Below are 251,826 nucleotides of genomic sequence, written 5' to 3' on the forward strand. Positions count from 1 at the left end.
AGTCTTTGTATTTTTTCCAGACCATAAATATTGCTTTTCTGACAATATGGTTTTTAAACATTCCATGTGTTTTCCCCTTGTCATACCACAAATACGCATGCCAACCTAACGAATTATTAAAGCCTTCCAGATCTAGGACATCAGTGTTTTCCAATAAAATCCAATCTTTCATCCAGCAGAAGGCCGCAGCTTCATAGTATAACCTTAAGTCCGGCAGGGCAAACCCCCCTCTCTCCTTTGCATCAGTTAGTATTTTAAACTTTATTTATTTACGTGGGGTTACCTTTGAAGGTGACCTGGAAACTACAACTAATCCAGAATGAAGCAGCCAGACTGGTGACTGGGAGTGGCCTCCAAGACCATATAACATTGGCTCCCAGTATGTTTCCAAGCACAAGTGCTGACCTTTAAAGCCCTCAATGGCCTCGGCCCAGTATACCTGAAAGAGCGTCTCCACCCCCATTGTTTAGCCCAGACGCTGAGGTCCAGCTCTGAGAAGAAGAAGAAGAAGAGTTTGGATTTGATATCCCGCTTTATCACTACCCGAAGGAGTCTCAAAGCGGCTAACATTCTCCTTTCCCTTCCTCCCCCACAACAAACACTCTGTGAGGTGAGTGGGGCTGAGAGACTTCAGAGAAGTGTGACTAGCCCAAGGTCACCCAACAGCTGCATGTGGACGAGTAGAGACACGAACCCGGTTCCCCAGATTACGAGACTACCACTCTTAACCACTACACCGCACTGGCTCTCCACGTGGCCTTCAGGTGGTTCCCTCACTGTGAGAAGTGAGGTTACAGGGAACCAGGCAGAGGGTCTTCTCGGTAGTGGCACCCGCCCTGTGGAACACCCTCCCTTCAGATGTCAAGGAAACAAACAACTGTCTGACTTGTAGAAAACATCTGAAGGCAGCCCAGTTTATGGAAGTTTTAAATGTTTGATGTTTTATTGTGTTTTTAATATTCTGTTGGGGGCTGCCCAGAGTGGCTGGGGAAACCCAGCCAGATGTGTGGGGTATAAATATATTATTGTTGTTTTGTTTTGTTTTGTTTTGTTTTGTTTTTTTGTCTGTTTTGTTTTGCCAAACCAAGGGTTGTTTCCCTATGCCATTTTTCTTGTTTTTCATTTATAGGATTAAGAACAAAAATATACTGTTAGATTCGCAGGCGTGGATCTTCTGGGGTTAATTTCAACTCTTTTTGAAAAGCCCCTTAACCTCAATGGGGCTGAAGAATCCTATGACATGGCAGCTTTGGATTAACCACACGTTTCTGGATCCAAACTTGATTGGTTGTCTCTAAAGGTGCGCTAGATAGAGTTGTGTTTCAATTTTCCAGGAAGTGAATTAAAGATGTTGGTGAGCTAAATACTTTTTCTAGAATGGATGGAAATTTGTGAGCGGTAATGAGAGGATTCTTCATTCAGCAAAACACAATTAAAAATAAGTAGAGAGAGAAAGGAAAGAAGGAAATTTTAAAACAAATAATGGAGAATGAACAAAAACTAATCAAGAAACCCAATAATTTAAAGATAAAACAAAATATTAAAGTTCTGCAAACGCAATTTGCTATAATAATAAATAAAGAGGTGGAATGGAACATCAAAAAGTTAAGACAAAAGAATTTTGAGTTTGCTAACAAGTCGGGCAAATGGCTTGCGTGGCAAATTAAGAAAAGAAAGGAACAAAATACAATTAATAAAATTGTTGTGGATGGAGAAGAAATAGAAAATCCGAAAGGTATAAGGAAAGGATTCTTGGACTTTTACAGTCATTTGTATAAAAACAGAGAAAAGAATAATATGAAGAAAATAGAAAGGTATTTAAAAGATAAAAAGGTGCAGAAGATCTCGACAGAAAAGAAAGACAGACTGAACGCCCCAATTGAGAATGAGGAAATAATAGAGGTCATAAAAGAATTAAAAAGAGGGAAAGCTCCAGGACCAGATGGCTTTACATCCTGTTATTATAAAGAACTGAGACATATCCTGACGGTACCACTGAAAGAAGGTTAAAAATTAACCTTCTTAAAAATTATAGGCCGATTTCATTGTTGAACACAGATTACAATTTTTTTTTCTGGAATATTAGCAAAAAGATTGTTAAAGCTTTGGCAAGAACTTATCCATGAAGATCAAGCTGGTTTTCTCCCAGGCAGACAGATGAAAGACAATGTTAGAAATATAATCAATATTTTGGAATATCTGACTGCCAGGAATGAGAAACAAGCTATAATAATGTTTGTAGATGCAGAAAAGGCCTTTGATAATATATCATGGGAATTTATGTTAAAAAAATTAGAGTATATGGAGGTTGGAAAAGATTTTTATAATGGAATAAGGGTGATTTATACAGAACAGAAAGCAAAACTGATTGTTAATAATGTGATTACGGACTTCCGGGTTGGTGCGATCTGGAAATGGCGGATTCCCTCCGAGCTGCGGAGGGAATCGGCTCAACCGAGGACGGGTCTTGCCGCGCCGGCGACGCGGGGACCCTTAAAAACCGCAGGCGCTGAAGCCTGCGGACTGAAGACTCGGCGGGTGCCTTAAGCGCCCCCCGATCCACGAAGAGCCTTTTTAAAGGCTGCGGAGAGGATACGGAGGGTGGCGTGGCACTGAGAGTCGATCGCTACCTCGGTGGAGCGAAGCCGCAAGCCATGACTGGAGAGCGCTGACTTCCTTCCTTGAAATTCGGACTGAAAAGAATAACCCGTGAGTAAGACGGAATTGGACTTTAAGAATATTATCCCGTGAATTTGAGACGACCGGGGGGTGTGCTAAAAGGAAGTCCGCACCCCCCCCTTGCAGACGATCTAAAGCAACAATATAAGAGCTAAGCTGGAGAGCCTACCCTTTGAGGGGTGAGTTAAAAAAGACATTAACTTCCAAGATTTGGCAAAAAGAAATTTTGAGCTGGAGAGTGGAGTTGAATCGGAATCGGAAATGATATCTAAAGAAGTGGAAGAGACTAAACAAGAAAAAGAGAAAGTAAAGTTGGAAAGTACCAACCAGAAACTGACATCTGTGGAATACAAGCAAGGAGACTTTTGGATTATATTTACCACAAATCTGCGAAAGATGCAAAAGACGAAGGAGGAGGTCCCGGGAGTTTATGGAATACAGGAACTTAAAATAAAGAAATATGATTGGGGCCTCCACTCTGACTTTGACTCTGAAGATGCAGGCTTTGTGGAAATTTTCCAGCAGCTGTTTTCAAATGTCCTTGTGGGAAGAGAAGATGGTTTGATGGTGACAGAACTCTTTCCAGATTTGATGACCGACATAAAGGACTACCAACAAGACCGGCGGAGAGGGACTGAAAGAGACTTGAAAGCCTCGGACGTGAGGAACCCAGGGAGGGAAGAATAGAATTTTAAAAACACTCAAGACCTTTGGGTTTAGTTAATATGACCTTTAACTAAGACAAAATGAGAAATCGATGGAAGGGAATTTGAGTCCAACTTAGGAAAAATTTATTTTCTTTATAAAAGAGGTAATATTAAGATGGTTAAGAGGAGAAATACCAATTTGCTGACACAATTTTGGGAATTGGGATGCACGAGGGGGGGTGGGGGGAAGTCAGGGAACAGGGTTAGGAAAGTAGGATTTTCTGAAATTATACATGTTTTTGTCTTTTGTCTTTTTTGTGTGTGTTTTGTCTTTATAAAAGGTGAAAAACCAATAAAAATTTTATTAAAAAAATAATAATGTGATTACGGAAGAAGTGAAGATATCGAAAGGTACAAGACAGGGATGTCCTCTCTCGCCTCTGTTATTTATAATGGTCCTGGAAGTTCTTTTGAATTCAATTAGACAAAATGGACTAATAAAAGGGGTGACAGTAGGTCAGAATGAATATAAAGTTAAAGCCTTTGCCGATGATTTGGTAATAACGATAGAAGATCCATTAAAAAGTTTAAACGAGGTACTGGAGGAGATTGATCAATTTGGTAAGGTAGCCGGGTTTATACTAAATAAGAAAAAAACGAAAGTAATTGTAAAAAATATGGACCATAATGTAACAGAAACAATGCAACAAGAAATAGGGATTGAAGTGGCGAAGAAGGTGAAATACTTTGGAATATGGTTAACTTCTAAAAATATTCAAAATAATTATGTACCAGTGTGGAAAGGAATTAAAAAAGATTTGGAGGTATGGCAAAGGATGAAACTCTCTTTTTGGGGTAGAATCTCAACGATTAAAATGAGTGTACTCCCAAAGATGTTATTCTTATTTCAAATGATTCCTATAATCAAAGGGACTGTGATTTTTAAAGAGTGGCAGGGTAAAAATATATTTGGCAGGGTAAAAAGCCAAGAATACAATTTAAGTTATTAACAGATGTGAAAGAAAAAGGAGGCTTTGCCCTGCCAGACTTGAAATTATATTACGAAGCGTCCTGTCTCTGTTGGTTAAAAGCATGGATAAAATTTAAAAATAACAAACTGTTAGATTTAGAAGGATTTGATAACAGATTTGGATGGCACGCGTATTTATGGTTGGAGAAGAAGAAAAGTCATAAGGGTTTTGAGAATCATATTTTCCGGAGATCTTTAATAGAAATATGGGATAGGTATAAAAATATATTAGAACCTAAAGTTCCACACTGGTTGTCTCCATTAGAGGTTATGAGCGTAAAGGAAATCAATATGAGAGGGAACTGGATTACATATGGAGAATTAATAATTAATGAAGGAGGAAAGTGGAAAATGAAGCTATATGAACAAGTAAAAGAATTTGTGTTTGATTGGTTGTGCATTACTTTCAGGTAAATGAAATGTTCAGAAAGGATTGTAAAGAGAGTGGATATGCAGGAAAAGAATCGAAATTTCAAACAGAGATAATTAACAGTGACTATAAGACATTGTCAAAAATGTATAGAATGTTGTTAGAATGGCAAACGATGGATGAGGAATTAAGCGGTGATGATACATTGGGCCAAAGATTTTGGATATAATATATAATTGATTGGGAAAAAGTATGGAATGTAAATATAAAATTTACAGCATGTACTGCGTTAAAAGAGAACATTATGAAAATGGTATATAGATGGTACATCACACCGGTTAAACTAGCAAAAATGTATAAGACATGCAATAAGTGTTGGAAATGTAAAGAAAAAGAAGGAACCTTTTTTCATATGTGGTGGGAGTGTAAGAAAGTGATGTGTTTCTGGGAAATGATATATAATGAATTGAAGAAGATGTTGAAATACACATTTGTAAAAAAAAAAACCAGAAGCATTTCTGTTAGGAATAATAGGAAGTGAAATAAATAGAAGGGATAATAAACTCTTTCAATACGCAGTAACAGCAGCAAGAATATTAATGGTCCAAAAAATGGAAACAGGAAGAAATACCGACACTTGAAGAATGGAGAATGAAACTTATGGACTATGCTGAATTGGACAAACTAACTGGGAAGATTAGATATCAACGAGACCACAAGTTCATCGAGGAATGGGGAAAATTTACAGAATATCTGAAAAGTATATGTGATGAACAAACAAAGCTAGTGGGATTTAAAGAGGCTTTGTGAAAGGGAGAGGAATATTGTTAAACAGAAAGAGGATTGTAAAAGTAATATTAAAATGCAATACTAAGCTTAGAAAATGTGTAAAAATGGGAAAATATGGATGTTTGACAGAGAAGCTGGTGGAAGTCCAAAACTGAAATTTGTGAAAATTTATTTGATATTGGAATTGATATAATGAAAAAATTTAATAAAAATTATATATAAAAAAAGGAAATTTGTGAATATTCACTTTTTTTGAGCCTCATTTATACTATTGTTTGGAGGTGGCTTCTTCCGCCTTTAGATTAACCATATGGATGATCCCAGACAATCAGGGATCACATAGTGAATAAGCTACATAGGCAATCAGATTTGACAACATGATGATATCACTGCAGGCAACTCAGGCAGATGTTTCATGGCTTAGTCGCATGGATGATCATACTCACCCAAGGTTTACACAGTGAATGGCATCAGAATTTTATTCCCACCAGATCGATTTGGCTGCTTGGCCAATTCACTAAGGGCAAGTGAGAGAATGAGAGTGCATGTGGACCATTAAAATAAGTGAATATATTGACAAGAAATACAGAAAAATCACTAAAAATTGGGAGTTCTTCAGCACTGTTCAAAAATGTGCAAGAAAACCCCCAAACACCTATGAGCAGTTTTGGCTCAATCCTACAAGCTGTATTTACCAGGTTGTAATAGTAATGAAAATGCAGAAATTCAAATGGCTTGGGCATCTGTCTGCTCCACAATGGCAGAAACATTGGACCAGGATGTACCAAAGTAGAAGAAGAGCAGCCTCAGGGACCATTCCATACAGATAGAACAGGTGTCTTTGCAAAGTTTTTGCTCTTAGGTAATGAGAGGTTTTTTTTATATTGGTTGTTAAACATTATGCGAGAGCAAGACCACTGTAAATACCCTGAAAAATCAATGCATTGCAGCCTGGATTTTTGCATTATTAGGTTGCTTTCAAAAATGCACTCCCTCTATCATTGAAAACTGTTTAAATTGGTGCCTTGGACCCAGCAAATATTGACCAGGGTATGTGCATTCCGAAGTTTGACATCCACAGTGTAGAGCAACTGCCTTTTTTTCTGAACATAAGTAAATAGCTAACAGGCCAACTGTGCTGGGGTGTTTTTTTTTGGGGGGGGGTCCTCACTGGCCAGGAATGTCTCCATCAGGGTCCAAGATCCTTCTAATAATTATTGACTCTAAAATCAATGTGCATTCCATGTGCATAGCCTTGGTGCGAGCCAATAATACAGTATGTGCATTCCCAAAATCGTTTTAGGCAAGGTGCGAAGTCTAACGTTGGAGTTCCCCTTCTGACTATTGCAGGTGGAATGCATTGCCTAACAAGCCCACACCTATATCAGACATACCAAGGAAAATGTTTGCTTCCCTGGAACAGTTCGGCCCCCCTGAAACAGCTCCCCAAATTCCAAGCTGACATCACCTTTTGGCAGTGCTCCGTTCTAGCAATGAATCAATTTTTCTGTTCTAAAAAATAGTTGATTGCATATATCTAATTGTACATTTACTTACTTGAAACATTTACATATGCATTTCAATCTTGTTAAGATTTTCAGGGTGATGTACTTCAAAAATCAGTGGAGGCTGGTCCATTTACACAAATAAGCCACTGCTTTGATCAACCTCAGGGTGCCTTCAACCTACAACACACACACACCTGCACGGCCTGATTTCTTACAAACAGATCTGTGGGTACCATTGTCTGTCAGCTTCCTACTTCATAGTCATAGCATTCATACCCTCTAACATCCCCCAGATGAAAATAGGGACATTCCTCACTGCCTATCCAACTGACACCCCCCGCCCGACCCCATATTTTTTTGTTCTGCTCACCACCCACAGAAGGTAGGCAGTCTGAATCCCCGCAATGGGGTGAGCTCCTGTTGCTCTGTCCCAGCTCCTGTCAACCTAGCAGTTCGAAAGCACACCAGTGCAAGTAGATAAATAGGTACAGTTGCGGTGGGAAGGTAAACGGCGTTTCTGTGCGCTCTGGTTTCCGTCATGGCGTTCCGTTGTGCCAGAAGCAGTTTAGTCATGCTCACTACATGACCCAGAAAGCTGTCTGTGGACAAACGCCGGTTCCCTTGGCCTGAAGCGCTGCAACCCCATAGTCATCTTTGACTGGACTTAACCGTCCAGGGCTCCTTTACCTTACAACAACGGGACTCAGCATACACACCTTCCAGTGTCCTGAGAAAACCCCTTGACCCTGATTTTATTTTATAAACACACTCCAATAAATAAATTTTTAAAAGGGGCAAGATTAGATGTGGACACACAATGCATAAAACCCCCCATAAAGCAGCAGTTCTCAACCTGTGGGTCCCCAGATGTTGTTGGACTACAATTCCCATCATCCCTGAGCTCTGGCCTTGCTAGCTAGGGGTGATGGGAGTTGTAGTTCAACAACATCTGGGGACCCACAGGTTGAGAAAGGCTGCCATAAAAGCTCCTTGCACACGATTGGCTCCTCCTTTCTTCACGCCCAGGACTGCCCTGTCCTCTGCCTGCAATTCAGAGCCAGTGCATCATTCAGTGCTGGGCGACAGCCTCTCCCACGCCTCTCCTGGTCTCCAGCAACCCCTATGAGGTGCCCAAGGGAGGAGGCTGGCAGTGGCGGCCACCGAGAGGCAACGATATGCTCCCTTGCAGCTGCCACTGCTGCTCAGGAAAAGCATCAGCTCATCCTCCTCTCCGAGCTCGGTAGCGGCACTGGTGGGGAAAGTAGGAACATGCTTGGATCAAATCAGAAGCTGGGGTGGCTTTCATAATTCTGGGACTGTCCCTGGAAAATAGGGACACCTGCTGCTGAAGCATAGGGGAGAATGGGGACAAAACTTGGTTCTGCCTGCCAATGGCTTTGGCTCCAGCTACTGTCTGGGCTTCTTTCCTTCCACCCTTTGTTGTTGTTTAGTCGTTTAGTCGTGTCCGGCTCTTCTTGACCCCATAGACCAGAGCACGCCAGGCACTCCTGTCTTCCACTGCAGTTTGGTCAAACTCATGCTGGTAGCTTCGAGAACACTGTCCAACCATCTCGTCCTCTGTCGTCCCCTTCTCCTTGTGCCCTCCATCTTTCCCAACATCAGGGTCTTTTCCAGGGAGTCTTCTCTTCTCATGAGGTGGCCAAAGTATTGGAGCCTCAGCTTCACGATCTGTCCTTCCAGTGAGCACTCAAGGCTGATTTCCTTCAGAATTGATAGGTTTGATCTTCTTGCAGTCCATGGGACTTTCAAGAGTCTCCTCCAGCACCATAATTCAAAAGCATCCATTTTTCAGCGATCAGCCTTCTTTATGGTCCACCTCTACCAATCCCAATAGGCACCAGACACCGCTGATGAAAACATCTGACAAGGGCTTTAAAATGATAACAACACAGGAGGGGGGCGAACACACAATGTAAGATGCTAGTCGTGGGGGGTCCTCAGCTTGCAGAAACAATTTGGCACTAGCCAGGCTCTTTGGACGTCCAACCTAAATTAAAATAGAGACTTTGCAAGGCTCAAGCTGGCATGTGCCAACACGTATGTCTATTTTACTGCCAAATAGCAAGCAAAGAGAGTTGTGTTGTTGTTTTTAAAAGCACCTGCAACTCAGAAAGTCTCAGAGGCAGTGGCATAGCGTGGGTTGTCAGTGCCCGGGACCATATGGAAGGTGTGAGGGAAACGGGCTGAGTATGCATGCTCGTTCAACTGCATAATGGTGCCCGCATCACTCACCCAGGAGATAACAGCTGCAGAGATAACAAAAGAACAGTCATGCCGTTGTCTGGAGAGGTCATTTCCTGGTTTGCACAGAGAAACCGTTTTCAATGGAGCCCAGCAATGGAAGGTCGCAGCAGTTTTGAGGCAGCCCCAGGTGCTGACATTTTTAACCCCTAAAATTTTGCACCCGGGGCAACTGCCCCAGTGCCCCCTACACACACTATGCCACTGCTCAAAGGAGGCATTAATGGAGGTCTCTGATCACAATGCTGATGGAATAGTGTAGCAACTCAGTCATGGGCGGAGTTTACATTTGCCTATAGGCATATTGTCACAAAGTAATCATTAAGAACAGTCCATTGACATTTACCATTGCACTTGCTATCTAAAAGCCCCATAGTACTTTGGGCTGTCAATTCAGCTCAGAAGGATCAATAAAATATGATTGGCAATATTTATATATATGACAAGGAAGAGACATATCAGAACATTGTCTATGTACTGAAAAATATTATTGTGGGGATCAAATGTCTCTTTCAATTAAAATGTAACTCAATGATAAGAGGAGGAAGAGGACAACGATGCAAAATGAGAAATGGGAGACCAAATATATTTTCCAAGATTAGCTCTTGCAGCTGAAACAGAATCCAACCTGTTGGCTAAAATTTGGCTCTATTCCTGTTAAAATACCTCCTGCTAATCAGTTCAGCATGTTAGATGTAGCATATGTCTATGGGGCAAGCAAAAGTCCTTATGAGTGTGCTGTGTGGTATAATGTCTCGCATATTTCATGTGAAAAGCTCAGTAGTAATGCCAAAGAGGCCTGCCCTTTCAGCCTTCTTAAAGCTAAAAATCAATGCTCAAAGTTTGATTTGAACAAAATCTCAAATTCACAAATGATATTTGCTCTGAACGCTGGTGCAGTCTTTGAACTAAGCATCTGGAGATTGCGAAGATGTTTGCCATTCTGTTTCAGAACCCAGAGTTTGGCAACATGTAACTCAACGTGCACTTTGGAATGTGTGAACTTGGGGTTATGCATCTGGTTCATTTTATGGCAGGATATTTCATGAAGATGGAGACAATAAGGTGGTCAGTTATCAAGTCTGAAACCCAGTAGAAGAGCCTTGAGTTCATGGCCGACTATCACTTTCCTTGCTATCTTTTACCAGCTTTCTCTTATCTATAGGTAGAAAATCCCATGTGACCTGGCTGAATGCCAAATTTTGAACTGTTGTTTCGTTTTGTTTTTAACATATTTTTATTAAAGATTTCTTGGTACAGTCATACCTCGGGTTACAGACCCTTCAGGTTGAGCGTTTTTGGGTTACGGACGCGCCAAAACCCAGAAGTACCAGAACGGGTTATTTTCGGGTTTCGGCACTCGTGGATGCGCAAAATCACTAAATCACACTTTGTGCATGTGCAGAAGCACTGAATCGCAACCCGCGGCACTGCAGCTGCAACTGCTGGTTGCGAATGCTGCGGGTTGCAAACGTGCCTCCTGCATGGATCATGTTCACAACCTGAGCGTCCACTGTATGTGCAATATCTCTTTTTTCAAGTTATATTTTCTACAGTTCAGTTTCATTTGTTGAGACATTAGTGATACATTAGAAAGAACAGGGGGGAAAGAGGTGGAGGGAGGCATGGTGAGTGGGGCTGAGTTTGAGTGGCAATGCAAATCAACAAAGACCTGAAGAGATGGAACAATGCCAACTTCACTCTCTCAGACAAAATAAAGGTAAAGGTAAAGGGACTCCTGACCATTAGGTCCAGTCGTGACCGACTCTGGGGTTGCGGCGCTCATCTCACTTTATTGGCCGAGGGAGCCAGCGTACAGCTTCCGGGTCATGTGGCCAGCATGACTAAGCTGCTTCTGGCGAACCAGAGCAGCGCACGGAAACGCTGTTTACCTTCCCACCGGAGTGGAACCTATTTATCTACTTACACTTTGATGTGCTTTCGAACTGCTAGGTTGGCAGGAGCTGGGACAGAGCAACAGGAGCTCACCCCGTTGTGGGGATTCGAACCACCAACCTTCCGATGATCAAAATGATCACCCTCTCAAAACTAACCTACATATTCCAAACCCTCCCAATCTGGATTCCCCCAACTTTGCAAATGGCAGAAAAAAAACTACAGTGGTGCCTCGCAAGACGAAATAAATTTGTTCCGTGAGTTTTGTTGTCTTGTGACTTTTTTTGTCTAGTGAAGCACGGTGTCGGGAAAGTTTTGGAAAAGCTTCAAAAATCTCAAAAAAGGTGCTCCTCAAAGTCAAGTCGCAACTGTATTAACGGTGTTAAGAAAAAGGAAACAAACTTGCAAGACATTTCCGTCTTGCAAAGCAAGCCCATAGGGAAAATCGTCTTGCGAAGCAACTCAAAAAACCAAAAACCCTTTTGTCTAGCGAGTTTTTTGTCTTGCGAGGCATTCGTCTTGCGAGGTACCACTGTACACTCATTTATCTTCTTACGAAAAGCCAAGAAGCCCCAAATACCTGCACCTCCCTTCCTCAGAGGGGAATCCCCACACAGAAACATGTTACATCACCAACCAAGTACGCCACATAATCCCATATATATTACTAGAAGATGAGACCAAACAGTGGGTACACCTGGAGAGGGACACAACTGACAATTGTATTGTTTAAAGTTCCTCAAATCCACAATCACCCCCTTATTGAAAGAGGGAGCCAGCATGTTTAGGGTTGTCCAGGCAGTGGTGCCATCGGGGCAGGATGGGGGTGACAATTTTCTGTTGGAGATCCCTTGTTCCCCCCTCCCAGCACAAAATTACAGTTCCCAAGTTTCCCTGAAGAAAGAGAATGACAGTTAAACCAGTTCAGGTATGTCATACACTTTACAGGGGATTCAAATACAGATTTAAGTGGATGTATCTGGCGCTGTGGGTTAAACCACAGAGCCTAGGACTTGCCGATCAGAAGGTCGGTGGTTCGAATCCCCACGACGAGGTGAGCTCCCGTTGCTTGGTCCCAGCTCCTGCCAACCTAGCAGTACAAAAGCATGCCAAAAAGTGCAAGTAGATAAATAGGTACCGCTCCAGCGGAAAGGTAAACAGCGTTTCCGTGCCCTGCTCTGGTTCACCAGAAGCGGCTTAGTCATGCTGGCCACATGACCCAGAAGCTGTACACCGGCTCCCTTGGCCAATAAAGCGAGATAAGTGCCGCAACTCCAGAGTCAGCCACGACTGGACCTAATGTTCAGGGGTCCCTTTACCTTTATCTGCCTAAACAAACAACTGCGCAGATTTTCTCAGCGCTCTTTATCTCAGATTTACTGCATATTGGGGATTAATTTCTCCGAATCCCCTCACTAGAAATGAACGTTCCTGCCACCCCAAAGAAGTATAGATTTTCAAGGAGCGGGGAAATGCTATTTGTATTCCACCCAGTAATGGAGAAATACCAAGTGTTTTGGCTGTTCTTTTGGCCCGGGATTTCATATAGGGGCAGAAATAGCCTTAAATGCACGCCAGCTAAGTATGGTTTTCTATTTCTTCGCACATTAGTGTGCATTCCACAGTTCTGGATGCAAAGCTGCACAGCAGGGTATGTAAATAAATGTCTCCCTGGGGAGAATTCACTGGGGCCAGAGTTTTTCTTCTCCAAGCCCAGAATCAAGATGTCTCTCCAAGGACATGTGAACTACGTCGCCAAAAGAAATTAAAGCATACTTCTCCGACTGCCAGGGAATGAAAGCAGCAAGCAACATTATTCCTCCACTGAGCATATTTAAAAATCTAATATCCATTTGTTGTGGTTGTTTTAAACGTGCTTTAACAATGCTTATTGAGACCTCTCCTGCTATAATAGGCAACATCTCCAGGGGGCTCCGGGGCCTGGGCACCCACAAAATGTTCATTGTGGGTGCCCAGTCAGGCAACTCATGGATGCTAGGGCGGGGGCTCCTGTATTAGGAGGTTTTTAACGTTTAGTGTTATATTATGTTTTTACACGTGTTGAAAGCTGCTCAGAATAGTTTGGGCAAAGCCATTTCCGAGCTTGGGAGGAGAGGGGGTTGTGGGCTACCCCCTCCCACACGCACGGGGGCTGGCCTTTTGCCCCCGCGAGACCCAGGGAATCCCCGGGCGTGCCTTCGACCCGGCCCGCCAATCGGTGGGCTGGGGAGGTGTGGCTTTGCCTACTTAAGGCCAGGCACGCCCGGGGACGCCCTCTTTCTCCTTTTCCAGCTGAGCGGTTTTCCCATCCCACCCACCCTTTAGGCTTAGCTAGCTATGACCTTGCTATGGACTCCAGTTGGTCGCCACAAGGGGCCTGGTAGGAATTTTTCCAATTTGGCGCACTTTCAGCCTTTCGGTTTTTTCGCCTACCTCGTAGCAAACGTCACAACTTCCTCGGTATTGGCGGTTAGGCATTGGCAGGGGTTAATTGTTATGCAAATGAATGGGGGGGAAGGAAGCGCCATCACCTTCCCCCAATGGAAAGGGTAGTCCGGTAGAGGACTCCGGGGGGCGTTGCCTTGTCCGAAACCTAGGGAGGTAAGGGCCACCGGCACACCCCCAAGCGGTGACACCCATGGGATCCTAGTTGGCATACTTCAACAGGTCTCCCACGGCTTGTGGATAACCCTTCCTGGTCTCCATGCCGGGTAGTCGATAGGAGCCAATGCCTAAGGCCAATACCTTCCAATTCTGTAACCAATAAAGTTGTGGCCTTTTTATGCCCATTAACCTTAAATAATGTGTCCGGTGTCTTCATTTCACATGGGGGAGGGGACTTGCCACGCAACCCAGTCAAATGGGCAGGGTGTCAATAAGAAAATTATGTATTTATTCTTATTAGAAAGAGTATTTTTCTCTCTTGTTCTGCTAGCAGCTGAAGTGCTGAGGATTTCTGCATGTGCTCAGCCATATCAAGCTGGGATTTGCTTTTAACAGCAAGCCAGCCTGTTCCACTTCACAGAGCAGTATTTCTTTGCTGAGAAAAGCTCTGTGTTCTTTGTCATCAGTCACCTGTCTCTGGGAGCTGTCACCTCCATCTCCCAACTTAGCAACTGTCCCAAGATAACAACCCGACTTTCTCTTTTTCCCTTCCTCTTAATCACAACACTTGCTCAAGTAGAAGATTCTCTCCTCCCACCCTCCTTCCTATGTGAGGAAATTGCTCCAAACTTCGCTGGCCAGGGACGCTTGAGGGATTTAATTGTTGTAAATTCCAGGACTAATGTGCGGCTGATAACTTAGAAATCTACTTGCTTTTCACAATTCCTGGACTTTTTAGCTTTAAAAAAAAAAACTCTTATCAAAATAGGGTCTCGGCCATGTTTAGATTAAGTTTGTAAAGTTGATACAGATAACAAATGAATAGTTAAATAACAATATTAAAGATGAGAGTTACAAATTGCAATATAAATATAATATAAATAAGAATATAAGAAATATAGGAAATGATGAACACTGGTGTGGAGTACATAGGTGTAATATTTATGTTTGTATTTGTGTAGTGTATTTGTATTGTCGGTATTTGAATGGTTGTATCTGTAATGTTGTGTGTGCATTGTAAATAATAATAATAATAATAATAATAATAATAATAATAATAATAATAATATTTTTTTAAAAAATAGGTGTCAGCCTAAACAGCTCCCCCCCCCATCACCACCCTATTCACAGTTGATGAAATGCCAGGGGTGTGCATTTCCGTTCTGTTTTTGTTTGTCTTTGTGGAGAGCTTCTATCTCCACCCCATAGTGCCAGGGGTCCCAGGTTCTTCAGCCTCACTTGTCTACCCTACAAGTACCCATGTTTGCCTATTTTTAATTTCTTCGCTGCTACCAATTCCTTCAGCTTCACAGCCACCTAGTAAAGTGGTTAGGCTTGGACGTGAGATGGGATTCAGAAAAAGGCTTAATTTAAACTGGCCTGTTAAGGGGACTCTATATACAAACAAAAATCTGATACCTATATTGGGGACCTCCACTGGTGTGTCCACATTGCACCGACTTCATTGCAACTCAGCTGCAGGGGGGTGGGTCAGGGCAGCACCCCAACCCATCATGCCATCTGCTGCTGTTAGGACTCTGGAGGGCTGCTGGCAGTCAGGCTAAATGGTGAACTAGATGGACAAATTCTCTATGGCAACTTGTCATCTTCTTCTTTGGTGATCACTCATGGCTGGGTAAGATTGTCTTTCATGAACATGGTTTTAACAGTGAATCCATAAGTGACTGTGGAGGCCAATTCTGGATCCACACGTCCTTCCAGTGGGGACATAAATTTCTGGGCGGGAGTTGATCACGGTGAGGGTTTGCCAAGTGTGCCTTCCTCTTAGCACGTTTCTCCCTTTCATCCTGAGTTCAAGCATCTTCAAAAGCCCATGACACCTTTGGTAAAGGCTGTTCTCCAATTGGAGCACTTGTAGGCCAGTGTTTCACAGTTGTCAGTGTTTATACTACATTTTTTAGATTTGCCTGGAGAGCGTCTTCAAACCTCTTTTGTTGACCAACAGCATTACGCCTTCCATTTTAAAGTTCAGAATAGAGTAGCTGCTTTGGAAGACGATAATCAGGCATCCAAACAACATGACCAGTCCAACAAAGTTGATGTTGAAGAATCATAGCAGCAAATGAAGAAGAAGAAGAAGAAGAAGAAGAGTTTGGATTTGATATCCCGCCTTTCACTCCCCTTCAGGAGTCTCAAAGCGGCTCACATTCTCCTTTCCCTTCCTCCCCCACAACAAACACTCTGTGAGGTGAGTGGAGCTGAGAGACTTCAGAGAAGTGTGACTGACCCAAGGTCACCCAGCAGCTGCATGTGGAGGAGCGGAGACACGAACCCGGTTTCCCAGATTACGTGACTACCGCTCTTAACCACTACACTACACTGGCTCTCGATGCCACATGGAAAAGCCAAAACTTCACAGCAAGCCCCTTCTCTGCTCATTTTTTAAAAACATAGGTACTTCTCAACCAAATGCGCTTAGAAACCCCTTTCAGACCATCTTCTCATTGCAAAAGGCTGCAGGTGGATTGGGCAAGGAAAGGAGTGCTGGAGGCAGAACTGGCACACACAGATGCGCCCTCCCGATTCGCGCTCCATTTCAGCTCTATTCAGGTTTGAATGTTCTTCAATTCACATCACAACATTGATCCCTAACTAAGTGGGGTCCCTTGCATGGTTAATTCAGGAAGAAAAATAAAGAATATGCAACTGGTGAGTAGTTGTGTAGAAAAATAGGAATTTAATATACTTTTAGCAATGGGATCTTTTTCAGAAGAAATGTATGGATGCACTGAAAATGCCATATTTGAACCCCCCCCCCAAAGGCAAACAAGATGCATCCCTAAGATCTGCGTCCATCAAAACTTATTTACACTGATGAATTTATCTTAATGCTGCCAGCATTTTCAGCTGTACACAATAATTTTCCATATATTCAATAAATGTTTTCCAGTCTTCTCAAACGTATGTTCTTCTTGTTCTCTTATTCTATACAGTCGTACCTCGAGTTACAAATGCCTTAGGGTACAAATGCTCAGGTTACAAACTCCTCTAACCTGGAAGAGTTACCTTGAGTTGAGAACTTTGCCCCAGGATGAGAACGGAAATTGTGTGTCGGCGGCGCAGGAGCAGCAAGAGGCCCCATTTGTGAAAGCACGCCTCTAGTTAAGAACAGTTTCAGGTTCAGAACGGACCACCGGAATGAATTAAGTTCATAACTAGAGGTACCACTGTATGTTAAGCCTGCAAGTTGTGCATATTCTGTCAACTTAAGTTGCCATTCTTCTTTGGTTGAGACCTCACTCGTTTTCCATTTTGGGGCAGATCTGCCTTGAAAGAGGAACCTGTAGCATCTTGTTTTCTGTTCAGTAGCTGCTGACCACTTTCTGTATCTGTGGATATGTGATTCCTATTCCATGGTCCCGTTCAGGAACCATAATGAAGTCAGGGCTAGGCTTCACAGCTTTTATTCACTCCATTCATTGAGACTATATAGCTTCCCTAATTACTAGCTTGTAAATTGCTCCATATCTGTGTGGCTTTTCCCAGGCTTTAGATATCCTATTTAAGGCTGATTCCCTCCCTAGAAGAACCTCTACTGGGAAATGAAGGGGAACGACTGCAGCTGTGAGGTGCCTCCCCATGTCTGACCCTGGGTCAACAGTGGTCTGCTCTGGCAGCAAGAATGACCCAAGGGGTTCTGGAATCCCCCCTCCCTCCCTTGCCTTCTGTAGGGTTTTCACAGTTCCACATTTCTATACTGGCACCGTTCTATATCCACCCCCCCAGCGTATCTTGAGAACAATGCACAAATGTGATTCCAATTAGGTCAATAACAAATTCATGAAGTTTCAGCCCTCGCCATCTGTCCTGAGAGAGAGAGAGAGAGAGAGAGAGAGAGAGAGAGAGAGAGAGAGATGTTCTGTGGATGGTTGCAAGGGGGTGTCGGGGTTTTTTTGGAGGGCTGGCCATTATTATGAAGATTCTGCTTGACGAATCATCTGCATAAATAACAGAGATTAAAAGGGCTTTATTGGAATGAAGCAAAAGGCCAAATTAATAGTGGGACTGACTTAATTCCAAACGCATGACAGCCTCACATAATCAATCAATCGGCACCTGCATATTTTAACACAGTTCAACAATTTCTGCCCCCCCCCTAGCAAAAACTGGGATGTTCGGAAAGATTGAGGGCACAAGGAGAAGGGGACGACAGAGGATGAGATGGTTGGACAGTGTTCTTGAAGCTACAAACATGAGTTTGACCAAACTGTGGGAAGCAGTGGAAGACAGGAGTGCCTGGCGCGCTCTGGTCCACGTGGTCATGAAGAGTCGGACACTACTAAACAACTAAACAACAACAACAAGCAAAGACTTGGGGAAATTACAGAAATCCCACAAAGCGTGTTCTCCATCACAGAGAGCACGTGTTGCGGTTGGGGATTCCAAGACACCTTGCTGTTTCTGGGCAGATGGTTTGGCCAACTCGTAAGCAGAGGCGGGCTGTTACTGGGGAAAATTAGATGTTGCCATTTAGTGATTGACAGCCCTATTTGTTAAATACAAGGCACGCAGCAACGGGCGTCCTCTTTTCGCTGCTTACTTCGGATCACCCGCCCTCCCTTCCCTAATGTTAGGCTGTTTGCTTGACCTTGCTATTGCCTGTCATGGGGTCGTCTGCTTTGGGGCAGGGGCCTGGTAGGAATTTTGCCATTTGGCTGATTAGTGTGTGCCACTTGGTTTTCGCCTACCGTGTAGCAAATCGTCACAACTTGTAAGGTTTGCGGTTAGGCATTGGTCTGGAATTGGTTGCTGGGGGGTATGGATTCGGCTGTGCCTGCCCCCCAAAATGCTGCTACTGCTGCTGAAGGGTTTTACCGTTAAAGGAACCCAGGGGCTCCCCATGCTTTTGTCCGAAACCCCCTGGCAAGGGGCTAGGGCCACGCAAGCCCCTGGGAGCATTCTGGGGAGAGGTGAGACTTGGTTCCCAGTCCCGTCTCTCTCCCCAGGTGATTTACCCTTCCTGACTTCGCGGGGGGTGCGAATGTCAGAGCTGTCCCCGTGCGGGGGCAGTTAGTGATACCAATGCCTAAGCAACCACTCACATTGCTGTATTTGAATAAAGTTGTGGCCAAAATTATGCCCAAAAATTTAAACAAAAATTAAGTGTCAATTGTGTTTTCCTTTGGGGTGTCTTGGGGACCTCGACACGCAAAAATTCCTAAGCATGTATAAGCATCAGTAAGTCCAGCTGAGTTCAAAAGGACTTACTCCCAAATACAGGAAAGCCAGATATTGTTGGATTACAACTCCCCACAGTCTCAGCCATCATGGTTAGTAGTCAGGGATGATGGGAATTGTAGTTCAGAAACATCACGAGGGGACTACATTGGCTACCCCTGCCCTGGTGAATATGCCTCAGATTTAAGGCACAGGATATAATTTAATAGACCTATGAGATCGTGTTTGGGGAAATGAGATCCTTCTGCCCTTAACAGTGTTGAATAATACGCACAGGTCCAAAAACAAGGAATTAACACCCAAATCTCACTACAGTGGTACCTCGGGTTAAGTACTTAATTTGTTCTGGAGGTCCATTCTTAACCGGAAACTGTTCTTAACCTGAAGCACCACTTTAGCTAATGGGGCCTCCTGCTGCTGCCGCACCACCGGAGCACGATTTCTGTTCTCATCCTGAAGCAAAGTTCTTAACCTGAAGCACTATTTCTGGGTTAGCGGAGTCTGTAACCTGAAGCGTATGTAACCCGAAGTACCACTGTATACATACTACAGATTCAAATAGCCAAATAGCCAGAGCTGCGAGTAGTACTGTAAACAAATAAGCAGCCTTAAACAAGCCGTACCTTTTTGTGTTTTTCCGGTCCACAGCAGCCGTTTCACCAGAAACCATGCTGGCAGGGAATGGGAGAGACCAGATAAATAAGAGAGCACTTTTTCATTCCTTGTTTGCCTTTACAAGATTTCATAGGGTTATTTTCTGGGGGTATTTTGGGGGAGGAGGGTCAAAATCCCATGGGCAGGAATACATTAGAAATTTCCTCATAGATTGACTCATTATGTGAACGCTCATCTAACAAACAATTTCCTGAAAACACACTGTGTTCAGATAGCAAAAGTTGCCTATTTAAGTATATTATTATTATTATTATTATTATTATTATTATTATTATTACCCCGTCCATCTGGCTGGGTTTCCCCAGCCACTCTGGGCAGCTCCCAACAGAATATTAAAAACACAAAAGAACATCAAACATTAAAAACTTCCCTAAACAGGGCTGCCTTCAGATGTCTTCTAAAAGTCAGATTGTTTTTTATTTCCTTTACATCTGAAGGGAGGGTGCCACTACCTAGAAGGCCCTCTGCCTGGTTCCCTGTAACCTCACTTGTCGCAGTAAGGGAACTGCCAGAAGGCTCTCAGTGCTTGACCTCAGTGTCTGGACTGAACAATGGGGGTGGAGATGCTTGCTCTTTGTACATGCTCTTGAAGAGTAGCTATTTTGATTAGTTTGCTGGGTACACTGTGCTACAATGTCTTAGAGCAAATGTCGGCTTCCAGATGTTACTCCCATGAGCCTTAGTGAGAATGGTAAGTAGATGGGGACGCTGAGAGTTGCAGTCCAACAACATCTGGAGAGGCCACACTGGCTTCCCTTGCCTAACAGACATACTGGGTCTGTTTCAGAGACAAAAGTTTAGCCCTGAGAAGATGCACAGAGAAGATGAAGAACACTGGAGGATAGGAAAACCAAAGGCAAATAAATACACCCTGAATAATACAACTAACTTGATTTGGATTGTGAATGGAGTGTCCAGCTACTTACTCTAAAGACAGGGAAATCCTAGTTAGGTTTTCTCTATCAGGGTTTCCCAAACTTTCGTTTCCAGCTGTTTTGGACTACAATTTTTAGCATCCCTAGCTAGCAGGACCAGTGGTCAGGGATGATGGGAACTGTAGTTGAAAAACAGCTGGAGGCCCAAGATTGGGAAACACTGTTCTAAATGTTTCATATGCTGAGGGACAGCACGGGTAAGCATGCTAGCTTCATTGTCCTCCACAAGCTGGAAGGATAACTGGTAAATCTCATGGGAACTGCAGGGTTAAAAAAGGGTCCACATTACAGATGTTTTACCTCCAACTCACAGAGACCCATGGAGATAGCCAAGGGGAGACAAAACTAGTACAGCGGTATCTTGGTTTACGAACTTAGTCCGTTCTTAAACCAAAACCGTTCTTAAACCGAGGCATGCTTTCCCTAATGAGGCCTCCCACCACCAGTGCCCTTCCACCATTCGGCCTCCATTCTTAGACCAAGGTAAGGTTTGCAGACCGGGACACTACTTCCGGTTTTGCGGAGTTCATAAACTGAATAGTTCGTAAACAGGGCAGTTCTTAACAAATCTCCCTCCCTCAGATTTGTTGTTGTTGTTTAGTCATTTAGTCATGTCCGACTCTTGGTCACCCCATGGACCAGAGCACACCAGGCACTCCTGTCTTCCACTGTCTCCCGCAGTTTGGTCAAACTCATGTTGGTAGCTTCAAGAACACTGTCCAACTGTCTCGTTCTCTGTCGTCCCCGTCTCTTTGTGCCCTCAATCTTTCCCAACATCAGGGTCTTTTCCAAGGAGTCTTCTCTTCTCGTGAGGTGGCCAAAGTATTGGAGCCTCACCTTCAGGATCTGTCCTTCCAGTGAGCACTCAGGGCTGACTTCCTTAAGAATGGAGAGGTTTGATCTTCTTGCAGTCCATGGGACTCTCAAGAGTCTCCTCCAGCACCATAATTCAAAGGCATCAATTCTTCGGCGATCAGCCTTCATTATGGTCCAGCTCTCACTTCCATACATCACTACTGGGAAAACCATAGCTTTAACTATACGGACCTTTGTTGGCAAGGTAATGTCTCTGCTTTTTAAGATGCTGTCTAGAACACCTGAATAGAGCTACAGACATGCTAAAATGTGGGATAAATGGTTAGAACTTTGAACATATGTTTGCTCCATTCTAAAGCATTTATTTTCAGGTGGAGCATGTGTGCCTTGTATGTCTGGCTACACTTTACATTTGCTGTGGGAAAAGGAGCCAAACAATGTGTGCTCCTTCTGATGCTGCCTCCCCATCTGCTTCGCATTGGGCAACACTTGAGAGGCAAAAGAAAGCCTTTCCCCCTGGATTCCCTGGATTCCGCTTGAGCTGACCCATCATTTTCCAGAAGCAGCTCAACCGGGCAGCTCAACAAAGTTTTGCCTGAGAGCTACAAATGACCACATAAGGTTGTTTGAGTTGCAGTTTTGTACATGACTGATGGATTGATTTTGAAGGGTTGTATCCTGGTATTTAGAACTGGATATGGAACAACTGATTGGTTCAAAATTGGGAAAGGAGTACGGCAAGGCTGTATATTGTCTCCCTGCTTATTTAACTTATATGCAGAATTCATCATGCGAAAGGCTGGGCTGGATGAATCCCAAGCCGGAATTAAGATCACCGGAAGAAATATCAACAACCTCAGATATGCAGATGACACAACCTTCATGGCAGAAAGTGAGGAGGAATTAAAGAACCTTTTAATGAGGGTGAAAGAGGAGAGCGCAAAATATGGTCTGAAACTCAACATAAAAAAAACAAAGATCATGGCCACTGGTCCCATCACCTCCTGGCAAATAGAAGGGGAAGAAATGGAGGCAGTGATAGATTTTACTTTCTTGGGCTCCATGATCACTGCAGATGGTGAAAGCAGCCAGGAAATTAAAAGACGCCTGCTCCTTGGGAGAAAGGCAATGGCAAACCTAGACAGCATCTTAAAAAACAGAGACATCACCTTACCAACAAAGGTCCGTATAGTTAAAGCTATGGTTTTCCCAGTAGTGATGTATGGAAGTGAGAGCTGGGCCATAAAGAAGGCTGATCGCCGAAGAATTGATGCTTTTGAGTTATGGTGCTGGAGGAGACTCTTGAGAGTCCCCTGGACTGCAAGAAGATCAAACCTATCCATTCTTAAGGAAATCAGCCCTGAGTGCTCACTGGAAGGACAGATCGTGAAGCTGAGGCTCCAATACTTTGGCCACCTCATGAGAAGAGAAGACTCCCTGGAAAAGACCCTGATGCTGGGAAAGATGGAGGGCACAAGGAGAAGGAGACGACAGAGGACAAGATGGTTGGATAGTGTTTCGAAGCTACCAACATGAGTCTGACCAAACTGCGGGAGGCAGTGGAAGACAGGAGTGCCTGGTGTGCTCTGGTCCATGGGGTCACGAAGAGTCAGACACGACTAAACGACTAAACAACAACGTCCTGGCATTTCCGTCAGAAGATTCTCAAGATGATTTACAACAGATTGCAATTCTACAAAAGTGGTACCCCAAACCTCCACACATAACATCCATAATCCAGTAGCCTTAAATTCTCTGGCAGGTTGCTGAGGCCAGAGTGTTCTTCCTTTCACTTCTCCAATCCCAAAACAAAATGACGGCTAGAGCAGAATGTTCTCTCCAACAGGAAAAGAGTGGAGGGAGCAAACTCATTGTGGCGGCTGCTGCTTTTCTTTCTTTTTTTGAAAAAGAATTAAATTAGATTTTACATAACAAAATTCAATTTAAACATATTATTCACCTTCAGATTTAGGATTCTCATAATCCCTTGACTTCCCACCGCCCTTCCCTGGTTTCCGTAGTCAATCCCTTTTTCCTTCAGCTTATCCTATTTTCTCTTATTTGTTAGAAATATTATTAACAATTTTTCCATTGTATTTTGACATTACAAGCATAACTCTAATCCTGCCAAGGTTTTTATTTGTTTGCAGTGTTCTCTTAAATACATTATAATTTTTTCCCATTCCTTCTGGAATTTCTTCTCTTTCTGGTCTCTGATTTTCCCAGTCAATTTTGCCATTTTGGCTTAGTCCATCATCTTCATCAGCCACTCCTCTCTGGTTAGAACTTTGCCTTCTTTCCATCTCTGGGCCAATAGTATACTCGCTGCTGTCGTCGCGTACATGAAAAGTCTTTTCTGCTCTCTTGGAATCTCTGTACCTAAAATGCCTAATAGAAAAGTCTCTGTTTTTTCCACAAATGTTATTTTAAATATTTTCTTCAAGCAGTGGCTGCTTTTCTGGCCAGTGAATGGAACTCGGCTTTTTGAGAGAGCATTGAACCAAAAAAAGTGAGCAGTGAGTGATCAGAAATGAAGAGTCGGTGAAAGCCTGATGAAATAAATTTCTTTTCAGCAGGTATTTAAAGCCCACCACAGTTGGCAGTTCCCAAATTGCACAGGTGCTGTAGAGGATGGAGGCAAGTCAAGGGAATGATGGGGTTTGGGGTTTGGCATGTCCCCCAATGCATTTGAACAATTATATATTTTAATGATTATTTTAATTTTTTGTTTATACTTTTCAGGTTTATACAGGTCACTGGTTTTACAATCATTCTGACTTGACATTCTCCCCCCTCTTTCTGCGGTTCCTTAAATTTATTTTTAATATCTTCTGCATATCCAAATTAACCTAATACGCACATTTATTCATCTGCTTTAAACATATACTCTTATGAAACTGCAGGCTATTACAATAATCCTGCCAATGTTATTATCTTTTTACAATTTACCTGTTAATATCCAATAAACTATTTCCATTCTTTTATAAAAAGTTTGTGATCTTGGTTTCTTATTCTCCCGGTAAGTTTCACCATTTCTGCATATTCCATAAGTTTTTGTATCCATCCTTCCTTTGCTGGGTCTTCTGCTTCTTTTCATTTTGGGGCAAGTAACATTCTTGCTGCTGTAGTCACATACAATGAATAAATTTCTATACGGTTTGGGTAGTTCTGTCCCTATAATTCCCAAATAATGTTCCTATAATGCCCTGTGTTATTATCCATCATTCATATTATTATCAGCACCAGAGAGATCATAATGGCCAATATCTCTCCTTCAAGTGGACAACATCAGCACAAGGACACAATGAGAAGTCTCTCTCCGTCATTGGCCACTATCAACATGAGGTCACAAAGGCCAGTCTCTCTCTCTCTCCTTCAGAAAAGCAGCACAATTTCTATACAGTTTAGGCAGTTCTGTCCCTATAATTCCCCTTTTGGAGAGCTTCTGGGGTTTTTTTACAAACATTATTTTAAACATCATTTTTCATTTCATTATACAGTGGTACCTCGGGTTAAGAACTTAATTCTTTCCAGAGGTCCGTTCTTAACCTGAAACTGTTCTTAACCTGAGGTACCACTTTAGCTAATGGGGCCTCCCGCTGCAGCTGTGCCGCCACCATGCGATTTCTGTTCTCATCCTGAAGCAAAGTTATTAACCAAAGGTACTATTTCTGGGTTAGTGGAGTCTGTAACCTGAAGCGTCTGTAACCCAAGATACCACTGTATATCATTTCCCATCTGAACAATCATAGCCTTGGAGTTGGCATAGCAAATCTCTTCACTTTGTGGTCAGTGTCCTGGTTGCAGCAAAATGGATGCAGGAATTGCTTCACCACCCAATTCTCCCCACTGTGACTACCCTAGTAAAGGTAGGCTTTCTAAGACATTTTTTAATTCATTATTTATTTTGCATGCAAGGGTCTAATGTGGCAGAGCTCACTTTCCCCCTTCTTAAATGGCTCTTCAGAATCACTCCCCCAGCACTGTAACCCAGGGCTGAGGGAACTTTTCCACATTCTCTTCTGAGACCAAATGCCCGTGATGGGCAGGATCAGAGACAAATATGGGCATGGCAATAAAGGTGAGACCAAATGCCCGTGATGGGCAGGATCAGAGACAAATATGGGCATGGCAATAAAGGTGAAATTTACCCTAGCATAGTAGGCTACTTGTTATGCATATCCTCAAACACACCCTCTATCTCCCATCCAGACAAGTGAGAAGCATTGTTAGAGGTCAACGACACATTGGAGCTAGGCCTATTCTGGGATCAAATCAGAAGCGGGATGGCTTTCATAATTCCAGGACTTCTCCCAGGAAAATTGGGTTAGCATTTGGACCCTGCGTGTGAAACTCCCATCCCTGCTATAATTCATCATCCTTAATTTCTGACTGTTTGGCTTACATGTCGACCATCCTGGAGCCATGCAAACAAATTATCCGCTCCATCTTTAGTCAAAGTGGCCAAATTCAATTTAGCAAAGATGAAGGGGTCACTCTCAGTGGACAACAATTCATATTTTTGAGAGTTAGCCAAAGGAAATAAATAAAGTTCAACTTTAGCTATCTGAAAGGCCTCGGAGACATGCAAAACATTTGACTAATCAGAAGCTAGGAATGCTGTTTATGGAGGGTTGCAGTGACACGAAGCTACCGAGGTAATATGACAGAGTCTCTCTCTTCCTCTGTCCACAACAAAGGGTGTTGTCCTCTATTCCTCCGGTGAATTCCCCATGTCCACCTAGATTGGGGTGGGGCAGACATCCAATTGCCTGGCATTTTTATGTGACCTTACTTGATTCCCGCTTCCTGAAACAATATTTGAATTGAAATGTAGCAATGCTACAAAATTCGCTCTTCTCTGATTTTTGCAATGCCCTTCTCTCTCTCTCTCTCTCTCTCTCTCTCTCTCTCTCTCTCTCTCTTAATAATCTTTATTAATTTAAATTACACACATATACAAAGAATTTACAAAGATTTTACAATCTCATACTACAAAAAGAAATTTAAAGAAAAAAGAATTAAGAAAAAAGAAAAGAAGAAAATACAGAAAAAAGAAAAAAGAAAAAGCACATTTACGTCCATAAAAAAACTTAATCTTCCTAATTAATACTTAAATAAAAAAGCCTTCTGACAAAATGAGTCTTCCCTTCTCAACAAAACAATGTGTGCAAAAATATATATATTGGGGGGAAGTGTGCAAATAAATGCATGTTTGACAAAAAAATAGCACACACAAATGTGTTATATTGAGCAGGAGTAGGCAGCCTAAGGCCATGGGCCACAAGTGACCCACGGGAGCCGTTTAACTGGCCCCTGAGCCGCCCCCAAACTGAGCCACCTGCTCGGTGAGTCCCCACATGCTGCGCTAAACTGGTGCTGCACAGCGTGAGGACTCGCTTCCGCGGCGCTGGAGTCAAGTCTGCGCATGTGCAGATGACAACAATTGTGTCTGCGCAGATGCAGACACCAGAAATTACATCTGCGCAGAAGCAGATGCTGGAAATCACGGGCGTGCACGCTGAAGTACAAACACAATCCGACCCACGGAGCTATCTCCGCTGGAGTGAACTGGTCCAGGCAAGGTAAACCTTGCCGACCCCTGCTATTGAGAGATACTGCTTGCAAAAATGTGTATATCAGAAGAAATGCAAATGCATAATAAAATGCTGGCAAATTGTTGTATTGGCATTACTGTTATTATTAAAAAAGAAAAGCAATGCAGAAATGTGGAGAACTGAATTTAAGACTGGAAAAAAAATGAGAAATTGAGAGAAATCAGAATGGATAGTTGTCACGGCTGCCTCAGGTCCCAGCTCACAAAGGACCAACGCCAGTTTCTCTTTATATACAAAGGTCTTTATTGAAGTCCATTAGTGGTTCCACAGTAGCGGCGCGCAGCCGTACGTCTGTTAGCTTAGACCGTAGAAGTCCCTTCTGAATCAGTCCCTCCCCTACACCAGCTTTAGATGCTTGCTTTGCTCCACCTCCTCCTGTCCTTCCTTTTCCGCAGGGTCTTTCTGCCCGCTGGAGTTCCGCCCCTCCTGGATTCCTCTGACGCTGAATCTCCCGATGGCTCTCCCTCCCTCCTGCGGGCTTTGGGACCTGTCTCCTCCCCCGGGCTCTCCGTTTCCCCGCGCGCTTGCACATTTGAACTTGGCGCGCGCGCCCAGCCTCCAACCTTTCTCCTGATGGTAATGTCACTCCTCTCACTGCTCCCCTCCCTTTCCGGAAGAGTGGCTTGTTCTGACCTCTCCTCCGTTCCAGCCAACGGAGCTGCTTCTCCTGACACACTGGAACTCCCCCCCCCCTTCGCTACGCTCTGGAGGGGAAGCCGGCTTTGATCTCCAGCTGCTGCTTCGGGATTCCCTGTTGGCTCTTTCCCCCTGATGAGTCCCCCCTGGGGCTCCTCTTCCCCTGGCTACAGGCGCCCCCTCCTGGGAATCCCCTGATTCACTGGAAAAGCTCATGGAGTCCCTTGGGCCACAGTCCCCCTCCTCCTCGCTGTCCTCGGACTCTGCCCAATGGTCCTCCCTCTCCTGCCTCCCATGTGCCTCTGCCCCTGAACCCCTGACAATAGTTTATTATTATTATTATTATTATTATTATTATTATTATTATTGAATTTATATACCAACCTTTACCTGGGGGTCTCAGGGCAGTTCACAGAACAAAATCAAAATATAAAACCACAAAATATATAATCCAAATGAAAACAACAACCCTATAACCCACACCCACCCCGCAAAACCCCCACATTTTAAAAGGGCATAGGGTGTTTCATCAATCCCTACAACCAGGCAGTGGTGCCAAATCAGTTACCATTGCTGTGAGGGAGGCAAAAACTGAAGTGTACATGGGTTCCCATGAGGCAAGACACAGTGATTACAGCAAGACAAAGGACAAAGCAACTGCTTATATACATTTCTGAAGGCCTGGGCTACTCCCACTCCCTACGTGATTGGCTGTCTAAACTTCCAAGCTGCAAATCATTACTCAGATTTTAAGAGCCAATGGCAGAGGCCCAAATCCTGAAATGTTCTGTGACTGGATATCGGAACACAGGAACTCAGAATCCTTGGTCCAGACTCAAGCTCAGGCAAACACAGACAACTGAATACTAACAAAAACCTTGAGACTAGCCAATTGATTTGGAGATGAAATTCCTTCCTGGACTCAAATATGGCAACCAAAAAATTGCATAGCAAGGTCATTAGCAAAACAATAAACCACAAAAAAACAAATAAACCACAGAAATGAGGATGGGAGGGTGGGAGACCAAAAAGCCGACTGCAGTGTCAGGTGAGGAGCTGAGGCCTTCCATGCTTGACCAATTATTGTGGGTGGGTAAGCTTGAATTTCCCCATGGCCAAAGGGAGGGAACATCTCCCATTGGCCATTGGGAGGGATCAAAATGGCCTGATACTGGTAGTGAGTTTTGTGGTGCCGCAACTGCCACCCACAACTCTTCACACAATGAGTGTAACACAAAGACAGATTCTCATGGCCCATTGTACAAGCAAGCTTTGTTCCAGTTTGTCCCACTGTTTCAGCCTTTCAGGGTTCCAGTCCATGTTGTGTCTGGAGAACGAATGTCGCCCCCGTGCGTTGCGCAATCTTTAAGCGCTGATGTATACATAAAAATACTTTTTTACGTATGCGACAACAGCCGCATGGATGTTGCTAGCCCAGAGATGGAAAGAAGAGCCCCTACCAGAGAGGAATGGCAAACTAAGCTGATGGACTATGCCAGGTGTAGGCAAACTGAGGCCCGGGGGCCGGATGTGGCCCAATCGCCTTCTCAATCCGGCCCGTGGACGGTCCGGGAATCAGTGTGTTTTTACATGAGTAGAATGTGTGCTTTTATTTAAAATGCATCTCTGGGTTATTTGTGGGGCATAGAAATTTGTTCATTCCCACCCCCCAAAAGAAAAATATAGGCCAGCCCACCACATGGTCTGAGGGACGGTGGACTGGCCCACGGCTGGAAAAGGTTGCTAACCCCTGGACTATGCCGAAATGGCAAAACTGACCGGAAAGCTCAGGAGCCAAGAAGACCAAAACTTTAAGAAAGAATGGGAAAAAATTGTGATTTATTTAGGAGACCACTGTAAGCAGATGAAAACATTAGCAGGATTCTAATAACACTTGTAATGCAACAAACACTATGGACAATATGGAAATATATAAAATATAAATTATGAAATAATATGCAGTAGAAAATGTTGACAATAGGACCCAGGGAGGGGATGGTGGGAAGTCTCAAGATTCAGAGAAATCTCTATGTATGGGTATGTATTTGGTATTGTTACAACTGGAAAATTTGGAAAATCAAATAAAAACGATTTCAAAAAACAAGCAAATGCTGATGCAGCTGCTTAGCAGAGGGAAAATGACACGCAAGCAAAGCGGTACTCATAAATAACCTGCCATCTTTGAAAAATTAAACGGAAGCATCCCAGTTCACCTTTGGCCTCTGGTCTTTCGTAAAGGTGGCTGGGCAGGATGGCCAATGGAGACAAATCCACAAGCGCAAAAATCAATGTCGCTACTTAAAAATCGTTAAGAAATACATCGGGACAGAGAAGCAATGTATAATTAATTGATTAGCCCCAAGCGATAGTTCAACGGAGCCCAGCACACATGAGCAACATCAAATTTAATTGATGAAAGATGTAGCATGGAAAGACTTTTTACTGGGTTGGGTTGGACACCTAGTAACACTCTGCCTTCTTGTTGATAACCACCCTACAAACCAACTGTTAGATTTTCATTTTTTAAAAAAATGAAATAAGAAATTGCTACTTATGTGGGCCGGCAATTTCCACTCTAGACCAGGCCAATGAGCAGCCAAAGAACAGAAATAAGAAGACTCCTATGGGATGCACTATTCCACAGCAGGAGCCAAATGTGGAGAATGATTCATGGTTTTGAGCCTTGACTTCTCACTGGATTGGCTACGGAACAATTAACCATAAAATGAAATCGTGCTTTTTCTTCCAGAACACTCTGAGGCAAAAGAACATCTTCAACAGCTTGCCCTCACAGCGTACCACACAACTTGTACAACAAACAGCAACATTGGTTTAAAAGGGCAAGTGCGGCACTGAGACAGGTTTATTTTTTATATAAATTTATTTATTTGGTTTTTCAAATGAAAGATTTACAATCACATATCCAACATACATCATAAAAACAAGTCCAAAGAATCTTCTGGACTCCCCCCCCCCTCCACTTTGTGGGTCCTATTGTTAGTCATTTCCTCCTGCATCTTTCATAATAATCCAAATCTTTTATCTCTCCATTATGGTCCAAAATTCAGCATTAAACAGCCACCACAAAATAAATCACAATTCACACAGAATTTTTGTTTAGGTTTTTGGCATAATTTTGGCCACAACTTAATCTGCCATTCTTCTCTGGAAGGGACTTTATCTTCATTCCATCTCTGGGCCAATAACATCTGCACACCATGGTCTCATACATAAATAGTATTTTCTGCTTCCTTGGGATTTGGGCACCTAGAATTCCTAAAAGAAAAGCTTTGGGGGTTTTTTTAAAGAAAAAGTTATTTTAAACATTTTTTTCACTTCATTATATACCATTTCCCAAAATTTTTTACAGTTGTACCTTGGAAGCCGAATGCCTTGGCGCCCGAAAAAATCGGCTCCCGAACCATCGAAACCCAGAAGTGAATGTTCCAGTTTTCGAACGATTTTTGGAAGCCAGATGTCTAGCTCGGAAGCCTCACTTTGGTTTTTGAACGGTTCCGGGAGTCGAACAGACTCCCAGAACGCATTCTGTTAAAAAACCAAGGTACCACTGTACTACCTTACATGTCCATCACATATGATAAAAGGTGCCTTCTTTTTCCTTACATTTCCATTATATATTTGTGCCTGTTTTATACATTTTTGTATAAAAGGTAAAGGTACCCCTGACAGTTAAGTCCAGTCGCAGACGACTCTGGGGTTGCGGCGCTCATCTCGCTTTACAGGCCGAGGGAGCCAGCATTTGTCCACTTCTGCAGACAGTTTTTCCAGGTTATGTAACCAGCATGACAAAGCCGCTTCTGGCAAAGCCAGAGAAACGCACGAAAACGCTGTTTACCTTCCCACTGGAGCAGTACCTATTTATCTACTTGCACCCTGTCGCGTGGCCTCGAACCACCAACCTTCTGATCGGCAAGTCCAAGCGGCGCAGTGGTTTAAATCACAGCGCCACCCGTGTCCCTTATTTTTGCTAATTTACTGGGAGTTAAATATAAACGGTACATCATTTTCATATAGTTGCACTGAGACAGGTTTAGAACTGCAAGATGAAAGGGGTTTTTTGTTGTTTTTTGGTGGTGGTGGTGGGGAATATCAATAGAATAAATAGTTACAAGGTTTTATGCATGAAATTATGTTTGTGAAAATATGCTTCATTAAATGTTCCGAATGCTTAGCCCTTCGAAATGTCATAGTTGGGTAGCTGACAAAAGGAGGGCTTTGCTAGCAACAGGAGAGGCTCATCGTTAACTGGGAATGTGTTCTAGAACATTCTTAGGAGCACTGTGGGGAATGCAGGGGCTAGAATCTTAAACAGCAGCACTCCCACTGCAACATTTGGTTGCAGTTCCTGCTGAGCCCAGTTGCATGTCGAGGTCCCCCAAGCCACCCCCAAATAAATCACAATTCACACAGAATTTTTGTTTAGGTTTTTGGCATAATTTTGGCCACAACTTTATTAAAATACATAAATGTGAGTGGATGATAAGGAATTGGTTCCAACTATCTGTCCCCCGCCCCGGGACAGAACTGACTTCCAGATTCCAGCAAAAGCCAGTAAGGGAAAACCATATTGGGGAGAGCATGGAGCCAGGCACCAGACCCTCATCTCCCCCGCATGCTCCCGGGGACTTGCACGGCCCTAAGCCCCATTCAGGGGTATGGACGAAAGCATGGCGAGCCCCTAGATTCCTTTAACGGAATTCCCTTGCAGCAGCAGCATTGGAGGGGCAGGCACCGCCATTCCTTACCCCTCCACCAACCAATTTTTTAACCAATGCCTAACTGCAACTTACAAGTTGTGACGATTTGCTATGCAGTAGGCAAAAACCAAATGGCACCTGCCAATCAGCCAAATGGACAAAATTCCTACCAGGCCCCTGCCCCGAAAGCAGATGACCCCATGACAGGCATAGCAAGGTCAATGTAATAGCCCCAAATTAGGGAGGGTGGGTGAGTGTTCCAATGCACGCAGCAAAAGAACAGAGTCAGTGCTGCCTGGCCTGATTTTATAACCTTTGGTCTGTCCCAGTAATTGGCAACATCAAGATTTTCCCAGTAACCCAACAGCCCAATCACTGCAGATGGTCATCCAAACTATCCCGCCCAGCAACAGAGGGGTGGCATGTCAGACCCCACTGCAACACGTGCTCTCCATGGAGGAAAACACACTTTGTAATATATAGAATAATACAGTGGTGTCTCGCAAAACGAAAAGGATCCGTTCTGTGATTCTCTTCGTCTAGCAGTTTTTTCGTCTTGCGAAGGAAGCCCATTGACGGATTAGCGGATTAGCGCTATTAGCGCTATCAGCGGCTTTTAGCGGCTTATCTGCTGATCGGATCAGCTGATAAGCGGCTTAGCGGCTTAGAAAAAGGGGGGAGGGAAAAAAACCAGCAGGAACTCGCAAGACATTGTCGTCTTGCGAAGCAAGCCCATAGGAAATTTTTTTGCGAAGCACCTCCAAAACGGAAAACTCTTTCGTCTAGTGAGTTTTCCGTCTTGTGAGGCATTCGTCTTGTGGGGCACCACTGTAATGAACATCTCAGGACTCCAGCCCCCTTCCCTTACTCTTGAAAGGCTTTCCAAGAATATCCATACGGTCAAGGTTTATGCTCTGTTTCCAAAATAAGGGATCATGTGCCTTTGTTTCAACATTCTAAAACAAATGTTTAAATCTAAATGGATTCTATTTGGGCACAGCTGGAGTTTATATGGATCAGCTTACGGAATCAGGTCCTGCGTTACTTGACACACTGCTACATTTCAGTCAATATTTAGTCAAACCTGATCCCGATTTACTACGAGAAAAAAATAAATCAGCCAGGAAGTTTAAGGAGAACATACTTGTGTCTGAAAATTCAACCCATGCCTTCGCTCTCATAGGGTCAATGCAGGACTTTCCCATTATTATCATTATTAGCCTTTGAATGGTGGAGTTGTAGTGCTTATGTGGCTTCCTTGGTTTACTGGGCAGTTAAAGCTAGGGGTGAGTCATTTAATGCACAGTTGATGCATTGCCAAAAGGACGTTGGTGGAGATTTGATGCTCTCAGGGCTGGCCCAAGACATTTTGGCACTTGAGGCTACTGCCTGAGGCAGTTGCCTGACCTTGCCTTATGGGTGAGCTGGCCTTGAATGCTATCCATTTTATTACATATTGTTCTGACGTATGTTCATATAGCTGTGGCCTATCGGACCAAATAAGCTGGGGGGGGGGGGAGTTACACAACGTCAATATGAGGCGTCAGATGGATTATTGTCATTCCTGTCCTACGATCCAGTATGACAGCAGCCATGTTCTGGAACGATTAAGATCAAGCAGGCACCTTCGCTGAACTGTTTTCGACGCCTGATGAAAACCTCTTTTGCTCCGGCAAGCCTACCCAGACATGTAATTTTATTATACTTGTTTTTAAGTTCTGTTGATTTTATCTACGGTCATGAAGATTCTGTTATGTCTACTGGTTTTTTTTAAGAGTTTGCTCATTTTGTTGGTATGTTTTCGATAAACATTTTACACCGTTAACCTCGTAGGGTTTTTAATTTATTTCTTTTACTAAGGAGTCTATACGTTTTGCTAAATAAAGAAATCTTCATAATATGCATGCTCCAGAGGCTTCCGCTCGCGTCGGTCCTACTCTGTCTCTCTCGCCACACAGTGAACAAGGGCACTGCTAGGACCGGCAACAAACAGGACACAGACTCCGCTAGAAATTGGTTCTAAACTGTGTTTTCTGTGTTTGGCATCCTGTTAAAGTGCTGAGCTGTGAGAGAAGTTGTTATATACAGTGGTACCTCAGGTTAAGAACTTAATTCGTTCTGGAGGTCTGTTCTTAACCTGAAACTGTTCTTAACCTGAAGCACCACTTTAGCTAATGGGGCCTCCTGCTGCTGCTGTGCTGTTCTGCACGATTTCTGTTCTCATCCTGAAGCAAAGTTATTAACCCGAGGTAATATTTCTGGGTTAGCGGAGTCTGTAACCTGAATCGTATGTAACCTGAAGCGTATGTAACCCGAGGTACCACTGTACTCTTATGCTAGCTAGTGATGGGTAAAGGTAAATGTAAAGGACTTCTGGTCGGTTAAGTCCAGTCAAAGGTTACTATGGGGTTGCGGCGCTCATCTCGCTTTCATGCCAAGGGAGCCAGCATTTGTCCACAGACAGCTTTCCAGGTCATGGGGCTAGCATGACTAAACCGCTTCTGGTGCAACTGGACACCGTCACGGAATCCAGAGCACATGGAAATGCCATTTACCTACCCGCCACAGTGGTACCTATTTCTCTACTTGCACTGGCGTGCTTTCGAACTGCTACGTTGGCAGGAGCTGGGACAGAGCAACAGGAGCTCACCCTGTCATGGGGATTCCAACCGCCAACCTTCTGATCAGCAAGCCCAAGAGGCTCAGAGGCTCAGAGGTCTATACCGCGTCCCTATTGGTGATGGGTAGGGATGCAAGAAAGGACCAATATCTTTCTTAGAATCATAGAATCAGTTGGAAGGAACCCCGATGATCATATAGTTTATGCTCCCCACAATGCAGGAATCTCAACTCGAGCTTCCATGACAATGGCCATCCAACTTCTACTTTGTCGTATGCAGTGCTGTTTCCCTTCCACTCCAGCTCACTTTCCAACAAAGACTACAATATTCGTCTTGCTGTCTGCAGAGGCAGAATTTTAACATAAGTTGATTACGTTATCATTATGTGATTCCATACCATTCATTTCAATGCAAAGGAAACAAGATGCAGATAGGAAGGGGAGCCATCATTTATGTATCGCTGGTGGACTGGAAACAACAGGGAATAACTACAGCAGGAGTCTAAAGGTAAAGGTAAAGGGACCCCTGACCATTAGGTCCAGTCGTGACCGACTCTGGGGTTGCGGTGCTCATTTCACTTTATTGGCCGAGGGAGCCGGTGTACAGCTTCCGGGTCATGTGGCCAGCATGACTAAGCCACTTCTGGCGAACCAGAGCAGCTCATGGAAATGCCGTTCACCTTCCTGCTGGAGTGGTACCTATTTATCTACTTGCACTTTGACGTGCTTTTGAACTGCTAGGTTGGCAGGAGCAGGGACCGAGCAACGGGAGCTCACCCTGTCGCGGGGATTGGAACCGCCGATCTTATGATTGGCAAGTCCTAGGCTCTGTGGTTTAACCCACAGCGCCACCCGCGTCCCTTACAGCAGGAGTCTAGGCTCAGCTAATATTTATTTTATTTGATGCTTCACCTTTGTATCCCACCTTTCATCCAAGGAGCTCAAGATGGTTTACATGGTTCTCCCCATTTTTACTTCTTCACAACTATGCTGTGAGGTAGGTTAGCCTGAGAAGAAGGGATTGGCCCAAGATCACCCAGTGAGCTTTACAGATGAGTGGGGATTGATCTCTAGCCTCCAACAACAGGACTGTACAAGGGTTCCCCATTATAAAATTATAGAAAACGGGAGATACGTAGCCGCTCCAGCAGCATATCTCTATTTCCTCACATCCAGAAATGCAAGAAGGGCTTTTACTCTTGATAGAAGCTCAGCCTTGCCCTCACCAGTTCTGGAAAGCTCCTATAGAAGGGTCCCATACGCACAGAGACTTTGCGCCTGCCCATTAGGGGAAATAGGAAGCCTTGAACATATATTTTTTGGATGTCCTTATTATGCTGAGATTTGTAGAGACACCATTGATCCTTTGCTGAAGAGGCTCAACAATCTTTCAGACAAGTCTAAATTTAATTCTTTCCTCTTAGGCAATGATCATAAGACGACCTGTACCCAGATTTGTAGGCACAGATCATCCTCTAGAATAAAATAGCTTACTAGGGAAATGCTGAAGTTGCCCTTTGGGGCGCCTCAGGGTCAATTTTTTATGGTAGCCCAAATCTCAGTTGTACAAGTGTATGTATATATCTCAATTTTAACTCATGAGCTATTGCTGCAATCTGCTCCGATTGTATATTTTATCTTTATGCATGCTGTTTTTATTGTGTTATGTTATGTGAGCTGGTCTTTGACCGTAATAAATTATCTGTCTATCTAAATTATCTATCTCTAGCCTCCAAGGTCCTAATCCTGCACTCAAGCCCCATTGGGGTCAGCCCTTGATTTTGCTACCCAACCTCCTTCAATTTCTAGCCTTGCCACCATTCCTATCTTCGCCAAGAAATAGTATGATACAAGATGCACTTAAGGATGGGGGTGGATGGTGCTGTCTCAAAGTTCCTTGAAGCTTTGGTAATGTTTGTTTCATGCTATGCTCCTTCACTGCAGGACAAACGAAAATGGAAAGCCCCATTTTAGTTCTTGATAAATTATGTCAAATGTTTGCACTTTGGCAAGGAATGTGCAGGCACCTCTTCACATCATGCTTCGCTGTGTCGGGCTATCAGGAGCTGGCAAGCACAGCCTCTGCTCCTCAGCTACGTAGGAATGCAGGATTGTCAGATTTCAATCAAGAGCGAAAGCCAGCCAGGACCTTCAGCTAAAGTAAACCTTGAGCACTTAATATTTAATACAAAAACATCCTGTTCTCTTAGACTGATTCACCTTCAACAAAGTACAACTTTGTCTTCGGAACAAGGAGATTACAAGAAAGAGGGCTTAAACTTTAATGGACTATATAAAACAGTAAATGATTAAGTTCCAGGTGGTGAGCGCATTCTAACTGATACCATGTGGGAATCTCACCCTGGCCATTGGATTGACACTGATTGACGTCACGTGTCACGTTTGCATGCTTTCAAGCTGACAGTGCTTTCCAGAACTGGAACAAAAGAAGATGCCATCCTACGTATGCAGGGACTGGATGGGCCAAACCATGTAGAAGCCATTTCGTCAAGCAAGCCATGTATTTATTGTTGTTGTGTTGTTTTGAAAAATCAGCAGGCTACTTACTGCTGCAGTCCCACCTAGGGGTAAGTCCCACTGAACGCAGAGGGGCTTTCTTCTAAGTAGATGTTTATGGGACATAGGGGAAAGCTTCCAAGAAAACTTGCAGTGAGTCTTGGCCCAGTACATCTTGAAAATTACCTTAGCTCTGAGCTATTTAGCCATAAAATGTCCAGTGAGCCAGCTTCTGAGCAGATGTCTAGATTAGAATCACCAAACCTAAATCTACTTTTCAGCATTGAACATGGCAGTTAGGAAGCACCTTAAAATTTTGTTTGCTGCAGACATACGCTTAGAATTGTGATTTAAACAAATATGCATTTTTGAGTGTAGCTACTTTTGGCAATTTGTTGGGTGGGTGGGGACAAAGTGAAGCCCCACCCACCCTAGAGATCAGAGGGGTGGATGTTTGGAGGGGTATTGTACCTTAGCTTTCCTAACTTTACAGGTGGCTGAAGGTTTTTGGGAGTTTCCTCTGGCTTTTAATAATCATTAAAATAAAAAAGCTCCACAACACCCACAGGCTCCCTCCATTCCCGTCTGGCCACATTTTGCATCCTATCACATTGCTCTGAAAGCATTCCAGGAAGCAAAGCTGTCAGAAAGTTGCAGAGGGAGCCTCAGACTGCAGTGAGTGGTGCAGAGTTTTATTTTCAAGTTTTTTTTTTAAGCAAGAAATCATGAGACAAACCATCAGCCACCTGGTAAGATTAAGGATGGCACGTAGAACTCACAAAGTGCTGCCTACACACACACACAAACATACATGCATGAATATATACAGTGCTTTTTTCTGGGGGTACGCAGGGTTACACGTACCCCTAAACATTTTGAGAATCTTGGTACTTTTGTCTGTTTACTGCATTTATTTTCCCATTTGAACTATAAAATGGTGATTTTCTTGAGACAAAATGAGAGGACCCCTAAATATTTTTTAAGAAAAAATAAAAAGCACTGCATATATGTGAAATTCCTCCCTCTGCCCCCAAGAAAACAGACAACCGGTGCCTGCTTTTGCAGTGGGGGCGGTGGGTGTTTAGGAAACTGGGAGCACCGGCTTCACAAGGGGGCGGTGCACCCCAGGTGCCATGTCGGGGGGGATGTAAAACAACAACAAACCTCTGGTTACGTGAAACATATTCAATAAACACACAAGACGTAACCGGCTGTACGTTTGAAAAAATAATATATACTATTCATTGTATTGAATTGTAGATTTCAACAGAAGTAGCTCATAAAGTTCAACGAAAAAAGTAGAAGATCCAGTGGACTGGATTATTTGGTCAAACATACAGCCGGTTACGTCTTGTATGTCGTGGGGGGTGACAAGAAGGTACCCCGTGGGGTGCTCGCCTTGCCCCCCCCCCCGGGCATGGCAGCACGAGCAGCTATTGCACCGCTGCAGCTGCATGTGGAGGATCCTCCGTTCACAGCTGCAGCCGCAAGCAGAGTGTTGCATGCATGTGCTGTACGTAGCAATGCCACACATGCGTTGTACGTAGCGATTTGCTGCCGGCACTGCCCGAGCGCTGTAAAGATGGCAGTGGGATCCTTCCATCGCTGCTACAGCCACAAGCAGTGGATACCGCTACTGCGAGCAGAGGACCCCGCCACCGTCTGTACAGCGCTCAGGCAGTGCCGCGCTAAACTGCTACATACAAAGCATGCGCGGTGTCACCCACATACGCTGTACGTAGCAACACCATGCATGCGCCCTACGTAGCGTCGCCACACATGTGTTGTACGAAGCAGCACAACGCGTGCGCAGCCGGCGGCTTCCCCTGCCCCGGGTGTCGGTTAGCCTTCGTTTGCCCCTGACTAGGTGTGAGATTCCAGTCTGGTTTGGCCTAAAATAAAAGAATCTTAGAATTGTAGAGTTGAAAGGAACCCCGATGGTCATTTAGTCTAACCCCCTGCAATGCGGGATTTGGGGGGGGGCAACATGGGGCTCTAACCCTGAGATTAAGAGTCTCATGCTCTGCCGACTAACCTGTCTACAGAGGACTTGCACCCCTCACCATGAGTAAGGATATGGCTGCGTAGCTGTAGATACTACCGGTACTTCTGAAACCACCTCAGTGCTAGGTTTACTTAAAGTTCGTTGCACAAATACATTCATGTAGGTAACACCTTGCAGGCATTTATGTTTTCAGAGAAACCTACACTGATCTTGGGGGTGGGGCAGCCATATCAAATTCTGGCATTGGTCTGTAATAACTTTGGTGAATATACCTGAGGCTGTTTGTCTCAGTCAAAAAAAAATACGACTTGGAAATTGCTGCTTCAACCCCTTTGATGCAAACATTCCTGTTCCTGTTGCAATTACTTAATTGTTTAAAGCCTCCGTAAAGATTACATGGGGGCGCGGTGTCTTTGCAGATAATGCCAGGGGCTTGTCTTTCAAGCTCTGCTAGGAGCATGGAGATTGTAAGCGAAAGGACTGGTTACTGTTTTGTATCATTTTTCTTCATGGTGTTCCATTGCATGTGTCTGTCTCTTTGCAAGTGAAAGGTACTTTAAGGATATGCTCATGCTTCCCCCCTACAGCAAATACCCCCAACCCCAACGAATCCTGGGAATGTGTGCAGAGGAGGGAAACCAAGACTATTATGCTGGGCTAGGAGGAAACCCGAGTAACACAGTCCAGGTCAGGTCCCAAATCCAAGGGTTCCGCGAGGAGTCAGTCCAGCAGGACCAAGGCAGGACATGAGGCAGGAAGCCAGGCAAGGTCAGGCACAGGATATTGCAGGCAGGTTCTGGCAAACAGCAATGTTGCTCCTGCAACCTGAGGCGGGGTCCGGCAGCCTTTTATCTCTGTCAGGGTAACGGCCGGTCCTGATCCCCCGGGGACTCACCTCCCTGTCTTGCCCGAAGGCGAGCACTCCTCCTGCGAATACTCAGGTCTCTCCTTCTCTCAGACCTCAGTCTCTGCAGCTCAGGAGATGTCGGTGGGTTACTAGACCCAGAGGCCGCCTCAGCCTCTCCTAACCCAACTGGTAGTGGAGCAGCTGTAAGTGATTGCCCAGCTGAAGGCAACAAGGTAATCCCCACATCTGGAGCCAGGGCAGGCTCAGGCCCCTGACTCGGCCAAGCTCTTGCTTGTTGCAGGGGAACCTGTGCAGACTGGGGCTCTTCAGAATCAGGCCCCAGACTAGGTTCGGATGCCACCTGAGGCAAAGGATCCAGTGCGGACTGAGACTCCTCTGGCTCTGTGTCTGAGCCCATCCCAGGCCATCACAACTATCAAGGGTCTGGAAACCAAGCCTTATGAGGAATAGTTGAAGGAGCTGGGTATGTTTAGCCTCAAAAAGAGGAGACTGAGAAGAGATATGATAGCCATCTTCAAATATCTCAAGGGCTATTTCATGGAAGATGGAGCAAGCTTGTTTCTCCTGCTCCAGAGGGTAGGACTTGTACCAATGGCTTCAAGCTACAAGAAAGGAGATTCCAACTAAACATTGGGAAGAACTTTCTGACAGTAAGAGCTGTTCAACAGTGGAACGGTCTCCCTCAGGAGGTGGTGGACTCTCCTTCCTTGGAGGTTTTCAAGCAGAGGTTGGATGGCCTTCTGTCATGGATGATCTAGTTCAGACTCCAATTATTGTTACGTACAATTAGATGGGGCTAAGTGTGAAGCTATGTATTGCCGCCAGTTACCTAGTAGGGGCGGGACAAGGCAGTGGGAAAACTCAGGAAGTTTTTAACGTTTGGTGTTTTATTATGTTTTAATATACAGTGGTACCTCAGGTACCTTAATTCGTTCCGGAGGTCCGTACTTAACCTGAAACTGTTCTTAACCTGCAGCACCACTTTAGCTAGTGGGGCCTCCTGCTGCTGCCGCACCGCCAGAGCCCTATTTCTGTTCTCATCCTAAAGCAAAGTTCTTAACCTGAAGCACTATTTCTGGGTTAGCGGAGTCTGTAACCTGAAGCATATGTAACCTGAAGCGTATGTAACCCGAGGTACCACTGTATGCTGTTAGCTGCCCAGAGTGGCTGGGGAAAGCCTGTTGGATGGGCAGGGTATAAATAATAAAGTGATGATGATGATGATGATGATGATGATGATTTAGGTGCAGCAGCAGAGCCAATCCAATGCTCCCACCAGCCACTGCCACATGCAACATATATTGACCAGGACCATTGCTCCATATAGACCAGTGTTGTTTAAGCTTGAACGACAGATTTGCCTTCTCTCTGAGATGTTTCTCATCACCTTATATAGAAGGCTTTTTAAACTGAATATATCTTTTGACATGCTCAGCATGTGCCCAAGTGCACATGCCACAGCCTCTCCCATCATTGCATGCCTTCAGCACTGGACTCTCCCCTTTGTCCAGCCCAGTGTTCCTCAACCTTGGGCCTCCTGACTTTGTACTATAACTCCCATCATTCCTGACCATTATCTAAGTCAACCAGAGATTATGGAAATGCAAGATGAGCCACATCTGGGCACTCAAGGTTGAGCAATATTGGCCTAGGGGCACCCCCATATAGTCTTATAAATTTCACCTCAGCATATTCCAGTACTTAATATTTGTATAGGCTAAGTGAATAGGAGGAGGAGATCCCCCCCCCAAACAAGGCCTTCTGCTGTGAATGTTTACAGCCTGTAATGAAAACCAAAAGTTTCTCTTTTTACCCAAATCAGCACACATTCCTGCGACCCATAGGCAAATACAGGAGACGAAACAGGGAGTATATGATTAATCATCGCATATTTCTGGAAGTTTAACAAGCTTCCAAAAGTACCATATTAGCCAGCCAAGTTTTCCTTCTCTTTTAAAAATCAACCTTCTTTTCTGCTTCTCCTTTTCCTTTTCACGATATCGGATGACAAGATTACACTGGTTTTCCCTGCATCTCTGCCGGTTTTCAGGCTCGCTGCGAGTTCTGATCTTTTAAGGAAAGAGCCATACAGAAATATTGTCTCTGCATTAATAATCTGCCCATTATTTATGTTGCACACTTCAGGACAGGAGGAAGGCTTATTTTCTTTTAATGTTCAAATAATCCTCTCGGAGAACCCAGCACAGAGGTGATGAGAAGGAGGAGGAATAAAGACTCAGCAGACTCTGGAGCCAAGAGTTTGCTTGCTTACAGACAGATGGCAAATATAGCCAACATTGTGAAACTGCAGCTGTGTGCCTCCAAACCCTCAGATCTATGTGTGTGATCATCACAGATTTTCTAATCATCTAATGGAGCACAGTCTCCTGGAGATTTTGGGCAACTTCGCTTTGCCAAACTCTTTTTGTTTTCCTTTCGAGGAACCGCATTCGTCTTACCCAGAATACAGTTAAAGGAAAAGAGCTTTCTTTCGAAAGCTACATATGAAGCTTGTACAAAAAGACCAAGGAGGCTTTACTCTTTTTATTCTGATTATGAGATCCAATTAAAGAATGATCTCTTGATCGGAAATACTGAATGACAAACACACATGCAGCCAGTTCGCCAGCAGACCTGCAAACTGTAAGATCCTAGAATTGAAGGATTGGTTGCAGCCATTGTGTATATTCCTAATTCACCCATAAACCGTGTTTTGAGTGATGCAGACACAGGAATAGCTCATGGAAGTTATCCTGTCTTTTCCAAGAAATAGAACAAGGATCTGGTCTTACATCAGCAATAGAGAACCTGCTGTTTCAGAAGTTGCTGAGCTCCAGCTCAGTGTTCAAAACTCCCATTGTTCTAGGTGCATTTTGTGACAGCGGATTTCATTAGCGTAAGCAGTTTCTGAGCTCTGGGCGCAGTACTGTGCCTAAGATTTCAGATTAAAACTGCAGAGCGGAAGGAAAGGAGGGCCTTTTCCTTCTTCCCACTTCAGGTTACTCTCTGAAGATTGGAGAAGAGACCCTCTTAAGAATATTAGGGGGGCAGGCAGGGGAAGGACTTGACCACGTGAAACATGAACACGATATTTTAGCTGCAGTTCATTCATTTTCAGCTTTGTATTCTTGTTATGAAAAAAGCATGCCTAGACATTCCATTGTTGCACCCATAACCTAGGTTTAAGGTGCCATTTAGCTTCTAGCTATCATATCTCAGATTCTAACACTGCCCCAGCCTGTAAACCAGTGATTGCCATGGAACATCTGGGGGGGACAGGACCAGTTTACTAACCCCTGTCTTAACATGGTTCTCTTCTGCCTGCTTTTTAAAGACCTGGTGAAAGAGATCACCTTGTGTTCACATTCTCTTGGTCCAGCAGAGAAGCAACACACTGACAATCACCACATATACTGAACCTAGTGTGGAAGCCCTGTGGCAACATCCATCAGAATGGCATTGTGTGTCCATCAGATACTGGTACAAGGGAACAAAATTAGCCATGCTCCTCTCTTTCTGCTGAAATAAATATTCATTAAATCTGCATTCTTGAACTACGTGGTGGATGTCAATTAATGCTGCCCTCCTGAGCACAAAATCATCTGCAAGGAAACATGAGGACCAGAAACCTAATTCGCTTTGAAATAGAAGTTGAGGTTCTCAGGGTAGCAAATGCTGTGCAAAATACCTGTTTGGGAGCATGCCCAGGGAGCCATGGCCTCGCTGAATGGAAGTGATGGACATAACACAAAAATACAGTGGGATCCTGCAAAACAAAGTATTTCTTGTGTCAAATGCACTTGCCTGCATGGAAAACTGGGCTTGGGGAAGAAATGTAATGCTTCTTTAACATGCCGTTTTGCTTCCCAAAGTCTCTTGGCATCGCGAATTGCAGGCAAATCCTTCCTTCTTGGATCTGATGTTTATGCAAATAAGAATACCAAAACAATCTGATTCTTTTTGCTTGTCCCCCCCTCCAAGATTATGCTCATGTACAAACAAACACAGTATTGCTTACACCAAGGAAACAGAGCAATTCTGGTCTCACAAAGGACTGACCAACTTCAGCAAATTAAATGCCCAGGGCCTCTGAAGCTTCATCTGGTCTTCATTTTCCATCGACTGTAAAATGACACGCCGATGTAGGGTTTCCCCCCCCTCCCCCTTTCAATTTCATTGTAGCTTGTTTTCATCTAGTTTATATTTCAGGACGCCCTGCTTTTCCAGCCTGATTTGTCTTTAAAAATAAAAATAAATGACATGATTCTCCCTCCCGCCTTTTCCTCCACCCCTCACAGTAGCCGACCGAATGGCACCACCACAGCTCTGGAGCTCATGCGCTGCAGACTGGCAGGGACACCTCTGGTTTACAAGCCAGAAGTGCGTCCACACACCTTTTAAAGGCAGCTTCGTATTCTTCCATGCAGCTTAAGAAGACGAGTTACGCTAAGAGACTGGGTGGCTTAAGCCTATTTGCTGTACCACGAGAAGGGATCGAGTTCTATCAAGTGAGGTGGGGAGTATTCCCTTCTGCTCCACAACTGAAATTATGGTGGTTAGCACTGCCTTTGTTGTGAAGAGGGGCAAATTGGACTGTGTCAACTTGGCTGCATTCAGACAAGCACCTAGATGCAGCCTGGAGCTATGTGTATACATGCATGGGTTTGTTCCTAGGCCAGCGTTCCTCAACCTTGGGCCTCCAGACTTTGCAGTATAATTCCCATCATTCCTGACCATTATCTAAAACAACCAGAGGTTATGGAAATGCAAGTTGAGCCACATCTGGGCACTCAAGTTTGAGCAATATTGACTTAGGTCCTAGACAACCCCATATGGCTTGGTCTTATAAATTTAGCCTCAGCGTATTCCAGTACAGTGGTACCTCGGGTTACATACACTTCAGGTTACATACACTTCAGGTTATAGACTCCGCTAACCCAGAAATAGTACCTCGGGTTAAGAATTTGCTTCAGGATGAGAACAGAAATTGTGCTCTGGCAGCACAGCAGCAGGAGGAGGCCCCACTAGCTAAAGTGGTGCTTCAGGTTAAGAACAGTTTCAGGTTAAGTACAGACCTCCAGAACGAATTAAGTACTTAACCTGAGGTACCACTGTACTTAATATTTCTATAGGCTAAGTGACAATATTGACTTAGGCCCTAGGCACCCCCGTATGGGTTGGTCTTATAAATTTAGCCTCACCATATTCCAGTACTTAATATTTCTATAGGCTAAGTGAATAAGAGGAGACTGTCCTCCAAGGCCTTCTGCTGTGAATGTTTACAGCCTATAATGAAAACCACAAGTTTCTCTTTTTACCCAAATCAGCACACATGTATTCCTAGGCAGATGAGGAACAAATTAACAACCAGCCCGCCTCCTGGAAGTATTTCCACAGGGGGTCGCCCCTGAGGCGAGGAGGACGTATGGCATCTTCTTCTTTGGTGATTACTCGTAGCCAAGTACCATTGTCTTCCATAAACACAGTTTTAACAGTGAGTCCATAAGTGACTACGGAAGCCAATTGTGGATCCACACATCCTTCCACAGTGGGGACATAGGTTTCCGGGCGGGAGTTGATCACGGTGAAGGTTTGCCAAGCGTGCCTTCCTCTTAGCACATTTCTCCCTTTCGTCCTGAGTTCGAGCATCTTCAAAGCCCAGGACACCTTTGGTAAAGGCTGTTCTCCAATTGGAGCACTCGCAAGCCAGTGTTTCCCATAAGACACACCTATGACAGACCTCAAATAGGATCATCCCCACAGGAGTGCCACCTTGAGGAGTACTATGGCCCTAGGCAAAAATCCCAGACAGAGCCAATTGGTCCTCCCCAGCCCTGAATATGGGGACCAACATAGTGCATAGAACATCACAAACATAAGAGAAGCATGTTTTTAAGGCCCTCAGATTATTTTTTGGTTCTCCCTGAAGCAGCCTCATAAAGCCTACCCAACAACCCCTCACATCCAAAAGCACAATTCTCCAGTGTCTCTGACTTTGCAGAAGAGCATCTGCTCTTTGAAGGACAGTCCAGTTCAAGTTCAGCTTGAAGATAAAAGAAGGGGGAGCAGGAGGAGCCTTGAAGTTGTTCATGAACAAACATCTGGCTTGCAGACTTGGTAGTCTCAAGGACCACCTGGTCTTCCTTGCTACGGCGAGAAATATTGCATTGCTATTTAAATGAAAGCGATTGCATCTAACTTTGCATCAATACATACATACGTTGCTACTGGGGACCCCATGGTGAACAGTTGGCATGAAATCTAAGAAATCGTAATAAAAATGATAATATTAACAATGTTGTTTGTTAGCATCCGTCTCGGGAGACGAGGGAGGATTGCGTCTTTGGGGGGTGAAGCCAAACCATTGGGGAGTTGCAGTGGCTGCTGGGGCTGTAGAGGCCAATATGGGATAGACATGTTTTGTTGCAGATTGGGCAAATGAAGTTTGTCCCGGTGTGTTACTGCAGATCCACCACAGTTTTTCTTCTCTCTGCGCTCATCCCAGCAGTCATTCCTCCTCTGGTCATTGCTGGGATACATGGCCTGACTGCCTTTTTCAAAGCACTGTAGTCACAAGAGGCAGCCTCCTCCCATGGGCACCCTGCCTGCCCCACCAACTTCCTCAACCACTGGGGAAGCAACCAAAGCGGTGGAGACAGACCAGCGTCAAAGCTCTGCAGAACACCTTCCTCTCACCGAGTTTGATGACAGGAAGGTGTTCTGGAAGCCCTGGCAGAGTTGCCCCACCCTCTGACTAGGGGTGAGGCTTTGCAAGGGCTTTTCCCTGATCCGCTGCAGAGCCTCTCACACACAACCATCACAGGCAGAGGGTCAGCAGGACGTTTTGTCTCAGGCACAGAACACCTCAAGCGACCCCTGTCCACTTATTGCCCCTCAAGTCTGGAAGGATTCCTCAGAAAAGAATTCTGCATCTCTTGCCTGTCGTATTTGCCTGCTTGCCATCCACTTCCCTGCCGCTTCCAAGAACATCCTTCCAAAACATGTTCTGTATTCTGAGGGGTAAAGAACATCAGTCAGGGAAAATTAAGGGAATCGTGGAGAGCCCAGCAAAGCTTCCAAGTAATTGTCACTGTTTATTAGCAGTAACAGTTGTATTAATAGCAGTAGCAAAGTAGAAGTATTTCCAGCCTTTTCCTTCTTCTTTTTAAAAAATTTATATTTTAAGTAATTTCTATATGTTAACAAAATAATAGGAAGCTATATTCTTTCTAGTAAGATTAATGTAATGAAATGGGAGGCACTCCAAACTCATTCTGACGTCCTGCTGTATGGGACAGTAGTTCATAGAGGCTGGATGTAATCCTGAAGCAGGGCATTTTCGGCAGGCACTTGAACAGTAAACCAGGGACGCGGGTGGCGCTGTAGGTTAAACCACTGTGCCGCTTGGGCTTGCCGATCAAACGGTTGGTGGTTCAAATCCCCACGACGGGGTGAGCTCCTGTTGTTTGGTCCCTGCTCCTGCCAGCGGTTCAAAAGCACATCAGAGTGCAAGTATATAAATAGGTACCACTCCAACGGGAAGGTAAACAGTGTTTCCGTATGCTGCTCTGGTTTCGCCAGAAGCGGCTTAGTCATGCTGGTCACATGAACCGGAAAAACTGTCTGCAGAAGCGGACAAATGCTGGCTCCCTCAGCCTTTAAAGCAACCCCAGAGTCGTTTGCAACTGGACTTAATTGTCAGGGGTCCCTTTACCTTTACCTTGAACAGTAAACCAGAGGTTGAATGCTTCTATGGGTACCAACCAAAGAGTTGCAGGCCATCGAAACAAGAGAGCCATGTAAAAGTCATCATACAGCCAGCCCTGTTATTAGGCAGTATGAAGCCACCATCTTGTCCGGTAGATGCTGGGGTTTCGGGTGCTGTGGGTGGTGAGGAGTCGGGGGGGACAGACTGTTCGTGCTAAGCAGCCTTTGCACAAACCCAAGCTATCCTGCTCATCTTTGGTAAGATAAACGACACTGTCCCATTTCCAGTGTTGAAGCAAGACTCTACTGCAGGTAAAAAAAAAAGGTAAAGGACCCCTGGACGGTTAAGTGCAGTCAAAGGTGACTGTGGGGTTGCAGCACTCATCATGGTTTCAGGCCGAGGGAGCCGGCGTTTGTCCACAGACAGCTTTCCAGGTCACGTGGCCAGCATGACTAAACCACTTCTGGTGCAACAGGACACTGTGACAGAAACTTGAGCGCCTGGAAATTACCTTCCCGCCACAGCGGTACCTATTTATCTACTTGCACTGGTATGCTTTTGAACTGCTAGGTTGGCAGGAGCTGGGACAGAGCAACAGAAGCTCACCCCATCGTGGGGATTCGAACCACTGACCTTCTGATCAGCAAGCCCAAGAGGCTCAGTGGTTTAGATCACAGCACCACCCTCATCCCTACTGCAAGACCACTCAAGACCTACATATGTGGGATGCGGGGAGCATCTTGTCCTTTGCCTCAAGCCAGTAAATCTTTTGTTGTTCATGCAGCCAGAGGCCAATAATTAATATTCTTAACTCTGCTGTAGACTTGTCCATGGGGACTGATAGCACTTTTAGATTATCACAAATGGCCTTACAGCATCTTTGCCAAATCACCAGCTGCATGGCTATCTGAATGTCAGCTCATTCGCTTCAGCTGATGTCCTTGATGGATAAAAAGCTTTCTGGGTTGGGTTCAAGGGAATACAACCACCTCTCCTTACTGGGCTGGAAAAGGAGAGACACGTTGCAAAATGTCAGCAGTGCAAACGGAAAGATGCAAAGCGAGGAACCGAAATTCTCGAAGGAGGAGAGAGAAAATTATTAATCGAAAGATAAAACATGTAATTGTTAAGAAAATATATTTGGGGTCTTTCCATACAATCTCAACCAGTCCCAGCCAGAACGGCCAACAGCCAAAGAGAATGGGAATCATAATCTAAAAACATTAGCAGGGCATTTTGTTGGAGAAGGCTGTGACACTCTTTGGGGGCAGTGAGAGGGATGAAAATGTAATAAAGTTTGCTCCACCCCGATGTTGTCCAGTTCCATTTCCCCCAGCCAAAATCAACGGAAGGAGTGGAAAGTGTTTGGCTCTGTGTATTAAGTAACCACGCAGCAAGGATATAGCAAAACAGCGATTATGGGATTATACTTTGTGAGGTTTGCTGGAGATCGGTCCTGTCAGCAGCACTGACCACATGGCCACAAATCTTGCCTTCCTTTCTGTCGAAATCTATGGGATGATATTCTATGTTAGTGTGCCCTAGATAGAGCTTGGTGGTACTGGGCCAAATTTTCTTTTTTTAAAAAAGTGCAGTGACATTTTCATTGAGCAAACCCTGCCTTGGCTTCTGGCAAGTCACATCCACTTAATGTGTTCGCATTTGTCTGTGTACAGCAGAAAGAGGCATTTTGCTTTTGTTGTGTTCTTCATCACTAACATGAATCCATCAAACTGGTAAAGACGGGGGGGGGGGGAGAGAAGCAGATTCCATAACATGCTTATTTGGCAGCCTGCATTGTTTTCTTTCAAAAGGCATTAACAATACGCTTCTCTCACTTGGAGTACTTCAAGAGAAGATAATTATTCTTGTCTGCCTTGTAATATATATTAAAAAATGTTCAAATGTGGCTTTCCAGGGAATCCTGCCAAATATTTTTAAGGCACCAGCTCCAGCTTTAGTTAATTTTATATTGCCTTCTCAGTCTATTATAAAATATTCTTCCATCCAGTTTGAATTTGGTAAAAACGGGGGGGGGGGGAGGCTGAAATGTACCACTTTATATAAGGAACATTTTAAAGGGGAGGGTGCTCTTTCCTTGAAATTAAGATCTTTAACTCCTAATGTGACAGCAGTTTAAATGCATAGCAATTAAAACGTCTCCAGTAAAGTAAAATGCTTATCACTGAAACTTTATTGCACCCATGGGACGGGGGGGGGGGGGAGGAACGACCATGTATTTGAAGATGTTTTCCAGAAAAGCCGACCAAAGATGAGTGGACAGCGAACCTAATGTAAAATAATGGCATATGCCTCATCTACAGAGGAAGCAGAATAGAGTGGCAGTCTGTGTAGCTTCAGGCTGCAGGGGAGGGTCATATTTTTAAATGTTCCCATGTGTTGTTTTTTAAAAATAAAATAATAAAATAAAATAAGCACAAAAGGGAATGGGATAGAACCTTTCTCCCCAATGTGCCGAGTTTTTTGTGGGGGCAGGGAGACTTTTTTATTTTTTAAAAAAAGCACTGGGGAGTATTCCAAAGCCACCACCCCATGCACCTTGAATTAGCATACTCCATTCTTAAGAACTGAGGGCTCTAATAGGGAATAGGGAACCAGATGCCCTCCAGATACTGTCACCAGCTCCAGACAGCATGGTTAATGGTCAAGGATGATGGGAGCGATGAGCCAAGACGTTCCTGCATCCCTTTTCTAATCCCTCATTCTGTATCGGACCAGCGGCAGTTATATTCAGGCTGGGAAGTAGCTTAAAAAGGCAACAAATCCTTTGTACAGCTAGGAATAAGAATAAGAAAGGTAGAGGATCCCTGGATGGTTAAGTCCAGTCAAAGGCGACTATGGGGTTGTGGCGCTCATCTCGCATTCAGGCCGAGGGAGCCGGCGTTTGTCCACAGAACAGCTTACAGGGTCATGTGGCCAGCATGACTAAACCGCTTCTGGCGCAACGGAATACTGTGACAGAAACCAGAGCGCACAGAAATGTCATTTACCTTCCCGCCGCAGTGGTACCTATTAATCTACTTGCACTGGCATGCTTTCGAACTGCTAGGTTGGCAGAAGCTGAGACAGAGCAATGGGAGCTCAACCTGTTGTGGGGATTCGAACTGCCAACCTTCCAATCGGCAAGCCCAAGAGGCTCTGTGGTTTAGACCACAGTGACATAATAATAATAATAATAATAATAATAATAATAATAATAATAAAGCTAAGCAGAGTTTGGTATGGTTTCAAATTGGATGGGGGACTGTCTGTTGCGATTCCTGCATTGCAGGGGATTGGGCAAGATGATTCTCAGGGTCCCTTCCAATTCTATGATTCTACAATTTGTGTCTGGCCCCATTAGCTGAAGTGGTACCTCAGGTTAAGAACAGTTTCAAGTTAAGAATGGACCTCCAGAACGAATTAAGTTCTTAACCCGAGGTACCACTGTATTACTTTAATTTGAAATATTTTATTTTAAAAACAAAACAAAAGGGAAAATGATATATAATGAATGGAAAAGGTTGTTTAAAATAACATTTGTGGGGGAAACCCAGAAGCTTCTCTTTTGGGGATTATAGGGACAGAATTATAGGTTCATGAGTTGCCTTATGACTCTGGGTGACTGTCACAGGGACAAGTACAGGTGAGCATTGTTACTCCTGTCCAAATTACCTTCTCTCTTCCTCTTCAAATGCTGGGTGCTTCTTCCTATCCTTCCTCTCTTCTTCTGGAGTCTCCTCTCAGCTGTTCTACTGCTGCTTTGCCCATCAGTTGCTGCCTAGTCCATCTCTTCTCTGTACTCTGTACTCTGCCCTCAGCCTGCAATGGTTACTGCACTTTGAAGTCTCACCATTGAATTTGGGGTGCCAGGCCACACTTGCACCTACCATCTGCACACACAGCTTGCTGTGGTCTGGTTTTTTCCCTCCCATATCCTCTCCTGGCCATTGTGACCTCATGAGGATGCTGCCTCCCTGAAGGAGAGAGAGAGAATGGCCATTGTGACCTCATGTTAATAGTGGCCAATGAAGGAGAGAGACTGGTCATTGTGTCCTCATGGTGATGTTGTCCACCTGAAGGAGAGAGATTGGCCTTTATGATCTCATTCTGGTTCTGATAATAATGTGAATGATGAATAATAACACAGGACATTATAGGGACATTATTTCGGAATTATAGGGACAGAACTACCCAAATTGTATAGAAATTTATTCATGTATGTGACTACAGCAGCAAGAATGTAACTTGCCCCAAAATGGAAAGAAGCAGAAGTCCCAGCAAAGGAGGAATGGATACAAAAACTTGTGGAATATGCAGAAATGGTGAAACTTACCGGGAGAATAAGAAACCAAGATCACAAACTTTTTATAAAAGAATGGAAATGGCTTATTGGATACTAACAGGTAAATTGTAAACAGATAAGAACATTGGCAGGATTATTGTAATAACCTGTAATTTTATAAGAGTATCTATTTAAAGTAGACAAATAAATGGGCAAATTAAGTTAATTTGGATATGCAGAAGATATTAAAAATAAATTTAAGGAACTGCAGAATGAGGGGGGGGGAGCCAAGTTTTGAAATGTTAAATTGATTGTGAAATTAGTGGAATGTATAAACCTGAAAATCCTAAATAAAATTTTAAAAAGGAAAGAAAAGAGGGAAAACCCAAAGGACTAGGGGTTATATATGGACTGAGATCCTTGGTTTGATCAGCCAACCACAAGAGGCAGGAAGTAGGAGGAACCCACCCATTGCATTGTTTCCAGCGGAGACAGATTGGCCTCACTTCCTCTCGCTTGTACAAAAAAGCTAAGGAAGAAGCAAGGCAACGGTGCCTGCTGTGAAGCCGGGGTCCTGCTACCCCAAAGATCGGCTGTGCTGATGTATTTGTTGACAGTAAGGCAGTAGCCCGAACACAGTTGCAGCATGTACCCTGGTTATATGTGGCTTTAAAAGTTTGTTCTGTGTAGCAGAACAAATTTAACCAAGGTGGGGCCTGAGCACAAGATTTGGACACCAGCCTGTTAGGGGAAGCCAAAACAAACACTTCAAACAAATGTAACACTTTGCATAGCCCTTTGTGCTAATTATCTGCAGGTTCCCACATTAACCCACAATAACCAAAATACACACATGGCAAAAGGACACTGTGGTATTTTATTCCGGGCTCACTTGTACAGGTGAAAGTCATTTATATCATTTAGGAGGGAGGGAAAGTGAAGGGGTCTACTGCTCCTAATGCTATGCTCTGAATCCTAAATGTTGCATTGTTTCCTTAGCTTCCCTATGATTATTCTGTAGGGCTTTCGGCAGATCATCGCAGATTCTCCCTCTGTTTCTCAGCACACGATGCCTGCAGATATAACCTAAGCGACAGGAAGACATCTGCATTCCATTGAGCTCTGAATCTTTAGCAGGTTCTAGTAATGTATGTACAGTAACTGGTGGCGTCATGTGAAAGTTCTTCTGCACGTGTACCTAGTTGAGCATCAGTATGCTGTCAGCTGGGGACACGGGTGGCACTGTGGGTTAAACCACAAGAGCCTAGGGCTTGCCGTTCAGAAGGTTGGCGGTTCAAATCCCCGCAACGGGGTGAGCTCCTGTTGCTCGGTCCCTGCTCCATCGAACCTAGCAGTTCAAAAGCATGTCAAAGTGCAAGTAGATAAATAGGTACCACTCCAGCGGGAAAGTAAATGGCATTTCCAAGCGCTGCTCTGGTTTCACCAGAAGCAGCTTAATCAGGGGTGCTTGCCAGATGGGCGGGGTATAAATAAATTATTATTATTATTATTATTATTATTATTATTATTATTATTATTATATTATCATGCTGGCCACATGACCTGGAAGCTGTACGCTGGCTCCCTCGGCCAATAAAGCGAGATGAGTGCCGCAACCCCAGAGTTGGCCACGACTGGACCTAATGGTCAGGGGTCCCTTTACCCTTTACCTTTACTATGCTGTCAGCTGCTCCCAGCTGGTTGCCCAGGAAAGTACAGAGACATGGAAAAGTTTCTTACCGACCTTTTTTATTTTAATCTTTACAGAGAGAGGCTATAGAACCCAGCTTTTTGGATAATGGCGTTGTCCCGAGTGAATCTCCACCCCTCATCTCTCCCACTTCCTCATTCATCACTTCTATGGGTGCTGCTAGGTGCCCTCTATCTTTGAGCTCTTTGCTCTCCTACTTTTAAGGCTCGCCAGGCTCTAGGAGATGGAGAGTCTAGAATCCTTTCCAATGACAACGTGTCAGCCGGGTGTTGTCCTGGCTCGCCCATGATTTCCCAGCTTCCCCCCTCATCTGCCTCTGAGCTGCTACCTCCCTCAAACCCCTGTTGTAAATCTATACTGTCTCCCTCTTCCTCCTCCCTGCAAGGGTCAGGATGCTGTCCAGGTTTTGACTGCTGATGGACAACTTTAGGCCTTGCCCTGCTGTTCTCTTCCAACATCTGGTTATGTATCTTTCAACTGGACTTTGACTACAGTGGTGCCCCGCAAGACGAATGCCTCGCAAGACGGAAAACTCGCTAGATGAAAGAGTTTTCCGTTTTTGAGCTGCTTCGCAAAACGAATCTCCTATGGGCTTGCTTCGCAAGACGACAATGTTTTTCTAAGCCACTAAGCCGCTTATCAGCTGATCCGATCAGCAGATAAGCCACTAAAAGCCGCTAATAGCGCTAATCCGCTAATCCGTTGGGCTTGCTTCGCAAGACGAAAAAACCGCTAGACGAAGAGAATCACAGAACGGATTCTTTTCGTCTTGCGAGGCACCACTGTACTCAAATTGGAGACTCCTGTCCTCAGTTGTTGGCATCTGTCTGTCTCGGGAGACAATGGAGGAGTGCACCTCTTGGGGGTGAAATCAAAACTGTTAGAAGGTTGCCTGTCATGGCTGTAGAGACCAATACAGGAGAGACATGTTTTGCTGCAGCTAGGGCAGATGAAGGCATGTGGTTTTGCTGCCACAAGTGGCATTTCTTTTCAGTTGTAAAGTAGCTTATGAGGCCAGCCTATTCTCAATGGTACCTTGAGGTGTTTGAAATGGAACCTATGACCTTCTGAAAGCCACCACTTTCTACGCCATTAACTGCTAGGTTTTATATATGCTCCTCGTGATAAGATTTTCTTTCTGCGATTACGCCAAACTAGCATGTTCAGTGTGATTGAGAGGATCTTCATTATATTGTGAATAATCTGAGTTTTGCATTTGTTTTCAACATCAGTGCAATTTTTTTAATTTATTTTTTTGTTTATCCTTTGTTGCATATTGCCCTGGGCTCTGTGGAAGGCTGTTTTATAAATACAGTGAAATAATAATAACAATGATAATAATAATGTTAATATTAAGTATAGAGTTCAGGAAATGAGGAAGAGGTTGTGGTTTCTCTCTGTGCCCACTCCAAAAGCTCTGCTTAAATTAAATGAATATTTCATTCGCATGGGGAACCTCTTTTCCTCATTTCAATAACAAATTGTGGGTGGAGCAGGGAGGGGAGAACAAAACAGGGAAAACAAAACTCACATTTTTTTTCAATGTTTGATTTGTGCACAGAGCAGGGATTCTGATTCTGCCAGAGAAAACTGGAAGATGTAAAATGCATTTCAGGGGTTTATTGGACTAACCAGCCAAGCGCATGTGAGGAGAGACAAATAAAGAAAAACCTGGGTTGGATAACTCCAGGTTAGGGCCGAGCCAAATGTTCTCCATGTTCTATATTTGACAAAAGTACCAATTTCTTTTAAATCTGTTTCCACGTCCTTTGGTCTTTTCGCTCTTCCATCTTAACATTTTGGAAGCATAAGCTAACTGCATATGCAGCCACACTTTCACCAATTCCATCTACCCCCTACTAATACATTATAGCACTGTTTTCTCCTCCTTGTGTGATTGCAGCTAGCAGTTCAAAAGCACGTCAAGTGCAAGTAGATAAATAGGTACCACTCTGGCGGGAAGGTAAACGGCGTTTCCGTGCACTGGTTTACCAGAAGTGGCTTAGTCAAACTGGCCACATGACCTGGAAGCTGTCTGTGGACAAACGCTGGCCCCCTCAGCCAATAAAGCGAGTGCCGCAACCCCAGAGTCGTCCGCGACTGAATCTAACGGTCAGGGGTACCTTAACCTTTTTAGGGGTCTATGTTATGTTTTGTGCAGCAAAGATACTTTTTTTAAAAAATTAAAGATTTTATTGGATTACAAAAGTACGTGCATTGTCTCTTTTTTCAAGTCATAGAGTCTTTTCAGAAAACTATGGATCACTATGAGGACTCTCTTTTTACATACCCATGGAAAAGAGGATGAGTCCTGGAAAAAGAGGATATATGCCAAACTGATGTTTTCTACAGATCCCTTGCATTCAGTGTGAGACATTAAGTTATTTCCCTAATTTTGAATCGGCAGATAAGCCATGGATTCGCCTTAGGAGGACGGTGCCCTTTCAGGATTAAGAAATTCATTGTATGGAGGAGAAGAAAATACATGGTCTGAAAGAAAGGCACATGTTCCTCAAGCCTCAAAATAAGGTGCATCTGTGGGCATCTGTGGGCATGTGGGCACAGGTGAGAGAAAAGGGGGATATATTCCCACCATGCTGACAGATCCTGTTAGGAGAAGGCATTATCAGGAGAAGGAACGGAACAGCTGCAGAGCTTGTGAGGGCTCTAATTCTGCTGGACCCTGAAGGGAAGGAGCCAGAAAGCACATGAGCCAAGGCAAAAAAAAAAAAGTGGGGGAGCACTGCCAAGCTATTCAGCCCTGGGGCAATGGAAGGAGCCAAGGGAGTGAAGGCGGGAAATTATATTCTGTTCCTTGTTTATACCACAAGATGCAAGCAAGATCTACTTAGCCTGAAAAACATATTCTTATTTAATCCTGGATATTTTTGTTCTAGAAATGAGGAAGGAACAGTGTGGTGGTGCTGGCGGCGGTTGTTTTACTTCAGTCAAAAATTATCCCGTGTTTTCCTGCGTTAACATCTAGAGGCTTCTTCAGACACCTTCATGGGAAACTTTCTTCACGGGGCTGTCAAGAAGGTATCCATTTATTCCTGTACCCTCCAACATTTTCCTGATGAAAATAGGGACGTCCTATTCCATTATTATTATTATTATTATTATTATTATTATTATTATTATTACTACTACTACTACTACTACTACTACACCCATCTGACTGGGCAGTTTCCAACACATATAAAAAAATAGTAAAACTATACAGGGCTGTGTAGTCTTCTATAATTTAGAAGACTTCAGATCTCTTCTAAAGTCTACATAGTTACTTATCTCCTTGGCTTGGGGGTTGCATAACCCCACTGCCTCCACCATTTCTCCAATGAAAATAGGGACATCCTAAGGAAAAACGGGGCATTCCGGAATCAGATCAGAAACTGGGATGGCTTCTGTAAATCTGGGACTTTCCCCAGAAAATAGAGGCACTTGGAGGGTCTGGTATGACAGACTTGATGAGACTTGTTCAATGGCTTTATGATGGAAAATCATTTCATTAGCCTCTAGGTTAAGTGGAAAAGAGGAGTGGAAAACCTCAGGAGTGAATTGTGTCCCCCCAGAACACTCTTTCTGGCCCTCTGGTCTCTCCTCAAGCCCACTTCCTTTTCAGCCACACCACATCTCCACAGATAACACTGGCAACACCTTTTCCGTGAGCATTTCGGCTGGCCTGGATAGAAATGTGTGTTTGTGTGTGTTTGTAGAAACAACCTACTGTACAAAAGTAACATTTACATTAGTTTCTCTGCCCACTGTTGCCTCTGGTCTCTCTCAACACGCAGGCATGTCCATTTTGAAAAAGTTGGAAATAAATTTTAAAAAACAATAACTTGCTTTACATGATTAAATATTTTCCCATGCTGGGCTTTGTGAAGGAAAGTGGGTTATACTGGAAAAGTCCTTTTCAAGTAGTGCTTCCCTTTGCTGCGCAAACAACTTGCCCATCCACATCCCAGTGGCTCTAATAAAGCCATCACTAAGAGGGCTTGCCAATCAGAAGGTCGGCGGTTCAAATCCCCGCGATGGGGTGAGCTCCCGTTGCTCCGTCCCTGCTCCTGCCAACCTAGCAGTTCGAAAGCATGTCAAAGTGCAAGTAGATAAATAGGTACTGCTCCGGCAGGAAGGTAAACGGTGTTTCCGTGCGCTGCTCTAGTTCACCAGAAGCGGCTTATTTACGCTGGCCACATGACCTAGAAGCTGTATGCCAGCTCCCTCTGCCAGTGAAGTGAGATGAGCGCCGCAACCCCAGAGTCGTCTGCGACTGGACCTAACAGTCAGGGTCCCTTTACCTTTACCTTTACCTTTAGGAGGGGGCCACAAAACTCATCAAAACATTTAACATTTCAATGGAAGCATATATAAGCACTGCACGCATAACTCAGATCCCCTGAGTGCAGAGCAGGAAATGGATGCCAAAGAACTGTGTGACAAGAGAGACATGGGAATGCAGAGCTAAGGAAGAAGAAGTACAGTGGTACCTCAAGTTACAGACGTTTCAGATTACAGATGCTTCACGTTACAGACTCTGCTAACCCAGAAATAGTACCTTGGGTTAAGAACTTTGCTTCAGGATGAGAACAGAAATCGTGTCGCCACAGCATGGTGGCAGCAGGGGGCCCCATTAGCTAAAGTGGTACCTCAGGTTAAGAACAGTTTCAGGTTAAGAACAGACCTCCGGAACGAATTAAGTTCTTAACCTGAGGTATCACTGTAGTGGTGTGTATGCACCATATGTTTAAAGGTAAAGGGACCCCTGACCATTAGGTCCAGTTGTGGCCGACTCTGGGGTTGCGGCGCTCATCTCACTTTATTGGCCGAGAGAGCTGATGTACAGCTTCCGGATCATGTGGCCAGCATGACTAAGCCACTTCTGGCGAACCAGAGCAGCGCACGGAAACGCCGTTTACCTTCCCGCCGGAGTGGTACCTATTTATCTACTTGCACTTTGATGTGCTTTCGAACTGCTAGGTTGGCAGGAGCAGGGACTGAGCAACGGGAGCTCACCCTGTTGCAGGGATTCGAACCTCCCACCTTCTAATCGGCAAGTCCTAGGCTCTGTGGTTTAACCCACAGCGCCACCCGCGTCCCACACCATATGTTTAATGCACATTTAAAACACATAAAGCAGACCCCTCAGGTGTCCCAGTTTCATCGGGACATCACAAAGTGACAGAAGCCGCCCTGGCTTCTGTTCCCAATCCCAAAAGCCCCGATTTTGCTCACCTGCGCTGGTCATGCCAGAGTGAGGGACCAATAGATGGGCATCGGGAGATTTGGCACAGGCTGAGGCAGCCTTCCACTAAGCTGCGCCAGGCCGTGCCTCTTCTCCTGGTGCTCACAGGAGGCTAAGCTGAAACCCATTCTCATTCCAGAAGCTTTTAACGTTTGAAGTTTTACTGTTTGCCCCTTTTTTTATCCTATAATTCCTCATCTTTTCGAGGGGAAGATTTTCCGCTTCACATTTCTTACGTTGTGAAGTTGCTCGCAGAGCCCTGCGGACAGACCATAAATGATTTGTCTCCCCCGACTGTGTAAAAACCCTGTCATGAAAAACAGGGAATAAGTAAATAAAGGCATGGTTTTGTTCTTCAAAGGGAAGCAACAAGCAAAAAACGTTCCTTTGGAGTTTCCTCTTTGCTGCGCAAGGAATTAAAAGAGCACAAAATAGCATCGAAGGAGAAGTGGAGGAACCAATCTGCCAGCTACACTTCCTGCCTCCTTCCCTTTATAAGGTGCCAGCTCCTTCTGTTGAGTTGCATAATTCTAGCCTGCAATTCTTGCAGACCAAACCGTGTGTGTGTTTGAATAACAGTCTTAAGCATACAGACTTGGAAATAAGTCTCATAGAACTCAACAGGGCTACCCTCCAGCAAGCAGGACTGGCAAGGAAAAAAGGATGTCTGCCTCTTTGATCTTTTCATTGAATTAAAGCAACCTAGTAATTTATTCATTTTATTTAAATGTTTATAAACCACACTTTCATTTTTAAAAGGTGGTGTGCAACATAAAAACAATATATATCTATGAAAATCAATAAAGACTGGTTGGTTTTGGGGGTGGCGGGTCGGGATCTGGTTACAGTACAGTTTTTAAATAACCAGTGTAAAAGAGTGTAAAACCTAAAACAGTGGTGCCCAAACTTGGCCCTCCACCTATTTTGGGACTACAATTCCCATCATCCACTGGTCCTGTTAGCTAGGGATGATGGGAGTTGTAGTCCAAAAACAGCTGGAGGGCCAAGTTTGGCCACCACTGGTCTAAAAGAAAGCAAGAATGATTCCTGCTGGACATCTATTGGCAAGGAGTTCCACATGGCAGGACCTACCACACTGAAGTTTCAGACCCTGGTAAAGGTTGACCAGATCTCAGAGGTGTGGGGGACCACCCAAAAATGCTCCATCCAAAGATCTCTATGATCATAGGTGAAGCATAAGGAAATAATTCCACAATGCGCAATGTAACTACTTATGAAAATGTTCCCTGCCTGGAAGTTTAGGCTAGTTAGTTCAAATGAGCCTGTGACTAGCAAGGTATCTTCCCAAAGTCTTTCCAGGACCCAATTCTGAGGGCCCCCATCCCTCTTCCATCACACCTGAAAGTGAGGAGAATTTCATCCAGGTGTCATTTTCAAAGGAATCCACGGTGGCTCAAAGTTTGTGTCCCCATGTTGACAAGGGGGAGCTTGGATCTCCCATGCAGGGAGGCAGAGAGAGCATGGCTTCCTGAAGGCACATAGATACATGGACCTTGCAGAGGAGGAATGACCGCTGGGAGGAGCGCAGAGAGAAGAAATGTCATGGTGCACCTATTCCTCTGCCTCGGCTGCAACAAAACGTGTAATGATCTCATGCAGGCAATCAAGCCCTGGTAAGAAGTAATGACTCTCCTGCAATTTTATGATGTTTATTTACAAGAGACACACCCAGAGCCCAGCTTCTTGCCTGCCTGCATTTATGTTTGTTGGTCAGTCTGAAGTTCTGCCCCTCCCGCAGCAGGAAGGACGCCAGACTCCCACCTTTCCCCTCTTGCCCTTCCGTCGCCTTCTGATTTTATCCGAACACCTAGAACGGGGAGAAAGAAGTTGACCTCCTTCCTCCTCCCCACTCTGACTCGACACAGATTCAGACCTCTGCTTATCTGCTGGTTGCCTAGCAGCGTTCTGGCTGCCTTCCTACTCTCCCTCTGCTTGAGACTAATAGAGTCTTCTCCAGAAAGGTGGGGGAGTGTCTGGCTGCTCTCTCTCGATTCTGTCAGCCAGTTCTCATCTGCAGAGTCAGACCCTCATTCACTTAGTTCAATCTCTGAGTCTAGCTCATCCCCTGCACTCTGGGTGGCCATGTTCCTGACAACATGTCTCTTCTGTATTAGCCTCTGTGGTCACAAACCGTCCAACAGTTTGACTTCACCCCCAAAGGCACATTCTTCCGTTGTCTCTCGAGACAGACGGATGCCAAACAACAGCACGTCCCTTTTCGCTGGGATAGAGAATCCATGGCCCTCCAGATGTTTCTGGACTACAATTCCCATCACCCCTGACCTATGGAATCCAACAACATCTGGATGGCACTACATTTCCCATCTCTACCTTACGGAAAGCCCAGATTTCCTAATACTTTTTATAGTACATGAATATAGGTAAAAGGAAGAAGTGGGATTCATGTTCCAAAGCTTGCACATAGCCAAGAAAACATCTATATATTTTATCTTTGCCGCCAAAAAACCAGCTATAATGTTTGTCCATGAAATTTCCTCAGAAGCCAGCTGAGTAATAAAGGAAGAATTTGATTGCAGTAGGATGAGGCCATATAGAATTGCTGCCAGGACTCTTGGCTCCTGCTTGACTTAATTGTCCTACACATCACAACATGCCTTGGCCACGGTGCAAATTATTTCCCCCATGTCATGAAAGTCTGCCTGTCATCACTGGATCCTGTGACTGACATCAGCGGGAGCTTTTCTGGAAGCGAGGATTATGCATGGAAATGAAATTGCCCGGATTAAGGCTTCGCCACAGAACCCCTCTGATAGATGCTTGATAGAAATGACAGTTCAAAAGACTCCCTGCTGGCGTCCATGGGCAGCGGCAAGAGACTTGGCATCACAGCAGGGACCATCGCTGACGCTTGCTCTAAGCCTCCTCGGGAGTAAAATCCAGGCCCCATACTTCTAACAGCACTGGGGAACTGGGTCTGCCTACTATTTGAATTTCCCATAATACCCCAAAACAACACGGCATTGGGACATTGTGGGAAATTAAGTGGCACCTCTATCTTCTTTATACTTTTCAAGTTTATATATTTCACAAATTTTACAATCATTTTAAAATTTCAAAGCTTGACTTTCTCCCACCCCCCCTTTCTGAGGTTCCTTAAATTTATTTTTAATATCTTCTGCATATCCAAATTAACTTAATTTTCTCATTTATTCATCTTCTTTAAATATATACTCTTATGAAATGGCAGGTTATTACAATAATCCTGCCAATGTTCTTATCTGTTTGCAATTTATCTGTACATATTCCATACACTGTATGTATATAAATGCTGTCTTGATTTCTTATTCTTCTGGTAAGTTTCGCCATTTCTGCATATTCCATAAGTTTTTGTATCTATCTTCCTTCACTGGGACTTCTGCTTCTTTCCATTTTGGGGCAAGTAGCATTTTTGCTGCTGTAGTAGCATATATAAATAAATCTCTATACAATTTAGGTAGTTCTGTCCCTATAATTCGTGAAAGAGAAGCTTCTGGGTTGTTTGTTTTTTACAAACGTTATTTTATGCAACCTTTTCCATTCATTATATATCATTTCCCCTCTTGTTTTGTTTTTAAAATAAAATATTTCAAAAAAACAAAACAAACACAATACGGGATTACATTTTGCAATTTTACTCACAGCGAATTATAAGTGGCATCTCTATCAAGCCACTCAGCAGTGCTACTGTGTTTGCCCACCACCACCACCAAAAGATAGACCTAGCATGACCTGCCAATGAAAGAGGGTCCATCAGAAGGCATTGTGCCAAGCCCCCCCAAAAAAAAAAACCCTTAAGGGTGTTGTAAGATTGGCAGGTGAGGCCATGTTGCTGGTCGCCAATGCAGGATGAAGTATGTTGGGTGGGGGCCTGGGGAAGGGTCTTTTCAATGGTGGCTCCTCATATGTGCAACTCTCTCCCCATCTCCTTATAGCATAAGTTGGGTGACTACAACACACCTTTTTCTTTTCTTTTTTAAATAATTTTTACTCATTTTCCAAACAAGTTTTATACAGTCAACAAATTATTTTACACTCATGCTTCAATTTTTGACTTCCCTCAGTTTCTCTGTCAATCTTTCGAAAAATTTCTATTTATTGACGCATTTCTAAACATGATATTGCCTTTCCCCACTCCTTTTCATCTTACTCTCTTTTTTGCAGTATTTCTTACTATTTCACAGAGTCTCTTCAAAACCAACAAGCGTTGTCTGTGCATCACATATATTTTTCAGATATTCTGTAAATTTCCCCCAGTCCTCGATAAACTTTTGGTCTTTCTGGTATCGAATCTTCCCAGTCAATTTGTCCAATTCTGCATATTTGGTCAATTTCCTTCTCCATTCTTCCACTGTTGGAATTTCTTCCTGTTTCCATCTTTGGGCCAGAAGTATCCTTGCGGCAGTCACTGCATATTGAAACAGTTTACAGTCTCTCCTATTGATTTCGTTTCCTACCATTCCTAATAGAAAGGCTTCTGGTTTTTTAACGAACGTATATTTCAACATCTTTTTCAATTCATTGTATATCATTTCCCAGAAGTCTTTCACCTTTTTACACTCCCACCACATATGATAGAAAGTACCTTCTTTTTCTTTACATTTCCAACACTTATTGCATGTTTTATACATTTTGGCCAGTTTAACTGGCGTTATATACCATCTGTAAAACATTTTCATTACATTTTCTTTCAACGCAGTACATGCCATAAATTTTAGCCTTTCATTCCATAATTTCATCCAATCATCATACTATATATTGTAACCAAAGTCTCTTGCCCAGTGTATCATTACTACTTTTACCTCTTCATCTTTTGTATGCCACTCCAGCAACACTTTATACATTTTAGACAGGTTTTTATACTCATTATTCAATACCTCCACTTGGAATTTTGATTCTTTACCTTCATACCCACACATTTTACAATCCTTTTTAAACATTTCATTAATCTGAAAGTAGTGTAACCAGTCGTAAACAAATTCTTTCACCTCTTCATAAGTTTTCATTTTCCATTCCCCCCCTCTCTCTTGTTACCAATTCTCCATATGTTATCCACCTCCCCCTCATGTTAATTTTTTTCACACTCATCACTTCTAATGGTGAAATCCAATGGGGGAGTCTGGGTTCCAACAAGTTTTTATACCTCTCCCACACCTCTATCAGTGATCTTCGGAAGATGTGGTTTTCAAAACCTTTGTGAATTTTTTTCTTCTCATACCATAGGTAAGCATGCCAACCAAATCTGTTGTCAAATCCTTCTAAATCTAACAGCTCTCCATTCTCTAATTTAATCCATTCCTTTATCCAACAGAGGCATGATGCTTCATAATATAATTTCAAATCTGGCAGGGCGAAGCCACCTCTCTCTTTTGCATCTGTTAATAACTTAAACTGAATCCTTGGCTTCTTACCCTGCCAGATATATCTTGAAATTATTTTTTGCCATTCTTTAAAGATTGATGCCCCCTTAATTATCGGCAATGATTGGAAAAGGAATAACATCTTTGGTAGCACACTCATTTTTATCGTGGATATTCTCCCCCAAAAGGACAATTTCAGTCTTCCCCACACCTCCAAATCCCTTTTTATCTGATTCCACATAGGTAACAGGTGTTTGGAGGAGGGTGGACCTGCTATGACAAATGGATGTTTCTACTGCTATTGGTTCCTGCCAACCTAGCAGTTCGAAAGCATGTCAAAGTGCAAGTAGATAAATAGGTACCGCTCCAGCGGAAAGGTAAACGGTGTTTCCGTGCACTGCTCTGGTTCACCAGAAGTGGCTTAGTCATGCTGGCCACATGACCCGGAAGCTGTACGCCGGCTCCCTCAGTCAATAAAGCGAGATGAGTGCCGCAACCCCAGAGTAGGCCATGACTGGACCTAATGGTCAGGGGTCCCTTTACCTTTACTGCTATTGCTAATCACTGTCTAGTCATTTGGTATGAGTTGTTGTCTTGCTATTTTTAAGAGTTATGCCTTTGTGGGCCATATCGTATCTTTTTATCGTATCTGCTTTTGTTGTAAACCGCTCTGTGACTTATGCCCAAGGCTGTATATAAACCATCTAAATCAGGGATGTCGAACAGGTCGATCAGGATTGACTGGTCGATTCCCTGGAGTTTTTGGTAGATTGCAGTAGATCGCTGGCTCCTCCATCCATCCAGCCCCGCCCCTTCCCACATCCTCTAGATTGCTATAATGTAAGACGCATTTTTCGCTGTGAGGCTGATTGTCTCCTTAGCGATGTATGGCTTAGTGGCTTTTTTCATTTTGTAGACCTGACCCCCCCCCCCCAAATGCGGGACATTAATTCTCCCCAAGAGCTCAAAAACTTTGACCTGAACCCCCTCCAAAATGGGACATTCCTCCCTTAAAAAAACTCAACCATTTTGAAAGTCTATTGGAAGTAGTTGGACGTCCCTGATCCAAATAAACTAAACCAAGTAAGTAAATAATCCAGAGCTGGCCCTGTTCTTCAAGATTTATGCACGGCTTTGCCTCTGCATACTATCCTGGCAATTTGCATACCCTCACCAGTCAGAGCTGACCAAATGAAAAGAATTATCTTTTCCTTTCTGATTTGTTGCACAGCTTAAGAGAACAGCTCTACTTAGCTGTTTTAATCTCTTTACGCAGACAGGGTGATAAAATGGAAGAAGACCAATGACGGTGAATCATAAGAGCATAAAATGAGCTGGCCGGATTATATTGCAAATTACAAATCAATTTGTATGTAACTTGCAAGGACTTAACAATTTGAGCATAGGGTTTACTCTGCCAGCATAAAAAGTGGCATGCCAACAGTTACATGAGAACATCATGTTACGCTGCTGCACATGTATGAATGACATTCTCCCAATAGACATGAAGTTGAACATGTTTGAAAGTGAAGAGGATGACAATGATTTGCATTCCAATGAAATTGGATGACGATGATTTGCATTCCTATGGAGATCAGTCAGGATCAGGGACCAGGAAGGAATCAGACACACACACACCTAATTTGGTAATTCATAAATCACATCATGTACATGACAGCTCTCCTACAGTTTTTACTTTTATATTATGCAGTAATCAGGAAATTAAATCCAGGGAGAAGTTAGATTTCCAAAGTGGGGAAGGGAAAGGGAGAGAGACAAATCACAGCTTTTCCAAAGTGATTACTGTATTCAAATTTCAAGGACAGATATATTACCTAAAGAATATTTCTGGGAATACCAGAATGGGCCTTTTCTGTGGTGGCTCCCCATTTGTAGAATGCTCTCCCCAGTTAGGCTCACCTGGTGTCTTCCTTACAGACCTTTAGGTGCCAAATGAAAACTTTTCTCCCAGGCCTTTGGCTATGTAAACAACCTACAACCCTTTAAACTGTGGAGGTGGTGGTATTGTTTCTTCTTTTTTTACCACTTACAAGGGAATGGTGTGGGTATTTTTTGCCAGAGCTATATTGCCTTCCATTATTAACAATTATGCCTGTATTAACAATGCCAGGCATTTAGGAGCCATACACCACTGTAATATCAAGAGACTAGCTTTACAGCCACAATACATTTAATAATGCATGGTTTATAGCTGCAACATTTAAATTACATGTCGCAGTGAGGTCAGAAGAATATATATGGGTATGGCTCTTTGAACAATCACATAATTTCTTGAATTGGAGCTGAGCAGAAAATGATGGTAGCCCCAAAAAGGAAAATGAGTGAGGTCCCAACTGAAAAAGAATGGCAACTTAAGCTGATGGAATATGCGCAACTTGCAGACCTAACGTATAGAATAAGAGAAGAACATACGTTTAAAGATGATTGGAAAATGTTTATTGAATATATGGGGGGAATTGTGCACACTTGAAAACATGGGAAGCATTAAGATAAATTCAACAGTGTAAATAAGTTTTGATGGATGCAATAATGGACTACTGAATGGCTTAGTTTATGCAAAATGAACCATGGAAAGAGAAGAAGGGAAGTCATTGATATTTTAAGGATGTTTAAATGAGTATTCAAAATTATAAAACAGAAAATTTAATTTAAAAAAATGTAAAAAAGGAGAAAGAAAATGATGTTTCTATTGTCTCCCAAGGCAGGAGATTGGTGTGGAACTTTATGGCCTAGATTTTCAAAGACTGGAGGTTTCAAAGCCTGACATCCCCTTGGTGCTAATATAATCTCACTGTTTGTGACATCTCATTTGCAGACAGTGCACATTTTGAATCCACAAAGCCATCCTGCTTAGAAGGATGCCCCAACCATCATTCAGATTTAACGTCAAATGTTGTCAGTGAGGCTCAGTTTTCAAATCATAAATATGTGTCCCATGGCACTGGTTGAAGGCCTGGGGATACACCTTCTAGATTGGAGCAGCTTATACTTTTACCAGCTAAGCTAATTTCCTAACCTCTCTCCTGACCCACACATGCATCATGCATGAGGTTCATGATTTATTAAGCTGCCCTGTCAGACCTGTTTCCTTGAATTAATAAAGTATCCTGGCCCAAAAACGACTGACCTGACCCTTTAAGAAGACCTCTGAGAGGCTTTGATGTGCGCATGTGTGTATCTATGTCAACAATACACTTCCACAAAACCCACACATGTGTGTGCGTGTGTACATATGGTTTGTAGCGGGCAGCATGTGTCTTTCTGTGAGCTGTGGCGCGTCAAGGCACTACCCAACTAAACAGAATCAATAGAAATTTAGGTATCCTTCAAATGACACATTTACCCATTTATAGGCGGCTGGCTCAACATTTGCCTTAGGTAGCCAGGTAGCTAGGAGAGGAGACTTTCCCCCCTGAGGCAGAATATGACCCAGCCACCTATTAAACAAAACGTGCTACTCATTTCCTGTTCATAGGTAGCTATTATTTTAGTGGTGATTTACTGCTATGTGTCTTCCACACCATGCATGCCCTTAAGAAGATGTGATGTCTAAAGGAGGGTCTCTAAATTTCTACAGTTTCCACAACCAACAAAGACTCTGCATTCTTCAGCTAGCATAACATAGGCAGCTTGTGCCCAATGGAATAAATGAGCTGATACATTGTGATGGTGAAGAATGTGAGTGGCTAGCGGGAAAATCAGCCTGGATAGCTCAATTGGTTAGAGCATGGTGCTGATAAAGCCAAGGCTGTAGGTTCGATTCTCATATAGGACAGCTCCAGGGGGTTGAACTGGATGACATATTGAGCTGCTCTGGCCCTGTGCAGTTGTCCAGGGTGTGCAGAACATAGTGGGTGGGGATAGGAACATCGCACCGCCACCAGCACCAGTCCTGATGTGTAATCAGGATCCTGCAAAAACACAAAAAACAATGTAGGATATGAATTGCAAGGCATGAGGAACAGCTAAAGAACCCCATGTGTAAGTGGTCTCAGCTGGTTGACCTTGGTTCAATTCTGCAAGTTGCTGAACAATCACGGCGGCATCTGATCTGAAACACCAAGGAGGACCTTGGTCTGGGAGAAATCGCTAAGAATGCCAACATCACAGGAGCAGGACCCCAGGAATTTTCAGCCCCGTAGAGTGATTTCAGATACAGTGGATGCTCGGGTTGCGAACGTGATCCGTGCAGAATGCATGTTCACAACCTGCAGCGTTCACAACCCGCATCTGCGTATCTACACACATGCACATTGCAATTTGGCGCTTATGCGCATGCACAAAGTACAATTTAGCACTTCTGCGCATGCGCGACCGGCAAAACCCGGAAGTAACCTGTTCCGGTACTTCCAGGTTTTGGCGGTCCGTAACCCAAAAAAATGCAACTTGAAGCAGCTGTAACCCGAGGCATGACTGTATTATATTACAGGTGTGTGTGTGTATGCACACACACACACACACACAGAGAGAGAGAGAGAGAGAGAGAGAGAAAACATAAGCGGTTGATCCTTATGTCATAGCTTTCGCAGCCAAGTCTATAAACTCAGACTTCTGAGTCAGGTGTATGCAATGATGAGGATGTCTTTACCGGAAAGTGAGAGCTGATGTTCCTAGATAGTGATAAAGACATATGACAGGGATGATGTATAGGAATCATGACAGGAGATGGTGAAAGACACGTTACTCATCACCGTGAGGGAGTTATGCAAGGCAGGCCAAATGAGCAGCAGCGGAAAGCATGTTCAGCGAGTGTAAAATGACGCTGCCACACACGGTTCTCCAAAACTATTAAAGAATTGCCTGGAGTTTTTTTTTTTATTGATGTGCTTTTTCCGGTCACACAGAAAGTTGCCTTGTCCTGAGTCAGGCCATTGGTCCATCTACACCAGCATTGTCCACACGGACAGGTAGCATCTGTCCAGGGGTTCAGACAGAGGCCAATCCCAGCCATTCCTGGCAATACCAGAGAATGAAATTGGCGCCTTCTGCATGCAATACTGATGCTCTACCACTGAAATGCATCCCCTTTCCCCACACTAAGGAGGACACAATTTTGAGACAAATAAATAAATCTTAGCTATGTTTTGGGGTAGTTGAACAACTAGCCTAGTGCTTCGACAGTGTCAAAGCAATGATTCTTCAACATGAACTTCGTTGGACTGGTCATGTTGTGCGGATGCCTGATTTTCGTCTTCCAAAGCAACCACTCTATTCTAAACTTAAAAATGGAAAGTGTATGCTGGTGGTCAACAAAAGAGGTTTAAAGACGCTCTCCAGGCAAATCTTTAAAAATGTAGTACAGTGGTACCTAGGGTTACAGACTCCGCTAACCCAGAAATAGTACCTAGGGTTAAGAACTTTGCTTCAGGATGAGAACAGAAATCGCACAGCGGCGGTGCGGCAGCAGCGGGAGGCCCCATTAGCTAAAGTGGTACCTCAGGTTAAGAACAGTTTCAGGTTTAGAACGAACCTCCAGAACGAATTAAGTTCTTAACCAGAGGTACCACCGACAACTGGGAAACATTGGCCTGCGAGCACTCCAGCTGGAGAACAGCCTTTACCAAAGGTGTCATGGGCTTTGAAAATCCTTGAACTCAGGACAAAAGGGAGAAACGTGCTAAGAGGAAAGCACACTTGGCAAACCCTTGTCATGATCAACTCCTGCCCAGAAACCTATGCCCCAACTGTGGAAGGATGTATGGATCAAGAATTGGCCTCCACAGTCACTTACAGACTCATTGTTAGAACCGTGTTTATGGAAGACAATCTTACTCGGCTACGAGTGATTGCCAAAGAAGAATACCAGTAGCCTCATCATGACCAGCTGGGGGGGGGGTCTGAGCCCCAGTCTTGTATGCCCCACCCCTGATCTCCTGTCCCTTTCATTTCCACAGCTCTTTCCCCCATAAGCCTATGACCCCCACCCCAGGCAGCCCTCCGTCCATGAAGCTTATGAGGCCAGAACTGCTTCACTTCTGAGTCATATATCGCATCTATACACAGGTATATTTTGCTTTGCATAAATGAAAATATGCAGCTGTTTAATGCCTCTAGCCTTTGGAGGGAGATAAACATTTGGCATGGTGCATTTTTAAAGACCACAAAAAGATCCCCAACATCTTCAACAGTCATTTTTGCTGTTTTGTATTGTTTAGAGAGAGATGAATGGTAAAAGATATATCCTCCTCCCTTGCTTGCTTTTTTTAATTAAAAAGAAGAGAGAGACTATTGTATTGATCCCTCCAACACATAAACATTTTATTTAATTTAGATTATTTCCATTTCACCTTCCCGCTGTGCATTCTGCACGGTGGTTAACATAAAAATATAGGGTTGTGTTCAACTGCGTCCCTCTGCTTGGGGAAGGCTACTTAATCCAGAGAAGGCTTCTGTTCACCAAAAAGGAGAGGAGGTGATTTTTGCTGATTCTCCCTTCCTTCTAACCCCCCTGCACCCCTCTCAAAAGCTGCTAAAGAAGGTTGAGGATCCTTTGGGACAGTGTTATCGGTGTCACTGAGGGATATGATTTTGAAACCGTGTCAAAATCTTCTATCAGAGCTGGATTTATATATAGGCTAAGTAGGCTGAAGCCTAAGGCTTCTAAGTCTAGGGGGCCTCGCCAGCCTGCCCTCTCCCCAGTGCTGCAGTCTCCCCTCTCCCAAAATTGCAAACCCAATACTTCATGTGAGGGCAGGGCAACTCGGGCCTCTAAATCTAGGGGGCCTCGCCAGCCTGCCCGCTCCTCAGTGTCACAGTCTCCCCTCTCCCAAAACTGTAAACCCAAGACTTCATGCGAGGGCAGGGCAACTCAGACCCAGCAACTATAAGAATCAGGGCTGGCCAGTGGGGCCCCATTTGAAGCAGTGGGGCACAACTTGATTTTTTTTTTATTTTTTTGGTAGGGCCCCAGTTCAAAGCCAAAGTCTGCAAAATCTTATAGATATAAAATCCATCTAGATTGCCCTGGTGCAGGGGCCCCCTTAGGAGCAGCACGTGGGGCCCAATTTGGCCAAATTGCTCCAATTGCCTTAAGGTCAGCCCTGATGAGACTGTGCAGGGGTTTGACTGACAAGCCCTGCACCTTCTAGCTCCCTGGTGTCACCATTCAGAGTACAGGCTCAAGGACATGTTATGGAAATAAAGGGGGGCACTTACTGGAAATCAGTTTTGTCACCTCTCCCCCCCCAACCCCAAGACAATGAGCGCAGCCACCTTTTATTCACAGTCACATAAGCACTACACTACAGCATAGCCATAAACGTGTACGTTCAACCACTGAAATATACACCCAATATGTAGCAATGGAGATTTATGTTACTGCTTTATGAATGAACACTGCTTTTATGAATGGACTCTGTATTTTGTGAATTACCTAAGAGCCACCAATTGGGAGTTCTAGAATCTGACAGCTAACCAATTGGGTACTACCAAACTGCACCCCCTATTGTTGAAAGCAGGTAATCAGCAGGGTATGCTTCAGCTCAGCCTTTGCACTGTTGACTAAACAACCCCTGCTGTGCAGATAATGGAGAAAGCTCATAAATTGTATCCCTTCTGGCATCCTGGCCAACTCTATTATGCTGGTGAAAACCCTGGTGCACCAGAAGCACAGAATAGCAGCAAATAAAATATGCTCATATGTTAGTAACTGATAAGACTTATCAACCAGTTCTTCCAAAGTCTTCCTAATTTATAAAGCTCCAAAATACAGGCCAAAAGAGAGCAGGTCTGGGAAGAGCGAGGCATACAATGGGCACCACCAGTGAAAAGGCCCTGCTCCACGTAGCTCCTGCCCTGTCATTTGAGAGGGTGCCCACTTGCTCTCCTTCTTGACATGGAATGCTCTCTATTGGAGTCTCCAGGTCCAGTACAAAGACCATAAGAAGGGAGAGCAGGGACCTTGAAGTTCCCAACAGCTGTCAAGCAAGCAAGCACAGGTCACCTTTGTCACAATCAGGACACCTATGTCCTGGCCAGGCCTGCACCCAATCTTCTTTTTGTACAATCTTGTTTGTCCTCAGTAACCAAAATTATAATATCAACATATACAAGCAGAAAAGTTGTTTTCCTTCATTTGCAAGGAATCGTACAAAACAAAGTGGCACTAATAAAGAAGAGTTCCAGAGTGGCAATATAAGCAAACTAAAAATGCTTTTGCAGTTCATCAAAACTATCCAGCAATATCAAGTTATAGGAAAACTGGTGCTATTAACAGTAATCCTTCTAGTTGGTTAATTGGTTTGGCAATTTCCATGCCCATTATGTGTGATACTAATTATTTCCCCCAAGAGTTAAATGATAACTAATCAGAGGCAGCTACAGGAGAGCTATGAGATTCAGGTGAGGGTCAGATGACTTGTCAATCCAAGCAGGTATATAAGAGGACGACCCGGCCTGCCCAGCATTCTCCTGAAGAGGAGAAGCTGAGCACGAAAGACTTGTGTATAGTATGCAGATCTGAAAGGACCACAAAGGGTAAACCACCCAAAAGGTATGCTGAAGAGTCTCCTAAGACAGTCATAGCAGATACAGCTGTTTTTAGTAACTCAGAGAAGGTTTAGGAACCTTCAAGCTTCCAAGAGGTCCAAAGTTTAACCTCAGAGGATGCTGAGCTATGGTGAAATGTCATGAAGGCTGAACTTGATTCCTTAGAGAGGAACAAGGCATGGGAACTAGTTCCAGGCCTGCCCAGGCCGCAAAAGGTTTACAAAATTCAGTTATTGCAAAACTTTTCCAGTGTTAATTTTATGCATTTTTTAAAATCACCATGGTATTTAACAATCATATCTTATGTCCTTTAGAGGAGAAATTGTGAATTGTAGAATTTTAAATACCCGTCATCATCCTTGCCTTCACTCAATTTTGTTTATAACACTCTTCCATTTTCTTCTAGTTGTGAGGATGGAGGATGGGCCTCACAAGTAGAGTAGCCTAGGGCCTCTCTTCATCTAAACCCAGCCTTGTCTTCTATACATGAGGCCTAAGAGTTTCCTTGCTTTTATTGCAACTCTACTTCCATATAACACTGCATTCCCCCCCCCCGGCTTACATATGCTACACCCTGATAGGTCTGGACAATTTCCCTTTCTTTCCATTACTGAATTTTCACTTATGCATTCGAAGCGTGTTCCCATTTGCCTGCGCTACACTAGAGGCGGGGAAGCATTTTTCAAAGATAAGTAATTTAATTTTAAAGCAAAATTATTACTCACATCTTTAGCAAGATCATGCAGCTGCAACCTGCATAATTAGTTTGGTAGCAGTGTCTCAGCGGGGTTAAGGGCGTTGGTTTGATTACACCTCACTTGAAACACTCACACACTTTTAAATAACGAGAAAGTTGAAACGTTGGGTTATTTGAAGCTGACTTATGGCCAGAAACCAACAGCTAAATATAAAGAGGAAATCGTTCTTCATTCTGGAAAGTGATTGAACTGATGGGAAATAATCACTCTTTCTGCCTACGGAGAAATGGATGCATTTTTGAAGAAAAATAATTGTCATGCTTGGATTCCTTCTGCGGAAGCAAAACAGTTGGGCAGTCAATTCCATATGGTTTATTAAAAAAAAAAAGTCCAGATATTTAAATTACCGTATTTTTTGCACCATAACACTCACTTTTTTCCTCCTAAAAAGTAAGGGGAAATGTCTGTGCGTGTTATGGAAGGAATGCCTACGGGTGGCATGCCTACGGATTTTCCTCCTCTAAAAACTATGTGCGTGTTATGGTCGGGTGCATGCTATGGAGTGAAAAATACGGTATATTGATCACTTGCTCTGTAGCAGCCTCAAGGCCTGTCAGGTAAACAGGCCTTGAGGCTGCTACAGAGCAAGCGATCAAAACTCATTGTTTGCCTTTTGAGCAACAAACTGAATCTTAACCACATCAAGGCAGTGATTATTTAAATGGACGCATCTTTGCTGCAAATTATCAGGCTTCTCCCCACGCTACCTAAGGGTGGCAAAATGAAGAGGGGCATCTTGCCTGTTATTCTCAGGGAGGGAGGGAGATCGGGTTTTCAAACTGTTCAAATGAGAAAACTTCTCAGAGAATTCCCTTTGGAGAAATTTGGCTCAGGTAATACAAAATCAAACTATGTCGTTTGTTCATGGACTGGAATGACTCGGGGGACAAACCTATTGCTTTCTTCAGCAGTATTAGCATAATGTTAGATAGTATAAAAGGTGGATACATAGCAGCATATGATAGTCTCCACTCTGTTCGCAAGCAGAGAAGTCAGGGCGGGGGCATTTTGCTGACTGATTTTTTTCCAACAGCTTGGGGGGGGGGAGTAAATTTCCAGAGACTTTCTCGGAGAAAAAACTATCCTTGTTGAGGCATTTTGGCCCTGCTCTAGAATGTACTGAACATTTATCTCAACGTGTTCCCTAGGAAATACCAGGTGACATCAGAGAGCTACATGTTGCAGGAAATACAAGTGTATTGCTGATAGTGGCAGCTTCGTGCCAATTCCCCCACCTCACCACCTCCATAGTAACAAGGGCAACTGTCAGAGCTGCTACCAGGTCCCAGCTCACATAGGACCACGCCACACAGCGTCCACTTTAAAAGAGTCTTTATTGAGTTACAGGTTTCATTTCCGAACTGCAGCGTGCAGCTCTACACCTTCTGCTCTAGGTCGGCGAAGACCCGTCTGAGTCCCCGCCTCTTGCACACCAGCTTAATACCCTAGCCTTGCTCCACCTCCTTCGCCTCTCCCTACGTCTCTGGGTCCTTCTGCCCCCCTGGGCCTCCTCCCTTCTACTCTCCTCTGACGCTGACCCCCCTGATCCTTCTGCCTCCTTGCGGCGGGCTTTAGGGCCTGGCTCACTCTCCGGGCTGCTTACTGCTCCAGCTTCCGCTGCATTTGAACTTGGCGCGCGCGCCCAACTCTCTACTTTCCTCTTAACCGTTGCCTCGCTCTCTGAGGAGGGCGTGACCACCCCTGACTCGTGCCCTCCCTCCTGCTGACAGCCTCCGGAACCCGATGCCTGGCTACCTTCCTCCCTGCTGCTCTCAGTCTTGAGCGTGGGTCCCGACTTCCAGCTGCTGCCGCCCTCAGTTATGAGCGTGGGTCCCGACTTCCAGCTGCTGCTCTCTGAATCTCCTCTGTTCCCTTCCTCCTGGGGTGTCCCCCCGGATCCCCCCCTTGCTCTGCTCACTGGGGCTCCCTTTTGGGAGTCCTCTGACTCACTGCTTAGGCTTGGAGATCTCGGGTCGTCATCATCACTCATTCTCCCTTCGGCTTCCTCCCCCTCGCTCTCTGTTTCCACCCTTCTCTGCGTCTCTGCTTCTGAACCCCTGACATCCATCCCCCCCTCGAAGCCCCCCCTTCCCCCCTCCCCGCTGTCAGGTGTGGGTGCTGGGCGCTCCATCATCATGGGAGGGAATGCTGGATACAGGTCGCTCCCCGTGGGTGGCCGCCAACTGAAGACCTCCGAGTCTTCCCCCTCGCGGTCGTCGACGTTGACTTGTTGCTCTTCCATCTCTGTACCGCCGTGCTCGAACCCGAGGTCCTCCCCGAACACGTCCATGTCAGTCTCTGCGTCGGTCGCTCGACCTGGCATCTCCAGCCACTTCCTGCGCCATCGCTCCTCTGGTCGATCGTCCCACCAATACGAGTTGCCTGATGCCGAACCTGCCGGTGAACCTTCTGGGGAACGGGTGCTCCGTGCGGGTTCCCCTTCTGAGTCGAATCCATGGAACGTGCTGGAAGAACGTGTGGGTGTGAACAACCAGTCGTCGAAGAAGCTCGCTGGCATGGGTTTGTGTGGGAAGAGGGCATGAAACTCGTCCTTGAGCAGGGGTTCCTCCAAAGCGTAGTCTGGTACCCAGCTATTGGCGCTGGCCCGGGTGCCCTCTCTGGCTAAGAGGTATTCGACTCCCTCTTCCCCCCATCTGGAGTCCAAAATCTCCGTGACCTCGTTGATGTGGTCCTGGTGCTTCACCTCCCGCGTCTCCGTCCGTTCCCGGAGCGGACTTGGCGCCGTCCCTGGCTCCTGGAACCTGTGAGGTGCCTTGTAGGGAGTGAGCACCGACCTGTGGAACACCGGATGCATTCTGGAACCCTCCGGCAGCGCCAGTCGGAAGGCTACCGGGTTGATCTGCGCTTCGACTTGGTACGGACCGATCTGCTTGTGCCCCAACTTCTTCTTGGCAAGCGACCTGGTCGGCACTGCGTGGGCTGCCAACCAGACCCAGTCTCCCACTTGGATCACTTCGCCAACCCGCCTGTGCTTGTCAGCTTGCACCTTGTAGGCGTGCTTAGCTAGCTCCAGCTGCCGTCTGAGTTGATCGTGGACCGCCTGCAGCTCTGACGCGAACGCGTCCGCCGTCTGTGGTTCTCCTTCCCCCACTCTCTCCAGTCCCGGGAAGGTTCTGGGATTCCTCCCATTGTTGGCAAAGAACGGCGTCACTCCTGTGGACACGTGCTTCGTGTTGTTGTAAGCGAACTCGGCTAGCGGCAGGTAATCCACCCACGTCGCAGGCTGTTGATTGGCATAGCATCTCAGGTACTGCTGCATGATGGCATTGACCCTCTCTGCTTGCCCGTTGGTCTGCGGGTGTCTTGCTGATGCCAGATTGACCTTGACATTTAGAAAACCCATCAGCTTCTGCCAGAAAGACGAGATGAACTGGCGTCCGCGGTCGGACAGGATAGACCGTGGCAGGCCATGCACTTTGAACACGTGATCTATGAACAGTTTGGCGGTTTGTTCCGCCGTGGCCACCTTCGCACACGGAATGAAATGTGCCATCTTGGTGAACAAGTCCACCACCACTAGCACAGCTGTCTTGCCTCTCGAGTTGGGTAAAGCCGTCACAAAGTCCAGGGCCACCCTCTCCCACGGTTCAAACGGTGTTTGCAGCGGTTCTAACAGTCCCGCCGGTGGTCTGTGTACCGGCTTGGCCCTCTGGCAGGTGTCGCACCTCGCGACGTAGTCCGCGACCTCTCCTCTCAGCCTGGGCCACCAGAAGTCTCTCGCGACTAATTCCATCGTTTTCTCTGTGCCAAAGTGACCGGCCGTGGGTGCGTCGTGCAACTGTTGCAGTACCTTGGCGCGAAGGTCGTCTCCTGGTACATAGACAGCCCCTTTGCGTAGGAGCAAGCCGTCCCGCACCTGGAACTCGTCCGTGGTAGCCGTGCCTCTGAGCAGTTCCGCCATCTTGTCTTGCGCGAATGAGTCGTCCCGCAATGCACGTCGCACCGCATCCAGGTCTACTGTAGCTGAGGCACACGCCCACGCCGTCGGTGCGAAGATGTGCATGGCCGCCGCTGGCGTCACCTCTTCTAGGTATTGCGGTTTTCGGGACAGTGCATCCGCCATGATGTTGGTGTCGCCTGGGACGTACTCTATTCGGAAATTGAAGTCAGCAAAGAACTCCGCCCAACGTATCTGCCTCTGGTTCAGGAACTGAGCCGTGCGCCAGTGCTCCAGATTCTTGTGGTCCGTGCAGACCTGCACCGTGTGCTTGGCGCCGATTAGGAAGTGCCTCCACGCCTTGAAAGCTGCATGAATGGCCAGCAACTCCCTGTCCCAGATGGTGTAGTTCTGCTCCGACTTGCTGAGCTTTCTGGAGTAGAACGCTCCCGGCCGCCACACCCCCTGCGGGTCTCGCTGCAGCAGGACAGCTCCCACGGCTCTGTCTGACGCGTCTGTCTCTACCCTCAACGGTTTACTGGGGTCGATATGCAGCAGTTGCTTCTCCGATGCGAAGAGATGCTTGAGCGCTTGAAAGGACTGTTCCGCCTGCTCCGTCCAGATGAATTTCTTTTTTTTGGAGCTGAGCGTGTCCGTAATTGCTGCCGTCTGCATCGCGAACCCCTTGATAAACTTGCGATAGAAGTTGGCGAAGCCGACAAACCGCTGGACCTCCTTCCGGTTGCGCGGGCTTTTCCAATCCAATACCGCACGAACCTTGGTGCTGTCCATGGCTATCCCCTTGTCCGACAACTTGTATCCCAGGAAATCCACCTCCGTCGTGTCGAACTGGCACTTCTCCAGCTTGGCGTACAGTCTATGTTGTTTCCAGAATCCACAGAAAGCGGCACTTCGATAGTGACGCCGTCGGGTAGCTGGAGAGATGCTGTGAGCTGCACTACTGGTTTGGGTGGGAGGGGATCCGTGGGTTGCAAGATTGCTGGGGACTGCTTCACAGATGCGTCTGGCTGGGCCCCAGTGCCTCCGTCTCCAGCCAGACATCGTCGTTTCCCTGCTGTGGTTCTCCTTGCTGCGTTGCTGCAGTCACCATTGCTGAGGCTGCAGTGTGCTTGTGGAGCCTCCGGGGACACTCCTTCGCCAAATGGCCTGGATCCTCGCAGATGTAACACTTCCTGTTCCCTCTAGGAGGCTTCGCTTTCACTGCTGCCGGTGCTAGGGCTCTGGCTGCTGACTGAGCCCTTGCACCTCCAACCTCCATCGGTTCCCCTCCCCCTCCTGGCGGAGGTGTGGATTGCGCACGCGCTGCTTCCCTCGGAACGAAAGAGAAACTTCTCGCTGCTTCGCGCCCTCCACGTCCTTCATCTCTGCACCATGGACGTTCTTCCAGCCTCACCCCCACAGTCAGCGCCCTTTGGACCACCTCCTGCGTGCTTCGGGGCCTCTCCCCCCTTGCAATTTCATCCTTAACCGCTGAACTTAGACCCTCCCAGAAGAGGTCTCTGACAGGGGGCGAATCCCGATCCCATTCTAAAGCACTGACCAGCGCAAAAAATCGGGCGTGATACTGCCGGACGCTCGCCCTCCCTTGTTTTAGTCCATGAATCTCCCGTCTGGCAAGATCCACATCAATAGTAGACAAAAAACACGCATCCATCGCTTTGATAAAGGCATCTGCATTCTGAAGCGCCGGATCTTTATCCCTCCACAAATTGCGCAGCCAGGCTTTGGCATCCCCATGCAAATGGGACAATATGAACCCCACCTTCTCTTCCTCATCTCTAAAGTCTTTTGCCAGCAGTTGCAGTGCGCACATTACGTCTGCTCTAAAATTAGGGTACTGTTGCAAAGTCCCATCGAAGTGAGCCACAAGCCCTCCTGCTCTCCGTGCCAATCCCACGCCCTCCGGTCTGGGTCCCGGTTGCCCTTGCTTAACAAGCATTTCAAACCTGGCGTGTAGGTCTCTGTAGGCGGCTGTAGTCTCCTCCTCCCGTTTCTTGGAAGCCAATACCTCTGAGGACAACTGGGTCACTGCCTCTTGCAGCGCGGAGATCCTCTGTTCTTCCGTCATCTTGCTAACCTTTGTGAGCTCGCTTACAGACACCCCTCTTCCTCCCCTAGCGGCTTCTGCTCCCGCTGCGAGGTTTCAGGTTTCTGAAGCTTTGAAGAGACGGGTCTTACTGTCAGAGCTGCTACCAGGTCCCAGCTCACATAGGACCACGCCACACAGCGTCCACTTTAAAAGAGTCTTTATTGAGTTACAGGTTTCATTTCCGAACTGCAGCGTGCAGCTCTACACCTTCTGCTCTAGGTCGGCGAAGACCCGTCTGAGTCCCCGCCTCTTGCACACCAGCTTAATACCCTAGCCTTGCTCCACCTCCTTCGCCTCTCCCTACGTCTCTGGGTCCTTCTGCCCCCCTGGGCCTCCTCCCTTCTACTCTCCTCTGACGCTGACCCCCCTGATCCTTCTGCCTCCTTGCGGCGGGCTTTAGGGCCTGGCTCACTCTCCGGGCTGCTTACTGCTCCAGCTTCCGCTGCATTTGAACTTGGCGCGCGCGCCCAACTCTCTACTTTCCTCTTAACCGTTGCCTCGCTCTCTGAGGAGGGCGTGACCACCCCTGACTCGTGCCCTCCCTCCTGCTGACAGCCTCCGGAACCCGATGCCTGGCTACCTTCCTCCCTGCTGCTCTCAGTCTTGAGCGTGGGTCCCGACTTCCAGCTGCTGCCGCCCTCAGTTATGAGCGTGGGTCCCGACTTCCAGCTGCTGCTCTCTGAATCTCCTCTGTTCCCTTCCTCCTGGGGTGTCCCCCCGGATCCCCCCCTTGCTCTGCTCACTGGGGCTCCCTTTTGGGAGTCCTCTGACTCACTGCTTAGGCTTGGAGATCTCGGGTCGTCATCATCACTCATTCTCCCTTCGGCTTCCTCCCCCTCGCTCTCTGTTTCCACCCTTCTCTGCGTCTCTGCTTCTGAACCCCTGACAGCAACGTAATTTTTTAAAAAATAAAACAAATAAAAGATATAGCTTGTCTTTAAGAGGCGAAAAGTCTCCCAAGTTGACTGTTCAAAGCCCAGCCCATCAGCTACAGTGTTTCCGGAGAAATGTTTAGGAGGTGTTCCTCCATGACACCTTCTTAGCATTGGCATCAAGCCAGACTTCGAGGTGGGGCAGCAAAGCCCCAGAATGAACCGAGATAAACTCCATGCATGCAAATATTCATATCGTGAAACAAATATAGGACTTAATATAGAGCCTAGCAAAGAGGTGAAGTTGGGAGTGGGTTATTTTGCTTTTGCTTCAAGGAAAGGCGTCAAAAGGGACATTCTCACCTCTCTCTCTAAGCCTTCGTACCCACCAGGTGCAAGGGGAAAAATTTGTACAATCTGCTCTTCGCAGTGGACCATCCCAAACCCGCTTGAGGACCAGAATGCATCTCCCAGCAGGATTACACATTTCCCTGGATTTTGTGGTGCAGTTTTGGTGCACAAAAATGCATATTGTTTGGGTGGATGGGGTGTACAACGTATGTATTTTACAGGGGACAAAAATGAATTTGAAGGCTTTGGAGATGTGTGTTTCTGATCAGTGTGTGTTGAACAAAACTCCTTGGTTTCGGGGGCAGAGGAGGTCTTGTCTTACAAAGTGCCCATTTCAGTTTGCCTACAGTGAATTATACTCATAGTGATTTCATGCTCTTTATTGCAGCTTGCAAAACAGTTGAATTGCCCCCCAAACCTCCGGCTTTTATATACATTATTTACACAATGAGTCCCGTCTGATTGGCTGATTCTGCTTCCCTCCTGGAGCCTGATTGGTCTTTTCCTGCAAGCCAATCAGTTGTTGCATTCTAGGATCCTACTTGCCTATTGTTCTAGGATCCAAGCTTAGTACATAACACCTACCGGTGGTGACGCTTGCCCAGTCCAATAAAGTATGGCAAGCACAACAAAGTTGCTTTGTCTCTTTTGCCCAGAGCACTGATAGGCAGCAGCTGAAGTTGACCCTTCCCTTGTAGCGGGCAAGGAGCATTACCACACCCTGTGTTGAGCTTCCTGTTGTAAACGGTGACTCTGCATGGGAAAGGAAGTGCAGTTGGGCGGGGAAGGGTATGGACCACAGCTTGGCAGACTGACAGGGCATAAGCTTCAAATGCAGAAGTCTTTGAATTCAGTCTCCAGTTACAAAAGATTCTTGGGCTGGGAAAGATCTCTGCCCTGAGACTTGGGAGAGCCAAGCTAAAGAAGAATGGCAACTTAAGCTGATGTGCAGCTTGCAGATCTAACATACAGAATAAGAGAACAAGAAGAAGATATGTTTATAGAAGTTTGGAAAATGTTTATTGAATCTATGGGGTGAAATTGTGCACACTTGAAAATGTGGGCAGCATTTAGATTAATTCAACAGTGTAAATAAGTTTTGATGGATATAATAATGGAATACGGAATGGTTTAGTTTATGTAAAATATGCGGAGATTTATGCTATGCAAAATGAACCATGTAAAGAGAAGAAGAGAAGTCATTGATATTTTAAGGATGTTTAAATCAGTATTCAGAATTGTAAAACAGAAAATTTAATTTAAAAATTATGATTGAAAGAAAGAGAGAAAAAGAAAGAAAGAAAATGATGTTTCTATTGTCTCCCAAGGCAAGAGATTGGTGTGAAACTTTATGGCCTAGATTTTCAAAGACTGGAGGTTTCAAAGCCTGACATCCCCTTGGTGCCAATATAAGGGCATCACAGAAATAATCTTCTTACTCCCCTCTCTCTTTCTTTCTCTCTCTCTCTCCTGTTGTAGGCTGCATGGATCAATGGACTGGCACAGCATCAGTTATCAGGCAACGTGGTAGTTCAAGAGAAACTCATTTTAATTACAGCTGAGCAGACTGAGGGTGCCAAGGAATGCAGGTTGAACACGGGGGCATTCCTGAGCCCTCCCGGGTTAAGTTCTCGATAGCTGTCTAAACCCAAAATGTCAAGATGCTGCTTCCCCTTTATATCTCACAGAACTGCCTCCCACAGATACCCACAGATACCAGGGCCAACTCCAGAGGGTGGCAAGGATGGACAAATCTCCAAGACCAGGAGAGGGCCCAAAATGCCCATTCTCTACCTGATTCACCACCTTCGGTTTCTACGGAGTATCCAAGAAGATCAAACGCAGCCTCCGAGAATTTTTAGTTCGCATGTTCCACCTTTTCCAGGTTAGGGCAAGGGGCGTACTGGCAATGCCATGCTGCTTGATGAGTTACAGGTACAGTGGTACCTTGGTTTAAGAACAGCTTAGTTTATGAACAACTTGGATTAAGAACGCTGCAAACCCAGAAGTAGGTGTTTTGGTTTGTGAACATGTTTTGCTTCCTGTTGAGTGTTTTCCATTTGTAAACTGAGTCCCCCGCTGCTATGGGAAAGCACGCCTTCGTTTAAGAATACTTTGGTTTAAGAATGGACTTCCGGAACAGATTAAGTTCATAAACCAGGGTACCACTATACCGTGGTACCTAGGGTTACAAACACCTTAGGTTACAAACACTTCAGGTTACAGACTCCGCTAAGCCAGAAGTAGTACCTCGGGTGAAGAACTTTGCCCCAGGATGAGAACAGAAGTCGTGCTGCGGTGGCATGGTGGCAGCGGAAGACCCCATTAGCTAAAGTGGTACCTCAGGTTAAGAAAGGTTTCAGGTTGAGAACGGACCTCGGGAACCAATTAAGTTTGTAACCAGAGGTACCACTGTATTCTGTAATATGTGGTGAAATGCTGAGACTGCAGCATTGCAGGGGGTCGGACTCTCAGTGTACCTGCCAACTCTACAATTCTATGAGATAGCCAAGTTGACACACGCACACATATTTCAAAGGAAACTGTTATGACCAATATTTATTTATTTTAATAGATACGGGCCAATCAAACCTATCACATCTCCTTTTATCTCTCCTTTACTGGGATTACCATATTATTAATAACAGGACCTCTGGAAATACGCAGCTCCTTTTTGTAAAAAGAAACAGTACATTTCTCACGTTATTGTTTAATCCTCCCTCTTCACCTCCTTAATCCTAATCTGTGACATCACTACAGTGTCCACAGGTTTCTGATTTCATTGGAGGAAACGGCAAAGGAAATTCAAAAGCAGAAGTAGAAAGCTTTTATCCCGGCTACAACCATTATTCATAAGACCTCAACATTTATCAGATTATAAATGCATGCTTTTGGTTCACCAGCCAATATTGCACAATGAGCACTCACACTTCATAGAATCATAGAATCATAGAGTTGGAATAGACCACAAGGGCCATCAAGTCCAACCCCCTGCCAAGCAGGAAACACCATCAGAGCACTCCTGACATATGGTTGTCAAGCCTCTGCTTAAAGACCTCCAAAGGAGGAGACTCCACCACACTCCTTGGAAGCAAATTCCACTGTCGAACAGCTCTTACTGTCAGGAAGTTCTTCCTAATGTTTAGGTGGAATCTTCTTTCTTGTAGTTTGGAACCATTGCTCCGTGTCCGCTTCTCTGGAGCAGCAGAAAACAACCTTTCTCCCTCCTCTATGTGACATCCTTTTATATATTTGAACATGGTTATCATATCACCCCTTAACCTCCTCTTCTCCAGGCTAAACATGCCCAGCTCCCTTAGCCGTTCCTCATAAGGCATCGTTTCCAGGCCTTTGACCATTTTGGTTGCCCTCCTCTGGACACGTTCCAGTTTGTCAGTGTCCTTCTTGAACTGTGGTGCCCAGAACTGGACACAGTACTCCAGGTGAGGTCTGAACAGAGCAGAATACAGTGGCACTATTACTTCCCTTGATCTAGATGCTATACTCCTATTGATGCAGCCCAGAATTGCATTGGCTTTTTTAGCTGCCGCATCACACTGTTGGCTCATGTCAATCCACTTTATATGTGGGTGCCCTTTGCGGGATCATGCATGGGGCTACAGTTCCCAGGGAACTCTCTAGTAGATGGGGGCTGGCTTGCTTCTCAGTGTTGTTATTCAGAGGTTCACACCCAGCCTCAGTAATCAAGTTTCTTGCTGGGAGGCGTGGCCAGCCCCATTTATAAATAGGGGGTGGCGCTGACAATAGCCAGGCAGTCGGCTCTGGAGATTCACCCTCCCTACCATCCCTTTGTTTAATATTTTCTTGTTTGCAGGTTAACTTTTTCTTCCTGTTTAGCAGGCGCTGCTACGGTCTTTGGCTGGTTGCTGTTGAAGGACAGGGAAGAAATTTTCCTGCATTGGCAGGTTTTGTCTTCCCCGTAGCAATTCGTCACAACTTTTGTGGCGGTTACGGCCTTGGGTGGAATCCTTTAGTCTTTTCTTCCCTATAATGGCAGGGGAGGGTGAAGTGGTGACTCACCCCCCTGCGGTGGCAATTCCAGGGTCCCCTTTTAAAGTGGTTATATAAATGGGTGTCACTGGCCATACATACACTGGAAGGTCATCAGTGAACTACCCTGCTTGCAGGGATATGGGCTGGGCTGCCTGCTACACTTACATCTCGCAGAGGACCCCCATTTCCCATTTACCCTGAAGTGCCCCCATTCCCCCAGCTGGGGACCTGAGAGGGATACACTCCCAAGGCCAAAGCCAAGGTCTTCCTACATTTGGTAGTTTAATAAAGCTGTGGCCTAATTTTAATTCCATACCACATAGTCAGAGTCTTTATTCCTTCCTTATGATCCCTGGGGGCTGGGGCTGTCGCGCCTGGTCATGCCATGTCTTTCTGCCCGAGCTAGCTGAGGACCTGCCATCATAGATTTCCATGGATGCTGAGGCTCCTTTGAAACTCTTTCACTTCCATCTTCCTGGTCGGTCTGTTTGGTCTTGTCTATCTTCAACAGATCTCATAACTGTGGAAACCCACAGAACTGAGGCAAAGGAACAATAGCTTGTAAAATGACTGCAACTGATTGGTTACTCACTTTCCCACAGTGATCTTTATTTCTGCCAAGCGGTTCCTCATACTACCATGCCTCTTCTGCAGTATTTTTTTTAGGTTTGGGTGTAACGGTCCACAAACGGCACCTCCTTTCTCCTGATGCCCTTAACTTTGCCAAGTAATTCCCACAACCAATAACATTGAATCAGCATAGCTGTCAAGCATCCCTTATTTGGCGGGAAACTCCCTTATCCCAGCGCCATTTCCCGCTGCTGTCCCGGATTGATGATGTCCCTTAAATTTCCCAGGTTTCAAAGGAAGCAGCTCCTCTCCCTCCCTCCCTGCTGGCCAGGGAGGAGGGAGGCTCCAACTGTGTTGCTTGGCTGCGTTGCTCACCCAATAAGAAGTCTAAGAACGACTGGGGGGTGGAGCTTGCATGCCTTGTGCCGATCAAATCGGCCGTGTTGCCTGGGGACGCACCTTTGCTCAGTGCTTCCCAGCGGAGAGGTGACGGTGGTTTTCCTTGCTGCATCCCCTTTGCCGGGTTGCTGAGCTGTGGGAACCACCGTGTGAGGCTTCGTTTGGCTGCTGGCTGGGCTTTCTGCCTTTGGTTTGGAGGGGCTCAGAAGTTGAACATTCCCGTGCCCGGAAAATCACTTATTTTGGCTGCTGATCCCTTATTTTCGAGGCTGCTGGTCCCTTATTTTCAAATCTGTAAGTTGACAGCTATGTGAATCAGCTCTTCCCCACACACACACCCTCTGATAGCACAGCAGATCTTTGTTAGTGAATCTAATAGGGAGTCAGTTGCCCAGCAGCACCCCCTTTGTCTGCCATTGGTTCTGTTACTCTGATGTCACAGCGTATGATGTCATAAAGAACCATGTGCTACCTTGCTGGCTGTTAATGAGCAACAGGGGAACTTACTTTTCAAATGTTGAGGTCCACCAGCAACCTTTGCTAAACTAAACAACAAAGCTTTGTGTTGATGCCAAGCACTTTAAAACGATGCCTCGCTGTTGAGTTGAACTAAACCACGTTGGAGCCTTTCTCCCCAGTGCGCCAAGACTAGCACCAGCCAATACTGGTCTCTCTCACAATGGGATGACTTTTGCAAAACTGCAAGATTGTAGGCTTTCTTTTCTCTCCAAAATAAATAAATGAATGTAGTGCCACTGGTTAATTACTTGATGAAAACATTCCTCTCTCTCTCTCTCTCTCTCTCTCTCTCTCTCTCTCTCTCTCTCTCTTTCTCAATTAGATTTAATTAAACTGATGTAACTTTTGGACCAGAGTAGACAAATAGGATGGCTACTATATATACTACTATACACTTGAAAGAGAAGTTGCTGAATTACAACTCCTTACCAAACTAAAAACCATGGAGACACCTGGTCTGAATAGAGATATTGATGTCCCATTATATATACTAAAGCAAATTTTGGTCATCTATCCCTTTAAAAATCCCTTGCCCTTCCCTGTGGAACCAACTGACATAACAGTCATCAACAGTTATAAGGTTGAAGCGACCTTCTTCAGAGTATCTGACGATGTGTGTACTACACACGAAAGCTCATACCTTGAAAGCTTATATTTAGTTGGTCTTAAAGGTGCCACTGGAATTATTTTCAAAGATTTTTTTTCCATCTTCCATCTTGATATTTATTATGAGGGTGGCTACTAGTTCAGACCAAACGGGAGAGCTAAGAAGCTGTGGGTTTCCACATTCACCATGAAAGCATCTCAGAGGAAAGAAGCCCACATCAGTCCACTTTTAGGTCCCAGAGAGATGTAAAGAAGAACACTTAGACCGAAAAGGCTGTTCTGAACTTGACATGTGCATTTCCTCAGCTGAATGTACAGCACTGGAATACTTTGTTCTGCTCTTTGCAACGTGTGCTGCAATCAACGGCAACATTTTGGAGAAAGGAACAGAACAGGTTTTTTCAGCTGACTCACCTGAACTGCCTGCCTGAAGCCTTTCAAGACTCAACTTTTTGCTATGCCTTGAATGACTCCCAACTAGGGCAGCAGTCCTATACACATTTACCTGGAAGCAAGTCCCACTGAATTCAGCATTGATTATTGGTTCAGAATAGCTGTGTATTGCAGAACAGATTCTGCTGTCTTCCCACAAATACCGGGCAATTCTTCTCCTGATCGTAAAGACTGCTTCTTGGTGTTCAGCACATGGGTAGCAAGCAGTAAACAAATCCAAAATAAACCATTTATTTCCCTTGCATATGTGGGTCAACGAATGACTTTCCATTCTGGTGAGTCACTGAGTTCCTCCAAACCCTTAAGGTGTACTGCAAATGAAAAATGTGGTTTGCATTGGAATGCAGTAATGCATAAGGCTTGCTGGAAGACTCAACTTTCGCTCCTAAGTCCAAAAATCAAGGCTTTTTGACTGTCAGATATATATATATATATCCCTTTACAATGAAAGCATAAAACACCCCCTCCTCAAACAAGCATTTAAGCCCAGGAACACGAGTTTGCACTTCGTCTAAGGCCTACCCACCCAGTGAGCCAAAGTGTGTTCTTTCTGGGTGGCTCAGAGAATAGCACATTGCAGTGGAAACACCCATTTATTTCATTTACTGCCATTTATAATATTTTCCACTAGTTGGAGATAATGAATTCATCCATATTTGCCAAGATTATGCAGCTTATTTATTGCCAAAATTATCCAGAATCTTTTTTCCCTTTTTTCTTTTAAAGGAAAGAAGCCATTGCCCATGATTTTCCATGAGTGCCTAGTGGTTCTTTTGGAACGAAAGTTACATCCTTGCTATTAACAATGCATTACAATAGCTTTGAACTCTCCTGCTTGTAGCTGGGACAGATCCCTCAAGGACACTTGCTTCAAGACTTTTAATTGTTTGGGATAATTAAAGGCAGGCCAGAAATCTGGAACTGCCATTAGTTCTCCTCCATGTGCGAAGGCACTCTTTAATAGTCTTCTCACAAAAGCAGAGGGGTATCGGCTCATCTATAGATGATTTCCCAAATTTTAGTTACTCCTCGTTCCTTTTAGCTAAGCCGTGTGACTCACAACAGCCATTCTGCCTGACAAAGCCAAGCAGAATGTGGGACTGATCCTCAAGTTTACTGCACCAGTAAATGCTCAGAAGGAAACCCATGACTTCAATGCATCGTTTAATACCTCCAGGCTCACCAATCTGTGCTAAGTTCTCTGTGTGTGTGTTCTTTGCATATGTGGAAACAACTGAGAGTGGAAATCAAGTCCAAACAACTTCTGTAAGACACTGTGATCCTAGATTTCTTGTTCCTCTCGAGGGCACTGCTCCCAACACCCCATGTACTGAGTTGTTAGTCAGCCAGGATGTCTGGGCTGTTATGGGGTCCAAGGATTACACCCATGGTGTTGGGTGGAAGGACCCTGAGTGAGAGGCAGGGCATGGAAGACCTCCCAGGGTGAGAGACTGGGAGAGGAAAGGAAAACTCCCAGGTAAGAGCTGGGAGGGTCCAGCACTTTCAGTGGGAGACAAGGATTAAGAATTACAGAGATACCTCTGGTTACGAACTTAATTCATTCTGCAGGTCCATTCTTAACCTGAAACTGTTCTTAACCTGAGGTACCACTTTAGCTAACGGGGCCTCCCGCTGCCACCGCACAGCCACCGCATGATTTCTGTTCTCATCCTGAAGTAAAGTTCTTAACCCGAGGTACTATTTCTGGGTTAGCGGAGTTTGTAACCTGAAGCATCTGTAACCTGAAGCGTCTGTAACCTGAGATACCACTGTACCTTTTCCAGGTCCACCACATCTTTCATATGTGGTGGACCTGTAAAAGGGTAAAAGAGTATTGGAAAATAATTCATAATGAACGGGAAAAAATGTTTAGAAGTACTTTTCAAAAAAACAAAACCAGAGTCCTTTTTGTTGGGGGGTAATTCAGACTGAAATTCTCAGGTGTAAAAAAAAAAAAAAAAAAAAGATTATTTTTGTATGCCACTACTGCAGCCAGTGTTTCATTAGCCCAACAATGGAAAACGAGTGAAGTCCCAACTAAAGAAGAATGGCAACTTAAGCTGAGGGAATATGCGCAGCTTGCGGACCTAACATATAGAATAAGAGAACAAGAAGAGCATATGTTTAAAGAAGATTGAACATTGTTTATTGAATATATGAGGGAAATTGTGCACACTAGAAATCGTGGGCAGCATTAAGATAAATTCAACATGGTAAATACCCTAAGTTTTGATGGATGTAATAATGGAATACTGAATGGTTTCATTTTTGTAAAATATGCAGGGATTTATGCAAGTATTCTAAATGAGAGAGAGAGAGAGAGAGTGTGTGTGTGTGTTACCTTTGAGAGAGCACTCTGTTTTCTTTTTTCTTTCTCTGTTTTTGTTTTTATTTAGATAAGTTTCTTTTATCTCACTATTATGAAAAAGCTTCAAAAAAATCTTATGGGAGAAAAGACGAAGCCAATGGGACACCTTAGTTCAGCTGGCATTATAATCCAGTTGTAGAAGTCTTGTCAGTTTCTCCCAGTTTACTACACTAGATCCAAACATGGTAGTCAAAGGATGCCTTCCAGAGATGCCAGCATAGGCAGTGGAGAGGGATGTTGGGGGCTGCTGTCGAAGAACAGTCAGAGGGAACCATTTTGGCCTACCCTAATCGTCAGGGAGGCAGCCAATGGAAGTCTAGCATCTTGTTTCCTTCTGGGAAATTGTAGCAAGGACAGTCCCAAGCCATATTCTTCTATCGGAGTTGCTCTGTTAGCATGTGAGCACGATAGATCTTGCCTCACTGCAGGTGGCTGAAGCAAATGGCCTTTGAGGTTGCTTCCAATTCCATAATCCTATAAGTCTTTCCCTGAAAAAGAAATGTGAGCTGGAAAGATGGTAATAAAAAGTAGAGCAATAATTCTAAACGAAGACAAATAGAGAAGGCTGGCTTTGTGTTTTTTTTCACAGCTCGGCATTAAAGCAAAGTTAGAGCAGTAAATTTGCACGCAACAAATTCTTTCTTTCATTCTATTATCATTATTTGCTTTGGCACTGTTCGGGGCTGTGGAGGCAGGAGAAGGAATGGGGCATTCATACCCCAATGGGAATAACTCAGCAGCCAAACCAATACTCGACATTAAATTTTCTGATTCACAGGGCTGGTGTGGATACTGAATTAATTTGCTACTAACGGGACATTGAGTGGAGATGGAACCAAGCCACAATGAGAATGGAGACATTGCTTTGGAAGTAAATGGCTATGATTTGCAGGGGTGGGAACAGAGTCTTGGCTATTTATAGATTCACAAAGCAGATATCACTCTGCAACTCTCCTCTGTGCTTCATACAAATTATCTCCTCCGTACGGAAGCCACTTTAATAGATGGGTAACCCTATAGTACAATTCTCTGTTTTGCATTCGACTCCTTCTCCCTCCTGCTATCTAATTTTATCCATTATTTATTGATTTAAATTATTTATATCCCATGTTCAAAATCAATCCTCAAAGCCACTTACAAATATATACGCACGCACGCACTGACAACAAAACCATACGCACACACGAAATGCAGCAGATCTTTAAACAAGGTAAAGTGATCAGTACAATGAAAAAACAACAGATTCAAGGATAAAATGCCATTCGAAGGGGGGGGAATATTCCCAGCACCCATCTCAAAATGGGGAGGGAGGGAGCCTTCTTGATCGCAGAGCTGTTATTCCTGGTTTAACAGGATCGAGATCTGAATCTGCAAAGTATCGGCCTCCCTTTTCTTTATATATATATATATTTAATTAAATTTTCTGTTTTACAATTTAAAGTACTCATTTTTACATCCTTAAGCTATCAATGACTTCCCTTCTTCTCTGTCCGTGGTTTATTTTTTATATCATAAATACCTGCATATTTTACAGAAACTAAAGTATTCCATTATTGCATCCATCTAACTTATATACACTGTTGAATTTATCTTAATGCTGCCTACGTTTTCAAATATACACCATTTCCCCCCATATATTCAATATACAATGTCCAAACTTCTTTAAACGTATGTTCTTTTTGTTCTCATATTCTATATATTAAGTCCGCAAGCTGCACATTTTCCATCAGCTTAAGTTGCCATTCTTCTTTGCTTGGGACCTGGCTCATTTTCCGATTTTGGGCTAACAAAACACAGGCCGCAGTAGTGGCATACATAAATAAGTTTTTTTGACACCTGGGAATTTCAGTCTTAATTATCCCCAACAGAAAGGACTCTGGTTTTGGGGGGGGCAAGTACTTTTGAACATTTTTTTCACTTTGTTATAGATCATTTCCCAATACCTTTTTACCCTTTGCTCCTGCACCCAATCAGAAGCCACGTCGGACGTCCGGGTTCCAAAAAACATTCACAAACTGGAACACTCACTTCCAGGTTTGCAGCGTTCGGGAGCCAAAACGTTCGACTCGCAAGGCATTCACAAACCAAGGTATGACCGTACACTTTTACAAGTCCACTCCAAATGAAAGAACGTACTTTCAACCTCTTTGCATCTCCAGAACTTACCTGATTCAGCCTTGTACATCTTGGCAAGCCTACTCCCTTTTCTGAAATAACAGCAACAGTAATGGTACCGGTAAGAAAAGGAATCAAAATGGCTGCATATGTCAACACTGAACATGTCTCTCCCACCGAGGCTTCTCTGACATCCTCCCTCAATCTCTTGAAGGTCAAGTGCCTGGAGGCTGTTGGAGGTTGGTTGGCGGCTAACAGATCGAGGTTGAATCCTGACAAGACAGAAGTACTGTTTTTGGGGGACAGGAGGCGGGCAGCTGTGGAGGATTCCCTGGTCCTGAATGGGGTAACTGTGCCCCTGAAGGACCAGGTGCACAGCCTGGGAGTCATTTTGGACTCACAGCTGTCCATGGAGGCACAGGTCAAATCTGTATCCAGGGCAGCTGTTTACCAGCTCCATCTGGTACGCAGGCTGAGACCCTATCTGCCTGCAGACTGCCTCGCCAGAGTGGTGCATGCTCTGGTTATCTCCCGCTTGGATTACTGCAATGCGCTCTACGTGGGGCTACCTTTGAAGGTGACCCGGAAACTACAACTAATCCAGAACGCGGCAGCTAGACTGGTGACTGGGAGCGGCCGCAGAGACCACATAACACCGGTCTTGAAAGACCTACATTGGCTCCCAGTACGTTTCCGAGCACAATTCAAAGTGTTGGTGCTGACCTTTAAAGCCCTAAACGGCCTCGGTCCAGTATACCTGAAGGAGCGTCTCCACCCCCATCGTTCTACCCGGACACTGAGGTCCAGCACGGAGGGCCTTCTGGCAGTTCCCTCACTGCGAGAAGCCAAGTTACAGGGAACCAGGCAAAGGGCCTTCTTGGTAGTGGCGCCTTCCCTGTGGAACACCCTCCCACCAGATGTCAAAGAGAACAACAACTACCAGGCTTTTAGAAGACATCTGAAGGCAGCCCTGTTTCGGGAAGCTTTTAATGTTTGATGTATTATAGTATTTTAATATTCTTTTGGAAGCCGCCCAGAGTGGCTGGGGAAGCCCAGCCAGATGGGTGGGGTATAAATAATGAATTATTATTATTATTATTATTATTATTATTATTATTATTATTATCAAGCCATGCTCAGCTTGTGCTGCAGCATGGACTCTTATGGACTCTTATGGGGTGGCTTCTGTCTGTGCACACAGAAGTGCCTTCAGGTCCTAAAAGGGACTATTTGAACTCTGGTCACTATTGGACTCTGGTCACAGCTAAAGGTGCATAGGGAGCCCTTTCGCACATTCTGCTGAGCCTGTGTAGGGTGAGGGAAGGGCAGTGCGCAGCGGGTGGGACTTGACCCCTTCACCCCCTTTGTACATTCAGCAAACACTCATGTGTGTACAGAGCTGCTTGGGAAGATCTCAGTTTTAAAGTTTCCCCCATTGCATACTTGAGAGGTAAAGGTAAAGGTCTGTAAAGACCCCTGGAGGGTTAAGTCCACTCAAAGGTGACTATGGGGTTGCGGAGCTCACCTCGCTTTCAGGCCGAGGGAGCCGGCGTTTGTCCACAGACAGCTTTCCGGGTCACGTGGGCAGCATGACTAAACTGCTTCTGGCACATCGGAACACCGTGACGGAAACCAGAGCGTACGAAAACACCGTTTACCTTCCCGCCGCAGTGATACCTATTTATCTACTTGCACTGGCGTGCTTTCGAACTGCTAGGTTGGCAGGAGCTGGGACAGAGCTCACCCCGTCGCAGGGATTCGAACCGCCGACCTTCCGATCAGCAAGCCCAAGAGGCTCAGTGGTTTAGACCACAGTGCCACCCGCGTCCCTGCATACTTGAGAGAATTGCACACAAAGCCTCCTTAGGCATTGTTCAAGTAGTTGCCCATTTTAGCTATGAAAAAATATGTGAATAATATTCATATACTCCTTATGGGTAGTATAAAAGATAAAAAAAATAAAAATATTTCCACCATTGAAATAAATTGAAAGGAGGGATCAAAGATGAAGCATTTCAGAAAACATTTCCCTATTTGTCACGAAGAGCTTTGCAGAATAGAAAAAAACAAACACATGCACATTCATACAATGTATTTTTGTTCAGAATTTGTCCTGAGACACAAGCCAAGCCTCAGAGGTCCCATACCTACTCAACATAAACCACTGTAGCTTCGCAATGAAATCTGAAAACGCAATTTTCATCCAAGAGCAATAGGCCTAAAGAGAATACAAACAAATGAGAGCGAAAATACACAAAGTCAATTGCATGCTCAAATATAATCTTTCAAAACAAAAGATTTTTTTTGCGACGCATTCATGGAACATTTGTTCTAAATTGGCTAAGTGACGGTGATTTTTTCTAGTACGGCATTCGTGTTCAGCATCATACACTATCTTTCCTATGCTGGTTTTTTTACAAGGAAAGGGGTCCAGCGTATTGTCGCTACTCCTCTGTCTTGCTGCAGCTCTTCTCGTAGGTGGGAGTTGGATTTTACATTTTTCCCTCCTGTTGTTCTTCAAATCAAAATTGCCCTCCCAAAGCTACCTTTTCACATGTGGAGTAGAAAGATGCAGGAAACACAGAGGTCTTTTCCTCCTTCAAATGAAAAAGGAGTTTGGTGAGGAGTAATGTGGAGCTGAAAAGGTACCAGAGAGGAAAGGGTTAATTAACCACAAGCTACTCCACCCTTTTTTCACTCAGATGGAATCTGCCCAATGTCCCTTTTGGGTTGTTTTAAAAAAAAAAACCATACAGAGGAAGAACTCTAACATCTGCTGAAAAAAAATGCAAAATGAACATTAATTGTGTTTTTTAAAAGGTAGTTTATCCTCTTTTTCATTTTCAAATAACAGCCTAACTGCTACACATTGCAAAGAGGAATTCTGTACCAAAGAAACTCGGAATTTTATTCTTGGACTGGTAGATAACCACAAGACATCTCTCCCAATTTTCCAACCCCAGATACATTTTTCTTCATTTTCAAACTTAAAAGGAGGAATGCTACATTGGCATAATAATCTCACCCGACTCACCAGACCCAAGATGTGCCTCTCTAAGGAGCCACATCAAATAGATGTATGCAAACAGAACTTGGGGCTTGTTCTTCTGGACTGGCTGAGATGGACCTAGTTGGGGCCAGCGAATGTAGGGATGAGGAAATGGGCTTGCTGCTCATTTCTTGGCAGATTCCTAGATTTTAGGAGCTACAGGGAGCTGCTTTTTACCTCTTCCCCATCTTCCAACAGAGAGCACCCCCAGGGCTTCATAACTTTGAACAGCACAAAACTTCTCCTCCCAAATCTACAGTGGTACCTCGGGTTAAGAACTTAATTCGTTCTGGAGGTCCATTCTTAACCTGAAACTGTTCTTAACCTGAGGTACCACTTTAGCTAATGGGGCCTCCTGCTGCCGCCCCATGATTTCTGTTCTCATCCTGAAGCAAAGTTCTTAATCCAAGATACTATTTCTGGGTTAGCGGAGTCTGTAACCTGAAGCTTCTGTAACCTGAAGCTTCTGTAACCTGAAGCATCTGTAACCCGAGGTACCACTGAATTTCCCCAGGGGGAAAAAACACAGAATCAAGGTGCCAAAAAGTTAGGACCATTGCCATCTCTGTCTGGAAGAATTTCTGTGCTATAACAACTATCTAACGTACAAAGCTTTAGCAAGTAAATTTAGGATAGTATTCAACTAACTGTTACTCACTGAAATTAACGGCCATGCTTAAGTCAGGTCCAGTAATTTCAATAGATCTATTCTTCTATTGCAGCAGTATGACTTGACCCCTGTAGGCGCACCCCATTGTCTCTTAAGACAGATGGGTGCCAACAACCATTTTGAGAAAAAACTTAGTTAAATACCAGCCCTTAGCAAGTATATTCTGGCACTGAGATTTTGCTGCTCATTGCTTACTAGGGGCTGCCACCTCTGCTCATTCCACTTGTCAGTCCAGCCTACCAACTAACCTCCTGCTTCTCCATAGCTGGCCATCCCCTCTTCCCTTTTCACCCCATGAATCCTTGCATATCCCCTCACAGATTGCTCAAAACTCCCCTCAAAGTTTGCTCCACCCAACTTCATGTTGTTGTTTAGTTGTTTAGTCATGTCCGACTCTTCGTGACCCCATGGACCTGAGCACGCCAGGCACTCCTGTCTTCCACTGCCTCCCGCAGCTTGGTCAAACTCATGCTGGCGGCTTCGAGAACACTGTCCAACCATCTCATCCTCTGTTGTCCCCTTCTACTTGTGCCCTCCATCCTTCCCAACATCAGGGTCTTTTCCAGGGAGTCTTCTCTTCTCATGAGGTGGCCAAAGTATTGGAGCCTCAGCTTCAGGATCTGTCCTTCCAGTGAGCACTCAGGGCTGATTTCCTTAAGAATGGATAGGTTTGATCTTCTTGCAGTCCATGGGACTCTCAAGAGTCTCCTCCAGCACCATAATTCAAAAGCAACAATTCTTTGGTGATCAGCCTTCTTTATGGTCCAGCTCTCACTTCCATACATCACTACAGTGGTGCCTCGCAAGACGAAAATAATTCGTTCCGCGAGTCTTTTCGTCTTGCGATGTTTTTCGTCTTGCGAAGCATGGTCCGTCACAACTGTGCCTCTTCAAGCGGCTTTTTAAAAAAAGCACAAGACGTTTTCGTCTTGCGAAGCAAGCCCATAGGGAAATTCATCTAGCAAAGCAACGCAAAACCAAAAAATCCTTTCGTCTAGCGAGTTTTTCGTCTTGCGAGGCATTCGTCTTGCGGGGCACCACTGTACTTGCTCCAAACCACCCAACTTCCCTCACAGCTCACCTCAACCCCTTTGAAAGGAGGATGGGAAGTGTTTCAGGGAGCAGTTTGCCTATCTAATGGTGGGGGGACATGCTATGCAAAAAACCCAACAACTTTGCTCCAAGACAGGATGCCCTGTATCTTAAAAGAAAAAGGTAAGTCCCCAAAGTTGCCTGCGGAAAAATATTCCACAAACTGTTTAGGCAGTTTGGTCCTTGGCTGATCTTTTTTAGATTTAGGAATTTATTCCTGATGCACAGCCTAAAACTGTCTCCCCTGTTGTTTAAACCCACTGATCTTTCACCTCTGTTTGGTGGATAAAATGAACATTTCTTTTAAATCCAGGGCATTGCATTTAAAGGAGGAGGAGGAGGAGGAGGAGGAGGAGGAGGAGGAGGAGGAGGAAGAAGAAGAAGAAGAAGAAGAAGAAGAAGAAGAAGAAGTCTAACATTTAGAATTTCTTTTTGCAAACTTGGATGACCTGAACTGAAATAAACTTAAAACGAACAGTTTCGCAAACACCTTCTTTTCATTCGACTCCTTACCTGCTCTGTCAGGGCATTAATTTAATGCCTATCATAATTCCATGGAAGAGCATAAGCTCACTAAAGCCCACCATATCAGCCTGATCAGCATAGTAAGAAAGATCCGATGAGAATATGATTGTGACTGGCGAGCACAAGGATTTTGCAAGCACAGAAAAGCATGTTCGGTATTAATTGCTAATCTCATTCAGCCAATTTGGCACTGGGACAAAGCAACTGGCCGTAGCTAACTAGTGAGGGGACTCAGGAATTGTACCAGCTCAGAGCTGCGTTTTCAAGGGAGAAACATTGGGCTTAATCCCAGGTGCCTACTTTCTTTATAAATATATTAGCACGATAATGGGAGGCTTTTAAATGGGATTATAACTACACGGGCAGCTGCTCTGCTAGTCAAGGGTGAAGTACGGTTGACAATACAGTTTAAGGAAATGAATGGGAGGCTAAGTGGCCAACCTGTGGCTCTGCGCACGTGAAGAACCTCATTGCTTAGCCATAATTGGATCATGTTGCATATTTCAATAGAAAACCAAATATGCTTAAAGAAATCTCTTTGCCTATGCTCATCACTCACTGCGGCTGCTGTTTCTGGGGCTCATAAGAGCCTTGCAATAGACAAATCGAGAAGCACAGATCTTTTCACACGCCGCAAGCATGTCTGAAAGAGGGGTGAGAAGGGGGTGGCTTTTGCTTTCAAATGGCAGAACTAAGAGAATGTAGTCCAAGCTGAGCAGGCCTTGGGCTTTGATGCCCTCTTTTTCTTTTGCAAACTCCGCAAAGGTGCTAGGATCCTTGAGCTGCATGCATTTCAAAACTAACACATGATCTATAAGTATAGATGAAATTCTAATAAATGGCACAATATTGTCCATGTGAATAGACAAACAATATCACAGATGCATTCTGTGTCCAAGGCAGCTGTCTCCCAGCTCCATCTGGTACGCAGGCTGAGACCTACCTGCCTGCAGACTGTCTCACCAGAGTGGTGCATGCTCTAGTTATCTCCCACTTGGACTACTGCAATGCATAGTGAAGGTGAACCAGGAACTACAACTAATTCAGAATGCGGCAGCTAGACTGATGACTGGGAGCGGCCGCCAAGACCATATAACACCGGTCCTGAAAGACCTACATTGGCTCCCAGTACATTTCCGAGTACAATTCAAAGTGTTGGTGCTGATCTTTAAAGCCCTAAAAGGCCTTGGCCCAGTATACCTGAAGGAATGTCTCCACCTCCATCATTCAGGCCGGACACTGAGGTCCACCTCCGAGGACCTTTTGGTGGTTCCCTCACTGCAAGAAGTGAAGCTACAGAGAACCAGGCAGAGGGCCTTCTTGGTAGTGATGCCCACCCTGTGGAATGCCCTCCCATCAGATGTCAAGGAAATAAACAACTACCAGACTTTTAGAAGACATCAGGAGGCAGCCCTGTTTAGGGAAGTTTTTAATGTTTGATGTTTTATTGTATTTTTAATATTCTGTTGGAGCTGCCCAGAGTGACTGGGGAAACCACTTTTATTTTTATCATCATCATCTGTGGGCAATAGAACTGCTGAAAGTCAGTGAGAATGCAAATGGTGTATATAATTTATCAGAGATTCATGCCAATGCAGATGCTGGTGGACTACAACTCCCATCATCCTCAATCATTGGTTATCCTGGCTGGGGCTGATGGGAGTTGGAGTCCACTCACAACTAGAGGTACACAGTTGCCCACACTCTCTAATATTTATGCAACCCATAGATTCCAAAGGGAGGATACTGGCACTTTCAAATGAGGAATTCCTTCAGACTTCCTGTTCACTCACTCAGTGTATTTGACCCCCACACCAGGGGCAATATATTATGATTTATCACCAGTATGCACAGCTAATATGTAGAATCTCATCCATCTACCTATCACATTTGTGCCCTGTCTCCTTCAAAGGAACAGTGGGGCTCACCTGCGCTCAAGGTGTTTGCTGGCTGTTTGATAATGTGAAGTTACCTGTATTATTTGGCCCAGGTGGTGTTTACCATCACCTGCGGATTCACTTCAGTGTGGCAAGGGAAAGGTTATGAGGCTGTGGAATGAGTTGCTGACATCCTCTTAAGGCATATGAAACAGGCATCAGCCAACCAAGACTGTAAGAGGATGCCCTGTTGATTTATACATCTAATTCACCCTGCAAGAAAGAGGAGGGTTTTGAATGGTGCAATATTTCATATTTATTGAAAACTTGAAAATATTGCTAGTTTTTAGTTTGAAAACCATGGGGTGTTTTTAGTTGTTTTTAAAAAAATCAGAACTTTTTAAGGTTGTGGTGAAAGCATAAATTTAAACTAGAAAAGATACAGCAGGAGGAGAGACCACCAGGGTAGACCATAATTGCAAAGCTACCCATTAAACTGCATTTGAGCTCTGATCTGATACCCGGGAACTCGTTTCAATGATCCAGCAAAATTCTTAACTCACTGGCTCACAAAGAAAGTGTTACCAATTAAACGAAAGAAACTGTAACAGTCAGTTTTAATTACGCAAGAGATTCGCCAATCCATCCTCGGCTCTAGCTGACGATTTGACTGGAGATGTCTGGAACCAATTTACAGGCTTTTAATGTTGCGTCTAGACTTTAATAAGTGGTTAAGGACTACGCAGTTCTGTGTAAGGATCAAAGTAGCTCCAGTGCCTAGGTAGAAATGGACCAGCCACCAGCTCCTATACAAGCGGTTCACATCTATGCTACAAAGTCTCCTCTCCTCCACAATGCCTTTCGAAAAGTTCTGGCTATATGTTTTTCAATGTTCAGGGTCTGTACCCATGCATATCTTCCAGAATCTGCTGTAAAGGGCCGGCACATTCGCATGGATAGATATTCCTTTTTGCTCTGAGATGAACAGAAATGTGTCACAACCGCGTACTAGTAATGGGATCTTCTTTTGACTGTTTTTATAATTTAATATCTTGACTGCTGCACTTTTGTGCATGTTGTGTTGCAAACACTAACTGGACTTTGGAAAGAAGTTAGAAGGTTCTAGGACCCTGCCAGAGACTAGGGAGCAGAAAATACTATTTATGTATGTCACCACGGCTGCGCGGATGTTATTGTACCAGAGATGGAAAGAAGATAAAGTCCCGGCCGGAGAAGAATGGCAGATTAAGTTGATGGATTATGCCGAAATGGCTAAAATGACCGGAAGAATCAGAAATCAGCAAGACCAAAATTTTAATAAGGAATGGGGAAAATTTATAATTTATCTTAAAAACTATTGCAAACAGCTAAAATTGTTAGTAGGATTGAATAACACTTGTAGTTTGATGGTGAATTTTGGGCATAATGGAGATGTAAAAGATTTGGATTGTTATGAAAGATGCAGGAAGAAATGATTAACAATAGGATGCACAAAGGGGAGGAGGGAAGTCCAAGAGATTCTTTGGAATCTTGTTTTTATGTTGTATGTTGGATATGTGATTGTAAAATTTTAATCTGAAAGACCACACACACACACACACACACACACACAGTAAACAGTGGTACCTCGGGTTAAGAACTTAATTCGTTCTGGAGGTCTGTTCTTAACCTGAAACTGTTCTTAACCTGAAGCACCACTTTAGCTAATGGGACTGCCGCACTGCCGGAGCACAATTTCTGTTCTTATCCTGAAGCAAAGTTCTTAACCCGAGGTATTATTCCTGGGTTAGTGGAGTCTGTAACCTGAAGCGTATGTAACCTGAAGCGTATGTAACCCGAGGTACCACTGTATATTAAAAGGACCCTGCCAGAGACTCGCACCTTCTTCCCAAAGCCTGGCTTAAGCCAGCACCGCAAAGGCTCAGAGATGGGCGTCAAATGTCCTCACACAGTGCAGCATATTACCAAAACTCCAAAAAGAGAATATTGGCACTTAAAAATGAGGAATTCTTTCAGACTTCCTGTTCACTCATCCAGTTCAATCACCGAGCCCGGCTTAAGCCAGGCTTTGGGAAGTAGGCACTGCAGGCTCCTAGAGCCCTATTAACCCTCTTACTTTTGGGTAGCTGGAATATATCCTACTGAATGAAGATATGAGTCAAACCTGTTGCTCCATCCACTTTTGTCTCTGGCCCCACCAGCCACTGACATGCGGCCCCTGGAAGGAGGAAATGTGGTCCCTGGCCTGTAAAAGCTGCCCCACCTCACTTTGTTGGAAATGAAATCCACTCATACATTAAAAAAAGAGAAATCTAGAATTTTAGCATAGCCATGGCTGTGCAGAATCACGTGCCACCACCCCATGGTAGCAATAACGACATTTTCACAGTGAGTGGAAACCCAGAAGTCACATCCGCAGACAACAAGGTGAGTTGATCAGATATATTTTCCTCTTCTTCTTTTTCCTACTCCAGTCTTCCTTTTCTAGCTGTCTCTCAACATTCTGTGGTGACAGAGCGTGCTGAGTAATCAATGGGCTTATTTTGCGGGAAAGAGGGAGCCTTTCTACCTTTGATTTCTAAAACATTTTCTTTTTGTGCTTCTGTTTCTGCAAACCTCCAAGTTGCCCCGAGCACAATGATACCACTGTCTCATTGCTCATTGGTCTCGCTTTGGCTACAAAGCCATTGGCACTTTGGGAATGAGTTCAGCATTTGAGTGATGATGATGATCTATCTGCTCAAAGGTAGTTAGCCGTTCTTATCTGAACAGACTTGCAAATGGGCCTCCAATCTTCCATAGATCATTACATAGAAAACGGGCTGCTTTTCATTGACCGAGATCAAGCAAGTCCTCGGTCAGTTGACCTTGAACATAACGACTTTGGTTGGAATATTGCAGGTGAAACTGATCTGAACAAATACAGAGTGACAAGTCAGAAAGGGAGATTAGCCTTAAAAATTAGATGTCTCTTGTCCACATCAGCAAAACTGGAAGCCATTCCAGACCCATCAAGTGTTCCTATTTTCCAGGGACAGTCCCTGATTTACAGACACCATTCCAGTTTCTGATTTGATCCCAGAATGACCCGCTTATCCTTAGGACGTCCCTATTTTCATCTGAGAAATGTTGGAGGGTATGGAGTTATGCAACTCTCAAGCCAAGGCGATAAGTAACGGTACAAAACATCTGAAGACAGCCCTGTATAGGAAAGTTTTTAATGTTTAATGTTTTACTATGCTTTTATGTGGGACGCGGGTGGTGCTGTGGGTTAAACCACAGAGCCTAGGACTTGCCGATCAGAAGGTCAGCGGTTCGAATCCCCGCGACGGGGTGAGCTCCCATGGCTCGGTCCCTGCTCCTGCCAACCTAGCAGTTCGAAAGCACGTCAAACTGCAAGTAGATAATTAGGTACTGCTCCGGCGGGAAGGTAAATGGTATTTCCTTGCGCTGCTCTGGTTTGCCAGAAGCGGCTTAGTCATGCTGGCCACATGACCCGGAAGCTGTAAGCCAGCTCTCTTGGCCAATAAAGCGACATGAGCGCCGCAACCCCAGAGTCGGTCACGACTGGACCTAATGGTCAGGGGTCCCTTTACCTTTATGCTTTTATATATGTTGGAATCCACTCAGAGTGGCTGGGGCAACCCAGTCAGATGGATGGGGTATAAATGTTGTTGTTGTTAAGAGCCAGCGTGGTGTAGTGGTTAAGAGTGGTGGACTTGTAATCTGGTGAACCGGGTTCGCATCTCTGCTCCTCCACATGCAGCTGCTGGGTGACCTTGGGCCAGTCACACTTCTTTGAAGTCTCTCAGCCCCACTCACCTCACAGAGTGTTTGTTGTGGGGGAGGAAGGGAAAGGAGATTGTTAGGGGGAGAAATGTTGTTGTTGCTGCTGTGATTAAATAGGATGTCCCTATTTTCATCCAAGAAATGTTAGGGGGTATGCAATTCTGAGCAATAAAAGTGTTTTTCATATGCATTTTTATAGGGTTGTATTCAGTGCGGTGCTTTCTGCTTTCCCAATGGGACAATCTCCCCAATCCTCTCCCTGTGTATACTTTTGGGGTTTCTCCCCACCCACCGAAGCAGATTTGAAGACATGCCTTTTGATGTGGACTCTAAACACTGGCCTAGAATCCATTTTCAGCTACATCGCTGAAGTTTCCACACATTGCAGCGGCCACTCCTATCTTGCCTCATTTGCCTTTGTGTGCCCGGAAGAAATGGAAAGATGGGTTCTGAAGTGGGATGTGAATGGAAATTACCCTGTCACTAAGAATAAACTGGTCTTATTTAGGCACAGAGGAGACGGGGGAAGGCTTTAAAAAGCCACTGGATGACAATGGTTTTCTGTTCCCAAAGACCTCCTTTGACTCCTGTGCTAGGAAGTGTCCCCGGCAGGTCTCCAAATGTTCGGTTTATTCAGCAGAGCACTTTGGACGAGCCTGTTTATTTTTATGCTTCACCTTTTGTCCCATTGCTCCATATTATATATTTATACCCTAGCGAGTCTTTTTCTAGCGCTTCCACTTTGCTCTTTCTTCGTGACTCCTGTTTGCTTTTCCTCGGCATCTTTTGTCGAGCTGCAATTAGCCGCAGCCTCATAAATCACCGCACAATCCTCTTTGCTGGCCTGGACCTGCTGCGTCAGCCGTCAGTGATCTTACCTTATGATTAAGCTGAATCGGGCATTAATCTTTGTTTGAAATAAGCTTATTGATGACTACTCTCTCCAGTAGCCGTTAAGCTGTTTGCAAACAAAAAGTTGAAGGCTCTCAGTGACCCAGGAGGAGATAGTATGGCAGGTGGATTTAATCTCACGTTTGCTCAACTTTGAAGAGTAAACACGAAACTCTACCTGATCCTCTTTCGGCTTTCTAAGTGAGCTTTCAGCTGGATTTTGTGTGTGCACAATTGCTTGTTTCATTTCAGCATTGTAAACTAGCAATTATGAAGAGCTAACTGCTCGGCTTCGCCATACTTCAAGTACCAAGTTGGTGCATTAATTCTATTTCATTAGAATATTTACAGACTACCATTTTGGCCATAATTCCCTCTGGGCAGTGAGCAAAACAGTTGCCATAACAAATGAAATACTGGGTTGAATGAGGCCCATTCGGTTCAATTTCCATTCATTATGAAACAAATGCCAAGAGTAATGAATGGGTATGAAAGGGGTTTGTTTTCGTTACCCCATTCATACTCATTCAATGTTCTTTCAGTGATGAGGGGCTTCACCTTCTCTGGCAGTTGTGGAGCTCCTCTTGGCTGTCACATCCTGGCAACTACCATTTTATTTTCCCAGAAGACCCTAGGTGTTGTGTCATTCTGGGGAAATTTGGCAGGTAGGGAATGGCAGCTACCTCTCCTCCCCAAAGGAGGCTATTCTTAACTTTTTTCTTAAGATAAGAAGAGGATGCACCTATGCCTGGCACTATAAGAGGACTTTTGATGTTGCCAGAAGCAGCAGCAAATCCCCCACCCCAAAAAGCAAAGCGAGGAGGGGGCAGACAACATAAATGTAAGTATTAAAACAAATATGGTTCGTATGAAGGAATGGAGAAGCAAACGGGACTAACAAATGGACAATGAAATTGTTCTCATCTTAATAATGAAAATGAATGAAATGCAACAAAACCACACTCCTTTTAGGTGTGTCAAATTGGCTGTACCCCATGCATCTTTTCCTTCAAGGAACCCCTGCTACCATTAAAAGGGTGTTGCAGTGTAACTAGCCTACATATTCTGGCTTCGTGACTTTCCAACAGAAGGAGGCTGTCCACAGTTAGCAGGCCTTAACGCAGATCCAGCCTAAATGGGAAGCTATCTCCATCGTGCTGTGCAAACACGGATGCTTCTGTGAATGTTCCCCATCTGAAGCTGGGGAGAGCGTTTATTGCTCTGGTTGCATAGCAACAGATGCTGATAAAGAGCACCAACATCATAAATCTGGCATCAACTTGCCCCTGCTTCCCAGTGTGGAAAAGAAATATTTTTGTCAACTAAATGAGACTACTAGAATGGATGGTTTTTGACTCTGTTATCAGTCTTCAGTGGAGCCCTGGGGTTCATGTGCCGACATTATTTACTTGGGTATTATCGATAGACCAGCCAAGTCAGCAATGGATTGGGTCCTTTTGAAAATCAAGATGCAACTGGAACAGAGAGAGTTGCTTTTCACTGCTTACTGCACTGCCATTCTCATCCCTATCGGGAGATGTCAAAGGTTGAACCTGGAACTGTCTGTATGCAAAGCAGTTGTTCCACCACTGAACCACAGCCTTTCCCCACAAACCCACATGAGGTAGACAAGCCATCATGGTAGCTTTGTCCTTGCCACACTTTTGGGTCTTGCAAAATGTGAAATTATGGTGCAAGAACCCATAGAAACTGAAAGAATGGTGCCTAGAACCATTTTCTGTTGTCCACATTTAACGTGAGTGTGTGAACTCTTCAGTCATCCTGTCGAATTCTATTCTGTGCTGCAACCATTCTAGGTGGCAAGTGCATTGTTGGGTAGATGCTAGACCATGTCTTGAATCCTTTAGTAGTTTTCACAAATAAAATCAAAGGACCAATGGATGGTTAAGTCCAGTCAAAGGCGACTATGGGGTATGGTGCTCCTCTTGCTTTCAGCCTAAGGGAACTGGCGTTTGTCCACAGACAGCTTTCCGAGTCCTGTGGCCAGCATGACTAAACTACCTCTGGTGCAACGGAACACTGTGTCGGAAACCAGAGCGCACAGAAACGCTGTTTACTTTCCCGCCACAGCGGTACCTATTGATCTACTTGCACTGGCGTGCTTTCAAACTGTAAGGTTGGCAGGAGCTGGGACAGAGCAACGGGAGCTGACTTTCCTACAGAAATCAAAAACAGGGGCAGTACTATCTTTACAGTGATGTTTGCTCTTAAAGGGATAAGAGCAGCACTTATATATTGCAGGATGTCTGCTAGACACCAGAATCTGTTTACTTTTGGATTTCAGATTATTGGAGTTGTTCTACTAGTGAACTGATACTCCTCATTCCTAACATCAGATTCCCTCCAGTGTTAAACATGAGTATATGGAGTATATGGAGCGCGGCATTGTGTTTTGACGCTGGAAAAAAGGCCCTCTGTGCTCGAGTCCATTGATAAACTAATCTCCCTTTTATTTCCTCCTCTTTTTCTTTTTCTCCTATTTTTATAATGAGACCCCAAAAGAAGAAAGCAAGCAGCTGGTGCTGGAAGTGAGCAAGAGACCTCCCCCCCCCCGCTCCACCCGCCGGGGCCACTTTCCCCTCCCATCCAACTTCCCCCCTCTCCTTTTTAATAAATCATTGTAGCAACATTGTGACAGGTCCCTGTTATCCGAGGGGCTCTAGCAAACATCTTTTCTTCCAGCCTCTATTCACACGGCTGCCAGGGCCGCAGGAGCGCAGGCAGGAAACGGCCTGTAATTCAATTAGAAAAGCAAGCATGAAGTCAATATTCATTGCGGCAAGCCAGGAATCATGTGGCACAATGAAATGATAATGAGGATGTTCACAAAGGAGATAAGCCGGGCGATAAGTTTTTAAAAGAGTTGCTGCGGCATGTGACCAGTGTATAAAACTGGCAATCGCACGGAGACATATGGGTATTGGGCCTCTGGGGAGTCAGTGCCATCCTCTGCCATATGCATCTTAGGCAGACGGTGGGCTTTGGAATCCAAGGGAATCCCACCATTCAGCTATCCACCTCGTGAAAGGGGGGGAGGGGCTGGTCCTTGAAACACACGGTACACCAGGGGATACATATGCTCTTCTGGATCAATGGCCGCAAGATGTTCCGTGAACCATAAATTCACTGTGGGTAGGAGAAATTGGGAAAGCCTGAAGTTAGCACAGGGCAACAGATGTTGCATGTGGGAGCGAGTGCCTTGGAGTACGTTCACATGCCACCAAACTGGCCCCGGACGGTAGATTCCAGCGGCTCAGACTGATTGCACCATCTGTGTAGCCCACAACCCTACACCAAGATGGTAGGGAAGGTGACTGAAGCCATGTGCCCTAATAAAAGGCTTGCAGGGACATGAAGGTTGCATGGGCAATCCATCATCAATTGCATCCCATAGCCCCATGGCAAACAACTGAGGTCCAAGTTTGATCCCCAGCATCTCAAGTTAAAAGGATATTGGTGGGATAGGCCTCTGTCTGCTTGAAGGGGAGCGGGTGGCACTGTGGTCTAAACCATCAAGCCTCTTGGGCTTGCTGATCAGTAGGTCAGTGGTTCGAATCCCCACAACAGGTTGAGCTCCCATTGGTCTGTCCCAGCTTCTGCCAACCTAGCAGTTTGAAAGCACACCAGTGCAAGTAGATAAATAGGTACCGCTGCGGCGGGAAGGTAAACAGTGTTTCCATGTGCTCTGGTTCCCATCACGGTGTTCTGTTGCACCAGAAGCAGTGCTCAATTGGAGCAAACAGCAATCGGCAGAAAACCCAAATTGACGTTTTCTCCAAATAACAGGTTGGGCACAGAACTTTTAAGTGAGGACCTGTGCCTGGAAAAAGCAGAGCAATATTTCTGGTGTGCTTGGAAAAAGCATTTATTTTTGCAGGTAATATTAGGTAGGTATATGTTCTGTTTAATTTGTGTGTGTGTTTGTGTCACCAAATAGATATTGTTGGTTCTTTTGACCAAACTTTTAGAGAATCAAGATATTTTAAAGGGGTATTCAATGCAATTGCATGTTCGGGGACTTTAAAAAATACACTCCGAGCCTAAGATTCTGATTCCTCAGCTGAGTCATGTGTTGATCAGAAAAAAGGTCAAATGTCCCTATGTAACTCCTGCCAGCAGCAGCTGGAAATTATGACATTACTTCCCTTTCTTGTCACTTATTTTAGAGGCAGCGCTGTTATGTATCAAAGCTGAAGCCTCTAGCAGTCAGAATGCCCAAAAGATTATCTCAGCTCCATCTAGTCTCTCAAAAGGATTTTTGAAAAATGGCATGAATCTTCCTATTCATAGTTTCACACAGACATTATCTCAAACAGATAATTGGGGAGCCATTCGAGCGTCGATTTAAACAATAATATGTCAGGAATTATGTTTACCCCTCGGTGACACAATCGGACATTCTCTAGGTATTATGGAGTGAATGGTTTGGGAAGATTAGCCCAAATCTACTTAATGTTTGTAGCCCAAATCTAACTTCATGTTTGATTTCCATGTTAGGACAGGGAATGGGAAACTGGTGCCCCCCCCCCACATGCTATTGTTCCCTGTTCCACATTCCCTGTTCAGGGAAGTTTTCAATGTATGACATATTAGTGTATTTTTGGTCTTTGTGGAAGCCGCCCAGAGTGGCTGGGGAAACCCAGCCAGATGGGCGGGGTACAAATAATAAATTATTATAATATTATTATTATTGGACTCCAGCTCGCATCTGTCCCAGCCGGCATGGCCAATAATCAGGGATGATGGGATTTGTAGTCGGACCACATCTGGAATGCCACAAGCACAGCCAGTGGGAAGAATATTAAATATCATGGAACCTTCCTGCCGTTTAATACCAACCCATCCTGCTATGGGTGGTTTGAAAGAATTCTTGCAGGGACATGTGGAGGCTATGTTCTGTTATCATGGTGACAATGAAGCACCTCCTCTATTCACTCATATTTCATTTTCAGCCTGCCTCAAAGTGGCCCACGCACTCTGCACCTTTTGGACTCAGGTTTTTTTTTAATAATAATATTTTTTATTAGTTTTCAATTACAATAATCCAATAATAGCCTCATGATAACAATTCCTAATTACAATACAATTGCTAATACCAATCTTTCAGATGCCAAATTATATAATTTAGGTCCGCCCCCGCCCCCGCGTGCTAGAATTGATGGTTTGATTATTTACTTTATTTCTGCGTTCCAAAATATTATTAATTTCAATTACACTCCAGTCAAAATAACAATTCCTCATACAACAACTGCAATTTTACCGACTTCCATTCGTATTGACACATTAAATGATTTGTAATCTACAGGTGAAGCATCCAAACTATATCCTTGTTCTTCCTGTGTGTGGAGTCAGTATTTCTTATGCAGTCCTTTTAATGATATAACTAATAGCAAGGAAAGACTACCTTCTATCTACTAGTAATAGGCTTTCATTTTCACTTTTGATTCGGACTAGTCTAACGGTTTGCTACTTTTGAGTTAACGTATCAGAATTTGGTGAGATTTCCCCAGAATTCAAGCCCTGTTTTTGTAGTTAAAAACATAAATTAATAAATCTCCTGTTGTGTGTGTGTGTGTGTGTGTGTGTGTGTGTGTGAGAGAGAGAGAGAGAGAGAGAGAGAGAGAGAGAGAGATCAAATGGCAAAATGATAGGTGCAAAACCTTTTTTCAATAAAAAAAACAAACCAGATATTTCTGGCTTTGAGACTTTAAAGCTTTTTGCATATAGGAGAACTATATCCAAAGAAACACAAAGAGGTGGACATCGGTAATTCCATGAAAATGTCAATCTGCAGATTCATTTTCCATTTTCATATATAGTTAGCATATTCAACATTATTCTAAGGATAATTTCCCAAAGGTTTCTTATCTGACAAGTTTTTTTTTAAAAAATGATGTTTTTCACATGAGCAAAACAACCAGAAGAGTGACACGAAGATGACTCAGAATTTCTCGATTCCCATCCCCCTAAAAGTTCAGAAAATAGACAATGGATTGATCACCCTTTACAGTGATGATAGTTTTTTGCTTTTTCATTTGGTGAACTGACAAGAAATGTCATAGTAGGAACAAAATCAGATGATCTTAGGACAATAAATAAATCATGGGCTCAATTAAAAGAAAATCAGAACAGTTTCCAATCTGTTAGCTGTTGAAAAGCCCAAAATGAAACTGTCTCTTACAGCACTGGTTGCTGTTTGGCAGGTACCAAGTTGCACATTCTTACTTTTAACCTCATTCTGGTTTGATAAATGTGACTAACTTCAGAACAGAGGCAAGTGACAGGACCATCTCGGGAGAAGTGATTGTTTAAACAAGTCTCCTGGAAAAAGAACAAATTTCTCTATCTAAGAACTGTCAACGCCAAGGACGGTCATGAAATACACTGTGTCATCTTGTTCTTGGCAGTTATCTTTTCTTGAGATGTACACTATCCAGAATCTCTTCTTCTTGTGCCTAGGAATATTATTTAAGTTCTAAAATGGATAATTCTGGAGTTAGTTTTCCTCCTCAGTTTACCTACCTGCAGTTCCTTTCTTGCTCTTTGAAAACACCAAGGTCATTTATTTGGGATTCTTTGTTAAGTCCCCCCCCCCCATTTCCCTTTATAATGTTGCAAACATATTTCCTCAAACCCTTATACAGCCGTACCTTGAAAGTCAAATTACATCTGTTCTGGAAATCTGTTTGACTTCCAAAACATTTGGAAACCAAAGCACAGCTTCTGATTGGCTGCAGGAAGCTCCTGCAGCCAATCGGAAGCCACAGAAGCTCCGTCAGATATTCAGCTTCCAAAAATAGTTCTCAAACCGGAACAGGTTTCCGGTGTTCAGGAGCCAAAATGTTCGAGAACTAAGCTGTTCAAAAACCAAGGTACGACTGTATTCGGTATCTGGCTCAATAGCCGTAAATCACCCACCCTCACTTCAACTGTCTTAATTAAACTTGGAAGCATTATTTAATATTTTGGCATTAAGTGGTATGTATATAACTTAATCAATTAATCATTTAATAATAAACCAGAGTTCAGGTTCTCAGCCGGTAAAAGCAGCATAAAAATGTGGCTGAATCGACCAGCAATGCATTTGGTTACTGGTGTGTAGCAAATTCTGTTTCAGATATGTACCAGGAAAATTCCTGGCAATCCCTTTGCTGAAATGGTGGCCTTTTTTATTTACTTTTGTCATGCAAAGTATACTGGTGAGACATTCCTATCCTTCCATATACCCTGAAAATATCAGGAGTCCCTGAAAGACCCATGACTCAGCTGGCAGCCCATGTGTTTGCTGGGCAGGAAGCCAGCCCTGACTTTCACACTACAGGTGAGCTCCTGAGGATCAAATTGCAGGTACCAAAGAGGCCTAAGGCATTTCCCTTTTGGAGATAGTGGAAATGCTAAGGCTGAAGTCCTTTGCATGCTGCGGTGGGAGCAAGTTCCACTTCATTGCAAATGCAACCTGGAAGAGAACAGGCCCCATTCCATTCCATTTGTATTTGTGACAAAATGAACATTATGGACATCACATGAATAAATGTATGCTGCAGTGGGAGCAAGTCGGTACCATTTGCCAATCATTTGGGGAGGTGAGAGGTTATCTAGCATTAGAAGCATGGGTGGCGGGGATAGCAGTCACCAGTGGAGGTCACAATTTTCCCCTCAGGTGGTCACCCTCAGTGGTGTATCATGGGTTGCTGGTGCCCGGGGCTGTGTGGAGGTGTAGATGGGAGGGAGGGAAATGGACAGAGTACACATGTGCATTCAACTGCCTAACAGTGTCCACATCACCCAGGAGATCATAGCTGCAGAGATAAAAAGAGTTGTCTGGAGAGGTCATTTCCTGGGTCACAGGGAGAAGCCATTTTCTTTCTTTTTAATATGATTTTTATTAAATTTTCTGTTTTACAATTTCAGAGAGACATTTTACATCCTTAAGATATCAACGACTTCCCTTCTTCTCTTTCCATGGTTCATTTTACATATCATAAATCCCTGCATATTTTACAAAAACTATAACAATCGGTTTTCCATTATTACAACCATCAAAACTTATTTACACTGTTGAATTTATCTTAATGCTGCCAGCATTTTCACCTGTACACTATTCTTTCCCAGATATTCAATAAACATTTTCCAATCTTCTTTATGTTCTTCTTGTTCCCTTATTCTATATGTTAAGTCTGCAAGTTGTCACCTTAAGTTGCCAATCTTCCTTGGTTGGGACCTCACTCATTTTCCATTTTGGGGCTAACAAAACATGGGCTGAAGTTGTTGCATACATAAATAAACTTTCCGACATCTGGGAATTTCAGTCTGAGTTATCCCCAAAAGAAAGGACTCTGGGTTTTTTTTGGGGGGGGGGGAAGTAATTTGAAACATTTTTTCAATTCATTATAAATCATTTCCCAGTACTCTTTTACCCTTTTTACAAGTCCACCACATATGAAAGAATGTTCCCTCTACCTCTGTACACTTCCAGCATGGGGAGAAGCCATTTTCAACTGAGTCCAGTGACAAAAGTGTGTAGTTGTATTGAGGCAGCACTGGGAATTGAATGTTGTGCTGCTAACAATTTTGTGCCTGGGGCAACCATTCCTATGACCCCCCTCATGCTATGCCACTGGTCACCCCTCCCCCCGCAGAATACTTTTGAACAAAAAAGAAAATAAAACAGTGGTCATGAGGATGTAGCCACTGAAAAAAGCTTTGCGTGTCGAGGTCCCCAGGTCCACCCCAATAACTCACACATCACACAGAAGTTTTTGTTTAAGATTTTTGGCATAATTTTGGCCACAACTTTATTAAAATACAAATTTGTGAGTGGTTGCGTAGGCATTGGTTGCGACTATCTGCCCCCACCATGGGGGACAGACTGACATTCTGCACGATGCGAAAGTCAGAATGGGGGAATACACTTGGGGGTTACGCGGAGCAGGGAACCTGCCCTCACCCCAAATGCAAACAGGAGCTCATTGCTATGGCCCGAGCCCCCTTGACAGAGTGGACAAGCAATAGTTAGCCCCCAATTCCTTTAACGGAATCCCTTGCAGCAGCAGCATTAGAGGGGCAGGCACAGCCAATCCATGCCCCTCAACCAACCAAACCATAAACCAATGCCTAACCGCGAACCTTACAAGTTGTGACGATTTGCTACGCAGTAGGCAAAAACCAAATGGCCCCAGCCAATCAGCCAGATGGACAAAATTCCTACCAGGCCCCCGCTCCAAAGCAGACGACCCCATGACAGGCATAGCAAGGTCAAAGCGAACAACCCTATTCTAGGGAGGGAGGGACGGGCAATCTGATGCACGGGCGAAAAGAGGAAGCTCTAGCCTCGTGCAAGGAGTTTTACTATTTCTGGCTGTCAATCAAAAAATGGCAACATTAACTTCTTCCCAACAACAAGGGAAGCCCCAATCATATCAGTGGCCAACAATCAATTAGCCCGCCCCCCAGCTTTGGAGTGTCCTGGCAGCCCCCACCGCAACACGTGCTCTCCATGAAGGAGAACACGCTTTGTTGCTGGACAAGCAGCAGCAAAAATAGAACAAGCCAAGAAATCATCATCTACATACACTAAACTTGTTGCAGGCATTCAAAAGTGTCAAGCGTTTATTATAATCTATTGCTAGGACAGAACCCAAGACCCTTGTGTTTGTGGCAGATGAATTGATCCAGAATAAATCCAATATTTTGAGAAAAAAATCATTTCAAATGCTGAGAGACTGGGCAGGGTTGTAAGGGAAAGCAATTCCAGGAGACAAAACAACTTCAAAACATAAAAATAATTTGGTCTCTTTCTCACAACACATGACATTTGAGATGTGTGGGTTCATGGTTTTCTTGTTTGGAATAAGCAGTAACTATGACATAGCCGCAAAGATTATTCCATGAAATTAAAGGCAAAACCTGTGAGTTTTATTAAACACTTGCAGATGTCAGAATAGCAGTTTGCAGCGAAGAAAAGTTTTCAAGTGATATTGCTGGGAAAGTGGCAAATGGGTTTTTGATTTGCATCATTTCAGCAATATATCAAAAATCTGGAGCACAGGACTGATGGCATGGCATTGACTAAGCTTCTTCTTAAATTGTGTGTGACACACAGAAAGAGAGAGGGGGGAGAGAGAGAGAGAGGGAGAAACGTTTTCACAAACTGGCAAAATGGAGAGGTGAGAGGAAAAAAGAGCTCATCCCTCTTCATCCCTCTGTTGCAGTCCCTATGAAAATTGATCCCTCGACAATGAAGCTTCATACCATATTTTAGATAAAAGGTAAACGTAAGGGACCCCTTGACAGAACTCCAGTCATAGGTGAATATGGAGTGTGGAGCTCGTCTTGCTCTAGGCCAAGGGAGCCGGCGTTTGTCCGCAGACAGCTTTCTGGGTCATGTGGCAGCTTACAGCATGTGCATTTAATGTGTGTGAAGCTTTGCATGCTTGGCCAAGAACATTTTAAAAACTTTAAAGTGAGTGGGCTTCTGGGAAGGGGGGGTTGATCATGTCACCCACCATTGCAATCACGTTGGGAGACCATTTGGAGACTGTACAGTGGCCCTGGGAGAGCATTCGGAGGTGTGGGACACATGTGCTTTGATTATTTGCAAAGCCACTTCCGCCTGCAAAAGGAGGTGGTATTGTGGGCTTCACGCCCCCACCAGGTGCGCAGCAGCTGGCTCTCAGCCTCCACGCGATTGAGGGAATCCCTGGCCACGTCATCCCCTGGACAACCAATCGGCTGGCTCAGGGGGCGTGGCCGCCTGCCCTATTTAACGCAGGCACGGCCAGGGATCTCCCTCTTTTGCCGCCTCCAGCTGCTCCATTTCCCCCACCCTCCGCCCTTTAAGGTTTTCGTCTTTGAGCTTGCTATGGACCTCGGTTGGTTGCCGTTAAGGGGCCTGGTAGGAATGTTTTCCACTTGGCAAATTGGCACCAGCCACTTGGTTTTTCACCTACCTCGTAGCAAATCGTCACAACTTCCTTGGCATTCACGGTTAGGCATTGGTATTGGTAGTGTTATATAGATGGAAGAGGGGAGGAAGCACATCACCTCACCGCATATTGAAGGGTAGTCCGATAAAGGATTCCGGGGGGCGTGGCCCTGTCCAAAGCCTATGGAGGTGAGGGCCTAAGGCACGCCCCCAAGTGGTGACCCCGGAGGAGTCCCTAGTTGATGTGCATCAGCAGGACTCCCCCTACTGGTGGTTAACCCTTCCCAGACTTCAAGCAGATGGGCTGAAGCCGGATAGTCTGTTAGGACCAATGCCTAAACCAATACCGCTCATTACCTGTAACCAATAAAGTTGTGGCCTTATTTTGCCCATTAACCTTAAATAATTGTGTTATGAATCTTTATTTCCAATGGAGAGGGGTGGGAACTCGCCACACAATTTTGGCTTTCTGTGCTGTCCCCGGAACACAACCGCAGTGTAAGTTGGAAATCAACTGTACTTGAAATCATGCAGCGTGTGCTGTGCCAGATTTACGTATAAGCTAAACAAGCTATAGTTTAGGACCCCACTCTCTTGGGAGCCCCCCAAAATTTCACTATTAATATACTTCTTCTTAATTGTATTTCAGTGCAACAATTACTTTGATAAAATACATATTTTGTTATGTGCAAATGACTTTAGATACCTATTAGTTCCATCAATTACCATATAGGATATATTCAACACAAAAAAAACAGTGACAATTTGTTGTTGGCAAATGACAGCTGGACATATAAAGGGTCCCACTACCTTCAGTAGCTTAGGACCTCATCAAACCTGAATCCAGCACTAAGCGTGTGTCAGCTTTTCAGTTTAGGGTTTGAATTTTGAAACATGAATTGGTGAGGAAACAGAGTGGGTGGCATTGATTCTGTGGCTGCTGGTGTCCCAACAGCCTTTAACCATCACAGGTCCCGTGGGCTTCCCAAACACGGCCTATTTATTCCCTTTCCATTCCTCTCAGCTTTCTTTCCTCACCTCTTTTACTCGCACGGGTAAAGCAGTTCAGCAGGAGGAGACCGGCCGATGAACACACTCGCTTGCAGGCAACTGGAATGTGATTACAGCCACTGTTTGGGACCCACTGTTTTGTTTGATCCTCTGTGCATTTGTCAAAAGAGGCAGGTCAATTTGTGATACCGCTTCAGGTCTACACAATATTAGATTAAGAAGGGGGGGGGAGTGAGATAAGGTTTCTCTGGGATGCTTTTACAGCGACAGGTGCAGGCTGGCCATGTGTCCTACTTTATAGAAGACAGTCCTCCTTTTTGAAGGAGTCCTCTATTTGAAGGGCGGTCTGGTCTAAGTCCGGTTTAACAATTAAGAAGTGAAAGCTGGGGCAGAGGGACTTTGAAGGTGCCCAACCAGCAGTTAGTACAGTGGTATAATAATAATAATAATAATAAATTTTATTTATATCCCGCCCTCCCCAGCCGAAGCCGGGCTCAGGGCGGCTAACAACAATCAAAATAGTTCAACATTCTACAACATTCATTATAAAATTAATTAAATCAAATTAAAATCAAATTAATGGCAACCATCAAGCAAAATTTTGTGCAGATTGCCAGAGGAGGGGGTCAGGCTGCGCCCTGACAAAAGGCCTGGTGGAACAGCTCTGTCTTGCAGGCCCTGCGGAAAGATGTCAGGTCCTGCAGGGCCCTAGTCTCTTGTGACAGAGCGTTCCACCAGATTGGAGCCGCGGCCGAGAAGGCCCTGGCTCTAGTTGAGGCCAGCCTAACCTCTCTGAGGCCTGGGATCTTTAGGGTGTTTTTATTTGCAGACCGTAAGTTTCTCTGTGGGACATACCAGGAGAGGCGGTCCCGTAGGTACGAGGGTCCTAGGCCGTATAGGGCTTTAAAGGTTAAGACCAGCACCTTAAACCTGATCCTGTACTCCACCAGGAGCCAGTGCAGCTGGTACAGCACAGTATCTCGGGTTAAGTACTTAATTCGTTCCGGAGGTCCGTTCTTAACCTGAAACTGTTCTTAACCTGAAGCACCACTTTAGCTAATGGGGCCTCCTGCTGCCACGCTGCCAGAGCAGGAATTCTGTTCTCATCCTGAAGCAAAGTTCGTAACCCGAGGTACTATTCTGGGTTAGCAGAGTCTGTAACCTAAAGCGTATGTAACCCGAGGTACCACTGTACCTGGGAATCAAACTGAGCAGGCACACAGGCCAGCTAGTCTCACGGTGGACCACTGTGGTGACTTTTAATTACAGTAACCTTTTCTAAATTTGCATCTATACATATTAAATAAGCATATCCACATTTATTCAGATCTCTCCCCTCTTTTGTTGCCTTTCATTTTGGGGTAGGAGTGATACATTTTCTTTCTCTTTTTTTTGTAAAATGTAACTGGCCCACTTTCTGGAGTGGGTATCGGGAAACAAACAGACACTTCTCACTGGCCCTCAAAGGACGCAGAATTGCAACCCGGGGTACCATTTATTTCATAAATTGCTTTACAACACCTAGGCTGCAATCCAGCACACATGTTCCTGGGATTAAGAGCCACCAAACACAGTGAGAATTACTTATGTATCTATGTATGATTGTGCTATTTTTTAAAAAAAAAAATCTCTCTTCCCCCCTTAGCCATTTTCACTACCAATAGTTTCGGCTCCAAGTTTATCCACATGTAATAACAAGAGCATATATTTATATTATGAATCTCATGAAGGCATTATAGCGGGTGATTTCTGAACTATGCACTTGTAAGGAGACATGGGAGTATACACAACCGGGAATCTGTATCGGATTGTTTGGTCTATATTTCCCATTTAAAAGCAAAGGAATAAACACTGCCTACAGGAAAGCGAATCTTTCAACAAAACTGTCACTCATTGTTAAATAACATGGAGGAGATATTGAGCTAGTTAAGCTACAGTGCGTGGGGGTGGGGAGGGGGCCACAAATATCTTAAATTCTCCCCAAATATTTCTTTAAGACTTTGTAGTGAGCATCAACACACCACTGCGTTATCCCATCACAATATCTTTCAGAAATGCCCATCAAAACATTATAGAATGTCTGTGCAGCAAAACACATATTTCCTTTATACTTAACAAACGTTTTAAGTAGATCTCTGAAAAAATAAACCCAATGCTAACCAAATCCACTGGTGTTAGTCTACAAAAGAGATAAAAGTAATACCATAAGCACCAAACAGGAATCAGCTGGATAAATAGTTTACCTGCCTGAGATAGCAATAGCTAATGAAATAATCTCCCAGATGATTGCAAATAAAGCAGAACCACAGAGGGGGGAAGTTGATGGGGATTCAGGTTCCAAAAATGGTTAAAAGGCAGAATTCCACCATTAAGGAACAAACACCACAAACTTATTTACCAATAAAGAGGATTAAAAAAAAAATCCATCAGAACCATATATGTAACCGTATGCATCAAACTATTTTGATCAAGGGCAGAATCATATACAGGTCAAACAAACCCATTAGTCACTTCGGCATAAATCCATGCATTCATTGGAATACATAGGATGAAATGCTTCTTTGCTGGAGGGACTATTGATTTTGATGTTGCAAATACCGTAGCAGGAGAGAGAGACAATCTGTGGGTGATCGTTCTTGGGCTACTGTCAGAACTATGCAGGATGGCAGGCCTTGAACTGCAACATGATATGCACATGAATTTAGTAGGTGATGCTCCACCCCACCAATCCATGCCTCTGAATTACTTATCTCCCCTGCCATTAAAAGGGGCAACGACTTGTCAGGCTGCTGCTAAAAGCCTGATGCAGGACAGTATCAAGGAATGCTGTGTTTCTGTTTGTGGGTTATATAGTGTTCTTCCACACGGAGAAATGCTTTTTCCTGTCTCAACACAAGGTCTGCGAAAAGAAAACGGAAATCCAAAGGTGTGTTTCTGTTTGCACACAAGGCGTTGCACAATGTCTCAAGAATGCACAAGGTCTCTCTAGATACGTGCTAGCCCAAGGCCAGGGAAGTTTTTAACGTTTGACGTTTTATTACGTTTTTATGTGTGTGGGAAGCCGCTCAGAGTGGCTGGGGCAGATTTTACTATTTACTGTACGTCACACCCATCTGACTGGGCTGCTCCAGCCACTCTGAGCGTCTTCCAACATATATAAAAACATAATAAAACATTAGACTTTTTTTTTAAAAAAAAAACCCACTTCAGTATACATGGCTGCCTTCAGATGGCTTGGGGGGTCAGATAATTCCATACCTTCCAACATTTCTCTGATGAAAATAGGGATGTTCTAAGGAAAAGCAGGTCCATTCTGGGAAGAAGTCAGAAACTGGGACAGCTTCTGTAAATCTGGGACTGTCCCTAGAAAACAGGAACACTGCATGCTATGAGTCAGTCTGGTCAACATTTGAGGAAGACATATAACTGAACTTTGCTGCCCCATGGCCAACTTTTCTTTCAAATTAGGTGGTTGAATGGCTGGGATACTTTTCGAAATATCTGAGGTGTGGAGAAGCATCCCACAAAGCAATATTGTGCTGTTATAAACAGTGAAAGCAAAGAAAGGGTGTGGTCAACTACATTTTATGCATAGTAGGCACATTTAAATGTATGAATGTGACTAAGCTGGGCCCATTCATTTCAATGGGTCTGCTCTGGGTACCATTCAGCTGAATACCACCCAAGCAAAATGGGAAGCATCGATGTGCTCTTTTCGAATTTAGAGCTGAAGTGATTGAATCACAAGCAGCTTAAACAAACTGAATCTCAGGGACTGCAGTTTACAAGGGTCCATATGTCAGGTGGAAATTCATCAATCAGAGGACTTGCCACCGAGCATGTAAACCTCCCTTGTTGACAAGAATGGAGTCTGAGGTGATTTCAGGTGTCATGAAAGGTCTCTCTGTGGTGTTTGATGATCTGTGAGCTCTGTTATACCTGTGTGGTTCATTACTTGATGTTTCTCTTTTTTTGCCAATTATTTTTATTGATATTCCTTAATTTTTAACAAATTGTCACCAAATTAATACAAATTCAATACAAATTTAAAAGTTGACTTCCCACCCACTCCCTCCCTTGCTGCTCCCAATAAAATAACTTTTCCAACTATCATCTCAAAATACATGCATCCCTTCTCCCTACACATCATTGCTTGATGTTTCAACGTGTTTTGGGGTGTGTGCATTAAGACAGCGTGTAAGGGGTTTGTCGCCTGAAGAATAAACATGTAGAATAAATAGGAGCTTGAGGGATCTGGGGGACACAGTGCTCAATCCCGCTTCCTGAAGATAGGTTCTTCCCCAAAACTAGCACTTCCCCTTCTGTCAGATTAATCCTAATAAATGGGAACAAAGAAGAGTGAGCAATGCACGCAGTACGTAGGAAACTTCAGAGCAGATAGTTCCAAGCTCCTGAGATATGTAATGGTTAGAGTGTTGGGCTAGGACCCGGGAAAGCAGGGTTCAAATCCCCAATCAGTCACGAAGTTCACTGGGTGACCTTGGGCCAGTCTCCATCACTTAGTCTAACCTGCCTAACAGGGCTGTCGTGAGGATGAAATGGGGATGAGCACTTGAGATCCGTGGAAGATAAAGGTGGTATATTTAAGGCAAACTACCTGAAGGCCAAGGGACGTGGGTGGCACTGTGGGTTAAACCACAGAGCCTAGGACTTGCTGATCAGAAGGTTGGCGGTTCGAATCCCCACAATGGGGTAAGCTCCCGTTGCTCGGTCCCTGCTCCTGCCAACCTAGCAGTTCGAAAGCACATAAAAGTGCAAGAAGATAAATAGGTAACGCTCTGGCGGGAAGGTAAACGGCGTTTCCGTGCACTGCTCTGGTTCACCAGAAGCGGCTTAGTCATGCTGGCCACATGACCCAGAAGCTGTACGCCAGCTCCCTCGGCCAATAAAGCGAGATGAGCACCGCAACCCCAGAGTCAGTCACAACTGGACCTAATGGTCAGGGGTCCCTTTACCTTTACTTGAAGGCCATATCCACCACTGGGTTTTGTATCAGGACCTGATTCACCAGGCTTGGATCTCACTCTGTGTATCTACATCCATTCCCTTTCGCTGTCTCTGCCCTTGCTCCTCAGATCTCAGCCTTACAGAACTGAACACTTCATTCCTTCGCAGGGACCCTGTTCTGTGTCACTTAAACTGCCCCAATCTGGAAGGCCACCGAGGTCAAGGAAGTACTGCGAGTTAAGTTTCTTAAGTGCAATGTGTGAGACACTATCTGACACTGTTTATAGAAAGAGGTTTGCCTCTGATTGACCACAGGATAGAAGTTAAAAGCATCGGTCTGGGAGTTCAAACACGTTAACCTCTGAAGTGATGTTTGAATTAGTGCAATAAAAGGCTGAGCCGGCGACTGGAGGGGGTGTTGATATGATACCCAAAAAAGGAAGGCTGAACGAAAAAGGTTGGAAAATATTTTCGGAGGTGATGAGAGTGTCTAAAGGTGATGGTGCCAAATGCTACATTATCATGGACTCCGGGGTGGAATTTATTTATCAGTTTTGTGAATTATGAGACAAGGCTCCGGCAGTGACGGAATAACACAGCTGACAAAATACAGAGGGCACATTTTCGCAGGCTGTTGTAGGCCTCTAAAGGAGTCAGTAGCAAACATGTTTGGCAATTCCAGAGATCAGTCAGCCCTAAGAAGGGCAGTGTACATTGGATAATCTCCCAAATAATTCACTATTAGTTGCCAACACAAAGCAGAGAGGAAGACAGAGAGGTCTGATTCCAAAGGCTTGTTCACTCCTTGGCAGCCTGCTGCATCCCATAGATTAATGGATTAGCAAGGCAGGCCAATTTAAGAGTGCTGGATCTGGTCGGCAACATACTTTGAAATGTTTTCAGATGACAGCACCCAAGATGTAACACACAGGCCAGCCAAAGGTGCGAGCATGGAACTTGGAGCTCACAAGTTAACACAGTGAGACTCTGCTAGACACCAGGAATCTCCTACCATTGAAAATTCACACTGATTTTCCGTTGGGGCTGAAGTCATTTGCAGACCGATCCCTTGCATGCTGTGCGGGGGCGGGGAGTCATTTACATATTGCCAGTCATGCATCACAAAAAAGAGAGCACAGATTTGCATAAATATATATATATGTGTGAAATATGTGAAATTTGAGCAGTGGTGCAAATTTAGAAATAATCGCAATAGTTTAAATGGAAATGCAATACAGTGGTACCTCGGGTTAAGTACTTAATTCGTTCCGGAGGTCTGTTCTTAACCTGAAACTGTTCTTAACCTGAAGCACCACTTTAGCTAATGGGGCCTCCTGCTGCTGCCGCACCGCCGGAGCACAATTTCTATTCTCATCCTGAAGCAAAGTTCTTAACCCGAGGTACTATTTCTGGGTTAGCGGAGTCTGTAACCTGAAGCGTATGTAACCCGAGGTACCACTGTATAACCCACTTTAATGAGGACTGTATCCTTGTTCACTTAGCTGTCCAGCTGCTAACTGTTGATGGGCACATTCAAGACCCCTGCTTTCCATTCTTGTTTTATCGTTAAAACCAGACAGCCCTTCATATACAGGATGCCTTCAAACAGAGGACTGTCCTATGTAAAATTAGGGCACATGGTCACCCTGCTATGGATGCAGAGGCAAAAGCCACAAAGCCTTGAGGCTGACGTCATTTGCAGTCTGATCCCATGCCTGTTTACTCAGAAATAATGACATTGACTCCAATGGCACTTGCATCCTGATCTGTGTGCTACAGCTTAGCAAAGCAAGCAGAATCCTATGAACATTCCCTCCACATCTTCGGCCTGCTTCGCAAGATCTTGGACTAATCCCCATCGATAATGCTAACAACACCGGCATCCGTTAATGTACAAGGAAATTTTTTGCCTCACATGTTTCTGTTGCCACTATCAGCCTAATGTTGAAGCTTCCACTTGGGCTATAGGCTGGAGAAAGGGGAGATAGAGAGGAAACTCCATGCTTCCTGGTGTGTCTTTCTTGTGCTGATCTATTGATCTTCCTCCTGATCATAGCTGTCAACGTTTCCCTTTTTTTAAGGGAAATTCCCTTATTCCGAATAGGATTCCTCGAAAGAAAAGGGAAAAGTTGACAGCTATGCTCCTGATACTCTTAAGGTTCCTGACGTAACCGCACTTCCTTCTCCTCCTTCTCCATGCGTCCCTCACAAAAGGAAACATTTTGACATTCATGGCTTGGTCATCTTTACTTTAGCTAAGATAAAACTATGATCTTTCCTACCCAGCATGCATTTCCTTTAATAAAGATAGTGTTCTTGTTTTGCTAACCCCAGTGTGATTATATTAGTGGCAGGCCTTGGGAGCTCAAATTTCAGCCTTGTAAGATGCCAAAAACTGGCATGCACAAACACACTTCGCTTTCCATTCTACTTCATAGTTGTGACATCCTCCGAAGTGCCCCCGAGGCTCTGCGCCCAGTGAGACCAAACAGTTTGCTCTTCCCTAAACCTGACTCTGATGCTCCAGGAGGGGTTCAGTTCATATTCTGCTACGCATTTAACTCCAAATGCCATCACTTAATTCTGCGGCATTAGAATAAACAGGCAGAGATTGGTGGTGCCATTATCACCAATCAGAATAATCTAGTACGCAAAGTCTCAAAGATCTTTCTACCTGGGCCATTTTATACTGAAGGGTGGCCTGGAAATTATATTTTAAATATGATCTAATTATATTTTAAATAGGTTTAATGCCCTTTCCATGCATCTAGAGTGCTTCTCTGTAAAACGGCATCCCATTTACTCCCTCCCTCCAGTTATTTTATTGGCCTTCTCTTTATACCTTTCCATCTCGTAACCACTGGATGAAAGGCGAACCGCACACTTCATCACAACCAAGGTGGTTCTCCGTGACCCCCAAGCAACTGTTACTTGCCAGTCCATTTTCTTCCAAAATAGTTTGGTGCTGCAAGTAGCAGCCCTGCACAATCCTGGAAGTGTTCCAAAGGAGGATCCCTCATAATCTTGTCATGATTCCAGTCAAGCCGGTTCTTTCTTTCCCACCTAGCTTACCCAAAGAGCCATGAAGGAAGATCTCGCTCTCTGTTTTATGAAATCATGGGAATTCCTTAGAACATGGGTGAGCAAGGAGATAGAGAGGAATCCACTGGTGGACTTCTGGGTGATTTCCAGCACTTCAAGAAGAGATTTCTGACTCACAGTTCTTTGGCAATAGCAGCAACAACATGACTCTCCCTCCCTACAGACATACACACACGCTTGACAGCTGAAAGAAGAACCAAGACTTCAGTTTTTCAGTGGAAGGACTCTGAGCTCTATTTAATTTCTGATATGCAAAACTTTTCTTTAGGTTCTTCATTCTTTGTCTTGCACCAGGCTCCATTGGGCGGATCCTGGAGTCTTATCAATGAAACTAAAGTTAATGCCACAAGCCTGAATTGTGCCTACCTCTGACTTAGGAAGTAGGATATGGGGACTTTGCATAATGGAACAGCATCTGCAGGGTCTAGTGTAGGCACATCTGAATTTGGAAGGGCCAAAGGGCAGCGGTAGAGCATCTGCTCTCAGGTTCATACCCCAGCATCTCCAGGTACGGCAGAGAATTACCTCTGTCTGAAATCCTGGAGAGCATCTGAGTTAGGTGGACCAATGTTCTGACTTGGTTTAGGGCAGCTTCCCATTTTCCTTTGTGTGTCTTGGGGACCAACCTCAATGTGGCAAGGAGCAACATTTGAAAGAGAAAAATTAAAACTGGTCGATCTGACTGAGTTTTTCAGCAATGTTTTACCTTCCAAGGAAAAATGGCTGACCGGAGCCAATAATTTTATCTCTGCACTCGAGACAATTTATTCCTTACTTGTACTAATACCCTTTTATGGTGATTTTGCTGTTGGACTCTGAGCTCAGTTTTGTTTTGTTTTGGCAGTATATTTGCTTATCTCTCAAAGAAGAAACAAACCATTACTCTGTTTTGGATACCAGCAGGATAAGTTCACCGGAGAATCATCAATTTATATTATAAAAGGGGTACACGAATGGGAGATTTGAATGGGAGCTGGAGGCCTGGTTCCCACTGAGCCGATAGTGTAGCCCCAGGGTTTGACCACGTCAGCCTGCAAGAAGGGGCAGGCATGACTGAATGCTCCTCCATAGGAAAAAATATATAGAAGTGATGGCCTGGGAATCTGATTCAGAGGCTGAACCGGAGGAATCCCAGCCTGCACAGGAGTCCCTGCCTCCAAGGCCGGCTGAGCCGGGGCAGGGGCTTGAACCTGAAGGGCCCTCACCAGTGCCAGATCCTCAGGAGCAGACACCAGATGTATCCACTCTGGCTTTGGAGGTGATTGAGGACCCATTGCCTGCAGGTGCTCCTCTCCCAGCCCTGTCAGGGGAAGGTGAGGTTGCCTCTGGGTCCAATAACCCTCCAGCCTCTCCTGAGCTGCAGAGGCTCAGGGCAGAGAGGCGGAGGGAACTAAGTTCTCGCAGGAGGAGTGCTCGCCTTAAGGCCAGGAGAGGCGGGTCACCTGTGCGCCGGGACCACCCTAGGCCTCAGAGGAGATAAAGGTCAGTCAGCCCAGACCCAGGTTGCGGGAGCAACAACATTGGTATCCTGTTCCTGCCAGCACCCTGACCTGCTCTCCTGAGTTCCTGACCACGCCTGACTCCTTGCTTTGGACCTCACTTCGCCCCTGATGGACAGCCTCCTTACTCACGACCTAGGACCGGACTTAGACCACGCTGCACGGTAAATCCCCCCCCCCCCCAGGACCAGCACAATAGACAAACAAAAATCATTCCTGTGCAAGCATGTCAGGAAGAAAGCTAGCCTAGGGCCTTTTCCTCTGAATTACTTGCTTTCAATGTCGAGGGATGAGGATGAGGATGATTTTGAAGAGGGGAGCAGTACATCAACTGAGCCTCTTGCCACTACCAAGAAGGCCCTCTGCCTGGTTCCCTGTAACCTCACTTCTCGCAGTTCCCCTCCAACATTTCTCTGATGGTAACAGGGGTGGGAGAATTTTGGGACTGTTTAAAAACAGCAATAGTAAATACCTCAGAGGGTATGCGAGGCACAGCATTCTTCCAGACATTGATGAAATACTTGTTTGTAATAGTAGTAGTTCCCAGAGCTCAAGGATCTCTAACCATCTTGGCTCAAGGTGCAAGAATTGCAGAAAATTCACAATGTATTGCTTATCCAGGGGTCAGCAAACTTTTTCAGTCCACTGTCCCTCAGACCTTGTGGGAGGGCCGGACTATATTTTGAAAAAAATAATAATGAACAAATTCCTATGCCCCACAAATAACCCAGAGATGCATTTTAAATAAACACACACATTCTACTCATGTAAAAACACACTGATTCCTGGACTGTCCATGGGCTGGATTTAGAAGGCAATTGGGCCGGATCTGGCCCCCGGCCTTAGTTTGCCTACCCATGGCTTATACAATGCAGGATCCTTTGGGTTTAAAACGTCGTTGTTCTCTGTCTCTCTCTCTTTCTCTCTCATATATGAGGAAGGGTGGGGGAATTAAACATGTGTTTAATTCTAAATGTGTTTCTCCAAGGCAGAGGCTGGTACCGCCAGTCAAGACCTCAGACAGAGCTTGGCTGCTGGTTCTCATGCAAGCCACATTAATCCTTCTCCTAACTGCCCATCTGGGCCTGCGTAATAAAAATATCGAGGCCAGGAAAGGCAAAGGGTAAACTGAGGGGAATGTTGTATGTCAAACGGCATAAAAAAAACCTATGTATGAGTATGATAATAGGTTTATGAGTTATTTTATCAGACGACTTGCATCAAATTCAATGAATATCCCTTGGCCCAAAGTGCCAGATGCCTGTCAGTCATCCTAGTTCTTGCGCTCTTGTTGGCTAGAATCAAGCAAGAGTGTGTTTTATGCTGACTAAGCAATGGGGCAGAATGCTGCCTGCACACTGTTCCTTATCAGAGTACAGACTTAGAGGAAGTCCAGTCCTTCACCACATCCCTTCCCCTCCTGCAAAACAAAATCCTCTACATGTGACTTGTCTATCCCACCCCCCAATTCCTCCCCCTCACAAACCAACACAGCCCATCACCAGAACATTGCTGTGCATGAATGTTGCCATGCGCATAGAAAGGCACTGCTTGTCCTGATACCCAATTGCTTGTTTTTGCAAATAAAAAAAAACCTGGAAATTCAGGGAAGCAGCCTGTAATACGAGCCTGTGTGCATCAGGTTATTCTCTGACTGGGCAGTTTGACAAGAAATATACAAGGGAAAGGAAAACGGTCCATAGGTTTCGGTCCCGTAAAATGGTTGCTCACCTTAAGACTGGGGTCCAAGGTGCGGCAACAAAGAGTTTGGCACATCTACCCACAGAGACTTAGGGATGATGCTTCTTGAACAGCAGCACACCTTGCCTTGTGGCAAACCTCTTTTGGAACTGGAGGAGAGCTTCCCAAGCAAACATGACTGTGGCGATCACACAGGATCCTGGACGTCTATTGATCCCTGTGGCACCACTTTATTTCTCGCTGCCACAGACGTCTATTGATTCACTGTCTATTGATCCCTGTGGCACCACTTTATTTCTCGCTGTCACCACCCAGGCCCTACCTGGGACAATACTGAGTCCAGTCAGGGTTAAATTGGAACATAAACTTCTGTTTATTTATTGCAGTTTAACAAGCGTGTGGTTTCATAAACGGTATTGGTCAATTATAATCATGGGGTGCCTATTCAGACCTATAACTTCCGCTACCTGCTCTCACTCACTAAACCACCTCTCAGATACAGTGGTACCTCAGGTTAAGTACTTAATTCGTTCCAGAGGTCTGTACTTAACCTGAAACTGTTCTTAACCTGAAGCACCACTTTAGCTAATGGGGCCTCCTGCTGCTGCTGCCGCTGCGCCGCCGGAGCATGATTTCTGTTCTCATCCTGAAGCAAAGTTCTTAACCTGAAGCACTATTTCTGGGTTAGCGGAGTCTGTAACCTGAAGCGTATGTAACCTGAAGCATATGTAACCTGAGCTACCACTGTATTTACTTGCCTTCCTAGCTCCTAACTGTTCCTGACTCAGCTTATTTCTATACACTAACTCAACCTACCCACAGGTCTTTAATAAATAATGGGGAAAGTTTCTAATTCACTTCAAAAAAAAATATTGGAGGTTTTGAATTTTGTATACCATTTATTTTACTCTTGTCGGCTACTTTTAGATCTACAGGGTGAATAGTGGGATCTAAATTTTTCAACAAGTAAATAAAAACATTGCTGCTAGCAGTTATTTTTCAGCTGCCTGTCTCTGCAACTCCCCTGTGCGGCATATAACTATTAACCTCATATTAACAGCTGTTGGAAACCATTATCCCTTTCTTTGCAGATCTTAGCAGAAAGATAATGACTTGCTCAAAAGCAAATCCAGCCAAGCACAGAATTAAACCCAGGTGTAATGTTGCTGTTGCTGCTTCTGCTTCTACTGTGGCCACTGCTTGCATCAACGTGATCACCTCTGTTTGGGATCACCCAACACTAAGATTGCTTCAACAACAGCAGCAATGATTGATTTATACCCCACCCATCTGGCTGGGTTCCCCCAACACTCTGGACAGCTTCCAACAAAATATTAAAAATACAATAAAACATCAAACATTAAAAACTTCCCTAAACAGGGCTGCCTTCAGATGTCTTCTAAAAGTCATATCGTTTATTTCCTTGACATCTGATGGGAGGCCGTTCCAAAGGGCGGGCACCACTACCGAGAAGGCCTTCTGCCTTGTTCCCTGTAACTTCGCTTCTCGCAGTGAGGGAACCGCCAGAAGGCCCTCAGAGCTGGACCCTCAGGCTGGACGATGGGGGTGGAGACGCTCCTTCAGGTATACAGGACCGAGGCCGTTTAGGGCTTTAAAGGTCAGCACCAACACTTTGAATTGTGCTTGGAAACATACCGGGAGCCAATGTAGGTCTTTCAGGACCAGTGTTATGTGGTCTCGGCAGTCTTCCTAGCATTCCTCCTGGTTCGTTTGCACAATGTTTGTGGGGAGGTTAGACAATGCCGGCCACTTATTGGGTATTCATTCTGATTTCTTTGCGGGGAGGTGAGATGACGTTGCATCAGTGCCTTTTCCTACCCATTTACTTGTCACATAAAAGTTGGGGGGCTTGTGGGCAGGGGCTTGTTTCTCGCACAAGAGCTCGAAACCAACTTTAATTGCACAACCTGAATTTGCCCGTGCTGTATGTGATTAAATGCCACCCGAAAACAGACAGTCTGGAAGTGCCCTAATATGCAGTGAGAAGGTTGGTCCTGTTATAAGGCATTTCCTGAGCTTGTGTTTTCATAATCCTTCTCTTAAGGAACTGGGAATTGGATGGATGTGCCGGGTTCCCGTGTGAATGCCTCTCTCTCCCACTAGCTTTGTGAAGCCAAAGGAATTCTTCAAAGGCTGGAAATATTCTCAATATAATAAGATAAAAATACAGCTTATTTTTGTTGTTCTATTTTAACTCTGCAGCTGGCTTTTAAATCAAGTGGAATGTTTCTTTACTTGAGCATACTGGCCAAAATACTACCTTAACATTGAACGAGAATGACCAAAGCACTCTCAAGTCCCAAAATTGGGACTGAAGAGGGTTTGGAATGAGTCTAGTTCATCTGTTTTGCCCAGGACTCTTGAAGCTGAGTGGCCACTACATGCTCAAGCAACTTGTTCCCAAATGGAAGATTTTAGACAGGTTGGAAATCATCCAGCACAGTGGGGATAGAGAAAGAAGTTTCTATTGCCCTGCCCTGCAACAAAGGTCTCACCATAAGCCATCTTCAGGATTCATAGAAGGAACTATAAGGTAAAGGTAAATGGACCCCAACCATTAGGTCCAGCAATGGCTGACTCTGAGGTTGTGGCGCTCATCTTGCTTTATTGGCCGAGGGAGCCGGAGTACAGCTTCCGGGTCATGTGGCCAGTATGACTAAGCCGCTTCTGGTGAACCAGAGCAGCGCACAGAAACACCGTTTACCTTCCCGCCGGAGTGGTACCTATTTATCTACTTGCACTTTGACGTGCTTTCGAACTGCTAGGTTGGCAGGAGCTGGGACCAAGCAACGGGAGCTCACCCCGTTGCAGGGATTCGAACCGCCGACCTTCGGATCGGCAAGCCCTAGGCTCTGTGGTTTAACCCACAGCGCCACCCAGGTCCCTTGAAGCAACTATGCCTTCCTTTAGAATCATAGAATCATAGAATCATAGAGTTGGAAGAGACCACAAGGGTCATCGAGTCCAACCCCCTGCCAAGCAGGAAACACCATCAGAGCACTCCTGACATATGGTTGTCAAGCCTCTGCTTAAAGACCTCCAAAGTGGGGGCTCCACCACACTCCTTGGCAGCAAATTCCACTGTCGAACAGCTCTTACTGTCAGGAAGTTCTTCCTAATGTTTAGGTGGAATCTTCTTTCTTGTAGTTTGGATCCATTGCTCCGTGTCCGCTTCTCCAGAGCAGCAGAAAACAACCTTTCTCCCTCCTCTATGTGACATCCTTTTATATATTTGAACATGGCTATCATATCACCCCTTAACCTCCTCTTCTCCAGGCTAAACATGCCCAGCTCCCTTAGCCATTCCTCATAAGGCATCGTTTCCAGGCCTTTGACCATTTTGGTTGCCCTCCTCTGGACACGTTCCAGTTTGTCAGTGTCCTTCTTGAATTGTGGTGCCCAGAACTGGACACAGTACTCCAGGTGTGGTCTGACCAGAGCAGAATACAGTGGCACTATTACTTCCCTTGATCTAGATGCTATACTCCTATTGATGCAGCCCAGAATTGCATTGGCTTTTTTAGCTGCCGCGTCACACTGTTGGCTCATGTCAAGTTTGTGGTCAACCAAGACTCCTAGATCCTTTTCACATGTACTGCTCTCAAGCCAGGTGTCCCCCATCTTGTATTTGTGCCTCTCATTTTTTTTGCCCAAGTGCAATACTTTACATTTCTCCCTGTTAAAATTCATCTTGTTTATTTTTGCCCAGTTCTCTAATCTGTCAAGGTCGTTTTGAAGTGTGATCCTGTCCTCTGGGGTGTTAGCCACCCCTCCCAGTTTGGTGTCATCTGCAAATTTGATCAGGATGCCCTTGAGTCCATCATCCAAGTCGTTGATAAAGATGTTGAATAAGACCGGGCCCAAGACAGAACCCTGTGGCACCCCACTAGTCACTCTTTTCCAGGATGAAGAGGAACCATTGATGAGCACCCTTTGGGTTCGGTCAGCCAGCCAGTTACAAATCCACTGAGTGGTAGCATAGTCAAGACCGCATTTTACCAGCTTCTTTACAAGAATATCATGGGGCACCTTGTCAAATGCCTTGCTGAAATCAAGGTAGGCTACATCCACTGCGTTCCCTTCATCTACCAGGCTTGTAATTCTGTCAAAAAACGAGATCAGGTTAGTCTGACATGACTTATTTTTCAGAAATCCATGCTGACTATTGGTGATCACAGCATTCCTTTCTAGGTGCTCACAGACTGTTTGCTTAATGATCTGTTCCAGAATCTTCCCTGGTATTGATGTCAGACTGACTGGGCGGTAATTATTTGGGTCCTCTCTTTTCCCCTTTTTGAAAATAGGGACAACATTTGCCCTCCTCCAGTCTGCCGGGACTTCGCCTGTTCTCCAGGAATTCTCAAAGATGACTGCCAGTGGTTCTGAGATCAAAGAGCATATACTTTAAAGAGCATATACTTTGCCCACTGGACCAAACCTTCTGTGCCTGCTTTAATGAGCCAGAAAGGACAAGAGGAAGTGTGGCTGACCTCCCACTTCCAAGAAACCAATCTACAACTTCAGGCCACAGAAAAGGAAAATAACAATTTCAAAAAGGATCAACAGCTGTCAAAGGTTGCTCCCTAGGACCTGCTATAATCATGGTATCCAAGTCAGATCAGTTGTAGGTGACTTTATCCACAAGTGTTTAGCAAAGCTGTCACAGCAGGTCACGGACTCCTTTTCCAGCAATTTTTCCAGGCTCCTGGTGGTGATAGGCCTTTAACTTCTCAGAACAGCTCCACCGAATGACTCTGTGTGGATGTAATGATGGTGCAAAAATAAGATTTCTTGGCCACTATCATTGTCACAGATTGGACTCGCACACCAGAGCTTTCCACCATGGTTGCTCTTGTTTTCAGCTTTGACACTAGCATCACCCCATGTTATATAGTGAACCTGGGGCCTTGGGAGCAAATGTGATTACATATAATAAAATGTAAGTGCATTAGAAGGGGCAACAATAACAGCTTTTGGCCGGCATGTGAAATCAAAATAGATTTTGCTGGGGGTGGGCTTACCTTAAAAGACAAAGATGCAGTGGTACCTCGGGTTACAGATGCTTCAGGTTACAGACTCCGCTAACCCAGAAATAATACCTTGGGTTAAGAACTTTACTTCAGGATGAGAACAGAAATTGTGCGGCGGCAGCATGGCAGCAGTGGGAGGCCCCATTAGCTAAAGTGTACCTCAGGTTAAGAACAGTTTCAGGTTAAGAATGGACCTCCAGAACGAATTAAGTTCTTAACCTGAGGTACCACTGTACTGAAGGCTTTCTTTTCAAACATGAAAAAAAAGCCTTGTCATGGATTCAAGTAGTAACATGGCAGCCCAGTGGTGCTGCCTTTGAAATTTGAGATGGAATGCCGCAGGGGAATGAAACTACATCATGCTATGCCCAGGAATATTTGGGGGTTGGCAGATGGCTGCTCACATTGGCCTTCTTTGTCTAGCAGCAGCTAGACTAGTGACTGGGAATGGCCGCCAAGACCATATAACACTGGTCCTGAAAAGCCTACATTGGCTCCCAGTGCATTTCCGAGCACAATTCAAAGTGTTGGTGCTGATCTTTAAAGCCCTAAACAGCCTCGGCCCAGTATACCTGAAGGAACGTCGCTACCCCCATCATTCTGCCTGGACACTGAGGTCTAGCTCCAAGGGCCTTCTGGTGGTTTCCTCACTGCGAGAAGTGAAACTACAGGGAACCAGGCAGAAGGCCTTCTCAGTAGTGGCGCCCACCCTGTGCAATGCCCTCCCATTAGATGTCAAGGAAATAAACAACTATCTGACTTTTAGAGGACATCTAAAAGAAGGCAGCCTTGTTTAGGGAATTTTTTAATGTTTGATGCTTGATCTTAGTACTTTAGTAGTAGTAGTAGTAGTAATATTCTGCTGGGAGCCGCCCAGAGTGGCTGGGGTATAAATAAATGACAATGGTGATGATGGAGGGCAGAGAAGAGTAACAGGGAGAGTTTCATTGCCAGAATCCCATTGACACAAGAATCCCAAGGAAGAAATTAATTCAGGAAATAATTTCACTCTTTCATCTGGAATGGAGGAATTTTGCCAGCTATGACAGCTAAGCTACCGACTCCAAAGACTGTCCAAAGGCGTCATGATTGGAGGAGCAACCGGCGATGCCTGAGGCGTTGACACGGCACTGAAACAAGTGAACATTACTGAAGACGTTTGGATGAATATTCATGGCGCACCCTTTGCAGCAACCTACCCTTGCCGAAATATCACGCGCGCCTCGCTTGAACTTTTGCTCGCAGAGAAAGATCTCCAGTTTTGAATGGTTCCTTTGCGGCTCAGTCTGTTTGTTTTAGTATTGCGGACACAAACTTCTAAGCGAGCCGTGAAGAGTGGAAGGCCTCTCGTGTCAATGTATTCGACTTCAGGGCGTACGTCGCTACAGGACAAGAGGCAATTAAAAGACCCGGTGGAAAAGGGAAAGGGAACTTAATGGCCAGCTGTCCTTGTGTTTTGGAGTGTGGGCCTGTACCAACTAATAATAGATGAAGTTTGACATGTTTTTCTTGTGTTTCGACTGGACCTGCTGTGCCATTTAATTCAGCTTGTGTCGGGATACTTGCAGCAAGTGATCCCTTTGTGGCCAATTCTACATGTGACCACATGTAAATGTGTCTCTCTTTTTTAATGGCCCTGTAATCTAGGGCTTTTAAAATTCTCCATCGCTTGAAGGCATACAGTGAGCTGGAGCCACACAAGCTAGTTAGCTCAGTGTGGAGTGCTTGAATTTTCGAGCCTTGTTAAAATTCTTGCCCAGGTTTTCGCCTTCTTTTTCAGCGAATGTAATACAGCGAAGATAAGATCTTTGCACTCAATTAACCCTGCAGGGCCTGCGAGCAAGCCTCATTAAGAAAACAGTCAAACACATTTATATTTAAGTGCCTTATTTATTTGGAATTTAGATCATATTTCTGAAGAAGAGATTTGTGTTCTTCCCATTCATTCTTTTACCAATGCAAAACATGGCTATAAATATAAATGTATGGGGTTCTTCCATATTTCAATCTACTGAATTATTTGGGGTCAACATTCCCTATAGTCCTTCTTTTGCTTAAGAACAGGACACTCTGTAGTTAAATGTAAATATTGTTCTTTCAATTCAAATCAGCCCTAATAAAATCCATAAACTCCACCTCTTTGCTCTCCTCAGGCAGGTTCTCTCCTTTCTGATTTATTTTTTCAAGTGCCTTGAGAATTTTCTGTCAAATATTTGTGACACCTTTAAACATTTATGATGGTAACTAGCAGAGCTGTTGCTCCTGAGATCAATCCTGCTAGAAGATTCTACCTCCCCAGTCAATAAAGCCAGCCGGATACATTCTCACTCTTTTATACAGCTTGCCTTCTTCAGAAACAAGAAGTAAACTAAAATAAAATAAAATGGGCTAACAAATAACTAAGTGGGAAGATTCTATATCTGACTAAAACAGGGTGAGTTGAGTTTCTCAGTGGCTTGGCCACTCTCTCATTGTATGCATGTGTACACAAACTCCTAATGCCTCTGAACCTGCTAAATCAGAGATAAGTCTGAAAACAATCTGCCTGCAGCTGATATATTTTTTGAGGACTCTGCAGAGTAAATGTGTTTTAATTTTCAGCCTCAAAATGTGTTTACCTTCCTTTTAAAATAAGCTTGTTTCTGCATGCAATAAGCCACCAGCAGATACTGCTTCTAAGAAGTGCAATTTTCTTTGGATATCTTTAATTACCTGTTCTGTTACCTCTTAAATCCAGATATTTGCCTTGAATGTCAGGCTGGATCCAATGCCTTTTACCTGACGTACTTTAGGATTGGCTAGAGGGGCAGTTTTCCCCAACCATAGCTGGTGCCAACCCACCCATTTAAACATGTCTGCAGCAGGATTATTTGTTTATTCATTTTTGCTCACCGACATGAATTGTTTCACGTTTTCCTTCTTCCTACCCTTGCCTCCCTCCCTGCATTTGCACCCTCCATTTTTATTTTATTTTATTTTGCATCCAAAGCCATCGCAAGGAGGAAATCCGCACAGGACAGAAGCCTCTCTGTGAGATCAAGTCTCAACGTGATACCCAAATATTTCACTTGCAAGTCTTGGCGGCCGGACAGTATGTAGCAAAGCAGGGCCAATTTCCCTAGCCCAGGATTAGTCAACAGCATGTCTAGCGTTTCAGAAAATATTTTCCCACATTTGTCCGCCTGCAGTTTGAAAGGTGGAGCTGACAACATAAATGTGCCCTAAGGTGCAAATCCCGATCCATTTCTCTCGGGGATTTTTCAGCCCGTCCATTACATATGCAGATGCTTGCAATCAAGAGATCTCTGTGGGCCCTGGTAATTATTCCCTATACTTTGCCACTAGCAATAAAAATCCCACTTGCCACAGCTTGTTTGCAGCCCAGCTCTCATTTCCACTGCGGTGGCATTAATTAGCAAAAACTTGTGAAAATGCTCGCAATTTATGAGCTTGGAACAACAACAACACTCCACAGCATAGGAAGGGACTCCCTTGTACACAGTCCCCCGACAACCGAAGCCCCCCACAAACAAAACTCTCCAGGCTCCCAGCAATAAGCAGGAAATAATTGGAGCTGGGTGGGGGGCTATCTCGGTTTCCCATTAGGGGAGCTGCTTCAATGAAGTTCCTATGCAGATGGATGGGAAGCTTCTCAGATAATAAATCAAATTCTCCTGACGGCCAAGTGGCATCACTTGTTGGGGCCTGGAGAGGTACTGCCTGCCCCCTATTTGAAGGCAGCAAGCTTCAGCCCCCACAGATGCTGACCGAACTAGTCTTCCGTGAAAGACCAGGAGCTATTAGAGCAGCTATAAACTTTCCAGGCACTTTGGATTGCTGTCCTGCTGTGGAGAGTGCACTTTTCATCATCAATGACATCTGCCACCCACATAAAGAATAGAGACAGAGCGGGGTGGGGCTGGGTAGGGTGGGGGTTGAGAGAAGCAACTCCTGTGAATTTTCTTACATCAGAAGCTAGCTTCGGACTTTGTTTCTAACAGAGCTTTGGGGGGTTCCGTGCCGCAGGCTTCAAAAAAACTCAACACATTTCCATCCTCCTGTTCCTTTGCTGGGGTTGGGTGTCTGCTACAGATTTGTTTTTTGGCATCAAAAGCAAAACAAAACACATGTCAGCTTCCCGCTTTGCAACTTTTAGCCGATCTCTTCAGCAATGTTTCCAGCAAGCAGGAACGGCACTTATTTTATTCTAGCAAATATTTATTTTAAGCAAACAGCCCTGCCTTTGCGTACTAGTGTGTGCGTGTGTTTGGATTTTTCTCGCCGTGCCCCTGAGAAAGATCGTATTATGAGTGCGGTGTACAATTTAAAGCATGCACATCCTGGTGTGTTTTACATCAGTGTGAGCTTGCTTACTGATCCATTTGTTACTGGCCCATGCTTCGTCTTAGCATGGGAAAGGGTGTGTGGTTAAGGGCACTATGTGAATATTGCCTCAATTTGAATACAGTGGTACCTCGGGTTACATACGCTTCAGGTTACAGACGCTTCAGGTTACAGACTCCACTAACCCAGAAATAGTACCTCAGGTTAAGAACTTTGCTTCAGGATGAGAACAGAAATCGTGCTCCGGTGGCGCGGCAGCAGCAGGAGGCCCCATTAGCTAAAGTGGTGCTTCAGGTTAGACAGTTTCAGGTTAAGAACGGACCTCTGGAATGAATTAAGTTCTTAACTTGAGGTACCACTGTAGTTTACATAGTACCGTATTGGCTTGACTATAAGCCACACCTTTAAAATTCAAGGCTTATTTGCGGGTGCGGCCCACCTCCCAGTGCTACCACCCTGAAGAGTGGACAGGGGTGGCTGGCGCTCAGTGACCCCTCTCCCAAAGCCGGTGCCAGTGCTTGGCTCCAAATATAAGCCACACTTTAACTTTTCACAGTCGGAATTTGGAAAAAAAAGAGTGTAGCTTATATTCGGGCCAATGTTGTAAAACCAGTAATGTTCACTGTCATTCTTGCTGAATGTCTATGGCCAACTCAGCCTCTTAGGCTGCAATCCTGTAACCATTTACCTGGAAGGAATCCCCAGCAGGGGCATAGTGGGAGTGGCACGGGGGCCCATAGCCCCGGGTACACAATTTGAAGGGGGCATGAACCAGGCAGGGATCCCCGTCCCACTCTGCCTACCATCAGGGATCTCTGCACCCCAGAGCCTGGCCTGGCCTTACTGCCACATCCCCGGCCCCTTCACTGAATGGCTGCTTGGCCAGCGTCAGGGGGATTTGCCCACCAAGGGCCGGATCAGACAGCTGGGAGCAGCTGGCTCCTCCTGCATGGGTGGGCAGGTGGCACAGCACAGCCCTGCTTGGCTCCAGCGGTGACGGCTAAGCTGGTGCAACTGGGTCTGTGAACCCACTGTGCCCCGCTCCCACCTAGTGAGCAGGTGTGCCCCAGGTGCCGGCAAATGCCGCAACGCAGGTGATCCCCAGTGCAACACTGGATCCCGAGTAGGTTGACCCTTGGCATAGTGCCCTCAATGGCAGACCTTGGGCTTTCAAATTTCAGCAGCCCCATGCCTCTTACCTTCAGTCTAAATCATTGTCAATGTGCCCTCTCAGCTTAGTGGCCAGTGTGGGTGAACCAGTTGTACTCCCCTAAATCCACCTCTTCACACACAGACACACAATGTGGCCACACACACATATATATTCTGCCACAATCTATGTTGTTGCTGTTGTTTAGTCGTTTAGTCGTGTCCGACTCTTCGTGCCCCCCATGGACCAGAGCACGCCAGGCACTCCTGTCTTCCACTGCCTCCCGCAGTTTGGTCAAACTCGTGTTAGTAGCTTCGAGAACACTGTCCAACCATCTCGTCCTCTGTCGTCCCCTTCTCCCTGTGCCCTCAATCTTTCCCAACATCAGGGTCTTTTCAAGGGAGTCTTCTCTTCTCATGAGGTGGCCAAAGTCTTGGAGCCTCAACTTCAGGATCTGTCCTTCCAGTGAGCACTCAGGGCTGATTTCCTTAAGAATGGATGCGTTTGATCTTCTTGCAGTCCATGGGACTCTCAAGAGTCTCCTCCAGCACATTTTGGGTAAATTGAAATGGGAAGCCACCATGGCTCCTGCTCAAAAACAGTATCACCAGCCTTCCACAGTAAAAGTGGCCGGGAGGATGATAATAAGCTTTTTTCAACACTGGTGATAAGATGGCATCTTCCTCCACACCTGAGGGCAGCAGCCTTGCTAAGAGGGCTTAGACCACAGCACCACCCTCTTGGGCTTGCCGATCGGAAGTTCAACAGTTCAAATCCACGTGACGGGGTGACCTCTCATTGCTCTGTCCCAGCTTCTGCCAACCTAGCAGTTCAAGAGCATGCCAGTACAAGTAGATAAATAGGTACTGCTGTGGCAGGAAGCTAAATGGTGTTTCCGTGCACTCTGGCTTCCATCACGGGGTCCTGTTGCACCAGAAGCAGTTTAGTCATGCTGGCCACATGACCCAGAAAGCTGTCTGTGGACAAACGCCGACTCCCTCAGCCTGAAAGCGAGATGAACGCTGCACCCTATAGTCACCTTTGCCTGGACCATCCAGGGGTCCTTTACCTTTAACAGGGCACACACAAGTCTGTCCTCCAACATTGTTCCACTGCTGCCTGCCCCCCTATATTTGCTGCCCGAGGCATCTGCCTGAGGCTTCATAATGGTAGGGCTGGCCCTGTCCCAGTTAGGATAGCTCTCCGAGACGATGCTAGCACCAAAAGGTTCAGTGGGCTGGGGTCAATACAGCTTGAAGTGAAGTTGGGAAGAATCAGGCCATGTTCACATGTTTCTGCCAATTAAAATTAATGAGAACCACCTTGGAGTTACAGGACAAGGTCTGTGGCTGAAACCTTTGTACACTAATAACCTTGTCAACAGTTCAGGATGAAATGCAGCTGAACTCAGTTATGCAGAGGCCCTTATTAGCTGGCTTTTCTATTTTCCTCTAAGCAAATTCTCCTTGGGAGCATTTTAACCTTCTATTATTGGTAGTGTCAAAGCAAGAGTAACCTCTTTAGAAAGAGGGGGCAGGCGGTGCAGATTGAGGATTCCTTCATATGGAGCCAGCATTGTTTCCCTGGAGCTAAGTGACTACAGTCATACTTCCTCAATGCCTTGTAGTAGTAGCTTCTCATATATATATATTTATTAAATTTTCTGTTTTACAATTTAAAGTACTCATTTTTACATCCTTAAAATATCAGTGACTTCCCTTCTTCTCTTTCCATGGTTCATTTTACATATAATGAATCCCTGCATATTTTACAGAATTTCAGTATCCATCCATCTATGTCATTTTATTCTTCTGAAACACATTAGACTGTGCTCCTGTAGGAGTTCTAGTTTCTTCACAGGTGAGATGTAGTCTAATTTTCTCCATTTTATATCTTTGCAATGTGTCAGTAACTGTTGTGGTCTTGTGGGAATCCCTTGCAGGCAACCACGGAGCCTGGAGAAAAAGAGTCCAGTTGTGTATCCACAGCAGTGACCAGAGGAGGAATGACCGCCAGGGGAAGTGCAGAGACAGAAAACACCATAGTACATCTGCAGCAGCACAACTGGACACCTTCATCTGCCACTGCTGCAACAAAACATGTCTTTCCCATGTTGTTCTGTACAGCCACAGGTGCTGCAACCTTCCAACAGTTTGACGTCACCCCTTATCATATGTGGTGGTTTTGTAGTAAGGTTAAAGCTTATTGTGAAATGATATACAGTGGTACCTCTGGTTACGTACTTAATTCGTTCCGGAGGTCCGTTCTTAACCTGAAGCACCACTTTAGCTAATGGGGCCTCCTGCTGCTGCTGTGCCGCCGCCGCACAATTTCTGCTCTCGTCCTGAAGCAAAGTTCTTAACCTGAGGTACTATTTCTGGATTAGTGGAGTCTGTAACCTGAAGCGTATGTAACCTGAAACGTATGTAACCCGAGGTACCACTGTATAATGAATTGAAAAAGGTGTTTAAAACAACCAGTGCTTTTTTTCTGGGGGTACGCAGAAATTTATACTTTTGTCCATTTACTGTATTTATTTTCTCTGATTTGAACTGTAAAATGGTGATTTTCTTCAGTCAAAATGAGAGTACCCCCAAACATTTGTTTAGAAAAAAAGCACTGAAAATAATGTTTGTTTTAAAAAAACAACACCCAGAAGCTTTCCTTTTGGGAATTATAGGGACAGAACTACCCAAGCTGTATAGAAATTTATTTGTGTATGCAACTGCAGGGGCAAGAATGTTCCTTGCCCAAAAATGGAAAGAAGAAGAAGGTCCAGCAAAAGAAGAATGGATACAAAAACTTACGGAATATGCTGACTCGTGAGTCTCTGATTTGACTTGATACATCTTTTTAATAGTGCTGTCTGACCCCTTCCCCTTCCATTGCTACAGGTGTCCCAGAAAGTTAATTTTCATTGTTTGGGGTTGAGGGTCATGAGTTGCCTTATGACTCCGGGTGACTGTCACAGGGACAAGTACAGGTGAGCATTGCTACTCCTCTCCAAATTACCTTCTCTCTTCCTCTCCAAGTGCTGGGTGCTTCCTCCTATCCTTCCTCTCTTCTTCTGTAGTCTCCTCTTGGCTGTTCTACTGCTGCTTTGACCATCAGTTGCTGCCTAGTCCATCTCTTCTCTCTACTCTGCCCTCAACCCCCGATGGCTACTGGACTTTGAAGGCTCACCATTGAATCTGGGGTACCAGGTTATACTTGCATCTACCATCTGCACACACAGCTTGCTGTGATCTGGTTTTTCCCTATCCTCTCCTGGCCATTGTGACCTCAAGAGGATGTTGCCTCCCTGAAGGAGAGAGAGAGAGAGAGAGACTGGCCATTGTGACCTCATGTTGATGGTGGCCAATGAAGGAGAGAGACTGGTCATTGTGTCCTTGTGCTGATGTTATCTACCTGAAGGAGAGAGATTGGCCGTTATTATCTCATTCTGGTGCTGATAATAATATGAATGATGAATAATAACACAGGGCATTATAGGGACATTATTTGGGAATTATGGGGACAGAACTACCCGAAATGTATAGAAATTTACTCGTGTATGCAAGTACAGTGGCAAGAATGTTACTTACCCAAAAATGGAAAGAAGCAGAAGACCCAGCAAAGGAAAAATGGATACAAAAACGTATGGAATATGCAGAAATGGCGAAATTTACCAGGAGAGTAAGAAATCAAGAGGAGAAACTTTTTTATAAAATAATAGAAATGGTTTGTTGAATATTTACAAACAAACTGTAAACAGATAAGAACATTGGCAGGATTATTGTAATAACCTGCAGTTTCATAAGAGTATATATTTAAAGTAGATGAATAAATGAGCAAATTAAGTTATGTGGATATGCAGAAAAAATTAAAAATAAATTTAAGGAACTGCAGAAAGAGGGGGGAGGAAATCAAGTTTTGAAACCTTAAAATGATTTTAAAATTATTGAAATATATAAAATTGGAAATCATAAATTAAATAAAAAATTAAAAACAACAACACAGTTTGACGTCACCCCAAAGGTGCACTCCCCCATTGTCTCCCAAGACAGAGGGATGCCAATCAGTAGTAGTAATTGTGTAAGTGACCATTGGAAGCATTACTATTTGACCTTATGGATCAGTATTTTATTAATTATTATCTAGTGCTGCAAGTTGTCTTTGTCCATGAAATTTTCTTGGCAGGGATACTGGAGTGGCTTGCTGGTTCCTGCTCCAGGTGGATCACGTTTGGTCAAAACTCTCCACTATGACCTGTCCGTCTTGGGTGGCCCTGCACGGCATAGCTCATAGCTTCTCTGAGTTATTCAAGCCCCTTCACCATGGCAAGGCAGTGATCCATGAACCTAGACAGCATCTTAAAAAGCAGAGACATCACCTTGCCAACAAAGGTCCGTATAGTTAAAGCTATGGTTTTCCCAGTAGTGATATATGGAAGTGAGAGCTGAACCATAAAGAAGGCTGATCGCCAAAGAATTGATGCTTTTGAATTATGGTGCTGGAGGAGACTCTTGAGAGTCCCATGGACTGCAAGAAGATCAAACCTCTCCGTTTTTAAGGAAATCAGCCCTGAGTGCTCACTGGAAGGACAGATCCTGAAGCTGAGGTTCCAATACTTTGGCTACCTCATGAGAAGAGAAGACTCCCTGGAAGAGACCCTGATGTTGGGAAAGATGGAGGGCACAAGGAGAAGGGGAGGACAGAGGATGAGATGGTTGGACAGTGTTCTCGAAGCTACCAGCATGAGTTTGACCAAGCTGCAGGAGGCAGTGGAAGACAGAAGTGCCCTGCGTGCTCTGGTCCATGGGGTCACGAAGAGTTGGACACGACTAAATGACTAAACAACAAAAGTGCTGCAAGTTAACAGGGTCATTTTGTATTTTAATCGTGTCCTCTAGAGTAGTGATAGCAAATCTGCAACCCTCCCAAATGCTTGCTAGACTGCAACCCCTATCAGCCCTGATTATTTTCTATACTGGCTGGAGGATCATAGATCCTTCATTGCTGCTTTATAACCTTCCCAGTTCTTTTGGGCTTTATATCATTTCCAAAGTCAGCAAGCATACTTCCTTTATCTTCACCACATCATCAGGCAGATTATTGGACAGTACTTGAACAAAATTATAATAGAACATTATTTCACAACATTATTCCAGCTTGATCCATTACTACTGTCTGGATTTGAGGTTCAACTCACAGTGCATTGCAATGCATGGTTCTCAACTTACTAATGGAAATGTCTTGTGGAACTCATTGAAATCAAAATATATTGCAGCTGCTCAATCTTCTTATTTACTAAGACAATCCCATTGTCCAAAAAAAAAGCTGTAATCTGCTCATAATTACTTGGGAGGTAAAGTAAACATGTTTTAGTCTGATTCTCTCTCAACATCCTTAGGGATATAAAAATTCCACTACATCCTTGAGAATGCTTGAACGAGCCCTGAGTTTTGTATTTAAACCTACTGGAAGTTCATGCTTAGTTCAGGTTCAGCTGTGCGAGAGAAGAGTCTGCTCACTAGCCGTTCTAAGTGATGATTAACTAAAACATATTTCTGGGTTAAACATTGATTTTTATTCATGTCTCAAATTGCCTTTTAAGTGGCATTGTTGCAACAGGAAAAGAGCACCTATCGCTAGCTTTAGCATTCCCAGAAAAGAATAGCAAGCATGCCAAACAAATTGGCCCCTATGGTTATTAGAAGCTTTTTAAATAAATTGACAGTATAAATATATTCATTCTATGGTAGGTCTTTGGCTACAAATTTGTGCAACAACAAACAACAGAGCTATTTAAAATGAAAGGTATTATACAAAGGCCTTGACAAAATTCTATTTCTTCTTTACATATCAGAGGTATTATCTTCCATGTATTCTGCCTCCCCTGTCCATAATTATGTTTTGATTATAAAATCATGAATCATGACTACCACTCACATATTTTCCTCTCTGCTCCATTCTGTTTTAAAATAATAATTTACCAAATACTTGGGATTCCTCGCCTCAGGCATGCATGAAGGGATACAGTGTGAGAGAAAGCCCAGGGCCTTCGGCTACCTCACCAAACCATGGTTCATGCCAAACCTACTCTAGAACCCAAACTATGGCTTCAGCTCCCAAAAAATTATCTATTTATTTGGTTTTCAGATTAAAGTTTTACAATCACATATCCAACATAAGGTAAAGGTAAAGGGACCCCTGACCATTGGGTCTAGTTGTGGCCGACTCTGGGGTTGCGGCGCTCATCTCGCTTTATTGGCCGAGGGAGCCAGCGTACAACTTCCGGGTCATGTGGCCAGCATGACTAAGTTACTTCTGGCGAACCAGAGCAGCACACAGAAAAGCCGTTTACCTTCGCGCCAGAGGGGTAACTATTTATCTACTTGCACTTTAACGTGCTTTCGAACTGCTAGGTTGGCAGGAGCAGGGACCGAGCAACGGGAGCTCACCCCGTCACGGGGATTTGAACCGCCAACCTTCTGATCGGCAAGTCCCAGGCTTTGTGGTTAAACCCACAGCTCCAACATACAACATAAAAATAAGATTCCAAATAGCAATAGCACAGTAGGAATTGCCCTCTCAATGCTGTTAGACCCCAGTTCCTATGAGCCCTAGACATCCTGGCCAGTGATCAGGGATTACGGGATTTGGAATCTTGCAATATTCAGTTGCATGAATAGTTGCATTTTCATTTACAGCATTCTCATTAACCATAGGGGTTTTTTTAAAAAAAAGTTATAAGCTTTTCCTCCCCAAATTCATTCTGTGTACTACCATGCTGAAATTGTCTTGCAGGCAATTTATGGCAACTGGTGTTCTGTAACTGCTATTGCAGTAAAGCACAACTTTTGACCTGTAATACAGCGAGCCAACCGTTTTAAATACAAATTGAGATAGCCAACTAACAGCAATCTCCATTTCTCATTCAAGTCGAGGTTCTCAACAGGCCACAAATGGATGGCAGATTTGCCAGTATTTCGTTTCTCTCTCCTTCCCTCTAGAAAACCTATAAAGCAACCGTGCAGATTTCAAGATTGATTTGGCTTTGCAACGACGGCCCTTGTTTTCCCCCACTGTGGGTTTGGTTCCTGGATCCCAATGCTTATGCAATAGAAAAGTCCTCGCCTACAGAAAACCTTCTCATTAGAGCCCTAATCTGCTCCTCTGCGTTCTTGTGAGATGGAATTATCCCACTTTAAGAGCATACCTCGGCCGTGAGCAGCAATAAGACCGATAAAAACAGCTTAAGTAATTGGATTGCTATATGGTATTGAGTTTCTGACAACAAATGATATCCATCTCTATTCCGCCGCCGCATCTTTGTTCCTGCAATGAATTCGTTTAGCAATGCACTTGCAGGGAGACAGTCTCTGTAGGGGAGAGAGAGAGAGAGGGAGAGGTTGGGGGACACAAAGACAGAGCCATCTGATGAGTACAGAGAAAGCCACTGTGCCCTTCCAAGAAGTTAATTACAGGGAACAAAAGCAGCAGACTATGACTTGTTGATCATTACCATAATCACATTACTACACTCATTGCTCGTTCCCAGCAGCAGTGCGCCTTTTCTTCCTTTTGTTTGACACTTCTGCATGTCATTAATTGCATCGGAGAAGCATGGGGAGTGGGCGAGATTCCTGGTGGGAGAAACCATTGCAAAATATATGTGGGAATCCATTGGGCATTTTAACTAAATCAGTCTCTCTCCCTCCTCCCCCCACCTGCCTCTGCCCACCACACACCTCCCTCTGCAAAATCGAGAAGAAAATACAGAGGAGCCCTTCGCTTTTACAGCTGGCCGTCATCGTTTTCACTCTTTCTGCCAAGAAAAGGGAGAGATTTATATGGAGAAAGGGAAACACCCATAAAATTGTCAGATCCTTTTATGGCGCAGACTTTCTAGGTTACAATAATAATATATGTAACCTTTGCTTTCATGAGAGCAATGTTCTTCTGAGGCAAGTTCTACCTTCAGCAATGGCAATCTCATGCCAGTAGATCTTTGATAGCTGAGGTGATCTCATGTCAAGAATCTGGTGCTGTCTTCTTTTATTGTTTTTACACTGCTGTACTTCAAAGAAAGGAGCTATATGCCTGCTTCCTGCACCTTTTCAGCTATGTTGATGTGGAGATGGTTGGTGCATTCTTAGTCATATATTTCTACTTACTTGGAGTGCCCGTGTTTCCTTAATCATACGTTTGCCCCACTTGTGGATTAAGCAGGAAGTGGGATGTGACTTTTATATGAAAGGGGGAGCTGAACCTCTTTGCTCATTTTTATTTATTAAAGTAATTTCTCACCCGCCCTTCCCCATGAGGTCCCAAGGCAAGTTACAACCATATAATCCTATGACATTAAAATCCAATGAAGCAATTTAAAACAAGCCAAATAATGTACATCAAACAACAGAGGGGGTCCCACAAAAAATTTGGAAACATCATAAATGTCAACAGCCAGGGTAAAGAAGTGTGTTTTCAGGAGGGGGCGGGGAGGAAGCCATGTAATGAGGATCCTTGGTGCAACTTCATGGGAAAGGAGTTCCACATTTTGGGAGCTGCCTTCTCTATACCACAACATCTGAGACACTTTTTTTCTCCATATATGGGCTACTTATAGCATTTGAGCCAAGCTGGGAGGGGGGGAGTGTCTTAACCAAGGGAATGAGAGGAGGTCAGGTAGAGGAGGGATCAATTCCCCTCACTCATACTCCCCTTGAATGAAGTAGACATGTGAACGCTATATGTGATTCATCCTTGGAAGTCTCGTATTCATGCCATAAACAGGCAGAGGGATGAATATTTGTATACGCTTCACTTACAAAATTCGCAAGCAAAACTTGAGGTGCTCCCGTATTATTTCCTCCCACCCTAACAAAATAATGGAAAGAGGATGACCAACGGGTTGATCATTTTCTGATCTGAATGATGATTAAAATGCCCAACATTTATAGGAATCAAGAGGAAGCCTTTGTCTAACTACTTTGTAAGTGGCCAGAAAAATGAAGCTGTTAAATGAACGGGGATAAAACAGTTGGATAAAAATTAGTAAGAAACACACATACATAAAGAGGCAGTAAGAATGGAGGAGAAAGTTGATTTAGTTTCCATTTAAAAGCAAACTCACTTTAGACTTAAAGAAACCAAAGGCGAACTGAAACCCAACCATTCTTGGAAATTTCCACTTCTCTGAATATTGTAGCGCAGTTCTCCAGCTAAACAACATGTAGAAAATTGCATATACTAGGGTAAGGTGTGAATAAAAATGCAAAGAGTGGTGGAAACAAGATGCCCAAAATATATTCTATTAGGGGAAATTGCTTTGCAAAAAAAAAAAGGGGGTACATTTTGCAAAATTGCAACTGAATATAAGCATATTAGGGACGCGGGTGGCGCTATGGTCTAAACCACAGAGCCTAGGGCTTGCTGATCAGAAGGTCAGCAGTTCGAATCCCCACAACGGGATGAGCTCCCATTGCTCAGTCCCTGCTTCTGCCCACCTAGCAGTTCGAAAGCACGTCAAATTGCAAGTAGATAAATAGGTACTGCTCCGGCGGAAGGTAACCGGCATTTCAGTGTGCTGCTCTGGTTCGCCAGAAGCAGCTTAGTCATGTTGGCCACATGACCCGGAAGCTGTACGCTGGCTCCCTCGGCCAATAAAGCAAGATGAGCGCCGCAACCCCAGCGTAGGCCACGACTGGACCTAACGGTCAGGGGTCCCTCTACCTTTGTAAGCATATTATGTTAGCAGAATTTTTGTACTAAAATGCTGAGAACATTTTTTAAGATTGCAAACTCATGGGGAAACATGATGAACTGAATTTAAGGTTGGGGGGGATTAAGAGAATTTGACAGATCCGCCCTTCCCTGGGAGGTGCACAGTCTCTTGTACCCTCTGGGTCCCATGGAAAGTTTACACCAGCTGTGGCCAGAAATGTGTGGCACTGTCCTGGAGAATGCCGCTGATTCAGAAGATCGATGTGGCATAGACTCTCTGTGTTACTGCCTCGCTTCCCATCCCACCACTTAAAGCTACAGCCACCAGAATTGCTTCCTGGCAGCGTCCATGTGGCTTCTGCAATGTGTAAGCCCATCCATGGTCAGAAGGTTTTAATCACTTGAGCAAGCTTTTGGGTTTGGGCAAGCCATGCTTAACATCCAGTGTTAGCCTGGGTGTCGACAAATCATTCCAAATGAATTGACACCACATGGGAAACCAACACAGGACAATTTATACAGCTCGCTTGGAGAGAAGATGCTGTTCTTGTGTACAGAGCCATTATTCAGTATTTCTGTCCCTTGTCTTTCCCCCCACTCCACTTATTTCTATTCTTCTCATTTTCAACTTTTTCTCTCACGTCCCGTTCAATTTTACAGCTCGGAGTCCACAAACAAAAAGATGGTTCTTCTGGACATACTGGAGACATTCCTGTTCTCTTCAGTATATAAAAAAGGACTCCCTTGAAGCGATTCATTCACTATCCCTGTCAGAAGATGTCTGGCTGCTGGCACAGATTAATAAGGGCACAGCAAAATATATGAAGGGCAGAAAAATGGATTGCAGGATTTAAAAGACCAAAAAACCACACACCCTTTCCTTAATGAGACACATTAGAGCTGTTCTCATGACTTTTTCTACAGATGGGGCTGCCTGTGAGAGACCCACAAAATGCCTATGCCGTTTGTACAAAGTTTTGATATTAATTTTATTGTTGTTGTCAGAATCCAGCCAAAGTCAAACACATTTAAGTTCCTTTGAGCTCAGCTGGGGGATGTTAAAATCCCATCTTAATTCTAGTTTCCTAGAGGTGAGTTCTAGGCCTCAAATAATTTACTAGCTCCTATGAGGTCACTGGTCACATAATCAAGGTTTTGTGAATGACTAAGTATTTGTCTACATATTATTATTTCTGTAGATCTATTATTATTATTATTATTATTATTATTATTTCTGTAGATCAATGGAGACAATTTCCTTCCTTCAATGGCCGCAGCACTATAAACTTGCAATGGAGAAACAACTTAAAATGGCGGAGTGGGCATTTCCGGTTGGAAATCAGTGATCAGGAGAAGGGTTGTGTAGAACCTCTTTCTGCGCACCAGTTGGTTAGCCCATACTCATGTGTAGTCCCACCTGAAGCCTACTATTTGACATTTAGAAGACATCTGAAGGCAGCCCTGTTTAGGGGAGCTTTTAATGTCTGATGTTTTATCGTGTTTTTAATATTCTGTTGGGAGCTGCCCAGAGTGGCTGGGGAGGCCTGACCAGATGGGCGGGGTATAAGTAATAAATTGTTGTTGTTGTTGCACCAAAGCCCACAAGCTACCTAAGCATGTAAGCCTGCATGACGCCCAGCCAATACACATCAGGTTTTGTTTGTTATTATGGTATGTATTTTTGTGTTTTTATGTTGTAAACCACCCTGTGATCTTCAAAGGAAGGGCAGTATAGAAATGTTCATTATCATCATCATCATCATCCCCAAGAAGAAAATAGGCAGAGAGCCATTATTTCAAAGGAATGTAATGCACATCTACCTGCCTACCTCTCAAAATTCCAGCAAAAGCATGAAACTCTGCTACGGCTTTGCAGAGATCACCTCCTGAATCTTCGGTGAGCTGACCTTCGGTGTAATATGAAGACATGCCCGCTTATAGCATCTCTCCCTTTCCTGCTGGCCTTGTTTGTTGTTGTATGCATTACTCCATCATTTAGAGTGTCCGCTTTGATGTACATTCCTCTTGGATATTCTGTTTCCTCTTTGACTAATCAAAAGAGAAACTGGTGGGGTTTGGGAGGGAAAGGAGGTTTCAAAGGTTCCTAGGGCAGAAGCATCTATTTTTAACCAGCGTAAGAATGGATTATGACAAGCAATTCTGCCTCTCGTAGAAAAGAGGAAATCGGAGGGGCCTTTTAACATTCTGATGCGTTGCCTGGTGGATTCAGTCAATTTTCCAGCTGTCGTAAATTGTGCATGAATCTTTGGTTTAAAGCGACTATTGTGTTTTCGTTGAAAAGAAAATAGTTGCTTTTAAGGCAATGTTGTTCATACCTTCGGAGCAGGCGTCCCTGACCTGGGGCACTCCAGATATTTTGAACCACACAGCCTGTCCATTGCCCATGCTGCCTGGAGATGATGGCAGTTGTAGTTTTGGGGGGCACCAGTTTGGGGAAGGAAATTAGCCCTAGGGTTACTTACAGGCAGGGTGGAAATTGCACTACATTCCGAGAAGGCATTTAAATTTCATAAGGGATTATTTCCATGTGATTCCAGCGGCAGGTTTACACGAACACTGGGAAAAAGTCCTGCTCCTCATATAAATATTTCTATCATGGTAAGACATATTTGCATTCAGCACTCCCATCTGTTCTCCAAGTGTCTAGAAGCATGAGCAGACAGAGACCATTGTTATGTCAATGAAGGAAGATGGCAGCAGGGTTGTGTGTGTGTTTTTTAAAAAAATAATTAAACGCAGAATGCCTTTGAATGAATGGTACAGCACTAATTCTAAGAGAGAGCTATTCATCTTGAAACTGTTCATTGCTATGGGGGGGGGAACCACCTGAAACTCATGAATAGGCATAATGAAAGCTTAGCCAACTCTTCCTCATTTCCTCTGTTGAAGAGGATAAAAAAAATGATAATTTAAAACCCAATATTTCAATTTAAGATTTTCATTCAGAGTTTAAGAAATGAGATGCAAAGGTTTGTTGCTCCATTCATCCGAGCATCCTCATTCTGTTTTTCAATCTTTCTCACTCTTGCGATTCTGCTCAGTGTGTTTTTCCTTCATTTCCTCTAATCATCTTTGATTCCTCATGTTTTTTCTGCATCAATCGCCGTCTATTCCACGGCGTTAAGTTCGATCTCCCCCTTATATGCACTGTCTGAGGTTTTGTTCTGCTTTCAGAATGCCTCATTAGATTATGCCGGTGTGTTCCTGAATACCCATTCCTTTGCTGTGTGAAACTCTTCGCTGAGAAGGTACAGGTGGGGTTTTTAACATCCTTATAATTAAAAATAGCAGGGGGCATAAGCAGCTCAAAGGACAATGAGAACTCATAGGCAGGGCCACCCAAATACATCTTGGGGAACATTTTAGGTGATGTTCTTTCATATGTGGTGGAATTGTAAAAGGGTAAAAAGACACATTGGGAAATGATCCATAACAAAGTGAAAAAAATATATTTAAAAGTACTTTCCCCCAAAAAAACAGAGTCCTTTCTGTTGGGGATAATTCAGACTGAAATTCCCAGGTGTCAAAAAAGGTTGTTTGTAACTTTATTATGGAGAACACAGGAAAGGGAGATGTGAGGAAGTCCAAATAGTCATGAAAAAATGAGGTATGAACGGCTGTGATTTTGTTCTTTTTATTCTATGTCTATGTCTTTGTTTACTTATGTTTCTTTTATCTGTTACTTTTTGGTGAAGGTATTGTATATGTATATGCTTGGTGATTTTTTTTCTGTTTAAAATTTGCAATAAAATATTTTATAAAAAAACAAAAAACAAAAAAGGTTATTTATGTATGCCACTACTGCGGCCCATGTTTTGTTAGCCCAAACTTAGAAAATGAGTGAGGTCCCAACTGAAGAAGAATGGCAACTTAAGTTGACAGAATATGCGCAGCTTGCAGACTTAACATATAGAAGAAGAGAACAAGAAGAACATATATTTAGAGAAGATTAGGAAATGTTTATTGAATGTATGGGAAATAACTGTGTGTATTAAAATATAATTTAAAATGTAGCCTCATTTTAATAGTAGCCCATAAATCAAAACCATAAGGGGAGGGAAACATAAGGGTCAGACTGAGTCCAAACCAAAGGGCAGGTGGAACAGCTCTGTCTTGCAGGCCCTGTGGAAAGATGTCAAGTCCCGCAGGACCCTAGTCTCTTGCGACAGAGCGTTCCACCAAGTCGGGGCCAGTACTGAAAAGGCTCTGGCCCTAGTTGAGATCAATCTAACCACCTTGCTGCTTGGGACCTCCAAAGTGGTTTTTTTGTGTGTGTGTGGACCTTAAGGTCCTCTGCGGGGCATACCAGGAGAGGCGGCCCCATAGGTATGAGGGTCCTAGGCCGCATAGGACTTTAAAGGTCAAAATCAGCACCTTAAACCTGAGCCAGTGCAGCTGGTAAAGCACTGGATGAATGTGATCCCATGGCAAGGACCCCGTAAGGAGCCTCGCCGTGGCATTCTACACCCGCTGGAGTTTCTGGGTCAGCTTCAAGGGCAGCCCTGCATAGAACAGGTTACAATAATCAAGCCTGGAGGTGACTGTCACGTGGATCACTGTGTACCACCCAGAACCGAGTTATCATCACCTCGTCCAGTGTCAACGATGCAGGTTACCTTATTGAAAAGCCCGGCAAGCACTCAGTGTCTTGCCTCTTAATCTCTGTGTGAGAGAGATTCAGAAGCGCTGGTGTTTTCAAAGTGGATTAAGCCCTTCCAAATCTAATAGGTTTCCAATGAGCTGAGCTGGTGCTGCAACAGCTGCTCTAATTTGAGAATAAAAGAATGCAGGCTTTTGTGGCGAGGGATCCGCTATTGATCAGCCACAAGGTTAGGAGACCAGGAGGGGAGGGCAGTTCTGCCTCTTTTAAAGTGGTGTGTGTGTGTGTGTGTGTGTGTGTGTGTGTGTGTTTCCAGGCTCATTATCTAGCAACAACAACAAAGGCCATTCCCATCGTACAAGCTGCTCTCTGCAGGATTGCACTTGTTGAAGGTTAATAGCATGCATGCAGTCATCCAAATTCAGAGCCCTCCGCCATTTCTTGCAAGGGGCTTCATTGTGGGCTCACAAAACAGAACAGATGGGTCTCCAGGACTTCTGCTGAAGGGATGGACTCCTTGGCCCACCATCTGAGTCCTACCTCGTCCGAAGCTTTGTGCCCATTAGCATATCAAATGCACAGATTCCTCAGCACGTGCTTCCAATAAATATCCTGGAAGGAGGTGGGAAGGAAGCGACAGATTTGAATTGCAAACAGAAGGGTCTAAACAAGGTTGATGAACTCTTGCAACCCACCCCCAACTACAACATAGGCTTAGGCACAATCAAAGAGAGCCAGATGATCTAGCTATTTACTCCTTCCACCTACCACAGGTCAACTAAATCCTGCAATTCCAAAATATGAAATAAAAACATTGGTCATAAGAGTTGCTAAGCTGGCCAGCAATGGGACAGGGTCAGGGGAGAAGTACAGTATTTTTTGCTCTATAAGACTCACTTTTTACCTCCTTAAAAGTAAGGGGAAATGTGTGCGCGTCTTATGGAGCGAATGCAGGCTGTGCAGCTATCCCAGAAGCCACAACAGCAACAGGGATCGCTGCTTTCGCTGCACAGTGATCCCTCTTGTTCTGGCTTCTGAGATTCAGAATAATTTTTTTCTTGTTTTCCTCCTCCAAAAACTAGGTTCGTCTTATAGAGCTAAAAATACAGTAATTGGATTAGTTTGTGTGCCCTTATCAGCAATTTGATTTGCAGAAATTAAGCAAGCGTAGCTTTTCCTTCTCACTGATCTTCGTGGCAGGAGCAGCTTCAGATTCGGAATGGATGTGAGGTTGCTGGGGGAAGACAGAGGAATAAGTCTATATAAGATAGATGGAACGAAAGGAAGGAAGGAAGGGCAGCGATGAAATTAGCTGCCATTCTAGGATATATGAGGGGGATTCTCCTAACGAACTCTGTCAGCAGAAGGCCTGTGCAAGGAGGGATTGTTCTGTCTGGCAAGTTGATACGCTAGCGCAGAACATTTGTAATGGTGCAACACTGAATTGCAGCCTAAATTTCACACCTAAACTGGTGGAAGAAGATATAAGCTTGGTGTAGCTGCATGTACCACCACCACAATAAGCTACAAATTTTTGCTTGACAACATCCTGCAAGCTGAACAAACGTGTAATATTCAGTGTTTTCCTTCTAGAAAAAAAAGGTTCCGGTACTCACCATAAAGTTGTTAAAGTAAGTGCCAGACTTTTAACCAGTGCTTTTCTTCTAGAAAAATAAAAAAATGGCCAGTGCTGAGTACCCCCCAGAAAAAAGCACTGGTAAACTTAGAGTTTAGCATCTTATTTGGGGCAGTGGATAAGAAATTGTATGTTTATTTGGTGAAACTTAATACAATGGTACCTCAGGTTACATACGCTTCAGGTTACATACGCTTCAGGTTACAGACTCTGCTAACCCAGAAATTGTGCTTCAGGTTAAGAACTTTGCTTCAGGATGAGAACAGAAATCTTGCTCTGGTGGGCGGCGGCAGCAGGAGGCCCCATTACCTAAAGTAGTGCTTCAGGTTAAGAACAGTTTCAGGTTAAGAACAGACCTCCAGAACGAATTAAGTACTTAACCCGAGGTACCACTGTATTTTCTAATTTCATGGTGTTCTGGTGCTGCTGTGTCTGTTGCAACAACTTCCAGATTTCTTTTCCGGCATTTTATTAAATTTAAAGTTTGGTGTATTTTAAATTTGAACGAAAACAAGAGAGGAGAATAAACACACAATCGGGATAACAAAATTTAAGCAACTTTCTTCATCCCACTTCCATCTGAAGCACGTTCCCTTTTTCACTGAAGCAACTGTGACATTCCTCACAGGCACTGCCGGATATTTCATCAATTTCGTAGTATTTCAAGTCAAAGATTTCACTTTCAAGTATTTCAAGTTTCCCCAGCCACTCTGGGCAGCTTATAAGAAAATCCCATTGTTTTCAGTGGAATTATCTTAAAGGCAAGTCTGGTTGGAGTTGCATACATTGAATGCTTTGTTCAAATGTAAATATAGCATATAGCATAATGACAGCAGCTTAAAATGTGAAAATGCATAAAGTATCTAGCTTTTAATGATACATTATCCTGCTTGTAATCTGCCACCTATGTCACAAAATAATTTTATTGCTGTCTTGCAGCAGCCAAGACAAGAGTGACCACACTCTGAGTAATTTCCATATTATTCCTAGCAAGCAAATATTCCATTTTTAGTTAACTAGACCCCTGTTTCTTATCCTCTAATAAACAGAGGGGGGAAACTATTCCACACATTTTCCAGAAATGGACTAGCAGGACATATAGTGCAGAATATTTTTGGTTACCTCCTCACCACAAATGCAATGGCTTGTGTTTCAAATCATGTTACCATATCAAATACAGCAGAAGCCATTTGTCAAAATCTTAACCAAGTTCAAAAATCTCTCCAAGCAGACCCTGGCTGGGGCCAGTGAATTGACTACCACATCCCACACACCAAGAAGGCTGTCAGAAATAGCTTCTTAACCATCCATGTTTTCATCAGCAGAATCAGGATTCAGTATGACCTTAACATATTGAAGAACTGGGCCCAAGCTAACAAAATGAGGGACCGATGTAAGCTTCTGCATTTTGACAGGAAGAACCAACTGCACAAATATAAGATGGGGGATACCTGATTTGCTAATAGTACCTGTGAAAAGGACCATGGCATCTCAGTAGTCCATAAGCTTAACGTGAGTCCACAGTGTGGACTAATAGGCTAATGCTATTCTAGGCTGCATCAACAGAAGTATAATGTCCAGGTCAAGGGAAGTAATAGTCCCACGCTACCTATTCTGTGTTGGTCAGACCACACCTGGAATACTGTGTCCAGTTCTGGGCATCACAATCTAAGAAGAATGTTGACAAGCTGGAATGTATGATAGCCACCTTCAATATCTAAAGGACCGTCACATGGAAGATGGCGCAAGCTTGTTTTCTCCTGCTCTAGAGGGTAGGACCCGAAACAATGGATTCAAATTACAGTGGTACCTCAGGTTAAGTACTTAATTCGTTCCGGAGGTCCGTTCTTAACCTGAAACTGTTCTTAACCTGAAGCACCACTTCAGCTAATGGGGCCTTTCACTGCCGCTGCGTCTCCAGAGCACGATTTCTGTTCTCATCCTGAAGCAAAGTTCTTAACCCGAGGTACTATTTCTGGGTTAGCAGAGTCTGTAACCTGAAGTGTATGTAACCTGAGGTACCACTGTACAAGAAAGGAGATCCTGACTGAACATCAGGAAGAACTTTCTGGTGATAAGAACGGTTCAGCTGTGGAACCAACTCCCTCAGAAGGTGGTGGACTCTTCTTCCTTGGAGGCTTTTAAGCAGAAGCTGGACGGCCATCTGTCATGGATGCTTCAGTTGAGATTCCTGCATTGCAGGGGTTGAACTGGATAACTCTTGGGGTCCCTTCCAACTCTACTATTCTATGATTCTATGATAGTATGTTTGTGTGGCTAATTCTTCAATCCGAGCTCAGGGGTTTGGGATTATTCTGTTATGCAGATCAAGAGTACAATACTTTTTTAGAAAAAAATATTTTATTTGCTGTGTACAGGTACATCACTGATATCCATTGTAGGTAAGTAATGCAAAGAAGCATACAGAGGTAAACAATGCAAAAAATGGAAATCCAACACCTATAAGCAGAAAATAACTAGTAACAAATATGAAAAACGATCAGATTTGAGAATTACAGAAACACTCTATTTGTTGTCATCTTTTTCTGTTAGTCACAGTCCCAAAGAAAAGTCTTGCAGCTCAAGTAATTCTTCAGCTAAGAGTCAATTTTATCGCTGAGAAGCAGGCTGCTGTTTTAGTATTTGCCGATAGAGATAAATCCCTCTCTTCAACTATATCTCACGGACAATTTTCATTTCAATTTGGCAGCTGTCAGCTTAGTACCAATAAAATAACTTCTGGAGAAACCATGTAATTGGCTCAAATGAAGCCAATTTCTGGGATCCAGCAATCAGTTTGGAGGAGTGTGACTGAAATCGCTCATATAAGCATAACCTTGGGAGCCGAACCTCTGGCATATGCATTGATTTAAGCCAGTAGCCAGCACAAATAGGCTCCCTTTTCTGCTGGAGGCATTTCAGTCCAAGTTCTTAATACAACTGAAGGTGTGATCCCCGCGAGTCTCCAAAATAGCTTTTATCATTTTGTTCCCGAAGCACTTCCTGGTCGGTTTCTCCCTGGAACCCCAAAGCTCAAAGATACAGCTTTTTTCCTTTTTTTTGGAACCCCCAAAATTTTGGACCACAAGTCCCATCTGACCAGTGGCTACTCTAGCTATGTTTTTGGTCTCAGCACAGAGCAATTGCAAATGCTGTGATTTTAATTTCCTAGATCTCCCTTATTGCAACAAATATTTCCTATATATGCACCTAGTACTTTACAGTTATGGGGACTTTTTTGTGGTTCAGGATGCAAAGGCACAGCCATGTCAGTATATGTTAATATACTATTCAAACACAATTCAAAGTGTTGGTGCTGACCTTTAAAGCCCTAAACGGCCTCAGTCCAGTATACCAGAAGGAGCATCTCCACCCCCATCGTTCTACTCGGACACTGAGGTCCAGCGCCGAGGGCCTTCTGGCGGTTCCCTCACTGCAAGAAGTGAGGTTACAGGGAACCAGGCAGAGGGCCTTCTTGGTAGTGGTGCCTGCCCTGTGGAACAACTATCTGACTTTTAGAAGACATCTGAAGGCAACCCTGTATTAGGAAATTTTTGGATGTCTAATGTTTTACCATTTTTAATGTGCTGTAAGCCACCCAGAGTGGCAGGGGAAACCCAGCCAGATGGGCAAAGTATAAATAATAAATTATTATTATATATTCATTTATGTCAGATTTTATGCGGTGATTTCCTTTGAGGAGTCAGATTCCCCATCCCCTCCATGCCCATTCTTATGCTCATGGTTTGCAACGCCTCTCTTCTTATTGGTGACAAGTGTTTCAGCTGTTTGATTCAGCACCAAAACATAGTGATCTCTACTACCTCTCTGCTGGGCACATAAAAGAATATTGTTACTACCTTGCCCACTGCTGAAAAAGACACGTTTTGTGCAATCAATAATCTTGGGAAACAGAGCTGGATTTTATTCACAACGTGTTAAAGAAATTCAGTTACGAGCTCTGTGATGCTCATAGCAAGAACCATTCAGCATATCCTTCGGAGCTTCAGTTTTTGAATATACCAAACTGTAGATGACATTTTTGACATCTTGCACTATTTGAAAAAAGAAGACGGCTCTTAAACTCTACTCCCTTGTGAAAGTTTTGCCACAGCAATAAGAAAAGGACCTGCCATCCTCATATGAGGCAGGGGGGTCCATGTGTCATGTTTTAGGCTCTACAGTTTAGAGTGAACTGTTTAAATAAATAAATAAATAAATAAATAAATAAATAAATAAATAAATAGTACCCCGCCCATTTGGCTGGGTTTCCCTAACCACTCTGGGCGGCTCACAATAGAATATTAAAAACATGATAAGACATCAAACATTAAAAACTTCCCTAAACAGGGCTGCCTTCAGATGTTTTCTAAAAGTCAGGTAGTTGTTTATTTCCTTGACATCTGATGGGATGGCGTTCCACAGGGCAGGCACCACCACTGAGAAGGCCCTCTGTCTGGTTCCCTGGAACCTCACTTCTTGCAGGGAGGGAACCGCCAGAAGGCCCTTGGCACTGGACCTGAGTGTCCGGGCAGAACAATGGGAGTGGAGACGCTCCTTCATGTATACTGGGCCGAGGCCGTTGAGGGCTTTAAAGGTCAGCACCAACACTTTGAATTGTGCTCGAAAATGTACTGACAGCCAATGTAGGTCTCTCAGGACTGGTGTTATATGGTTTCGGTGACCACTCCCAGTCACCAGTCTAGCTGCCGCATTCTGGATTAGTTGTAGTTTCCAGGTCACCTTCAAAGGCAGCACCACATAGAGCGCGTTGCAGTAGTCCAAGCATGAGATAACTAGAGCATGCATCACTCTGGCGAGACAGTCTGCAGGCAGGTAGGGTCTCAGCATGCGTACCAGATGGAGCTGCCCGGGACACAGAATTGACCTGTGCCTCCATGGGCAGTTGTGACTCCAAAATGACTCCCAGGCTGCGCACCTGGTCCTTCAGGGGCACAGCTACCCCATCAGGACCAGGCAGTCCTCCACACCTGCCTGCCCCCTATCCCCCCAAAACAGTACTTCTGTCTTGTTAGGATTCAACCTCAATCTGTTAGCCACCATCCATCCTCCAACCGCCTCCAGGCACTCACACAGGACCTTCACCACCTTCACTGGTTCTGATTTAAAAGAGAGGTAGAGCTGGGTATCATCCACATACTGATGAGTATCCAGCCTAAACCCCCTGATGATCTCTCCCGTTTGGCAGATCCCTTTCCTTCCTGCAAAAGCTTCCACAATTCATTTGGCTTTCTAATTAAGGCTCCTGATTTCCCCATTTGTTCAATATGCAGTTAAGGAGAGTGGGGACCACCAGCTAAATCCCTTCCAATTAGTTCCTCCCCACAAGTGCAAGGTGGCGGCGGCGGCGATGGAGGCAAAATTCCCATCCCGCGCAGGCGATGAAAACTTTTGCCGGAGTTCAATCACACTTGGTAATTACAGAAATTAGCTTTCAAGTTTAGATCACTCGGCTGTGCAAATGGGCTCCTCGGGTGGAATGTGCTGCTCTGAAATGCACGTCAGTCAACCATGAAGCTGGATAAGGCACTATCATTATATTTGACACCGTCACATTCATTCGAGTGAAGGGGATCGGTTTCAGCAGAAGAGCAAGATAAAAGTGGCCCCAGGGCACTTAGGGGAGGCCTCTTGAACTAAAAAGGAAGCCTTGCTCATCATGTTCCTCATGAAAGCACACCTTGACATACAGTAGCTTTAATTCCTTGTAAAGGGATTAGATGCATGGCTGACATTTACTTCTCCGCTAGGATCTGCACCACAGGCAGAAAATCCTAACTGTGCCTGTTGGATGTTTGCCTCTCATAATAAAGGCCCACTGGGCCCTGCCAGGGGCAAAAAACAACATGGCGGCTTCATCCAATTCATAGAATCATAAAGTTGGAATAGACCACAAGGGCCATCGAGTCCAACCCCCTGCCAAGCAGGAAACACCATCAGAGCACTCCTGACATATGGTTGTCAAGCTCTGCTTAAAGACCTCCATATTCAGAATTCAGAACATAATTCAGAACATAAGAGTCTTGATCCAACATCCACTTCTCTCAAAAGCCAACCAAATGCCCGTGTGGACCACACCCGCCAAGTGCCCCTATTTTCCAGGACAGTCCCATATTGGGATGACTTTTGCCTTTTTCATCTTTAGGTTTTAGGATAAGCCAGCGCACTCTCACAAGTCAGGCAAAAGAAAAACCCTCCGTTGGACTTGCAGTTCCTAATTAAGATTCCACTTTCCCACTCCCAGGTCATAGGAACATTTGGCATCTTCAGACAATGAAGAGTTGACAGAGGGAAAACCCGTACCATCCTATATTGTCAGTGTTGCTTTTACGCATAAGCTAAACAAGCTATAGCTTAGGGCCCCACTCTCTTGGGGGCCCCCAAAAAAATGTAAAGAAAAAAAATCAATGTACATTACCAAAATATAAGATAAAAAACAAATGAAATAAAACCTACATACAGCAACAGTGTTTTGTGTTGTGTAGGCTCCTATGATGTAAGTAATGGGTCCCACCTGCTAGCCTGCTCCCTAAAATACCACTGGTTTGCTCATTTCTATATACAGTGGTACCTCGGGTTACATACGCTTCAGGTTACAGACTCCGCTAACCCAGAAATAGTACTTTGGGTTAAGAACTTTGCTTCAGGATGAGAACACAAATCATGCTTCGGTGGTGCGGCGGCAGCAGGTGGCCCCATTAGCTAAAGTGGTGCTTCAGGTTAAGAACAGTTTCAGGTTAAGAACGGACCTCCGGAACGAATTAAGTACTTAACCCAAGGTACCACTGTATAGGGTGCCTACATTCTGCATGGACTGGTTGCATAGCAACATGTGCAAATGGCTTTAGATACCTACAGTTATAAGGTCCATAAATTACCATATAGCATATATTCAACACAAAAAACAGCAACAATTTGTTGTTGACAAAGGACAGCTGGACATAAAAAGGGCCCCATTACCTTCAATGGCTCATCAAACCTAAATCTCATCAAACCTAAATCTGGCCCTATATATTGTTAGCAATCACATACAGGGCTCGAACTATTGAGCCAAGGTAGGGGAAGGATTTAATGAAATCTACAAGCCCCACTTCCTGATTTTCGCCTACCCCATTTTCGCCAAAGCGTGTCTCCTCTGCCCCACAGGGCTAGTCCAAGATACTTTGCTTCCAGAAAAAGTGTCCCTTCACCGCTAAGCAAAGAGTATGGTATCCCGGGCCCTCCAACTGCCCAAGTTTTCCAGGGACAGTCCTGAATTTACAAAAGCCACCCCAGTTTCTGATTTGAACCCGGAATGTCCTGCTTTTCCATGGGATGTCCCTATTTTCATTGGAGAAATGTTGGAAGGTGTGGAGTTATGCAACCCCCCGAGCCAAGGAGATAAAATACAATCTTTAGAAGACATCTGAAGGCAGATCTGTATAGAGAAGCTTTTTAATGTTTAACATTATGCTTTTATATATGCTGGAAGCCGCCCAGAGTGGCTGAGGCAACCCAGTCAGTTGGGTGGAGGATTATTATTATCATTATTACTGTTCTTGAATAGAACATCCCTATTTTCATTGGAGAAATGTTGGAGAAATGAGGCACAAGAGCGCTCTCCCTCCTGAATACCAGAAACTGGTATTCAGGTGCATTACGGCCTTCGACCGTGGAGACAGAACATTGATAGCCTTGTTCCCCATAAAGCATGCTCTCCTTCATGGAGAGCACCTATTGTGGTGGGGTCTAACAAGACACCCCACTGTTGCTGGGCAGGTAAAGGTAGTTGGCCACCATTGCGATTGGCCTCCTCTTTGTCGTTGGGGAGAATTTGATGTTGCCATTTTACGATTGACAGCCAAGAAGTTTTATATTCCCTGCGCGCAGCGTTGAGCTTCCTCTTTTCGCTGCACGCATCGGATCACCCGTCCTCCCTCCCTATATTTAGGGTTGTTCTCATTGACCTTGCTATGCCTGTCATGGGGTCGTCTGCTTTTGGGGTGGGGGCCCGGTAGGAATTTTGTCCATTTGGCTGATTGGCTGGGGCCATTTGGTTTTTGCCTACTGCGTAGCAAATCGTCACAACTTGTAAGGTTGTGGTTAGGCATTGGTTTTATGTATTGGTTGGTGGAGGGGCATGGATTGGCTGTGCCTGCCCCTCCAATGCTGCTGCTGCAAGGGTATTCTGTTAAAGGAATCCAGGGGCTCACCATACTTTTGCCCAAACCCCTATCAAGGGGCGAGGGCCACACAAGAGCCCCTGGGAGCATTTGGGGAGAGGTGAGGGCCTGGTTCCCAGCTCCATCTTTCTCCCCAAAATGTTTTCCCTTTCTGACTTTCGCAGGCGTGCGAATGTCAGTCTGTCCCCGGGCGGAGACAGATAGTCGCAACCAATGCCTAAGCAACCACTCACATTTTTTTGTATTTTAATAAAGTTGTGGCCAAAATTATGCCAAAAACCTTAAACAAAAATTCTGTGTGAATTGTATTTTATTGGGGTGGCTTGGGGACCTCGACACGCAAATTTGTCTATTGCTGCTTACCTCCATTCTCTGGCACAACCCCAGGAACCTGAGTCAACTTGATACTAGATGAAGAAAAAGAAAAAAAACAGCCTAATGTGTATATGTGTCTGAAGTTATCATGATATTCACAGAGCCAGGTTACAGCTATAACCCAAATGACTCACAGAACCTGCAAAGGAAATTACACATTTCCCTAGCGCACAGAAGAATGCCCTGGCTTTTTTATGGCACCTGATCTTCAGAGTGCAGACTTTCTGTCTCTCTCTCTCTCATAAGTCTGAGCTTGATTCCTTTCACGTCCTGAACCTATACGATAGCTCTGATTTGGGAACAAGAAAACCTTGGGTGAACCTTTTGCATTCAAAATACTGCATGATGCCATATTGGCCGATGACCCATGCAACCTGTTCTAAAATCTAAATCCTCTTAATATGAGCATTATCTACCCAAAGAAGATGAAGACATGCAAGACCAGAAGGGGAGAGAGACTGGAAGTTGAGACATATTTTGAACATTTAAATTGGATGAACATCATAGCCTGGAATACTGGTTTTGAGGGGTTCAGGCCAATTTCCTGATTGCAAAAGCTCATATTGACCAGGTTTGTAACATTAATTTACAGCCGCGTCATAGGAATCGAGCATCATTTCCATGAGTATGCGACTGCAGCAGCAAGAATGTTACCTCCCCAAAAATGGAAAGAGGAAGAAGTCCCAGCAAAAGAGAAATGGATACAAAAACTTATGGAATATGCAGAAATGGTGAAACTTACTGGAAAAATGTGAAATCAAGATAAACTTTTTATAAAAGAATGGAAATGGTTTATTGAATATTTACAAATAAACTGTAAACAGATCAGAACATTGGCAGGATTATTGTAAGAACCTGCAGTTTAAAATATTTAAAGTAGATGAATAAATGAGTAAATTAACTTAATTAGGATATGCAGAAAATATTAAAAGTAAATTTAGGAACCACAGAAAGAGGAGGAAGGAATTCGAGTTCTATAATGTTAAAATGATTGTACAATTATTGAAATGTATAAAATGGAAAATAATAATAATAGCATCTCATTAGCCAATGTTATGAAATACGATCCACCGAGGCTCTCAAGTTCACATAAGGATAAATGAAATGTGAGGCACTTCAAATACGGGAAAGGGCTACAGGCAGGATGAGTGTAAGGGCCTTCTGAAATTAAAATGCCCATTACTTACCTGGTCTAGGGTACAATTAAAATCTAGGCATTAGCCACCTGCCCTCCAGGTGAAACTCGATGGCAACTCCTATTCTACCAGCCATCCTGTGACTGATGAGAGCTAAGTCCAGCAATATCTCCAGGGCACCTTGCTAGCTATCCCAGCTGGCTATCCCATCCTAAACTGGTTTCAGACTGCAGCCCCAAATTCACTTTCATAACCACACCGGATTTCACTTCTGGACTTGTCTTAGGAATGTGGCCTCAGATCTGTGCCCAAATGGCAACATATTGTTATCGTTTGCTAGTTGAAAACGGTCAAATTTGGTGGCAGAGGAGCCAGCTCCTAGGGGCTGAGGTCTCTTTGGACCCCCAATGAAGTATTTGAGGGGGCTGCCCCATCCCCAATTTGATGGGCATTGCCATTCAAATGGTGTGTGTGTGCACAATGTCTTGTGAACGATTATATGGGGTAGGGCTTACCTGGGATCCCCCAATATTTTATTCAAGTTGGCACCCCTGTTTGGCAAGCAGAGGAGAGAGAAAGGTGCAAAGTCCCAATTTTTCCTCTATTCACCCCATTGTCTTCCTTTGCCACCCCCAATATCGCCATCTGCCATCGCCTCAGGAGGAGCAAGGGACTACTGCTTTGACCTATATCTCCTTCCTCCCAACTAAGACAGCATCCCTATCCCGCCTGGTCCAAAAGCTGAGCTGAGGAGGCAGGGAATTGAAGCTCACCCACTGGTGATTCCTGTTACTAATGGAAGAAGCAAGTTTTTGCCCTCGACTGTACCCTGTGCAACCTTAGCCTTATAAAGCACGGTGGGCACCAGGCAGCTCCGTGTTGAGTTTGATTTCTTGGTCACGCCAGAGTGTGACGAGAAGTTGGCAAAATGGAGCCAAATGAATCCATTACCAAGATTAACACTAATGGCAATTAGAAGCAACACAAGTGATATCAGAGCTAGTGTCACGTTAGTGTGTTTGAATAGGGACCCATTGCCATTATCTCTCACTCACACCCCAGATGAGTCAGAAAGTAGAATTCCTGCAATCCCAGCAAGGTTTACTCAGAAGTTTTACTGCAGGTAAGTGTGCTTAGAAGAGCTAGTTGCACACTGACAAACACTGTTTGCTTATTTAGTCACATTCATGCTAAACTCTAAGTCCCCATTTCAATTTTTAGTTGGCAGTTTAAATGACCCCTGTAGCAGTCATAATTTAACAACCCTGCACTCAATTTTTAACGTCCCTGGAAATGTCAGATATATGGCAGTATCTCACTTGGCATCTATTCTGTACGGCTTCACTGATTTCACATTAAACCCAGGTTTTGGTGGTTGCAGGGAGAATTGTACCTCTTTTGCTTTTACATAGAACCATAGAATTGTGGAGTTGGAAGGGACCCTGAGGATCATGTAGCTGTCCCATATAGGGATCGAACCTGCAGCCTTGGCATTATCAGCATCATGCTGTAACCAACCAAGCCTTCAGTGGCTCTCTGCATTTTGGGGGGGAAGAACACCAAGTTGGGGGGGGGAGAACACCAAGCTGTCTGTGACAGGCTTGGCTTGCTATGTGCAACATCTTCAGGCTGCATCGGAAGTTATAATTACAATGTTGAGGGAATGTTCTTTCATATGTGGTGGACCTGTAAAAGGGTAAAAGAGTATTGGGAAATAATCCATAATAAATTGAAAAATAATGTTTAAAAGCACTTTTCAGGGGGGAAACCCAGACTCCTTTCTGTTGGGGATAATTCAGATGGAAATTCCCAAGTGTCAAAAAAAGGTTATTTATGTAAGCCACTACTGTGGCCCGTGTTTTGTTAGCCCAAAAATGGAAAATGAGCGAGGTCCCAACTAAAGAAGAATGACAACTTAAACCAGGCTTCCTCAAACTCAGTCCTCCAGATGTTTTGAGACTACAATTCCCATCATCCCTGACCAGTGGTCCTGCTAGCTAGGGATCATGGGGGTTGTAGGCCAAAAACATCTAGAGGGCTGAATTTGAGGAAGCCTGGCTCAAACTGATAAAATATGCACAACTTGTGGACCTAACATATAAAATAAGAGAACAAGAAGAACATACGTTTAGAGAAGACTGGAAAATGTTTGTTGAATATATGGGGGAAATTGCGTACACTTGAAAATGTTGGCAGCATTAAGATAAATTCAACAGTGTAAATAAGTTTTGATGGATGTAATAATGGAATACTGAATGGTTTAGTTTTTGTAAAATATGCGGAGATTTATGATATGCAAAATAAATCATGGAAAGAGAAGAAGGGAAGTCCTTGATATTTCAAGGATGTTTAAATGAGTATTCGAAATTGTAAAACAGAAACAATTTCATAGAAGGCAGAATTTCAAAAGCTGCCACTTCTCTTGGTTGCAGTACAATCATGGGATGTTAATCCGATGTAGGGCCGGAGAAGACCTTTAAAAGCCATCTCTTGCGGGCCCTTTTATAGAGACAATCTGGAATTTGAAGCTTCTCCATTCGGCAGGATGATGAACGAGCCTTTCCTGGACCTTCTTGCCATCAAGCAATTTAAGGTGCAAGAACTGGCAACCACAACAGAATCCACTAGTTTAAAAGGTAATAAGAACAGGAAAGAATTCATAGAAAGTCTAGCAGGTCAGATACCCTTTTACCGGGAAGTTCAACCTACTTAACCCTGCATAGTATGAACCTGCATGAAATCCAAAGCTGCCGGCAAAATGAGTGATGTTTACAATCTACCAGGCTCATGCTGCCATCAATTCCTCCAGTGCTGAAATGAACCTATTTCCAGGGGGAAATATGAAGGATGCTTACTAATGCCAGCAATGTCCCAGCAGTGCTTAGAACCAGAACAAGAAAGATGAGCAGATAAGTAGAACATTAGCAGTGATCCGAAAGCTGCCGGTTGTAATAAACCTTGGCTCATGATGGGTTACCTCTGCCCTTTGGCACACAGGCATAATCTCTGGCTGATCTTTATAGAACGGGATCTGATGGGCCCGAGGTCTTATAGACCACAAAAACCTTGCTGAGCAGCAATGAGATCCTCATTTAGTTCATCCAAGCTAAAACCAACTGAGGTCAGGAGGAACATGGTAGAAGTTCACCTGCGACAAAATGTGTGTGGACACAGAGGGTTACTTTTTTGGCCAGGTTATGCCATCCTGTTTCTACTCCTCGCTGGTTTCCCAGCGCCACTGCCTCCTGGCTCCCAGTGGTCAGTCGGCATTCTGTGCTTACACAGGGACTGTCACCTGGTGACTGACTTTGCTATGGTTTATACGCCTGGTTTAGGAAACGTGTGTAGCCGTCTCCATGTCTCAGACTACAACTCCCATAAGCCCTAACCCATGTTCCTGTAGTAATCTAACACAGAGGTTACCAGAGCATAGACAACCGAAGTTAGGCTATCCCTGTCCAGATAGGAGTTCAGCTGGGCCTTGTCATAGTGGATGGAAGGCAATCTGCACCACTGAGGCCACCTGAACCTTCAAGAGACAGCAATTGATCAAGAAGGAACCTCAAGCTAATTACCCACTCTTTAGATGAAGCATAACCCCATCAAGAGCAGGCAACCTCCCATCCACCTGATCTAGGGAACCACTCACTAACTGTGCGTCCAGGATGTCTCAAGGACTACCTGATCCCTTATATCTCAGCCAATCGCTGAGATTTTTGAGGGAATCTCTGTTGTTCAGATGCACAGCTTTCAGAAGCCACGCATTCATTGTAGTGGACCAAAAGCCTGTAGCACTGTCTCCCAGTGGAGATTAGACAAGCACTCTCCTTGTGCTGAACACCAGGTCTATGACTTTCTTCTTCCGGTAGGCATGTGAAGGTGGTGTTTGGTTTTTTGATGAATTTGTGCTGTTTCATTGTTCCGTTTTCTGTGAATTGCTTTTGCATGCACCGCTTAGAAATGTGAACGATTAACTGGCATATAAAGGTCTTAAATGAATACATAGTTATAATTATTATAAAACAAGGAGCATATTACTTTATAATGTCACACGTTACAAGAACGTCACACTTTACAGGTTTTTTTAAAAATTATAATACTGCCGCACATTGCCAGAGATCACAGGGCATTCATTTTTCTGTAAAATTTCCCCTTTTCATCGTCATCACAAACTTGTGGGTGACTGGGGCTACATCAGCACCATAGATTTATGGGGCTACATCAGCACCATAGATTTAAAGAACTCTTAAACCACTTTTAAATACCATGGCTTCCTCCTCCTCTGAGAATCCTGGGAAATGTAGTTTGTTAAAGGGGCTGAGGGCTCTTAGGAGACCCCTATCCCCCCCCCTGCAGAGCTACAATTCTCAGAATGGTTTCACAATCAATCCCTCTTTGAATGGAATTAAACAACACTTCCCATGATTCTTTTGGAGGATGCCATGACTTGTTAGAGTGGTATAATAGAGGTTTAAAGGTATGGTACGGATGTGGCCTGGAGGGGACACGGGTGGCGCTGTGGTCTAAACCACAGAGTCTAGGTCTTGCCGATCAGAAGGTCGGCATTCGAATCCCCGCAACGGGGTGAGCTCCCATTGCTCAGTCCCTGCTCCTGCCCACCTAGCAGTTCGAAAGCACATCAAAGTGCAAGTAGATTAATAGGTACCACTCTGGCGGCAAGGTATGCTGGCCACATGACCCGGAAGCTGTACGCCGGCTCCCTCGGCCAGTAAAATGAGATGAGCGCCACAACCCCAGAGTCAGTCACGACTGGACCTAACGGTCAGGGGTACCTTTACCTTTACGTATGGATGTGGTCTGGGTCTCAGGTCACGTAGCAGATAGCCAGCCTCACGGGGAATTTGAACCCATGCCTCTCTGGTCTAGTTCTCATAGAACCATAGAATTGCAGAGTTGGAAGGGTCCAAGAGCGTCATCTAGTCCAACCCCCTGCAGTGTAGGAATCTTTGGATTCGAACCCACAGCCCTGGAATAAAGAGTCTCATGTCCTACTGACCAGGCTACCCCAGCTGTGTATTCAAGCTGTGTCATTTCAGATTGCAGGTGGGTGCTGAAATGACTACATAGCCACCCGCCCCCGTCCTTCTTTTAACTCAGCAATGCCTGGGTTACCCTTTCACTGACAGCTAATTTTTTTAAAAAATATGGCTACCGAACCCCTCCCCGCACCAGTATACCACTGGTACAGCCCAGGCTAAAGGTAAAGGTAAAGGGACCCCTGACCATTAGGTCCAGTCGTGGCCGACTCTGGGGTTGCGGCACTCATCTCGCTTTACTGGCCGAGGGAGCCGGTGTGCAGCTTCCGGGTCATGTGGCCAGCATGACTAAGCCGCTTCTGGAGAACCAGAGCAGCGCACGGAAACGCCATTTACCTTCCCGCCGGAGCGGTACCTATTTATCTACTTGCACTTTGACGTGCTTTCGAACTGCTAGGTTGGCAGGAGCAGGGACTGAGCAACGGGAGCTCACCCCGTCGTGGGGATTTGAACCGCTGACCTTCTGATTGGCAAGTCCTAGGCTCTGTGGTTTAACCCACAGCGCCACATCAGCACTAACCAGGTCTGCCTTTCCACCACAGCTCCATCTGGAGAATGGGGATGATTCTATTAGCCTGCTTTACAGGGTCATAGTAAGGATTAACTGAGACATGACACAGTTTGAGCACTTAAAAGGAAGCTTAACTGCTCTTACTAATGACTGCAACTCATACGCCAAAAAAATAAAGCATGGCTGACAGGTGCGAACAGGCTTGGATTTGTTCCGATTTAAAGTGTTCTCCTTGCCCGGAATCCTTGTTCTTAAATAATCGTTTGGACGCAGCAGATGTTCTCTCGGAAGTCCCACGGAAGCCCATCCGACTCACTTCCTAATAAGTGTTATTTAGGGCTACAGATCGAAAGCTGATTGTCACCTACTTAAGCAGCCACCACGCTTGGAGCCGCCGCAGAGCAGCGCCCCCTTAGAGGTCCAGTTGCGCAGCAGCTGAACTTTGGGAAACGGGAAAACCAGGCTGCGGAGCAAGCGCAGGGAATACTGCTACTCAGAAGTAAGCCTGCCTCCAGGCGCTTGATTGTTTGCTTCGGGGTTTTTTTTATGGGTGTGTGCGTGTGTGTGTGTCAGCGCACCACGTTGGTTCAGGTGATCAGTTTCCTGGAGAAGTCTCTCCCGTTGCCAAAAAGGATTTCCTCTCCTGGTGCCTAACCCATCAAATCTTGCCAGATCTCAGGCAGCGAAGCTCTCTGCTGCTGCGCGATCGGCTTGACTGCAGAAGTAACCCTTAACGCGCACGCCCTTTTCTCCCCAGGGTGACGATCTGTCTCGAGACACTGATTTCCAGCACACGCCTCCTTTTCCCAGTGTGATCATCTTCCTCTCTCGCATTCACACACACACACACACACACACACAAACACACGCACAACCTGTCCCAGAGCAATTGCCATCCACTGCGGGTCTTACGCACCCAACCCCCACAAGTAAAAAAAAGGCGCGCAGGAGGGCAACCTTCGAATCATGGCTTTTCAGGTGTGGCTCCCCCCCCCCCCGTGTTACTATAGAATCATAGAATCTTAGAGTTAGAAGGGACCCAGGGGTCATCTAGTCTAACCCCATGCAATGCAGGAATCTTTCCAAACATAGGCTGCATACACGCCCCCAAGCACATTCGAAGCGCTCCCCGCTCCAAAAAAAATTTAAAAATTAAAAGTAAATTATGGGCACTGTCATTTGGTAAAGGGAATTCTCACTCTGAGGCAGTGGCGTAGCGTGGGTTGTCAGCACCTGGGGCAAGGCAAGTAATTTGCACCCCCTAACCCGTGGATTTGCGCCCCCTAACCCCCAGATGTTGCGCCCGGTGCGGCCGGCCCCCCCTGCACCCCCCCCCCACGCTACGCCACTGCTCTGAGGCTGTCAAACTACAGTTCCCAGAACTCCTATAAAGAGGAAAAGATGCTTTAAAGTGTACAGGATCAGGCCCAAGGGCGTTACAGCTGGGACTCTGAAAGTCACCCTCTCCTCGGCTCTTGGGGCGGCTGATGCATGTGGGGAAAGCACTCCTGATGTGCTCAGAGGCTGTTCTTTCAGTAACAGGTTCGGGAGCAAATCTTCACGACTTCGGTGTTTTGCGCGTGCGTGTTTTTACTTCATACCGTCCCGCGTATCCTTACAAATACTCAAGACCAACCTCTTTCCCCTTCCCAAACCCATACGGCTGCCCGCAATGCAGAAAATGGTGTTTGCGCGCATTATTCACTCCGGCAGGCTTTTATCTATAATGCTGCGCTCACCGATCAGAAGCGCAGGGAGCAAACAAGCCTCAAGCCACGTCGCTCCCGCACCATTTTTAAAGTAGTGCCATCCCTTGTAGAACCCACATAGGTATGTGCGATAACTATTTAGTGGCAAAAGCATCGGAAGGAAGACCTGTGCCTGGTCTGCCTCCCCAAAGAGTTGGGGTGGGGGCGGGGTAGAGCTATTCCACGTGATTTCATAGCTTTCCATATAAAATCCTCCACACTAAAAAAACCTAGCACGTCAGGGAAAAGGACTGCAGCCTAGCCGTTTCCCTGACATACTAGCTTTCTGCGTGCAGGGACTCTTACTTTAGTTCGTTGCTCAGTCAGGCGAGTCCTCACCTGGACCGCCCAGAGGCAGGCAGGTTGATCGAGAACTATGGAGTAAGTAGCTCCATTGATCGCCCTGAGACTTAACAGTGCGAGTCTGCGCGTTTGCTCTGAAGTCAAAGAGTCTCCCGTCGAATTCCACAGCCTGAGCACAGCGCCGAGGCATTCAGGCTGCGTTTGCCCCTGTGGTTTGGGACGGAAGCTCCCCGAGACGGCTCGATCATGCGGCGTTCACGCGTCGTCCAGGTTTTCTCGATACTAAAAGCTGCTGAACTTTGCAATCCTGCGCCAAAGAGCTGTTCCTCCTTGCGAACGCGTAAAGTTTCTCTTTGCAGCTCTCCCACGTGAGATCGGGGAGCGTGGGACATTTCTGAAGCCTCCCCCCCCCCCCGCTCTCCAAAGTAATCCATTTTCCCTTCCCATGCCCTGAGAAAGGGGCTCAGCTTGTGTGGCCCCCCGAGGGGGAGGAAGAGAATGAGAAGAGAGCGCGCCCGCTTCCTTACGAAGGAAGAACAACAAAGCGCCTTAAAGACTAGCAGATTTATTGCAACACGAGCGATCGTGAACTAGATCCCACGTTTGGCACAGGCATATGGAATGCTATCCGGGGCTGGCGGATCACCCAGGCACACGATTCTAGCGGCGGGTGGGCCCGGACGGGGGAGGGAAGAGACGGAACGGACGGGCAACTGAGACCCTCCAAAGTCCGGGGCGTTTCTGCGCAAAGCCAACCCCCCCCCTCCTGAAACCTCCGTGCACGCGCGTTTGGGTGGCAGCCAGCTTCTTCCGCGAAGGCTTTCCAAAACACGCCCATCTTAGGAGGGCTGCACACCTGACGGGCATCTCCGCCCTCCCCTCCCGTTTTAATTTTATTTATTTTATTTTTTTTAAAAAAACCTAATTCTTGTCTTCAGCTCCGCAAACACGATCAGCAATACCAAACGCGCTCTCCCATATTTGCAACAGCAATGATCGAAGGCTTGCTATTAGCCGTCATGGAACCAGAGCGCAAAGCAGTGGCGTAGCGTGGGGGGTGCAGGGGGGGGCGGCCGCACCGGGCGCAACATCTGGGGGTTAGGCTTAGGGGGCGCAAATCCACGGGTTAGGGGGCGCAAATTACTTGCCTTGCCCCGGGTGCTGACAACCCACTCTACGCCACTGGCGCAAAGGGACCCGCGAGGGTCATCTAGCGCAACCCCCTGCCACGCAAACCCTCCTATTGGCATCACCATCGCGGAACCTAGAGTGGGGGGAAGGGACCCCCCCCCCCCAATGCCGTGCAGTTCAACCTCCTCCACCCGCGCGGTTTCCCCATCCCGTCTGAAACCACCCCGGACCCTGCTTAGCTTTGCAAACAGACGCGCGGTTTTCTTGCCGCGCGTCAAGCATTATTAATTCTCCCGCCTCTCTCAAGGCTCCTTGCCCACCTGCTGCGCTTTGCTCCTCACCTCCTGCAACCCTCGCCGCCCCCGTCCCTCCCCCCCCCCAGCCCAGCCCTGCCTTCCCAGGGTGGCTCCACCTCTTGTCACCCTTCCAAGGAAAAAAGGCAAGCCTCTCCAGGGACCCGAGGCGGGGCTGCGGCTTGCCCTTCCACCCTCCCCCTTAATGCATATTAATAGCAACGCATGCGCTGCCTGACGTTTGCGCCCCCCCCCCTTCTCCTCCTCCTGCTGTAGCCATGGGCTAGCAAGCAGCAGCAGCAGCAGCAAGCAGTCAGTTCAGTGGGGCTTGCAGCACGGGCAATCGGATCCCTCCTCCTCTGGCTTCCTTTTTTTTTTCCTTTTGGAGGGGGCTGGTTGCGCGCGTGCAAATAGCCGTGGGCCCCCTCCTTTCTCTCCAGAGGGGTGTCGTCTATGTGAGTGTGGCGGGGGGTGGGGAGGGGGGCTCAGGCCGGGTTATTGTGCTGGCCGGGCTGGAGAGAGAGAGAGGGGTTGGCCGGCGAGCTCTGCAAAAGAGAGAAAAGCGAGCGGGCGAGGGGGGTGGGTGGGGGCGCGCGGAATAACCATCGCTAATAAGAAAGGAAGAAAGGAAGGGTGGGGGTTTTTTTAAGAGACAGAGGCCAAGGAGAATAAAAGGAGGCTGGGCTGCTTTGCATTGAAGATCGGGGCGCTATTGAAAACCTTTTGAGAAGTGGCGTCTTCCACCCGCGCGCGCTTCCACCGGGAGAGCATATATATATATCTGGGAGCCGGGCAGCGGCTGCAAAGAGCGGCAGCGAGCCGGGGAGCGTCTCTGCGCGAAGGGCACTCTGCAAGCAAGAGGCATGCTTGGCTCAAAGGGACCGCAGCTCACGGACTTCTCCTTACGGCTTCTCCTTGCCCTGTTATGCTTGCGAGTCAAGGTACGTTTTTGGGGCAAGGCTCGGGCGTTGAAGCTCGCTTTTCGCAGGTTTCGGTTTTTTGGGGTTTTTGTCTCCCAAGGAAAGCTTTCGATTGCAGAGCTCCTGCCCGCCTACCCAACCCCCCGCCCCAAGACATTCGCTTTGACCGATTTCCCCACCGCCCCCCTCCAGCTGCATTTTTTAAAAAATGCTTCTACTATACGTATTTGAATTCGGGGTGATGATTTTTAGGGGGAAGCCAGGTTTTCCCGAGGACTTTCCCTTTTTTTCTCCCTCCTATACCGTCAGCGTTCCATTTCTTTTTTCCAGAGCGTTTTGCTCTCTGAAAGCCTCGCAGCAAGCGGACTTTTCCGTGATTGTTTTCAGGAGTGCGTCTGACTTGATTAGAGTTACTCGCTTGAGCTGTGCAATGCTTTTTCTGCGTTGTTCCCTTGCTTGAAGCTAACGACCCTTTAACTCTCTTTGAGCGCTGGGAGGCAAATAGCGACACGATTTCCCTCTGGGAATTGCCCCTAACATCAGAATTTGGGGGTGGGTAGCAGATGAGGGTTCCTGTTCGCTTTTTAACCTGTTGAATCAAGGAGCAATAGAAGCCTCCCCTTTCATTTTTGCTAAACTTTTTAGTGATTTATTTTTTTAAAAAAATGTTTATTTACAAGCAACGTGCTAACGCTTCCTTCTCCTCTCTGCTTTCTTTGGGGAACTTTTTTTTTTTAAATGCAAAAACAAAACAGGTGACCCTAACATCAGGCCAGTTCGAGTTTGAGATCATATCCATGCAAAATGTCAATGGCGAATTGCAGAATGGGAATTGCTGTGACGGGACCCGAAACCCTGCCGATAAGAAATGCACCAGAGATGAATGCGATACTTATTTCAAAGTTTGCCTGAAGGAGTATCAGTCGAGGGTTTCCGCTGGGGGCCCTTGCAGCTTTGGGTCCGGAACTACCCCAGTCGTCGGTGGGAATACCTTCAGTTTGAAATACAATCAGAATAACGAAAGGAACCGGATTGTCCTCCCTTTCAGCTTTGCCTGGCCGGTGAGTGACTTGACTTTTCTGAGAGCATCTTCCTTCTTCCTCGCCTTGCTGTGCATGGGGGCTGGCTGCCTTGCGGTCGCAGGCTTAGAGCCGCATACTTCTCCGTCCGGCTAAGCTGCAACGGAGCTAGATGGAAAAACCTAAGTGAATTGGTGGGTGGGGGAAAAACCTGTGTGTTACATGTATATGCAAGTCATCCCCTGTCCCCAGTGTCCCCCCCCCAGGAGAATTTAAAAGGTCAGAAGTTCATGCAATTTATTTTATTGCTGCCCCCCAAATTAGTTCTTATGCCTAGGTGGAGGCACGAGGGTCGGGTGGGGGGCGGCAGGCCGTGCGTTGGAGACCCCCTTGGTGGAATGCTATGAGGACCCCTCTCGCCCTACCCAGTGGCATCTCTGGTGCCCGTGGGAGCTGCTATCTGTTCCCGGTTGCCAGCTTCCCTGAGAATCCTGTTAGCGTGCTTCCTTCCCCAGCCCAGACCCTGGAGAATCTCTGGGAGCTCAATCAAGAGGAGAGACATAACTCCCTCTGCCTTATGCCCACCACCATCCTTTGCTTGTTTCCCCTTCTCCTATGAGAGCTTGACGGTTTTGCCTGGCGAGGCAAGATTGCTGGAACCATCTTCCCTTGGCTTGGGTAGCAGTTCTGGACCCTCCACCTGGAAACAAGGGTGTGCACTTGGGAAGGGCGTTGGTCCTTAATCCAGTTGGCTGCAAACGACCCAGTCTTCAAATGGGTTGCACTTTCACCAAATGCATGTTTGCTTAAGTCACTATTGAGCTCTTGATAATGCTGAAGGGACCGTGCTGTTGGTCTCTGTCTGCCTGCCTGCCTGCCTGCCAGCACTGTAAAGCAGGAATCTGCCGTCTCCCTTCAGGGGCGTAGCTGGACAGCATCCTTTTAAACTCCGGGCCAGACATGTGGAATCCATTTAAGATCCCTCTTTATGGGTGCTGAGCAGGTCCTGGTTGTGTGAATGGGCAGGGAGAGCTTTTGAAAGAACAGCTTTAGGAGCCCTGCCTCCCTCCCTCCCTCTTGAAATAGAGGTCTCCTTCTTTATTGGTCTTCTGGAAGAGGTGCAACCGTTGTCTCCCAAATGAATATTCACGCACTAGATTGCATTTTTCTGATTGGCTCGTGAAGGGAGATCTCAGGAGGATTCAGTGGGAGGGACAGCCAAGTCCCTCCTCCAGTTTCTCTCTTGTGATCCCAGCAACTCGGAGCACAACACAAAATGCTAACCATGTGCTCTTGTGCTGCCTCCTATCTGTCTCTGCTGCAATTATCGGCGCTCACACACATCCTTCTGAGTCTTTCTTTCTTTCTCTTTCTTTTTTCTTTTAAAAAAAAGATCATTATGATTTAGGGTGAAACTAAGTGCACATATTTAAGAAGATTGCATTACAAAGTACAATAGCGGAGCTCACAAAAGTATTCTCTGTTCGATACTCTGAGCCTTGCTAGTTCGGTTTTGCTTGCAGGGAGATAAAACTGTTATCAAATCTGCCATCAAAGGGATAAAAAAAGCTTAGTGGAAATGTGTGGTATCTGAAGTGCTGCCAATGGCTGTCAACCTTCTCTTAAGAATTCGGCCTCCTTTCTTTCTCTTTTCTCTCTGTGTCTTTGTTGAGGAGCGGGTTCATCCAGGACCCTTTTGGGATAGACAAATCTTTTCTTGTGTGTGTGTGTGTGTCATGAAACTGATCTCTTCCCCCCTCCACCACCAGCCCATAATCCTAAAAGTGACCGGTGCTTCTGTGAAAGCAAGCAGCAGATCTGATCTGCAAACACTGAGATGCAGTCCCTGTGCACAGAGCCATCCTAGACCTGTTTACTTGGGAGTAAGTCACGCTGAGCAATGGTGCTTGTGCCCCAGTTGAAGTTGCAGCCCTACACCTGAGAGAAACCTCCATGGAGCCCTGTAGGGTTTGCTTCATAAACCATGCATGAGATTAGGCAGCCAGCGCCTCCTCCCTGTACAGTATCCCATCTCTCTCCTTCCCAAAACATTCCCCCCCCCCAACACCCGTCTGCTTTTTTTATGGCATGTCTGCATATCCGGTGAGTCAGGCATGAGTAAATCCTATGGTGATCTTGTCCTGCCAGGTAATTCCACCAGGTGTGCTTCTCAGGCTGCTACCTATTGATTCACACATAATCTCCTGCCATCTACAGCACTGGGATCCTAAATCTTGTGTGTGTGTGTGTGTGTGTGTGTGTGTGTGTGAATGGAATAATACTATAAGCAGCTGTAGGTTAGCAGAAGACTCCTTCAAGGAATCTGATTCCAAGAAAAAGCTGTGTCTTGAGTGTGGATTTCTTTCTCACCTTTGTGCACAAAAAAATCCACCTGGCTGGACCCAAGGTGCTTTTATGATGAAATTCCTAGTTTCCATTAGCTCACTTGGTTTGGAGTGACCTGCCTTCTTCCTCAAGCTTCTCATGGCATCTTTTGTTCGTTGTTTTGTGGTAGGAATGACACACCCCAGATCCGATGCAGGCATATGTTCCAGGCTATGTTATCTCCAAAGGCAACCCTGAGCTCCCTAGCTAAGCAGTCACTGCTGAGACTTGGGTTAATTCTCTATTCTGGTCTCCTTTCAACTGAGAATGAGCCAGTTGGTCCTCAGCTTTTTCTTGTTTGGTGCAAACTGAGCAGTCCCGTTGGAAGCTGTTAGGAGCTGGTGTTAATTTCAGATTTGCCTCCTAACTTAGTTGGCAATTGGCAAAATAAATAAATAAATAAAAATCTGGCTAGCTGTTAACTTTTCAAGGCTCTCCTTTTAAAATAAAATAAAATAAAAATACAGGCCCACATTTAAAAAGGGCCCCACATCTTCTCTTTGCCAGGAAGTGTTATCCACATGCTTTCTGTCAAGAAATAGTTCTAAAACATTGCTTTGTGAGTGAAAAGCCCTTTAGGTCTCTTCCTTCTACAGACCCTGTAATCCATGCTGGATAGAATCTATACTTCCTCAAGTAAAATCAAAACGTGTGTGTGTGTGTGTATAGTGTAGATTCTAACCTGCATGGTTTCTGCTCCATTTAACATACAGTTAACTACGTACATGTGTAATTAAATGAAGTAGAGACTAGGATTTAGAGTTTTGTTATTAAAACTTTCCCCCTGCCCAGCCTATGTTTTTATGTAACCCTCGTGAGTAATGGCTGTGGCGATGGAGGGCTGTAAATTTCCTTTTTTTTAAAGAGGTTGGAGGTTTGAATAGGTTGCTAGGAAACGGGGCAGCGAACCAGCATGAAGGAAAGAAAGGAGCCATCATCCACAAGGCTGCACCTGCACCAACTGCTAAAATGATACAGAAAAATGCGATCGCATATTTTTGAAAGAAGCGTGACCTGCACTTTAGCCAGTGGATATTTGCGGAGTAAGCCTTTGTGTGTGTGTTTCCCATAAGGAGGCCTGCGCCACACACCTCAGGAAACCCCTTGTTTTATTGCTGGTTCAAGCATTGGCATGCCTTTGTTTAAAGCCCTCTCCCACACAATGCCAATGGCTTAATCTATGATCTGTTTTGATACCCTGAAATGCTTTCCAGTGCGTGACTTTCTTTGTTTCACTTAAGTCAGCCTCCATTATTCATTAAATAGGACGGTGAGAATTTAGTGTTTTCTCTCTTCGTAAGACACACCCCCCCCCCCCGGTGTTCAGGCAAGCCAGGAACATTGTATAGGTCAGAGCTGGCATTTTTTCCAATGCATATTCAAAATTCGACCCCCCCCCTCCAAAAAACCCCACGTTCACATGGTGACCTTGCAGTTTGCAAATATAAGGCACCTTAATTGTTTATTTATGAGTCACGTTTATTGGCTGCCTGCTGAGGTGCTAAAATATCTTAAGTGCTTTGTTGCAAATGGTTGTTGTTGTTGTTTTTTTAATACAAGTTTTGAATCCCCTGGTTGTGTGCTTTACACCCCTGGGCTGGAAAAGTGCTAGCAACAGCAGCAGCCAGCTCTTCAACTAAACCATACTCCCGTTCCAAAGATGTTTTCTGGCTCGCTGCTAAGGCTGACTTTTATTCTAAGATCTGCTGTTGAGGAAAAGCAAAAAAACGCTTGCTGAGTTATGCCAGGCTTTTTCTTTGTAGACAGCCCTTCCCCAAAGGCCTTTTGTCTGGATCTATCAAAGGGTCTCTGACCCGAGGAGGCGAAAAACTGCTATCAGATTATCTTTGAGCCTATGAGAGGACTTCAACTTTCCGAAAGTGAAATCTGTGACAACAAACAAAGAATTAGAGGAAACTTGCATTTGGTAGAAGGACTGAGTGCATCATGGGAACAGAACGTGAAATGTGTGGTATTTTTAATGGGGGGGGGGGACTACAGCGGAGCAGATAATTGTTTGCATTAAGTGTTTGAAAAGTAACCAATTCTCCTAGCCTTGGGTTGCAGCCCATTGGGTGAGGCTGGTATTCTGAAGTGGAGTGCATATACTTCAAGCGATCGGACTGTGACAGTATTTTTACATCCATTGCCATGAGTTTGCATTGGAATATATGAGTCTTGTAAGTTGGCTCCTTTCTCAGAGCCTTCCGCAGCAAAAGCAGAGGGCTGAATTGTGCCAATCCTAAACATGCTTATTGGGAGCAAAGTTCCACTTTGTTCAGTAGGGCTTGCTCCCTTGCAAGTGTGTGTGTTTAGGATTGCGGCCTAAGTGTACCTAACTCTGCGTAGGATCCGCCTCTTAGCTTGGGAGCAGCTTCCAAGTAACTTTCTTGAATTACTGTGTTTTATTCTTGGAGAAACGAGGCCAGGCTGTGATTCTGTTAACTTTAAAAAGAGTCAATTCCAGGGGACGTTTCTGTTTGATCAGGCAGAAGTCCCATAAATCTTCTCGTTCCTGATTGCTCCAGTGGTGACTCACCGTCTTAGTAAAATAAAGCCATGCATTTTTAGACTTGCTGCATTGTTCCATGACCAGGATAACACTCGCCATGCCAGAGGTTTTTATTTCCCCAAAGAAGGTGCTTATCTGCGCTCTTGCGAGTGAATGGATCGAGGAGCCGGGACAAGTATTTGGGGATAGATCTAGGCCAAGCTGCAGTGCAGGGATCTTAACAGTGTGCCCCAGAAGGGCACGGCATTCCCTGAAATGGTTAAAGGGGCTCAAGTGAATTGGGACATTGTCCCTTCCAACTCAGCTCTTCTCCAGGTAAATGAGTCTGGAGAAGGGGGAAAAAAAAAGTCTTGTTCAGGCTTGCTGGATGCAAACCTGACTCTCTGCTTGACTGACTGCTAGGTATTCTGTCTATTAACCTTGTCACCTTGTTGTAACTGGTGCGTTTAATTATCAAAAGTGATGCTTTAAACAGGTAGAGAGGCTAAATGCTGAGAATAGCGGATAATCTCCTTGCTGCTGAGGGGTTTAAACTGCCCACTGACATCCTGGCTTGCTTGCAGCATTTTCTCTGGGTGGCGGGGGGATGGGAGCGAAGCTTCTGGAGGAGAAGGCCGTCTGGCAATGGGATAAGGGGAGGTGGTTTTTCGGGTTTTTTTTAACAGTGATCGGCTATTGAGCCCCTTTGCAGCTGGGGGCTTCTTTGCAAGAACTGATGAAAAACGAGGCACCCCAATTCCTTCTTAAAATTAAAGCCTTTCCTCCGGGAAAAAAGACCCCACCCTCTTCCTTTTTGTTCGAAACATACCAGTTTGGTCACTGGAGTAATTGTAGTCCGACCACCCAGACGGAGGCAGTGGTGGCTAATATTAACCAATGACAATAATGTGGCCATCCTGACTGCAGGCAGGATTACAGAGCATAATGGGGCCTGTCCAAAAATAATGCTGGGACAGGGCAAGCAACAGGAAGCAGCAGTAGACTCGGCGTAGCTTGGCTCCCGGACAAACCATGGACTTGCTTTGCACAATGGCTGCTTCAGCACATCAGGCGTTTGCAGGATAGTCATTATTCCAGCAAGCTTGCCAGGACACTCATCGGCTCGCATTATGAGAGGCAGCGAGCATGCGCACTCAAAAATAATGCTTAGGAAAAGTGGTGTCCTCTTTCTCCGGTTTCAGTGAGTGCTTGGTCCTAAGGGCAAGGGGTTAGCGAAGGGAAAGACTCTCTTCTGAAGTGGGGAAGGGAAAGGCACACTTAAGTTGCTCTCTTTCTTGGACGACATGAAGCACCCTAAGGATCCATTCTTTAAATACAGTGGTACCTTGGTTCTTAATCGTAATCTGTTCCAAAACCAAAGCGTTCCAAAACCAAGGTGCGCTTTCCCATAGACAGTAATGCAAAACAGATTAATCTGTTCCAGACTTTTAAAAACAACCCCTAAAACAGCAATTTAACATGAAATTTACTATCTAACAAGGCCATTGATCCATAAAATGAAAGCAATAATAAATGTAAAAAGGTAAAGGTACTCCTGACCATTAGGTCCAGTCATGGCCAACTCTGGGGTTGCGGCGCTCATCTCGCTTTATTGGCCGAGGGAGCTGGCATACAGCCTCTGGGTCATGTGGCCAGCATGACTAAGCCGCTTCTGGTGAACCAGAGTAGTGCACGGAAACGCCGTTTACCTTCCCGCCGGAGTGGTACCTATTTATCTACTTGCACTTTGACGTGCTTTCGAACTGCTAGGTTGGCAGGAGCAGGGACTGAGCAACGGGAGCTCACCCTGTTGTGGAGATTCGAACCGCCGACCTTCTGGTCGGCAAGTCCTAGGCTCTGTGGTTTAACCCACAGCACCACCCACGTCCTAATAATCAACGTACTGTACTATAAAATGAATAAGATAGTATTGTAGCTGATAAAAAAATATTATTTTTTCTTACCTGCATTGATGATAGTCATTGTTTGGATGAGGGGCTTTTATCCATTTCCGCAGTCACACAATCAATCAGTTAGTTGCTGAACTGGGTTCCACACAGTCACAAAAACAAATGAACCAAAAAAAGCCTCTAAAACAAAAGCCGTAAAATAAATAGCAAAAACAAAAGCGCAAAACTTAATCCCTTCCCGAAGTCCATTTGGCTTCCGAAATGCTCGATAACCAAGGCTCAGCTTCTGATTGGTGCAGGCGACCCAGAAACAATAGCCAACAGCCGCATCAGACGTTCGGCTTCTGAGAATCGTTCAAAAACCGGAAAACCTCCGGGTTTTCCGCGTTTGAGAACCAAGGTACTACTGTATTGCTTTCCCCTCTCCAAAGGCCTTTGTCGGTCTTGCCTGTGTTCCTTCCTTATCCCCAGTTGCTGCCTTGGCGGTGCAATTCCTCAAGTTCTGTGTACTTGCCCCTCTTGGCGGGTGTCATGTGATCTGGGAACAAACATGCATTGCAGGGGGTTGGGCTCGATGACCTTCGGGGCCCCTTCCGACTCGGCAGTTCTGTAATGCCATGGGGCAAAGTGTTCAGCAGTTTGTGTGCTTTCTCTCCTTGTTCTCCAGGCCCGAGGGACCTGGAGGATTGCCATCCACACTGTGTTTTAACCAAATGTCTTCACCTTGGCACTATGGGAAGTTGAGCGAGAACTGGTCCGAACACAGGCTGCTCTGGGTTGAGGGCAATGGGTTGAGAATCTGAAGCTGCCCTGCAGCCAGATTTCCATTGGGATCTTCTGATCCTTACAGGTGCTGAAACAGGGGGTTGTGGATGCAGGAAAGAAAGCCTTCAGAGCTTCTTTTCCCTCTGTCTTTTCCAGGTTATTATGTTCAAGTAGTCCTCCACGTGGGGCAGTAGCGCAACAGGTTTCAACTCACTGGTTCGCTTTTCTGTCCCCGAACGAGGAAACAAATACTCTTGTGATTTGGCACACGGCCCTAACTATAGGCATGAAGCAGAAGGATTGGCTAGGACCACAGTTAACCCTTGCGGCTTGTCCTTTGCTGGAGATGCGTTCAAAGTCAAAAGAGGTGCTCTGCTCTGTATTGTCCTTGTCAGGGAATGGGCTTCTGCACATGACTCTCCTACTTCCTTCCGCCCTGTGAGAACAGGTGTGCAAGCTGCACTCGAACAAAAACCTTGTAACGGTAGTCAACCTATGGGTAGCTTGTTTCCACCCAAGGAGTTTGGGCACATCCATTTTTGGCCCTTTAAGATTCCATCTGGGCTTTGGGTCTCCTTCAATGTTCTCTCTCAGAATAGAGGCCCAAACTGGATATCAATAGCATGGTTTCTAACAGCATAGGGTTTGTTTGTTTTTTTAAATTAAATATGGGGCACAGCGCCCCCACCGCATTTTAATTGGGGCTACACTGAATCAGGAGGTCTTCAGCCCTGATCCCAACATATACACAGTGAGAGCACTTCTATGAAGCTTGGGATGAGGTCGAAGTTCTCATTGGCCCAATGGGAGACTTTTTCCTTAGGGGTCAGGAATCTGTGCCCCCCACCACTCTGTCCAGGTTGTTGGACTCCATCTTCCATCGGCACAAGCCAGCATGGCCAGGGGTCTGTTGTGATGGGAGTTCTTGTACTCCAGCAACGCCCAGAAGATTCCCCATCCATGATCTCAGCCTTATAGGGGAGGATCCTCATCAAGGTTGTGGCTGGGGAAGGAAGGGTTAAAACTCCCCATGTGGTGTGGCCCTGTGGGAATGCCCCCTCCCCACAAATAATGGACATGCTGAGCTGTTAAAGTGATACCTGTCTTGGTCCAGAGGTGGGACCAGGAGGGGAAGAATTAGTCTCCATGCCTGAACTTGCTCCTTCTCCCAAGGTTGGGGGAGAGGGTGCCTGGTGCACAGAGCGGACGTGTGTTTGCATATAACACACTTGTGCTCTAAAGCAACAACAACAAAGCCTTCCTGTACTCTTTTTTGGTCAAGAAGCCCAATTTAAAGAGTGCAAAATGTTGTCTCCGCTGGAAAGCGGTTTTGGGGAGTGCGCTCCTGATTGCGGATTGCTTTAGCTGGTTATTCGGGGTCCCATCTGCACGATACCTGCAAAACAGGGTCGCGCCGTAAACGGTCACGACTTGCTCCAAAGCATCCTGGGAACTGTTGCTTCCTGAGGGGGCGGAGGTCTGTCGGGAGACCCCTATTCTCCTTGCAGAGCTGTGGTTCCCAGCACTCCCTGCAGAAGACAGATCGATCCTTAAATCCCGATAGGAATTCTCGATCCGTGAAGGGAATGGCGGTCTCCTTACAACTCTTGGCATCTGTAGCAAAACCATAGCGAACCACTTTTAGGATTCTTTGAGGGTAGTCATGCTGGTTAGTGTCTAATGGGAGCTGGAGGAGGAGGTTGAAGAGAACTAGAACTAGGAAGGCTGCAAGGTGGGATAGGTAAAGGTAAAGGGACCCCTGACTATTAGATCCAGTCGTGGCCGACTCTACGTATGGGGCACTCATCTCACTTTATTGGCCAAGGGAGTCGGCGTACAGCTTCCGGGTCATGTGGCCAGCATGACTAAGCCGCTTCTGGCGAACCAGAGCAGCGCACAGAAACACTGTTTACCTTCCCGCCAGAGCGGTACCTATTTATCTACTTGCACCTTTTGGGGGTGCTTTCGAACTGCTAGGTTGCCTGAAGCAGGGACCGAGCAACAGGAGCTCACCCCATCGCAGGGATTCGAACCGCCGACCTTCTGATTGGCAAGTCCTAGGCTCTGTGGTTTAACCCACAGCGCCACCCAGGATACGAAACCCCTTAAATACAGGGGAACCTCAGAAGCTGAATGCCTTTGAACTCTAATGTTTCAGCTCCGAACGATAGAAACCCGGAAGTGATTGTTCCAGTTTTAGAACGATTTTTGGAAGCTGAACTTCCTTTGTGGCTTCCGCGGCTCCTGATTGGCTGCAGGATGGTCCTGTAGCCAATCGGAAGCCGCACCTTGGTTTTTGAACTGTTCCGGGAGTCAAACGGACTCCTGGAATGGATTAAATTTGAAAACCAAGGTACAACTGTATAGGGATTTCCTGCTGCATTGAGAGTTGCAGCAGAATGCATTGTTCTGAGGCACTTTTAAACGCTTGGTCCCAAGTCGTGGGAGAGCTGATCTGGCTGAGAGCTAGTAAATCCAGACTTGCCGCATGTTGATGCTGCGTCACCCAGCGTGAGCCAGACTTGAACTCGGGACCTTCAGATAAAATCTGAGTCACAAAGTACAGTAAGGCATTCTGGCTCTTTGCTGAGGGGAAACAAAACAAGGGTGAGGTGCGTGGGAATGCGAACCACAGTCAGCGAGAGTTGGAGTCGAATCCTTTCTTTTCCCAGGCTTGTGGAATGCAGTTTGGGCCACAGAGATCTCTTTACCAGTTGCGGAAAGGGGGAACGCTGCAAAATGGCTTGAGAAGGGAGGTTTTGGATTTGAGCAGGTGCATTGAGCTTGTTTCCTATGGGAAGTCCTAAAACCTTGCAATTGGCTTTGAAATCTTGTGCAACTGGGTACCGGTTATTGGATATCTGTGGATCAATATAGTCTTTTGTTTTCAAATGGTACCCAACTTAATTTTGTTTCTAACATTTTGGGCAGCAACCAGGGGCACTCTTTTCTGAAAGGCCTCCACAATCACTTGGCCAGAATTTGCAAGTCCTCTTAAATTTCTGCCTCTTTAGGTTTGCCTAGGTTTGGCATGGCCAGTGATCAGGAATTATGGGAGTTGTAGTCCAAGCACATCTGTAGATTCACAGGTTTTCCCACTCCTGGCCTGGGGCCTGAAAGTTCTCACCTGTAATCTGATCACATGCTTAGCATAATCCTTTCCTTTTCCCCACACCTGGGAGTGTGTGGTTAGCTACCTACAATGCCCGTGAAAACCCAATGAGGATATCAGAGTGTGGGAGAGACTAGGATTGTGTCGTTAAAAAACCCCAACCACTTTAACAGCCATACTTTGCTCTTTTAAAGGAGATCTTATCAGTAGTTTTTTGTTTCAGTTTTGTGGTGGACTCCATTAGTTCTGCTCTGCTGTGGCCAGCTTTTACATCTGAGATGGGTAACCTGTGTTTCTCCAGATTCTTCTAAACTACAAGTTCCATCATGTCAACTCATTTGCCATCCTGGCTGGGGCTGCTGGGCATTGGAGTTCAATGACAAATGGAGGGCCACAGACCAGCTGTCTCATTCCTATACTGCCCCTGTATTGCTGTGTCCAGCATGAATTATTATTATTATTATTATTATTATTATTATTATTATTATTTCTACCCCGCCCATCTGGCTGTGATGCCACTCTGCGTGGCTTCCAGCACACAACAACAATTAAATAACTAATTGTAACAATCAGATCCTATATAAAAAGTCACAATAACTTTAGAATAAACAACTTAAATCAAATAAAGCAATATTCAAATATCCATTGGAATCCAATAGCAAACAGCAACAGAAGTGCAGCTTCTTCTGTGATTTTCCCCAATGCCTTTTTCTGCACATCTTGTCCTGGCAAACACATTTTGCATCACATTTTGAATTGGCAACACGGGGCCAGGTCTGCTGGTGATATGGGGCTCCGGTGATGTGGTCTGGTGCTGGTGGTGGTTTGGCAGGGTTGTGGCAGAAGCAGGCAGTGTTGCAAAGGGAGTGCGGTGCTCCCTGCATCATGATCCGTTACCATAGCAAAGAAGGGCGGCTTTGCATCTTGATCCAGGCAAACCTGCCCTGCCATGAAAGGGATGCAGAGAGGATTGGTGAAACAGGTCCCTGGGGGCCCTCAACAGATTTTGTCACTCGTTCCTTAACCAGTATGTGTGCGGAGGCAGCAGTTCTTAGGTCTGATTAGGTTGCTCCATCTCTGCTACTGGTGTGAGCTCATATGCAACACACACACCCTCCCAGCGTTGGAAATTCGCCAGGCGCATTTTGCACCTGGCTCTTGCGACCAAGTGAAGATGCTCAGCTGTCAGGATGGTACCTGATGTCTCCACCATCTCAAGGTCTTTGCCTGAGGATCCTAGGATCTGGCCTGTTTTCACGCACAAGCTACGCTTCCTGTAAAGTTCTGTCCATTGTATTTTATCTGCGCAGTTGGAATGAATTTCGGGAAACAGAATGTCATATTCGAAAAATGTGACTTTTGAGCCGTCTGGCCCAAAATGGCAACTAGGCTTTCTGTTTTGGCGACTGTAACTCTGGTTTAGGGACGCGGGTGGCGCTGTGGGTTAAACCACAGAGCCTAGGGCTTGCCGATCAGAAGGTCGGCGGTTCGAATCCCCACGACGGGGTGAGCTCCCGTTGCTCGGTCACTGCTCCTGCCAGCCTAGCAGTTCAAAAGCACGTCAAAGTGCAAGTAGATAAATAGCTACCGCTCCGGTGGGAAGGTAAACGGCATTTCCATGCACTGCTCTGGTTCGCCAGAAGTGGCTTAGTCATGCTGGCCACATGACCCGGAAGCTGTACGCTGGCTCCCTTGGCCAGTAAAGCGAGATGAGCGCTGCAACTCCAGAGTCGGCCACAACTGGACCTAATGGTCAGGGGTCCCTTTACCCTTTACCTTTACCTAACTCTGGTTTAAGGAGCCTTTTGGCACCCAGATTACATATCTGGGATCTGCTGCCCTGTGGATCCTGCAGCCTGAGGTGGTCGCCTGGCTCAGACTGGGTTGCTCCATCCATGCTCATGTGTATGAGCTCCACATGGAAAGCAACAAGTTGGAGAGAAGGATTCTCCAAGATCTAGTCTGCTATGTGGAAGTTATTTTTGTTGGTGGTTCTTTTGACCATTTGCAGCCTAAAGTCGTGCAGCTTAGACAGAGGTTGGCATATCTTTTGGGACTGTCATCTCAAGATATACATGGGCACCCTGTGCATGCACAGACAGTGAAAGGATAGGGGCACTTGTGGCCCTCTGGGGGTTGTTGGACTCTGGTCAGCCCCAGCCAGCATGACCAATGGGATGATGGGAGATGTTGCCCAGTAACACCAGGACGGCCACATGATGGTGAGCTGCTTTGAACCTGAAGGTTGTTGTCGGAAAGACGGGGTACATAATTAAATTTAATCAGATAGAAAAGCAAGTTCCCCACCCATGGTTTTGCAGCATGCAAAAACAAACCGGTGCAGATGTAACCATCCATTGCATGAACTCCCTGATGCCACAGGGGTTGTTGCTAGTGTTAGAAACCTGGGTATAAAAGCTAGGGGCCAAATGGCTTCTTAGCCCAAGGGCACAGTCCCCAAAATGGAATACAGTGGTACCTCGGGTTACATACTCTTCAGGTTACATACGCTTCAGGTTACAGACTCCGCTAACCCAGAAATAGTGCTTCAGGTTAAGAACATTGTTTCAGGATGAGAAGAGAAATCGTGCAGCAGTGGCGCGGCAGCAGTAGGAGGCCCCAATAGCTAAAGTGGTGCTTCAGGTTAAGAACAGTTTCAGGTTACGAATGCGAATTAAGTACTTAACCCGAGGTACCACTGTATCTAGTGGTCATTTTTTTGGGTAAGACAGCTCCAAAGTCTTATTTTTCCAAAGATCGCCTGACTGTGATTGATTGCTGGTTCAGATGACAACCTTGAGCTCGGTTAAGAGCTCTAAGAACTTAAAGAAGAAAAGCCACTTGAACCTGGAACAGTCCATATGTGTGTGTATGTGTGTGTCTGTGTGTTTGTGTGTGTGTGTGTGTGTTCCAGGATCAAGTGGGAGATATAGAGATAGAGATAGAGATAGAGATAGAGATAGAGATAGATAGGTCTATTCTGACCTCTTTTTCTGAATGGGTGACTGCTACTCAGGTTGCACAGAAAAAGCAATATGGTTCCGGAAATTCATTCCGATTGTGCAGATAAAATATAACTCGTAGAATTCTGCAGGATGGGGTGTTAGTGTGTGAAAACAGTCCAGATCCAATGATCCCCAGGTGTGCACCTCCAGGTGGTGGAAATGTCAGGTGGCACCCAGGCACCTTCACTTAGTCACAAGTGGCTGATAGCTGGATGCCAAATGCACCTTGCACCTGGCTAATTTCGAACACTGATGGTTGCTGCGTGGCCAGCGGTCAGGGGTAATATGGATTATGGTCCATCAGATTCTGGAGAGTCACCTGCTCCCCACCCCTGGTCTTCATTGTGCATCAAGTTCGATGACATGACACATGTGCATTTTTGGTGCCGGGCAAAGCCCAGAGGTCTGGTCTCCCGTACTAAAATGTTCCCATAACCTAAACTTCAAGGTAGGCTGTTTTCTTTTGTTGAGCCCTCTTAGATTCTTTCATTCGCCTCCTGCCTTCTGGTTCCCAGTTTTACTAGCTAATTGGGTGTCCCTCTGTCTCCTAGCTCAGTGTCGACTCGTTGCCTAGTAGCTTGGTTTGATGGGATAAGATTCAGGATGTGGAATTCTTGTGCCTGACTGGTGTATTTATTCAAAGATGTGCAAGGGTCAGACATGGCATGGGAAAAATTAAGCCTCTGTGCCGTATGCATGCATTCCTCGGCTATCTTAATTGCTGATCTCTAGAGTGGGGATTGATGTACACCTCTTAACCCTCTATCATCTCTGAGGTGCATGGCTTTGAAAGCAAGGAGGTTGTATTTGGGTGCTAGCAGAATTCCCCGCCCCCCCAGTTCCTAACAGGAACAGAACCCAAAACACAAATTGGGTATCTCTTTGAATTGTGGAAGGGACTGGTCTACAAGAACAGGAGAACTTGCTGTGTGAAAAATTGTTTTTTTCACTCTTTTGCTCACTGCTACAAGTTTCTGAGTGGACACACTCTTAATTTGAGCTGAAATTAATGACTATCAGACCTTTCCCGATATCGTTGAGGGTGGACACTCACTGCTAGAGAAAAAGTGATTAGTGTTGTTGTCTGGTGAAGTAGACCGTGGTTCACAAATGCCCCGAATTTGGCAGACCTTTGAGGTGTCTCGAGAGACTGTTTCAGTGCAGAAAGTGACTTTCTTGAGTGTGTGTTTGTCGGCTGGTTGTTTTATTTCAAAACTAAAAAAACCCACCCCAAAACAAATTTGCAAAGGGCCGTGTTGGAATGTGGCAACGCCAGGTATGAAGTAACAGTAGCACTTTCAGCAAAAATATTCTGCTTTTCCTCCCTCCCCATCTGCCCGGGGTGGGGCAGGCTAGTAAACAATACTAAGAATGAGCAGGAACTGTTGCTATGCCTTAAAACAGAACATCTTCCCAAACGATTATGCAAGGCTGCAGTGAAAACATCCTCTTAACTGAAGGTAGCAGGAGTGACCATAATTGGCTCTTTGTTTTTTGGTGTGGTATGCTTCCAACTTGCTCTAACATGTTTTGGCTCTGTGCATTGACTCAGGAGGAGTGTTGCTGCAATTAATCCAAGGCGGAAGGCTGCCTTGACAGATAGAACTGCCTCCAAGTTGAGCTGAATGTATATTTATGTTCTGGCTCTGGCATCTTGTGCGCTCTCTCTCTCTCTCTCTCTCTGTGTGTGTGTGTGTGTGTGTACACTTGATGGAAGAAGGGTCCTTGAGTCTGTGCTTTAAAAAAGTCTATGTTGCGCGGGGACAAAGGCCTGTACAGTACGCAGCGCTAATGAAATATGAATGCAATAATAAATAACGATAATAAAAAAAAGTTTGGCCACTCATTGCAAGATGGGGCACATGTCTCTACTTGCCCAACTTTTGCTTACTTTTCCAAGCATTTTCCCACAGTTATCAGTGAACGAAATGGAATCCTCGTCTGCTTTCAATATGAAACATATTTAGGCTGCAATCCAACACTGTCTATTTAAAAAGCAAGCTAGACTCCCCCCTCCCCCCCATTCAGAGGCTGCATGCTGAGCTAAGTCGTGAGAAATGAATTTGCTTTTGAATTCTTTTCGTTCTCGCTCTCTCTCTCTTTTTTTAAAGTCAGCGTTATGCCTTACACCTTGCAGTTGTTTACTTTTCTTTCAGGGAAGCTGTTTGTCTCTGCAAAAAACTTAATTCCCTTCTCGCCACCCTTGCAAATGGATTGATAGCCAGTGCTAACAATGTCATTAGTCAGAAGGCAAACTTTAAGCTTATGAGTCACAACTTTCTTTTCTGCTGCCTGAGTTAGAGTCTTAAGAGTAATTTCCCTTTCGCCCACGTCCCACGAAGCTAAGGTGACTGAACACTGACACCTGGTCACCGGAATATTTTGGCACGCTCCCAATGTGTAGGCTTGTGGAATTGTCCGGCTGAGAAACCAAGCTCGTTCATTGTGTGTGTGTCTAAATTTCTATCCCTCATGGTCATTGTAAAAACTTCAGATTTTCCAACCACAACAACTTCAATCTTTGCATGACTACAGGACTCTTGGTATTTCTCTCTCTCTCTCTCTCTCCTTTTCTTTCTTTTTTCTTTTTAAAAAGACCATTTAAAACACAGACGACCACTCCAGATGTGTCATTTTAATGTGCAGAAAGATGAACCAGGGGCTGCCTTGGCATCGCACACCTGCGTGTCCCACAATTCTCACCAATATTTTACAGCATGTTGTAGCTTGCCGTCTCGTAAAATTCACCACTTAAGACTTGTAGCATTTGATGGTAGGCTTCATAGAAAACATCCCTGTCCCTGAATTATCGTGGGTTGGTGTCTGTGTGTCCTTCCTCCTTGCCTGCCCCTCCCCATGCCACACTTTTAAATGAAGTTTTCTGAACTTGTGGGATGGAAGGAGGAGGGACACCTGAAGAAAGTGTGATTAACTCTTGAAGATTCCTTTCTCTTTCCCTGCTCAAGGCTAGGGATAAAATGTGCTTTGGTTTAGTTAGCATCCTTCTTGCCTGAATATGTTTGGCTTGTGTACATCCCAAGTGTGCAGGTGGCAGTTAGCCTTTTTATTTCTTCCCTCTTACTCCAAAGAGGTTTAGGGTTGGGTTGTGAAGTCCCCCACCCCTTTCCTTTTTCTTTTTAAGACTGCTTTATGCAGTTCTCTCCCTCCTCCCCCCCCCTTCCTAGATTCACCCGTCCTTTCCTTTAGTTACCTGATACTTGTGGGAGCAGCGATGGCTTTGCCACAGACAAAGCGTTCAAAGAGGTGCTGAAAAGCAGAGACTCTAGAGATTATGGTTCTGAACCTTGACAGTTACAATCCTTAGCAACCTGGCTTTGGGCATGCAGAATGGGGAAATGTTGGGATCTTGCAAAAAAAGGGGGGGTTTTAACCCCCCCTTTTTAAAAATAAATCCTCCTCCTTTGGGGGCTACTTTCCTTTCTTTACAGCATGCTTAAGAAACTACAGCAACATATCAGCTGTGCAAGGCCTCAAACGGTGGATGCGGAACTTCCTGGTTAAGAATGTGAGATGCATTAGTGATGACAAAGATAAAGAGACCTTTCACCTTAAATTGCTCGAGTCCGTCTGGATAAGGTAGCTTAGTCAGACTGGATAAGGTAGTTTAAGCAGCTGCAAGAGGATCACATTTGTCTCGGCTGTAATCTATTGCCTATTTATGTTTAGAGGAGCACATGATTGTCAGGAAAATGCGTGCAGAGTCGTTTCTCCAATGCACACTCTAATAAAAAGATGGCAGCAGCTCCAGTGAGCCCCATTACCACAATTTCTATTTCTATTTTTAAATACTAACATGGTGTCTTTTGCTCTCTTTACAGAGATCCTACACGTTGCTGGTTGAAGCCTGGGATTACAGTAACGACAGTGTTAGTAAGTATGCACATGGCCTTTTTTTGTGTGTGTCTCCACCCTTCGCCACGGAGCTGTCTAAAAGCAAGCAGCAAGGACAGCTTAAATAGAGGAAGGGGCTGGATCTTTGCAGAGATTCTGGGTCGGAAGAAGTATGCACTGATCCTTTATGGGAAGGGGCAAATGGAAGGGTATGAACCAGCCCCCTCGGATGTGGGACCCCCCCTGGTGTTTTGTAGTTCACAACATCTAGACAGTTCCAGGTTGGAGGCTGGTGTGGAGCTTGTCTGTTTCAGCCTGAATTCTGTGCAGGAGACAAGCTTAAAAAGGTAAAGGGACCCCTGACCATTAAGTCCAGTCACAGAGGACTCTGGAGTTTTGGTCTCATCTCGCTTTATTGGCTGAGGGAGCCGGCGTACAGCTTCCAGGTCATGTGGCCAGCATGACTAAGCAGCTTCTGGCGAACCAGAGCAGCGCACGGAAACGCTGTTTACCTTCCCGCCAGAGTGGTACCTATTTATCTACTTGCACTTTGACGTGCTTTCGAACTGCTAGGTTGGCAGGAGCAGGGACCGAGCAACGGGAGCTCACCCAGTCGCGGGGGTTTGAACCACCGAACTTCTGATTGGCAAACCCTAGAAGACAAACTTAAATTCCCCTAATTCCAGGGTGAGCTTCACTTGAGAATGATCTGCACACAGCGAGGGTTGCCCAGTAAAATGGCAGCTGCCTGAGCCTCTGAGCTGAAAAGACCCATCTGTTTGGAGAAGCAATCTCCATGCTATGTTAGAATCCACCAGTAGACCATGGGTCGGTTGGTGCATTTCCAGTAGCTGGTATTAGGATGATGGCGGGGAATGTCCCCCAGAAAATTGCAAGTGTTCTGTGCTTCCGAGTCGAGCTGAAATCCACAGATCTCCATGCAAGTGGAAGTTCTTTGGTGTGTTGTGGTAAAGGTGACTGAAAACAATGCTATTCAGCCTCCAGAGAGGCCAGGGTAGTCTTCCAACAACATCTCAGTTTGACATCAGCAACAATGGCACTACTTCAGTCATTTCTGTGCATGAGATTACGAGCAGTCCGCCCTGCCATTTCTCGGAAGGCTGCAAAATTGTGTGGAAATAAACAGGTTTTGCAGTGGACTCGTAGGTGCAGTCGATTCAGATTTTTTCACAAACAAGTGTGCTTTATAAAAACACTGATTCAAAGAAACCATTCTGCAGAATCCTTTTCATCTTTAAGTAAAGCTTTAAAATTTGGTTCATGTGGTTGTCTCTGCTGTCCCTTTTCCACGACTCAAGGGGCATTCAAACTAGTGCCCCCCAGATCTTGCTGGATTCGCACTCACATTCAGCCTATGTTTGTGACCCATGTGCTTCACAAACATCCTACAGCCCCTTCATGCAGTTTTGTTGTGCGAGCACCAATTTACAGATGACCTTTTGGCAGCTCCCAAAGCATACCCCAATCACGAACGTTGCGTGATTCCCATGTAGCGAAAGAAACGGACAGTGGGAATGGCACCGTGTCGAGATGGGTTTGGCTAAACTGCCATCGAAACTTGTTGCTTAATGGGCGTTTGATTAGATCCCTTTTCCCATAGAGATACTTTGGATCCCTTGTGAGTTGAATGTTTTGGCTCCTGAATGCCACAAACCAACCCAGAAGTGAGTGTTCCGGTTTGCGAACGTTCTTTGGAAACTGAACTTCTGATTGGCTGCAGGAGCTTCCTTCAACCAATTGGAAGCTGTGCCTTGGTTTCCAAATGTTTTGGAAGTCGGACGGACTTCCGAGGTACCACTGTATTGGTTGCATCTGTAGCTACCCTTGCTTTTCAGAGGTAAATGAGAGCTTGCGGTACTTTCTCCAGATGTGCGCCAGCCTCATCTCTTACTGCTGACACTGCAACTGCCTGGCGTCTTAAAAGGCTGCTTGCTAGTTGCATCCTGGCCTATGCTCAGAAGTTGACAGTTTTCTCAGTCTTGCTGTTGCCCTTCTTAAACCATAAATATTTGGCGGTATTATCTGTCGTGACTGTTTGCACCAAGTTGGGCGGAAGGTTCTACTTGGTTTTCCCCTGTCGAGGCTAAAAGTATTCCAACTTGTTCAGGCTTTGCATACAAAAATGGCTCCAGGGCTAGGATACAGGCAGGCGAAGTGACACGGCCAAAATACGTACTTCAGTTGCACAGAATAGTTTTCCTAACATATATGAAGTGCTTAGAGTAATTGTGCTTTAAGAGAATCCTGTAAATCTGGTGTTGCTACTATTCACATATCGCAGATCTGAATCATTTTATAGGGACGAAAACTCAAATGATGTGCTCATTGTAAAACTCTTCTCTCCTATCCATGCAATCTTGGTCATTCTCTTCCCCAAATCATTGTGCAAAATTATCTTCCAGGGAAAGCTGTCTTAACAGCACCTGTCCAAATGGGTCTTGTTAGAGGCAGCTTATTAAGGTATTGCCATAAAGATAAAAACAAAACAAAAGACGTTGTTATGGTACTGCAAAAAGAGTCACCCAAACACTTTGGTTCCAGAATGAAGTGCATCTTACAATGGACACTGGTGACATTGGATGATGGATTGCACACAGATATACATGCTTATGTTAACCTCAAATGGAAAACAGGAGAAATCTTTTACAGGTGTTTCTGCATTGACCCCTGTAAGGAAATGCCTGCGTTTGAAAGACGCTGTTGTTTGCCGGAGGATCCCAGTCCTTTTCATTCAGAGCCTTTACTATCTCTCCTTTGAATAGATCTCATCTTTATTTCATGAAACCGAAATTTCCAAAGCTTCACAATGAGCCCTTTATTTTGCCTTAACATTCTGGAGGCAAAAGATGTCCTCCAACCAAAATGTCAAAATGCATTTTCTGAACCAGAAATGTTTGACCCAGTTCAGATGTGGCCCTGCATATGTTTGCAATTTAAACTTGCAATAGATTGAGCATTGTATATTTTAAAGGGATCACACTAGAGATCCCTTACAATGAAGAACGCCTCCTCTCTTTTTCTGTTTTGTCTCTTATTTACTACTGGCAAACATTTACCAGAACTTGCTGGTGAATAGAGTACAATTTTCCTGCTTTTTGCTCTTTTTTAAAAAAATAATAATAATAAGATAGTTCAATTTCTAGAGCATTTTACAGATGCCTAGTGTGCTCTGATTTGCAATGAGTGCTTTGCCCCTTCCTGAAAGTGATTAACTTGGATAACTTTTTTTTTTTTTTGAATTGCAAACCTCAAACTTGGCTAGTTAAAGAATCACAGAACTGTAGGGTTGTAGGAAGGGACCACAAGAGTCATTTAGTTCAACCCCCTGCAATGTAGGAATCTTTTCCCCAACTTGAGGCTTGAACTCATGGCCCTGTGATTAACAGCCTCATGCTCTACTGACTGAGCTATTCCAGGTGAGATGGTGAACACCAGTCTCCTAAACCAAATCGATAGGAACAGCTGGAAATAGTTAAGGGTGTGTCTTGAGGATGGGGGTCCTGCTGCCCTCCCAGATATTTTGGGACAATAGTGCCCTGACCATTGGCCATGTTGCCTGGGGCTGTTCAGAACTGGAGTCTAGTAATGTCCGAAGATCTGCAGACTCTCCATCTAGTCTGTCTGTCTAATCTTGCATCCTGTTTACAGCAGCATCCGGCCAGTTACTTCCAGGAAGCCCTCACGCAGACATGGAGTCAACAGCCGTCCCCAAACAAAGATGCCCTCTTATTCAACGCCTGGCGAATCTCAAAAAGGCCAGAAAGATCTGTTCTTGCCGGGTTAGCCAACGAGAATGCATCTCTCTGTGCCATTGCTGTGGTTTTCAACTGTGCCATCCTTGTCCTCTGAGAATGTAACTGGACCACCGCTGCTTAGATGTCAGTGGCTCAGAGATGGAAAGAAGACAAGAGTCCCTATCAGAGAAGAATGGCAGATTAAGTTGCTGGACTATGCCGCATTGGCAAAAATGACCAGAAGAATCAGAAACCGGGATGACCCAATTTTTAATAAGGAATGGGGGAAATGCATAATTTCCCTTAAAAAGCATTGTAAACAATTAAAATCGTTAGTAGGATTGGAATAGCACTTGTAGTTCAATGTTGAGTTTTGGGTATAATGGAGATTTAAAAAAAATTGGATTAATAGAAGAGATACAGGAGGAAAAGGTCAATATAAGGACCCACAAAAGAGAGGAGGGAAGTTCAAGAGATTCCTTGGAATTCTCTTTTCATGTAGGTGGTTGGATAATGGATTGTAAATTTCTACAATCTGAAAAGCTAAACTATAAAGAAAAAAGAGAACGTAACCGGACGTAGGGTGGACCACCCTGTTAAAAACGGTACACAAATATGTGTGTTTATCGGTTTGGGGGCAGAAGTGAGGCAATAATAAATAGCCATTAATGGATGAGAGCTTGGGAGGGCTTTCTTCAGATGCTTTCTGGCCTTGGTCTTCAAGCAGAAACTGCTGGATGTGCTCGTAAAGTTTGGTTGAAGTCTTGCCTTTCCTGATGCTATCTTTTGGCATCATCATCATCACCGCCGCCACCTCCTCTGGCCCTTGGCAGCTGTTCTTAGCTGACCAGGGTCGTGGTCATTGATGGAAGAGCTTCCCTCAGTGTTTTACTTGTTGCTGCTATGTCTGAGAAGCCATTCTGAAGATGGGACTCATCTGAAGAACTAACTCCAAGCTCTCCTGTTCCGCCTTCTGATTCTGTAGCATAGGAACAAACGTGTTGTCAGAATTTCTCCATAAATTGAAGTCAAGGCACTGTATCCTGAAGATTCGTAGGTTTTTAGTGCAATGCATTGGTTTGTCCTCTGTAAGAGCAGAACTTTCAGGAGTCGGTACGTTTGTTCTCCATCTTGAGGTGTGTGCTTGGAAGAACAGGAATGTTGTGACGCAGTCGAGTGCCGTATTGAACTTCGGCAGCATGTTAGACGCAGGTGTGTGCAGACCCGCGTATCTGAAACCTGTTGTGAGGGTCATAAAGGGGAAATGGCAGACAGATTTCTGAAAGCCAGTTCCTGATGAGACCCAACTAAAGTGCCCATTCTGCTCAGGGCTAGGTTTCAGCATTGAAGATGTGAAGTTGCAGCGCTGCTGTAGGAATGATGATTTGCACAGGTCTTTAGAGCAGGTTAAAAAGTACCGTATTTTTCACTCTACAAGACGCACTTTTTCCCTCCTAAAAAGTAAGGGGAAATGTGTGTGCATCTTATGGAGCGAATGCAGGCTGCGCAGCTATCCTGGAAGCCAGAAGAGCAAGAGGGTTCGGCGCGCACGCATCCCTCTTGCTCTTCTGGCTTCCGGGATAGCCATGCAAAGCCTCTTGAGTGCAGTGGGAGCGCTTCTCCCTCTTCACTCAAGGCTTTGCGTTGCTTTCTTGTACCTTGTTTTCCTCCTCTAAAAACTAGTTGCGTCTTATGGTCGGGTGCGTCTTATAGAGCAAAAATACGGTACCCATTTCACAACTGAGAGAGACTACAGTGGTGCCTCGGGTTACAGACGCTTCAGGTTACAGACTCCGCTAACCCAGAAATAGTACCTCAGGTTAAGAACTTTGCTTCAGGATGAGAACAGAAATTGTGCGGCGGCAGTGCAGCGGCAGCGGGAGGCCCTATTAGCTAAAGTGGTACCTCAAGTTAAGAACAGTTTCAGGTTAAGAACAGACCTCCAGAGCGAATTAAGTTATTAACCCGAGGTACCACTGTATTCTTAAAACTTACATATGCATGCTACAAGGGGTAGGAGCTTCCAAGCTACCAGAGTCTCAGGATAGCTTTTTAAAAAAAACAAAATAAATTGACTACCCAAGAGTTTTTCGAGTGCTGGAAGGAGGCTGTGGTGGAGCATTTGCTTAGCTTGCTGAATGATCCAGGTTCAATCTGTAGCATCCACAGGGATATTTTGAAGGACCTTGAATAGCCAGTCTGGAGAAGGCTGCTCTCTGAGGCCTGAAAGAGCTGCTGCCTGCTAGGGGAGGCGATATCAGGCTACGTTGGACCAACGATTGTGACTCTGTGTATTATCTAAATTGGCTTCCTGTGTTTCACCTCCTCCACAGTTGCAGCCGGTCACATTAACTGCATTATCTTATTCGGGCTCCCTCCCCTCACCCCCACCAGTTCGCCAGTAGCTCCTCCCAAAAGCCTGACTCACCTAGTTTGTTCATTCAGATATTGGATTTATTTATATCCACCTTCCCTCCAAGGAGATCAAAGTGGCGCACATCGTTTTTCTCCCCATTTACCTTCCCTGCAACCCTGTGAAGTAAGTTTTAGGCTGATGGACTATGCCTGGTCCAAAGCCACTTAGTGAGTTTCCTGGCTGAATAGGGATTTTGAACCCTGATCTCTCAGCTCTAACCAGTGTACCACACTGCACTGAGTTGCATGAGCTTGCTCCAGTCTTCCAGTGCAGTGGAGCTGAAACTGCATCACATGGACTAAAGCCTTACTGTGGTTTCTGTGATTCTTGCACAGGCTATGCAGGGTTTGCAAAGCGAAGCCAAAAGCGTATTCCTGGGAATGTGAATCCTTCCCCCGCCCCCTTCATTCAGTTCCTAATTGCTGCAGTTCCTCCTTTTTTACCCCTTTGATTCAAATCATATGATTCCTGTGTGCGGAACAATGAGAACTGTAAGGATCGCTTTCTCTCCAAGCTGGCTGACTTGACTCTTTGCACTGTCTGCCGCCATGGGATTGCCAGTCCTTAACCTTCCATCCTTGCGGCCCGGTAATGGCAGGTTTGTACAACTCTGAACTAATTTCCTTTTGGTTTCGTGCATGCTGCCAAGCAGGGAGAGGGAGCGAGGAATATGTGGAAAATCCTACCAAAGCTGCTTACGAGAGTGTCCTTGGTGGTGGTTGTTGCTGCTGCTTCCCCCTGTGTGGTTGCTAATAACTGGCCAGTAATGCCACATCTCAGGAGTCACTTTTCTCTGTGACGCCGCATGATCCCACTTAGCTTTCCCTGGGCAGAGAAGTGTGTGAAGAAGCATCAGTGTGAACTGGTCTGTATGAGTGTGGACGTGGGTGGCGCTGTGGTCTGAACCACTGAGCCTCTTCGGCTTGCCAATCAGAAGGTCGGCAGTTCGAATCCCCATGACGGAGTGAGCTCCTGTTGCTCTGTCCCAGCTCCTGTCATCCTAGCAGTTTGAAAGCACGCCTGTGCAAGTAGATCAATAGGTACCACTGCGGCAGGAAGGTAAACGGCATTTTGGTGCACTCCGGTTTCCGTCACCGTGTCCTGTTGTGCCAGAAGCAGTTTAATCATGCTGGCCACATGACCCGGAAAGCTATCTGTGGACAAACGCCGGCTCCCTTAGCCTGAAAGCGAGATGAGTGCCGCAACCCCATAGTCGCCTTTGACTGTCCAGGGGTCCTTTACCTTTTAAACTTTGCTAATGAGTATTTTGAGTCAGGCCATTGGTTCTGCCTAGCTCAGTATTTGTCAGCACTGGCTGGCAGTAGCTCTCCGGTTCAGACAGGGGATTCTCCAGTGCTACCAGGAGATGGCAGGGATTGAATGCAAGAACATGGGGGCTCTCTGGCCAGACCCCAAAAGAGTCAGCAGTGGCCTTTGGTTGACAGCAGGAGCTGGAACACAAGGCCTGGTTCTGGCTGCAAGTGCATAGTACTTATTTCATGCTGGGTTTGCAAATAGCCTGTGACTGGCGCTAATTCGAGAGGGGGGGGGGGGGACGGACGGACCATTTACTGGTATGTCTTGCATGGTGATTTGCACCAGCATACAGATCCTTTCCCTGGAAGCTGGAGGACAAGCAAGACAAATGATTTCATATATTGTTGTTGTTGTAAACCGATGGAATTTATTTTGAAGGCTGGCATAGAAGTACCTTAAGTAAAAGAGTGTCCTATCCCCAACGATCCTTTTTTGAAAAGTGGATGTATAGTATCTATTCACCTTTTTCTCTCCCATACCTTTCAACATTTCTCTGATGAAAACAGGGACGTCCTAAGGAAAAGCGGGAGGGACGCAGGTGGCACTGTGGGTTAAACCACAGAGCCTAAGACTTGCGGATCAGAAGGTCGGCGGTTCGAATCCCCGCGACGGGGTGAGCTCCTGTTGCTCAGTCCCTGCTCCTGCCAACCTAGCAGTTTGAAAGCATGTCAAAGCACAAGTAGATAAATAGGTACCGCTCCGGCGGGAAGGTAAATGCCGCCCTAGTCCTTCTGAGTCATGGGGGAAATTTGACTTCATGAGCATTCCTCATTTTGTTTAATATTTTGGATACTGCCCTGCTGCCACCTTACTAATACCTAAGCAAAGTTGCCAGCTAGCATGGATGCTTTCCCCCTCTTATCTTTCCCTTCTCCCTCCTCCCTTAGTCTACAGAGGCAGCTCTTGGCTGTTTTATGATAGATTTTCGGTCTGCAGTCCAGCAGGTTGTAAGGTGCTGTCAGATCATTGAAGTCTCGAGGCCGGGCTAGCAAGCGAAATACCACAGATACGTACCAGGTCCCAGGCACGTGTGAAATATTAGGGTTTTTGCTGATCTGTTGCGTAGCTGTTTTAGGTTTTCTTGAAAAGTCTGGGAGGCCGTCCTAGAACCAGAGAATCTTTGAAGGGAGACTCCAGGGGAATCTTTGCTTCCTTGTCCAGAGCGATAAAAAGAATTTTGAGCCCTGGCTACTACGACTAAAAAAGAGGGGGTAATTTAACACGACTGCTTGCTTTCGCAGAGGGTGGGGGCAGAGAAAACCTGAAAACCAGGTGAACTTCTGAAAGTGGAGTGCCAATGTCACCGCTTGGCTCAGAAGGGAAAGTGTTTCCAGCTTATACCTGCCTGGCAGGAAATCTCTAGCATGAATCTTGCCCAGAGCAAATAGGGTTTTGCAACACTTCTACTGTAGTTGGCCTGAGGGTGTTTATAAGTCAGATGTGAAACGATATCTTGCAGATGGGTGAATAATCAGAACAAAGTTCAGGGCATTTGCAAGCAGAGAGTTTTGCATTCTTGTTGTTGCAGAGTACAGCCTCTCCTGCCTTTTGCCTTCCTCTGGTTGTGAAGAAGCCATTTTTCTCTTGGGCTTTGCATTGGTGCTCTGGCTTCGAGGTTTCACAGCGAGCATTTCTAGGCATCTTAGAGTAGGGCTGGGCAATACCTGGTTTTTGACATCGCGATATATCACCAGCCAAACACCGCGATACAACAATATATTGTGATGTCTGAAATAAGGATGGAGTTATGTAGAGGCATTGAGTGGCTGACCACATTTTTACCCGCGTTGAGATTTTTGTATGGCGCACGCAATATATTGCCAGGTCAAAAATTATGAAACCGATATCACGATATGTACTTCAAACTGGTTTTGGACAATATATCGCCCACCCCATATGAGACAGCCACAACCAGCCTCCGTGGATACAGTTTAGAGCTAAATAGACTTGAGAAATATGGACCACTTATAAATGCCATCTCCAACTCCGTGAAAGATACCATCAATGGTGTCTCCAAAAATTTTTACACATCACTTGGGAAGACAGGCGAACTGATGCCAGTGTACCGGAAGAAGCAAAGATCACCAGTGTAAAAGCAATGATTCTTCAACATCAGCTTTGTTGGACTGGTCATTTTCGGATGCCTGATTATCGTCTTCCAAAGCAACTACTCTATTTCGAACTCAAGAATGGAAAGCGTAATGCTGGTGGTCAACAAAAGAGGTTTGAAGACTGTCTCAAGGCAAATCTTAAAAAATGTAGTATAAACACTGACAACTGGGAAACACTGGCCTGAGAGCGCTCCAATTGGAGAACAGCCTTTACCAAAGGTGTCATGGGCTTTGAAGACTCTCGAACTCAGGACGAAAGGGAGAAATGTACTAAGAGGAAGGCACGCTTGGCAAATCCACACCGTGATCAATTCCTGCCTGGAAACCTATGTCCCTACTGTGGAAGAACATGTGGATCCAGTCACTTACGGACTCACTGTTAAAACTGTGTTCATGGAAGACAATCTTACTCGGCTACCAGTGATCGCCAAAGAAGAAGATAAGGGCAGCTTCCTATGTGCTTACGGCTTCAGTATGTGTGCGCATAATGGGAATTGGCATAGCTAGTAAAAGGGGGGGGGGAAGGAAGTATGTTTAAAAAGATGAAACGTTTAATATCCTCCACTCATTAGATTGTTATGCCTTCAGGCAGGGCCTGCATCTTACTTTGATAGCAGTGCCTAAATCTTCAAGACAGATGATAATGTGGAGTTTAAATATTAATAAGTGCTATCCCACAGTCAGATTAATCTTGTGTAAATAGTCGTAGTGGTTTTGGCGATGTTGGGTAAATGAGGCAACGCTTAGTGCTTGCCCATCTGCATAAACGCTCAGCAGCCGGCAAGAGTTTCAGTTGCTGCCGTGTGCAGAAACCACGCAAGGTGTGTGCATGTGTGTGCTTGTTGCACAGGGTTGTGGATCCCTATTTTGTGTAGAAGAAAACGTATGTACAGTTGTACCTTGGAAGTCGAATGGAATCTGTTCCGGAAGTCCGTTCGACTTCCAAAACGTTTTGAAACCAAAGTGCGGCTTCTGATTCGCTGCAGGAAGCTCCTGCAGCCAATCGGAAGCTGTGGAAGCCCCATCGGACGTTCAGGTTCCAAAGAACATTCGCAGACCAGGGCACTCGCTTCCAGGTTTGCAGCGTTCAGGAGCCAAACGTCTAAGTACCCAAGGGGTTTGAGATTCAAGGTACTGGCATCCATGGGGGGGACATGTGGGTGAATCAGCCCTGAGCTTTGAAGGAAAATCATTTCTCCAGGCTTCTCAGCTGTGCTTCACTTTGGTGGGGATATTTCTGTGTCTCCTGGCTTAACCTCGCTGATTCTTCTTCCTTTGGGGGGTGGGTCTATTTATATGAAAAGGAGCGCCGCAACGGAGACCCACCGGCTGCTCTTTCCCTTCTGATTTCTGTTTTCTTTCTCCCTTAAGACGCCGACAGCATCATCGAAAAGGCATCTCACTCTGGGATGATCAACCCGAGCCGCCAGTGGCAGATATTGAAGCAGAACGCAGGTGTGGCTCACTTCGAATACCAGATCCGGGTCACCTGCGACGAGCACTACTACGGCTTTGGCTGCAACAAGTTTTGCCGGCCGAGAGATGACTTTTTTGGGCACTACACCTGCGATCAGAATGGCAACAAAACGTGCTTGGAAGGCTGGATGGGTCTGGACTGTGACAAAGGTTTGTGATGCCCGTGTTACGTTCCCTGGGTATTGTGTTGCACTAGGAAGCACCAAAGATAATTTCCGTTCCCTTTAATTTCAGGCAAGCCAAGGGCAAACAGGTCAGCTATTTAACCGAGAGTCCCGCACCATCCAATGTAAAGTTGGAGGGTTCTTATGCCTCGTTTAACGATGCATGATAATGGGTCTTGCAACCTCAATTTAGTGCAGTGTTTCTCAAACTTGGGTCTCTGGCTTTTGTTGGACTACAGCTCCCATCATTCCTAGCTAGCAGGACCAGTGGTCAGGGATGATGGGAGTTGTAGTCCAAAAACAGCTGGAGACCCCAGGTTCAAGGAAAACTGATTTCGCGGCTCAATATAACAGAGGTTTTTGAATGGCGGAGGCTGAGATGGACTTATTCAGAGTTGTGCTTGAGGAATCAGTCTTCTACTGAGTCAGGCAATTGGTCCATGTAGCTTAGTAGTCATCTACTTGCTGCCAGTCAAAATTGGAAACAAGATGCAGGTAAGAATGGAGGCCCAGCAGTAGAACTCCCATCATCCCTGGCCATGCCGCAGGGGCTGATGGGATCTGTAGTCCCAACAGTAACCCTAGGGCCACAAATTTCCCATCCCTGGTATAAGGCAGCTTCATAAGTCCACACACATGACAGTAAATCAGATACGTTTCATAGTATGAAGAAGCAAGGTTGTTTCTTCTCTGATAGTGAAGCTTCAAGAGAAAGGTGCTTGCTCAAGAGAAAGGTTCTTTTTAGGTTACGAGCCTGCATCCTAAATAATACTCAGCTGTGGGGCTGTGCCTTTTCACTTTCAAATGCAAATCGGTTTGCAATGATGAGAAGTAGGGGTGGAGATCTGTGTAGAACATTTTGGCTCTTTTGAAAGGGAATGGACTCTCTTCCTGAGAAAACGTGGAGACTTATAATGTATATGTTGGAAAGAGAGTGTTTCGCACATCAGGGGAGGCTTTTGAAAAAGGGACTTAAATTTCTGCTCCAGGGATGATGGAGTTGCTGTCATGAGACATTACCTACCCTAGTTTCTCTTCCAGTAGACTTGATCCAAGGGACCTGTTTAAACCTTGGATTTGGTAGGATTACAGAACTAGCGGGAGATTAAAGTGTTCCCACGAGGGGCGAGAGTCCAGGGAAAGGGTCTCTTGTGCTGTTCAGGGTGGGGGAGGACCCCAAACACACCCTTCTAATCCCCCCTTCTTCTCTCCACAGCCATCTGTCGTCAGGGTTGCAGCCCCAAACACGGTTCTTGCAAATTTCCCGGAGAGTGCAGGTAAACTAAACAAATCTTCCTTTGGCTAAGCAATCGTAACTTTTCAAATTAAACAGGGGGCTGTCTAGCCAGGGAGAGGGAGGGAGGGAGGAAGAAAGAAACAAACGCTACCCCCTTCTTCCCGCTGCATTATGAAATGTTTAATTGCATGTTCTCCATTCCCGGAATCAGTGAGGTGAAATGTTTCCCTCGCTCGAAATGCCCAGCAATCTGTCCGTGTTGGGCATGGAGGCGAGAGGACAAATGCATTTGTGGATGTTTCGCAAGGAGCTGCGGCCGAAATTCTTCGCAAACTCCCCCCCCCCACCCCCTGTGTGCAAAATCTGCTGATCGAGGCATTTTCCTCTATAGTGTGTTTAATTACATTACTTGCTTTCATCCCTCCCTCCCTCTCTCTTCCCCATTCCCTCAACTTTGTCCCCCATCAATAGGCAAAAGTTGAGCATTCTTTAGAATAGGATTAATGCAGCTCTTGGTTCCTCTGGTCTTGGGAGCCAGACTTGGGAGTGATGAGAGGTTAATAGCTTGGATGGAATCTTGTCCGTAGATACCGATGAAGGCAGAGTCCTTTGCCGTAGTCTTTTGAAGTCTCTTCTGTGCTGGCCAGCAGACAAGGAGAAAGGGAGGGAGGGAGAGGCAGAGCTTGCATATAGCCAGACAGTATAAGGGATCCAGCTAGAAAGCCAAGAATCTCATTTGCATGTATTTCTAATAATCGGTTTCCCCTTTCGTATCCAGGTAGGGTTTCTGAATGATGTTGGGGTTATGTAATCCTTGTTTGTATAAGGCCACTGCTTTGTTTTTGTTTTTTAAGGCCAGCATAATTATCTGTCTCTTGCATAAACATCAACCTTCTTAGCTCATGCAGCCTGCTATGGTGTCGCAGATCCCACAGGGTAGAATTTAATTCCCAGGGGTTGGTTTCCCCACTTTGCTGGACACAGAACTGGACACAGAAATGTGGGCTGTCACCAAACCAGGCCAAGCTTCTCCAGTCCTTTGAGCCCAGTTCCAGCGTCTGCTTCCTCTCCTGCGTCCTGCGACGCTGAGATCCGCAGACCCAGAGTGGTGAATCCACCCTGTGTCTTAAATGGGGAAGGTTTAGGGGCGGTGGGTGTGGGAAGGAGGGAGTTGTCCAGCCCTAGGAGCGATGCAGATCAGTAAATAAGAATAAAAAACAAGGTGCAGTGGTACCTCGGGTTACATACGCTTCAGGTTACAGACTCTGCTAACCCAGAAATATTACCTCGGGTTAAGAACTTTGCTTTAGGAAGAGAACAGAAATCGTCCTCTGGTGGCGCAGCGGCAGCAGGAGGCCCCATTAGCTAAAGTGGTGCTTCAGGTTAAGAACAGTTTCAGGTTAAGAACAGACCTCCGGAATGAATTAAGTACTTAACCCGAGGTACCACTGTACATTCTTTCTGTGGCACCTCTGTGGGGCTTAGGAGCCCAGTTATGTCACCCCTTGCCTGCAGAGCTGGCAGCCCCTCGCCTTTTTTCGAACACCGTCCCTTGTGGAGTGTTCTCTCAGCCTCCTCTCCTTGGGAGTCTTTGGGCAGCTGCTGCTGTCACCCCTGATCTCTGAACTGCCCTGCCTTCCCCAAAGAGCGGTGCCTCCTCACACTGCCCCACAGGGGCCAGGGAAACACACACACCCCGGCCAGCCCCAGAGGCACCATTCACCTGGGATGCTTGTAGCCAGGGCTGCTGCAGCAAACAGCCATGCAGAGACGCGAGAGGGCATCAGAGGAGGGAGAGAAGAAGAAGAAGAAGAAGAAGAAGAGTTTGGATTTGATATCCCGCCTTTCACTCCCCTTCAGGAGTCTCAAAGCGGCTAACATTCTCCTTTCCCTTCCTCCCCCACAACAAACACTCTGTGAGGTGAGTGGGGCTGAGAGACTTCACAGAAGTGTGACTAGCCCAAGGTCACCCAGCAGCTGCATGTGGAGGAGCGGAGACGCGAACCCGGTTTCCCAGATTACGTGACTACCGCTCTTAACCACTACACCAAGAAGGACAGAGGCCAGTATGCCCGCGGCACCCCTGACCATCATTCACAGCACCCCAGGGTGCCACGGCACACTGGTTGAAAGCCACTGTGTTATGTGCCTTGGTTGTGCATGCTGCTGCAGGCTACAATTCTGCCCGGAAGAAATGCTCACGAGTCTTTGCAGTATTTGGGGTGGCACGTCTCCTTTTGCCAGTGTCTGAGCACTTGCCTGCATGGGTGAGGAGGCGCTTCCCCTGTGACGCTGCCGCTCCCCGTGGCTGGATGTGATGGTTTGCAACAGCTCAGGCGAGATGCAATATTCTTATGTAGCAGAGGGGGTCTTGGAGAGACATTGTTGCAGCAGTCATGTCCCGCAGCACCTGTGTCTCCATCCCTGGGGTTGTGGTTGTGCAAGTGTCACAGCATCTTCTTGGTCTTGGGTTCATTCCCCAGCTTCTCCGGGTATCGCTGGGAGAGGATTCCCTGTCTAAGGTTCTGGAGAGCTGCTGTCAGTCACGGTAGACAGTGACCCACGCCCACCCAGAATTGTCTGCATCACAGAGGGTTGGACTTACATGACCTTTCGCCCACCTACAATTCTATGAGCTAACTGGAACAATGCTCTGACTTGTGTATATGTTTGAATATGGTGTTGGTTGGTTGTCTGCAGTCCTAAGGGGACTAATGTTCTTAAGTAATAATAATAATAATTTATAATAATTTATTATTTATACCCCGCCCATCTGGCTGGGCTTCCCCAGCCACTCTGGGCGGCTTCCAACAAAACACTAAAATACAATAACCTATTAAACATTAAAAGCGTCCCTAAACAGAGCTGCCTTCAGATGTCTTCTAAAAGTTTGGTAGTTATTTTTCTCTTGGACATCTGGTGGGAGGGCGTTCCACAGGGCGGGTGCCACTACCGAGAAGGCCCTCTGCCTAGTTCCCTGTAACTTGGCTTCTTGCAGCGAGGGAACCGCCAGAAGGCCCTCGGCAATGGACCTCAGTGTGTGTATGTGTGTGTGTGTTTCATGCAAAAAGCCTTTTCCCCATAGTCCCCAGCCCGTCCCGGTAGCATTCACTCTTTTGAGTGTGCCTCACCCGAAGCCAGGTTTCTATAGCCCCATGCCCTGTCACCAAAATTACGGTCATCGCATGGGTTCAAACACTGGTGGCAATGCATACAGATTTTTGATTTCCCTCTTCCAGCTGGGGAGATCAGGCAATTTTCGTACACCGGTTTTGGGGCTGGCAGAAAGCTGGTTTGTCCATGGTTCCCTGTAGCATAGGAGACTTCCGGAGACGGCCTCCCCATCTTGTGCCACACTCGGACAGCTGTGCCCGTTTCAGCCACTCCCCTGGCATATCCCTGCTGCGCTTGTGGCACTCTGCCCAAATCCAAATGGCACCTCAGGCGACAGAGCTCAGGTTACGTGCTTTGAAATGGAGCATGTTTGGGGCACGCATGTTGTGTGCGCAACTCGAGCACGCCAAAGGAGATGAGATCCGTTTGAACCCTTACGGTGTGCCGTTCCAAAATGGGGGATTTGCTTTGCCCCTGCAAACTTGGTAAGGCACCCGGTCCCGCTTCCTTTCCAACCCTTGAGAACATACATGAATCACTCCCAGATAAGGGCGATGCAAAAATCTGACCAGCCCTGATAACAGAGGAGAGGCTTGTATGTATGTGTGTGTTGTGTGTTTTGGTCGGGCTGCAGTGTTTTGTTCGCCCCCATTTTTGTCTGGGCCGGAGACCAGCTTGCTGCCTGAGCTGGAGCCAGAGCTCCCAGAGATTTGTGCTTCTGTCATCCATCTGAAAGTGCCTTATGGGGTTTGCCCACATTCCTCGCTAGCCAGAACAACAGGCTTTGTTTCCAGAGTTCAAGCCTTCCTCTGTCTCTCACCTCCCACTCTCTGCCCAGACATGCTCTAGTGCCCTTATTTACTTAAGGTGCAATTTTCCCACACTTCCTTTGCAAAGTTCTCCAGCGATGTTGCTGTCCTTCCTGATACCCCAGCCTCAATTATATTCTTGGACTCAGAGAGAAACAAGATTATAACTCTTTTTCCCATTAAGTTTGGGGCGGGGGGTCAGGGAATGAGTCACAGTCTCTTTAATGTTGCAAATGCGATCGTTTAAAAATAAGAATTTTCAAAACTGGCTAGATCTGAAACAAGAACGCATAGAAGAGTCTGACACCCTCCCCATCCCTGCCCCAAATTTCATTTTGGAAGCCACTCGCAGCAGAAGAAGACGGTCTGATTTAAAAAAATATGAAGCCCTGTATGTGAGCCAGGCTTCTCCGCATGAGAATGCGATTGTGTTATGTTGTTAACGCAGAAAGACTTAATAAATGCTTCAGGCTAAAATTAGTACTGCTTTGTTTGTTTTTTTGCTTTCTTTCTTAAATTGGCTGGCGTTTGCTTCTTTGGAACAGATCTGTCAAGATGGGCTGTGCCTAGCATTTAAAAGCAGAATTTCAGGGGTGGGTGGGAGTTTGGAGACCCTGTAAAGCAGTGGTGTCCAAATTATTTTCAAAGAGGGCCAGATATGATGAAGTGAACATGCGTGAGGGCCGGCCAAAGTTGATAAGCTTTTTTTAGGATTTTATCCCAAAGTTGTTGAGCTGTTTTTAGGATTTGGCCCCCGGGGCTGGACTTTGAACATGGCTGCTGTAAAGAAATGATTTCTCCTCCATCTCTGAGCAGGGTGTACTGCGAAGACTACTGACTCTCTGCTTGTCCACACTTCTGTTTAATGCTTGCAGAGTTCAGGCTGAGAAAAGAATCTATAATTTTTGCATCCTTTGTGACTCTCATATCAAAAAAAAAAGGGGGGGGGTCATTCCCCTTTGCTCTGTCTTGCCCACAGAGATGACACTGCCAATTGGGCTTCCAATAGATATATTTTAATATTTCTCTTTTATTGAATATATCCAGAGGCTTTGAACTGCTTGCTCTCTCTCTCTCTCCCCTGTTCTGTAAAATTAATTAGGGGAGTGGCTTGCTGTCTGAGGTTTTTAGATGGAGAGTTAAAAGTCGCTGCAAGCAATTAGCCCTTGGAAAGATCCCTATCGCTTTTCCCATGACAAGGATTTGCTGGGCAGAGTTTTTGAAAACTGAAAGCCCAACTGGCTTGGATGGAAAGGTTTATTTTAATAAGTTAGGGCCAGCTTAGCAAGTAATTGCCGGTGATCACTTCTTCCCAGGTCCCAGTAATGAAGTGAACTTTGCAGTTAACCCACAATTTCATGCTTTCAACCTTTCTTGTCTATTCCCCCACCCCCACCCTCCCCTTCATATTCTCCGCTTCAAATAAAAATGGCAGTGTCTCAGTGTGGAATGTATTTAAACTGGAGATTTTCCTTAATGCCCTGTGTTTGCGTTCGAGGAGGGGAGCTTTTCGGATAACAGATTACATCTCTTGCTTTGTTACACCAGCCTGGCTTCTTGAGCTTAAAGTAATACGCTCAGAACATAAACACAGGCACTTGAGCCAAACTTTGGATGAAAATTGCTTTGGATCTGGGTTCGCTAGGTTGAAATTATCTGACGGAGAAAAAAATGTCAGATGAATATAGATATTCTTTAAGCACATAACTGATTTATTATGTATGCAGCTATATGTTATCAAAGTGGAAACATCAGTGGACTTTTAACTATCTTCTGACTGCTGCCAGATTAATATCTCTCTTGAAAGAACATGCTTCCTGTCCTCCTAATTCGAACATGTGATTCCCCCCCCCAAAAAAAAAACCCCAAGCAAACTGAGTTGCGGTCCAAGAGGAAATTCTCTAGTAACTTTGCTGTTCTATATTGGTTGGCTTGTTTTTCTTTCTGCTCAAGTATCCTTAAGCCCTTGTATTCATGAGAATCCTTGGGAGAATCCTCATTCTTCCTCTCTCCTCTCCTCCCCGCCCCTGTTTTATTAATTCATTTGTCAAACCCCAGGGATTGATCTATAGTGTGCCGGCACCCATTCTCCCTTCCCTCCCATTTGTGTGAGTTTCAGAACAGTATTGTCTTCCGTGGCACCACACTGGGGCTCCCAGAACAGTTATTCTTTTCTGAGAATAGGCTGTGTCTTGAGAGACCTTGGAGGGGAAACAAAAAACTTGGTTTGTTTACAAGAAACCACCAAATACTCCCCCCCCTTTTTTTTTTTTGAGCAGGGAGTGGGGGAGGCTTCTCTTTAAATCTTAAAATATAAATAAGGATTTGTACATGGGTGCTACTAGCTCAGAGATGGAAGTCCCTACCAGAGAGGAATGGCAAATTAAACTGTTGGACTATGCCGAAATAACAAAACTGACCGGAAAGCTCAGGAACCAAGAAAACCAAAAGTTTAGCAAAGGATGGGAAAAAAATATAATTTATCTTGGAGACCACTGTAAGCAGACGAAAACATTGGCAGGGTTGCAATAACGCTTGCAATGTAGCAAGTACTATGGAGACAATGGAGTTTGTTGGAAAAGATGCAGTAGAAATAGTTTAAAAATAGGAACCATGGAAGGGAGGTGACAAGTCCAGAGATTTGGAGGAATCTGTAAATGTGGGTGTGTATGGTTGTATTGTTATAATTTTATACTTGTAAAATCAAGTACAGTGGTACCTTGGGTTACATACGCTTCAGGTTACAGACTCCGCTAACCTAGAAATAGTGCTTCAGGTTAAGAACTTTGCTTCAGGATGAGAACAGAAATCGGGCTCCGGCAGCATGTTGGCAGCAGGAGGCCCCATTAGCTAAAGTGGTGCTTCAGGTTAAGAACAGTTTCAGGTTAAGAACAAACCTCCAGAACGAATTAAGTACTTAACCCGAGGTACCACTGTAATTCCCCCCAAATAAATAAATGAATAAATAAGGATTTGTAGGCCCTGTTTCTTTCTTTTCGAGCGACTAATTCCCCTCTCCCTTTCTTTCTTTGAAGGTGCCAGTACGGTTGGCAAGGTCAGTACTGTGACAAGTGCATTCCTCACCCGGGCTGTGTCCATGGAACTTGCAACGAACCGTGGCAATGCCTCTGTGAAACCAACTGGGGTGGCCAGTTCTGCAATAAAGGTACACTCGAGGCGGCTTTGAAATGCTAGTTAAACACGATGGAGGTTGGGGGAGGCAGCGAAGGGGGGGAGCTGCGGGTCAAGGATGCACCGCCGGGGGGGGGGGGACACCCTCTAATTTTGTAACGCCGGCCTATGGCTCGGTTGTGGGGCGGCGGTCGAAGCGCTTCGCAAACCCCCACCCGGAAGACAGCTCCTTTCTCATTTTTCCGGACGGTCCCTTGCAGATCTCAACTATTGCGGAACGCACCCGCCTTGCTTGAACGGGGGAACGTGCAGCAACACCGGACCGGACAAGTACCAGTGCTCCTGCCCAGAGGGTTACTCGGGACAGAACTGTGAAATCGGTAAGGATCTCTGCAGTCGGTTGGTTTGGCTCCTTTTGGGGGCTGTGAGCCCTGGGCTGTGCTGGAGAGATGGTCAGGAGAGAGCGAAAATCGGGAAGCGAGCAGTAGCAAGGACATCCTTGGGACTGAATTGTTGTATCTGGCCAAGTACGTTTTGGAGAGAGGGAGAATAGGTTGGAGTTACAGCTGGCACAGATAGTCCTGCCGCTGAGCTATGGTCCTCCCCGAGTTCAGGTCTTCGGATATGTCTTTGGTTCTGCCAACAATATCTGGCATGTACGAGTTTACTTTGCTTGAGAAAGGTTTGCATTGTGACTTGTGGGCATCCCCAAAGTGTCCTGCCTCGGGTATGTTTTATCTCTGTTTGGTGGGGGATAATACAGTCGCCCATAGGGACACGGGTGGCACTGTGGGTTAAACCACAGAGCCTAGGACTTGCCGATCAGAAGGTCGGTGGTTCGAATCCCCGCGATTGGGTGAGCTCCTGTTGCTCAGTCCCTGCTCCTGCCAACCTAGCAGTTCGAAAGCACACCAGTGCAAGTAGATAAATAGATAACGCTCCGGCGGGAAGGTAAACGGTGTTTCCGTGTGCTGCTCTGGTTCACCAGAAGTGGCTTAGTCATGCTGTACGCCGGCTCCCTCGGCCAATAAAGTGAGATGAGCGCTGCAACCCCAGAGTCGGCCACAACTGGACCTAATGTTCAAGGGTCCCTTTACCTTTACCTTTAATACAGTTGCCATGAGATGAGGCAACTCTGCCTTAAGCAAGTATGAGCTACTTGCTTGGAAAGGGAGACAGCGGCCTGCAGATGGCTCAGCCCTCAAATAGATGCTTTTCCCATCTAAACCTAGCCACTGTTGGGAGTTTTGGGCACTGTGTTCCCCACCAGCTCAGAGCCCAAGAGATGGAGGGGACAGGGAAAGTAGGACAGGTGATTTTTTAAAAACGAGGTTGTCTGTGTCACCGGCATTGGCCAAGCTGAAGAGGATTCTGTTCTTGCTGCAGCGGAACATGCCTGCCTTTCGGATCCTTGCCACAACGGAGGAAGCTGCCTCGAAACCTCGACGGGATTTGAGTGTGTCTGTGCTCCAGGCTGGGGGGCACCAACCTGCACACTCAGTAAGTGGACAAGAATTTCCCAGCTTAGCAGAAGCTTCAAACCTTGCCGAACCCAAACCGCAGTGCTGGCTTTTCTCGGTGGTTTCTAATGGTTCGATGAAATTTCTGCCTGGGCTTGTAATACGCTACAGCTTTCTGCTCTCTCCTTGAAATTTGCACGCTGGGCCTCCAGATCTTTGACAATTCCAGTTCGCTATCCCAAATGTCTTGCCCCTCGAATCTGGATGTTTGAATGGTCCTTTGTGAACGCCCGCAAATGGATATTATACGTGGATAGCCTTGTCGGGCTCGTCGGCTCTCTCTGAGGGCAAGGGCAAAAATGGTTTGGCTGACATCTTTTCTCGAAAGCAGCGTTTCCCAAACTTGGGTCTCCAGCTGTTTTTGCACTTCAACTCCCATCATCCCTAGCTAGTGGGACCAGTGGTCAGGGATGATGGGAATTGTAGTCCCAAAACAACGGAAGACCCAAGTTTGGGAAATACTGCTTTAAAGGCTGCTCGGTTGTGAAAGTGCTGTCTATCTGCGCATGAACGTATTTCAGATGATCAAAATGTGTAAGCGTTGCTGGAGCTGCAACTGCAGGGTGGGTTGGGGAGGAGAATGAAAACCGGGAGCCATGGTTTCATATTGGATAGGGCCAGGGAAACTTTTCCCGCTGCCCAAGTACTGCAGGCCCTTGTGGGTAATCTCCTCGGAGTTGGAACATCAGAGGTGGCTTGCTCTTCTGCGTTCTCTACAGCGTTCGACTCACTTTTCTGAATATAGCAATGGCTTTTGGCCCGTGCCTAGTGTGGCTGCCAGCCTGCCTGCTCTCGATGATGCTGAGACATGCATACTAAAGCGAAATCTCTCTCGGTAGATATCGACGACTGCTCTCCAAACCCCTGCGGCCATGGAGGGACCTGCCAGGATCTGGTCGATGGGTTTAAATGTATTTGCCCGCCTCAGTGGACTGGCAAAACGTGTCAGATTGGTAAGTATTGGATTCTAATTGACGTTATTAACATTTGCCGTAAATGGTATAACTGCCTGTTCCAGCGTGTTTCAAATGCGTGATCTCGAGCATATGAGGCATGGGAGTCTCTGGGCTTCTTCTTGCCTTTCCGTATCTAAATCACAGCAATCTTCTCTATTGCTCTTAATAATAACTGTGATTTTATTAGTTCTACCCTGCCCATCTGACTGGGTTGTCCCAGCCACTCTGGGCGGCTCTTGTATGGGGACAGTGGGCAAATGTTTCTGTGTGGCATCTATAGAGCCTCCCACATTTTCTTTCCCTCATCCTGATTGTCCCCAAAGGACCATTCGTGCAGAGAACCCATGTCTTTCCATGACTGCAGTTTCCTCCCGTAAGCTGTTTTGGTGACTATACTGGCCCTGGCCCCATGGCTTTGATTCTCCATTCCCCGAAAAGCTGCTATAACAGGAGACACTGGCTGTATGTCATAGCATAACACAACAAGATTGTGTTTGTTGAGAGCTGGGTGCATGTGCAAAGAAACTTGTAAAGAACCTTAGCCGAATCTTGTACAGACCTTCTGATCAAGGACCATGCCCACGGCTACCTGCCATCAACTTTTAGACTGCAGAGTAATTTCTGCAGCGATCCTTTGCCGCTCATGCAAGCCCCTATTATTTAATTTGGAAATGTCACACGTCTGGTGAAAGGGACCGCAATCCACAAAGGCTTATGCCACAAATTTAGGTCACAGCTCAGATTTAAGTTGCTCTCAAACTGCAGTCGTACCTTGGAAGTCGAACGGAATCCATTCTGGAAGTTTGTTCGACTTCCAAAACCTTTGGAAACCGAAGTGCGGCTTCTGATTGGCTGCAGGAAGCTCCTGCGGCCAATCAGAAGCCCCGTCAGACGTTTGGGTTCCAAAGAACGTTCGCAAACACTCAGTTCGACGCTCGACCCGTGAAGCGTTTGGGATCCAAGGTACGACTGTACTCCCCTGCCTTCCCCAGCCAGAAGTATGCTGGGAGCTGTAGTTTAAGGGTGCTGGGAATTGTAGCTCTCCTAACAACTCTTGGCACCTTTAACAAACTGCTGTTCTCAGGATTCTTTGGGGAGCAGGGGGAAGCCCTGACTCTTGAAGTTGGTGTAAGAGTGCTTTGAACGTAGGGTGTGGATCTGAAATAAGTAGTTTTAAGATTCCACAAGGCTCTTTGCTGCAGCAGAGCTTATCCGCCCGGAGACTTATCTTTGCAGGATCTGCTGTGATGAGTGTTCCTATGACTCCTGCTGACATTTCTTCTTCTTAAGACAGGGTGTCCTTTTGCTGCCTCTCCCACCTCTCTCCCCCGCTACCTCCCTGTCAGCCTGGTGGGAAAGTGATTCCTGTCCCTCTGTTCACATTAACTCCTTCAGACTAGAGGAGGAGAGAGAGAATTTGCAGCTGCATTGGATGATCTCATGAAGAATGAGCTGTCTGCATTCTTCATCCAACAGTATTCATCCCAATGACTGGGGATGATGCTCTGTCATTTTGAAACTCTCCAACTCCCTTGCCTCCCTCTATTTCTCCCTCCCTCCCACCCTCTTTTTTTCCCTTTGTATTTTTTTTTATTAAAAAAAAGTTGCTCTTAATTAAGGCCAAGGACTCCGTGATTACCAACGAACAATAATTGGGGAAATAAAATCTGAAAGTCCCCCGGTACTATTGCCTCGCCTCTGTCTTTTTTAAAAGTCTTGCTAATCCACTCCTGCGAGCTTAAAAACGAGAAGGAACTGTTTTGTCTTCCAATGAACTCCGTTTGCTGTGAAAACGAGAGAGTGTGGTCTGTGTCTCTCCCTTTGACAGCACCCCCTCCTCTCTTCTCTTTTCAGATGCCAACGAATGCGAGGGCAAACCTTGTCTGAATGCCAATTCCTGCAGGAACTTGATTGGCAACTACTATTGCAACTGTGTCCCTGGCTGGACTGGCCAGAATTGTGATATAAGTAGGCATCTTCTCCTCCGTGTGCCTGATACTGCTGCTTTTTTTGCTTGGGTTTCTGCGGGCGAGAGGTGACCTGTGTTCTGAGTTTTGAGGCTCAGCCGTTGGCATTAGCCAGCAAAGGGTGGCGGTCAGCAGCCGATGTTTTTAGAAAGGGAGTAGTCCGTCTGGCATGAATAAGAGGCCCTTTTTTCAAACCCATTAGTCCACGACACCGGCTATATGCCGATAAGGTGGCTTAAAACAATGATGTGAAGTTTTCCGCTTAACTCCACTGTAAGAATGGCTCGGGGTTCCCACCCATTATCCTGGCCTTATCCGGAGGAAAGCATGCAGGAAGCTGGACAAAGGGATTTATCTAGCCTAGAGTTTCGAAGTCCGCTTGAATTCTTTCTCGTGCCTTTCCTATGCGCGCTGCCTTTCTAAAGGCTCACCTACTCCCATATGTGATTGATGCTATTTTCTGACTTGCAGATATTGACGACTGCATTGGACAATGTCAGAATGGAGGAACTTGCAGGGTAAGTTGCAGATTAGTTGCGGAGAGCAATGGCTGCGAATCGCAACGACGAGAACGCTGTCGGACTTGCCTCTTGCTTGCAGGCTTCCCATGGGCACCCACGGGTGGCCACTGCCAGAACAGGGTGCTGGGTGGGCCAGTAGGCTGAATCAACAAGGCTCGTCTTAACGTAGTTAAATGGGAAGGGACCAAATTTTAAGTCTTCCATTCACTTATTATGCAGCAGCATATTGATCTCATCAGGACTTGACTCTCGGTAGAAATGTATATGATTTGATCGAAGAAATGTATTGGGTTGCAATGTATGTTTTCAACAGAAATCAGTACTGCAGAATAGGGATCAGCCACATTCTATCGGTCTTGCATCTGATCCATGTTGCTTTTGAATGCGTTTGCCCAGGAACCCACCCCATTCCGTCTTCTGTGTTTAATCTGCTGGTTTGCGCGCTTGAAAATCCTGGTTGAAAGTTCGCCTTTAAAGTTTGCATTTCGAAATGAATAGGTTTCCCCCCCCCTCTGTCGGAATGCACATTTTAAAAATGGTTTCTGAGCTGAGAACTACAGCAAAGAACTGTGACGTGTAAAAATTGACAGTTGAGATTGGGAGTTGCAGATTGGGTCGGTCTGAACCATGGATGTAGCCAGGATTTTGGGGGGGGGGGCAGAACCCCAGTTAGCTGGGTATTTTATTGATTTGTATTGATTTAGGCGGGGGCAGCCCCCCCAGCTACGCCCATGGTCTGCATTGAAATGCATAGATAGTCGGATTTCTTGAGCACTGCTATAGCAGAGAACCAATTCTAATATTGTGGCACTGGTTCCTCCCTGAATAAGCTTCTGGGACTTGAGGCTAAGGAGACAAGGAGGTTTCACAATCTGATCCCTTGAAGATTTTAAAACAAACATGAGTGTGTATTTGAGACTCAACAAGCACACTGTAGGCTCTCCAAAGGCTTACTGGGGGTGTGGCCTTCCTTGCAGTGTCATAGGATGCTCTTAAATTATTTTGCACAATGGCAAAGTGAAAATAGAACTATATTAATTTATATTGTCAAATCACTGTCCCCCCCCCCCAATGTGGAATACTGTGAATTACTATCTTCCGTTATTAATTTGCATCCCGCTTACCTGCCAGAATGGCTTCATTTTCTTCACCTTTCCTCCAGGGGGAGGGCATATTCCCCTCCCCTTTTTATTCTCCCAACAGTCTGGGGAGGTAGGCGAGGCTGAGAGGAGAGCGACTTTCTCATGGCCATCCACCCAGCCTGGTGGAAGGTCAAAGTAGGTGTAATGGGAATAGCCGTGTTTATTGCTCACACGCAAAGTGTGTGTTGGGGTGTGTGGGTGTGGGTGTCTGTTTTTAACATTAAGAGATGCACCAAGTTAGGGGACCAAAGCTACCCTAGCTTTTTACCAAGATGAGATTGTTTGAGCTCCCTTTCCCCCTAGCACCACTGAAAATCACATGAAATGGCCAGGGAGAAAAATGGCTAGAAGCCAGAGAGTACTAGGAGAATAGACCTGGGGCAGGGGGTACATCTCCCCTTGCCCTTTCGCTGTAAAAATCAGTCGTGTCGTCCCTCTTTGCTTTATGTCTGAATGGGGCCGCTAACCTGGACCAATGTGCTTTGACCTGTCTAATTCTGGGCTCAGTTCTGCAATCAATACTCTCTCATTCAGGGCTCCAGCCTAGGGTTCAAATCTAAATCCCGCCCACCGGCAAATCTATGTCTCTATACAGTATCCTATGCACATGTAAAGCAAAACCATTTTTTGTGTGCGTTGAATGCTTCTGATTGGCCAAGCGAACTGATTTGCTATTTTTTCTTTTTTTATAAATATTTTTATTGAGTTTTACATAGCCAATTTGAATTCAAACATCATTGTTTAGGATTCCCTGAATCCTTTGACTTCCCTCTGCCCCTTTTTTCAACTGCCTCCCTTATTTTCTCTATTTTTTAAATCAAATGATCCATTTTTATCATAGTTCTTTGTATATTACAAGCATTACTCAAATCCTGCCAAAGTTTTTAGTTGTTTACAGTGCTCTCTTAAGTACATTGTAAATTTTCCCCATTCCTCCTTAAAGTTCTTCTCTTCCTGGTTTCTGGTTTTCCTGGTCAGTTTTGCCATTTCGGTGTAGTCCATCATCTTCATCAGCCATTCGTCGCTGGTCGGAACTTTATCGTCTTTCCATCTCTGGGCCAGTGGTATTTGTGCTGCTGTCGTCACATACATAAATAGTCGTTTCTGCTCCTTCAGAGTCTTGCGGACTGTTTTTCTTTATTTTCTTCCTCTCTGTGCCCTTTTTCAGGACTTGGTTAATGGTTATCGATGCTCCTGCCCACTTGGCTACGCAGGGGATCACTGTGAGAGAGACATCGATGAATGTGCAAGCAACCCTTGTTTGAATGGGGGCCACTGCCAAGATGAAATCAATGGATTCCAGTGTCTCTGCCCTGCTGGATTCTCTGGAAATGTCTGTCAGGTGAGGGCTGCTGAAACGCAAGCTGCAGATAAGAGCCCCAAAGCTTCGACCGCTGTCCTGAATACCTGTATTCACCAAGTAGCGCTATGGACCCCTCTCCCTCTTTTCTTTTTAATAGCTGTGGGACAGAGAAACCCACGGTTCCATAAAGTACATTGAAAATTTGCAGTGCATGTTTTCCAAGTTAATACAAATCAGTCCAAATTATTTAAATTTAATACCATTTCCTAAAACAATCAGGTTTCCCTGTTGCAAACATGTGTCCATTACTTCCTCATGTACCGCTTCCTTCCTCTTTAATCTCCTCTTAATCCTTCTCTTGATGTTAGTCCATTCTCACAGTTGACATTTATAGTTTCCTTACATACAGCACCTCTGTTGTTTTTTATGAATATAAAATCCATTTCACGTGTGTACTCCTTCATAAACTTTCTCAGGACTGGTGTGTTGAGAAAGTTAATTGCCATTAAAAATTGCAGTAACTCTTGCTTGCTAGACCTTTGCCCCCTCCTTGATAAACTTTTCGTTTTAGTGCAGTTGGCAAGTGTTGTTTTGTATGCTGTACACAAGCAATCGGAGGCGCCGGAATCATAATAATAATAATAATAATAAAAAGATCAGATTCCGTAGCCGCTTCCTGCTTGCGGCAGTGTGAAGGGTAATGATAATGAGCCCTTTGTCTTAAGGCGGCCTCTTTTTTCCCCTGCCTCCCCTTTTCCTCCTAGTTGGACATAGATTATTGCGAGCCCAACCCTTGCCAGAACGGGGCGCAGTGCTTCAATTACGAAAACGACTACTTCTGCAGCAACTGCCCCGAAGATTACGAGGGAAAGAACTGCTCGCACCTCAAGGATCACTGCCGCTCGACTCCTTGCGAAGGTAGGCGTTGCGTCTGGCCAGTTTGCTATGTCGTGGCCTGCTATTTTTCCGGGGAGGTTGGCGGAATGTGATGCTTCACTTTCTAAAGGTCTTGAGTTCGATTCCTGACGCTTTCCGTCAGGACTGGGAAAACGCCCTTTTTTGACATCCTGGAGAGAACTGGTAGCTACTGGGCAAATGGTCCAATATGGCAGAGGTGAGGAACCTTTGCCCCTTTGGGTGTTTCCGCACTACAAATCCCAACAGCCAGTATTCAAGGATGATGGGAGTTGTTGTCTAGCGACACCTGGAAGGCCAAGGGTCCCCAACCCCCACTATAAGGCAAAGGCGTGGGGAACCTCAGGCGGGCAGCCCTCTTGTAAGAATTTCACCTGGCTTGACTCTGTCCTTGATCTGTGATCGTACCCTGCATGGTGGGTGCCCACCTGCAGCCACCAAAAGATGTGGTTGGCGCTGTGGTCTAAACCACTGATCCTCTTGGGCTGTTGCCTATCAGAAGGCCGGTGGTTCGAATCCCCGTGACAGAGTGAGCTCCCATTGCTCTGTCCCAGCTCCTGCCATCCTAGCAGTTCGAAAGCACACCAGTGCAAGTAGATGAATAGGTACCACTGTGGCGGGAAGGTGCTCCGGTTTCCGTCACAGTGTTCTGTGGACAAATGCTGGCTCCCTCGCCCTGAAAACGAGATGAGCGCCACAACCCCATAGTCGCCATTGACTGGACTTAACTGTCCAGGGATCCGTTACCTTTTTTTATTTTCTTTCCTGCAGCCACCTTTCCATATGTGGCCCCTGAAACACTGTCCACAAGGGATGGTGGTTTCAAAGACCGTTTTCCAACTCTGTTTTAGGGCATCTTTTTTTAACTACCGTATTCCTAGCTCTGTCATACAGAAGACAAAAACAGCAGAGTGTTGGCTTTCGGGGGGGGTGTGTGGCAAGTAGTAATTCTGCAGCACTATATGTTGCCCTTGTTAGGCCAAGGCTTGTATGCGTGGCTCAGAATGGGACTTGCACGCATGGCTCAGCTGTGTCATGGTGTATTGTGGTTCCTTGGTACGAGTCGCTGTGGCCCTGAGGCTTTTGGGTACAGTAGTACCTCGGGTTAAAACTTAATTCGTTCTGGAGGTCCGTTCTTAACCTGAAACTGTTCTTAACCAGAGGTACCACTTTAGCTAATGGGGCCTCCTGCTGCTGCCGCCGCGCAATTTCTGTTCTCATCCTGAAGCAAAGTTCTTAACCCGAGGTACTATTTCTGGGTTAGCGGAGTCTGTAACCTGAAGCGTATGTAACCTGAAGTACCCCTGTACTTGAAAAAGGCTTGCATTAGACCTCAGGTGGCTAACCTCAGCTCCATCAACTTTTCCTAGACCAGTGTTTCCCAACCGGTGTTCCGCGGCACACTACTGTGCCGTGAGACGTTGGCTGGTGTGCCGTGGGAGGGAGGCGGGCGAGTCGGGCGGTGAGACGCGGCGGTGGCGAGGATCCGCGTCAAGCCGGGGGCGGCTCCGCGGTGGTGGTGCCGAGCGGCGGGGCAGCGCGTGCAAAAGGGAGGAGCGCGAGACAGCGGAGGAGGAGGAGGCCGGCATGTCCGGGCAGCAGCAGCAACAACAGCAGCAGCAGCTCCCGGCGACGGCTCCTCAAGCCCCGCCGCCGCCCCCTCCTCCGCCCGCTATCGCCGCCACCACAACAGCCGCCGCCGCCTCAGTTGCCACCGTCCCTCAGTCCCTCGCTCTGCTGCCTCCTCCCACCCCCAAAGCTTGGAGGTTCCCCGGCAAGGGGGAGGGAAAAAACTTTCACTTTCGTGCGTCCCTCCCGGCGTGACGCTGCGCGCTGACGTCACGGGGCTGTAATGGTGGTGTGCCGCGAGATTTTTTTTCATTAAACAGGTGTGCCGTTGCCCCAAAAAGGTTGGGAAACACTGTCCTAGACCTTTCAAGACCCCCACAAATTTTAACAGTTCAGATGGGGGTGGGGAAGTAAACACAGCTGGGGGGCGTAGATGGGGAAGTTTAAACTTCCCTGCCTAGCCCACGGGACAAGACAACTGCGCCCCCACCCCAATCATTGTATTAAGAATTTGAGTTGGGAGGAGGCAAGAGCTGATCTCTGTGGCTTAGCTGAGAGGGGCAGTTGCATACCAGTGTGTCCTACACTTGCATGTGGGAGTGGGGCACCCCCCGCCGCTGGGATGTGGCTCCCCTTGGCGAAGAAATCTGGCCCCGCTGTTTTATAGGGCCTGCTTGTTTTAAGAGAAAGCACAAAGCCCTTGACCCGCAGGAGGCCAGGGACGGCGTGGGTCTTTTGAGAGCTCATGTTGGGTCCGTGTCTCCTTCCCCCTGCAGTCATTGACAGCTGCACGGTTGCCGTGGCGTCCAACAGCACCCCGGAAGGCGTCCGCTACATCTCTTCCAATGTCTGCGGTCCCCATGGGAAGTGCAAGAGCCAGGCGGGAGGCAAGTTCACCTGCGAATGCAGCAAAGGCTTCACCGGCACCTACTGCCACGAAAGTAAGTTTCTCCTCGCCCTGCTTTTGTGGTGAACCCGGCCCTCCTTTCTCCACAGCCACCTGTGTAAATGCCTTGCACGCCACAGCTTGTTTGGCCTTGGGAGCAAGGGGTTGGCTGCAGTCAACAAGGACCCTTTGGGACTTTTGCTCGAAGTTCTTTTCTTCCTCCTTGGTGGGCCAGTCGATGCTAGTATTCCCTTGGCCTCAAGGAAGCTCGTTTTAAGAGGCTCCTAGGTAGGGACGCGGGTGGCGCTGTGGGTTAAACCACAGAGCCTAGGACTTGCCGATCAGAAGGTCGGCGGTTCGAATCCCTGTGACGGGGTGAGCTCCCGTTGCTCGGTCCCTGCTCCTGCCAACCTAGCAGTTTGAAAGCACGTCAAAGTGCAAGTAGATAAATAGGTACCGCTCCGGCAGGAAGGTAAATGGCGTTTCCGTGCGCTGCTCTGGTTCTCCAGAAGCGGTTTAGTCATGCTGGCCACATGGCCCAGAAGCTGTCTGCAGACAAACGCCGGCTCCCTAGACCAATAAAGCGAGATGAGTGCCGCAACACTAGAGTCGGTCACGACTGGACCTAATGGTCATGGGTCCCTTTACCTTTAGCCTTGAACGTTCACCTTGGGTTTTTGTCTTTTTAAAATAAATGCCAACTTTATAAACAATACAAAAGGCCTCTGGCAGTAGATGGCAAATTTTACGCTGGGGGGTTTTATGCGCCGTCTTAAAGGAATGTTTTCAAACCTTTTAAGGTATGGAGAGTTTGCTTGCTTTTTTTAGGAGCCTTCTCCTTTCGCTTGTCTTTTTTTTTTTTTGCACTGGGTTGCAGTTTGGGTCCAGACGGAGCAAGCTCTGGGTTCAATGGTTAACCCACCTCCTCCATCCAGCCCCAGTTTTCTAAACTTCCTTTTTTGTGCTTCATCTCTCTTAATTTTGTTGCAGACATCAACGATTGTGAGAGCAACCCGTGTAAGAATGGCGGCACATGTATTGATGGCATCAATTCCTACAAATGCATTTGTAGCGATGGCTGGGAAGGCACCTTCTGCGAAGCCAGTAAGCGGATCTTTGTTTCTCTACTGGAAGGGAGGTGGTTGAGGGATGGAGACTCTGTCGTTCTTTGTGTTGACACTTTTCACATCCTCTGTCTGGACTGCAGTCCTGAAAAGATCATCTTAAGGAGCAATGGGTGTTTTTTGTTCTTAAAAGAAAGATGCTACCCTATTATTTATTTATTTATTTATTCATTCATTCATTCATACTAATTTCATTTTGATACTGCTTTATATCTCAAAAGACTTTTACAACATAGTAAAACTTCAGATAAAATGATCCAGAATAAAACATTGCTAATAATTTTTATTCATTTTCAATTACAATAATCCAATAATAGCCTCATTATATCAATGCCAAATTACAACACAGTTCCAATATCAATCATTTGAATACCAAAGTTCATAATTTAGGTGGTCCCCACATGCTAGAATTGGTGGTTGATAATTATTTCCTTTATTTCTACGTTCCAAAATCTTATTGATTTCAGTTACATTCCAGTCACAATAGTAATCCCTTATACAGCAGCTGCAATATTTATAACTTCCATTCATATTGACACATTTAATGATTTATAAGTCCACAATGATTTATAAGTCTACTTCACTTAAATAATAAAACATTGCTGAAGAAAGTCAGATATGAAGCATACACTCAAAGCAACCTACTTAACAGGAAACTAAAATATTATCTCAAAAGATTTCAAAATGAAACATTACAAAGGAGGTTAACATCAGAATGCGAGTTCAGTACAGCAAAATGAACTGAGAAAACCTTGAGCATTGAAAGCATTGCTAATTATAAAATGCACACTTAAAATAGCATAATTAGCAAGAGAATTAAATGTTATCATGAGCAAAGAACGTATCTGCTGCTGTTGCTGCAAGTCCTGCCAATGGTGGCTCATGGTGGCTGGCAGCTGTGGAAGCTCAGACTCAATGACCTGGGTCTGCACTAAGACACAGCCAGAATGGTCGCTGGCCTCCTTAGCGGCCTCAGCTTTTGTAGCTGGAGTCAATCAGGGCGCTGCTCTCTCTGGCTAATTGGAAAGAAGCCTGCCAGGCAGGGAGCAGGTCTTCTAGAACTCACAGCCAAGATGGCACCCTCTCCATCTCTGCCTGGATTTTGGTTCTTGATTTGGGTCAGCAGACAGCCAGCTTGCTGAGTTTCTGCTACATATGCAGCACCATAAGCTGCAGAAGAGTTGCATTCCTCTTGGCCTTGCCAGTCGGAAGGTTGGCGGTTCGAATCCCCGCGACGGAGTGAGCTCCCGTTGCTCTGTCCCAGCTCCTGCCACAACCTAGCAATTCGAAGGCACGCCAGTGCAAGTAGATAAATAGGTACGGCTGCAGCGAGAAGGTAAACCATGCACTCTGGTTTCCGTCACGGTGTTTGGTTGCGCCAGAAGTGGTTTACTCATGCTAGCCAGAAAGCTGTCTGTGGACAAACGCCGGCTCCTTCAGCCCAAAATTGAGATGAGCGCCGCAACCCCATGGTCGCCTTTGACTGGACAAGATGCTTTCCTCGCCACAGTTCGTGGAGCCATTTGAACTACTTAAATGAACCGGCTGGCTCCTTTGACTTTGGAGTTAAGTGACTCTGGAGTTGCTTAAACTATATTTTTGCCTTGTTAAAACCAGAGAAGTTTTGAAAAGATAAAAAAAGATATACGTTTAGGGATGACACATGTGATGAAACCTTGGCTGCCAGTAATTTGAATTCAGAAGGGAATGGGTCACTTAAACTGGAGTGGTCCTTTTGCCAACCTGAGTACTGCTGAATAAAGGGCTTGAAGGTTTTATATCCAATCTCCATGTACTCTCCTCTATAAAGACAGAACATCTCATCGCTCCTATCTTGGCATCGTAGAACAGCCTCCCCCAACTTTGTGCCTTCAAGATGTTGGGACTCCAATTCCCATCAGCCCCAGCCAGCGTGGGCAGTGGTTGAGGATGATGGGTGTTGTAGTCCAACAATTTCTTGAGTCCAAACGTCCCCCAGCCCTGGTTTATGAGGCTCCTGTCAGTAGAAACCTTTACTGTAAGGGTTTCTCTTGCTGTCATTTAGTTTTGAGATGATGACTAGCTTCTAATCCAAACGCAGAGTTTCCCATCTCTGAAATACCTCCCTTTTCCTCTCCGCTGCTTCGAGAAGGCAGAGGAGGGGCTGAACTGCTAGCCTTTGGCCTTGACACAGAATCATTATGTAATAAGGCCTCATTTGCTTTCAGCTTAACTGTTATATTTGTTTCGAGGGAGCCAGAGTGGTGTGTGTTGGCAAGGGAAGTTGAAAGTGAGCGGTGGGGTATGGTGCAGAATAAACATGATAACGTCAGCAGTGGCATTAAGGCGCTTAATCCAGACTTTGGGATGGGAGGCCAAAAGGAGGGCTGCGACATGCCTGAGGATAAAAGCAAGCTCCTTTGCCACAACGCTTCTTTTTCTCCCTTTAACTCCCTCCTCTTCCTTCCAGATATCAACGACTGCAGCAAAAACCCCTGCCACAACGGAGGAACTTGCCGAGACTTGGTGAACGATTTCTTCTGCGAGTGCAAAAATGGCTGGAAAGGGAAAACCTGCCACTCGCGTGAGTGTTTTTTGGGGAGATACCCTAGATCGGTACCACCACTAAAGTTGGGTGGTGCCTAGTTTGGTCTACGAATGGGGCCGGCTTATTATAATAGCCTCATTGGCCGATCGTTGCCGTGCACCGTAAACTGGCTCACGGTGAAAAGGCAGCCTCTCCACTCGCTCCTGTCTCTCACTCCTCACAACAAACCACAACGCTTGGCTTACCTTGATGTCGGAACCTGAGATTGTGGTTTTGTTTTTCCCCCTTCCCCATAAACAAATTGCGATCAGCAAGCCAAGATTTGTACTTGGTTCGGCGATCGTGCTTCGTTGGGGAGAAGCAAACCACAAACTTGGGTTTGGGACATCGCGAGGAGCCAAGCTTTGTGGTTTGTTTCCTTGCACCGGGCAGGGGAGCGAAGCCGGAGTCATTGTTTACAGCAAGCCGTGGTTCGTGGCTGGCTGCGTTGTGCAACGAAGTGTCATTTTCCCCGTCCCCCAAAGTACATTGAGTTTGGTGTTGTTGTTTTTAAAAAAGGATCAGATCAGGAGCTCGAAACTAGATGCGTTATAGGCACACATGCCAAAGTTCTTCCTTAAGATGAATCTCTTTATTTCCCGGGTGCCAAACATGGACAGATGAACTGGGGGAATGTCAAAGCTCAAGGTCTCTGAACCTCCTGTCAATCAAATGACCATTCCCAAGAACCAGTTCTCGAATGCACGTACATGTAGTGCGGTTGGCGTTCACGTTCTAAGACCATGAGCTGGAAAGAGTAAAAGAGTATTGGGAAATGGTACATAATGAATTGGGGGGGGCGACGTTCAAAAGTACTTTCCCCAAAAATCCAGAGTCCTTTCTGTTGGGGATAATTCAGACTGAAATTCCCAGGGGTCAAAAAAGGCTATTTATGTATGCAACAACTGTGGCCTGTGTTTTGTTAGCCCAAAAATGGAAAACGAGCAAGGTCTCAACCAATGAAGAATGGCAACTTAAATTGACAGAATATGCACAACTTGCAGACTTAACATATAGAATAAGAGAGCAAGAACATACATTTAGAGAAGATTGGAAAGCGTTTATTGAATATAGGGAAAATAATTGTGTACAGCTGAAAACGCTGGTAGCATGAAGATAACTTCAACAGTGTAAATAAGTTTTGATGGATGTAATAATGGAATACTGAAAGATAAAGTTTCTGTAAAATATGCAGGGATTTACGATATGTAAAATGAACCATGGAGAGAGAAGAGGGGAAGTCACTGATATCTTAAGGATGTGAAAATGAGTACTTTAAATGGTAAAACAGAAAATTTAATACAAGTTATATATATAAGACCATGAGCTGGAAGGTGGGGTGCAATAACTCTCAGGGAAATGGGTGAGCTGTTTCTGCAATGATTTCCTGGAGAGCCTGTCTGCCCTGAGCCCGTTCGACATACGGCTTGAGGGGGAGCATGTTCGCTTCTAACTAACCCTGCTTTTCCATTTGAACGCCTGCAGGCGACAGTCAGTGTGACGAAGCCACATGCAACAACGGAGGGACCTGCTATGATGAGGGAGATGCCTTCAAGTGCATGTGTCCCGCAGGATGGGAAGGCGCCACCTGCAACATCGGTTAGTAAATGGTCGTGGACTCTGCTCATCATAATATATTTTGATGGGTAGTGGGACCTGCGGTCCTCTGGATGTGACTGGACTCCTGTTCTCTGTCCTGGCTGACCAGCGGCCATACTAGCTGGGGGCTGGCGGGTGTCGGGAGTTCAGCAGCATTATTTCTTTGTAACATTTGTACACGGCCTCGGCCCAGTATACCTGAAGGAGTGTCTCCACCCCCATTGTTCGGCCCAGACACTGAGGTCCAGCTCTGAGGGCTTTCTGGCGGTTCCCTCACTGCGAGAAGTAAGGTTACAGGGAACCAGGCAGAGGGCCTTCTTGGTAGTGGCGCCCTCCCTGTGGAACGCCTTCCCATCAGATGTCAAGGAAATAAACAACTATCTGACTTTTAGAAGACATCTGAAGGGAGCCATGTTTAGGGAAGTTTTTAATGTCTGATGTTTTACTGTATTTTTGATGTTTTGTTGGAAGCCGCCCAGAGTGGGTGGGGAAACCCAGCAAGATGGGCAGGATATAAATAATAAATTATTATTATTATTTATTTAATTTATTATGCCCCCCCCCTCCTCTGTACATCTCAGGGCAGTTCACATTCAGAAGGCCAGAGGTTCGGCACCCCTGATTTAAAGCCCTGTGCCGTTTTTGAGAACTTTGCAAGAAACTCTGTTTTGCCTCTTCTTTTTCCAGCAAGGAACAGCAGCTGCCTCCCGAACCCTTGTCATAATGGCGGGACTTGTGTTGTCAGTGGAGATTCCTTCACGTGTGTGTGCAAAGAGGGCTGGGAAGGACCGACTTGCACTCAGAGTAAGCGCTTTCTCTCTTTATTCCCTGCTCTAATATACCCAAACTCTTTCTGAAGTGGCGGTGGCTGACAATGAGAAAATTGGCTCATCTCGTTGCCCTGGGGGGATTTGAGATTAAAACCAGAAGGGGGAAGCCGTTTGATGTGGGGCGTTCGCATCACCTGAATCATTGGGCTTTAATGACATTGTGGGACTGGAGCTTTGACCTGGGCCTGAGAAAGTTGCAAATGAGATAAGTGGAGACAGATGTTTTCGTGTTCACACTGCCGCTTCCTTTCAACCCACCCACCACCCTGGAAAAAAACATTAACCCCCATTCTGGTTCGTTCTCATCTGTTCCTTGGTTGCAGCAGCCTGGCCACTTTTGAATCTGTTGATGTTTCTTCCAGACAATACTTTGCAAAGAATCCTATGTGCATTTGTTTAGTGTGTGTGTTTTAGCAATTTAGTTCAAACCTGTTTTGGAAGGGGACACCTGTAGACGGGGGGGGGGGACGCAGGGGGACGCATACCCCTAAACATTTTGTAATTCTCTGTTTGGCCTCATTGAGGGGCAGTATTTCAATACGAATAGGAAAATGAGAGTTCCTCTAAACTTATTTTTTCTTAAGAAAAAAAGCACTGCCTGCTAATTGTGCATCTTTGTCTCTTATCTCTTTACAGATACCAATGATTGCAGTCCACATCCTTGGTAAGCAGATGGGCCTAGGAATGAATTGCACTTTTATTTGCATATGTCCACCCCTGATCATCTTTCCTTAGAAAGACCCCTTTTGATTTTGCCTTGAGGGACCTCTGGGTGGAAACCGGGGTGGAGGTGTTAACAAACAATAAAACAAAAATTGGTCTTAACACTAAAGACCCAACCTCCCGTCTATTCCATATTTCAATTTCGTATTACTTTTTGCCAATACACACTTTTATCATAATTAAACTTTTTCTTAATATATCTTAATTCTTATATCTGTCTTACAACTATTACTGAAGTTCCTCGAATGCTGCAACAGAGTTTAAACTACTATATTTATATTTTGAATATTCTTTGAAAACCTCCCATTTTGAAACAAATTTCTGGTTTGATTTATTCTTTATTTTTTTCTGATAAATTCAGCATATTCTGTCAGCTTTTGGATCCAGTCTTATATAGAGGGAATTTCATTACTCTTCCATTTAGCAGCGATAAGAACTCTTTAAAAGCTGCTTTTAAATGATCTAAAGGATGGAAGTTGAAGGCTGCCCATAGAAATAAATGGGGGAATCCATGATTTTAATGGAGCTGGGATTTGGCCTGAGTGTGTCTACTCCCACCCCCAGCACCCCAGAAACATCCCCAGTGGACACTGATCATTTTCTTTGGACACAGAATAGGAGACCTCTTGGATAGGGGAACCAGGTGGGAGGAAAGGACTGGAGTGGCCAGAAGCTTAAATACAGAAGCAGTCCGTGCTGCAACATTTTGTCGCAGGTCCCATTTGTGCAACAGTATTCTCTCCTACTTTAAAATCAGAATGGGCCAGTGTTGCTTAAGTTACAATTGTGTAAGCTGCTTTTTGCTAAAGGGCTTAAAGAACATGCATTTGTGAAAGTGAGAAGGCGTCAACTAAGCAAAGTTCTTTCTCGTTCTCCCCAAACAGCTATAATAGTGGGACATGTGTGGATGGAGACAACTGGTACCGTTGCGAATGCGCTCCAGGTTTTGCGGGTCCCGACTGCAGGATAAGTATGTGTTTGCAATCCTTCAGCTCTTAACTTTGGCCTAAAGTTACATTAGAACAGGAGGTGTAATATATGTTGTTGTTTTTGCTAAATTGCGGTTGGCACATATGGCCCTTTCTGTGTCGCTTGGCAAGAGACTTCAGTGGCAGTTCCTTTAATCAAATATAATGTCCCTGAGAGATCTGTGCCCCTGTTTGCAGGAGAAAATGAGTCATGCTAAAAGTCTCCTGAAAAACCGTAGAGTAAGTTGGTTCTAACTTGCCCAGAGTCCCGCGGGTTCTGGTGACCGCTAGCAATCTGTGAATTGGAAACTTAAAGTGTCAAGAAGATCATGGGTAGGCAAACTAAGGCCCGGGGGCTGGATCCGGCCCAATCACCTTCTAAGTCCGGCCCATGAACAGTCTGGGAATTAGCGTGTTTTTACATGAGTAAAATGTGCCCTTTTATTTAAAATGCATCTCTGGGTTATTTGTGGGGCATAGAAATTCATTCATTTTTAATTCCCCGCCCCCCAAAAAATATAGTCCAGCTCCGCACAAGGTCTGAGGGACAGTGAAAAAGTTTGCTGACCCCTGCTGATGCATTTCACGGGGCTTCAAAGCCCCCCTTAGACTGTGCCCTTTCAGAGCTCCTGTGATGAGGAATTCTGCCCAATAAAAAATGTTTCCTAAATTAGTAACAGAGGGGGTTTTTTGCCTGCAGAACTAGAGGTTGCATACACATTAAAAGCAAGAGGCCACCTCAGGATTTAAAAGGAAGTGCAACAAGAAAACAAGAAATAGTTTATGCCAGTAATGCAAATTGGATATGGAGGCCAGATTGGAAGGGCATTTTTGTTGAGCGGAGAAAATGCCTGGCAGGTCCCAGGTCCTGGAATCAACCCCCTTAGCTTCTCTAGCAGTGTTAGAAACTCGGATATATAAGAATAGGCTCCAAATAGCTCCTTAAACCCAAGGTTGCAGTTGCCAAAGTGAAATGCCTGGCTGCCATTTTGGGGGCAAGGCAGCTATAAAGTCTTATTTTTCAAATGATGGACTGGCTGTGATTGATTGATTGATCAGTTACACATCTGGCTAGTTCAGATGACAACCTTCAGTGGTTCTCAACCTGTGGGTCCCCAGATGTTGTTGGACTACAACTCCCATCATCCCTGACCACTGGTCATGCTGGCTAGGCATGATGGGAGTTGTAGTCCAACAACATCTGGGGACCCACAGGTTGAGAAACACTGAGCTAGATTAAGAACTTTGAGAACTTCTTTAAGTTCTCACCTGATCCAGGGACAGTCTACATATATATTGGCCTATTCCTGCCTCTTTTTTCTGAATGGTGACCATTTATAACATAGGAATATTCTTCACAACCTATGAGCAGGTCAGTGGGAAGGGGGTAAGCGAAGATAAGCAACAACAAGCGACTAACGTTGTTCGCTGCTCCTGCTCTGGCTGCACAGAAAAAGCCTTTTGGTTCCCGAAATTCATTCCGATTGCGCAGATAAAATATAACTGGTAGAATTCTACAGGATGTGTTGCTAGTGTGTGGAAAAAGTCAACATGCACCTCCAGATGGTGGAAATGTCAGGTGCCATCCTGGTGCCCGGGCATCTTGGTTGCAAATGTACAAAATGCGCACTTGACTCTAGCCAAGACAGAAGATGTTTGGCAAGAAACCCCAGAGAGCTAGCTAGCCCTGGTACTGTAAAAGGCAGCTTTGTAGGTTATCTTATGAGCTTTACTGAAAACTATTAAGCAACTACTTGTGTCCTGATTTTCCTTTAAAATCTTCTTTAAAATTTTGAGCAAGGTTCGCAGCTTTACAACTCTTCATTCAGGTGGGTGGGGGGTTGATCTATGCAGCCCATATTAATTAATTACACCATTGCTATTCCTACTAATCTTCTTTCCGCCCTCTGCCTTACCAGATATCAACGAATGCCAGTCCTCGCCCTGTGCTTTTGGAGCATCATGTGTCGATGAAATCAACGGGTACCGTTGTATCTGCCCAGCCGGCCGCATTGGCCCCAGATGCCAAGAAGGTATTGGATTTATATATATATAGTAGTCCGTCGCTTGTAAAGTAAAACAAAGCCTCCTTTCCTTCCCAGTAGTTAATATGGATGAGCAAAGAATTCCAGAATGTCTATCTGTGTGTTCGCGATTGAACAGGGAGGAGAAGGGATGGGAAGAGGGAGGAGGGAAGCATTGCTAAAGTACTGGAGCGAAAGCTGGGGTGGGGACCCTGTGGCCCTCCAGATGTTTGGTGGACCACAACTCCCTTCGTCCCTGACCACCACCCTGAACGTTGGTGCTGATGGGATTTTGGAGTCCCAATATTATTTGGAGGACCACCCCTAAAATGGAGAATTCAGTGTTATGTTGGAGGGGATGCCAGGAAACCGGGACTTGCGTTCACATGTGGTGGGGGTGTAAATATATAAAAAAAATAATCTGGCAAAGGGTGTTTAAGGAGATAACAGAAATCACCGGGTTCAAGCTGACCAAAAGTCCAGCCATAGCATTGTTATTAATTTACGATGGGGTGGAAGGTACACTGGCTTTCAAGGACTTGCTCGCAAATTTATTGACAGCTGTGCAAGTTATAGCTAGGAAGTAGAAGGGGAAGCAGAATGTAAAATGGAAGAGTGGTATAAAGAGGTGTGGGATATAGCTATTAATGGTAAATTGACGTGCCATTAAGGTAAGATGGGGAATATGCAGGAGAAATGATTTTGAGGAGATATGTTTGCAGAATTTGTACTGTTAAAACGGAAAGGGGTCAAACCATCGCAAGAGGTTGGATAGTTACGATGGAATGGTCTTGGTGGCGGGGTGCACAGTTTTATTCTTTATTTATGATTATTATGTTGTCAAAATAAAATGATGATGATGATGATGATGATGATAGAAATACCCAAAAAAGCAGCTTGTTGAAAAAAATTCTACACATGTACACATCTGTTAAAAAATCAAAACCAATACTCGGGTTCCTTTACTTAAAGTATCTCATCATTCATAAAATGTTGAGTCAAAGGCATCTCTGTGAGTCAATCCCTAAACTACTTTCCCTCTCAGTTTCAGGGAGGCCTTGCATCGGCAGTGGGCACATTATTCCAGATGGAACTAAATGGGACGATGAGTGTAATAGCTGTCAGTGTGTGAACGGAAAAGTCACATGCTCTAAGGTACTGTCCTGGGACTCCTGGCTGCCTCAGCCTGCCTCCTTTTCCATGCGTTCCAAGTGTCCAGCTGCTAACTGAATTGTCTTTTCCATTCTAGGTCTGGTGTGGTCCAAAGCCTTGCTTGATAAGCGCGAAAGGTCACAGCGAGTGTCCCACAGGCCATACCTGCCACCCTGTCAAAGAGGACCACTGCTTCGTAGGTCCCTGCGACAACATAGGCGAATGCTGGCCTTCCAATCAGCAGCCCGTGAAAAGCACGTGCAACTCCGATGCTTACTATCAGGACAACTGTGCCAACATCACTTTCACTTTCAATAAAAAGATGATGACTCCAGTAAGTTGGTCTTCAAAAGAGCAGCTACGCAAATGCCTTTGCAAGCAATTCCAAAGTATAAGCTGACTGGGTGGCTGTTTACCAGCTCCTTCTGGTACGCAGGCTAAGACCCTACCTGCCCGCGGACTGTCTCGCCAGAGTGGTGCATGCTCTAGTTATCTCTTGCTTGGACTACTGCAAAGCACTCTACGTGGGGCTACCTTTGAAGGTGACCCGGAAACTAGAACTAATCCAGAATGCAGCAGCTAGTCTGGTGACTGGGAGTGGCCGCCAGGACCATATAACACTGGTCCTAAAAGACCATTACGTTTCCGAGCACAAGTCAAAGTGTTGGTGCTGACCTTTAAAGCCCTAAATGGCCTCGGCCAAATATACCTGAATGAGTGTCTCCACCCCCATCATTCAGCCTAGACACTGAGGTCCGCCTTCAAGGGCCTTCTGGTGGTTCCCTCCCTGTGAGAAATGAGGTTACAGGGAACCAGGCAGAGGGCCTTCTTGGTAGTGGTGCCCGCCCTGTGGAACGCCCTCCCATCAGATGTCAAGGAAATACAACCTATATACAACCTTCTAGGATGCTCCATGGGGAGGACCAGAGGTAGAAAAGTGGGAGTAGCAGCAGATGTGACTCTTAGCTTTGGACATCAGGTTTACATTTGAACCACGGGAAAGTTGGAAGGCCACTCTCACTCTAAACCCAGGCGAGCAAGAGGCACTGCCATAGATCAGTGATATATTTCAGCCGGGCAAAAGCACTTGAGGAGAGTGTGGAACGAGGCCAGTATGGGATATGCAGCCTGGGGAAAGTCTCAAGGCTTTGATGGACGTCATTCGGCCCTGAGCCCTGAAGTTCCTTCGCCCCTCAGGTTTCGTTATTGTAATTAACCAGAACTTAATCTAATGGGGCATTTATAAAGCAAGGGATTAAAGTTGGCTTTCCCAAAGCCAAGCCTAACTAGCTACCTGGGGGCCATTTCACATTTGACATGTTATAAAGGCGTGCATTTAGAAAAGTATGGATGCTAAAAACATGTGCCATCCAGGTGTACTCATCAGGGAGTTGAGATCAGTCTGAAGTTCCCTATGGAGTCCACACTTGGACGACGCCATATGCAGAGTCACTGTCAGCAGATCTCAAGGATTTTAAATTGGGGGGCGGGGTCTCTACCTGGAAATGCTAGGAACTGAACCAGGGACCTTCTAAATGGAAAACATGTGTTCTACCACTGAGCAATGTACCTTCCCTGGGCAATGACCTGTATTCCCAGTGACCCAATTGGCAATTGTGGATATTATGACTTCTGCCTATAATGTAGATCAGGGATGGGGAACTTGGTAGTTGAACAACCTTTGGAAGGACCCAATTCTCATCATCGCTGACCATTGGCCACATTGCCTGGGACGGGTGGGACTTTGAGTTCCCCGCTCTTGACCTAAGAGGCAACGTTCTCTGTGGAGTTGTAGCCAGGCGCAAATGGCAACGAGAGAAGTGCCATTGATTTATGTTCTTGCCATGTGTCCTCTTCTATCAAAAATACTCATGTTCTGTGTTTGCTCTTTTCCCACAGGGCCTTACAACTGAGCATATCTGTAACGAGCTGAGGAATCTAAGTATCTTGAAGAATGTGTCCGTCGAATACTCCATCTACATCACGTGTGAACCGTCACACTTGGCACACGATGAAATCCACGTTGCGATTGTAAGTCTGATGGTTGGTATGCCTGACTCATCTCTCTAAACGTTAAGACTCATTGCTCTCAGTAGGAAAGAGTGGGTTCTCTGTTTAACTACGATCTAATTGGATATCGCCCATAGACATAAATACACGTGATATAAACAATAAAACGGCAAATGCAACAATTCAGATTCTGAAAGCATTGACAAAATACAACCGACACGTACAGACAAAGCTAGTGGCAGTGAGAACGTAAGGTGTTGTGCATTAAAATGAGCAACAGTGAATCTTGGATTCACACATTTGGAAGATTTGGGGAGTGAATTGGTATTATTAATTAAATTTGTGTACTGCCCTATACTTGCAGGTCTGAGGCGGTTCACAACATAAAATCACAGTATAAAAACACACACACAAATCCAAGGACAACTCAATAATCTGCCACCCCCTTCCCAAAACATTTTAAAAGCATATTGGATGTCAGTCAGCCAAAAGTCTGGATAAAAAGGAATGTTTTTGCCTGGTGCCTAAAGGTGTATAATGAAGGGACCAGGCAAACCTCCCTGGAGAAAGCATTCCACAAATGGGGAGCCATTGCAGAAAAGGCCCTGTTCTCGTGCTGCCACCCTCTGGACCTCTTGTGGAGGAGACACACAAAGAAGGGCCTCAGAAGATGATGTCAGGGTAGGTTCATATGGAAAGAGACCGCATTGTGGTCCTCAGCCATCAAAATGAATGTGTCATCAGAACCTGAAGAATTTGAGGGGGATTATTCTAGGAACATAGCACCACCACAATGAAGATCCTGTCTTGTGCTCACTCATCAAATCTTCCAAGCACCAAGATCAAGGCAGCCAATGCTGAACTTAATCCCCAAGCAAGCCTATTGGAGGGTTCTAGAGTCTAGCTTCTAGAGTTGGCGTTCTGCACAATTCACTGGATTGACATTGGCACTGGGTAATAACTTGATGCATGTCCTGTACTTATAGAAGCCAGTCTTCCCCATATTTTGATGTTAGACCAGAGTCTCCATGTTTGTTTGGTCCTCTTGTGAGCATTGGGTTAGAGATTCTTCTTCACATTGTCTCTGATACACAATCTTATTCTTTCTCGTAGTCTGCCGAAGATATCCAGGAGGAAGAGAACCCGATAAAAGAAATAACAGACAAAATTATTGATCTGGTGAGCAAGCGTGATGGGAATAGCACGCTTATTGCAGCGGTTGCAGAAGTCCGGGTACAGAGGCGACCAATTAAAAGCAAAACAGGTAAATTCTTTAAAAAATGTGTTGGTTGAGGGCTGGCAGTAGGAATGGAAATTGCAAGTGTATAGGAAGCCGTTTCACTCATAGCCTGTTTCCAGACTTCCCGGCAGGGCTTATTCTTATGCAAGTTTGCTTTTCGGCACAAATTCTAACATATCTCAAGTTTGCTGTAAAATAACTTTTATTCATTGCTAGACACAACCTCCAAATACTGGATAGTGCTCATTTGAGCTTTAATGAATGGCTTGAACTGACGTTTGATGCTTTATTGTGTTTTTTAAAGCAAGAACAATAAACATTAAAAAGCTGCCTTCAGATGTCTTCTAAAGGTTATATAGTTACTCATCTTGACATCTGATGGGAGGGCGTTCCACAGGGCAGGTGCCACTGCTGAGAAGGCCCCCTGCCTGGTTCCCAGTAGCTTCACTTCTCGCAGGCAGGAAACTGCCAGAAGGTCCTCAGTGCTGGATCTCAGCGTCCAGGCTGAAAGATGGGGGTGGAGATTCTCCTTCAGGTATATGGGGCACAGGCCATTTAGGGCTTTAAAGCTCAGCACCAACACTTTGAATTGTGCTCAGAAACTTACTGGGAGCCAATGTAGGTCTTCCAGAACCAGTGCTATATGGTTCTGTTGAGAGCCGCCCAGAGTAGCTGGAGCTACCCAGTCAGATGGACAGCATGTAAATATTATTAGGTAAAATATTACTATTATTGTAGGGATGCGGGTGGCGCTGTGGTCTAAAGCACCCAAGCCTCTTGGGCTTGCCAATCAGAAGGTCAGCGGTTCGAATCCCCACGACGGGAGTGAGCTCCCATTTCTTTGTTTCAGCTCCTGCCAATCTAGCAGTTCGAAAGCTCACCAGTGCAAGTAGATAAATAGGTACCGCTGCGGTGGGAAGGTAAACAGTGTTTTGATGCACTCTGGCTTCCGCCACGGTGTTTTGTTGCGCCAGAAGCAGTTTAGTTCTGCTGGCCACATGACCTGGAAATCTGTCTGTGGACAAACACTGGCTCCCTCAGCCTGAAAGCGAGATGAGCACCGCAACCCCATAGTCGCCTTTGACTGGACGTAACCACCCAGGGATCCTTTCCTTTTTTAAAACCCTTTATATTATTATTATCATTATCTGGGACCTTCTGCACACAAAGAAGATGCTGTACCGCTGAGCTGTCTGCGCCGAGTAGTGTTGGTGGGTTTGTTGATGAGAGTCACCCTTGCCAGTGTGGTGTAGTGGTTAAGAGTGGTAGTCTTGTAATCTGGTGAACCAGGTTCGTTTCCCCACTTCTCCACATGCGGCTGCTGGGTGACCTTGGGTCAGTCACACTTCTTTGAAGTGTATCAGCCCCACTCACCTCACAGAGTGTTTGTTGTGGGGGAGGAAGGGAAAGGAGAATGTTAGCCGCTTTGAGACTCCTTTGGGTAGTGACAAAGTGGGATATCAAATCCAAACTCTTCTTCTTGCCTTCCAGATTTCTTGGTCCCATTGCTGAGCTCCGTTCTGACCGTGGCTTGGATCTGCTGTCTGGTGACGGCCTTCTACTGGTGCATCCGCAAGCGCCGGAAGCAGAGCGCGCACACGCACACGCCGTCGGACGACAACACCACCAACAACGTCCGGGAGCAGCTGAACCAGATCAAGAACCCCATCGAGAAGCACGGCGCCAACGCCATCCCCATCAAGGAATACGAGAACAAGAACTCCAAGATTGCCAAAATAAGGACACACAACTCCGAGGTGGAGGAAGACGACATGGACAAGCACCAGCAGAAGAGCCGCTTTGCCAAGCAGGCGACCTACACGCTGGTCGACAGAGACGAAAAGCCCCCCAACGGCACGCCCACCAAGCACCCGAACTGGACAAACAAGCAGGACAACCGGGACTTGGAAAGCGCGCAGAGCTTGAACCGCATGGAGTACATTGTATAGCAGGCAGCCGGGCGCCGCCTCCTCCTCCTCCATACTTACCAGTTGGAGTCAACTCGGAGCTTGTAGTTCTCAAAGCGGTTGTGTAATATTTTGAGTCTAAGGCTATTATTTGCTTAGAATCCCTGTGTTAATTTAAGTTTTGACAAGCTGGCTTACACTGGCAGTGATAGTTGCTGTGGTTGGCTGGAATACCAAGCGCTGCATTCCACATCTATGCAAAACTAGTCGAAAGTGCCCCCCCCCCCGTCAATTCAGCCGCCGCTGATGCATCTCCTGGCAATGTTTCATCAAGGTATCATGTAGCCTTTTATTATTTAGCCTTCCCTCCCCTAGCAAAGAATTCCTTCCTTCCTTCCTTCCTTCCTTCCTTCCTTCCTTCCTTCCTTCCTTCCTTCCTTTCTCTCTCTCTCTCTCTCTCTCTCTCTCTCGATGTCACGATTTATACAGTCCCTGTGGGGAGGGAAGGAGATAAATTTTATTTATTTATTGAAATTAGAGTTCTTTTGTATATTGGTTTTATGATGACGTACAACTAGTTCTGTATTTGAAAGTGCCTTTGCAGCTCGGAACCACAGCAACTATCGAGAAAAAAAAAGTAAAAAAGTTTATTATTTATTTTTTTTAATTGTATTTTTTTGTGGGGAGGGCAAGTGGGGAGGGATTGGGGGGGACTTCTTGTCAGCAGTTGCTGGTAAAAAAAATGAAGAATTGAGAGGAAATGTGTCAAAAGTAGAAGTTTGTATAGTTATGTAAATAATTCCTTTTTTTATTAATCACTGTGTATATTTGATTTATTAACTTAATAATCAAGAGCCTTAAATATCATTCCTTTTTTTTTATTTATATGTATGTGTTTAGAGTTGAAGGTGTTTTTCCCACCCCCATAGCATTTGTAAGCTTATGGCTTCTTTATCTTTTTAAAAATCTTTTTATTCTACCCCCCCACCCCTTTGTTACATGTTTGCCTACATGCCAAAATTTAAGGTGTTCTGAAAATCAGTTTGTTTTTAAAGGATAGAGAAGGCTTTGGGGGCCTTGAAACTGGCTTTCTGTACGATGTTGAGTGCGCGTTTTGTCTTTATTCTTTGAGAACACCTTTGATAGTATCACTTTAAGAATATTTGTTAAGTACCAGCTGAGGCAGTTTAGAATTAGATTAGAATTTTATTTTATTCCCCCCCTCCCGGCTGCTTTAGAAGTTGGGGCATGGGGGAGGAGGGAGGGGGAAAGCGAAGGGCAGGCTGATCATCTGCCGCGAAGCAGTTTAAGGGAACACAACTGAGTGATAACCTTCTGTAGATGAACGTGTGACCGGTTGCATGTAATTAAAGAAAAGAAATATCGGATTAGCGTGTGGAGTTGGAAACACCGAAATCTTATTTTGTAAACTCTTGATTTCCCCCACCCCCACCCACCAGCACAGATAGGTGGTGCTGAACCACTTGTAGGTTTTTTTTTTTAAAAAAACTTCTTTTCTTTGTAATCTACTGCATGTAGAAAGTATTCCGATAAGCTAGTTGTTGAATACTTGAACAGTAGAGTGTCCAGTTAAGATCACTGTGTAGATTTGCCATAGATTACACTGCCCGCCTTAAGGAGTGAGGAAATCAAAGTGCTATTACAAAAAGTTGGAAGATCAAAAAATCAAAATTGCAAAAAAACGACAACAAAAAAGGCTTAAAACTGAGTAATCCCGCTGGGTAAACCACCGGGATCACGAGGATATCTTGTATGGTAATATTAGTGTTACACGGACATGAAAATACATCTCTGATGTGTTTATTCCTGGCAATAAATCTTGAAAAATATTTATTAAATTTTTTTGTATAAAAACAGCGTGAAGATTGAGCTTCATTGAGATGCTTCCAACATGAATGTCTTCCAAATGTTTTCCCCACCCCCAACAATAGCTACGCTATAAAGGTAAAGGTAAAGGGACCCCTGACCATTAGGTCCAGTCGTGGCCGACTGTGGGGTTGCGACGCTCATCTCGCTTTATTGGCCGAGGGAGCCCGGCATACAGCTTCCAGGTCATGTGGCCAGCATGACTAAGCCGCTTCTGGCGAACCAGAGCAGCGCACGAAAACGCTGTTTGCCTTCCCGCCAGAGTGGTACCTATTTATCTACTTGCACTGGCGTGCTTTCGAACTGCTAGGTTGGCAGGAGCAGGGACCGAGCAAGGGGAGCTCACCCCGTCGCGGGGATTCAAACTGCCAACCTTTTGATCGGTAAGTCCTAGGCTCTGTGGTTTAACCCACAGCGGCACCCGCGTCCCAGAGCAACTCTATAGAAGTAAGCAATACCATGGGGCAACCCAGAGGTTTCATTGGGGTAAACTTGGTGGACCACGTAACATGGATGTTGGGATTCCCACTGCCTACCCCGGGTCCAGAAGGAGAACTGCCAGGGCTGTTAACTTGGTCTGTTTTTGGATCGTTCTTGCTGAGATCGAGAGGATGACTCCATGAAAGTGTATTAAAGACCAGTTTTTGAAAGCACTGGTGGCTAAAGCCCCTTTCCTAATCTGGTTTTGTGGGCTCTCCGAGTCCTGCCCCCAACTAGCTTGTGTTGGTGATGGATGCAAGTGGAACGGCCTTATTTATCTCAACGGCCTTTGGCCTGGTTTCTCTTACGCTTCAATGGCTCTGTCTCACCTTTCTTTCATCAAAGTGTTGGTGTTGGCCTTTAAAGCCCTAAACGGCCTCGGTCCTGTATACCTGAAGAAGCATCTCCACCCCCATCGTTCAGCCCTGGACACTGAGATCCAGCACCGAGTGCCTTCTGGCAGTTCTCTCATTGCGAGGTTACAGGGAACCAAACAGGGGGCCTTCTTGGTAGTGGCGCCCACCCTGTGGAACACCCTCCCTTCAGATGTGAAGGAAATAAGCAGCTATCCTATCTTTAAAAGACATCTGAAGGCAGCCCTGTTTAGGGAAGTTTTTAATATTTAACGTTGTATTGTTTTTAACACTTAATTGGGAGCTGCCGAGAATGGCTGGGGAAACTCAGCCAGATGGGTGGGGTATAAATAATAAATTATTATTATTATTGTGGAGCTCAAGATGGCGGTCACAATGTGGCCCAGGCACTGAGCAGAGGTGCTCAGTTTCAGTGCCATTGGGGTGTCCCATATTTTCTAATCATGCCCTTGGATCGTCTCTCAAGGCTATTCTGTAAGGTTTCTTCAAGAAAGCCTTGAACCCAGAATCCTTTTCGCCAGCAAAGTGCTTATTATCATGGTAGGAAGTGAGCAGGAACTTGCCCTTCTGAAATCTGTACCTTCACTCAGAAGCTCTGGATTAATTGGGTATCTTTGAGCAAAACACACCGCAGGGAAAAAGGCGCTCTTGGTAGCTTCATCCTTCCATGTTTTAGGGCAGGCACACTTGAAATTGGGCATGGTTGCACATAGCAATTTGATACTGACTTGGAAATGTGAATGGGTGGGGGGTAGAGAGAGCATATATCCCAGTGCTGCAGCTAGTCATTGAGTTTGGCCTTTCTCAACTTTGGGTTCACATATGTTCTTGAACTACAACCCCTTAGCATGATGGGAATTGTAGTCGTGCAACACCTAGGGACCCAAGGTTGAGAAAGGCTGAGTTAGATGCAGACTCAGTTGAACTTTGGTTTTGCAGAAACTTACGTCTAGAACAGCGTTTCCCAATTCATCTGCTTTTGGACTACAACTCCCATCATCCCTAGCTAGCAAGACCAGTGGTCAGGGGGGAGATGGGAACTGTAGTCCAAAAGCAGCTGAAGACCCCAGTTTGGGAAATGCTGGTCTAGAAGATCCAACCTTCTTGCATATTCTGGCAAATGATCACCTCTGTGATAAACACTGTTGCTGCAATGGAATATAAGTGCGTAAGGAAAATTACTGCACTGAAGTGACCAAGCTTGAAGAGTCAGAGTTTCTACTATTCCCCATGTGTACCAACAGCTAGAAGCGCCGTCCTTGCAAGCATCAAAGAGATGTGTGGGTGTCGCTCTTGCAAAAATACATTTTGAGATTTTTTCTCCCCAAACACACCCACCCCCCCAAAAGCACAAGACAGCTTGCTCTGGATTCAGTGGCAGCAAACCAGTTTATAAAGGTAGTGAATTCTCTGCCAAAATGTCTAAACATACAACTCACTGGAGAAGCACGGGCCCCTGTCATTAAAAACCAGTTTTAAGATAGCTGCGGGGAATGTGCGATTCTCTTATCTAAGACCAGCCTTCCCCGACTTGCTGCCCTCCAGGTGTTTTGAACTACAGATCCCATCTGCCAGCACACCATGTTGTCTTAGGATGATGGGAGTTGTAGTCCAAAACAGGATTTGCAAACAGCATTCTGGCCTGCTGCTGTTAGGAAATGGCCTTAAGAGAGTTTAAATTACTGGATCACGTAATGTTTCAGTTGCCTCCTGCAAGCCTTCCTTAGATAGTAGCCCTACTGCCTTCCTAAGGAAATGGCTCTCAAGATTAAAAGCACCACTCCCAGCTTCGGAGTGCAAAGAGCCCCGGCTTCATTCATTCCCATCAGATTGTATCTGCCAGTCACAAGGACAGTTGTTCATTTTGTCGCTGCCTCCCACTGCAGGTTCAAACAAACCAATTAGAGATAATGAGTCCTTTGCAAGGTAGCAAACAGTGCTTGTACAGTGTGGATGCTGAGCTGAAGAGCAGCAAAGTCCCATTTGCTGGTGTGCCTGCTGCAAAGTCCCTTATGCTGGTCCCTTATGCTGGTGTAGCAGGCTCATGGCATCCCGACATTAAAAGGCCATGTGGACCACTTCTTACATCTCTCACCTCCCTATAAAGTGGAGGTTTTCCCCAATGGACATCTGGGATTGCTTCTGCAGCCAATGGGAAGCTGCGCACGCTTCCTCCATGCTAAAAGGAGCACCGGAAATAGCGTTTGCACATGCATACTTTGCCGACCCCTGCTCCAGTTGTTAGACTATACAGCTTTTATCAGCCTCAGCCAGCATTGCCAAGCATAAGAACAACGAAAGTTGTAATCCAACAACACCTGGAAGGCACAACTTTGGCTGTTCCCTTTACAGAGGAAGCTGGGAATTCTTCTCTGGCTCGGATTAAATCCTGAGCTACTGGAGAAATGTGGGGATGGCAGAGCTTCTCTTTGCTTTGAGATGGACTCGTAAAAGCCTCTTTCTGAGCTTGGTGAACTTTGCCAGCGTCCCAACTACAGATGTGGTTATTGGGCCGAGTAAATTAGCTTCAGTTCCCCGTCTGCAATACCGTTGGGGCTCCAGTTGGAAGATAAACAAGATAAGGAACGTAAGACAAAGAGCAGCCTTAAATTCAAATTCATAATGGAGGGACTACTGATAGAATATTCACATAGCTACTCGACCGATGCAGGAGAGAGCTCAAAATAAAGGATTCTGAAATATGAAACTACTATTGTGGTTCGTTGTTTCCTCTGCTGCAGAAACAAAAAGGAAAGCAAAGAATGTTTCGGCTTAAGAAACATGATTTGACTGTGTTTATCTGAGTGGAAATTGCATCTTACTGTTTCACAGTATACTAATTTGGAAGAGGCACCCACAGATTTTCTTTTTTGTCTGTCAGAGAGAGGCCTCACACAGAATAATGAATGTTTGTGCTTCGGATAATGAGTCAGCTGGAGGCTGGAAAAAGTTTGCTTCTAGAGTTACTTCATAAACAAATTTGTTTTCTGTCAACTTTTTTCTTGTGAAATCCAGCCCGTTCCTTCCTGACCAAAACTCACCTACCCAAGCGGGCAATATTTATACTAGAGCCAAATACGGCAATCTCAGATCTGCCTCCCTTGCATGCTCAGTGGAGGCTCCCGGCCAAAGCGGAGGGCTCTGTGCGGGCATAAATGGTAGGACAAATAGAAAGTGACAAAGTGAAAGAAAGCAGATCACCCAATGTGCTAGCCATTCCTCAGCCCTGCAACTTTCACAGGGCAGTCGCTGGCAGAAAACTCTCCCCGTGGAACCTTCTTCGTGGATCCGAAACAGTGTGATGCAAATGTTTAAGGACACAGAAAGATTTTCAGGCTTATAGGGACCAAGTTGCATAAAGCAGCAACTCTAATAGCGCACCGAAAAACAGGCAGACACAATTCAAATATTCCCCAAATAAGGAGATGTCCTAGTATGTCCTAATTCTCAGTAGAAGCTTCTTGGGTTCGATGAAGTGCTTGAACCAGGTTTCAGAGTCAGCTTTAGACCTTGAGCAAGATGTGCCTGTGAGCATGCACAGAGGGCATTTCCTTCATCACTGAATAACCAGAACCTGTGCCAAGAGTCCGAGGTTGAGAATGGCTACCCCAGGGCTTGCTTAAAAATCCCGTTGCTTCTTTGTTTCAGTTGTTCTGGCTTTAACGAAGCCCAGACCCTTTTCATTCTTTGTGGTTTTGGGGTGAGTGGTGAAGCTCTCTTTGTACCATTTGTGCAAAAATCCAACAAACACAATTCACCCAAATTGTTATCCTTCTGCCAGGGATGGGCGCTTAGCTGCTGCTTCTCTCGGTGGCCTTGATCTCCATGTTTAATGCAAGCTAAGGGGGCTGCTGTGACGGTAACAAACTGGAAGCAAAATGATTTTGAAGGTTGAGGCTTTGTCTCCTCTCCATTGTCAAGCCTCATTCTTTCCCAGGAGCAGACTGAAAGGATTGCCAAATCAGAGGTTAGGAAGGGAGACAGACGCAGCCATGCTGCTTCCAGACCATCCATATTCTACAACATGCTTTTTCTGCTGCCCTTCCTGCAAATGAGGGATAACCACATTTAACAGCAGTTCATGCTATCATTTAGACTAGGGCTGCCACCTTTGTTCTGGCAAAGTACAGGACAGGGCCAGGCGGGGCAGTTGGGGGGCAATTTTTTCTTTTTCATCTGGGTGCCGAAGTGAATTGAAAGCAATCCATTACAATCTGTTGCAGCCTAACAGGATGGCCCCTCTGGAATTTGTCGCACACGCACATAAACATGAATGTGTAACTCTTGTCTGTGCTTGGCTACTTGGAGCTTAAATATATGACATTTCACACACACTTTCAAACATATGGATTTGGACAGGATGCCTCACTTGGCAGAGAGAAAGAGAGAGAGAGAGAAGGCCTGAAATACAGGACAAAGCTGTATTACACAGGCAAGCCACTTGGGCTTGCTGATCGGGAAGTTGGCGGTTCAAATCCGTGCAATGGGGTGAGCTCCCATTGCTCTGTCCCAACTTCAGCCAACCTAGCAGTTTGAAAACATGCCAACGCAAGTAGATAAATACAGTGGTACATCGGGTTAAGTACTTAATTCGTTCCGGAGGTCTGTTCTTAACCTGAAACTGTTCTTAACCTGAAGCACCACTTTAGCTAATGGGGCCTCCTGCTGCCGCCGGAGCACGATTTCTGTTCTCATCCTGAAGCAAAGTTCTTAACCTGAAGCACTATTTCTGGGTTAGCGGAGTCTGTAACCTGAAGCGTATGTAACCTGAAGCATATGTAACCCGAGGTACCACTGTAGGTACCGCTGTGATGGGAAGGTAAATGGTGTTTCCATGAGCTCTGGTTTCCGTCACAGTGTTCTGTTGCTCCAGAAGCAGTTTAGTCATGCTGGCCACATGACTCAGAAAGCTGTCTTTGGACAAACTCTGGCTCCCTTGGCCTGAAAGTGAGATGAGTGCCACAACCCCATAGTCGTCTTTGACTGGACTTAACTGTCCAGGGGTCCTTTACTTTTTACTTCTTTTACATATAGGACAGGTGTTTAGGCACAGGTCACATCCACTGAAATCAGCTTTAGGCAGCTGATTTGGGGTTTCATGAAAGGGCAGCAGATTCATTACGTGCCTAATGTATTAGTGTTACTATAATTCCCTCCCTCCTTTGTTAGGGACGGGAAGGAAGGGAATGCTTCTAGGATTTCCTGTCTCAGCCGTCAAAGTAACTTGTCTGGCCTTCACATATCTCCATGTGTGGTGGGAATGTCCCCAAATCCAACTCTTCTGGACATCAGTCACACAAGAAATATGCAAAATAACTGAGTATTAGAAGTCCCCCCAGAACTGACCCTACTGAACATTTTCCAATACAGTGGTACCTCGGGTTAAGTACTTAATTCGTTCCGGAGGTCTGTTCTTAACCTGAAATTGTTCTTAACCTGAAGCACCACTTTAGCTAATGGGGCTCCTGCTGCGGCTGCGCTGCCGGAGCACGATTTCTGTTCTCATACTGAAGCAAAGTTCTTAACCCGAGGTAGTCTGTAATCTGAAGCGTATGTAACCCGAGGTACCACTGTATAATAATGCCCACTCACATCACAAAGAGCTCATAACCCACCTACTCTCAACAGCCTGAAGCATCATTGCCAGCACTAGAGAGATCTGTCGGGAGTAAATATGGATCAATGGTGTGAAATAGTATGGGAAACAGCCTTATTAGAAAAAACTAACTAACCAATAAACTGAAACTGACACGGGGACAAATAGAAGAAGACACCTTCACCCCGGTATGGTTCCCCTTCACAGCCCAACAAGACAACAACAATAGCATAAGAATCAATATGGCTGACCTGACCCCAAAACCCACCCTCTCACACACATAAAGAAATCTCACTCCAGCCAACCAAAGACAACCAACCACACCCTAGGCCACCTGTCTCATCACCAAGGAAACACAACAAGCGAATAGAAAGAGAACCCACACAAGTGACGCTGACACAACCCCTCCCCACACATGCACTAAGGAGAAGAAAAGAAGCATAATAAGCTCCAATAATTCCCAGTTGGGAGACAATGCTAAGAACTGGATCTCCTTCCCACGCTTTTCAAAAACCCCACATTAACTTCTGGAAATCACCTTTAATTATCCAGGCACTGGGTGTACATTTAAAATTAGGCCCAATGGGCCACTGGCACAACTCAAAATTTATCTCCTGAACTAAATCAAGCAGGTAGGAACAAACCAGACCAGATTAGGAAAAGGAGGCTGCAGAACCCAGAAAAACGTAACCCCTAAGCTGAAATGGCACATAACTATGTAAACCTTTCTGAAATGGACCAGATATGACACGTTGATTTGTTCATAGAGGGGTGAGTCTCCTAACACACAAACACAATTTCAGGCCACGTAAGATTTTTTGGGGGGAATGCCTCTGATCAGCAATATCATTAGAACTTTCCATATCTGCTATTAAAAGGTAAAGGGACCCCTGACCATTAGGTCCAGTCGTGACCGACTCTGGGGTTGCGGCGCTCGTCTTGCTTTACTGGCCGAGGGAGCTGGCGTACAGCTTCCGGGTCATGTGGCCAGCATGACTAAGCCGCTTCTGGTGAACCAGAGCAGCACACGGAAACGCCATTTACCTTCCTGCCGGAGCAGTACCTATTTATCTATATGCACTTTGAGGTGCTTTCGAACTGCTAGGTTGGCAGGAGCAGGGACCGAGCAACGGGGGCTCACTCCATCGCGGGGATTCGAACCACCAACCTTTTGATCGGCAAGTCCTAGGCTCTGTGGTTTAATCCACAGCGCCACCCACATCCCATATCTGCTATTAGACACTATTAAATGTGTCTTATGTATTAAAAAAAATCTCATGTCATATATGCAAATCCCCTTGGCCAAAAAAAGAAAAAAAGAGAGGGGGGGTGTCTGTAATAAAATTGCTAGCCATCACAAAATGTAGCAAACGTTACTACCACACAAAAAATATGCTTCACAGATTAGGGGTAGAATAAGCCAGAATGGTCATTTCAATAAGCCCCAATGTAAACAAACAAACAACAACAACTACTAGTATTTATATCTCACCCTTCTTCCCAAAAGAGCCCAGGGCAGGAAACATGGCATTCAAACAAGTACAATTATATACATTCTAAAAATAATTTAAAAGCATTCTAAAAATAGACATGAACTGTTTGACAGGACTACAAGTCTAAGGAAATAGGTTCACAGGGGGCAAACTTTGACTCATACTTGTTCCACTATTCCCCCCCAATTATTTTTATTAATTTTCCAACTTATTACAAATCCAACCTAATTACTTTAATACAGTTTCTTAAAATTAGGCTGCGCCTGTTGCAAACATAAGTCCATCATTTCATCCCATAGCTGCATCATTTGTTATTTAGATTTCAGTTGTTATCCATCAATCTCTGTTACATCATTCTTGCAGCTGACCACATTTTCCTCCTTACAAACAGTGCCTCTGTTACATCTTACAAGTACAGTGGTACCTCGGGTTACATATGCTTCAGGTTACATACGCTTCAGGTTACAGACTCCACTAACCCAGAAATAGTACCTCAGGTTAAGAACTTTGCTTCAGGATGAGAACAGAATTCGTGCTCCGGTGGTGCGGTGGCAGCAGGAGGCTCCATTAGATAAAATGGTGCTTCAGGTTAAGAACAGTTTCAGGTTAAGAACGGACCTCTGGAACAAATTAAGTACTTAACCCGAGGTACCACTGTATTACATGTGTAAAAGGTAAAGGGACCCCTGGCCGTTAGGCCCAGTTGCGGACGACTCTGGGGTTGCAGCGCTCATCTCACTTTACTGGCCGAGGGAGCCGGCGTACAGCTTCCATGTCATGTGGCCAGCATGACTAAGCCGCTTCTGGCGAACCAGAGCAGCGCACAGAAATGCTGTTTGCCTTCCCACCAGAGTGGTACCTATTTATCTACTTGCACTTTGACGTGCTTTCGAACTGCTAGGTTGGCAGGAGTGGGGACCGAGCAACGTGAGCTCACCCCGTCGTGGGGATTCAAACTGCCTACCTTCTGATCAGCAAGCCCTAGGCTCTGTGGTTTAACCCACAGCGCCACCCTTATGTAGTCCTTCATAAATACTGTTCTTTAATACCTGGAGTGCTGGGATAACTAATTACTATCTTCCATTGTTCAGTTATTTGCAGTGAGATGGTACTATATATATATATATATTTTAAAGGTCATTTAAGCCTATTCGCCCTTTGCAGAAAACTTTCCATCTTCTTCACAATTCCTCCCCTCTTGATATATGTTGCTAAACTGTGTTTTAAGAGCACCACAGATGCCTCAGAGAACAATTGCTGCCTATAAGCCTATACTGAGATCCAAATGAATGTTTGCACTGGAAGACTAAATTGAAGCTCACAACGCACTGACCCCCAGTGTAATAAAATCTTCGTTCTTGGACACTCCTGGTGTGGAAATATCAGAACCAACAGCAATGAAGTGACACTCCCTGCTAATTTGTTCAAGACACCCACTCAGTTACCGTATTTTTTGCTTTATAAGACTCACTTTTTCCCTCCTAAAAAATAAGGGGAAATGTGTGTGTGCGTCTTATGGAGTGAATGCAGGCTGCGCAGCTATCACAGAAGCCAGAACAGCAAGAGGGATTGCTGCTTTCACTGCGCAGCGATCCCTCTTGCTGTTCTGGCTTTTGAGATTCAGAATATTTTTTTTCTTGTTTTCCTCCTCCAAAAACTAGGTGCGTCTTGTGGTCTGGTGCGTCTTATAAAGCGATAAATACGGTAAATCCAAGTTTCCAGGCTACATTTGCTGTTACGGCCACAGCCCCTCCCCCTGCAATCCAAAACTGCACTCATCCACTCAACTCATTTGTGCTCCCAGCGCACTCAGCTCTGCAAACACACCTGCCATAAGGCCCTTTTCACATGATCTCACTAAAACAAACCTTCATCCCCTTTCGCTGGAGATAACCGTCATCAATGCCGCACTTCCCTCAAGCGAGATTTCCAAGTCACAGTAGTCTCTGGCCCTAAGAAATGGCCTCCGTCTCTCTAGATCAGAATGCAGCCCTCTGGCTGTGGTTAGACTACAGCTAAGGGAGCAGGTTGCGCTGTGGTCTAAACTACTGAGCCACTTGGGCTTGCTGATCGGAAGGTCGGCGGTTCGAATCCCTGTGATGGGGTGAGCTCTCCTTGCTCTGTCCCAGCTCCTGCCAACCTAGCAGTCCGAAAGCATGTCAAAATGCAAGTAGATAAACACCATCTCCAGCTCCTCGAAAGATTCCATCAATGGTGTCTCCAAAAATTTTTACATATCACCTGGGAAGACAGGCGAACTAATACCAGTGTACTGAAAGAAGCAAAGAGTTTGGATTTGGATTTGATATCCCGCTTTATCACTACCCGAAGGAGTCTCAAAGCGGCTAACATTCTCCTTTCCCTTCCTCCCCCACAACAAACACTCTGTGAGGTGAGTGGGGCTGAGAGACTTCAGAGAAGATCACCAGTGTCAAAGCCATGATTCTTCAACATCAACTTCTTTGGAGTGGTCATGTTGTGCGGATGCCTGATGGTCATTTTCCAAAGCAACTACTCTATTCCGAACTTAAAAATGGAAAGTGTAATGCTGGTGGTCAACAAAAGAGGTTTGAAGACTGTCTCAAGGCAAATCTAAAAAAAAAAAGTAGTATAAACACTGACAACTGGGAAACACTGGCCTGTGAGAGCTCCAGTTGGAGAAAAGCCTTGACCAAAGGTGTCATGGGTTTTGAAGACACTTGAACTCAGGACGCAAGGGAGAAACGTGCTAAGAGGAAGGCATGCTTGGCAAATCCACACCGTGATCAACTCCTGCCCGGAAACCAATGTCCTCACTGTGGAAGGACGTGTGGATCCAGAATTGGCCTCCACAGTCACTTACAGACTCATTGTTAAAACCGTGTTTATGGAAGACAATCTTACTCGGCTGCGAGTGATCACCAAAGAAGACGAAGACCATGAATGGTGTGGTACCTAGTGGTTCTACACAACAACCATGATATCTTTTACCGATGTGTGGCCTTTCATGATGAAAAACAGGCGTATTTCATTCTATTGACTATTCAATTAAGGGGAAATTTGATTAAAGGGGTATTCCCCCAAGAAAGAAAATTCAGATATACCCACAGACCCATTCAGTCTAGTAATATACTCTACACACTACATGAGATCAGACACTTTCCTTCCGTAATTGTTTAAACTGAGTACTGAGTTTCCCCCTCCTCCTTATACAAGGAAAGGATTTGAAGTATTTAAGAAACTAAAGCTGTGTTGTTTGGGCCCTGCTTGCTCAAACATGCTAAGACTCATAGAATAAATCAGGTAAATGAGTCTTGACAAAGCGGGGAGAGAATCTCTTAATGGACAAAAAATGATTTTATTTTTTATTTTTTAAGAAAACAAAAAAGAACAGGGTGATTTCCTACACGCAAGTCACTGCATGCCTACTTAACTTTTTGAAAAATAAAATAAGATTACTGTTGTAATTTAGAGCCAAACAA

The 251,826-nt window shown here is 45.3% G+C and overlaps 1 protein-coding gene and 3 long non-coding RNA genes across 4 annotated transcripts; 2 read left to right on the plus strand and 2 right to left on the minus strand.

The window, feature by feature from the left end:
- Nucleotides 1–34,465: 34,465 nt before the first annotated feature.
- Nucleotides 34,466–222,264, minus strand: LOC309528336. The gene is made up of 3 exons (XR_014217677.1): nucleotides 221,858–222,264; nucleotides 221,096–221,297; nucleotides 34,466–34,519 (listed from the first exon to the last, which is right to left on the minus strand). It is a non-coding gene; the product is annotated as an uncharacterized lncRNA (long non-coding RNA).
- On the minus strand, nucleotides 42,265–44,162 carry LOC309528325. Its single transcript, XR_014217663.1, has 2 exons — nucleotides 44,081–44,162; nucleotides 42,265–42,461 (listed from the first exon to the last, which is right to left on the minus strand). It is a non-coding gene; the product is annotated as an uncharacterized lncRNA (long non-coding RNA).
- Nucleotides 70,645–82,962, plus strand: LOC309528377. Its single transcript, XR_014217724.1, has 3 exons — nucleotides 70,645–70,743; nucleotides 82,696–82,743; nucleotides 82,905–82,962. It is a non-coding gene; the product is annotated as an uncharacterized lncRNA (long non-coding RNA).
- JAG1 (jagged canonical Notch ligand 1) lies at nucleotides 173,203–240,410 on the plus strand. The gene is made up of 26 exons (XM_082215447.1): nucleotides 173,203–173,564; nucleotides 174,299–174,604; nucleotides 192,070–192,121; nucleotides 203,053–203,307; nucleotides 204,538–204,598; nucleotides 211,517–211,647; nucleotides 211,874–211,993; nucleotides 213,000–213,113; nucleotides 213,973–214,086; nucleotides 215,944–216,057; nucleotides 216,528–216,574; nucleotides 218,888–219,061; nucleotides 219,787–219,940; nucleotides 222,283–222,447; nucleotides 223,383–223,496; nucleotides 225,966–226,079; nucleotides 227,568–227,681; nucleotides 228,369–228,485; nucleotides 229,148–229,175; nucleotides 230,119–230,204; nucleotides 232,122–232,235; nucleotides 233,272–233,381; nucleotides 233,476–233,712; nucleotides 235,278–235,409; nucleotides 236,502–236,652; nucleotides 238,120–240,410. Exons 1-26 carry the CDS (start codon nucleotides 173,487–173,489, stop codon nucleotides 238,575–238,577), a joined length of 3,660 nt encoding a protein of 1,219 aa, XP_082071573.1. The 5' UTR covers nucleotides 173,203–173,486; the 3' UTR covers nucleotides 238,578–240,410.
- Nucleotides 240,411–251,826: the final 11,416 nt, after the last annotated feature.

The sequence above is a fragment of the Podarcis vaucheri genome (genome assembly GCF_965113315.1).
Source record: "Podarcis vaucheri genome assembly, chromosome: 3".
NCBI classification, from domain to species: Eukaryota; Metazoa; Chordata; class Lepidosauria; order Squamata; family Lacertidae; genus Podarcis; species Podarcis vaucheri.

Bases quoted from the DNA above. Each gene is read 5' to 3' on its own strand.
- JAG1 (XM_082215447.1), top strand. From the start codon at position 173,487: ATGCTTGGCTCAAAGGGACCGCAGCTCACGGACTTCTCCTTACGGCTT. The intron at 222,448-223,382 runs GTAAGTTTCTCC...ATTTTGTTGCAG, and splicing joins CGGCACCTACTGCCACGAAA to ACATCAACGATTGTGAGAGC. The intron at 226,080-227,567 runs GTGAGTGTTTTT...GAACGCCTGCAG, and splicing joins AGGGAAAACCTGCCACTCGC to GCGACAGTCAGTGTGACGAA.